This window comes from Giraffa tippelskirchi, chromosome 3 (assembly GCF_054371585.1).
Source record: "Giraffa tippelskirchi isolate mGirTip1 chromosome 3, T2T-mGirTip1v1.2.pri, whole genome shotgun sequence".
Lineage (NCBI taxonomy): Eukaryota > Metazoa > Chordata > Mammalia > Artiodactyla > Giraffidae > Giraffa > Giraffa tippelskirchi.
Window position 1 is genome coordinate 26178141 of NC_137277.1, and position 276880 is coordinate 26455020.

Here is a 276880-nt window from a genome sequence, read left to right on the forward strand (position 1 = left end):
TTCTTAAGTCTGGAAAAGAAAATCATAGACCAGGGGTTGCAAATTCAAGTGTTTACAAGCACCAGAAACTAATATAAATGGATGAAGTTGACTGATGTGTGAGATAACAGGGAAAAGTGGGAACTACAGGAACTGGAGGGTGTGCACCCCTTATTCAAGAATTCCAAATCAAATGCTTCAAAACAGTGCTCTGGTCACATAAACAAGTCCCATGGGTCACCAATTTGCAGCCTCTGGTATAGGTCAATCTCTATTATAAAATAGATGTAAAAATTCTAAATAAAATACTAGCAAGTTAAACTCAACCTATACTACAATTTAAAATAAAAATCTACTAGGACTGAGTTACATTTACTCTAAGGGATGCAAAAATCTTTTAATATGTGGGAGTTATTTTTAAAACAACCATCATCTCACATTAGAAAAACACATACGATTATTTCAATAGATGTTCGAACTTAATACCTGACAAGCAGAGGCCCAAGAATCCAGAGCCAGGTTGGGTGTGAGCTGGCCAAAGATGTCCCAAAGGTAGCATCTAGGGGTAAAACCAGGATCATGTCCAGCAAACAGACAGCCCAGCCAAGTGTCAATCCAAAGAACTGGACAAAGACGTAGAAATTAGATAAAGGCAAGAAGACAGGGCTCATGGAGATGCTTGGGAAGCATAGCCCAGCCATGTTACCGCAGGGACCTCCCTGTGGTCTCGTCCTGAGCCAAGTTTGAACTCTAGCTGCTGAAGTTAAAAACATTCATTATCCACATATCATAATATTTCTCCTAAAGCTAAGGTCTCAGGATGGTGCCATCATATGAGAAAAGACATATCATAGAAGCAGCCCACTTAAAACTAAAACTGCTTTCTCGCTCTGATTTTCTCAGGAGCCATTTTGTATTTTCAAAACTTTCTACAATAAAAGAAATGAAATGCACAATGGAATTTATAGGGGAACCTGACAGAAGAGGGGACGGTGGGAAGCAATGAATCTCGCATTTTATATGGTCAAATTTAAATCAGTCAAGGCATGTTATACCACAATAACCAATTTATCCTATTTTTTTATTTTTAATTTTTTTGGCCACATTGCGCATCTTGTGGAATCTTACTTCCCTGAGCCCCTGCAGCGCAAGTGTGGAGTACTAACTACTGGACTGCCAGGGAATCACCAATAACCAATTAAAAAACAGTAAAAGCTATACGGGTACTGATAGAGTGACAAGGACTACGTGCTAAGTCAGGACGCCACACCTCTACTTCATACCATACACACAAAAAATTTCAGATGGATTAAAGACTTAAATGTAGCACGTAAAATAAATATTGTAGGAGAAAATATATGAGACCATATATCTTATCAAGAATCAGAGAGATCCACCCAACCTGAAGAGAAAATGAGAAGCTATAGAACAAGAGGAACATAATTGATTTCAAGAAAAGTTTTCTGTTTTTAGAAGATCTTAAAAAATTAAAATACAGTGATAAATTGAAGAAAACTTTCAATTTCAAAAGGATGGAAAACTCTTACAATTGATAAGAAAAAGACAAACAGTGCAATAGCAATGGATAGACTCATGAAGATTATGAAGAAGCAATTCTGGGGAAAGAAAATCCAGTCAAGAAACCAATTGAGACACTCCTCAGCAGAAGATCACAAATAAACAACCAAGGCATTCACTTCTCACCTATCAGATTAGCAAAAATTCAAGTGATAACTGCTGTTGGAAGGGATGCCAGAAAACCATACTTTGACACAATGCTGTTGGAAAAGTGAATTCTCACAACTCTTTGGAAAAGCAATCTGGCAATAGCTGTTAGCATTAAAATCCCCTATTCCCCAGTAATCCCATTCCTAGGAAACAGTAGGACTTCCCTGGTGGCTCAGACAGTAAAGCATCTGCCTGCAATTCGGGACACCGGGGTTTGATCCCTGGGTCGGGAAGATCCTCTAGAAACACTATCACAGAAATGAATACATTAGTGCATAGGGATCAGTGTAGAACCATGTAAGGGAATGGCTACCCAGTCCAAAGAAAGGCTGTATCAACAGGTAATTTTCTTGGGGCTTCCCTGGTGGCTCAGATGGTAAAGAATCTTCCCGCAATTCGGGAGACTGGGGTTTAACCCCTGGGTCAGGAATATCCCCTAGAGAAGGAAATGGCAACCCACTCCAATATTCTTGCCTGGAGAATTCCAAAGAGAGGAGCCTGTCAGGCTACAGGCCATGGGGTCATAAAGAGTCTGACATACTGAGGGACTTTCACTTTCGCTTTTCATATTTATTATAGACTTGTGGTAGTCACAAAAACTGGAAACCAAGTGAATGTTCATTCAAAAAAGGAGTGGCATATTATGCAGCCATTAAAAAAAAATGGGTTAGACCTGTCCCATCCATCCTGGGGAAATTTCTACCATGTGTTTATGATGAAGGAAGAAAAGCAAGCTACAAAGTGTATGTAATATGATTCAACTTTTAAAATATAATGACACATCTCACCCCCAAACAAAAAACCCATGTGTGTGTGTACATGTGTGTGAACTGCTACAAAAGTGGAATGAAGAAAGGAAAGAAGGAAGGTAGGAAGGAAACCAGACTGTTAACATAGTGCGGAAGGGGAGAGAAATACTTAAATGTAAATTTATATATTTAAAAACCATGTATGCAATGTGATGCCATTCATGGAAAATTTTACACACGTAAAGAGTTTGGGGAAAGGATCGTCACCAAAATATTAATGGAAATTGTCTCAGGGAGTGGGATTGCAGGTGACTTTTACTTTTTCCTTATTTTTTCTATGTTTTAAATGTTATATAATGAGTACCTATCATTTGCACAATCAGTGGAAAACAGGACTTGCCTGGTGGTCTAATGGGTAAGAATGCACTTGCCACTGCAGAGGATAAGGGTTCAGTTCCTGGTCTGGGAAGATCCCGCATGCCATGGGGCAACTATGCCTGCGAGCCACAGCTACTGAGCCCAAGCACCCTAGAGCTCATGCTCAGCAACAAAGAATATCCCCTGCTCACTACAACTAGAGAAAGCCCAAGCACAGCAACGGAGACCCAGCACAGCCAAAAATAAAGAAATAAATTTAAAAATCAGCGGAAAGTAAAGTTATTTTAATTGTTGGGTGCAGGGGGACTATGGACAGATAGTCCCTGGGAGACCTGATTGAATGAGCACACAGATCTATATTTAATTAACGTATCAATTGCTGGTATGCCAACTGATGTTTTCCAGAATCTTGAAGGGTAGTTTCTCTTAAGTAGCCTGTCATCTGAAACATTATTTACAATTCTTCCACTTAACTAATGCTGATGAGTGCAATGATTACAAATACCAAAGGGGCAGGAGATAATTAAAGGAGGTTTTACTTAAGTGCCATCAAATAACTACATCTCCTGTATTCAGAATTTCCTCACCAAGCTTATCTCCTGGCAACTTCCAAACCCTTTTATCATTGCCTTCCAGCTTTGTTTTTTCAAATCATCTCTTTTTCCAGACCTCTGTGTAGTGATTCTTAAAATCTTCATTATAAATCGTCAACCTTCGCTTTGCTGTTTTGACCGCTTCTTTCTCAGGAAGCTTGGCTTCACCACCTGGCACGGACCTGGTTATGCTGGGCATGCCCTGCTTCTTATCCCCTTCCCTCTCTCAGTGGACCTGAGACGTTTAGGGGAGCGCTGCAGGGATTCAGGCCTTTTCTATGCCCTGCTTGAACACGCCAGGCTTTCCAAAAATGTTAGGATTAGCTGATGAAACAGGAAGTTGGGCTTCATTTGCTCTTTCTTTCACAATATTTATTGAGCATTGCTGGGTGTCCATCGCCGGGCTAAGGATTCAAAGGTGAAGAGGCCATGGTTCCAGAGAAATTACAACTAGGTATGTGGACAGTGTTGGGCTGTCCGGTGCCGGGGAAGCACTTGGGAGAATGCCACGGATGGGAAGGGGAAGTAAAGTAGGGGAGCAGCTGCTAGGGCCGAGCACGGGGGAACAGCACGTGCAAAGGTCTAGTGGTTCTTCGGGTGTGCTCCCAGACTAGCAGCTCAGCATCATCTGGGAACTTGTTGAAAATTCTGAAACTCTAGGAGTGGGACCAGCAATCTATTTTATCAAGTCCTGCGGATGATTCTGACACACCCTAGAATTCAATAACCAGGACTCAAGTAGAAGTCTGAGGATGCTTAGGATAAGAGGGAGAGGAGAGAGGAAACAAAGCTTTGTGAAGGGCCTCAGATGCCAGTCAAAGGAGTTAGACTTTGCCCCGTAGGTGCGGCTTCCAAGGTTTTTAAGCAAGGGCTGTGGCACTTACACAGTTGCTCCCAACTCGGCGTTTCTGGGCGCTCTAGCATTCTCTGCGTGCACGAGGGCTGAGAAGGAGTTGGTCTCGGCGAAGCTGAGTTCCTCCACCCCACCTTCACCCCACACCCCACACCCGGCGGCGAGCCAGAGAGAGGTGAGGCCACAGACCTCTCTGCACTTTGGTTCCATGGGCTTGCCGTCCGGAAGGAGGTGAGAACGCGCAAGAGCTGGGGCACTGACCAAGACAGGCAAGGAACCACCACGCGAGAGGCCGGCTGCCCGTGGGACAGCTAGCTCGGCGGGTCCAGGCTCCGCCCCTGGCCCGCGGGGCGCGGCGTTTCGGGCCTGCGGGTCCCGCCCCCGGCCCCGCCCCGGCGCGCGCCAGGCGCGCCTCCCTGGGGAGAAGCCTGTTCTGCCCGCGCCCGTGCACGCGCCCGCAGCCGGGTTGCAGGGCTGGGCGCGCGCCCTGCGTCCGGGGCAGGAAGATGGTGGCGAGCGCGCGGGTGCAGAAGCTGGTGCGGCGCTACAAGCTGGCGATCGCCACGGCGCTGGCCATCCTGCTTTTGCAGGGCCTAGTGGTGTGGAGCTTCAGCGTCCTGGAGGACGACGAGCCGGGCGAGGTGCTCCGACGGCCGGGCGGGCAGGCGGGCAGGCCGGGCGCGGGGACGCGAGGGGTCCTGGCGGGGAAACGGATGGCCCCCGCCGGGGAAGTGGGGCACGGGCCGCTTGCGTGTTGCGCGCGGGCGGCCGCCTGACTCGGGGCCTCGGACCCCTGGCGCCTGTTTCCCAGGCGGGCCGGGGGCCTGCGCGCGGGGGCGGTGCGTGACCCGGAGGACGGGCCGCGGGCTGGCAGGGGCCCCGGGCGGGAGGAGCGGGTCTTGGTGGGGTGGTCTCCAGCTCCGCGAGCAGTGAAGGTCAGGCGCGGGTGGCGGGGAGCCGGGCCAAGAGGCGCGGCTGGGCCCGAGCCGGCTTGCAGGTGGGGAGCCCCAGGCCAAACTTTCTGAAGTTGGGATGGGGTGGGGGTGTGCGCGCCGTGGGCGGAGTAATGGGGCCTAGGGACCCCGGGCAATCGTGCCGACCCGCCCCTCAGAAGGGCATTGGCCAGTTAAGAAGTGGAGCCTGGGGGTGGAACTCAGTCTGGCAACTGTGGAGAGGAAGTGACCCCGAGGGAGAGAACTGGAGTGCCCCTGAGGCGTGGCTTCTTAAGCCAGGGGTCTGAAGCACCTGCATGGGTCTTCTGGAGAGGATGGCAGGGGAATTGAGCTGGGGAATTAAGCTGATGAATTGGCCTCAGGACGTTAGAGAATTGGGGACTCGCTCTCTCTGACCATAAGAGAATGGGAACAGCAGCAGCTAGTTTAGCAGAGCCCCAGGCCGTGGAGCAGGGACAATCCCATCTGCTTAGTCCCCGGGTCCTCGTTCTGATGTGTGAGCCAAGCCACCTCTCTTGGCTGATGTGGTTTTCCCTGGAGGATTAGACATGTCTTCCCCAGTGTGATCAGGAGGGTCTAGTGGGGTCTGAAACCATCCTGGAAGGTTGAAGAGGATAAGTCAAACCCTGACCCTAAGCTGTGGACCAGAGGACAGGGCTTCCCCACCCCCACCCCTGGGTTCTGGTGGACTCTGAGTCAGACTCTCTGCTCTGCTTGCCCTATCCTCTTGGGCCTCTCCTCCTGGCAGTGTGAAGGCCAAGGGAGCCCTAATATTCATTTTCCCTTCCTGCATCTGGGCAGTCTGGAAGGCCTAGTGTGGAAATTTGGAGAATCACTGCTTTTGCCTTTTTGGGGGAGAACCAACAGACTAGGATGGTGAGAGGAGCTGGGACAGAGTCACATGAGATCATAACTCCAAAAGGAGCTGAGGTTAGAGGTTAGGGGAGGCTGACTCTGTGACATCTGAAGGGAGTGAGCTTGTTCTCTGTGGTCCAGTAAGTAGCAGGAAGGGGAAGAGATGATTTTGGGGGCAGATGAGACATTCTAGCATGAAATGGGCTGACAAGGAGTTAAGGAGCCTTCTGACCCTGGAATATATGTGAGCAGAGGCCGGTGACCACTCTGGGGAGGGGCATGGCAAAGCATCCAGGGGTTCTCAGACCCTCTGCTACACGGCTGTGTGAATCTCTGGATGGGCTGAGAGATTGTTCAGGCCTCAAGGTCTCTGCTGCCCTGCCTCCAGCCTGGGGTGGAGAACTGGTGCAGTGCTTGGGATCCTGCCTCCTCACCTCCTCCTCCAGCTTCCTAGCAGAATCTGATAGGGGAATCCCTGGACCAGAATGGAGAAAAGATCCTTGATAACCTAAAGGTTGTGCAGTCCAAGCAGCCATTAGTGCTTGGAGCCCTTCAGCAGCCACCTCAGGGCAGCCAGGCAGCGTAATAAGTACTTAGGAAGGGGGGTGCTGAGTTGGGCCACCCCACCTCACCGTCCTGTGTCCTGTTCCAGCACTGCTTCTGGTGAGTGGTGTGACCAGTGGCAAATCACCTAACCTCTTTTGCGTATGTCCTCAATGGTATCTGCACTACCTCCCCCCAAGATGGGGGCAATAATATCACCTCTCTCATTGGTAATGCCTGTGAAGTATTTGCAGGAGTTGCTGGCACATGCTAAACCATCAGTAAATATCTTATTATTATTTCACTACTGCACAATGGTAATAGGGATTCATTCATTCATGTATTCAACAAATATTAAGTCCCACTTCATACTAGGCACTGTGCTAATACTGAGGATACAGAAATAAATAAAATAGATGATGAGGTCATGGCCCTTGTGGGTAGACAGTCTGCAGGGAGAGACTGACAGTGAAAAGGAAACTCAGTAACAAGAGGGCTAATTTAGATAGGTGGTTGGGGAAGGCTTCTGCAGGAAGTGGCCTGTGAGCTGAAAGTCAGCCTGGGGAAGCAGTAGGCAGAGTTCAGGCAGAAGGCCCTGAGGAGAATGGGCTTAGCTGGCTGCCTTGAAGCAATGGGAAGGAGGGTGTGGTGGGATCCCTGGAAGAAGTTAGTCTAGGGCACATCCTGCAGCCCACAGTGAGGGGCTGGAGTTTTATTCTAAGTGCAGTGGGAGAGTGCTGAAACCAAAGGGGGTCTAAGCAAGGATGAAATGAGATATGCACTTAAGATGCACACTCTGGCCATGTGTGAGGGCTAGGTTGGAGACCAGAGATGACCATTAACATCCAAAGAGCCATTTTATGGTTTTCAAAGCTTTTACAAACATTGTCTCACCACTTACTGTAAGCACAGTCTGACAAGTCCGAAGGTGGTGGATCAGCATTGCTGTGTTCTCTGTCTCTGGGACTCAGAGAAGGATTCCAAGGAGAAGCTACAGAGCCAGGAAAGGACTTTGAATTCCTCCTCAGTGAGGAGAGGGGGCCTCAGAGGCCAGAATGCATCCAGGCAGATGTCAGAAGGCCAGTCCCCGTCCTCAGTAATTAGAGGGAGCTTTGACTTAGGGACAACTTTGAGCAACTCCTGTAGGGGTAAAAGTATGAGGCCCTGCTGCCGTACATGTAAACATTCTTGGGATGAGGCAATGGGAAGGGGCTGGCTGCCCACCAGGGACCCACCGCAGTTCCTCACTGCTGCCTTCTGGTCCCCCAGCCCCCTCTGGGATTGTCCTTCTCAGGGTCAGCCAGCTCCTGCTGCAGTGCAGGACACCAACGTGCCCTCTCCTCCCACATCCTTCCCCCACCACAGCGAGCCTGGCCCCGTGCCCCAAGCCCTGCCCTCCTGACCAGCTTCCTCACTCACTGATACTGGCTTCCATCTTGAGAACCCACAGCTCCTTTGCCAACTCCACCCACCTCAGCTTGAGAATGTCTTTCCCTGCCCAATGTGTGTCCAGGTCCGACATCACCAGTTTTACATGCACTCAGTTCAGTGGGACTGCGGCCGCCTTTCCTAGGGGCTTCCCAGTCCAGGGTGCCCTCCCCAACATGGGTACAGAATAGAGCCTGTTGCCTCCTCCCCACTCTGCCCTCCCTCTTGCAGGTGTCTCTTCTCAGGTGGAGACAGACATCCCCAGTTCTCACTAGGCACCTTCCAAGAGATCAGAGGGCTGGCTGGATGCTGGGCACAGAAGGCTGGGGTGCCAGGGTATAAGGCTGGGGCTCTGGCCCTAAGGCCTCTGCCATGCTCTGACAGAGGAGGAGAGGGAGGTCCTAGGGAGGGGAGGGACAGGACCCAATGGTCCAAAGCATCTGAAGGCCTTGGCTTCTCTCCTAACTTCACATTTGACTGTTTCCTAGTCCCCTTTCATTAATATTAGTAAGGATGACAGCATTTACTGAATGCCGAGCCTGTGCCAAGAGCTTTTCATTCATTCATTCATTCAACAAATATTTACTGAGGGAATTCCTTGGTGGTCCATTGGTTAGGACTCTGCACTTCCACTGCCAAGGGCATGGGTTCAATCCCTGGTCCGGGAACTAGGATCCTGCAAGCTGTGTGGCATGGCCAAAAATTAATATATGTAGAGAGAGAGAGAGAAAGAGAGAGAGAGAGAGTCTCCCATTGCCAGACATTCTTCTGGGCTCTAGGAATACATCAATGAACAAAACAACAAAAAGCTCTATCCTCATGGACATTGCATTCTTGTAAGGGGAGAGACATAGAATAGCACAATATAAATACATTTATACAGGGACTTCTCTGGTGATCCAATGGCTAAGACTCCCAATGCAGGGGGCCCAGGGTTTGATCTCTGGTCAGGGAACTAGATCCCACGTGCTGCAACTAAGAATTTTGTGCCGCAACTAAAGATTCCGCATGCCACAACGAAGACCCAGTACAGCCGAATAAATAAATAAATAAATAGTTTTAAAAAATACCTTTATACATATTACATTATGCATTATACATACGTTATATATATAATGTATATATATACTATATAATTATACATACATTATACATATACATAAGTGCTGTGGGAGAAACAAAGTGGAAGATGAGGGAGAGCTGGAGTTTGGCCTTGGCCACCACAGTGGTCAAGGTGGCCTACCTGAGAAGATGCCACCTGAGCAAGGAACTGGAGGCAGGGGATGTTGGGACATCAAGGGGAGAACATTCGAGGTACAGGGGACAGTGAATGCCAGGTGGGAGGGAGGGGCACTGAGAAAGCCATTACATTAAGACTGGAGGAGTTGTAAGCATGAGAGGTTAGTAGGAGATAAGGTCAGAGAAGGGAGGGGGTCAGCCAGACACAGCTCACATTGCCTTTGTAGGTTCATGTAAGGGCTTTGGGCTTTGTCCTCAGAGCAGGAGCCATGGGTGGCTTCAAGCAGAGGAGTAGGGAGATGGGAACATGGGCTGCTGAGACTGGACTGTAGGAAACCAGAGTAAGAGCAGGCCTTCCAGGCAGGGATGGTGATGATGGAAGCAGTGAGAAGTGATCAAGTTCTGGATGTACTTTGAAGGGAGCCCCAACATGTGTCCTGATGATGGAGTATGAGGGAAACAAGGGTCCAAGTGATGCCCCAATGTTTTTGGCCTGAGCGACTTGAAGGGTGGACTGACCCTTAAGTGAACCAGTTAACTGATCATTAACCGACGAAGGAGCCGACTGAGGGAAGATCAGGAGTTCACTTTTGGATTTGTGGCTTGAGAGGTCTATCAGACTCCCAAGAGAGGCATCAAGGAGGCTGGCAGTTAGACAACTGAAAGTTCAAGGGAGCCCCTCTAGGCCACAGAGAGAAATTTGGGACTGAGGTCCCCGGGAAAGCCCGGACAAGGAAAGGCCCCAAAGTGGCCTTGGGGGATAAGGCAGGGTCAGCCAAGAAGACTGATGAGGAGTGGCCACAGAGGCCACACCAGGGAAACACCAGGAGGGTATCCTGAGGAGGCTGCTTCAGAGGCTTGGTCCAGTGAGTCCGGCTGCTGGAAGGCCAGACAGGAAGAGGACTCACACAGAGAGTGGTGAGAGAGACAGAGGGGGGATAGCTCTTTCTAGCTGCAGTATCTCAGGCTCTATCTCTTGGACACTCTTCCCTCCTGTATTTGATAGTTGAGGGAACCTGCTCAGAGAAGGTAGGTAACTGTGGGGGAATGACGGAGCTGAGTGGGAAGCCCTGGTGACTCCAGAGTAATCACACAGAGCCTCTCACTCCTCCGTCCAGTCCGTGTCTCATCCAGCAGACACCAACCAGACACCCTATATGCCAGCCACTCCACTGGGCACTGGGGAGATGGAACTGACACGACAGCCTCTTCCCAAGGAGTTGGTCAACTAGAAGAACGTCCCACCCTGAGGCAAATGGGATGGCCTCACACATGGAGACTCCGCTGGATCTTGAAGGATGGATGGAATTTGGTCAGGGAAGGAGGGGGATCATAAAAGAAGGACAGGGAAAGCTGGAACAAGTGTGGCTGTACACACTTCCACGTGTGGCCGGATCATTAGGGAGGTTCCTAGGTTTGAGAAGAGGCTGCAGGAGCCGGAAAGCAGGGCTAGAGGCTTTCCCTTATCTCAGTTTTCCCTTCGCGAGCCACCCTGCCACAAGGAGCGATGAGTTGCCAGCCTGAAGCTGCAGGAGCCTTCACGCCCTGCCTCAGCCTTCCAGCCATGGCCAGACACCTTCTCAGCCACTCCCAGCAGTGGTACCAGGGCTCCCATCTCTAGGCTGTCTTTGCCCTGGAGCTTCCCACTAGCTGGTCGAGGCCCTTTCCAAGCCAAGCTGTCTCCTGAAGCTCTTCCTTTCCCCTCTGCCCAGATGTCAGGCCAGCTTGGCCATCTGAAGGCCTTCCCTGCAACTGCCTGCTCCTGCTGCCTCGTCATCCAGAGTGTGACCCCCCAGGGAGTCTCCTTCACTCTGACTCTTAGTCTCTGCTTCCCAGAGAACCCAACCAGCAATGGGGTCTCAGATTTCACCTCTGTCCCCTTCACCAGGCAAGACCTCTTTGCTCTGTTGCAGCTTCAGCACTCCCATGTGGAAATACTGTAGATGGCAGAATGCTTTTTCCTTCTGAAGAGCGTCATCTTGTCCCAGTCAAGCCCGGGTGGGAGTGCTGGATGGACACTCTTGTCTGTAGTGTCTCTGCATGCCTCTCTTATTCATCTTCCTATTTGTGGAAAAAGAAAGTGGTGTCTGAATCCAAAGGAGGCTCAGTGCCCTGTGATCTGTGATGGAGGGGATGTGGATGCAACAGTGCCTTGGGGGAGGGCAACATTTCTTCCACCGGCTGGTCACGGAGACCTCCCAGCAGACGTGCAGAATGCTCAGGTGAACAGTTCTTTTCTAGATAAAGGGTGGCAGGGGCTTCTAGGCCTGAGCCAGCAAGAAGCTGAAGGAGCAGGAGCAGGAGGAGAGTGACTGTCTTAGTGACTTGTGATTGCCTATCTTTTACAGAAAGGAAGGCAGAAGAAGCCACGGCCACTCGACCCCAGCGAAGGCTCCAAGGACACAGACAGTTCAGCTGGGCGGCGGGGCAGCGCAGGCAGAAGGCATGGGCGCTGGCGGGGCCGCGCCGAGAGCCCCGGCATGCCCGTGGCCAAGGTGGTACGGGCAGTAACTAGCCGGCACAGAACTGGCCGGCGGATCCCCCCCACCCCGCCCCCAGAGGCCCCAGGCCGCCAGAACCTGAGTGGGGCAGCGGCTGAGGAGGCGCTGGTTGGGGCGGCTGGCTTCCCACATGGAGACACAGGGAGTGTGGAGGGCGCCCCCCAGCCCACAGACAACAGCTTCACACCCAAGTGCGAGATCGTTGGCAAGGATGCTCTGTCTGCACTGGCCCGGGCCAGCTCCAAGCAGTGCCAGCAGGAGATCGCCAACGTGGTGTGCCTGCACCAGGCCGGGAGCCTCATGCCCAAGGCTGTGCCCCGGCACTGCCAGCGGGCTGGTAAGAGACAAGCATAGGCAGAGAGGTGGTGGCCCAGGAGGGTGTATGGCAGGGATCCTCACTCCCATTTCTCAGGGATGAAAGCCCAGAAGGGCACACCTTGCTGCCCAAGTTGGTGATGAGTGCACTCAGTGGCAGAGCTGGCCCTGGGGCCTGGGGGCATCGGGCTCTACGTCCAGGCTTCTTCCTTTGGACAACAGGCAGCTCCCTCTTCCCATCTTGCCTCCACCCTGTGACCTGGGGCGGGACCTTACTGATGCCCCTGTTCTCTGCTCTCAGGAAAGATGAGCCCTGGCATCCCATGGGACGAGGTCCGGGCCCAGCAGCCCGTGGATGGTCCACCAGTACGAATCGCCTACATGCTGGTGGTTCATGGCCGCGCCATCCGCCAGCTGAAGCGTCTCCTCAAGGCTGTGTACCACAAGCAGCACTTCTTCTATGTCCATGTGGACAAGGTACCTTCTATGGCCAGGGAGACAGGGCATCTGAGTAAGTAGGATAGGGACCCAGATTGTCATGGATAGACAGTATCTCTGACTTGCTCAGGTGGCCCAGAGATAGGAGAACAGAAGGGGGGGAGCAGCCAGCACCAGGGGACATGGCGGCTTCAGAGCTGGAGCCCTAGCCCATGCTCTGTGCATTTCATGTCACTTGTACTCCGCCCTGGGGTGGGGCCGGGTGGAGAGATTGTAATGCTGGGGGGTCATCTTCCACTGCTGAGTTTCCACCACCACCACCCCACCTCCCACAGCGCTCCAACTACCTGCACCGAGAGGTAGTGGAGCTGGCCCGGCAGTATGATAACGTGCGGGTAACGCCCTGGCGCATGGTCACCATCTGGGGCGGGGCCAGCCTGCTGAGGATGTATCTGCGGAGCATGCAGGACCTGCTGGAGGTGCCCGGCTGGGCCTGGGACTTCTTCATCAACCTCAGTGCCACTGACTACCCGACCAGGTGTGGGGTGGTGCTCTGAGCCCTGCAGATGGGAGGTGGGCCTCCTCTAGGACTCGGGGTTCCAGGGTGCCAACGGACTTCTTCCCTCCCCAAAGCCTCATTCTGGGATCTGCACATCTCAAACATGATTCCTTGGCCCCAGCAATGTTTTAGAGGAGTTATTGTTGAAAGATGATATGAGGGTTACAAGGGACAACAGATGGGGAGGAGAAGAAGCCAGAAGTCTGAACCAGGATCTTGGGTCAGACAGGAACGGGTGGACGAAGGATGGGGTGGTCTTTCTCAGGGACCTCAGATACTCACCACCCCAGAGCATCAACCTGGAGTAGGTCAGTTGGCTAGAATGGCTCTCAGTAAGAAAAGAAGGGGCCAAGGAGTGAAGGTAAAGAGTACTGGAGGGGTCTGTCTGCTCTGGGCTGGTGACTGAGCCACTCTCACACACGCTACCCACATGCCATTTTCTTTCCAGGACCAATGAGGAGCTGGTAGCTTTCCTGTCCAAGAACCGGGACAAGAATTTCCTCAAGTCTCATGGCCGGGACAACTCCAGGTAAGGGGATGGCAGAGGATGTCCTGGTCCCGGAGTCCCGCCACAGCCCTACACACAGGGGGCTCGGTGGCCTCAGCCCTGGGTTGCAAAACCTCCAAACCAGTCACAGATTGAGGAGTGCAGTGCTGGTTCCTGGAAAGATGAGAGCCTGGATTCCACCTTGCAAGACCCTCAGCCACAGGCCCATGTGCCTCCCACAGGTTCATCAAGAAACAGGGCCTGGACCGGCTCTTCCATGAGTGCGATTCGCACATGTGGCGTCTGGGCGAGCGGCAGATCCCAGCAGGCATTGTGGTGGACGGCGGCTCGGACTGGTTCGTGCTAACTCGCAGCTTTGTGGAGTATGTGGTGTACACAGACGACCCGCTTGTGGCCCAGCTACGTCAGTTCTACACGTACACGCTGCTCCCAGCCGAGGTAGGTGACTGGGCCCGCGCACAGGCGGGGGAGGGCAGGTGGCGTGCTCAACGGCTCACCGTCCTCCCCGCCCTGCCACTCGCAGTCCTTCTTTCACACGGTGCTGGAGAACAGCCCAGCCTGCGAGAGCCTCGTGGACAACAACCTGCGGGTCACCAACTGGAACCGCAAGCTGGGCTGCAAGTGCCAGTACAAGCACATCGTGGACTGGTGCGGCTGCTCCCCCAACGACTTCAAGCCGCAGGACTTCCTACGGCTGCAGGTGCTTCCTCATGACCCCCAATCTCTGGCCCTTGATAGAGCCTCCCCCCAGCTTTTTGCTGGGTGCTTTCTAGGGTCACAAACAATCCTGGGTGGTCCAACCAGAGGATCTGGGGGACCCTCACCGGGAGCAGCCCCCGGGGGCAGGGGCTAAACTGGCGGCAGGAAAAACTCTCAGCGGCTGATCTCTAGGCAGTGCTGGGAAAAGGCGCCTCCCCTGCTGTGCTCTCTGGGAACTCCAGACCCCTTCACCCTCCTTGCCTCTCCCACTCCAGCAAGTCTCCAGACCCACCTTCTTCGCCCGGAAGTTTGAGTCCACTGTGAACCAGGAGGTACTGGAAATCCTGGACTTCCACCTATATGGCAGCTACCCCCCCGGCACCCCAGCCCTCAAGGCCTACTGGGAGAACACCTATGACGTGGCTGATGGCCCCAGTGGGCTCAGCGATGTCATGCTCACTGCTTACACCGCTTTTGCCCGCCTCAGCCTGCGCCACATCGCCACTGCTGCGTCTTCCCTGGCCAACTTGCTCTGCAGGTGAGACCTCCTTTTGTCATTTTGCAGACTCTCAGGATGTAATGCCCTATGAGGAGGACAATCAGAAAGACGCAGCCCCTCCCCCAGGGAGCCCCCAGCCTGAGGCAGGGAAAAATGCAAATAAAACGAAGATGGCAAAAGCCAGGCACATAGGATCTGTGGGTGTGAGATCTGGGCAAAGAAAGCACCTGGGGATGGGACTCCCCCAGAGCCCCCTTCCTGCGACTCCAGGCCAAGTCGGGTGTGCTGATGGCATCTCCCTTTCTCCCTGCTGGAAACTTCTTAGGTTTGAGCCCAGGGGCTTGCCGTCCAGCGTGCACCTGTATTTCTATGACGACCATTTCCAGGGCTACTTGGTGACGCAGGCGGTGCAGTCCTCAGCCCAGGGGCCGGCAGAGACGCTTGAGATGTGGCTGCTGCCCCAGGGGTCGCTGAAGCTGTTGGGGCACAGTGACCAGGCCAGCCGGCTCCAGAGTTTGGAGGTGGGACAGGTCCTCCCCTTGCTTTCTCCTGTTTCCCAGCAAGACTCAGGGTAGTGGGGAGAGAGGGACAGACACTAAGGGAGGGCTGAGGATTGGGTTAGGCCTTTCAGGACTGGATTCCTGGGTCTTCTTTCCCAGTGATGGCAGCCTTGGGATGCACAGAGGACATGCAGTCAGCGGGGAGGGGACCATGGTTCCACTACAACGCAAGCCTGTATTCTACACTCAGGGATTTTCTTCTGTAAGGAGCTGGACATTCCAGTCGGGCCAGAAGATTAGGCTTCTGAGTGTCTCCTTGGTCTCTTTCTTGGAGGCCTTTGCTCCATGTGGGGATGGTCTCTGGGCAGGACTTCGAATCTCATTTCTGCCTTGCTGCCCCCAACACTTCAGAGCAGGTCAGAACAGGAGCCTAGAATGAATCTCAGAGCTTATAGAGATGTTAAAAATCCCAGTCTGAGCCCATCATTTTGCAGAGGGGGAGACTGAGGACCAGAAAGAGACAGTGACTGGCCTGATGTCCCACAGGAGTTAAAGGGGGCAGCAGGTAGAGAGGAGGACTTTCCCTCAGCTCCTGCCCAGCTGCCTCCTTCCCTACAGGTCGGCACCGAGTGGGACCCCAAAGAGCGTCTTTTCCGGAACTTTGGAGGGTTGCTGGGGCCGCTGGACGAGCCTGTGGCCATGCAGCGCTGGGCCCGGGGCCCCAACCTCACAGTCACCGTGGTGTGGATCGACCCCACCTATGTGGTGGCCACATCTTACGACATCGTGGTAGACGCGGAAACGGAGGTCACGCAGTACAAACCCCCACTGAGCCGGCCCCTGCGGCCAGGGGCCTGGACTGTTCGACTGCTTCAGTTCTGGGAACCCCTGGGTGAGACCCGCTTCCTCGTGCTGCCCTTGACCTTCAACCGCAAACTACCTCTCAGGAAAGGTAAGTATCTCGTTCCCAAATGATACCCAGGAGTCGAGCAGGATAGGATTTGCAGACAGGTGATTCCAAGAAGCTAACCATCAGAGTAGGGGAAGGGGACAGCTTGTGGCTTTGACCGTCCATCCATAAGCATTCCAGAGCCCTGCACTCTGCTATCATGCTTCCCAGGCAGGCAGACCTGGCTTTAGAACACAGCTCGGACACTTTAATTGGGCTTTTATTCTTGGCAAATTACTTGGCCTTCCTGAGCCTCAGTCTTATTACATGTAAAGTAAGAGAAATACAATTGTTAGAGACCTCCTGGGTGCATGGAACACAGATCCACTCAAATTGCTCCAGGGGAAAGGGGGAAATTATTGGAAAAATGTGGGGCTCTCCCCTACAGAACTCAGGAAATGACTCAGGACCCACTGGGACTCAGGCGTGGTTTCTGTCTCTCTGGGGCCACCTTGTCCCTCATCCTGTGCTCTCTGTATCAGCCTCAGGCTTCTCAATACATGGCCTCTCAGTGCAACGGAGACTGACCAGGGCCTCTTAGTCCACAAGTTCCACATTCTTAGGACAGCAAATCTGATGTTGGTCATCTTCCCAGTCCATTGGTAGCCAGGTGGAGAAGGTCACATAGCTGAGGCTAGGAGACAAACTCGAAACTAGGTGTAGGCTGTAGGTTCCTGCAGGGGGCCCAATACAAGTAACTACCTTCTGGGGGCTATTAGCGGTGAATATCTTGGTAAAAGGGATTGGTATACAGTAGGTGTTCAGTAAGTAGGTAGATGTTTTCTTCCTCCAGCCATGTCCTATCACTGAGAAGGTGGGTCAGAGCAGAGGTAACCCAGAAAAGGACGGGGTCCAGGGTGAGGCAGTGGCTGTGGCAGATCAGAACAGGCACCCCTGCTCTCCTAGGACTCACAGTCTGATGGAGGAGGTGAAGGTGGGGTGGTGGAGGCAAGCTTGACAGCAAGTGCTATTGGAGCTGAGTCTTGAAGGGGCTGATTTTTATAGACAGGGAAGGATATTCTAAACTGAGGGAACAAAGTTAGCAGGTGTCTAGTGCATGAGGAGAACAGAGGGTGGAGGGGAGTAGGATGCCAAAGGAGGTGGGAAAGAAGGCCAGCAGAGTAAGCAGGGCCCGCAGCCTGAAGGCCTGAGTACTAGGCTTCTGAGGGCGCTGGAGACCACTGGAGGTGGTTGAGAAGGGGCATGGGTGACACAAACCAGACCATTATCAGAAAGTAACCTTACTTTCTAAAGTACCTTGAACCCACTGTTTTATTTAATCCTCAAGTTAGGAATTCAGGGATTACTGTCTTGATTTTATAAAACTAAGTTTTACAAGCATGGACAGTTCTGTGGATTAGCCTAAAGTCACTCAGCAAGATGCGACTCAGTGGTAGAGCTGGGACAGGACTGACTGGGGTGCCTAGACCTGATTCCCAGGGTCTGGCCTTCATGAGATCATTGGGGTGGGGCGTGCTTACTGCTGCTTTGCACCCCCAGATGATGCCAGCTGGCTGCACGCTGGGCCACCCCACAACGAGTACATGGAACAGAGTTTCCAGGGCCTGAGTGGCATCCTGAACCTGCCTCAGCCAGAGCCTGTGGAGGAAGCTGCCCGACTACATGCAGAGCTCACGGGCCCGGCGCTGGAGGCCTGGACAGATGGGGAACTAAGCAGCTTCTGGTCTGTGGCCGGACTGTGTGCCATGGGCCCCTCTGCCTGTCCCTCCCTGGAGCTCTGCAGACTGACCAGCTGGAGCTCTCTGTCCCCGGACCCCAAATCGGAGCTGGGGCCTGTCAAAGCAGATGGGCGACTCAGGTAGCAGGGGCCCAGCCAGCGCCTCCGGAAGACCCGGGAAATTGCACCTTACAGATGACGGAGGGCTGTCTCCCTCACAGGCAAGAACCAGAGGCCCAGGCTGTACACCCATGTCAGCCATCAGAACCCACAGACGGCAGGGAAGGTCGGCATGGTATTTACCACTGAAATGGCTCTGCTGGGGACCAGATGTTAGCAGGAACATGGGGAGAAGGGTTCTAGCTTCCTCACCTTCTCCTCTATTTTTTTTTTTTTAAAGAAAAATGGGTGGTAGGGGATGAACTGGAAACAAAAGATGTGCAATAGGGCCCAGAGCAGCCCCAGGAAGTGGGCCAAGGCTCTGGGGAGCAGGGGCCAGACAAGCCCATCTGCTGCTGCTCTGGAGGAGGCTGGGCCTGCCTCACTCTCTAGGGCCTTATCCCCCAGCTTTGGCCTGTGGTGCTCATGGCTGGGGCTCTGCGGGGCTGCAAGTGCTGTGGCAGGCTCTGAGGGCTAGAGAACAGGTGATTAGGGAAGCACTGCAGAGCTGGACTCTAATGGGTCAGCCTCTCCTCTTGTAGCCAGGGGACCATAGAAGAGGGGGCAGGGCTGGCTCTAGGGCTTTCCAGCATACCTTGCCCCTTGATGGGAAAGGCAGGGCACCAGGGCCTACTGAGACCATTGCAGTCTCCAAGGTACCCAGAACTGCAAGCAGGGCCTGGGCTTCTGCTCTGGAGTGGTGAGCCCTCATGAGCAACATGGGAAAAAGACTCTGCCAGGGCTCTCAGAAGAACCTGGAGCAGCATTGTGCCTGAAGCTCAGTGTGAAGTCTGAAATATGCAACAGAAGAAATATATCTCTATCTCTCTCAATGGAGCCTCTGTGTTTTTCCTCCTGGGTGTCAAAGAGCCAGCACTGTTCGGCCGTCTTCTAAAAGTTTTGGCTGGTACTTTGGCAGAAGGTGGAGGGTCTAATTGCCCCAGAGTGAGAACAGTTTAAAATCCATCCAAGAGCCAGAAGGGACACAAGAACCCATAATCCAGATCCCTCTTTTATGAGGGGTAAACAGGCCCAGAGAGGCTCAGAGACTTCCTTATTGCCACCCAGTGGGCCACCAGGGGAGCCATTTCAGTTCTTCAGAGTCCTGACCCAGCACTTCCTCCCTTGCTGCCAGGCTGAGGCAGAGGCTGACTTCTATGTCTTTGGAGTCAATAGGGCCCATCCCAGAAGCCTTTGCTCTGTTTCCTCCCAGCTCAGAGTTATGTATGGGGCAACCTCAAGAACAGAGGCAGCCATTTCCACCCAGGACCTGGTGGTTACCACGGCCCCCTTTAGAAGCCGGAGCAGCAGTGGCATGGTTTCTAGCCACTGCCTTAGGACCTAGGAGGGCCATATTGGAAAGGTTTGTCCAGCCTCCCTCCTTTTCTCAAGCCCTTTCTCCCTTCCTACTTTCCTGCCATTGTCAGCCATGGCTCAGTATCAGTCCTTCACAGCTTACTTAATGTGGGAACAAGGGTGAAGTTTTCTCAGAACCTTTAAAATCACCCTATCCAGTCATGCTGGCCCAGTCAACTCAGCTTGGGAAACAAAGGGCTCAGTTTGAACCCAGGCTGCCATATGTCAAGTTTTTCAAGCTGCCAGGAGAGGGCACCACTGTCCACCAATGGCAGTGTTGGGATTTTCGTCTGTTCAGCTGCTGCACTGACCTTGTGTGGAGTATGTCACTTAATCCTCACAACTCTTTGAGGCAGACAATGTTAGTGTTTTCCTTTAGCAGGCCAGGAAAGTGAAATGAACCCAAAGTCAAAGCTATTAGGTGGTGGCTGCATGCTTCAGAAGGAGGCAGGAGGACTCCACAGCACTCTGTCACTACATTCTCCTACGCTGCTAAGGCAGGTAAAGAGGAAGAAGGTAATAGCAAGAACTTGAAGGAAATAGTGTTTGGGTTCAAGGGCTGAGATGATTGTTTTCTGGCTCCTATTTTAGTGAACATCTGAAGCTCTGATTTGGTTCTCTAAAAGGTTTTGTTCTGTTTCACATCAACCTTTAGCTCTATTAAAAACAATGTAATAACTAGGTATAGAGTATCAGGCGGGAGAAGGCAATGGCACCCCACTCCAGTACTCTTGCCTGGAAAATCCCATGGACGGAGGATCCTGGTAGGCTGCAGTCCATGGGGTCGCTAAGAGTCGGACACAACTGAGTGACTTCACTTTCATGCCTTGGAGAAGGAAATGGCAACCCACTCCAGTGTTCTTGCCTGGAGAATCCCAGGGACGGGGGAGCCTGGTGGGCTGCTGTCTATGGGGTCGCACAGAGTCGGACACGACTGAAGCGACTTAGCAGCAGCAGCAGCAGAACATCAGGCACAGGCAGCATTTAGACTCTGCTAAAGATGCACAGGCCAGGCTGTGGCTATACTGTCGTTGGACTGCTGCTGCTGCTGCTGCTAAGTCGCTTCAGTCGTGTCCGACTCTGTGCGATTCCATAGACGGCAGCCCATCAGGCTCCGCCATCCCTGGGATTCTCCAGGCAAGAACACTGGAGTGGGTACTAGCACAACTATTTAAAGAGTCTAATTTTTTTGAACTTAGGTGGGACGTGTCCTGTTTCAGCCCCTGCCACTCCTGTCCAGTTACACCAAGTCCTGGTTACTCGGTCACCTGCTGTGAACATTTTGAGCTTAGCTCAGTGGATGGGGATCCAAACTGAGGGTTCTGAGTTAACTGGTCTGAGGTAGCAGCTCAACACTGATGTGGGTTCAGAACTCCCCCTGGCAATTCTAATTTGCAGGCTGGCAGAACCAGAAGTCCCCCACCCCAGCTGCTCTGGCTGGTTTGTCTTGGCCCCTTGAGTTAGAAGCAATGCGGGACCAGGAGTAGGCTGCATGACTCCTGACAGGTTCAGAGGGCCTCCCCAATCCTCTCCCCTGTCCAGCTCACTGAGGCAAGTTTGAGTGCAGATTCTCTGTCTGTTCTCCACCCTCATCCTTCTGTAGGGATAGCTCAGCCCCAAGGCTTGAGCTTTTTGAGGCTTTGAAATATTCCCCTGGTTGGACCCCTGGGGTCAAAATTAGGGTAACAGCCAGGTGGAGTGGTGTGGCAGGGCCCCCAGAGCTGCACAAGAATCCCTTTGGAGGGAGGGAAAGAAACTGGGAAGTCTTTCCTGTTTTGTGCCTGGTTTCCAGGACAACCATGGACACTCCTGTTCCATTAGAGATGGGAGCAAAGACCAGAGGACAGCCAATTGGCTGGGCTGTTGGGAAGCAGGGGGCGGGGCAGAGTAGGGCTGGGAGGGGATCCCGACTGAGAGGTGCATAGATCTGGGTGAGTGGAGCTGCCCCGGCTGTCTTCTGGGGTTAGCAGAAGCCTAGCCTGTTCCTGCCAACCCCTTCTTCTGCAGGTTTTTGAGGGACCCTCGTGGCTGCCAGGCCTGCAGAGTGAAGTGTCATCTATGGGACCCTAGGTCCTGGCATGGTACCAATCAGGGGCAGAAGCTGAGAACCTGGAAGGCTGCTCACAGCCACCCTGGCTTTGAATGAAGCTGCTCCTCTGGATCAGGGATCCTGGGTTGGGGGTTGGCCCTGTGGGGATGGTGGGTTGTGGCGGGGGGTTGGGGGGGTGGGGGAGGCAGGGGAAGCCTGTCTTGCAACTGTCCTTAAGATCATTTAAGAAAGTGCCCTTTCTTGGTACCCCTCTGCCACTGCTGCTCCCCGTGCAGAGGTCACCATGGAGAACAGTCTCCTAGACATAGTTGTGGCCACTGGTGAGTACCTCTTGCTGTCCCAAGTCGCAGAGTTGGGGCAGATGCACCCTTGGCCCCTCAGCAGAGGCCAGAAGTCCAGCCTCTTCATCTGTAGGGTCACCTAGAGCAAGCCACTTGGGAAGAATGCTGTGTACAGTTGGTATATGAACTCTGAGGTCCCTTTCGTGCTGAGTTCTAGAGGCTGGGTGCCAGGAGTCTGACTTCAGACGCTTGAGTCCTCTCTCCCGACTGAGTTTCTAAAGGTGTCTGCCCCTGCCACAAGCTCTTTCTCCTCCCTGAGTCTGTCCTCTGTAAACTCCCTTACACACGTTACTCCTTCCTTGGGCTGCAGACAGACAGGATATAGCTGCTCTGTCCTCCTCACAAATCTCTGCCATAGGAAATGGATGCAGCAGCAAAAAGGGAGCTGCCTGCCCCCTCGGTTTCCCCTGCATGTGAAGCTGATCCTAGTCCCAGCAGGTCATTCCTACCCAACCTCTGGAGTAGAATTACAATCTGGGGAGGTGAGATGGGTTCATGCATGCCAGCCCCAGGCTGAACCGGATGTCTGGTCGCTCTGCAGGAGGAGTTCCATGCTGGTGTTTATCATGACCATACTGCTGAGCGGCTGTAACGAAGCCCCAGCACTGCCACATCCCCTGCTCTCATCAATTCTTCTGGAGCCCCAACCGATATGTAAACACGCCTACCCACTAACCCCTTACCTTCAGGGCCTCCTACCCCAATCACCACAAAAGGGCATCTGCTCGCTCTGCACAGTATGGACGGGGCCTCTGGGTCTGCTCTATGGACAGTGATCTTCCAGTCTGGGTTCCCTCTGGGCCAAGGAAGTAGTGTTGAAAAGGTCAACATCCTGGCCAGCTTACTCCCCAGCCACTTCGGCAACAGGACCCTGTACTGGGAGCTGCTGGTGAAAACAATGGTCTTCCCAGCTCTCGGAGCAGCTGGAGGCCCACACTCTCCCTAGCTCCCAAGGGGAAGCCCAGAGCTAACTTCTGCGGGTGGTGACTACTGTACTGTCAGTCTTCTTCCCCGGTATGGGGCACCACATGGGATGCTGGGTACAAAAAGAAATCTTTGGATTTCCAGTTCCTCCCGAGTTCCAACCCTAACCCTGAGCATCAGACAGAGAAGATGGAGAGGTAAGGACAGGTATTCTCTGACTTTCCCACGAGTGTCATCAGAGCTGGCTGCCAAATTGTGAAGAATGAGCTTGTGGCCAGAACACAGTGGAATTTATACCTGAGTGCATTTCCGAAATGCTGAGGGTCTGGGCTTTGTGCTTTGGACTGGTGGAGGAAGAGAACAAACAAGATGGGGGGAGGGACGTGGGGACAAAAAAGGTTTGGGTTCTGCTCTCTTGCTCACTGACCCTAAACCCTGAGCTTCACTCTGAGTCATCCTTCTGGTCCCTAGGAGTACACCTCTCCCTTTAGCACCATGGGACCGCCCCACCAAGGTCCAGGCAGTGGAAAGGTGCTGAGAGGCCCAGGGGATGCAGGTGAGATAGGACCCTTGGGGCTGCCACTTGGGAGTTGGGGCGGGGGGAAGTGTGTGCCAGGACCTAGTGGCCAGAGGAAGGAGGGGAGGAAGAGTAAAGAGACTTCTTGGAGAGAAGGGTGTGTGGCACTCTGATCTTAGGTTCATCCTGGTGGAAAGGGCCCAGATGGAAGCTGGAGAACAGCTACGCAAGCCTGCCTGCCTCCCTCAGTCACAGGGCTGTCCTCAGGGTGGTGGGCTTGCAAAGCAGCTACCAGCCACCCCTATGGGAGCCAGCTTCCCTGTCCAACAATGAGTGTTCAAAAGGACCAGCAGCAGCAGATGCTCCAACTGACTGCACAGTGCTGCTGGCTCTGGGCCTGCAGGGAAGTAAATGTTCAGTCCTCCCACCCTTGAGTGCCCTGGAGAACTCAGCATTTTTTCCTTATTACTTTTTAATTGTATGTAAATGCCTAATAGGAGCCCCTGGGACAAGAAAAGATCATGGATGGAGAGCCTAGGATTTGGCTAGAGGCTCCACTTCACCTCTTTGGTAAAGGATGGCAGATCCTAGGCCAGGGAAGTGATTTAGCCTGGGCACGAAAAGTTTCCATGGAGACAACAGCTCTAAGATTCAACTTGTCTCCAGGAAGGACCATCACTGGGGGAGAGGAGACACAGAAAGCAAAAGCCAAAGAGGGAGTAGGAGTGTGTGGGGGTGGGGCTCGGGGTGGGGTTGTAAGGAAATGGGTAATATTTTTGCTCTACCTCTCCCAGCTGCCATCCAGCTATAAGGAGGCCCTAAGGTCATATCTGCAGCACCACCCGACTGCTTGCTCAGGGAAACACTATAGGAGGGAGCAGTTCTTCCATCTTGCCCCTTCCTGCTTCTCCAAGGTACTGGCAGGGACAGCACCAAGCCTCTGGAGATGCTCCCAGCAATCTCCTCCAGCTGGGCCTCAGTACAAGACCTCAAAATAACCTGAGTCACTTTTGCAGGAGGTAGGAAATCTGGGGTCATGCCCCAAGAATCAAGGTGACAAATCCAAAGCAGACCTCCAGAATTAAGACTTCTCTGCCCTCAACCCCTGAGGCTCCTGCCTTCAGGGCAGAGAATAGTCCTTGGGAGGAAGCCACTAACTGTGCAAGTTCTCTCTGGGACTGCAGCCAACATCGCCTGCCTCTAACACCCAGGATGACTGTCCATCCCCAGTGAGACTTCCTTCCTCACCCTTCCACTCAAGCCATGATTTTAAAGGTCTTGGGTTGACAATGAAGGCCTGCTCTCAGCCCACTCTAGACCCAGAGTGAGTATTCCTGAAGCCAGATTCTTTGCTGTAGTTTACGGTTTGAGATAAACCAAGAATCAGAAAAGAATGCCAGCGTGGTGTGTCTCTGGGCGAGAAGAAAGCGTCTCATTTGTCACCCAATTTGTCTCAACCCTGGAATTGTATCCAGTGATGTATCTGCCTCATCCCTGAAAGACCCTAGTATTCCAGGCCAGATGGGGCCTCTCTTCCCTGGACCCACACAGGCAGGAAGGGGTCTGCCACGTGGCCGTTTCTGGGGCCATTGCCACAGTTCCCTCTGAATGTGGCTCCAGGAAAGAACACGACCACACTGGGTTTCTCTATTGGCCCCTTGGCCCCTCCTCCCCACTCTTTCCCAGACTGACTTCTGCGGGATCCAAGAGGGGAAGAAGCTATGACACTCTCAAGTACAAGCTCTCCTCTTCCTTGTGGAAGGAGGAAAGTCCCTTCCTCTGGAGTCCCCTCTTCTCATTCCCCTGTCTACACCTGAGAACATGAATAAACAGATCAGTATGCCGCTCCATCCAGGTTTGTCCCCAAACAGCAGAAACTCAACTCCAGCTAACTTTATTGTTGGCCCCAGATCAGGTCTCCCAAAGGGCTTCTGCCAGTCACTTCAGAGTCTCCTGCAGTCACCACCAAGCAGACTTCTTCACTGGGAGGCCTTGTCATCACTCCAACTCTTGATGACGTCTGGTACCATCCTCTCCTGTCACCTGGGCTCCAAAGGCCTCAACCGGGAGGTCAAAGCATAGCTACCAGTTTGAAGGTGCCCTCAGGCTTGGCAGGAACCACGTGGACAAAAGTCTTGTAGAGCACAGCCCCCTCAGGCAGCCTGGTGACCAGATCCACAGCCTCCGAGTTGCTGGGACTGGGCACGTAGACCTCCTTGGTGTAGCGGACTACCCCCTCCTCCAGGGCATACAGACATTTCTTCTTTCCCAGCCCCACCTGCAACACACAGAGTAATCAGCTGGACAGCCAGGGGGACCCATCCCAGGGCTCTAGGACAGACTCTTCACAAAGATTCAGGCCCTGGGGCCAAAAGGGAGGGCTCAGAAAGCTCTATCTAAGGCTCCCTTTCCCTCTGGGCTTGGTAATGATTCTATGACAAAAGTGGGAAAAGAATACTCCAACAGCCAATCCGAGTGGTTATTCACTCCCTGAGGGCTAATGCTTGGACCTCTATCTGTACAGGTGGCCAGAAGCCACACTGGACAGATGCCCAAACCAGGCCCAGGAAAAGGTCTAATCACTGCTCCTGGGAGCCTGCTTCTGGGAGGCTTAACATAATACTAGTTTGACGCAACATTTTCATCTATGTGGTGAAGTTTAGGCTCAAAGCTATATAGATAATGCATATGCTAATTAAACAAAAGTAATGATATAAGCTAACACTGTGTCATACTTAGTGTGTGTAAGCACTATTCCAAGCACTATTATACACATTAACTCACTTAATTCTCACCTTGTGAAGTAGGTACTATGTCTAAACCTGATTTTCAGGTGAGAAATATGAGTGAAGAGATTAAAATAAATGTTTATTAAATATATACATATTATTAACTATACATATCTTAGCTTTTTTCTTTTATCGAACTTGAGATTAGATGTGTGGCAAGTTTTATCCAGGCAGTCCTGCATTATTCAGTATCTCTCAAATTAAAAGAACAGATTCTGGTTCAAATCCCAGCACTACTACTTACTACTGTGTGATCTGAGCAAGTTAATTTACTTCACTGTGTCTCACTTTTTTCAACTGCAAAATACGGATAAATATTAACTACTTCATAGGGTCATCTTGAGAATTAAATTGAGTTAATAATCAGAAAGAGCTTAAAATACTGCCCAGGTGAAAATATATTAGTTTTTATTATTGTCATTATTTTAGTAAAACTAAAAATAAACATAGCCACATACTGAATGTCTCGAGTTCTAAAAAAACAAAAGTTACTACACAGTCAATTCACATACAAATTAGCATCTCTGAAATAATTATAGGTTATCAGTCTTTCTGTGCCTACTAAAATTGCCAAAAAAGAGGTAAGAAGGGAGGAGGGAATTGATCACAGAGGAAACTAAACTAACATTTTAAACAATGTAAAGAATAGAGCATAGATCTGTGTTAAAAAACTTTCCTACCTTAGCAAGTAATATTAACTTGCTGATGTTGAAATTCCTGCCTGGTATGGACCTAATTTCTGGCCCATATACTGAATCCTATTTTATTAAATTCAAGTTATCTTTCAGGCACCTAATAACAACTTTATGCAAAGGCGGAATTCTTAAAAATAAGAAAAAACGAATAAACTGAAATTAGTTTCTCAAGATTAAAAAAATATCTTAAATCACTACAAATCTCCTCTTCCAAGAAATGGGGGTTAGAAAAGAGACCTAAGAGAACGAGGCTGATACTATTACCAAGGCAAAAAAGTGACCTGGGAGTCAGCAGACCCGGTTCAAATCCCAGCTGTGTCACTACCCCACCACCCCCTTTCTAAGTTTTTGGCATCCCACCTATAAAGTACAGATGATACCTACCTACCCTTGGGATGGGAGTAAAGATGAAATAAGATAATGCAGGCCCAGGAATCAGCATGATGCTTGGCATCTGGTATGCACCCAACAGTTGCAACTGTTATAATTACTGTGCTCAGGAGCATGGAGAGGTGAAGAAAAAGTAGGGGTGGGAGGGAAGCACTAAGCAACTTACATGGGCACCTGGGTGCCAGCGGAAGTGGCGCTGAGTCGCAAGGATGTTGCCAGCATGAACATAGTGACCTAGAAGAGAAGTCCACAAGTGGGCTGCCTTTGGGTGCCGACAATGAGGCAGACAGCAAACTGCTAAGAAAACACAGTAGCCCCCACTTTTCCTGGCCCAAATGCTGCATACCAACCTCTAGACCCAGCCTTGCAAAGGACCAACTCCCAGAGAGTCTGACACAAGCAGCCCGCAACCCCTCCCTAGGAACCTTCACTCCAGTCACATGGCCAAGGTTCCCACCTATTTGCTGTTCCTCCGCCCCTTCACCTTGCCTCATGTCTTATCTGCTTCTTTAATTTGGAACTAAATGTTCTGGTAATCAACGTGGAGAGTACAGGGCCAGGCACCTGTGTGGTTTGCCTGCTCTTCAGAGGAACACCGGGGCAGCAAGGGAGGCTGCTAAGTGGGAAGTGGAAGGCAAAGCACACCCTTACCCTCCATTTTCTTGATGCCAAAGCGTTTGCCTGGAGACTTTCCACCAAGGTTCTTGGAGCTGCCACCTGTCTTCTTGGATGCATATCTGACAGCAAGAGCTGTAGCCTGAGGGGGGCTCAGCAGGGCTGTAACTGCACAGAGAACAGAAATGTTGTTCAAACAGAGAGGCTTCCCAGGAGATTCTCGTTCTTTGCCTCAGTGCGCCATTTGCTAAGCTGAGAGGCGGCAGGGGGCGTTTTCAGGGGAAGTGAAGTACGTGAGCAGAAATGCCCCTTGACTGTGTGGGTTTTCAGGGAATGTCTGAAGTCCTTATATTGTCCACAGTGTAAGCGCTACATGAGTTGTGTGTGTGGCCTAGGGTTCGGAGGAGGGAGTAAAATATTAAGGGGAAAAAAAAAAAATACCATGTGCCCTGGGTTTTGACACATGCAGTCCTACTGAGGAGAAACAAAACCACAGAAGCAGAAGCCAGCAAGAGGACATCACAGAGCTGCCTGTTTCAGCCTCACTCACCATTACGCCCTCAAGATTCCATGCACTGTGGAGGGGCCAGACCACAAAGCCCAACAACGGAACACCCAGAGAGAGGCTCCTGCTTTGACCTCACCCACCACTTTCTTAGCCATCTACCTATCCATAGCACACCAGATACTTGTAAACAAAAACGGCAGCCTCTCTGAGGGTGGGTCCCACAGGCTCCTGTGCAGTTCAGAAGGCAGTTCAAACAAAGGGTTCCTTTGTTTGGCAAGCCCATTAAGCATAGGGAAGACTGATTGATAACCATGCCCTTGTTAATCTGACCTCTCCGTACTCATTCCAAAGTGCTCAATGGTATTTATTTTAAAAAGGAAAGTGAACTAAAATTCATGCTGACCAGGATGGAAGCCCTATGCTATATGACAAGCCCAGGATTGGTAATCCTTGCATTCAGGTCTCCAGATACAGCTGTGTTAATCAGGGTCATGCCAGAGTCTTTAGAGAAGCCCTGTGTGACCCTGGACCCTGTCAGTTCATAGTTCCTAAAACCTAGGTTTCTGAAGTTTTAATTAGAACAGAGACTAGCTGGGGCAAAGGACCAGAGATAAGGACTTAAGAGAGACAACATATTAAATGCCCAGCATCAGGATCTACCTACCTTTAAACACCTGTACATTTGTTCACTCACTAAAGTTGAGAAACTGGACTTTGGCTTTACCTACCTTATCTCATTCACAAATCTTTCCACTTCACCCTATACCCCATCCTCCTCAAAGAAAATGATGCTATCACCTACACAGTTGGTCAGGCAGAAGTCAAAGAGTCATTGTAGATTCCTTCCCTTCGCTAACCTCACGTATGGAGGGAGTCCACCAGCAAGCTCGGGATTCTATCTCCAAAACAGATCTCAAATCCACCCATTTCCCTCCAAGTTCACTGACACCAACATCCTGACTAAACCAACTTTCATCAGGTCTACTGTTACTACTTCCCATCTGGTTTCTTCATTTCTATTCCTACTCCTTTTAAACTCATATAGGAGCAAGAGCTTCCTTCTCAAAATGGAAAATTGGATCAAATCATTCTCTTGCCCCTCACTCTCTCACAAAACCAGGCCTCCCACCATCCTTAAGGTCTTAACTTATATGTTACCTCCTCAGAGGGCTTCCCTGACTACCCAACCTAAAAGAAAAGACACAGACACATTTTCCCCTCTCGGTCACAGCACCTGTAATGATTCACAATTTTATTTATGTGCTTATCTACTGGCTTATTTATTACAAGTAGCTCTCCTGGGGCTAAAGACTGTCTTCATCTTCTCTGCTGAGATCCTCAACACCTACCAGTGTCGGGCACAAATGCAGACCTCAGTCTACTGAACGAACGGATTAACTTTTTGAGCGCCAATGTGCCAACGATAGCAATCTATTTTTGTAGATGAAGGGATCCAAAGAAACCCAGACAGAGGAGGCGGCAAACAACAGCAAGGGAAACTGTATGAGCAAGCCAGTCCAGGTAAGGTCACGTGCTCCACGCCCCAGCCGTCACGTGACCAACTACTGCCCCCGCACATTTCCCCCAGTCTCCTCATTCCCCCAGGCTCCTCCACGGGGTACCGCCTCCACCCTCAGGCTCCCTGCAAGGTCTCCACTGCATTTCTACCCCTCGCCCCGCAACGGCCACGGCGTCCGATTACCAGCAGTCCGGCTCCTCCACGCCAGCATCGCCAACGCCATGTTTTACGTACTCCCGCTTCCGGTGTTAGAGTTGTGCTTCCGCTACCGGGAGATCTCTTTCCGGGTCCTGCGTGGCAGACGAAAGAGTGGCGCGACAAGTTGCTGGTGAGCGCTGTTGGGCTGGGCTGCTGGTGGGCCGGCGGTGCAGAGCATACTTCCTTAGCCAGGGTCTGCCGGGGCTTGGTGGCCGCGGCCTGTGCCGCCGCGTGTGGACAAGCTGTCCGCCCTGTGCCTGCGGGAGAGACGTGGAGCGAGCTCAGCAGGGGCCTGCTTGTCCGATACCCGTATTTGCCAGAGTTACCGAGGCTGATGCCTCAGACGGTAAAGAAACTGCCTGTAATGCAGGAGAACCGAGTTCGATCCCTGGGTTCGGAAGGTCCATGGGGTCGCAGAGAGTCAGAAACGACTGACTGAGTGACTAACACTTTAACCGAGGCCTGAGCGGGGATAGGGAGGTCCCTCCCTAGTCGTTCAGCTTACTTTACAGAGCACTTCCTGCGTGCCAGATACAGTACTAAGCTCTATAGATGAATTACTTAAGAAAAAAATTTGTTCTAACTTCTCATAACCTTGTAAAGTAGGTAATATGACTATCCCTGTTTTACTGAAAAAGCGTGGCCGGGAGAGGTTACATGGCTCATGCTGCAGTGTTAGTATGTTCAGATTGTCTTGTGCACCACCCATCAATTGCAACCCTAGATATTTCTGTAAGAGAACTGAAAGCATCCCCCACAAAAATTAGAAAGTGAATGTTCATGGCAGCATTCGTAATGGTCGAAAATGGAATCAAACAGAATGTCCACCAAATGAATGGATAGACAAAATACGGCACATCAATGGAGTGAAGTGTTACTCAGCTATAAAAAGCAATGAAGTCCTGACACATGCTACAACGTAAATGAACCTTGAAAACATGCCAAGAAGCCAGTCACCAGAGTTCACATACTCCATTTCTGTGAACTGTGTAGAATATGTGGTAGGTTTGTAGAGACAGGAGTAGGTTTATGGTTGCTAGAGACTCCAGGGAAGGGGAAATGGACTGACTGCCTAATGGCTATGGGATTTCTTTTTGAGATGATGAAAGTGTCCTGGAATTAGATAGTAGTGATGGTGATACAACCTTGCAAATATACTGAAAACTGCTAAATTGTGTACATTTTAAAAGGACCAAATTTTATGGTATGTGAGTGATATCTCAGTTAAAAAAGAATGACTCTTGATATCTCCGTTTTACATGCAGAGATCAGTAAAGAGGTGGTATTGGGTCTTGTTCCTACCTCATTAACATTTTTTAATAGTAACCTCCACTTTGTTTATACCTCACCTTGACCTAGAAGGGATGTGAGGAGGGTTCCTGTTAGACTACAGACATAGCTGTTCTGAGTTCCAGATTGATCATATTGGACCATGTTCCATTTCTCTGTTTCTTCATTTCTCTGTATATCATTTATTTCCATAAAGCTTGGCCATAGAACACAACATCTGGACTGAATTCAGTGCTACAGTCTGTGTCTCATCTCTCTTTTCATTGCAGGGAATTAATCTGATTGCACATACTGATGGCTGTAAAGAAGTCATCACTCTCACTGGATTCCAGTGAGAGTGACTCTGAGGAGCTGCCAACATTTGCCTTTCTGAAGAAGAAACCGTCTTCAATAAAGAGGAGGCAGCCTCAGGAGGATGAGAAGATTGTAGTGGTTGACATCTCAGATTCTGAGGCCTCCTGTCCATCACCAAAATTGAAAGATCCACCACCCGTTCCAGAGACAGCTGAAACTGTCATACAAACAGAGCCAGTCAGTGTGCTAAGCAGTGGAAGTGAGAATGAGGCGGAATTTATGCCCCTGGCTGAGAGGCTTATTTGTAAGTTTTTGACTCACAAACAGCTGAGCCCTGAAAAATCCAGCTCCCCATTTGAAAGGGTTTTGGATCATCAAAATAATGAAGGAGCGTCACATGACTGGCAAAAACAGCCGCTTACAAAGATCCGTGATATTCCCCTCCGTGGCACCTCAGAGAGGCATGCATCAGATAACAAGGACCCTGTGGTAGACAATCCTTGCCATCAGCTGCCAGGCTACCAAACTACCTGCTCTGTCCAGAGCAACAGCTTGACAATAACCAAAACAAATGCTGAGGTGCCCCTGCCTCAGAAGAGATGCAAGTATAGTCAGAAGGCCCAGAAGAGAAGCACACAGGGATGCCAGCGGTGGGGACGAGCAAGCCAGAAGGAAAACACCCAGGGGCAACAGGAAAGGAGGAAGAAGGTAGCCCTGGCTAACAGGCTGAAAGCTCAGAGGCCAGAGGAGTGCCTAAAGCAGATCGTTGTGCTGCTAGATCCAGGTCGTATAGGCATCTTTCTTCCTCTCCTGCTGGGTCAACTGCTTTTTCGGCTCTGCTGACAGTCCCTTTCCCATCTGTTGCAGTGCTCTTACAGATGGAAGGTGGGGGTCAGCTCCTCGGAGCCCTGCAGTCCATGGATTGCTGCTGTGTGATTGAGGCGCAGGCTGTGCCTTGCAGCCTCACGTGGAGGAGACAGGCTGGGCCCTCTGAGGTAGGGGTTTTCTGGCTGCTCTCTCTCCTCCTCCTTAGAGTTACAGCATTAAGTATGCTTTTATTCTAAAGGCTATATCTCAGTCAAAGCCCCAACTGGAAAGCAGATGGCAAACTCAGCTTAGTCTAAATTTGAGGAGGGTTTAATAAAGGGCTGTTTTTCAAGGTGTGGGCAGGGTGCAAGGAAACTACAAGGGACAGCACCATACCTCATGTAATAACAGCTTTTACTCAGTTTCTCCATCTGGGGTAGTGCTGCTGTTTCAGATTGGTTAATACTGTACTGTAGGATTGTGGACCATTATGTGACCTTGGCTTTGTTTGATTATGCCTTAGTGTCGTGAAAGAGTGGTGCTCTCACAGACCGAAGTTTCCTTGGTGATTCTTATCTTTGTCACACAAGACCTATTCCTTTCCAAGAGCCACTCAGCTCATACTTCACATTTACCCTCAAAGCCCAAATTACATATTTGTTCCATATTCTTCAGAAGAGTTTCCTACCCTCCATTCCCCAATTCAGAGTGCATGGAATATTGGCAGTTACTTCTCAGCCTATTTCAACTCACTAATGCCCCTTTCATATTCACTACTTCTAAAGTGCAGTACACCGAGGTTGAACCATTGAGGACTGGGAGGGACAATCATGGGTTACTATTTCTTGCCACCATGATTTCATTCCAGAAGAAAAAGGATACTGCAAAATGGACTAGGCCAATGGGGATGAAGTCATTCACCCAGAAGGCCTGGGTTTCTCTCACAGGTGCTGAGCACCTGCTGACCTACCTCCCTCTGCGGGGTTCTGTGTCCTTTAACAGAATGGCAAGGAGGGCTGGGTGGAAGAGCCCATGGTTCTGGTGCTGCTCCTGGCAGAGGTGTTTATGTCCATGATCTATCACTTCAAGCAGGTGGGTACCAAAGGGGTGGGTGCTGAGGCCAGGCAGAGGGCTGGCCCTAGGGAGCAGGCCTTTATGCAGTTTCTGCCTCTTCGTGCAGGGAAGTCTGGGCAGCACTGAGGAAGGGAAGGAAACACTTCGGAGCTTTGTGACTGACATCACAGCAAGAACAGCTGGGAAAGATCTGTCACTGGTGATTGTGGATCCAGAGAAGTGCTTCAGGTTTGGATTTGTCCTCAAGACTTAGTATTAAAAGGGGCAGCTCTTAGGCCAACAGGGATGAATTTATTCATCCCAGATCTGGGTCCCTCTGCAAAACAACATCCCTACTGGCCCTTTGTGACTCTCTGGTCCAGCCTTCTCACACCTCTTCTGCCTGAGCTCAGCCTGGAGCTGCTGTACTTTTGATTTCCTCCCCTGCTCCAGTGCTCCGAATCCTCTAAGAAGGAAACAGAGAGTGGCAAATAGAGAACAGGCCAAGGAGAAGAAGAAGAAGCAGAAACAACCAGAGGCCAACACAGTGGCCATGGTGACCAGGGTAGATATGGAAGAGGTAAGAACTTCTGTTGCTTGAATCAGCGTGGGCACCCACTCTGATCTAACTTGAGTTGCTAAAGAGTAAAATGCCTGCTGGACACTACTTTCTGCCCTGGCACTACGTAGGAAAGAAGGGCCAAACGGAGCCAAGGGAATGGGGTGTAGCTTCAGTGAACAGTGAGATGAGAATAGTTTCAAACTGGTCTCTCCATACTCTTCCAGTCCATCCTGCTTTGGGGTTTCTAGGCACTGGTAGATCTGCAGCTGCACACAGAAGCCCAGGCTCGAATTGTGCAGAGCTGGAAAGAGCTGGCTGACTTGGCATGCGCGTTCACAAAGGCCGTGGCTGAAGCGCCCTTCAAGTGAGTGCCCCCGTCAAGTCCTGGCTCAGTTGCTGGGCCTTGTCCTTTACAGTGATTCTGGTACCCAAAGAAGATGTCTCCTTCCCCTAACTGCTGCCTGTCTGTTGTTGCTCAAGCTTGAGGCAGAAGCAGCTGACTTAACCCTGGGGATTCTTGGAAGGAGCCTTTAAGCATGGTCCCTTTAAAATGTTCTCCTTTAGCTTATATGTGTAGGGATTACCTGGTGGCTTAGATGGTAAAGAATCTGCCTGTAGTGTGGGAGACCTGGGTTCACTGCCTGAGTCGGGAAGATCCCCTGGAGAATGGAATGCCAATCCACTCCAGTATTCTTGCCTGGAGAATTCCATGGACAGAGGTACAGTTCATGAGGTTGCAAAAGAGTCGAGTGAGTGCAACTGAGTGACTAACACTTTAGCTTACATGTAAGTTTATTTTCTGCAGATTCGTACTGGGTTATCAGTGGGCCAAGTTACCAGGATTCATTGCAGATCAGGTCACAATGAAACAAGCTTTTGTAAAACAGTTTTTTTAGCCTACTTAGCTCAAGGGCTGTTCATAGTCAGAACTTAAAATTAATGAGACCTGAGAGACAATCGAGTCCTTCGTTTTATACCTGAGGGAACCGAGGCCTGAAGAGACCAACTTGTCAAAGTTCCAAGCAAATTAGAAGAACCAGAACTAGACTCTAAATTGCCTGATACCCAGTCCCCTGTGCCTACACCTGTGCACACTGCCTCCCCAAATGGAGCCCAATCTCAACATAAGCAAGAATCTGGTAACTTTGTGGAAACTTCTCTTTTAATGAAAAGGAGTAAATGTTTTTAAGGGAATCTAGTTAGTTTTTAAGCAACTAGCATTGCTTGGGTGGAACATTGTGCACACCTCTTCCAAGGTCAGTGGAAGGTTTTAAGTTCCTAGTTAAAGGGACAAGTGCAGCAGAGAAATGCATGACTTTTAGATCCTCAACTGCACTGTTTGCAGGAAGCTCCGAGATCATACTAGTTTCTCCTTCTGCCTGGAGAGTGACTGGGCTGGAGGGGCCAAAGTGGACCGCTCTGGCAGGGGACTTGCACTGGTCTGGAGGAGACAGATTCAGCAGCTGAACCGGGTCAGCCTGGAGATGGCCAGTGCCATTGTGGACGCCTATCCCTCCCCACAGGCCCTGATCCAGGTATGCTATTCCAGGGGTCACTGCCCAGTGTGCTGTGGCCTTAGTGGACTCCCAGTTTCCATGGACAGCACTGGTGAGGGCCCAAGAATGCCTTGTAAGTCAACAGTGTGGGTCTGAGATCAGAGTCAACACTGATCAGGGAGGGAGGACAGATTCTCATCCTCCAACACAAGCTTCCCATCCTCTGTTCATAGATGAAGAATGGCTGTGGATGGTGTGGTATTAACAGGTCATTTACTACTTTCAGGCTTATAAGCGGTGTTTTTCTGAGCAAGAACGCCAGAAGTTGCTCGCAGACTTACAGGTGCGCCGTGGGGAAGGCGTGACAGCCACCTTGCGCCGTGTTGGACCAGAGCTGTCCAGGCGTATCTACCTTCAGATGACAGCTTTGCAGCCAGATCTCTCCTTAGACAGTGCAGACTGAAGCCAGCCCTCAGGAAGAAGATGAAAAGCTGGTTTCCACCGCTGCTCCTACCTCGCAGCATGACTACAGTGGAGGAATCAGGAGCACTTCCTGCAGCACAAGCCTGGGTCCTGCCCACAACAGGCTTTCCTTGGTGTTGCTATTTGTGATAGTGTCTCTACCTGCCCACCTGGGGTGGAGGCCGAGATGCTTACATTTGCCTTCCTCTCCTAGCAAGTCGACTGCCATGTATGAACCGCCCCTGCCCTTGCCCCAGCCAGCCCTCAAAAATACAAAGGAACAAAGACAGACCACTCAGACATGTATTTAATAATTGCAGAAATCCAAAAGTACCCCAGCATGAAATCTCCAGGTCACAAGTGAACTGCCCTCAGCCAGTGACCTGACGAGGCTGGATGTACTCTTGCCTTCCTCCCACCCACTGAAGCTCTCAACCAGCCAAGGAACGGGGATTCAGTCACTGCTGACTTCTGTATTCTCTTAATCTCATTTTATGTCCTGTGTTTAATAAAGCATTTGTACCATTGGTTCTTCTGGAGCTTAGAGGAAAAATAAAGGAATGTGTAGTGATTCTGAACAAGGTGTGGGCCTACGCAGCAGTTCTCCCTGAGGGAGAAAAGAATGAGTCTTCTTCCATTATCAGGACAGTCACAAGTGTCTGTGCTATCCATGGGCCACTGGTGCTGACAAGCTGGACCCCACTGTCTCTGAACACGACAGGTCCTCAATCTTCCTGGGGAAAGGCAAGGAGCTTTCAATTACGAGTATTCTGTGAATGAGCACCATGATGGCCATTTCTGATGTAGTGAAAAGAGGTGAAGGAGGCCACAGAGCAAGAAAATGCTGACTCTGGCAGATAAAGGGAGTGGACAGTGCTGTCCTTACTCATACTAGTCGTTAATGTACCACTTTTAAACTCCATGATGTCTAGGATCAATTCTAAACATCAAGTCTCTTATGAAGCTTAGTTTTCAGGTTGCCTATGTGGTGGTCAGTCACACCAATTATGTAACAGAGCTGTCACAGACAGTGCGGCTTTGCAAGGATCCAGCTTCTTGTTTATTGGCAATCAAGGGATTAATGTTCTCAAAGTGATGCCAGGAGCCTGGACTGTACCCATTTTATAGAAGCCACATAAGTTGTGGCAGGACTGCAGGAGCTGCCCAAGACCCTTGTGGCTATGAGATTTCTATTTATGGGTCATAAATCCATTTCCCATGAGAGATTCTATACTCCAGCCAAGAGACACCCAATTCTGGTGTAAGTTTTGTTTACTCAGGACATTATAAAGAAGGTAAAATGATGCAAAAAAAGATACCAGCATGGGAATCCAGTTCTGCCCCAAACTAGCTGGAAGACTGTAGGCAAGTCATGGAAAGCCTGAGTCTCCCTGTCTACAAGTGTTACATTGGACTGGATGATCTGGAAGTCCTGTCACAGCCCAAGATTTTGTATGGCTGTTAAAATATCTGAATGTCTGAGATCCTTAAAAAATAGGTATGCCCCTCCCCCCCCAATTTAGATGAGATTTGCCAAGTATGGTGTTCCCCTAGTCCCCAATAACATACTGCCTCCTGATCTGCCCTGGCTCCCCAGGGAGGAATGAAAGAAAGGGTCTGTGACATACAAAAGTATAAATGTAGTGACAGCTGACCTTTAGTAGAAACGAGTCTTGCCTTTACACAGCTTTGTATAACAACTAGAAAAGGCTCTCCCCCTACCCGAAGCCTATTCTTTTAAGCATGCAGGTAACTGTCCCCACCTCCTATTTCTCCCTATTCCACCAGGGAACCCTGACTGAGGAACAAAGAAGTCTTACAAAGAGGAGGTCTCAAGTACCAAACGGCAGCCATTTGATGATGGCAGGTAGGTCTGACACTAAAAAGAGATTGTGTCCGGCAGAACCCAATTCCATAGGAATCCAAGCTCCAAGGCTGGGAGGCAGCAGGTGCTGAGGACAAGCTCACTGCTGAGAATCGGTCTGCAGGACCCACTGGAGGATGTCATGGCTGCGCAGGCCCCGGACAGCATTGTCGTAGATGGTGTTCACACTGGTGCAGAGGGGCTGCTGCTGCAGCTCGGTCACCCGACAAGCAACCAGCCCACCAGCCACACACAACAGCAGCAGCAGCAGCAGCTTCAGCACAGCCCAGGATCGAGTGTGTTTCCGGGGTGGTGGCTTACGGGGGCGAGAGCCGGACTTAGATTCTGGAGGGACAGAGTCATAGTAGAAGGAGTTCAGGCAGTTTAAGGAGAGGCACACTATAGTCAGCGCTAGTCTCCTCCATGCACATCCACTGACACCCCTCTGCTCTGATGAAAACTCCCCAGGCCCTTAGGAGAACACATTTGCAAGAAGACTTGAGCTCTTCAAAACTTTGCTATGCAGAGATTGAAACATGAACTTTCTCCCTTGGATCTCCTTGGATCTCATGGAGTAGACTAGAAACAGACTCATTCTGGATGTCTCATGTAGCATATAGTCCCCAGGGTCCTAAGTTCTCCTCCATAACATGCCAATGATGCAGGCCCCTAGGGCCAAGGGGAGGGCTTCATCAGGAGGTGTCAAGCATGGATAGAGTGCTGCCCATTTGGGGAAACAGGTTCAAAATTTATAAATACTTCTAATATATAAACATACTGGCAACAGTGATTAATGTTGGAAATGGGATTACAGGTGATTGCCATTCTCTGATATATACAGAAATTCTCTGCAATGAATATATTTAAAATTAGGGGAAAAAATTGATTTTGAGATTTTTAGGCAAATTTTTTAAAAACCTGACTGAACACCCATATACCAAGAACTACGTGATCCAGTCAGAGGTTTTTCTCAATCCTATCATAACCCTGTAAGGAGGTATGATCCTCATTTACATGAGGGAACAAAAATGGCGGTGAGGTTGGGTGAGCTGCTCAAGGCCAGTGGGGGGCAAGCAGGGACAGGCACAGGCCTCCCCTCCCCACAGAGCTTCCCTGTTCAGGTGCCTTTCCCTCAGGGGCCCCTTTTGGCCCAGAAGATATACAATCCTCACTTATACATGGAGCCACATTGCTACACAAATCCAATAGGACACACTCAGGCAAAACACTAATGTGTTTTTTACATGACATGGCTTCCTGAATGCAGGCCACATAATTCTTCTGGTGTTCACTAAAGAGTGATCTGGTCCAACTTGGAAAGAAAATCACAGGCCATGCTGGCACCACTGAGACAGCACCACACTCAGGAGCCCAGTCCACTTGCTGGATGATTGAAGGGACTTCTAAGAGTAATGTGACCATACGCAGTCTTCACCTTTCTGGGTGATTTTAGAATCTAACCTTTAGAAAAAGTGCAACTCCCTGTTCTGGAAATGTTCTCAGCCACATCTGATCCAAACACGTGACACTGGGAAAACAAACCAGTCAGGGCACTAGGAGGGTTCCCATTCCTTGTAAGTGGATCCTCCAAGTTACTCCCAGACTTTAGAGTACATTGTACCTGACGAGGTCTGTAAGCTTGTTCACTCACTCACTCACTCAGCTATGCCTGGAAATCTAAGCCATCTTGTCACCACACCCCTCCTGGAACCCGGTGACTGATAGAAAAACCTACTCGGGGCCTGGTTTGTTTCCTTCTTAGGTTTCTTCTCCTGCTCCCGCTTGGCTGCTTTGAGGGCATCATACTCCTTTCTCCGGCGCTCCTTCTCTTCTGCCTTCTCCCGCTTCCGCAGTTCCCGCTCTTGAGCCTCCTTAGCTCGCTGCTTGGCCTCCCACTTCTTCTCAGCCTCTACGAGAAAGTATACCCCAAAGTGGCCTCTCTCACACACCTCCAGTGTGCTATCCCAAGTAATTAATATGGATTCAGGCTCCCTTCCCCTAATGCGGTGGATCACATGTCTTTCTGTTCTCTGGGAAGTAAGCCCTCCCTAAAATACAATAAGCTGCTCTCAGGGTTTGCCCAATGGATTCTTATTAAGGGGTTTCTAGCCACAAGCAACAGAAAGAGTAGGGTGATATAGCAAGAGGGGCATAAGAAAAGTATGAGTGATGAGTCTGGTGCTCCTTTAGAACTGAGACACAGCCATTTGCAGCCTTGCACAACTCAACTATGAGCAGAGGAAAGGAGGGAGGTGTTGATTCTGTGGGATTCTCATCTTTTCAAGCTTTGGAAATGAATGTGGCATGGGAGGGCAGGATGAAAAAGTGAGCATTCAGGTTCAGAGTTAGAAAGGTTGGAAATGTTTTCCTGAAAAAGTAAAACTAATAGCTTGTCAGAGGGTACTCTAGACTTCAACTCAGGAGTCTATATAACATTCAGATTTATTCCACAGCTCAAGTATGTTTACATATGATGCACCCACCTTACAAATAACTGGTTTCTAAAAATGCATTTCCAAATAAGTTATCTGAAAGACTGAAGTACATTTTTCCAAAGCCAGAATGCCACAGATGGTGGTTAAATGTCCTTTTAGGGCTCAAAAGCCTATTTGAACTGTCATGTATCTGAATGGTAGTAGTGTTAGCACTGTAGCTTCCCACTGCTTTTCTACGTGTAAACAAACTCCAAGTTCCAGATGGGCAACCAAGAATGCCAAGAACACACTCTGCCCAGCCTTAAGAGAACATGTGCTATTCGGAGGCAAAAGCAGCAGCAGTCACAGTAAACACAGGCAGCACAGTGGCCATGCATGTACAAGGGACTGTCACAACTCGGGGGTTCTGATCTCAGGGCCCGCCTATAATCAGCACTACACATGTCCCTCTAACCATGGGAGTCCTCCAGTAAGGGGGCTCAGAAGTTAGCCATCAACAGAGCATCTGCTGTGTGCCGGGCCTTGTTCTAAGTGCTTGGATACAGCAGTGAAGAAAAGTCAGGCTCTAGTGCCTAAGTGATCTGCTTTCTAGAGAAGGAGACAAACAATAAACAAGTAAACAAACAGTAAAAAAAAAAAGATAAGTGATGTGTGCCATAAAGGAAATAATCAAGGATATGATAGAGAGTGGCAGGTGGGTTGGCAATTCTAGTTTGAGTGGCTCTGGAAGGGTTATGGTTAACCTAAGGCAACATCTGAGCAGAGACAGGGACCATATGAAGCCAGTAGACAGCCACATAAAGATCTGAGGAAAAAGGAAATCAAGCAAAGCCCCTAAGATGATACTGTACTTGGTGTGTTTTGCAATAACAGAGACTTGTGTGGCTGAGGGTAACTGTACTCTCTCCCTGGCATGTGGAATGAGGACAGAGAAGCAAGTAGGCTGGGGCATGGCAGGTCTTGTCAGCCATGTTACTGACTTTGAATTTCATTCTAAGTTCAAATGGAAGCCATGAGAGGGTTTAGCCAAATAGTAGCAGAATTGATTTATGTTTTAAAAAGATCTGGCTGCTGTGTGGAAAGGGCACAAGTATGAGCCAGGGCATGGTGCCAGGAGGTACTGTGGCAGTCCACCGGAAGGAAGCTTGACTGGCACTGGAGGTTCCACAGCTGACAGACTGGACATGGGAGTAACAGAAGAAAGCAATCATGGACATTTTCCCAATTTCAGGCTTGAATAAGGATGGTGACTTCCCATTATGGGGGAGCAGTAGGAGGTACTAAAGGGGATCTGGTTTAGCCATGCTTAATTTGAGATACTTACTAACCGTCTAAGCAGACAGAAAGACAAGCAGTTGAATATGACTGTGGGCCTCAGTGGAGAAGCTGGGACTGGAGAGATGCTGCCATCTACCACCACACTATTCCCTACTGCCCTGAAGGGCTCCTCTCCTGGATCCCAGCTCCTTAAGCATGAGAACCAGCTGGCTGGGATAAGGACCTGGAAGATGACTAGAGGAGGGGTGGCGACCTACCTCGGTCTATTTCCAGTCGCCGCTGCCTCTCTCGCTCCTGATCCGCCTGCACGGCCTTCATGTGCTGTAACACCTGCAAAGGGAGAGGAGGGCACTGAACTACTCTATGTAATTGTCTTCACTCAGGGGAATCTCAAGAGACTGCTCTTTTCAGGAGCCCAGATTACCAGAGCCCTGGAAGCAGTGCAGAGCTAATGGAGTTAATCCTACCCTTGTGTCCTCACTGCACCAACCTTAGTCAGAGAAGAGTCATATGAGCCCAGTTCACTAAAGCTCAGGAAAAAAAGTTTGTGAAATACAATACCAATTGGAATCTGTAAAAAGTTCTGCCATTTACAGTCACTTCTTAAATTCTCCCAGCAACTTCTGTGTTGTGCAGGGACAGCATTTCCACTAAGACACCTTCCTGTCCAACCCCTCCTTTGGCTGCCTCAGGTTCCCCTCCTCCCACTTATGGGGAGTTTTCTTACCCATCTCAGTCCTAGACTGTAAACTCCCTAAGGGTATGGACTATTGTCCTTAGCTCTGCAGGTAAGCACAGAGCTTAGCTAATTACAGGCACAGGTATGATGAACAACTGACTGGATGCCTATTGTAAAGGTAAGAAAGAAAACCCAGGCTCTGATGTCACGTGGCTAGAAAGTAGCAAAGCAGAGAGTGCAGGTCTCCCGAGTTCCTAGGCCTAGGCCAGAGCTTGTCCCTCTTCCTTCCAGTGCACAGAGGCAGGAGAGTTCTCAGAGTAAGGCATTATATGTGCTCATTAAGCACTGTTGCTTTTTTTACCTTAACTTCTTGACTGTATTAATAAGAGAAGAAAACCTAAAGCATTCTAAATTAAGACAGCAAATTGTCTTAACTGTCTGTTTCACGAATGCACTAGACTATTCACTACTGAATACTAGATATGTATTCAAATGTAAACATCTTTCTTCATGGAAACTTCAGACATGGCTACATCTATCGGAAGAGGGGCTCAGGGGCAGGCCTGCAAAAGCCACTCCCTCCAGGAACCTGGCTTAAAGCCACAGGAACCCTGTTCTGAGTAAGCCAGGACCAGCACCAACAGTGCACCGTCTGAGCCCTCTCCAGAACAGTTACGCTTACTTAAAAATGGCTGCTCAGCACAGGGCTACAGGATCTGGAGGAAGGTCAAGCATGATGGGGAGAGGTGTGGCCCAAGTCCCTGTCTCACTCTGAACTCTGAATTTTATATGAGCAGCAACCATGCAGTTGGTTTTAGTTGGGTAAAAGCTGGGTAAGTAAGGAACTGGAATGTTTAAGAGCTGCCCCTTTTAGCTTGGCTACAATACATGAGGAGTTAGTTATCTGACCACACAGCCTGTTCAGAAATGGGCGAGGCTCCTCTGGAGCCTCTGGAGGGTAGATTTTGTCTACCTATCCTAGTCCACAGCAGGTAATAACCAGTTGATGATTTCTACTGAACTAACAAATTATGTTTAAAAGGTGCTTTACTATGAACCAAATAGATCAGTTACTATGTAGCCACAGGGTGAGAGCTGGCAAGACCTAAACTAACTCCTGGAGACAAGTAACCTCCTTCTGATTGACCCACACCACTCCTGTATGTGCCTAAAAGTGTGGACAGGAGACAGCTCTGGGCAGTGGGGCCAGGAACATGGCTTCTCACCACATCCACAATGCACCGTGCTCCCAGAAGCTCTGTCTGGTGAATATCTGTGAATACTAAAGACCTTTACACTCAATAAAAGTTATTTTTATAGGTAGAAAACTAGAATATCTGGATCTTCTTTGGTTTAATATATTATTAGTTGAATGAATAAATGGATAAATCAAAGATGTTGCGCATTCAGAGTTTCTCATGTCAGAGATACAAAAGGAATACCTACTTCCCAAGGTTATGAGGATTAGGAGATAAAACATGCAAAGAAATCAAAGATGTTGTGCATTCAGAGTTTCTCATGTAAGAGATACAAAAAGAATACCTACTTCCCAGGGTTATGAGGATTACAAGATGAAACATGCAAAGCACGTAAGACAAAAGAATAGTCAATGGTGGCCATTGTTAGTCTTCAGAACAGACATCACCCTTAAAGCACAGAGTTTTCAGAACAGGACTTCACTAATCACTTGTACTGTTCCCCACTGAGGGCAAACTGTTGCCTTGGCTTCTTGGATGCACTGATGTTGCATTTGGTTTCTTGTAACAATGGGTGATACAGACTATCTAAGAAGTCCTGAGCTAATGGTAAAAAAAAAAGGCCATTACTCCTGAGATTCATACAGAGAACCCATCATATACACATTTCACTTACATTAATCTAGCATTTAAAGTTAAATCCTTTTTTGTTCACAACACCCCCTAAACATATAGCCAAGTCATCTGGTGTTCAACTGAAGCAGCAGCAACCCGTTCTAAAGCTGCAGGGAAAAAAATGACTATAGCTACAATTGTTGAGAGGTGGGTACAGTGCTGTTCTTAAGCAATGTAAAGCACCTTCAAGGTTATTGGAAATGTTTGCCTTCCAGGCTGCCAGTTAGTTCCTTTCTCCTATGTCAGATGACTCAATTGAAATCAAATGCCAAGTCTGCCCAGGATGTGTCTGTTTCCAGCTATAAACTTACAAACATTAACAACATCTTTATTTTCAAAATTCCTCTAATAACTTTACTCAGAAAGGCCACAGTCCCTAACCTTTCTGCTCCATATGAACAACTATCAACAGTACAGTGTTGGATCATGCCAGGTCCTGGTTTCTAAGAACAGAAGTATGGCAGTAGAGCAGAAGGGAGCACTGTTCTAGGCTTATAAACAGAGAAACAAAGGTGCCTTTGCCTGATAGACTCATAGTAGACATATTTTAGAGACGTTTGTGTTTTAAAAACACACAGCTACAGGTGCCCTGGCAGAGAAAAACAAGAGGCAAATCCCAGGGGAATGTATGAAGGCGCCACTGGGGAGCTCCTGCTTACCTTGTTGGCACACTGCTTACACTGTTTTTCATCCAAGCAGTCCCCTGCCACCTTGGCCAGGACAGGATCCAGGGGATTATCCTTCAGGTCCAGCCACTTCAGGCTCTAAAGAGATGGGGCAGAGTGGCTGGTAAGCCAAAGCACACATGAAGAGTCCCTCAAAGTGGAACAAAATGAGCAGGAAGAAAGCCCTCTGTGTTCCAGTTACAGGGAAAGCCACCTGAGGCTGTGACAACAAAGCGGTGTTCCTGTCGGCCTCTCACAGCCACGCTCCCTCAGTTCCCAAGCCCTCTGCCACACCTGGCTATGAAACACTGGGTCATGAATTGTTACCTTGAGCTGAGCAAAGCTGACAGGGAGGGTGACCAGCCTGTTGTTGAGGAGGTCCAGGTGCTGGAGGTTGACCAGGCGGCCAAAGTCCACTGGCAGCTGCCGCAGTTTGTTCTTACTCAGGTCCAGCTTCACTAGGTGTGTGAGGCCACAGAAATCCGACTAGGACAAAAAGAGAGAACACCTAAGCCTTGGGCTCACTGTGACATAACAGTCTAGGAACCCCCAAGTCAGAGGCATCTATGCACAAACCCCAACTCTGTCTTGTACCAGCTGTTCCAACTTGAGTGAAAATGGAGATAGCAAGCGTCGCTCCTGGTGGTGAGCAGTGAGCCAGGTGCAAAAAGACTGAGCTGGAAGCAGCCACCAAGTAAGTGTGGGGTCCTTCACCCTCGGTTCTCTGACCTGTCGTCAACAGCACATTGTATTCAACTTTCATAGAAGCTGCCCAAGCACGGTGTGACCATCCAATTTGCTAAAAAGATCAAGCGCTCCTTGTGTGCATGTGTGCAGCTGCATCCGACTCTTTGCAACCCCATGGACCGTAGTCCTCCAGGCTCCTCTGTCCGCTGAATTCTCCAGGCAAGAATACTGGAGTGGGTTGCCATTTCCTACTCTAGGGGATCTTCCCGACCCAGGGATTAAACCTGCATCTCCTGCATTGGCAGCTGGATTCTTAACCACTGTGCCACCTGGAAAGCCCCTGTTCTTTGTGTAGCCAGTGTTATTCTTCATTGTTCTTTGCAGCACCTAGCACATTACTATTCTTTGAATGACTGACTAAGGCTGGGGCCCATCCTACTCGTATCCTGGCTCTTTGGCACAGTTCAAAACATCCCTCTTGTCTTTAAGCCTTTGCTCGGCACCTATCTGAAGTGATGCTCCAACCTCAGCTAATGACACACCATTTGTGTTCTCTGGAAACCTGTAAATGCCAGTGGATCTACACTTCAGGAGAACGCATGACAATTGAACAAATTCAGACTGAATTGGCGGTGCCATGACAATCTGACAAAGTTGCAGCAGGCTGCAAGGAATTGCTTCCCTTCTTTAACTAGATATAAAATACTCCTGGAAGAAGTGGAATCTCAGATGCTTTTTTCCAGTGTTAGGAACAAATCTTGATGAGCTGCAGGAAGATGCTATAGATGATAAGTGAGGCCCAGGAGAATACCAAGATGGAAATGGACTAATGATCCAGTGAAGAGACTGCCAACTTCTGAGACTTGATTCCTGAGCCAGAGCCAGAAGAATATGGCAAGGAGTGACAAAGCCAGAATAATGGGCAGAAAAGGCAACGATGACAACAAACTTAGGCCTGACAGTGAAGGATCACTGTCATGGAGGAGAGACCAACCAGTACCCAGGAGAGGTTGAGCAGGGCTGAATAATTCACAAGTGGAGCAAAAGGAGAACTGGGAGAAGTTGTACAAGGAGAGCCAAAAGTATTAGGTTGGATGTGCTAAACAAAACTGTATTTCAAGTATTGGGAGGATAATGATATGATAGTTCTACAAAAACACACTTTCTCCTGTTCCCCATCAAAACATGCACAAGGAGACTATTCAGAAAAGCTTTCTCTCTAGAATGCAGAGAAACTTACAAAAGAGACTGTAGCCTCTTCTATTGCAACAAGGAAATAAACTATTTTTTGAAGGAATAAAATAAGGCTGAAAAAAAGATGAACCCAATAAACAATTCAGCCAATATCCTGTTGACTTTAGTTTTCAGTGACCTGGTTTTCCCACTGTTCTTAAAGAATGAGGTCTCTACTTTGCTTCCCTTCCCACTGAGACAAACCACCCCACTCTACCTGCAACACACTCCAACTTGGTGGTAGCCTGCCTGCAGGCCTATCCTGAAATTATGTCTTATGACATGATCCCCCCAGACAGGAAGGAGAAGCATCAGGACTCTCAAAGAAATCATGCTTGCTTGACAGCCTTACCGGTAGAGTCGTCAGTTTATTGCAGGACAGATCCAGTATGGTGGCCTTTGGGAGGGCAGCCTAGGAAGGGAATGAGAACAAAATGTCAGATCAACACATGGAACAATTCAGTGACATTTGCTAATGAAGCATTTTCCAGAGAAAGTTCCCACAATTAGAAAAAGCCTTGTAAAAACAAAATACTAAAGTATAATGTTCCTGGAGACACAAAAAGAAACTTAAGCCAGTCAACCATGACCTAGAGAAGAATGCAAAGAGTAAGGATGTGGCTGTGAAACATCCAAGAAAAAAAACAGGTTCTTAGAAATTCTCCATAGCACTTTTAATATTCTCTCTAGCACTGTCCTTATTAGGTTTCAGGAAAGAGACTGTGTCTAATATAGCTTTGTGATTGCCATATTCTCCAGTTCAGAATCTTCCAGGCACTCAACATAGCCTTGTGACTAAATGAATGAGTGAATGCAGAGTGAAAACAAGGCTCTTCTAGCCCAGCTATTTTCCCATGGGGTTCAGGCTGGAAAGACTCAGCAAAACTGACCCTTCTTTCTCCCAACGGTGGTGCTGCACCAACCAGATGCTTGGGGTAAATGATTTGGGACATCAGTCCTAAGGCCAGGCTGAAACATGGGGAAGAAGGCAAATATTCAGTTAAGGACACAGGGCCAACATGCACTTTCCAAATGTCAGAAAGTCCCAAGAACGAGGTTTGACCACCTAAAACGTTTGAGATATTACACTGGGAAGAACACCTCAGTAATAGCTACATGCATCAGTATTTGCTACCTCCCAAGTATTTTACATTACAATCTTATTTAATTCTCCCAACAATCCTATGCTACTGCTAAGTCACTTCAGTTGTGTCCGACTCTGTGTGACCCCATAGACAGCAGCCCACCAGGCTCCTCTGTCCCTGGGATTCTCCAGGCAAGAACATGAGACGGGAACAACTATCACCATTTTATAAATGAGGAAATCTAGGCTTAAAGGTTAACCAGCCTGCCAAGGGCACTCAGCTATTAAGCAATGAAGCTGATATATGAACTAGGAATCCCATTCTAATCTCCATATTACACAGCCAAGGTGGAGGGAAAACTGGGCCAAGTGCCAAAGGTAAATGTAATTCATTAAAGGCAGTGAAGAAAGTGCAGGTCATCCAAAGTGAGGCTACTGTGGGGGATGTGGGTGGGGAACTAGGTGGGCATAGCAGGGATAGACCATCCAACTCCACTTTGGCAACAAACTAGTTTTGTAATGTCCCTGGGGCCTCAGGCTTGTTTCCCAGTTGGAGATGTGGGAGTAGGTGGATGGAGAGGTGGGCCACAGAGGCGCATATTCCCGCCAGTTTCAGAGTTGGGAAAACTTTGCCAACCAAGCAGTGAGATTTCACTCTCTTCAAGGAAGGACGCCTCAGGGCTGGGGCAGCCAGCTGGGATTGCTGACTTCTTAGAAAAGTCAGGTCTGGGCCACACCCAGGAGTACCCGGAGGCCTACTCGGACCGAGTCATTCATTCATTTGTTCATTCATTCTCCGAATACATCCAGCAAACGCTCCAACGGCTCTCACTTTGGGTCGGGCACGGAGCTGAACGCTGTGAAAGCCTCTGAAATGGGGGGGGGGGGGGGGCGGGGGGGAGGAGATTCACTCCTCACCCTTAAAAAGTCCATAGCCAGACAAGCAGCTCCTTCCCATCTTCTGGAATTGCGCCCAAGTGACACGCGTACATCTCAGGAAGAAAACTGGAGCCGGGCGAGGCCCCCCCGGGGACTTAGTCCCACTCCCCCAACCTGTTTTAAGCCATGGAAACTGAGGCATGGAAAAGGAGGCGACCTATGCAGCAGGGGCCAGCGCCAGTCGCGGTGGGCGCCCGGGCCTTGCGGGACTGTACTGACCAGCTCCTTGACCGGGACCTCATTCAGGTCGCTGAGGCTCAGGTCCAGCTCGTTGCCGTCCAGCTTGTCGCGGAGGTTCCCGCCCTTGCTACCGGCCTTGGTCATGGTGACGCCGGCTGAACGGGACCCAGCTGCGGGGCACTGACGGGCAGGGGAAGAGCTGAGAAGTCGCTGGTCACCTCACCGGACTCGCACCCAACCGACAACACCTGCGTCCTCCGCCACTGCTGGTGCGAGACCGCCGCCGCCCGTCCGCCCGCTGGCCGCACTCTAAGCCCCGCGCCCTGCTCCCACCGGTGCCACCGCGACGACGACCACTTCCGTGTCCACGTCACCTTCCGCGGCCACTGAGACGGGCTGGGCCAGAGGGGTCTGAGCGTGTGAGGGAGCGCCCTCTGGCGCCCAGGATGGCGCCTCGCTGTTGCCGCCAGCGCCGGTGGCGGGGGGGTGGCGGGGTGGTAGCGGGAGGGGGAGGGGGAGGGGGGCGGGAGCGGGGCGGGGAATGGGGTTCAGGCTTTAAGTTCCCCTACCTGTTGAAGTAGCCACGTTTCCTGGTGCCCGGAGGGCGTGTTCCCGGGCAGTCATCGCTGGTACTGTCAAGAGGCGAACAGACTGGAGGCCAGAAGACGGCTCCATCCAAAATTGACCTCATCAGATCTCCCCCATTCTCTTGGATTAGGAGCAGAAACTGAGTGTTCTTCAAAATTACTCTTTGTCCTCTATTTAGCAATCCCCAAACTATCATCATCCAGAAAACTTTGCCTCTCTCATCTCCTCCTCACTGCCCCAAGCCCTTGTCCAGGCGACCATCAACTTGAGCCTGGATTACTACTCTGAATCTCTCTCCCTCCCATTCACCCCCAACCCAGCTGCCCAGATGATCTTTTTAAAAATCTAGCCAAGTCTCGCCTTTGCTTAAAACCCTTCAGATAGCTACGTGTAGGACATGGGCCTCTCTCATTTCTACATTGAGTCCTGCGTGCTCCTGCAGCCTCCTGACCAGCCCTGGCCCCTGCCTGGGATGCTGTGGAGGCTTCCAATAGGTGGTCTCCACGCATTTCCCTCTCCTGAAATGGCCCTGCCTTCCCCACCACCTTCTCTGCCTAGTTAATTCCTAGTCCTTCAGGAAACTTCCCTGAGGTTTACCTTAAGCAATCACCATTAATCTACGGATACATGAGAAACTTGCGTAATAATGGTCCCTGGCTGATAGAGTTTGGGAAGGACTAAAGGAGTAAAACACATGAAGCACATAGGACAGTGTCTGGCACTCAGTAAGTACCCAATAAATACTAGCCGTCACTCATAATCCACCTTGTATTATACTTTCCTTTATGTCTCTTTCCTCCATTCTGGCTTGTGATGAATGGCAGGGATTTCGTTTTTGTCTCCCTCCCCAGAATCTGATTCAAGGTAATTGCTCATTCAGGGGTCTGTTGAATGAATGAATGAGGCACTTTACCCGCTGCAAATCTCAGTTTGCTTATCTCTGAAATGGACATATTAAAATTCCTCTCAGAGGGGAACTATGAAGACTGAATGAAGTCAGTGCTATGACCTACTCATTTAACAATCACTGTGTGCACCTCTCCTCATCCCCAACAAGGCACTGTGCTCTGGGCTTCTGGGAAACAGACAAGGGCAATTGGATAACAATACATTAGCACTTGGCAGTCTCTAAAGCCTTTGAGCATCCGTTCTTATTTTGATAATGTACATGAGGAAACTATGAAGCACATTTTACTGTTAGCTCTCTTTTATGAAGGAAGAAGTAACTTGGGAGAAGTAACTTGACCTCAGTCACACAGATGTTTGACGGGAAGGCCCAAATTTTTTATTCCAAATCCTATTTCTTTTCACTACACCCTATTTCTCTACCCCTACCCTGGGAACCTACACAAATAATTATTATAGAAGGAAAAAAGAATAAGGGCCTTAACACACGCAGGTAAAATCTGTCTGTGAATGTGCAGGCCTGTGTGGGTGTACGTTTGAGTGTGATAACATCAGACTAACATATGTAAGAGCATTCTGTGTGTCTAGGACTGTACACATATTACATATATTATTTCTTTTAACTTTTGCCTTACAAGGGAGATATTATTTCCACTTTACAAAGGAAGTATTAGTAATTAAGGCTCAGAGAGGTCAACTATTTAACTCTAAGGACAGTCACAGCAAGTGAGTGTATTTGGAGGAAGGTGAGTCATACCTGGGCTTCTCTGGTGACTCAGATGGTAAAGAGTCAGCCTGCAATGTGAGAGACCTGGGTTCAGTCCCTAGGCCGGGAAGATCCCCTGGAGAAGGGAATGGCAACACACTCCCTGGAGAATTCCATGGACAGAGGAGTCTGGTGGCCTATGGTCACACCTAGCATGACAGGGAGGGGAACTTGGGAGAAAGGAAAAAATCAGAAAAGTCTCCATGGGAGGAAGTGGCATTTAAATTGGGCTTTGAACAATGGGTCAGATTCAGAGAGGCAGATACGCCACACACAGCCGCAGAGTGAGGAACTGATAGCAGCTTTTCACTTTGAGAAAGACTTCTTCACTCCCTGAGACTGGAAACCCACAGCTTCATGAGGAAGTGAAGCCTGTCATCTGTTGGCAGCTGTTTCCTTGGGAGTGAGACTGGCCTTGCGCTGCATCCCTTCAAATGAAGTGCCATCTTGTGCCAGGATATTGAGGCTGTTTGAACAACTGCCACAAGCAGCACAGCCCTTGAGAAACCAGAGATCAGGACCAGGACAGGAGGCAGCAGCTTCCTTGGGCGTCAGGCCAGTGCTGCCTCTATGTCCAGGGCAATCCTGGCAAGTCGCTCCAGCTCGCCAAGCTTCTGTTTCTCTTTCTGTCAAATGGGGGTAATAAAATGGGAAAGTATGTCAAGGACCCACAGAGAGACACACACAAGGAAGAGCTGAATGACACCATGCAGTGACCTCAACCTTCCTGAGGCAGCTTTCATGTGTCGCCCCACAGCCGGAGGTGGACTGAAAAATAAGGCAGACTCAGAGAGCCCTTGAAGGTTGGAGGCCCCAATGTACTTTTTAAGGTGCATGATCTCTGTTTATATAGTTTACTTATTTACATAGGTTTGCTTTAAATACTTCCACATGTAGAGAGATACATTTATGTTCTTATAAATGAGTCTGTCCCAAAGTAAACTTCAAGTTTAAAGCAACTGCAATTAGAAATCCCTAAAAGATTTTTGTACATAAGATGAAAAAATTCTAATTCAGATGAGAGGGTAAATGCATGAGAATTGCCAAAAACACTTCATGAAGTTAAAAAATACTCATTGGGGTTCTGCCCAACCATATGTTAGATGTTATAGGAAAACTCAAAACAGTATAGCATTGTCACGGGCAGGTATCAGTGGAACAACATAGAGAGTCTAGAAATAGATACAGTGTATAGGAGTTCTTAATATATAATTAACATTATATTTACAGTCAAATCCATCGAACGGGGGAGAGCTGAACAAATTAGAATGTATTTATACAATGGAACCTCACTGTGGAACATTATGCAGTCATTAAAGAGAATGCACAGAACTACATGTACTGACCTGGAAAAAAATATTTGTTGTATATGCTCAAGCAAAAAATACAAGTCATTAGATGGACGGCATAGCATTTTAAAATTTTGACCTTATTTCAGATTTACAGAAAAGTTGCAAGGATAGAAGAAAGAATTCCTGGATACCCTTCACCCAAATTTTCCAACTGTTAACATTTTACTACAGTAACATCTACATATTTCTGAACTACTGAAGAGTATGTTGCAGATATAATACCTTTATCCATAAATACATCACTGTGTCTCTCTCAAGTACAAGTAGAACTCATATAAGCACAGGATAGTTATAAAAATCAACAACTTAACACTGATCAATACTATTATCAATCTATGGACCTTACTCAGATTTCATCAATTGTCCAGCATGATTTCATTTTGGGGAAAAATACATTAAGGGAGAGGTGAAGAAACATTTACATATGCCTGTGCTTAGCTTAGTTGCTCAGTTATGACTGACTGTAGCCTGCCAGGCTCTTCTGTCCATAGGACTCTCCAGGAAAGAATACTGGAGTGGGCTGCCATTCTCTTCTCCAGAGGATCCTCCCAACCCAGGGATCAAACCTGGGTTTCCTGCATTGTAGGTGGACTCTTTACCATCTGAGTCACCACAGAAGACCTTTGCATAAGTCTACATGTTGTGTAAGAGCTTGGAAAAGGTACAGAATATCCATATTTTTAACCTTACTTACCTTGAACATCTGTTACAAGGTGCATGCACTATAATTTTGTAATAAATTACAATGTAGAAAAGTTTACTATAAATAAATAATGAATAAAATCACTATAGGTTGGAGAGAAAGTTGAGATCAAGTCCTGATTCTGCCAACTTTGGATACATCACCTAATCTCTCCAATCCTGGATTTCCTCATCATAAATTTCCATCTATAGAGGAAGCTATCTTTTCAATAAGGATTAATTTAGAAAAAATACACAAAGTTCTCAGACAAAGTTCCCTAGAAGACACTTAAAAAATAATTCCTATAAAACCAACCAACTGTTGCATGTTCCCACCACCTCCTCCTTGCTCATGCCATTCAGCTTAAAATGTCCTTTCCTTCCTCTCCACTATCACCACTTTTTTCATCCTTCAAGGCCCAGTCTAGATGCCACCTCCTCCAGAAATCCTTGTCTGATTACCCCGACCAAAAGTGATCTCTTTCCACTGATGCCCTATGGCTTCCCCGTGCCCTTTGCATTAGAACTGTTGGCAGGGATAACAATGATTGAACCCCAGGGAGTCTGCTGGAGAGCTCAACAGAAAGGCTGTCCTTGCTAATCAAAGGCTATGCTATGCTTCTCTGCTGATTCTGTCTGTGTGTGATGCCTGGAACTGCCATGATGAAACCATCAGGGATTACACTGCCTCTCCACTGAGAGTGGCAGAGGGATTAGATTGGGTCATGGTACCAGCATTTGGAAGCATCCTGACATACTGCATAGGCCTTGAAAGGCCTCACTTCTTGGTCATAGGGTTTGAATACCACCAAATGGAGATTCTTTTTCTATTTATATCTCCTACTATATATAGTAGGCATTCTAAGAATATAATTTGAGTCATTTGTTTGACTCAAATCACTCAAGATATATTGAGTACCTACCACATACCACATGCTAGCTAAAAGCATACTGGAAATAAAATCCATAATCATTATACACTCTGCCTACCTCTCTTATAGGTTCTGTCTTGCCTCCCACGACTCCCAAAAATGCAGTCCCATAACAGTACTAACAACTTCCAGAATGTACGTGCTCCCTGTCTTCACATATATTTTCTCCTTACACCTGTTTATAGACTCTGCCCCTATGACATTCCATTAGCTGTCCACAGTTTCCCCTCACAATCCTGTCTGGGGTGGGCTTCATAATGGCTCCCAAAGTTATCCATGCCCTAATCCCTGGAACCTGTGAATATGCTACCTTATATGGCAAATGAGACTTTTCGGATATACTCAAATTAAAGATCTTGCGACAGAGAGATTATTTAGGAAATCACAAGTGTTCTTATAAGGCAGAGCAAGAAGGAACACAGAAGAGGACGAGGCAATGTGACTAAGGAGGCAGAGATGAGAGTGAAGCCTGGAGCCAATAGAAGCTGAAAGAGACAAGGAACAATTCTCCCCGGAATCTCTGGAAAGAACTAGCCCTGCCAACATCTTGGTTTTACTCCATCAGACTCACTTCAGGCTGGCCTCCAGGAGCTGTAAGAGAATAAATTTCTGTTGCTTTAAGCCATTAAACGTGGTAATTTATTCCAGCAGTGTTAGGAAACTAATACACTACTCACTCAGCTCAGACCTCTAAGTGACCTTCGGTGACACACTTAGAGTAGGTGCCTGTCCCCTGCGCCCTTCTCTCACGGCACTGGCCACACCACATGCCACCATCAGCTTCAGAGTTGGTGTTCTCTACTAGAGAGTGAGCTCCCTGAGGGCAGAACCCTGTCTTATCCATATCTGCAGCCTGAGAGCCCACCCTTGGCAGTATCTAATGGGCACTCAGTGAATGTCTGTTGAACCAATGATTGAGTCAAGGAAGCTAAATTAGATTTGGTTTGATAGCATTGGGTCTTATTCAAGGCTTGACAGATAACTTTAGCTCTTGACTTTGACCCAAGACAAGCTAAAAATTACATCATCTAAAGAAAGATTTTTATCCTATACTCTTAATGAAAGCAAAGCTTTCACAACTCTTGGCAGCTGCTGGAACTGCACAGATGACCATTATATCTACTACTGTGGGCAAGAATCCCTTAGAAGGAATGGAGTAGCCATCATGGTCAACAAAAGAGTCCAAAATGCAGTCCTTGGATGCAATCTCAAAAATGACAGAATGCTCTCTGTTCATTTCCAGGGCAAACCATTCAACATCACGGTAATCCAAGTCTATGCCCCGACCAGTAACGCCAAAGAAGCTGAAGTTGAACGGTTCTATGAAGACCTACAAGACCTTCTAGAACTAACACCCAAAAAAGATGTCCTTTTCATTATAGGGGACTGGAATGCAAAAGTAGGAAGTCAAGAAACACCTGGTGTAACAGGCAAGTTTGGCCTTGGAGTACAGAATGAAGCAGGGCAAAGGCTAATAGAGTTTTGCCACGAGAACGCACTGGTAATAGCAAACACCCTATTCCAACAACACAAGAGAAGACTCTACACGTGGACATCACCAGATGGTCAACACCGAAATCAGACTGATTATATTCTTTGCAGCCAAAGATGGAGAAGCTGTATACAGTCAGCAAAAACAAGACCAGGAGCAGACTGTGGCTCAGATCATGAACTGCTTATTGCCAAATTCAGACTTAAATTGAAGAAAGTAGGGAAAACCACTAGACCATTCAGGTATGACCTAGATCAAATCCCTTATGAGTATACAGTGGAAGTGACAAATAGATTTAAGGGACTAGACCTGATAGACAGAGTGCCTGATGAACTACGGACAGAGGTTCATGACATTGTACAGGAGACAGGGATCAAGAAAATCCCCATGGAAAAGAAATGCAAAAAAGCAAAATGGCTGTCTGAGGAGGCCTTACAGATAGCTGGGAAGAGAAGAGAAGCGAAAAGCAAAGGAGAAAAGGAAAGATATTCTCATCTGAATGCAGAGTTCCAAAGAATAGCAAGGAGAGATAAGAAAGCCTTCCTCAGCGATCAGTGCAAACAAATAGAGGAAAACAACAGATTGGGAAAGACTAGAGACCTCTTCAAGAAAATTAGAGATACCAAAGGAACATTTCATGCAAAGATAGGCTCGATAAAGGACAGAAATTGTATGGACCTAACAGAAGCAGAAGATATTAAGAAGAGGTGGCAAGAATACACAGAAGACCTGTACAAAAAAGATCATCACGACCCAGATAATCACGATGGTGTGATCACTCACCTAGAGCCCGACATCCTGGAATGTGAAGTCAAGTGGGCCTTAGAAAGCATCACTACAAACAAAGCTAGTGGAGGTGATGGAATTCCAGTTGAGCTATTTCAAATCCTCAAAGGTGATGCTGTGAAAGTGCTGCATTCGATATGCCAGCAAATTTGGAAAACTCAGCAGTGGCCACAGGACTGGAAGAGGTCAGTTTTCGTTCCAATCCCAAAGAAAGGCAATGTCAAAGAATGCTCAAACTACCGCACAATTGCACTCATCTCACATGCTAGTAAACTAATGCTCAAAATTCTCCAAGCCAGGCTTCAGCAATACGTGAACCGTGAACTTCCAGATGTTCAAGCTGGTTTTAGAAAAGGCAGAGGAACCAGAGATCAAATTGCCAATATCCGCTGGATCATCGAAAAAGCAAGAGAGTTCCAGAAAAACATCTATTTCTGCTTTATTGACTATGCCAAAGCCTTTGACTGTGTGGATCACAAGAAACTGTGGAAAATTCTGAAAGAGATGGGAATACCAGACCATCTGACCTGTCTCTTGAGAAACCTGTATGCAGGTCAGGAAGCAACAGTTAGAACTGGACATGGAACAACAGACTGGTTCCAAATAGGAAAAGGAGTCCGTCAAGGCTGTATATTGTCACCCTGCTTATTTAACTTATATGCAGAGTACATCATGAGAAACGCTGGGCTGGAAGAAACACAAGCTGGAATCAAGATTGCCGGGAGAAATATCAATAACCTCAGATATGCAGATGACACCACCCTTATGGCAGAAAGTGAAGAAGAACTAAAGAGCCTCTTGATGAAGGTGAAGGAGGAGAGTGAAAAAGTTGGCTTAAAGCTCAATGTTCAGAAAACTAAGATCATGGCATCTGGTCCCATCACTCCATGGGAAATAGATGAGGAAACAGTGGAAACAGTGTCAGACTTTACTTTTTTGGGCTCCAGAATCACTGCTGATGGTGACTGCAGCCATGAAATTAAAAGACGCTTACTCCTTGGAAGGAAGGTTATGGCCAACCTAGATAGCATATTTAAAAGCAGAGACATTACTTGGCCAACAAAAGTCCGTCTGGTCAAGGCTATGGTTTTTCCAGTGGTCATGTATGGATGTGAGAGTTGGACGGTGAAGAAAGCTGAGCGCCGCAGAATTGATGCTTTTGAACTGTGGTGTTGGAGAAGACTCTTGAGAGTCCCTTGGACTGCAAGGAGATCCAATCAATCCATCCTAAAAGAGATCAATCCTGGGTGTTCATTGGAAGGTCTGATGTTGAAGCTGAAGCTCCAATACTTTGGGCACCTCATGCGAAGGGTTGACTCATTGCAAAAGACCCTAATGCTGGGTAGGATTGGGGGCAGGAGGAGAAGGGGACGACAGAGGATGAGATGGTTGGATGGCATCACCGACTCGATGAACATGGGTTTGGGTAGACTCCGGGAGTTGGTGATGGACAGAGAGGCCTGGCGTGCTGCAATTCACGGGGTCGCAGAGAGTCGGACACGACTGAGCGTCTGAACTGAACTGAACTGAACTGGAACTGCAGTTTCTTTAGTTTTTTCAATTTTGAGCTGTCAGCAAGAAAATACTGATTGTCTAAGATCACAACTGTCTGTGTCTGCCATCGACTATTAGTTGTGATCAAAATAATTTTTACTTTACACAGCAGTTCAGAATGAGATCCTTATTTTCACTTTCAGTTTGAAAATCAGAAACATTGTTTTTAGAACAATTTTTGTTAACTTTGTGTTTTGTTTGCTTTGTTTTATTTTTGGTATTGGTTACTGGATCTGATTGGCAGAGTATAACCATCATTTATCAAGTCACTGTCATCTCTTCTTTCAAGATTAAAACTCCCTTCCTCATCCTCCTCTTTCCTCTTTATGTGGCTGCCAGTAGTCTTTCCTTTTTCCCCCCACCTTTCCTTCATGACTGCTGCATCTCTTATTAGATAGTTCCCTTCTCAGACTTATGGTGAAGAAATTTCTTCGAAAAAGACATTTTTCATATACTATGTGGAAACAGTAATTTACAACAGAGAGCTCTGAAAAACTACAGCAGAGAAAAGAACTTTGCTCAAGGTCATTGAGAGGAAAAGCAGCAGAGCCAGATTCTCCCGAGGCAACTACAGTACCTATGTAACACCTTGGTGCTCACTGAGACCCTCAGGAAACACGCTGGGCTCTGTAAATGATCTAGTCAGGATGCCTGCCCTGGGCTGTTAACAACAACAACAAAAAATTATTAGGAGAAAACATGTACACAGTCTTAAAATAAAACAAAAGAAAAGCTTCTTATCAAAAAGTAGTAGTACATTCACATTGTTGGTAACCATCACAACCACCCATCTCCTGAAGTTTTCCATCTTCCCAAACTAAAACCCTGTGCCCATAAGTCCTTCTTCCCCTTCCACACAGCCCCTGGCAACCATCATTCTACTTCCTGTCTCACTGAATCTGACTACTGTAGATTCCTTATGTAAGTGAAATCATACAGTAATTGTCATCATACTTGTTGTGCAGTCGCTAAGTCGTGTACAACTATTTGCAACACCATGTAGCCTGCCAGGCTTCTCTGTCCATAGGTTTTTCCAGGCAAGAATACTGGAGTGGGTTGCCATTTCCTTCTCCAGGGGATCTTCCCAGACCCGGGATCAAACCTGCATCTCCTGCACCCAGGCAGGCAGGTTCTTTATGTCTGAACCACCAGGGACACTTCAATTATCATACTTAGCATACCTTAAATGTTGCTACAAGGATAATGCTGGTAGTATGAATCAGAATTTCCTTTCTTCAGCCTATAAGGCTGAATAATATTCTGTTTTACACACCACATTTTGTTTATCCACCCATCCATGGGCATTTGGGGGTGTTTCTGCCTTTTGGCTGTTGTGAATAGTGCTGCACTAAATACTAATGTAGAAACATCTTCTAGAGTCCCTACTTTCAATTCTTTTGGGTATATACCCGGAAGTAGAGGGCTTCTCTTGTGGCTCAGCTGGTAAAGAATCTGCCTGCAATGTGGGAGACCTGGGTTGGGAAGATCCCCTGGAGAAGGGAAAGACTACTCACTCCAGTATTCTGGCCTGGAGAATTCCATGGACCGTATGATCCGTGGGGTCACAGAGAGTCAAGCAGGACTGAGTGACTTTCACTTTCACTTTTTCACCAGAAGGAGAATTGTTTATGTGGTAATTGTTCTTAATTTTTTGAGCAATTGCCATACTGTTTTCCACATCCACTGCACCATTTTACATTGCTACCAGCAATTGTTCCAATTTCCCTATATCTTTGCTAAAACTTGTTCTGGTTTTTTGATAGAAGCCATCCTAATGGATGTGAGGTAGTAACTCACAGTGGTTTTGATTTGTATTTCCCTAATGACCAGTGATGTTGAGTACCTTTTCATGTGCCTATTGGCCATTCATACATCTTCTTTGGAGAAATGTCTATTCAAGTCCAAAGGGAACTATTTTCAGTATTTTAATTGTTTGTGTTTTATCTTCTATTATTTATCTGTAAACAATATACTTATTCAGCCATTTCTTGATTTTCTGTTTAATAGGTAAGAATTTTCACTCTCATCTTTCTCAAGTCCTTCTATTATAGTTTTACTGTTATTTTTGTACATACTCTGTTGCTTTGTGACTTTAAATGACATATTCCTTTATTTCATGTTCCATTACCAATAAACAGGATTCCCTGACACCTCAATTTATAAGGTAAGACTATCTGCCTCCACGTTCATCTCCTATTTCTTACCTCTCAGCTACTGTCAAGAGTGACTTCCAAGGTTTGCAGCATTTACATTCTGTTTCCTAACTTCAATTAAGTCTTCTGGACTTTTTCATAGGTTGATGCTAAGAATTTTTTTTAAAAATCAATAAATGGTGTTTACAGTATGAAACTGATTTTGAAGCACAGGAAGGGGAGGGAATTGACAAAGAGGAAGGAGTAGGGATTTCTCAGGACAGCCAATGGCATGAGCAAAATCACAAGGGCCATAAATCATGCAAGCCATGTGCAGCACAAGCAGATATGCTCAGATCAGGCAGAAAGCTCCCCTTGGGGAGCTAAGAGGTACTGAGCTGGCTGAAAGAAGAGGGAGGAAAGTTGGAGGGCCTGGATGGCCAAGGTGCCCAGCTCCCTCACTCACTACTCCCTCAACATGACCCAGGAATTCTGATCACCATGATTTGCTTCCTGGACTTAGGAACTCTTGCATCAGGCATTTCCATATTCCTTTCCCCCAGCCCTCCTCACCTTCCTTGGAACTCGTGCCTACCACAGGTCTCAAGGCTTTGCAGAGATGAAAAGTAATTCCTCCTCCCCCCAAAAAAGTTTGCAATATACTGCATGCAGAGGAAGGTGTCAGAGTGTAGACACAGGAGGAAGAAGAAGATGGAAAAAGAAACCACCCAACACTGAAAACTGGTCTGTGCTACTGTACGGTGATTACTCTGGCCCTCTGGGTGAGGCTGGTATTATTCCCATTTTAAAGATGACTGAGGCTAGAAAGGCCCCGTGACTTGCCCAAAGCCTCACACTGAGTATAGACAGAGCCTTGGCCTGTGCTTGTTGTGTCCACTTTGTCCTTGGGCAAGTAGCTGAACCTCTCCGGGTCTCAATTTCTTTATCCATAAAAATAGAGACACGTTCCAAGGCATTCCTGTTCTCTGTAGGTTGATTGTGAGGGCAGACATAACGTCCTTGAAGAGTTTGGCATGGGGGCGGGTGGTACATCTTGAAACTGGTGGCTGTGATTCCACGACATCTGTCTGGGAAGTCAGGAAAGCCCAGTGTATGTAAAGCTGAGGCTGGAGCAAAGTTCAGGGAGGAACTCATCCCACCCTTCCCCCCAGGACTCTCAGACTAGCAAGGAAATTTCAAGGGCCTGCAAGGTCAGTGTCTACTCTCCACTTCACAGGCCCGGAGAGGAGAAATGACTTACCCAGGATCATCCAGCAAGCTAGTAGCCCAGCCTGCCAAGTAGGGCTTAGTACCCAGACCTGGGATACTCCCTAGGGCCCCACATGCCTTGGGCTGAGCCAGCAAAGTCTGTGAGTTCGTCTGTTAGGAAGACATGTCCTTGCAAGTCCAGCTCCTTATAATCTGTGCCCCTCTGTCTTTCTTCCTGCCCCATCCCCATATCACTGAAATGTGGGGACCCTCTCCAGGAGCCAGGGTTTCAGGGGGTTCTGAAGTCACTCTCAGGATCATGAAGAGGAGCATTGTAGTCTCCTTCTCACAACCCCAATTGAGCCAAAGTTCCCAAATAAAAATAAAGGTCTTCTTAGGCCAAGTCCCACCCTCAGCCACCAGTTCTTCCTGGCCCAGTGTATATCCTTACCTCTGGGTCAGGAGAAGGGAGGTCACCTTGCCAGGGCCTTTCCCCCAGTGTTCCCTCTTCCTCTGGAGGAAGGGTCATGGCTACACGGAGACACTGTGTACCTGGCACATGTGCCACTTTGGTGTCCAGTGCCTCTTTGCCTAGCCAGGTCCAGAGATGGGCACTCATCTTCTGGGCATTCTGCACCTGCATCTGGGTCTCCAGGGCCACAAGGGGGGCCTGGAGAGAGAGGTTTACTTTACATTCACACTTTGGAACAGCATGGGGAACTGCACCTGGGGCCAGCATGGGGAACAGGTTCCAATGCCTGAGGCCACCGGGAGTAGAGATGGGAGACCGACGGTTGAGATGTGGGGGTACCAACTGGAGCCCCTTCTGAAGCTGACATCTATCCTCAGCCAGTACTTGGGCCCGCCGGGGGCTCTGCACCCTTTGTCCCAGCTGCCTCTCCTCCCCTGCGGGCCCTCTCCTCCAGCTGGCATCGCTGGGAACGCGGGCTCCCCTGGCTTCAGGCCTGCAACCCGGGGCGGGCGAGGGGGGGCGGCCCACACGTGACCCCCCGCGCCAACAGGGCTCGGGGATTGGAGAGCGGGGTTGGCCGGGTCGAGGCGGGGGGCGGTGGCCGGGGCTGACCTCGCCGCGCAGCTGGCTGCCCCTCTACGAAATCAACAAAGTCTTGTGCCTCCAAACCCAGGCCCCTGGTGGTTGGGAAGGGAGACCTGCTTTGGGCAGCGGCCGTGGACGCCCGATCCCGAGGGAAACCAGGGCAATTCTTCGAGGGTGGGGGGCAGAGGGGGAGGGCTGCGGGTCCAGGGGAAAGTGGCCCGCGAGCAGGCTCTTCCTCCAAGCCTCTCTCGGCCTCGCCTCGCCCCGCCCCGCCCGGCCGGCACCGAGTCCTCTGAAACTCATAGGCAGAGGCGACCCTCCCGCCTCCCCGCCCGCTCCGCGCTCGCCCCGCCTTAACGCACTTTAAAAGTTTTCTCTGGCCGGGACGCGGGCGTCGCGAGCTATGGCTGTCTACGTCGGGATGCTGCGCGTCGCGAGGCTGTGCGCCCGGAGCCCGAGGGTGCTGGGGGCCCGGGTCGGCCTCTCCCGGGTTTGGCAGGAAGCGAGGTTGTGGGGCGTCCGTCCTCTCAGGTACGCGGCCCCGGAGGAGAGGGACGGGTCAGTCCCCTGGGAGGGGGTCTTGAGGATCCTTCAGAGCCTCTCTGGGGGCCGATCGCGCTCAGGCTGGGAGGTCCTCGGCTGCCCCACCTCCGGGTGGCGCACGCGAAGGGGTAGGTAACCCCCGCCCCCTTCCCTGCACCTGGCACTCAGGCAACAGGAAATGCTGGCCTGGCCCAGACTGGTGGCTGCAGCTGGTGGCTGTCAGGGACCCTGCACTGACTCTGAGCTCTGGTCCGGGGCTTTAGGCTCTTCCGTTGGTGGGCACACTGATGACCAGAAGTGGGGCCTCTAGCAGCCTGTCCTGAGGGGGAGGGGCAAGGGCAAGGCCTGTGCTCTGTCTCCAGGACACTGCCTCTGAGCTAGACCCCTTTCACTGATAAACTTGGGGACCTCCCACCCCATGTTGTCTACCCCAGGCCACTAAGCTCTGCAGTCTGCTCTTCTCACCAGCTGCTAACACTGCTTGGCTCCTTACTACCTACTGGGTCTGTTTCCTTCTGTCCTCAATGCAGAGGGTGGGATGGGGGCTGGCAGGTGGAGGATGTGCTCTGCAGCAGCAAAGTAAGTTAATGCTACCTCTTTGTAAGTCTGCAGTTGTGAAATTGTGTTGATTAAGCAGAACTGGGCTCCCGCTGATGTGATCAGTGGTGGCTTTTACCTTCAGCACCCAGCAGAGGGAAGCCTGGGCACCACTGAGTCTGCCCTGCCACCCAGCTAGGCCACATACTAGGTCCGGGGTCAGGATACAGCTTTGAACATCAGGTGGAGTGTAGGCCTGGGCATGGAAAAGGGACAAGAAGCCGGAAGAGGTTTCTTGTCTGAGAGAACTGCTTGTTTAAAAAAACAAAAGAAGGAGGAGGGAAGTTGGAGGGAGACAGCAGACTCTTCTTGGGCTAGAGTTCCAAGATCACAATGTTTTGAGCGTGCTGGTTTCTGAAGATGGAAAGCATATGCCGTGCTTTCGGATCACCAGGCCTAATTTTCTGGGGAAACCCAGTGGCTCAAGGCGCATCAACAGATGGGATTCTGATGAAGAAAACAATTCTCGTCTAGCTTGGTCACTCACTACCTCCCGGTGCCTCCCTAGGCAAGCTCTGCCATGGCTAGCCTGTAGTCTCCAAGCCTCACCTCTGGACTTCAGGGTGCTCCTTAGACTGTGAGGGCTTTCCTTATTTACTCTCCAAAGCGAACATGTTTCACGATGCTAGGTCTGGCCACCTTTGGCCACATGGCATCCTTCTTGACCTTTGACTTCATGTGTAAACAAAGCAGATCTCTTGCCTGCTACAGGCTTACAATCGCGGAGTAGGGGCACCAGGCCTCAGAGAAATTCTGACTCTGTCAGAAGGAGATCCATGTATCCAGAGAAAGATTTCCTAAGCATTTGGCCTAATTCCCTTCCATGCCTGCCACTCCCTTGTGTTTAAGGCCTTACCTACTGACTGTGGTTGTTTAACCTAATTTTGTTCCTACTTTGCCCTTAAGAAACCCTCAAGAGTCTCAAGCATTCAACAGATATTCCTGAGAGCATACACCATGCCAAGCACAAGGTGGATGCTATTGTTATAAAAGCCAGAGAACCCAGTCTTCCAGGAACTTGTAATCTAATGAGGGAGAAGAGAAGTCAGCATGATTACTACTCAGTGTTCTAGGTGCCATGGTGTGAAAAGCTCCCAGACTTCTGTACTTTACTGTTTCTGATCTGGTCACATACAATCTGCTTTCTTTCGTTCTAGGATTTGTTTATTTATTTTTTGGCTGTACTGGGTCTTCATTGCTGCACACGGGCTTTCTCCAGTTGCAGCAAGTGGGGGCTACTCTCTAGTTGCAGTGTGGTGGGCTTCCCATTGTGGTGGCTTCTTTTATTGGCCAGAGCACGGGCTGTAGGCTCACAGGCTCCAGTAGTTGCAACACATGGGCTCAGTAGTTGTGGTTCACAGAGTCTAGAACACAGGCTCAGTAGATGTGGCGCACAGGCTTAGTTGCTCCATAGCATGTGGAATCTTCCCGGACCAGGGATCAAACCGGTGTCCCCAGCATTTCAAGATGGATTCTTAACCACTGGACAACCAGGGAAACCCTAGCCTGCTTTCTTGCTGACCAACACCCCATGCCTGTTACTTATCAGATCCCCAGTTTCACCTGTTAGGAAAAAGCAAGAACTTTGAAGCTAGACTGCTTTGGGTTATAGCCCTGGCTCCTCTACCTACTTGCTACATGACCTTAAGTATGTTACCTAACCTCGGAGCCTATGTGGAGTTTGTCACTAATGCTACTGCTTGCTGGACTGACAAAGGCTTGCTCTTCTCAGTCTTTGTTTTAGGGCAGGGTTGGTCCCTGAGAACCACCAGATGGGGTCTGTGTAGAAATTTCAAGGGATTTGAAGGTAGGAGAGGAGTCCCTCAAGAAAGTGTCCTCTTGCTTGCATCTGGTTCTCTCTCATGGCCAGTTACCAAGATGTCAGCCTCTGCCAGGCCCAAGTCTAGCCCTTGGATCTGCTGGAAAGTCCCCTATCCACCCAAGTCAGGGCTGTCTAGAGTCTTTTTTCCAGAAGGAAAGAAGAAACTGTCCATTGCTCTCCAAACCTCCTGAACTACCAACTCCTTCCCCTTGTCCACACACCTGCTTCCCCAGGGAAGGCAGATGATCTAATTTGGAGCTTCAGGCACCCTTGGAGGGCAGAATCCAATGCTGATTCCTGGTGAACCTATGATAAGCAGGTTTCCTTCAGACCTCTAAAGCTAGCCTGGGGCTGCCTGAGAGGCAACTGCATCTGGGGTGTTGGAAGCACTCAGAGGTGGTGAAGACAGAGAGAACCATGGCTCAAGCCTCTCAGAATTGGGTGTGACCCTCGGCTGGGGTGGCAGGGTGCCTCCAGTGACTCAGTGCGGGTGATTGGGGCAAGGGTGTGAGTGGACTTCACGGAACACCCTCCAGAGGGGGTGACTATAATCAGGTGGGACTGGTAGTGGAAGCTATAAAATGATGTCCCTGTATCAGAGGGTTCTATTAAGCTAGGAATTATTTTGGGTAGAAATCAATATACAAAAATATGCTCTTCTCATAATCTACCGAAAATTATTAACAAAGTATTTGGTAATGATATCCTTACTCATTACTCCAGTCTAAATGTAATAATAGAAAATAAACTATAAACTTGGACATTGGACATTGTAATCAGTGAATGGTACACAATGGTTTTAGTTACCTCTCCTGCCTTGCATGCAATCGGTATGCAATCTACTGTGGAGGTGCAGTAGGGGATACAAGGATGAGTAAACTTGTTTCCAGAGACTCCTTTGCCTAAAAGGGATCTGCAGATAAGGATCACAGACCCACTGATTCAAGGCAGTAAAGGTGCTCAATCAAAGCAGGGAAGAATCTGATAGGTGGAAATGGGATTAGGTTAGACTTCCTAAAGAAGTTGGAATTTGAGTCTTGCTGCTGCTGCTGCTGCTGCTAAGTCGCTTCAGTCGTGTCCGACTCTGTGCGACCCCATAGACGGCAGCCCACCAGGCTCTGCCATCCCTGGGATTCTCCAGGCAAGAATACTGGAGTGGGTTGCCATTTCCTTCTCCAGTGCATGAAAGGGAAAAGCGAAAGTGAAGTAGCTCAGTCGTGTCCGACTCTTAGCGACCCCATGGACTGAAGCCTTCCAGGCTCCTCCATCCATGGGATTTTCCAGGCAAAAGAGTACTGGAGTGGGGTGCCATTTTATCCCTCCATTAACAGGGCGGTGGTTTGAAGGTTGAAGCCTATATACGTGTATAAACCCTTGCCTGTGCTTGAACTCTTTACACCCTGGGTGTGAAGCCCTCCCAACATCCCCCACATTATTTATTTATTCAATCTACAGACTTTGGAACCAGACAGATCTGAGTTCAAAAGAATCACTTTCTAGCTTTGGGACCAAGTTGAACTTAAGACTTTTGTGTAAGTTTTGTTTTGTACTTGTTGTGAGAATTAAATGAGGTTACATAAGAACATTCATAACCCGCAGCCTGGCAGTAAGATATTCAACCCACTGCATTGATGAGACTATGATACAGATAATACTTATGAAACAGTGGCTTTGCATATTCCTGCAATGACCCCAAGGCCCACAGGTTAGAGCCTTGCCTGGAGGGTAGGAGGAAGACAGTTCTACCAGAGGCAACTGCTTGAACCAAGCTGTGGCTGCTCTGCGTTGGCAGACCTATCCATGCTTATGCTGAGTGTTAGTATAAAGGGCTGCTTTCCCCCACCCCCGATTATATGCTGAACAAACCAAAGTACAGAATATAGTTTCATCTCTTGGAGGGGCCTTGCTAGAGGACTGTCCTGACAAATGATGGGTACCACTAACTCTGCCAAGTGCCTCTCCCTGTAGAAATAAACAAGCTGTTTTTCTAGTTTAGAAATCATGTTCTATTAATCTCATTGACATGTATGTGTTTTTCAGCTTAGGAGTCAGGTGACAGGAAAGCAAACCCAGCCTTACCACTTCTAGTTCAGTATGGCTTTAGGCAAGTCCCTCAACCTCTCTGGACCATGATTTTTTTGTAAAATAGACCACTTGGACAAGAAGCACTCTACAATATTTCTGTGGACATTTTGTGATTTCCAGGGAGGCTGGGCTTTGAGCCTTGGATCCCTGAATCCAAGAGGGCTGTGGTCGAAGTTCAAAGCCTTCATACTTATATGAAATCTTAATTGTGCTTGAACCCTTATGAACTCATCCTAACCTCTGGACTTTCTGGTTTTCTCTAGTCCTCTGTGAGTGAACAGAAAACATTGAGGGTTTTGACCCTAGAAAGCAAAGATCTAAACCTTGTATGTGGGGTTTTCCTGGTGGCTCAGATGGTGAAGAATCTGCCTGCAATGCAGGAGACGTTGGTTTGATCCCTGGGTTGGAAAGATACCCTGGAGAAGGAAATGGATACCCACTCCAGTATTTTTGCCTGGAGAGTTCCATGGACAGAGAATACTAGTGGATTACAGTCCATGGGATCACAAAGAGTTGAGCATGACTGAGTGATCAACACTTTTACTTTCTTTTTCAAACCGTGTATGTACCTTAGTGATGCCACCAACGGCAAGTGTTCTGGATCAGCCTTCACCCTTGACTTCTGTGTGCTTTCCCCAGTAGCTCAGAACAGTGGCCCGGTGGAAAATCTGCAGCATAGATGCCTCCTGTCCCCGAGTATTTCAGGCTTTCGAAAATGCCCTCTGTCTTCTTGAGTTCACTGGACTCAAATAATAATTTCATGTTTACTTTCTCTACATACACACAAACACACATACACTATCAGTTTTATTCGAGTTAAAAATGAAAGCTTCCACTAATATAGAGTGCCCTGCTCAAAATCTTTATTGTAGCTCTTACCACTCGGGGGTTCTTTGTAGTCTATATTCTTTGTAAGCTGTGGACTCCATCAGGAAGGTTATGATGGGTGGTGGAAAGATCATGGGACTTTATGGTATAATGCAACTGTAAAATGTACAAATCATAAGTGTGCAGTTTGATGAATATTAACGAATGTATACACCCATTACTCAACACCCCAAGATATAAAACTTGTCCATAACTGTAAAACACTGCTATTCAGTAGAAATATAATGTGAGCCACATATAGAATGTTATGTTTTTCAGTAGGCATATTTTAAAAAGTAATAAGAAATAGGCAATAACTTTAATATATATTTTCTTTAACTTAGTATAGCCAAAGTATCATTTCAGCATGTAATCCATCATGTAAAATTTGCTAAGGAGGTATTTAATCTTCTTTATTTCATGAAGTCTTCTGAGTCTTGTGTGTATTTAACACTTACAGAATGCTTCAAGTCAGACTAGTCATGCTTCAAGTGTTCCAGAGCCCCATGTGACTGGGCTGCCATAGAGACAGCACAGCTCTAGAAACTTCTCTAGTGCCTCTTTCCAGTCAGTTCCCTCCCCCAACCTGAGATTATCACTATTCTGATTTCTAATCTCTGTGGATTAGTTTTGTCTATTCTTGAATCTTAGAATGTATACTCTTGTGTCTAGTTTCTATTGCTCAAAAACCAAGGGTTGCTTTGGGGAAAAGTGACCTATTGATCTTGACAAAAAAAATTCATGAAAGTGTGTATTATACATTAAACAGTTTAGCTTTCCTTCGTAACCACGGGGAAAAGGACATGATCTCCTGTGCCCAATATTTCACCTCTTGGGTGTAGCAACAGAAAGGTAGGCTGAGAAGTGGGGTCCTCAGAATAGATGTAACAAATGCGTCCAGGGACTGTCCCAGCAGAGAGTGGTGGAGACAGTGTGATTTCTAGGCCCACTGAACTGGGCAGCCCAGTTACACTTTGTGGTCCTCAATATTTTATCATCTAAGAACTGTTTTTCTAATTAAACATTTTATTTTGAGATAATTGTACATTCACATGCAGTGGTAAGAAATAACACAAACAGATCTCATATAGTTTCCCCCAGTGATGCTGCTGGGCTAATTCGCTTCAGTCGTGTCTGACTCTGTGCGATCCCATAGACGGCAGCCCACCAGGCTCCTCCATCCCTGGGATTCTCCAGGAAAGAACACTGGAGTGGGTTGCCATTGCCTTCTCAGTTCCCCCAATGATAACATCTTGCAAAACTGTAGTACAGTATCACAGCCAGGATATTCACACTGATACAGTGTCACCACCAACCACAAAGATCCTCCAGGTTTCTCTGTTATAGCCACACCTACTTCTTTCCCACTTCCACCCCTCCTTAGGACCTCTCACAGTCTGTTTTCTGTTCTCCATTAATTGGATTTTGTCATTTCAAGAGGTTATGTAATGGAGTCATACAGTATACAGTCTTTTGAGACTGGTTTTTTCACTCAGCATAATTTCTGGAGATTCATTCAGGTTGTTTTGTGTATCAACAGTTCCTTTTATAATTGTTAAATAGTATTCTTTGATATGGATTCACAGTTGGTTTAACCATTCACCCATTGATGGACATTTGGGGTGTTTCCAGTTTTTTCAAATAAGGCTGCTATATGTATTCATGTAAAGGTTTTTGTGTGATTGTAAATAAGTCTTCGTTTCTCCGGGAACATAATTGTTTATAGTTCTCCTCAATATCCTCAGGAGATTGGTTCCAGGACCCCCGCAAATCCCCAAATCTGTGGTGGTTGAGTCCTTTATACAACATGGCAATGGTGCAGTCAGCTCTCCCTATCTACTGTTCTACGACTGCATATGGAACCTGTGGATACAGGGAGCCAACTAGATGTATTTCTTTGGGATAATTGTCAGCAGTGCAATTGCTGGCTTGTATGGTAGTTGTGTGTTTGCTGCTGCTGCTGCTAAGTCGCTTCAGTCGTATCCGACCCTGTGTGACCCCATAGACGGCAGCCCACCAGGCTCCGCCATCCCTGGGATTCTCCAGGCAAGAATACTGGAGTGGGTTGCCATTTCCTTCTCCAGTGCATGAAAGGGAAAGTGAAAGTGAAGTCGCTCAGTCGTGTCCGACTCTTAGTGACCCCATGGACTGTAGCCTACCAGGCTCCTCCGTCCATGGGATTTTCCAAGCAAGAGTACTGGAGTGGGGTGCCATTGCCTTCTCCGGTTGTGTGTTTAGTTGTACAGAAATTGTCTGTTTTCGAGGATGACTGTACCATTTTACATTCTCACCAACAATATATGAGTGATCAGCATCCTCATCAGTATTTGGTATTGTCACTGTTTTTAATTTTTGTCATTCCGGTAGGTGTATAGTGATATCTTACTGTGTTTTTAATATGCGTTTCCTAATGGCTAATGATATTGAATAACTTTTCATGTGCTTATTTGCCACCTGTATATCCTTTTTGGTGACATATCTCTTTATGTCTTTTGTCCATTTTCTAGTTGAATTGTTTGGTTTTTTTACTATTGAATTTTCAGAGTTCTTTATGCATTCTGGATACTAGTCCTTTGTAGATATGTGGCTTGCAAATATTTTCTCCCACTCTGTAGCTCATCCTGTTGTCCTCTTTAACAGGATCTTTCACAGAGCGGAAATTTTTAATTTTGCTGAAATTAGTTTATTAAGTTTATGGATTGTGCATATAGTGTCAAGTTTAAAAATTTATGCCTAGCCCTAGATCCTGAAGCTTTTCTCCCATGTTTTTCTCTAGATTTTAAAAAATATTTTATTAATTTGTTTACTTATTTTTGGCTGTACTGGGGCTTTGTTGCTGCCTGTGCGTTTTCTCTAGTTGCGGCAAGCGGGAGCTACTGTTGGTTGTGGTGCGTAGTCTTCTCATTGTGGTGGTTTCTCTTGTTGCAGAGCACATGCTCTAGGCGCACAAGCTTCAGTATTTGCAACATGTGGGCTCAGTAGTTGCGGTGTGCAGCTCAGTAGTTGTGGCTCAAGGGTCCTAGAGCACGCAGGCTTCAGTAGTTGTGGTGCACAGGCTTAGTAGCTCTGTGGCTTGTGGGATCTTCCTCAGCCAGGGATTGAACTGGTGTCCCATGCATTGGGGCGGATTCCTATCCACTGTACTAGCAGGGGAATCTGCCTGTTGGGTCTTCGTTGCGGCACACAGACTTCTCTCTGGTTGTGAAAGACTGGCTCAACAGTTGCAGTGCATGGGCTTAGTTCCCCGACTAGGGCTCAAATCCACATCCCCTGCATTGGAAGGCAGATTCTTTCTTAACCACTGGACCACCTGGGAAGTCCCTCTAAATGTGTTTCAGTTTTAATGTTTTACATGTAAGTCTGTGATCTATTTTGAAGGGCGTTTTTTCCCTTAAGAGACAGGTTGAAATTCCTATTTTTTGCTGAGGACCTTTTAACATTATAGTCATTCTTGTGCTCTTGGTGGCCACTGTACAGTAAAATGGCCATCAATTAAGAAAATGACCATTCACTAGTGCTCTTTGGATTTTTGCCTGTCACAACAGCATCTTCATTTTCTTAAACACTAGGTTGCATGTTGTAGCTGGTATAAATGTGGCACTCATCTTCATGGGTACATAAAAATTTTAACTTTCTTTCAAGGTAAAATAGATATTACAGGTTAAAAATTGTCCCCTCCTTCAAAAGCATCTGCCATCTCTACTCCCAGATCAACCACCAGCCTAGTGTCTTTCTGCAGATAGCGCAAGGAGCCCCTCTATACCTGTGAGAATGCAGCCCCACCGTGTGTGGGTCAGTCCAGGGGCTGCTGGGTTGAATAATGAATCTTGGGGTGATGAGCAAGGGAGATGGAAGAGGAGATCCTGCCTCTCATTTGCCATGAGCTAGAAGATGTACTGGCACATTTAGTTGGAACTGTGTCTCACACAAGGCTGAGTATATTGACTGAGGACTGAGGCTTGCCCAGGAGGATACCACATGAATGTCACGGGCAGCTTGGGGCCCTTCCTGATTGCGTTAAAGTTTATCTTGTCCTGGCCCTTCACACAACAGGTTCAGTGGATCATTCTTCCCTGCGGGCAAGTTGTTCCATCTTTTGAACGTTGAAGTACCCTTCTTAGAAGATTATCAATCTTCTTATATTTTTCTTCTTAAAAATTTCACATGGAAAAAGAAATTTTAACACAATCATATGATCAAATAACAAGCACCTGTGTACCTACCACTCCAAATTAAAATATAGCCATACTTGTTACACGAAACTATAAATAAAATAAATATTATGGATCAAGTTGATGTCCGTTTTGTAAGCCTCCTCCTACTCACCCCTCACCAGAGAACTACTGTCATAAATTTAACGTACATCATGTCAGAGCATGTTTTTTGCTTTAACATATCTCTGAATCCATAAACAGAATAGCATATCATTTGTAAAGCACTTAGAATCAGGTCAAGCAAGCAATAAGTGCTCTTTGTTTTTTTATCCATAAACAATACTTATGCTTTTATAATTTTAGCAAAAATTACATCATCATATGCTTCTTTTTTCACCCAAAAGTATGTTTTGAGATCTGTTTACACCTATACCTATAGGTATAGATAATTATTTTTACCTGATGTTTACAAATCCATTATATGACAACATCTCCAGCAGTTCAATTCCCACGTTAGAGGGTTGGCATTTTCAGCTTTTCTAGAAATTACTCTGGATAGGCTGTTCTGCTGTGACCACCAGTAGCAACTGAGAGCTGCTGTTTCCCCACAGCCTCGCAAATACTTAGTATTCCTGAACGAGAACGAGTTTGCCACTCTGGTGGGGGAGCTAAGGTGTTCTTACTGTGGGTTGATTTACATTTCTCTGATTACCAGTGAGATTGGGTGTCTTTTGAAATGTATTCTGTGAATATTCATATTCTTTGCCCATTTATTGTGTTAGATTACTTGTCCCTATTGATTTGTGGGATTTTTTTCCCCTTTGATACAGGCTAAATGTGGATCTTTTGTCTCTTATATATAAAATGAAATTTGTAAACCCAGGCAGTTGCTGTCTTTTAGCTTTGTTGATAATTTATCTTTTGCCTAGAGCACAGGGACCAGACTGGCATCAAATGCCTGTGAGGGGAGGAGCAGAAGCCAGTATTAAAACAGAAGCAGACTGTTGCTTTGATTTTGTTTCTAAAGCTTTCTTGCTGGTGGCTGGCGTGGCACCTTGCCCAGGGCAACAGTGGTCGGCCTCAGCGTGGGGGCTGTTCCTGTGTCCGTGGGCACCTCACATCTAGTCACCATGCCTCCCTGGTGGCTTCTGAAAGGATTAAGAGGACTTGCCCAAGACCTGGGGTAATTCCAGCTTCTGACAGGGACAGGGTTCACCTGCAAGATCCTGACCCAGATCCCAAAAACCTCTGCCAAGCAGGTAATATGTAATAAGAGGCAAAACAAACTGCTTCTCTTCCAAGTATATCCTCATAACTATGTACTCAGGTGGCGTGGTCATCCCTGCCTCCCAGGGCTCCTTCAGGGTCCAGCTCTGCCTATGGTCTCTGCCTGACCCTGTCAGGACCTATGATCCTTGGGGCTTACAGAGCCTCTAGCCCTGACTTTGGTCACCTGCCTTGGAATGTCACAGAGTGCTACAGTTGCTCTCAGAAGTTCCCTGAGCTAGGCAGCCCATGTTTTCTGTCCAGGTCCTGCTGGAAGGCTAGGCTACACTGGGGAGGGCCAACAGCAGTGCATAGGTGACTATAACCAAGGGACTGTGCAGTTAGTGTGCAAAGCCATTGTGCTTGGTACTAGAAGTGAGCTGGAAAGATGGGTTCAGAGGCAGCAAAGATGAATCAGATAGCACAAGTAAGTCATGGAAAAGAGCCAGTGTGCTTGAGTACTGGGAGGTGGGAAGTAAGTGGGGGTGGTTCTCCATGGGCCTGTGACACCATTAGCTTCAGGTTTGCTGCCCCAGGCCCTGTGCAACCTCAAAGGAGGCTGTGGATGGGTTGCAGTGTAAAGAACAGTACATACAGAAAGAGGCCCAGGGTTGCCACCCACCCAGATAGGGAAACTTAAGGAAATGAACCTCTTGCCTCATTAATAAAAAATTATCCTTTTTATAGATACCTTTTTATAAACACACACACATATTTTTGGTCACCATTTGAAAATAAATCACAGACATCATACTATTGATATTTTCCATCTTTGCTGATCTCTCATGGTTGTTTTGCTTTGATTTGTGACATGGACATCTTGCTTACTGGGCACTTGTCTTCTGTGCATTTGTGGCAGATTGGGCTATTTTTGTGTTTCCTGTGTCAGTGTCACTTGTCTTTTTCGTGGAAAGCTGTTTGTGATTGAATGATGAGGCTTTTTTACCACCTTTTATGGTGGCATCTTGGACAAGCTGCTTAACTTCTGTTTCTCCATTTGTAAGAGAGGGATATGCACACTTGGGATGATTTGCCTGACAGCATTACAGGGGACATGCTCACTGTTTTCTCACTTCCTTAAGTTCACTGCCCTTCAGGAAATTTACCCATCTCTGCCCTTCTTCACTGAGCATGCCCATCTTTTTCATAAATCAGAATCATTACACTCCCCACTTGTCATTAAACATCTCTACAGACATTCCTGGAAGTTATTTGATGGATCCTATATTCCCACTGGAGCAAGGCCAAAGCTTTGCCTCCAGTAAGCCACATTCTAAATAGTAAGCAGTGTGTCCTGATATGCTCTGTTCTGCTGAATGTAGGGAACATGCATCCATGTAGGAAACCAGTTGGCTGGGCCAGCAGTCACAGGGTAACAGGAACTGCACAGAGGCCACAGAACTGCTTTCTCATCTGCTGGAACTCTCAGAAAGGGAAACTCTGCTACATTCAAAACTGAGCTTATTTATTTTCTTGAGCAGTTTCTAAGATGGAAATCACAAACAGATGTGTTTGCTTGACTTGGCCCGTATTATTCATTAATGTATGCATGTATTTTGCACAGAAGCAATACAGGCTGCTTTTATTTTTCTGACAGGATAGTAAATACCATAGTCAGTTGCTAAATTTAGTTTATGAGTTGTGTTTCTGTCAACACTGGTTTAAGCCCTAGAAAGCTCTTCCTTTTAACTTTATTGTGCACCATCGTGCTCACTCAATTGTGCTCGGCTCTTTGCAACCCCATGGACTGTAGCCCACCAGGCTCCTCTGTCCTTGGAAGTTCCCAGGCAAGAATCCTAGAATGGACTGCCATTTTCTTCTCCAGGGGATCTTCCCAACCCAGGGATCGAAACTACATCTCCTGCATCTTCTACATTGGCAGGCAGGTTCTTTACCACTGAGCCATCTGATTAACTTAGTGTTGAAATATAACATAGATTCAGGAAAGTACACATATTTTATGTACTTGTTTGATAAATTTTTGATAAATTGAACACACCCATAGAACCAGAATCTAGCTAGCCACTCTCTTGATTTCTAACAGCATAGAAAATAGTTCTGCCTGTTCTGTATGTATAAATAGAATCAGACAGTATATACCTTTTTCCTGTCTGGCTTCTTTCATTTAACATTTTTTAATGAGTTTCATTCATATTGTTGGGTGTAGTCATAGTTCATTTGCTGTCATTGCTATATAATATTGCAAATAATCATCACCATTTATTTATCTATTCTACTGTTGAATATTTAGGTATTTTCCATATGGGAGATACAAATGCAAATATCCAGTCTTTTGGTGGGCACATGTATGATATCTTTTGGCTGTATACCTAGTAATACAATTTTGTACATTATTTTTAAAAGTGTACAATTCAATCATTTTTATTGTGTTTATAGATATGTGTGAGTCATTCCCTTAGCTATCACCTCTCTATCCTCCCATCCCCTCCGCCCTAAGCAACCACTTACTTTACTTTTTGTCTCTACAGATTTGCCTAACCTCAATACGACATAAATGAAATTATATAATATGTGATTTTCTGTGTCTGGCTTCTTTCACTTACTACAGTATTTTCAAGGTTCATCCATGTTGTAGCATGTATCAGTACTTCATTCCTTCTTATGGTCAAATAATATCCCATTGTAGAGATATTCCCCATTTTGTTTATCCATTTATGCATTGCTGGATATTTAGGTTGTTTTCACTTTTTTACTATTGTGGATAGTACTGCTCTGAACATTTGTGTACAAATCTTTGAACACTTGTTTTCACTTCTTTTGGGTATATGCCTAAGAGTACAATTGCCAGGTCAAATGGTAACTCTATGTTTAACTCTTTGGAGAACCACCAAGCAGTTTTCCACAGCAGCTGCACCACTGTACATTCCCATCAGCAATGCAAAAGAGTTCCAGTTTCTCCACGTGCTCCCCAAATTTGTTATGCTGGTTTTTTGTTTATACCTTCCTAGTGGGTACAAAGTGATATTTAATTGTGGTTTCAGTTTACATTTCATCTGCTTATTGGCCATTCATATATCTTCTTTGAAAAAATGTCTATTCAAGTCCTTTGCTTATTTTTTAATTGGGTTATGTGCCTGATTTATAATTCATGCATTTGGTTATTCATTTGAACACTTCTTACATTCCAGGCCCTGTGAGGCACTGAAGACAAAACAGTGGACCCATTAGTTGCCAAGGATGAAAAGTCAAAAGAATTATTTTTCAAAATAATCCTTGTTTCCTAACTTGTCTTATTAGATACGATCTGGCAGCAGATCTAGGCCTGAATTCCCACATGCCCATTCTCTGTGCACACCTTTAGGTGGGGCTGTGCTTTGTCTCCAGTCCCCTCCCAGCTCCCACCTAGCTGACTTATTCCCGCCTGGCATTTTATAACACCCAATCCAAGTAGCTAAAGACTTACTCTAGTTGTCTGAGTTGGGAGCAGCTGGGACTCCTGGAGTCCTGCTCCAGCTCCTTAAACTTTCCACAGACAGACAACTTTTCCTAAAACCAAATCTCTTTTCTTTTTCAGGTTTAAGTGAGGTATCTGCCACTTTGTTTAAGAATAGAAAAAGAAGTGGCCGCCTTTCTTGCTTAAGGTGTTTTGGGTGTGTTTGAGGAAGGAGAGAAGTATAATCAATGGTGTTTGCGCTTGGGCTTTTGAAATGATGGGTGGTTCTTAAATTTATGAGCAATGCATTGATGAGTTTCTCAAACTCTTCAGTCTTTTGAAGGAGCCACCTGGTTTCACTTCAACCTTGTCCTATCCCAGTCCCAGTTTCTTGGTTTCAATTAGTAAACAATTGTGGAAAAATAAAATTGAGATTAGACAATCTCTGGTGATCAGATAAGGACTAAATCCAGAGCCCAGAGAAGAGAATTACCCATCCCATCCTTTATCCCCAAACTGGGCAGGAAAGGCTATCATGCTGGGGTAGTGGTACTGGATTCTCCATTCTCCACTTCAGGTTCAGCTGTTTACCAGCTAGGGCAGCCCACTTGGCCTCTTTGCACTTCAGTTTCCTTACCTGTACAATGAGAGGTCATAACTCCCACCTGTATTTTTTAGAATTAGCTTAGTGTGTATCAGAGAAACCCCCTCTCACCATGGTTCTAGTAGACGGGAGTTTTTCTGGGAGATGGCCAGGGTGTGGCTGGTGTGGTTCAGCCTGCTGTCAGGCTCCATGTCCGTCTGTCTTGTTGTTCTGTGATGCCAAGTCACCATGGGCTTCAAGAGAACTATCACAGGCAGGATTCCAGCCAGCAGGAAAGAAAAAGAGAATATGTGCTTCCCTTTAAGGGCTCTTCTCAGAAGCTGTGCACACACATACACACAACCTCTGCTTAAATCCCATTGGCCAGACTTTATTCTTCAACTGGACCACCTACTGGGGAAGCTTGGAAATGTGGTGTCTATTCCACATGGCCATGGCCAGGTAAACATCTGAGGGCGTATTATTAAGGGAGAAGGGGCTACTGGGGGGTCTCTGTCATTCCGCCTATCAGAGCCACTGTGAAGATAAAGGAGGTAATACACTTTTGAACTACATTTGGGGGTGCTGTTCTTAGTCCTTCAGTTGTGTCTGACTCTTTGCAAACCCATGGACTGTAGCCCACCAGGCTCCTCTGGGGGATTCTCCAGGCAAGAATACTGGAGTGGGTTGCCATGCCCTCCTCCAGGGGATCTTCCCAACCCAGGGATCGAACCCAGGTCTCCCACATTGCAGGCAGATTCTTTACTGTCTGAGCCACCAGGGAGGGGCACATAAATCAACCTATTGATTTGTCAGCTAGACATTCCAAGAGGCCACTGAAAACCATGGTGAGTGTGTAGAAAATCATATTCCACACCAAACAGGACTCTGGGACATTTTGAGAATAAGAGGGTCCGTGTTGTGAAACAGATCTCCCCACTCCCCACTTTTAATGCTTTGTTGAAAATGAGACCATTAAACTGGCTGAAATCTGTGTTTTTCTGCCTTCTAATCCAGATGCTGGGCTGTTGGGAGGTGGCTTACCAAGGCTTCAAGGGCAGTGGTAAACCACTGAATGCAAAATATGTATTTAGTTACGATTCACCAGTTGTAAGCAACAGAAACCCAACTCAGACTGGCTTAAATGTTTGTTCATATTTTGGATTACATATATTAGTGAGATCATGCAACATTAGACTTTCTGCTTCCGGCTTATTTCCCTTAAGCATAATGCCCTTTGGATTCATCCGTGTTGTTGCAAATGGAATTCAGCTCCCCTCTCCCCTCACCAAACTAGTTTAAATTCAAAGAGGGACTTTATTGACTGGTGGTGACAGTGAAAAGTCCAGAGGTAGGTAGACTCAACATGCGACTGTGTCTAGGTATTCGACAAGCTCAAGATTAAGTCTGTCACTGGGTCTTCCTGTCTCTGTCTTTCCATCTCTCTACTTTCCCCTGTGTTGACTTTCTTCCTAAGCAGGTTTTCTCTACATGCTTGCTCTTATACCCATCACTTTGGCAAACCCAAGAAAGGAGCACATCTGTTTCCCAGTGGGCAAAAATGGGTGCCCTCCACATTATGCCTGTGAGGGAAGGATTTGGGTACACAGTCTCTTTTGAGGGGTGTCATGGTGACTAAGAGGAACTACCTCAGTAGTTCTTTAGGTCTGTCAACCTGAGTGGTAGAATGTGGGGGCTGGCAGGGCTTCAGAGGCCTGTGACTTCTGGCTGTTTTCTGCCCTAGCACACCTGAGGGAACCACCTGGCTTAGGTGGCTCACTACAATCTTTGAGAAGATTGCCCAGGAGGTGATCTCGATAGCATCCCTTTGAGGATAACCACTGATCCAAGTCCTCAGACTTTATAGGTGGGGAGGCTGAGGCCCAGAGAGGAGAAGACACAGGTATCTTAACTTGGATTTTCTTGAGAACAAGTACTTGGGTGCAGGTGGTTGATTTGTGATCCTGGGAAGTAGGAGTGAGGGAGTGTGGAGAGGAGACAAGAAGTCAATTTGCGGCGTGTGTGGGCAACCAGGGTCTTACCCTCCAAGGCTTGAAGTCTCCCAGAACTGCCCAGCCACAGAAGGAGAAACTTGAGGGAGTCCCTGAGGACAGAACCACAAGGAACTGCCCTATCAGTGAAACTAGAAATGTCCTGAGGACACATGTCAAGGGACACTGAAGGTGTTTGTGACAACCTCTCACCCAGCCAGTGGCACACCTGGGATGAGACCTCAGGCCTCCAACTCCAGCCCAGTGCTCACTTGCTCTCCAGTGTGTGACTCATCTTTATGGAAGTCAGGACAACCTACCCATCAGCCTGCACTGGGTCACACCCTCCTGTGACGTGAGGTCTCCTCTCTCATTTATAGGGAAACCCAGTTTTGCTCCCCTCTGCCCTGCATACTTTATTCTGTCCAGAAATTCTCCCCCATAAGCCAGAAGCAGCCAATCAGTGACAGTTAGGATTGGCCTTTTCAGCTCAGCAACTGTAGGACTGAATCATCAGGAAGGGTCCCCAGGGCCCACACCACCCTGTGGTGGTCTGGAAAGCCTGGATCTGGAGCATGCCCTCTCGGATGACAACAGGGTCTGAGAGCTGTCATATACGTCTCTGGGCCCAGATGGGAGCCCAGCACCTGTCACCCAGGTCTGGCAAATGGGCATAAGCAGGCCTAAGCCCACATACTTAGACTTCTGGGGACCTTTTTTTTAAAAAAAAATAATTAATTGTTTTAATAATTCATAACAGTTTTAGTTACAGAATAACTGAGTAGATCATACATAGAGTTCGTTATGCCCACCCCCGACCCCATCCCTGGCACTGTTTCTCTGATATTAACATCTGCATTAGTATGGTACATTACAATTAGTGAACTAGTATGGTACATTATTGGCTTCCCAGGTGGCGCTAGTGGTAAAGAACCTGCCCACCAGTGTAAGAAACACAGGTTCAATCCCTGGGTCGGGAAGATCCCCTGGAGGGAGGGCACAACAACTGACTCCAGAACTGTTGCCTGGAGAATCTCATGGACAGAGGAGCCTGGTGGGCTACAGTTCATAGGGTCGCAAAAGTCAGACTAGACTGAAGCGACTTAGCACACATGCACGCATGGTACATTATTGTTGACTAAGGTCCAAGTTTACATCAGGGTTTAGTCCTTGTGTTAGATTATTCTGTGGGTTTTGACAGATACCCAGGGGTCTTTTTAGCAGGAGGAAGCGGTGTCTACAATGAGACCGTTCCCAGCTCTCCCAGGCTACCTCTCAGCATGATTGACCTTAGTGTCCCTTTCCAGGGTTTGGATACCAAGGCTCTAGACCCTTGGCACTGAGTGGAAACTGAGGAGCAAGCTGGGGAGAAGAACCTTCTCTCTGATTAGAGACAGAGGTCAGCCTCCAGGTTTTGATTTCCCAAGGGCGAAGTAGCTCCTAAGTTAAATGGGTCCCTGGGGATGAGGCAGATCAGTTTCTGGAGTTTCCTGCACACATTGTATGCAACCTGCTTCCTAGCACGATGTGCCAGCCTTTGGTTCCTGGGAGGCCTGGCTTGGTGCAGTTGAGCCCATAGCCCCTCTTCCCACAGTTCTGGAGAGCTGGATCACACTGTCCCCTTGCCCATCGGAGGCTTCAGCTACGTCCAGGGCCACATCGGATTGCACCTTAGTAACAAGACCGTGGGGCGGTGCCTGGATGCCACAGCACAGAGGATCCCAGACCAGGAGGCCTTGGTTGTCCACCACGAAAACATCAGGTTGACCTTTGCCCAACTCAAGGAGGAGGTGGGTCCTGACTTTGAACCTTCAAAGTGGGCAGGTGCTGGCCCCCAGGTGCCAAGCTTGGTGGAGCTGCAAGGGTGGTACCTGGCTATGGGGCGGGGTACTGGGGCTGCCTGAGAGCCCCCAAAGAATGTCAGGAGAGGAGGGCAGGGCTGAGGCAGAGGTGGCCCAGGTGCCTCCTGCATCAGTCATTTCTGGGACACTGGTTAACTATGCATGTTCTCAAGTCCCCCTCCAGATCTGAGGCCTGCGTATCTGCCTGTCCCTCATTCCCAAGTGGTTCTGATGTGAGCCCCTGGGCCAAAGGTTAAAGTCGGAGTCAGGGCTCTTTTCTGCTCACCTGCATCTCACCCCTCTGTTCCCCTTCTCTTTACGCCAGGTGGATAAAGCTGCTTCTGGGCTCTTGAGTATCGGCCTCCGCAAGGGTGACCGGCTGGGCATGTGGGGACCCAACTCCTATGCATGGGTACTCATGCAGCTGGCTACAGCCCAGGCTGGCATCATTCTGGTGAGGAGGGGATTGCCTGGCATAGCTGGGTATGTGGGGAGGGGAGCATCATTCAGGGGAGCCCCCTGGACCCTTGGCCCCAGAATCACACCAGTGCCTGGCTGGTTTCAGACCAGCTAGTGCTTTCTCCTGAAGCCCACCAAGGAAGCCTGAAGGTACAGGGCTCTGCCTCTGAGGGTGGAGGGGCTTCCGGTGGGACAGCATCTGCCCAGGACACGTGATGTACCCTCACTGTCTCCACCAGGTATCTGTGAACCCAGCGTACCAGGCCATGGAGCTGGAGTATGCCCTCAAGAAGGTGGGCCCGTTCCTTGGGTGTTGTGGGGGAAGCCAGCTAGTACCTAGCACAGGAGGCTTCCAGGTGTCACAGAAGGCTGAGAGGGGTGGCGGGCATGCACAGGTGCCACCCTGCGTCTGTCCTTCTTCAGGCAATGGGTGGGAGGAGGGGATGGCTGGTCAGACAGGCTAGTGTGTGTGCTGGGTGTGGTGGCCGTGTGTATTTTGGTGGGAGTATACGGGGGAGAGAGCAGCTGTCAGGACTCTAACACATTCCCAGGCTGGGGCTTCCTGCTGACCATGGTGGGGGGCTCCCCTTCTACAGGTGGGCTGCAAAGCCCTCGTGTTTCCCAAGCAATTCAAGACCCAGCATTACTACAACATCCTGAAGCAGATCTGTCCAGAGGTGGAGAAGGCCCAGCCGGGGGCCTTGAAGAGTCAGAGGTGGGGGTGTCCTGGGTTGGGAGGGGTACACCATGCCATATCCTGGCCCCCTCACTCCTCACCCATCTCTGTGGGCCCTCCCTCAGCCCCTGACTCTCGTCATGCTCCCCACCGCCAGGCTCCCGGATCTGACCATGGTCATCTCAGTGGATGCCCATCTGCCAGGGACGCTGCTCCTGGATGAGGTGGTGTCAGCTGGCAGTCAAGAGCAGAATCTGGCCCGGCTCCGGCACACCCAGCAGTTCCTGTCCTGCCATGACCCCGTCAACATCCAGTTCACCTCGGTAGGGCAGAGATCTCCAAGTCCTGAATCCAGGCTGGCATGCTAACCTCTGCCTGCTCTGTGACCCGCCTCCAAGAACGAGGAGTCAGCAGAGATCAGGAGAGCACTCTTCTCCTGGGGCCAGCCCTAGCTGTCCTCTCTGCCCTGGAAAACATCAGCAACTAGTGTCCTTGTCACATGCCCCTCTCCCCTGGCCCTCTTGTCCCAAGCACAAGGGCAGATGTGCTGAGCCACCACAGGTTAGAGCCCCTCATTTGGCAGATGGGGAAACTGAGGCCCAGAGAGGCCATCTGCTGGTGAGCCTCTGAGCCACCTTATAAGTGACGTGAGAACAGACCTTCTCTGCTACATTTCTGAATCCTAACAGCTGGCACCGTGCAGGCACAAGGCAAATCTCTGTAAATATGTACTGAGTGAATGAATGGATCTAGGGCAATAATCTCAATCTCCTGACTCCCAGTCCCGTGCTCTTCCATGCCGTGGCCCAGGGTGGGAAGGAGATGGGATGAAAGAGGCCAAGCTATCAGCTTCTTGTCTTGTCAGGGGACGACCGGCAGCCCCAAGGGGGCCACACTCTCCCATTACAACATTGTCAACAACGCCAGCATGATAGGACAGCGCCTGAGACTGCACCAGAAGGTGAGGGGGTGCTGGCCCAGCGAGGGCTTCCTGGCACCCTGCAGGGGTGGGGGCTTGCTGGGTTCCCCTCCTGGCTAGAGGAGCTGGGCTTCTGGCCCCGCAGTAGACCCAGCTCCTGCTTCCATCTCCAGACGCCGGAGGAGTCGCGGCTAGTCCTGCCCAGCCCCCTGTATCACTGCCTGGGCTCTGTGGGGGGCACAATGGTGAGCTTGATGCACGGTGCCACCCTCATCCTGTGCTCGCCAGTCTTTGAGGGCAAGAAGACGCTGGAGGCCATCAGCAAAGAAAGGTGGGCATCAGTGGGCAGCTATCTGTGGGCCGATAAGATCCTCCTGTTCCTCACTCCTGGGCCCTGATTCCTTTCCAAGCTGTCTCCTCCCTCCAATCAAGAGAAATGGAGATGGGGTAGTGGGAGATTCTCAGGAGACCAGTCCCTCCCTCCATGGAGTTTCTCCTGCTTATTCCCCACAGTTGCAGCCTTGGCCCTTACTGTAGGGTTAGAGTCTGGTGGGTGAGAGGAGGAAGTTCCCTTCTACTTCCAAGCCTGATTTTGAGATGCACCTCCCTTATACAGAGGCTCCTTCCTGTATGGGACCCCCACAATGTTCGTGGACGTTCTGAACCAACCAGAGTTCTCCAGTTACGACATCTCAACCATGCGTGGAGGTGGGATGGGGCCAAGAGTGGTGAGGCCAGGACTAGCCTAGTGAACTACATATGTGCCCAATCCTTCATTTAGGGGCAAAAAGGCCACTAAACATGGGTGGGAGGGAGGGAAATACCCAGTGTCCCTAGACACCAGCCTAAGGCCAGCTGCCAGGTGTACAAACAAGTCCAGGGTCGGGAAGCAAAGGGAATGTTATTTCCTAAAAAGGGCCATAGGCGAATGGGAGTCCACTGGACCTAGAGAAGGTGGGAGCTGTGTCAGCCCTCTCTCTGATTCAGGTGTGATCGCTGGGTCTCCTGCACCCCCAGAGCTGATCAGAGCCATCATCAACAAGCTGAATATGAAGGAGCTAGTGGTAAGTAGAGGCAGGGGCTAGGGTTGGGGTCAGGCCAGGGCTGGGCAAGAACAGATTGCTGGATGTGGCGAGGAGTCCAGCCTGGGTCTCCAAGGAAGACCCTTCGGCTGGCCCTCATTCTAGAAAGCAGATGTGAGAAACTGCAGTCTGACCTCATCAGTAGCTCTCAAGTCATGGAGATAGGTGACAGGGGAGTAAATATTATACATACATAAATTTATATTTATAGAAATCTGGGGAAGAAATGCAGCGTGGGAGGATGTATGGCAAAGCACCAGTGTCCTGGCAGGCGGGGGCTGGCAGAGTTGAGGGTAGGGGCTTCAGACCCTTCCTAGAAGCAAGGGGTGGGGCAAGGATCTGATGTTTGTTTCCAAACGACAGGGAAAGGGAAATCGAGAGGAGGATTCTGGAAGGGTGGCCATCCTGATGGTCACCCTGTTCTGGTCCTAAAGGATTTGCGGTCTTAGCAACAGCTTCTCTGAGAGGAGCTGTGGCCATGAGGCCAGGCATGCTGGAGCTCTCAGCATCAAGTGGAGCTGGGTTTGTGCTGGAGTGCCCGGGTGCCCTGCCAGGACATGTCTAGGTGTGGACAGATCTATGTATCAGCAGAGGGTGTTGGGAGAAGATGGGAGTCAGAGGTGAGAGGATCAGTAGTTTCTCCGGCAGAAGGCAGAGGCCAGTCACCAGGACTGGCTGGGTCAGGACCTGTGGTGAGGCAAGGACTGGTGTCAGGACGCCAACAATCTAGATGATGTTTGGAAAGAATGGTGGGAGTCCTAGGCAGTATCATTTTCCCCCTTAGCGGAGGGAGCCCCAGTCCTCCCCTCCTTTCCCTGTAAAAATGGAAGTATCTTGGGACACCCTCCTCAATTCCAGAATCTCCAGAGAGAGAATGGGGGCCATGCCCACCGGACCCCACCTGTTTAATGACGGCCGGCTTTCTTGGACCTTTTAGTGGGGAACTTGCAGCCGCGGAAGGCATCCGTGTCACGAATGTGCTGGCCCCTGAACTTGGCGGGCGACGCACAAGTGGCGTCAGGGCGAGAGGTCTTAGCTTCCAGCCACCTGAAGAGACAGAATTGTTGGGGTTGGGAAAGAGATGTAAGAGTATTGGAGGTAAGGACAGTGAACCATGGGGTCAGGTTGACTTTGCTTTGGGGTAGTCTGGAACTGTCATCTTCATTTTACAAATGGGGAAATGCCCAGGGTCCCACACCTCTTAGGGAGCAAATCTAGGACATATGCCTAGGATGTCTTAGTGCAGGGTCAGTATGTCTCCACTCCATCACATGAGGATGGCTTCTAGGGGTACTACTGGGGTCCTCTCACCTCCGAAGTCCCCGGAGCTGGCAGGTACACTTCCAGGGGTTGTTGGTGAGGGTGAGGGTCTCCAGGCTGTCAAAGGGGAAGTTGGAGGGCAGCTGGTTCAGGCGGTTGTTCTCCAGATGGACATGTTTCAGCGTGGTCACACCCAGGAAGGCACCATCAGAAAACTAGGGAGCAGGGTGGGCATGAGTGAGCACCCCAGACCTAGTGTCTGGCCTCTCCCAGCTCTGTGCTCCCAAGGGGCAGGGTCTGTCCCTGAATGCAAGCAGTGGCACCCTGAGCAGGTTCACAACATGACTAAGTTTTCTCAGATGATCTAATCCATACAACGGTCTGTTGAGCTAGGTAGTGTTATTTCCAATATGTAGATTGCGGGGCGAGGTTAAGTCCCTTGCTCAGGGTGGCACTAGGGAGTCAACAGTAGCTGCGGGGCCACATCTAGCTCCTCTTCCCCTGGCACTGTGCTCCCTGTGCAAACACTGGGACTGGGGAGGCAGCCAGGGTTTGGCCCCAGCGGCCCAAGCTGGCACAGAGTGAAGCTGGTCAGTGTTTGGTGGGATGGGCAGTGGGCCCAGGCTCCCCACAGGCCCCAGGGTCCTGTATGTCCCCCAGCTTTGTCCTCACTGCTCCCTCACTGCCTGCCAGGCACTATTTGTAGAGCCACCTTGGTGGAGTCTTGGGCCAGGCTGGCTGGCTCCAGAGGAAACATTCTATTGGTGCCCACATCTTGGCCCATACGTCACGGTTCCTGCCTGGCCTTGCCTGCCCCAAATGAGCCCCTGCTTCTCTGCTTTACTTCCCACTGAAAGGCCACGCTGGCAATAATGGGCCACAGGGGACTCTGACTTCAGCTGGGGAGTGTTCAGGGCTGAAGAAGGGAAGGCTCGGGCAGGCTCTGTCTGCCCAGACGAAGGCTGGTTGCCATCCAGGTATGATTCTGCCCTTGTCTCTGTGCCTGTGGCCCAGGGAAGGGTGTGAACCTCCCTGGTTATCAGACTGCTCTGATGACCATCTTTTCACCTTACCCTATTCCCTGCCCAAACCTCCTGGTAAAGCCTCTGCGCCAGAGCAATTTTCTAGTCCCAAGAAGGGATTCCACCCTGACCCAAGGCGGCAGCACCTGGCCAGGCACTGGGCATCAAAGAAGACTAAGTACTGAGGGAGGACAAAGTCAGGGGATAGGTCTGGTGACCAGGGTGGGCAAAGGGCAGTGAGTGGTCTGCAGCACAGTGAGGCATGGCCAATCTTTCCTATGGGGAGACACCTAGGGTCCTTATGCCGAAGGTTGACAATAGTGAGTGGCTCTTGCCTTTTCCCCTTCATGGAACCCATGGGTGCCATGCCTGCAACCTGGGGCAAGCCCCTGATCCATGGTCCCCACTCGGCTGAAATGGACCTGAGAATGCAGTGGAATGTGTGTGTGTGGACTGGGGGTGGGGTGGGGGATCCACCAGGGCCTCTGGGAGGCATGGAGGAGGTCTCCCTCAGTTATGTGCTCCCTGCTCACTCCCCAGCCCCTCATTCCACCTTAGCACTCATGCACACTCCCCACCAGGAACAGGGTCTCTTTGTGGGCCTGATTTGCCCAGCTCCTCTGGAAGGCTTCTCAATAAACAAACCTCCCTTTATGGGGTGGTAGGTTTACTGGAGGCAGGAAAAAAACAGCAGAGGAGGGGTGGAAGGCCCAACAGGAAGAGGTGGCTTCTGTGCACAGCAGGGGAGTTGAGGGCCCTGGATATGCCTCCTGGGGGCCATTGGTGGGGCCAGGACAGCCTAGCTCTGTTTATAAGTAGGAATCCTAGGAGGGCAGTGGCTGAGACTAGGGACAGGGACAGCAGGGCAGGATTTGGGGTGGGGATGTGATAAGAAGAATGAAGTGACTTAGCATGCATGTATGCATTGGAGAAGGAAATGGCAACCTACTCCAGTATTCTTGCCTGGAGAATCCCAAGGACAAGGGAGCCTGGTGGGCTGCCATCTATGGGGTCACACAGAGTCAGACACGACTGAAGTGACTTAGCAGCAGCAGCAGCAGTGATAAGATGAGGACAGAGCTCCACACCTTGGAGACAGCCACAGGAAGAGGCAATTTTAGGGGAGAGGGGATGGTGCCCAGCTGTGGCCCTGGATCCCTGGCCTCCTGGCAGTGAAGAAGGAGCCAGGGCACCACCCCACAATCAGAAGCTCACCTTCTCCAGGTTGGTGTTGTCCAGCCAGAGCGTCTCCAGGTATCTGCCGAAGGACTGGAAGGCATTGTCGGGAATGCTTTTCAGAGGATTGTGGGACAGCTTCAGCTCCTCCACCACCCTCAGCTTGCTCAGAGCAGCCGAGGGATAGCTGGACAGCTGGTTCCTGTCCAGGTAGAACTTGGCAAGGTTTTCCACGTCTTCTAGAGCACCGGGCTGCAGAGAACTGAGTGAGTTTTCTGACAGGTAGAGCCAGCGCAGGTCCTTGGCGCCCTGGAAGGCGCCTGAGCGCAGCTCTCGGATCTTGTTGTTGTTGAGCTGCAGGATGAAAAGGTTGACCAGAGGGGAGAGCAGCCCCCGGGGCAGCTCCGTCACCTTATTGTGGTCCAGGTAGAGGTAGGTGAGCTCCGTCAGGTCGTCAAAGGCACCAGCACGCAGCACGCGGATGTCGTTATGGGACAGGTACAGGTAGATGAGCTGCTTGAGGCCTCGGAAGGCGCCAGAGGCCACCTCGCGGATCTGACAGTGCTGCAGGTGCAGCGACACGAGGTTGGGCATGGCCCGAAATGAGTTGGCCGCCAGCACAGGGAAGTTGTTGCGCTGTAGGTTAAGCAGCTTGGTCTTCTCTGACACCTTGGGGATCTTCTGCAGCCCCACCTTGTCGCAGATGACGTGCTGCAGGTCTCCGTGGCAGTGGCAGTTCTGGGGGCAGGCGGCCAGCGCAGGCAGCAGGCTGGCCAGGAGGCCCAGGCTGAGGCTGAGCAGGAGCATCGGGCGGGCCATGGCCGGGACGTCCGGGGCCGGCTGGGGCCAAGGCAGGGGGCAGCGGCAAGTCCTCGGCGCTCGGTCTCCCGCCCTATTTATATGGTGGCCCTGACCGCAGCCGGCAGCCAGAGCCAGCTCCTACGTGGAGCCGGAGGCCACCGGGTTAACTCCCTACCGCCCAGAGCTGCGCCCCTGCCCTCGACGACGGAAGGGCCCTCCCACCCAGGGGACTCTGCGGGGGGCCGCACTGGCCCCAACCTCGGCCCCTAGCCCGGGCCCCTGTCTCCCTGCCCTCGGACCCCGCTCCCTCCCCACGCCGACCTCCTCCCCGCCCGGGGGAGGGTATGGGTGTGCCCAGGACCCGGAGTTTACTCCAGAGTCGGGAGGGGGGCAGTCCCTGAACTTATTTGTTTGCTCAAGTCTGAGCCTCCACGCCTCCCCCCAGACGCCCTCCCCCCAGACGCCCTCGGCCGCGTGCCCTGGACCCAGTGAGGGGGGAAGCAGGGCCGGACAGCCGGACGCGAGTCTCGCCGCGGTGGCAGGCCGGCCGGCGCTTTAATGGGGCTCTTGTGCGGCGCTGGCGGAGCGTGAGAGCCACCCTGGCGTCGGGCTTCCCGCTCCAGCTGCCCTTAAGAGGTGGAGCTCCTCCCCGCCCTCGACTGGCCCTGGCCTCTCTCTCCCAGCCTCAGGCTGGCTTTCTGTCCCCTGCACCCGCTATGTCCCTTTGCCACGACTGAAGGCAGCCAGAAAAGTGGGAACTGGGGGCCAGGGGATGGCCCACAAGCCCTCGGCAAACACCTAAAGACCACAGGCCGTCTTCCCCCCTCCCTAATCTCCCTAAAATTTCCACATCTCCTCATACCCACCCCACCCCGCAGTGGTCAGGACCCTTTGTGGGGGGTTGTTCTCTCGGGGTGGTGGCCAGAGTGGCGCCAAGGTGTACTTGGCAGAAGCCATATCTGGGCAGTGGCCCCAGGAGGCAGAAGCCACACCTGGGCAGTGACCCCAGGAGGCAGAAGCCACACCTGGGCACTGGCCCCAGGACTGTGAGGGTGGATGAGAGGGCTGAATCTCGACAGCTCAGGCTTCACGACCCCAGGTACTGTGGGCAGCCCTGCCCCAGCCAACTGGGTCTCTGTGTCTCTACTTGTCAGCCAGGGTGTCTGGGTTCCTGTGGAAACGGGAGGGTGGGCAGGCAGAGTCACAGCTCTGGCCCCAAAGCAAGCTCTGGGCTGACTGGTAGGAGTTCTTGTCTGTGTTGGGGGGTGAGAGGAGGAACCAGACCCCAGGTCTTGCCAGACCCCAGCTATGCCTGATTCCTGCCCACTAACACAGAGGAAATTGAGGGTAGGGTAGGGCTGAAGGACGAACAAAGGTCTGGTGTCTTTGCTGGCTGGAAGGAACCTAGCCAGCCCCTCTCCCTTCACCCAGAGCTCAGGTGCAGAAGCCTGCTGTCTCCTAAGCCCCTTTCAGCCATTGCCTCTGGATGGGGGTCATACTTGGGCCAGAACACTGTCTTGTGGTATTCCTCCAAGACTGACTGCTGGTTTTCTGTTGCTCAGGATGTTCCAACCACTAGAAGGGAGGCTGGGGTGTGTGCCACTGGCTTTTTAAACCCTTGCTTTGGCTGTATTTTTATTTTGAGCAAAACAAATTTACAGGAAACTCTCCAGAACTTGAAGGTGGGGGGGGCACCTACCCCAAGACCAGGCATTTATCCCGGGTTTTGAGTGGATGGGGCAGGGTAAGAGTAGGTGGCTGGTATCTATGTAGCTCCTGGCTGGGCCAAGGCGGGCTGGCTTTCTCATCAAATTTATGGATTCTTCAGCTTTGAAAGAAGGGGCAGGGGATGCTGTGGCCTGTAATTGGGAAGGGGGTGTTAAGATAGCCTGGGGATGGGGTGGGGAAGCTGAGATGTTGGTAACTGGGAGCCACAGGCTAAACCATGTGGTTGCTCCAAGGAAGCAGGAAGACTGAGAGCCCGGCTGGAAGAGAATGGCTTCCCTGCTCTCAGTTTTATTTCGGACCTGGGCCCCCTGCTAGTTGAGCTAGTCTGACTATATATCCAGTGCTTCTGCCTCCTGACCCCTGACCTCTGCCAAATATGCCTCTTTTCCCACCATTCAACTGCTCCCATCCCCCACAACCCACTCCCCACCCCAGGTCCTTCCCTCAGGGTAACTTCCCCATCGTTCTGCTCCCCAGGCTCTGTTCCAAACACCCTTTCTGGCCCCTCTAGGTGGCTTATGGAACCACAGAGAACAGCCCCGTGACCTTCATGAACTTCACCGAGGACACTGTGGAGCAGAAGGCAGAAAGTGTGGGCAGAGTCATGCCTCACACAGAGGTGGGCCCCAGACACCTCCCCTCCCGCCACTCACCTGGGTTCGCCCCCTGGGATGTTTATTGCTTTCAATGAGAGATCCAAACAGCTCACTCCAGACGCTGAGAGCTCCCAGCCACGAGGGCTTCCTGGGCCTGGCCTGGGGCTTTCTCTGTGGGCTGAGGCCTGAACCGGGAAGAGCTGGAACAGTGGGCAGCTGCCAGCTGAACTTCTCTGCAACCTCTCTTCCTGTCTGAGGTGTGTTTTTGCCAAGCCCACTGTCTGTTTTGGGGCAGCCAGAACAGCCTCACAGAGGAGCCAGAGCACAGATTTTTCCTACACACTTCTTTCTCTTCCATAGCCCTACCCACCCCCCGCCCAACCTCATTTCAGCAGAGTCCCTCTTTGTGCTTGGCATAAACAGTTTCCCAAACAGCTTCTCCCTCTGGGAGTCCCTTGCATCTTGAAGACTGACCCAGAGCACCTTTCACTCTCAAATTCCCAGCCTCCAATGCTGGTGCTTTATGCCAGCCCGTACCTGGTTACCCCTCCCGCCTTGTACCTTGGCCCTCTGGGATTACTACCAATGTGCTTCCCCCGGGGCCAGCCTCTCTCCTCCCTAAAGTGAGTGTGCAGTGACATCAGTCCCTCCCATGTGTCTCCCATGTGTTCCCATGTGTCACTCACTGAGCGGCCCACCTTTGAGGCAGACGGGGCAGGTGCAGTTCTCCCCATTTCACAGATGCAGACATGAGGCACAAGGGCTAAGCTTTCCTTGCTCATTGGCTGTGGCTCATTTCTCGAGCAGGCTTTCAGATTCTGCCTGTCTGCTGCCTCTCCTGTTCACATGGCCCTGCTCTGCCACCCTCTTTGGCTTCTTTATTTACTGCTTAGTGGGAAGTAACAGGAGACTCCCTTCCTCCTGCAAAGTTTATAATTCTTTAGCTGGCCTGGCCCCCCCTTCTGGCCTCCTTCTCTGAGTAGCTCCCACCCACTCTGTTTCCTCAGTACCTCCTGACTTGGGCCTCAACTGTTCTTTCATGCCCAGCTCAGGTATCCAACTGGTGACAGATCTACTCAGCCTGCGTCTCCATTCCTTGGGAATGGGCAGAGCCAGGGGGCTTCATTATAGGGGGAAGGAAGGCAAAGCTCTCCCCATTTCTGAGGCCCCTCATCCTGAAGTGAGAGGGTGGGAGGCCCCAGCCTGAAGCTGCCTGGTCCCAGGCCCAGATTGTGAACACGGAGACGGGGAGCCTGGCAGAGCTGAACACACCTGGAGAGCTGTGCATCCGAGGGTACTGCGTCATGCTGGGCTACTGGGGTGAGCCCCGGAAGACCGAGGAAGCAATTGGACAGGACAAGTGGTACCGGACGGGGTGAGAAGGCAGGGCAGGGTGGAGAGGTCGGCTGCCAAGGGGAAGCTGGGGGTCCTGAAGTTGAATTGGGAACACTGAACTAGAACTGTGAGAACATGTGTGTCAAGATGGCCCCTTCACATCTCGGAGACTTAAGTTTCCAAAATGTATAAAATGAGGATGATCATATTCTCCAAATAGGGCTCCTGGAAGGACCAAATGCAGTACAGATGAGAACTCCTGGGGTAGTGCCTGCAAAATCTGAGCCGAGATTCAGGCAGTCATTTAATTCAACAAATTCTGATTATGCACCCGCCATGTGCTAGCACTGTTCTAAACACTAGTGGTCCAGAGGAAAGCACAATGGGCAGGATCCTGCTGTCACTTCCCACATGTCTGGTGGAGGGAGACAGATACAGTCAAGATAGTTTCAGACATTCATAAACACAACTAATAAGATAGGGTCACAGGAGAGAGAGTGGCTGTGGTGGAGAAGGGAGATTCTTTTCTCTTTGGTGATCAGAGGAGGCTTCTCTCAGGTGGAAATGTTTGAGCTGAAACCTGAATGGTAAGAAGCCAGCCCCAAAAGGTGTATGTACAGATATGTTGAGAGAGAGAGAGAGAGAAAATATGCTACAGGTATGGGTTTACTCGGTTTGGTCTGCCTCCTACATTAGATAGTTCCTCCTGTATGATCTAGGTAATGTCTTGTTCGTGCCATATGCCCCAGAGTCTAGAGTAGTGTAAGACACACAGTAGGTGTTTCCTAAGTGTTTGATGAGTGAGTGAGTGAGCCAGCCAGATGAAACAGAGGTCAGAGGTAGCTCCTGGGCTTTCCTTGCAGAGACATTGCCACGATGGATGAGCGGGGCTTCTGCAAGATTGTGGGCCGCTCTAAGGATATGATCATCCGTGGCGGTGAGAATATCTACCCCGCCGAGCTCGAGGACTTCTTCCACACACACCCACAGATTCAGGAAGTTCAGGTGAGGCGCCCAGCCCGGGTGAGAGCCCACGAGCAGGGGACACGGATGGGGATGTCTGATATCGGTCTCTGACTCTGGAAGGTTGTGGGAGTGAAGGATGACCGAATGGGGGAGGAAATCTGTGCCTGCATTCGACTCAAGGAAGGGGAGAAGACCACGGCAGAGGAGATCAAGGCTTTCTGCAAAGGGAAGGTGGGAGCCTCAGTTCACCCCAAGCATTGCCATGTTGCTCAGTTCTCTAATACCCTCTACCTGCAAACTGGTCAGCCCACTGCCCACTGTGACCCTGCCCGGCCTCATGCTTTATCCCCCTCTGGCCTGCAGATCTCCCACTTCAAGATTCCCCGGTACATCGTTTTTGTCACAAACTACCCCCTCACCGTCTCAGGAAAGGTATGTAAGGAGACCAGGGAGGGGCAGGGAAGTTGGAGCCCAGGTGCAGAAGGTCAGGTGGCCCTGCCTGAGCCTCCCTGAGTGATGAGCCAGAGTCTGTTGAGAGGCTGGCAGTTGGGTCACAAGTTTGTCAGCTCATCCTGATTTGCCCTGAACTTTCCTGGCTTTAGCCTGAGAAACTCCTCAGTCCTAGGCAAACCAGCAGGGCTTGGACACCCTAGCTAGCCTGCCTAATTCTTACTTCTTTCACTTTCCTCTAGATCCAGAAATTCAAACTTCGGGAGCAGATGGAGCAACATCTAAACCTGTGACTAAAGGAAGGGAGAAGATTCTTCCTCCCTGCCCTTCTCCCACATTCCCTATGTCTGCTTTGTGATGTGGCATAAAGAGCTTCTCTGTTTACTTTGGCTGGTCTCTTGCTGGTGTGCTCTCTTTTCAGCTGCTACAGGATGGAGAAGCGAAGAGGCCAAAGCACTTTAAACCTCCTATTCCTTGTCAACAATGGTGCTAAGCACTTTGGCATGCATTATCTACTTCATTTAAACCTCGCTTGATCCCTTTGAGATATCAACACAATTAGGGTGTTATCTAACACAATTAGATATCAACACACATTTCTTTTCCACATTGTTGCCAGATTAGTGCAGCAAGAGTATTTTTTTTAAATAGCTTTATTGAGTTATAATTCACATACTACTCAATTCACCCATTTAAAGTGTTACATTCAATGGTTTTTAGTATATTCACAGATATGTACACTGATCAACAAAGTCAACATAAAAAATGTTCATCACCTCTTAAATATAAACTCTATACCGTTTAACTATCATCTTACATCCCCCTACTCCCCCATCCCTCCCAACCAAACCAATTTTGATCTTTTTTCTTAACCAGTGAAACCAGGGCTTCCTTGATGGGCAGTTAAAGCTATAGCTTGATCCAAGAAATAAAAAACAGCTAAGCACATCGATTTCTAGTTCAGAGATAGAAGTAAAAGTTCCTTCTGCTTGCAAGCCTTATCTCCCAGTGTTTGCCACCAGCAGCAGCAGCCTCATCTTTACTTTCTAGAAAATGAACATAAATTCAGGGTGTTCTGAGTGCCAGTCACTATATACTTACAGACACATCCATATCCTGTTGTATCCATATCCAGATACATCCAACATTTCCTGTTGAAATCTTCCCAAGAACACAGTCAAGCAGGCATTAGCCCCATTTCACAAAGGATGAAACTGAAAACTCAGGGAGTTCAGTGTCTTGCCCAAATGTACACATCTGTAATTAGAACCCAGCTGCCTGATTCCAAAGCCCATGATCTTTCCACTTCCTGGGACAGTTCTTCAGGTGTCTTGATTGTCCAGCCCTTCTTCTGAACCCTGTCTGTCCCATATACACCATCTCTAACTCTCCTCACAGCAGATGCCTGGGGTTGGCCCGACCCAGGTGACAGCGCACGCTCTTGACCAAGCAGGGATTTTCTGCTCCTGCAGCATTCAGTCCAAGTGCCCTCTCCTCCCCCACTGATTCCACAGCCCTTGTAACAGACCAACCTCACAGCACGGAGCACACTGGCCTGGTATCCAGGAGGTGCTGAATTAAATCAGTTGCCTGTTGTCACTTGCTGGTTTACCTCTCCCCTGTCTCCTGTACCTGTCAGTTCAGTTCAGTCGCTCAGTCGTGTCCAACTCTTTGCGACCCCATGTACCGCAGCACGCCAGGCCTCCCCGTCCATCACCAACTCCCGGAGTCCACCCAAACCCATGTCCATCGAGTCGATGATGCCATCCAACCATCTCATCCTCTGTCGTCCCCTTCTCCTCCTGCCCTCAATCTTTCCCAGCATCAGGGTCTTTTCAAATGAGTCAGCTCTTCACATCAGGTGGCCAAAGTATTGGAGTTTCAGCTTCAACATCAGTCCTTCCAATGAACACCCAGGACTGATCTTTAGGATGGACTGGTTGGATCTTCTTGCAGTCCAAGGGACTCTCAAGAGTTTTCTCCAACACCACAGTTCAAAAGCATCAATTCTACTTCGCCCTAATTTTATGCATCTGGATGTCCTCAGCGCCCAAACTCTGGGCCAGGCACATAAAACGTGAAGAAACCTATTGAACGAACTAAGAGGTCCTGGATCGATCCAGGAACTCGCTCGCGATGGGGTGCCAAAAAGTGGGGAGCTCCCCCACTACACCTCCAGCCGTCACAGAAAGGATGGCCGGGCTGTTGCGGTGAGGGCATCGGTGCCCAGCAGGTGGCGCTACGCCCCCGAGCCCTTAACGCGGTGCTCCGTCAAAGGGCGCGGCCACGCAGCCCCAGTCCTTCCGTCCTGGCGGCCGCTCCCCCTACCCCCACCCCGCCCGGCTCTGCGCGCGCCATAAGACCTACCCTGGGCTTGTCTCGGGCTCGCGTCCTCATCCGCGCAACGGGCCGCTCAGCCGTAGCGGGCACCATGGCCCTCCCGCGGGCCCAGGCCCGCGGCTGGGTGAAGGCCGCCAAGATGGCCCAGAGGCGCCGCCCCGCGGAAGACACGGGAGGACCCCAGAGTCCTACCCCCGGGAGCCAGCGCGCCGCGCTTTACGTCCACGTGAGTGGGGAGGGGAGGCGGAGTCGCGGGAGCGGAGGACCGCGAGCCCCCGTGGCGCTTGTCACGCCGCGGGCCCACCTGCCGTCCTTCACCGGCCCGAGACGAGGTCTAGGACCTGTTCCCTGGCAGGGAAAGGTCTTGGTCCGGAGAACTGAAGTCTCTGGTGCTCACCATCTCGTCGACCTTGGCAAGTGATTTCCCTTCTGAACCTCAGTTTTCTCCTGTTGAAGTGGGCTTACTGATCTCCTTGGAGAGCTGTGTGGCTTAGAGGCGGCAGCCACTGTTGACGGACCTCGGAATCAGGATGGGGGTGTGTGCGACTGAACCCTGGAAATGGCCGGGGCAGCCCAGGGTCACCTCTCATCCGGTTCACATGTCCCTTGCCTGCAGTGGCCCTACTGCGAAAAGCGCTGTAGTTACTGCAACTTCAACAAGTACATCCCCCGTGGTGTGGACGAGGCTGCTCTGAGGCGCTGTCTGGTGACCGAGGCTCAGACGCTGCTGCGACTCAGCGGAGTGCGAAGGTGGGTGCTGGGGGCAGGGTCTTGGGAATTATGTAGGGCAGCAGAACAGGTTGCAGGCATCCCAGAGGGCTCCCCCACATTTCATCTCCGTTCTCTTTCCCTAGAGTGGAGTCTGTGTTCTTTGGTGGGGGTACCCCCAGTCTGGCCAGCCCCCATACTGTGGCAGCTGTCCTGGAGGCAGTGGCCCAGGCAACTCACCTGCCTGCAGACTCTGAAGTCACACTGGAGGCCAACCCCACTTCGGCCGCAGTCTCCAGGCTGGCAGCATTTGGGGCAGCAGGAGTCAACAGGTTGTCCATTGGCCTCCAGGTAACCCATCTCACCCACCTTATCCTGGGGTATCCAGGATGGCTCTCATCCACTCACATTCATTCATAGGGCAAATATTTATGGAGCTCCTTCTGTGTGCCAGGGCCCTGTAGGCACTGAAAAGTGTATGGTGACATCTACTTGTCTGTTTCTATGCTAGACTACAAGCCCTAATAGGCAGGAATCGTGCATGCTTTTTTGTTCATCACGGTATTACAAGCAGCCACTACAATTCTTGGTACATAGTAGATGCTTGAAAGATTTACTACCTGACTGGAGACGCAGAAGGAAGCAGACAGGTGATCAGATCATTGCAGCATGATAAAGTCTGCTTGTGAATGGGATCTCTACAAAAGGCTTTCAAGAGTATAGCCTGAAGGGCATGTCAGTCTGACAAAATCATGGAAACCTTCCTGGAGAAGGTGATGTTTGAATAAGGAAGAGGAGTCCATTAGAGGAGAGGGTTTTGGGGGGGAAAGACAGGATTTGAAAGAGCTTGCCTGTTTAGGGGGACCTTTGAGCCATTCCTTGTGACTGGAGAGGCTGGGGACAAAGTTGCAAGCTGGGGCCCAGAAGTCTTTAGCACCATACTAGGAAACTTGGGGTTTTGCCTAGTGGTGACAAGGAAGTCACTGAAGGATTTTAAGTGGGGAGAGAAACATGCTCCTCTCAGGTTGGCCCTTGGTATTTCTATAGCCAGTATCCCCACCCCTACTCCACACACACACCCATTTCAAGTACATGTACCACTTACCAAAGAGTTTGGGGTCAGGGCTTTGTCATTTTGGGACATATTGAAAGGGACACAGCATTTCTGAGATATTCTGGCCTCCAAATACTTACATATCTTGAATCTAATTGTGAGGAAACATCAGGACACCTAAGAGACTTTGTATACATATGAACAAGAACAGATAACATGAGATCGATCTACCATCTTAACAACTTTTTAATGTACTGTACAGTATTGCCGACTATAAACACAATGATGTACAGGAGATCTCTAGGACTAATTAAGAGATTTTGGGGGGGTTTTTTGGCCACAATGTGTAGTTTGTGGGGTCTTAGTTTTCTGACCAGGGATTTTGAACCTGGGCCCCTGTCAGTGAAAACGCTGAGTCCTAACCACTGGACTTGCCAGGGAATTCCCTAAGAGGCAGTTTTTAAAACTATACTGTTCAAAAGTGTCAGTATCACAAATGACAAAGGCAGGATGAGGATCTCAACTAAAGGAAACGAAAGAGACAGTGACAGCTGAATGCAGTGTGTGACCCCTGATTGAATCCTGAATAGGGGTGGGAAGAGGAAATTACTACAACAGACATTTAGGGACAATTGGCCAACTTTGAATAAGACTGTATATTAGATAATGGGATTGTGTCCATGTTACATTTCCTGAACTCTGTAATTCAATTGTGGTTGTATAAGGGAATATCCTTATTCTTAAGAAATGTTTTTTACATTTAGATAACCATATTACAAGTGCCTACTAGCCTGTGGGCAATGGCTACCATATTCTACTAAAATGTTCTGTATCTTCACTGACCAATATAGTTGCCACTGACCTCATGCTAGGAAACACTTAGAATGTGAGTATTTAAATTTAATTAACTTCTAAAATATAAACAACTACACGTGGTTAGTATCTACTATATTGGACAGTGCAGTTACAGAACATTTTCATCATCTTAGATGGTTCTTTTAGACAGCGTGGTCTATAACTTACTCTCAAAAAGTTCAACATAATAATAATGTATGTGTATATTTAGAGAGGGGGCTTCCAAGGTGGTGCTAGTGGTAAAGAACTCGCCTGCCAATGCAGCAGATGTAAGAGACACGAGTTTGATCCTTGGGTCAGGAAGATCCCCTGGAGGAGGGTATGGCAGCCCACTCCAGTATTCTTGCCTGGGGAATCCGATGGACAGAGGAACCTGACTGGCTATGGTCCATAGTATTGGAAAGACTCAGACATATATGAAGCAACTTAGCACATATTTAGAAAGAGACAAAGCAAAAGTGGCAAAAATGTTAATTGCAACTTTTCTATAGGTTTGAAAATTTCAAAATAAAAAGTAAAATCAAAAAAAGATTGTTGGCTTTGGAGTCACAGTCCTAATTTCCAGGTCTGACTTCACCATTGTTTGACCTTGGGCAAGCTACTTAATGAAATCCAGTTTTGTCATCTGTAAAATGGAGCTAGTGTTGGAGGGTTCTAGGGATAAATTAGATATTGCATAAGAATGCTTTGCACATGGTAACCCGTTAGTGAATGGAAACCCCTGCTACTGGCTTGACCATCCACCTTCCAGCTCCCTGCCACGTCCTGTGTTTTCCCCTGGATCTGTGTCTGCAGTAAGTCCAGTCAGGTGTTTCTATCTCCCTCTGAGTTGGCCTGCGTGCTTATACTCCACTCTTTCTCTCCAGTCTCTAGATGACACTGAGCTCCAGCTGCTGGGGAGGACACACTCGGCCAGTGATGCTCTGCAGACCCTGGCGGAGGCCCAGCACCTCTTCCCAGGGCGTGTTTCTGTGGACCTGATGCTGGGCCTGCCGGCACAGCAGGTGGGACCATGGCTCAGGCAGCTGCAGGAACTGCTACGCTGCTGTGATGACCACGTGTCCCTCTACCAGCTGTCCCTGGAGCGGGGCACCACACTCTTCACCCAGGTGCAGCAGGGTGCCCTTCCTGCCCCGGACCCCGAACTAGCCGCTGAGATGTACCAGGAGGGACGGGCAGTCCTGCGGGAGGCTGGCTTTCGCCAGTATGAGGTCTCCAACTTTGCCCGGAATGTAAGTCCTAAAGCTGAAGGTGGGGCCTGGGCAGGCTAAGGCATGACAGGGCAGTTGTGGCCCTTTGGGGAGAAGGGTGCTTCCAAGGCCTGAGATGGTGGGACATTGTAACCAGATGCCTCTTACCTGAACAGGGATTGGCCCACCTACTTCTCTCTGCATTGACTGTTCCCTCCCTCCCGACAGGGGGCGCTTAGTACCCACAATTGGACTTACTGGCAGTGTGGTCAGTACCTTGGCGTTGGGCCTGGTGAGTCCCGTGAACCACAGATGGGATGACTCAGGAGAGCAATGTCATGGCTGTGTGCTCTTGGGCCACTTAACCTCTCCGGGCCTCTGTTTCCTCATATGTAGAGTGTGGCAAAAAGTACTACCTACTTTGTAGAGCTCTTAAGTATGTGTTTTGAGGTGCTTGGGATAGTACCTGGCACTGTGGTTCTTGATCTTTAGCATGCATCAGAATTACTTGGACCACTTGTTAAAACCCAGCTGAACCCCAACCAAATTCTAGAATTTCTGGAATTGGACAGGGCCTAGAGATTTACATTTCTAGCCTATGAAATGCTGTTGGTCCAGAGGCCGCGCTTTGAGAACCACTGACTTAGCATCTGGCAAGCACACGGTGTTAGCTGCTGTTAACCTGTTTATGTTATCAGGGGCCCATGGGCGATTTATACCCCAGGGGGCCGGGGGCCACACCCGAGAGGCTCGGATCCAGACCCTAGAGCCTGACAACTGGATGAAGGAGGTGATGCTGTTTGGTCACGGCACCCGGAAGCGCATACCCCTGAGTGAGCTGGAGCTGTGAGCACTTGAGAGCTCTTCACCCAGGCTTCCCCTGTACCCCAAGAACCACCCACCTACACATCGTTTTTTCCTGCCTTGCCCTTCCCCCACCCTGTCCCATGCTGTGTGATCCTCATAAATCCGCATTCACATATCCCAACTAGAGTTTGAAGAATGGGAGAAGTGAAAGTCTCCTCTCCAAGACCCCTTATTGATTTTTCTTTCAGGCTGGAGGAAGTTTTGGCCATGGGGCTACGCACAGACGTGGGCATCACTCACCAGGTAAGAGATCTATCTTACCTGGTAAGAATCACTCTGTCTCACTCTCTCTTCTATACACACACACACACCCCCTCCCATTCCTCTGGCACTGGCAGCTAGAGGTAGGGCCTTGGTCTAGCTGAGACTCGATGGGCAGGAGCACTGGGCAACAAGGCGATGGTGAGAACCCTCGACCAGGGCTACAGAGACCTGGGCCCTAGTCCCCATCTACTGCAACCTTAGGCACACATCCTTTCACCTCTGAATATTAACTTTCTCAGCCATCTAAGGGAATAGGCTAGATTAAGAATTTTCAAATGTTTTTTAAGCAGAGCTAAAAGCTCAGATAGTAAGTGCAATAAAGATCAGTGAAGCCCAGAACTGCTCTAGATGAAATCAGAGCCATAGAACCTGGACTTGTTGTTGAGTTGCTAAGTCACGTCTGACTCTTTATAACCTCATAGACTGTAGCATGCCAGGCTCCTCTGTCCTCCACTATCTCCTGGAGTTTGCTCAAGTTCATGTCCATTGAGTTGGTGATGCTATCTAACCATCTTATCCTCTGCCACCCCCTTCATCTTTTGCCTTCAACCTTTTCCATCATGAGGGTCTTTTCCAGTGAGAGCCCCAACTAGGGTTGGCCATACTCTGACCAAAACAGGGAGGGGAATGAGCAAAGGAAGACCTGGCTTGGCGGGGAGCCGGATTTGGCTTGGGCATGGAATAGGAGTGAAGGTACCCACCTCCCTGCTGACCCATTGACCTGGTCCTGGTGTACATGATAGTCACTTTCTAAGATCTCTGTGCTGGACTGAAGTCCCCCCCTCACTACACCCCCAGGCAGGTGGCCTAGAATAGCCCCTGTCAGCTCCCCACCTTGTGGTTCCTACACCTCTGCCCCTTCTTGTTTTCCCAGCACTGGCAGCAGTTTGAGCCCCTGCTGACCCTGTGGGACCTGTTTGGAGCCAACAAGGAGGTGAAGGAGCTACAGGAACAGGGCCTGTTGCTGCTGGATCACAGGTGTGTTGTGGGGGCAGTGGTTAGGGGTCACAGGGAACCCTGACTACACATCTACAGAACAGAGAGAGGTGAGAAAGATTGACAAGGAAGGGCCTCTGGTGCCAGGGCCTTGGCATTGGCAGAGGGTGAGGATTGAAGCTAGTAAGAGGGGGCAATCACAGCCAGGCCTCTTGTTGTTCCAGGGGTCTTCGGTGTTCCTGGGAGGGGCTGGCTGTGCTGGACTCTCTGTTGCTGTCCCTTCTACCTCGGCTCCAAGAGGCCTGGCAGCAGAGAACCCCCTCTTCCATGCCCAGAGGATAGCCGCCGGAGGAGAGCCACATGTTCTGTAGCCAGGACTCTGCAGGTAGGCTTTGGGGGCTGGAATGACTACAGACATCTTCACTGGCAGGTGCTGTCTGGTTCTGATCACTGCCCAGCCCTAGCATCCCCAGGGGAATGGCTACAGTGAGGTGGATAGGAGGACTTTTCTGGCCTGGGGACTGGCATCAAGTGCACCTACCACTGCCAGTGAAGCGTTACTCCAAAGCAGTAATGGTTTCTGTGGGTGCCTCTCATCAGTAGACTCTAAACAAATCCTGGTTGACAGAAGATTCTGAGAAATAGAGCTCTCAGGCTTCCTGCCCCGACAGGACAGGACATGTGTGTCCAGCACAGCAGCCTGCTGGACTCGGAGAACAGTGGGAAAGAACAGAGCAAGACTTGCCTCATCTCTTTGGACAGCCAGGATATGCATGGGTGTCAGGAGCCTCAGATCTTCCAGAGTGCCCCCCAGTCTTCCCCCTCCCCACTGCAGCCTTTCCCTTGAAAGAGTGAAGATGGAGGGAGCTAAGACGGAAGGGGAGAATTCAGGAAAGATCAGAGCCTGGTAATTCTCCCCTGGCCTTTTACCTGCAGAAATGGTCACCTGGTTTTACTTAAATAACCTAATAAGCCTATCTGGAGCCTGTCGTAACTGTGGTCCTCTCCTTTGTCTGGGCTTCAGTGGAGTGTGGGATCCTGATTTGGGGACTTGAGGATCAGTCTAGGGCTGAGATTCCTTCCTGAACCTCATCATTTGGCTGTGATCTTAGCTTTCATCGATTATCCTTGCCTAAATCGTGATTAGGTTGGAAGTTGCAAAATGTAAATTTCTGACTCTATCATTCCATCTACATTCATTAACTGGCGTGTCCATAAAAAAAGCTTTCCCTTTCTTTTTTTAAGGGCAGATACTCTTAACCTAGTAATTCTATGCAGTGTGGGGAGGCTAGTGGAGAGGGAGGTGTTTCCTGTGAAGAGGCAAGTAACTTATCATGTCAAAGGGTTCCCTGTTGCCAAAGGTAGTTTAGTACCCTTGCAAATCAGGGCATGCAGAGCTCAGCCTCTAGCTGGGTGACTAAGGGTGGGGTTTCCCCACCCCTCAGAGGTGAGCACATGCATTTCCCCTGTGCTGAGTGGGTGTGACGATCAGTCTTTTTTTGACCTGTGGTAACATGGTAAGTGTTACCACCTCTCCTTTATTCATGAAATATTCAGCAAGCACTAACTGTGTGCTAGCACTGAGCAGAGAGGAGTAAGACCTATCCCAGCCCTCAAGGCATTTACCACCATGTTGACAGACATACAAAGAGAGAAACTCCAGGGCTATCAGTGAAGGTGTATAGAGGAGCTGGGGAAGCCTGCAGTGCCTTTGGTTCTGAGGGACTGACAGCAGAAAAAGAGAAATGCCTTTTTCCTTCTACTCCTCTGACCCCAGCAAAGCTTGCATGGTGACCTGCGTGTCCTGCCTGGGAGCCTCGTCTCGAGCCTTCCCCTGATCATGATATTCAAGACCTGAGCACAGGGCCAGTGCAGGTGTGCCATCAGATAACCTGGGCCCACTCAGGTTTCTCCCTGCTGCCAGGGCTCGTGCCACCTGAGATGCCTGAGCCCTCCCTGCTGGGGCACCTCACGAGGTCTGTGCAGAGGGGCTGGATGGGAGTCCAGTGGGGATGGCACAGATCACCTTCTGTGATTCGGCCTCCCCCCCTTCACCAGGTGAATCAGAGTCTCCAGAAGGTGGAGCCCAGGAATCTAGTTTTTAATTGTGGCTCTAGTGGTCAGGCCAGGTTGAGAAACCCCATCCTGTCCTGCCTTCCATTATGAGAGATGGGGATCTGGAGAAACAAGGGAAATGAAGCTAATTCCAGACATGGCCAAATGGAGTGAGGTCCTTCCCTCTGCGTCCAGGCCTTCTCGGAATCATTCATCAGAGGGGTTCTCCTCCTGCATGTAGAGGCTTCTGTTGTCAGTTTTCACCTGTCTTGTTGAAAGGCATGTGGATACAAATAAGAAGGGTGAACAAACTACTCTGATGATGAGGTGATGAGAGGAGTTAGAGAACTGTGGTGTGTGTGAGAGTGTGGATAGAGCTTGAAGGACCAAACCTTCCCCACGTGGAGTGCTGACAGTTTTAGGGCTCCCAATGGAGCCACCCCAACCCTCACCCTCACCCCCACCCCGTCCCCACCCCCACCCTCATTGACAACCAAGTAAAGTAAGCCGGACAGCTATTTTGATTTGCATTTTACATATGGGGACATTCGAAGAGGCCATCTAACTTGACTCAAGTCATATAAGCAGTAAAGTAGCAGACCTGGCATAACACTTCTGGACATTTAGAACTTTCTGTCACATTGTTTTATTCTTACCATGGGTCAGGTTGATTCACCTGTCCCTTAGATTAGCCAAAATCCTGACCTCTCTCTGGCCCCTCTGCCTCAGGCTTGAAGCTGCTGTCTCTGCCTTGGTGCTTGGTCTCAGATTCTGTGTTTTCCCTCCTGGAGAACCCACATGTCCCATCTTCGAGAGACCATCCACTTCCTGGAAAGGAACTGCATGCTGCAAAGAAGGGACCTTATGTAATAGGATTGCTGTAAACTGAATGTTCGTGTTCCTCCCAGAATCCATATGTGGAAACTTCATCCCTGGAGGCATGGTCTTCAGAGGCGCTTTGGGAGGTAATTAGGTCATGAGGATAGAGCCCTCAGGAAAGGGATTAATATGCTTATGAAAGAGAGCTCCCTGGCCCCTTCCACCATGCGATGACACGGAGGGAAGACAGATGGCTATGGACCAGGAATTGAGGCCTCCTCAGATCTCCTGGCACCTTGATCTTGGACTTCCCAGCCTTCAGAACTGTGAGAAATAAACGTTTGTTGTTTAAGCCCACCCAGACTATGGTATTTTTGTTTTAGCAGCCTGAATGTGCTAAGACAAGGATGAAATAACTTACGTGGTAACTTGTTTTATTGTTCAAAATGTTTACCAGTATTTATTCCTGCTCTGTTGAACCTGAGAAGGGCCAGGAGACTTGCCCAACACAGATTGTAAGATCCAGTGGGTGGTCCACCACCTCCTCCTTCTGTTGCAGGAAGGGGGACCCCTTCCAGGGCCTGAAACTGGGCTCTTGTCTAACACTCAGAAATGAATTGTCCGAGGAGACACATGTGCTGACAAAGCAAGAGGTTTTATTGGGAAAGGGCACCCGGGCGGAGAGCAGGAGGGTAAGGGAACCCAGAACAGCTCTGTCACATGGCTCGCAGTCTCGGGTTTTACGGTGATGGGATTAGTTTCCGGGTTGTCTTTAGCCAATCATTCTGACTCAGAGTCCTTCCTGGTGGTGCACGCCTTGTTCAGCCAAGATGGATGCCAGTGAGGAGGATTCTGGGAGGTGGTCGGACATGTGGTGTCTCTTTTTGGCCTTTCCTGAACTCTCCCGGTTGGTGGTGGCTTATTAGTTCCGTGGTCCTTACCAGGACCTCCTGTCATAAACAACTCATTCTATTGGTTACTATGATGCCTGGCCAGGGTAGGCGGTTTCAGTCAGTGTGCTTCCCCTAACACTTCCACCACAGAGACCTGCAGTGTTAAAATAGAGGCCCTTGCATTCACCTGGGTCCTAGAGTGGAGAAGATATTGGGCAGAGGAGTGGCCAACCACAGCAAATAGGAGCAGGAGGGGGTGGTAACACTCACTGTTACAAACCAGTAGACTTGGGGTTGCTTATTACAGTTGGACTATACTGCTTGATCCCATTTGTAATCCCACCATTCAAAGGTTAACTACTTTCAGATCTTGGTGTGTATCTTAGCAGAAATTCTTATATGCAAATGAACATCTTTAGATAAAGTCTTAGGAAAAGGGGATAATATGCATCTTGCTTTCGTTGCCTTCTTATTCTCCCTCAGATGTGTTGGGCATTTTGTCATGTCAAATTCATATCTACATCCTAATTTTTTAGTGTAGCTTCATAGTGTACCACCGCATGGTTATCCCAAAATTTAGTTGACCAATTCCTTTTTGGTGAAGCAGAAGGTTTACTTTTTTATTTTTATAAACTTTGTAATTGATGCTTTTGAACTGTGGTGTTGGAGAAGACTCTTGAGAGTCCCTTGGACTGTAAGGAGATCCAACCAGTCCGTCCTAAAGGAAATCAGTCCTGAATATTCATTGGAAGGACTGATGCTGAAGTCGAAACTCCAGTATTTTGGCCACCTGATGCGAAGAGCTGACTCATTTGAAAAGACCCTGATGCTGGGAAAGATTGAGGGCAGGAAGAGAAGGGGACGACAGAGGATGAGATGGTTGGATGGCATCATCGGCTCAATGGACATGGGTTTGGGTGGATTCCGGGAGTTGGTGATGGACAGAGAGGCCTGGTGTGCTGCGGTTCATGGGGTCACAAAGAGTTGGACATGACTGAGAGACTGAACTGAACTGAATGAACGTCTTGTGTAAATATTTTTATACACTGGCTCGAACATTTCCTTACATTTAAGCTAAATCCCAAGGAGTGGGGTCACTGATTCCAAGGAGATTCACATCCTTCATTTGGATACACAGTGCCAAACCGCACTCCAGGAGGCCTGGCAGTTCACTCCCTTGCCAGCTCACTGGTCATCAATAGCAAGCATGATCAGTTTTTCCAGAGGATTCCAGTCTGGAGAGCACTATTAATTCTCACTTTAGTATCAGCTTAAGGTACTGTCTCCGTAACTCAGGCAACTGTTTTGTTCCACCTGATCACTTAGAGGGGAGGCCGCCTCTGGGGCCACCCAGGAAGAAGACCTAGCTGAAACTGTGCCCGTGTGTTCAGATTGCCTCTGAACTCCTCATCCAGACCCCACTTCTGGGAAAATCATCTTCTCCATCCTCTCTTCTTCTTCCTGCTTTCCTTTATTTTCCCTGAGGGGATTTTTGAAGCCAGTTTTTAATTTTTTTTTTTTTTCTTGGCCCATGCCTCATGGCATGCGGACTCTTAGTTCCCTGACTAGGGATCGAACCTGCACCCCTGTATTGGAAGCGAGGGTCTTAACCATTGGACCGCCAGGGAAGTCCCAAAGCCAATTTTAAAAATTATACAAAGAACATTATAGAAATATTGGTCAGAATTTTAAGTGAAAAAAAAGTCTACAATCAGTGGTCCCAACAAACTCAGCTGTGTTGGAACTCTTCCAGTCCTCATTCAAATGCATGCAAGACTTTGCCTAGTTGTGTTCCTGACACAGACCTAATTTTGCATTCTGCTCCTTTTTCTTCTCAGTCTGTCATAAGCATTTTTCCATAATGTTACATGGTCATCATCTTACTCATTTTAATTGCTGCACAGTGTTCCAATAAGTGAATAATTGTAGTAAGTATTACCCTAATATGTCATTTAAGTGGTTCCCCATTGTTCTCTATTACAAATCATATTGTAGTACATGGTTTTATGGATATAGCTTCTCCCTGCATTTGAATTATTTCCTCAGATCAGTTCCCACGAGTGATTGGGTCAAAGGGTATGGATGCTTTAATGATTCTTGGTATGAGTTGTTATATTGTTTTCCAAGGGACTTTATTTTTTTAGAAATTTTCCTTCTCAGAAAATAATAATGGTTTTTTCAACCATATAGAAGAAAGCAAAAGTTATACTATCTAGGAATTACCACTACAACATTTGGCCAACCATCCCTCCAGACATCTCTTGATATACATATCTATGTAGAAATAAAAATAATTTTTCACAAAAGGGATCATACTCATGTGCCAGCTTTGCAACCTGTTTCTTTTACTCAACAATATGTCCTAGGTTTTTCTGGTTGGTTCTGCCATAAGGTGATAGCGTAATGTAGTACAGTAATAGCTGTAAGCCAGGCATGGTGCAAGAATTTTATCTGCATTAATTCATTTAAGCACCACAACAACCCAGTGAGATAAATTTTGTTATTATCATGCCCACTTTACAGATGAGTAGACAGGCTCAAATTGACTGCCCCAGGTCACATCACTAGGAGGTGATAGGCAAGCTGAGTTCACTGAGGCTCCAAAACAGATACTTATATACATAATACACGAATATATTCTAAATGTAAAATGGTAACAATAATAAATGTAAGCATTACCATAGTATACTATACTATGGTATAGTGACTCCAAATGCAGGGGGCCACTATACTATACTATAGTGACTATACTATGACTATACTTTACACTTCTACAGGGGTTTGATACGTGTTATCAGATAAGTTTAGGTTCAACTGCACATGACAGAAAATCAAAATAACATAAGCTTAAGCTTATCTTTTTCTTCCACATAGAAGACATCTGGATAAAGCATTTCAGGGCTAGCCTAGTGGACCCATGGTGTTGGTCATGAAGAACCCAGGCTTCTAACTCTATGCACTGTATCCTCATTTCATAGCATCCATCCCTAAGGTCTCCACGTGGTCTAATGTGGTCCCTGGAGCTCCAGCCATCATGTCTGCATTCTAGGTAGTAAGCATGTTGCTGCTTCCTCACCATTCCCCATAATAGAAGGGCTTGGTTAATTAAAAAAAATGGAGGGTGATGGTAAAAATAGATATTAAGAGGCAATCAGAAAACAACTCTTTCCAAATCCTATTCTATTTACATATGTATGTACATATATACAAATACAGTTTAAAAAATAGTCTAATGTGTCATAATGGTATCTTGTTTCAATTTACATTTTAAAGTTTTCCAGCCAGATCGAATGTTCTCCATTCAGTATTTGTTTTTAAACAAATATTTTGGCTATACTAGGTCTTAGTTGTGGCATGTGACCAGGGATCAAACTTGAGACCCCCTGCATTTGGAGTGCAGAGTCTTAGTCACTGGACCACCAGAGAAGTCCCTCCATTTAATATTTGTTTACTATTGTGTTCTGTGTACATTTAAGCTCTTTGCTTATTAATATTTAACCAATTGCTTCTTTAGCCTTGATGATTTCCTGATCAAGTTGAATGAAATGTTTACATAGATAAATAATTACAAGCATATTAACTCTTTGTCATATTTGCTGCAAGTATGTTGTCCCTTTTATCTTTCATAGATTTTACTTTTTGGAAAGTGAGTTTTCTAGAAATTTCAAATATTTATATATCGAATCTATCTTCTGCCCTATGACTTTTTCTGTTAGTTCCAAGCTCCAGAGATACGGTCAACTTTCAAGTTGGCTTTCTCCTCCCAGAAGAGCCATCTAATGTTGATGGCATGTCCTCCTGGTACCAAATCTCCACTGTGCTGCTTCTTACTTGTAAGACTTCTCTCAACTGAGATCGGTTTTCTTGACTGTTAAATGAAGGGACTGGACCAGCCCCAGGCTGTCAAACCTGGCTCTGCATCAGAAATACCAGAGGCTCCATGCACATTCCTAGGCTTCCCTAAGATCTGTAGAATCCAAATCTCTGTATCCAGGGATCTGTATTTTTAAACACTCTCCAGTGAACCTGATGCTCAGACATATTTCAGAAGCTCTGGACCAGCCAGTGTCAGAGGTTGCTCCCTGTGCTGGGCTCTCTGAGTAGTTAGTGAGAGGAGGCAACAGTCTTTGGCCACTGTGTCTGTTGAAACCAGTTGGCCCTGCCCCTTCTTGGGTCACAGCCCCCATTTCACATCCAGCCTGAGCAGCAGCCCCTTCTTCCTACTTCCTCCGGGGTGGGGGTAAGATTGGGTGGTAGTCAGGCTCCTGGGCTACGGCCTGAGAGGCTGCCACAGCAATGCCTCTGTGAGGGGCCAGTATCATTACTAGCTGGTGGCCTTAGTTAAGTCACTCACTCTGTGAGCTTCCATTTCCTCACCTCGGCAAGCAGTGATCACACCTTAGTCAAGGTTTTAGTAGGGTTGGAGATGATGGATGGATGGATGGAAAGAGCCTAGTGCAGTTCCTGGCACAAAATGCACATTTGCCAAATGTAGTTATTACTATTAGGGTTTTCATTGTGATTTACAGGGCCTTGGGCATGCTAGCCCTAGGGAAAGAGGTTCCAAGCAAGAATTCCTGATTCCTGACAAGACGGAAGGAATGTCTGTCATTTCTTTGTGTTGCTGAAACTTGTCAGTAGGTAGCCCTGGGTTTCTGGAAACCCCACCCCCTACTCCCCACCCCCACCCAGTGTAGAACTTGCTATCTTTCAGGTGGACGTGGGCCACAGGGCAAACTGACAGCCTCCAGGCAGTGTCACCCAAGCAGAAGGAAGGTCCCTCATTAGGTGACTCCTCAGACCAGTGCTCCTTGCTCTCCCCCAGCAGGTCAGTGAGGAATGGCCCCATTCCTCAGGAGGCTACCTATGCGGGTGGGGCTGCCCCTACTTGCCTCCCAGACTCTGACACCTGGGAGACACTTCACCAGAGCATACCTTTCCTTTGCCCCTACCTCTGGATTAGGTCTCTCCTGGTGCCCATTGCTCACCCCTCCGAGACCTTGGGTCTCCTTACCTGCATTCCCGCTGTCCCTGACTCAGCATGGGACTTCCCCCTGCCCTTGAACCTGACCAACTTACACAGGCCTCACTTTCTTGGCTGACCTTTCTTACTTTGATTAGGACCAAAGTGAGGGGCAAGATTCCCTGTCTGAGGCCTTGGAAGCCCTGATGGAGGGCAAGGTGGGCAGGGCCTGGGCTCACAGAGGCTGCTTTACAGCACTGGGGAAGCTGCCGTGGACATGCCCCCGCCTGAGGACCCCTCCCCTCGAACTTACCCTTCAGATTAATTCATGAACAATAAAACATGAACTATGAAAACTGTCAGCCTGGCTAGCCTAATCTTGAACAAGTCTGATGGTCCAAGAATAATTTAAGGATCCTCTTCCTCAAACTGAGATTGAGCAGAGGAGCGGTGAGGTCTTCCCGCCTGGGGACCTGGAGCATGAATGCGTGTGTTCAGCTCTGCCGCCTGTTAGCTGCTTGATCTCAGGCAAGGTGCTTCCCTCTTCTGTACCCTAATTTCTTCATCTGTAAAATGGGGGTGCTAGTGATACTCTGTCCATGGGATCGCTAAGAGTCGGACACGACTGAGCGACTTCACTTTCACTTTTCCCTTTCATGCACTGGAGAAAGAAATGGTAACCCACTCCAGTATTCTTGCCTGGAGAATCCCAGGGATGGTGGAGCCTGGTGGGCTGCCGTCTATGGGGTCGCACAGAGTCGGACACAACTGAAGCGACTTAGCAGCAGCAGTAGTGATACTCTGTACCTCACTTGGTTTTTGTAAACTTTCAAGAAGTTAGGAACACATAGCTCAAACAACCAAAGAAGATATAAATTGGATTTCATCAAAATTTAAAAAATTTGTGTGTCAAAGGACACAATCAAGAAAGTAAAAAGGGACTTCCCTGGTGGTCCAGTGGCTAAGGCTCTGAGCTCCCAAAGCAAGGAGCCTGGGTTTGATCCCTGGTCACGGAACTAGATCCCACATGCTACAACTAAGAGTTGGAATGCCACAGCTGAAGATCCCGCGTGCCACAATCAAGACCAAAGATCCTGTGTGCCACGACTAAGACTTAATAAATAAACATAAAATTTTAAAAGAAAACCTACAGAATGGGAGAAAATATCTGCAAATCATATATCTGAAAAGGGTTTAATATCCAGAATATATCAAGAAGTCCTACAACTCAACAACCAAAAGACAACCCAAAAAAGTGGACAGAGGGGACTTCCCTGGTTGTCCAGTGGTTACGATTCCACCTTCCAATGCAGGGGACACAGGATCAATCCCTGGTCAGAGAACTAAGATTCCCACGTGTCATGGGGCAACTGACCCCCTGGAGCCCAACTGACCCCCTGGAGCCCAACTGACCCCCCTGAGCAGCTAGAGAAAGCCTATATGCTGCAATAAAGAAACAGCATAGCCTATACCCCCCCAAAATGGGCAAAGGATGTAAATAGACATTTCTCCAAAGGAAATAAACAAATGGACAACAAGCACATTAAAAGCTGCTCAACGTTATCAGCAATTAAGGATATACAAATCAAAACCATAATGAGATACCACTTGACATTCGCTAAAGTAGTTAAAATTTTAGAAAAGGAAAATGTTGGCAAGTACATGGAAAAACTAGAACCCTCACACACTGCTGGTGGGAATGCAAAATCGTGCAGCTGCTGTGAAAAACAGTCTGGCAGTTACTCAAAAAGTTAAATATAGAGTTACTATGTGACCCAACAATTCCACTTCTAGGTATATATCCCAGAGAGTTGAAAACATATATCCACACAAAAACATATACACAAATAAATGTTCATAGCGATGTTATTCACAATAGCCACAAAGTGGAAATAACTCAAATGCTCATCAGCTAATAAATGGATCAATAAAGCTTGGTATATTACTACAGTGAAATGTTATTCACCAATGAAATGAGATGAAATACTGACATGTGCTATGTGGATTTAACCTTGAAAATATGCTGTGTGAAAGAAGCCAGACACAAAAGGCCACATATTGTATGATTTCCTGTATGTAAAATGTCCAGAATAGGCAAATCCATAGAGACAGAAAATAGATGAGTGTTTCCTGGGGGCTGAAGGCAGGAGAGTGGAGAGTGACTGCTGATGGATACAGGGTTTTTTTGGTTTGATGGAAACATTCTGGAACTGATCGTGATGATGGTGGCACAATCTTGTGAGTATAGTAAAAACCACTGAATTGTACACTTTAAATGGTGAATTTTATGTAAAATTTTATGTGAATTATAGCTCAATCTTAAAAAAACAAGTCAGTACACATAAAGTATTATACTGAGAAAGCTTAGAAGACTTTGATAACATGGGAGGGCTGAGCTCACTTGGTAACCACAGACACTTTCATTGAATGAGAAGGAACATTGAAAAAAGGTCGGAGAATCAGATTTAAACAGTGTTTAGATGACTTTGTCTATATTAACTTCCTATTGCTGCTATTCAGTCACTAAATCATGTCTGACTCTTTGCAGCCCCATGAACAGCAGCCCAGCTTCCCTACCTCCCAGAGCTTTCTTAAACTCATGTCCACTGAGTTGGTGATGCCATCCAACCATCTCATCCTCTGATGCCTCCTTTTCCTCCTGCCCTCAACCTTTCCCAGCATCAGGGTCTTTTCCAATGAGTCAGCTCTTTGCATCAGGTGGCCAAAGTATTGGAGCTTTAGTTTCAGCATCAGTCCTTCTAATGAATATTCAGGGTTGATTTCCTTTAAGATTGACTGGTTTGATCTCCTTGCAGTCCAAGGGACTCTCAAGAGTCTTCTCCAACACCACAGTTTGAAAGTATCAATTCTTCTGCACTCAGCCTTCTTTACAGTCCAACTCACATCCATACAAGACTACTGGAAAAACCATAGCTTTGACTGCTGCTGCTGCTGCTAAGTCGCTTCAGTCGTGTCCAACTCTGTGCGACCCCGTAGACGGCGGCCCACCAGGCTCCCCCATCCCTGGGATTCTCCAGGCAATAACACTGGAGTGGGTTGCCATTTCCTTCTCCAATGCATAAAAGTGAAAAGTGAAAGTGAAATCATTCAGTCGTGTCTGACTCTTAGCGACCCCATGGACTGCAGCCTACCAGGCTCCTCCATCTATGGGATTTTCCCTGCAAGAGTATGGGAGTGGGTTGCCATTGCCTTCTCCAATAGCTTTGACTAGACAGACCTTTGTCAGCAAAATGATGTCTCTGCTTTTTAATACGCTGTCTAGGTTTTATCATAGCTTTTCTTCCAAGGAGCAAGTGTCTTTTAATTTCATGACTGCGGTCACCATCTATAGTGATTTTGGAGCCCAAGAAACTAAAATCTGCCACTGTTTCCCCATCTGTTTGCCAAGAAGTAATGGACCAGATGCCATGATCTTAGTTTTTTGAATGTTGGGTTTTAAGCCAGCTTTTTCACTCTCCTCTTTCACCTTCATCAAGAGCCTCTTTAGTTCCTCTTCACTTTCTGCCATTAGGGTGGTATTATCTGCATATCTGAGGTTGTTGATATTTGTTTCAGCAATCTTGATTTCAGCTTGTGCTCCATCCAGTCCAGCATTTTGTATGATGTACTCTGCATAGAAGCTAAATAACTAGGGTGACAATATATGGCCTTGACATACTCCTTTCCCAATGTTGAACCAGTCTGTTGTCCCATGTCCAGTTCCGTTGCTTCTTGATTGGCATACAGGTCTTTGAGGAGGCAGGTAAGGTGGTCTTACATTCCCATCTCTTGAAAAATTTTCCAGGGTTTGTTGTGCTCCACACAGTCAAAGGCTTTAGTGTAGTCAATGAAGCAGAAGTAGATGTTTTTCTGAAATTCCCTCGCTTTCTCTATGATCCAACAGATGTTAGCAAGTTGATCTCTGGCTCCTCTGCCTTTTCTAATTCTAGCTTGTGTTCATCTGGAAGTTCTCAGTTCACATATGGTTGAAGTTTAGCTTGAAGGATTTTGAGCACTACCTTGCTAGTATGTGAAATGGATCACAATCGTACACTAGTTTGAACATTCTTTGGCATTGCCCTTCTTTGGGATTGGAAAGAAAACTGACCTTTTCGAGTCCTATGGCTACTGCTGAGTTTTCCAAAATCTGCTGACATATTGAGTGCAGCACTTTAACAGCATCATCTTTTAGGATTTGAAATAGCTCAGCTGGAATTCCAGCATCTCCACTAGCTTTGTTTGTATTGATGCTTCCTAAGGCCCACTTGACTTCACACTCCAGGATGTCTGGCTCTAGATGAGTGACCACACTACCGTGGTTATCCAGTTCATTAAGACCTTTTTTGTAGTCTTTCTGTGTATTCTTGCCACCTCTTCCTAATCTCTTCTGCTTCTGTTAGGTTCTTGCTGTTTCTGTCCTTTTTGCGCCCATTTTTGCATGAAATATTCCCTTCGTATCTCCAATTTTCTGAAGAGATCTCTAGTCTGTCCCATTCTATTTTTTTCCTCTGTTAATGCAAATTGATTATCTTATAGTTCTGGAGGTCAGAAGTCTGAAATGGCTAAAATTAGATGTGAGCAGAGCTGTGTTCCTCTGAGGGCTCTAGGACAGAATCTGTTCTTTGCCTTTTCCAGCTCCAAAAGATGATGGCCTTCCTTGGCTTGTAGCCACATCACTCTGACCTCTCCTTTCATCTTCACATCTCCTTCTCTGACTCTGACCCTCCTGCCTGCCTCTTACAAGGACACTTGTGATTCCATTGGGCCTATCTGGATAATTCATGAAAATCTCCCCATCTCAAAATCCTTACTCACATCTGCAAAGTCCTTTTTGTCTTGTAAGATAACAAATTCACAGCTTTCAGGAAAGATATGTGGACATCTTTGGGGAGCCATTATCCTGCTTACCACACTAAGAGAGAAATTATCTAGTGGATTAGAGTGTTCTGGGCCTTAACTTGAATCCCTTTCATCTGTACCATTTTCAGGGTACTTACACACTTGCTTTTTCTCTTGCATTGATCCTGGGAAGTCGATAAAGGCATTATTGAGCCCCTTCTGTTAGACAGTAGATGAGACTCAGAGGGGAAGCATAGTGCCTTGGTCACACACTTAGAAAGGAACTCGGGACTGTTAATTCAGCATTCTCTCACATCATCTGCCGCCACCCCAGTTCTAGGCCATGTGCCACTGGAATGGTGCCCTCACTGATGGAATGGGGGAAATTCCACAACTACCCCCACAATCTAGAGGAAGAAGGCCCCAAGATGAGTCAGTTCCCTGGGCCCAGATCCTGCCCTCAGCAAGCAGCCTTCTCCTGATTGGACAGGGAGAAAGGAGGGGAGCTCAGACAGAGAACCTTCCTTTTGGGAGAGAGCCTTGGTCCAGAGCCCAGAACTTGACATCCATCCATTTTGGACACGCCCTCAACAGCAGTCCAGGCAGATGGTCCCAGGGTTTTTGCCCTGGGATTTCCACACCAGGAGGGAGCTCTGGTTCTTAGGCACATTGTGCTGCAAACCTCCCAGGGATGTGTCATTGTGGTTTACAGTTTTCCTTTGAGTGCTGCCGCCCTAGAGAAGCCAGGTTCTCTTCCAGCCCCACAGGTACTGGAAGGCAGCTCTCATGAACCCACTGATGTTTCCCCAGGCTTTCCCTACCCCTATCCTCTGTTGATATACCAGACACCACTCCAGGAACTGGGATACATCCCTGAATCTTTGAGGTGAAGTTGCTGCTCCCTTGGACCTCATACTTTAGTGGGAGCAGACAGAGACCATACAGAAGTTGGGATAAGGATTCTAGGAGCAAAATGGGGTGAGACGTTAGAGCATGAGACTCTGAGATCCATATTGTGAGACTGGCACTGTCCCTCCCTAAAGGGGAGAGGGACAGCCTAGGATGGAGCGATGTTGAGATGTAAACCCATGTTTTACTCTAAATTCCTATTCTATGTGGCCTGGAAAACATTTGCCCCTGTGTCCTTCCCCAGGAGGGAGGAAGAGCAGTTTGAGCCTGAAGGTGGTACCCAGAGTCTAAGCATCATTCCTGAGGTTGAAGTCAGTTCATTCTGGGAAGTGTCCAGCTATGGCCTAACTTCAGGGCCAAAGAGTATTTAATATTCCTGCTGCGTGTTATCTGAGCAAGTTTCTATTAAGTAGGGGAGTGGTGTAATATGTCATTTAAGCGGTCAGCCAGATTTCAAGGAGAATAAGGCTGATGTGGAGAGTGAGCCAGGTGTGTGAGGGGATGGCCAGATGTAAGGAGGAGGGCAATGCAGATGATGGGCTTCCCGTGTGGCTCAGTGGTAAAGAATCTGCGTGCCAAGCAGGAGATGTGGGTTCGATCCCTGGGTTGGGAAGATCTCTCTCCAATCTTCTCGCCTGGGAAATCCCATGGTCAGAGGAGTCTGGCAGGCTACAGCCCATGGGGTCGCAAAAAGTCAGATACAACTTAGCAACTAAATAACAACAACAACAATGCAGATGATAAGGGAAAGGGCCAGGTGTATATGCGGAAGTTAAGACAAGTGTTAGGATGGACTAGTAGGAAGGAGCCAGACCTGAAGGGGTTGAGCTAGATGCGAGGGGCTTCAGACAGACCCCTGAAGCCTCAGGCTTTGGGGTGTGGTCCCTAGAAAGGGATGATGCAACCTGTGGAGGAAACACACTATTATTTAGGAAGGCTGTTTATCCTCTGCAAAGAGTAGCTGAGGACAGGCCTGGTACCTGGCTTCAAGGAAATAAACAGATGTGATGTGATAATTGATGTCATATCCTCTATCAACCCAGCCACGGCATCCTCCCCAGGCTTGAGGAGGTTGCTCAGAGTTGCCATGCTAAGATGAGACCGCAGTGGCTAAATGACAGTGTCCCCTGAAGAGTGCTTTATCCCCTCGGGATTGGGTCCTGCTGTGTCTTCCCGTGGAGTGCCTGCCCCCGACCTGCCTTTTGAACTCTTCTTTAGCAGCCCCCCTTCTTTAGCTACTCCCCTAAGAAGGCTCTCCTAACATTTATATCCTGCCTTTCCCAAGTTGTGATTAATCCCTAGCCCATGAGTACATACATTAGAGTTGGAAACCCACTTTCAGATGACCCAACTCTGTTTCTAAGGCACCCTGAACTCAGCCTACCCCACTCCAGGGCCATGTGAATGAACTTTAGAGAATCTGTCTAGAACTGAGTGCAAAAATCATGTGCAAAACCAAGTGTGCAGATGAATGAATAAACAACATGTGGTATATCTATACAATGAAATATTATCCAACCACAAAATGAAATGAAATGCCACAACATTGATGGAACTTTAAAAACATTATACCTAGTAAAAATAGGCAGACAGGAAAGGCCAAATATTGTACCATTCTATTAATAGGAAATATCTAGAATAGGCAAATAAAAAAAAACAGAAAGTAAATTAGTGGTTGCCAGTGGGTGGGGAATGGGGAGGAATGGAAAGTGACTGGATACAGAGTTTCTCTGGGGATGAGGGAAAAGTTCTGGAACTAGAAAATGGTGATGATTGCACCACATTGTTAATATACTAAGTGCCATTGAACTGTGTTCATTAACATGGTGAATTTTATATACATGTATTTTACCACAATTTAAAAAACTCAAATGTACATTTCTTGGAGAGAAGGTTCCCAACTCTGATCAGATTCTTTAAAGTTTAAGCAGCTCAGGTCTGGCCTGATAATTTCATGATGAGGATGGTGATATGCAGGCACAGAGAGGGGAGGCACCTGCCCAGTGTCACTCATGGGCTGGGGGCAGAGCCCTGCCAGGTTGTGTACCTGCCTGACCATGTCCCTTTTTCTCCTGTCCTTCAATCTACACTGTACTCTCCCTGAACAGCTCCCAGGCCTCTGTCCCACTCCCAGCCAGGCTACCCACAAGCTGTGTAACTTCCCTAAGTTCCAAGACCTTCCAGAAGCTGAGCACATGGAACAGTTTCACAAGTGCTTGTGTCGTGGACCCTGAGCTCCTAAGAACAAGAGATGTTTACTTTCCTTCATATCTCAGAGTTCCAGTGGTGCCCATGGATGTGAGCTCATCCTATCTCCCTCCAAGAAAGAGCTTGCTGTTCTCCTGCAAGGAAGGCAGTTAGCCGACAACCTCTGAATGAATATTCTTTTCTCAGATGTCCACACTGGGTTGGCCAAGACTTTGTCAGATCTGCAACATAGCCTGAGGCTCTCCCAGCCTGGTCCTGCTTCCTCCCCTACCCTCTTCACAATAAACCTCTTGCACTCCTATCTCCATCTGTGTCTGTTTCCTGGAAGACCCAGATGACACAGTTCCCAGCTGGAAGTATCATAAGCATTCAGTAAATGTTCATAAAGTAAACTGAACTGGGGACTCCCTGGAGGTTGGAAGAAGGTTGGTGCCTAGGCCTCAGAGAACAGGAGAGGAGGGGCTGCCCATGGAGGACGTGTCAATCATAAGCGGAGTAAAGGTCTAGAGGGGCATGGAGAAGAAGTCATGCCCCTGGAAGAGTCCCAGTAGTGAAGAACACATAGGGAGCCCAGGGATTGACCAGACCTACTGGCATTCTTCCTAGCTCTTCCTCTGTCTGGGGCAGACTACAGCAAAGCTCAGAAACGTCTGAAGAGCCTTAGCCTTGGGAGAACCAGGTTTGAATTGTGCTTCTGGTTGGTCCAGTGATTTTATATTCTCTTCTTTGGTGGATCTCAGTTTTTCCATCTGTAAAATGGGTACAGAGAGCATCTCCCCAACCCCAGAATGATTTTGAGAGTTGACTGAGACATCCCTACAGTTTATGGAGGGTACTGTGTAGGGCAGTTTAAATGCATACTGTCAGTTAATCCTTACAGTGACCCTGTATAGGAGGTATTATGACCTCCATCTTACTTGAGAAGACTGTGGCTCACAGAGGTCAAGGAACTGGCCTAAGATCACACAGCTAATAACCAAGGAGAGCTGAGATGGGAATCCGGTTCTGTCCTGCTCTAGAGCCCCTTCATTATTCCACAGTTTCTGAGCCACTACTATGTGCTAAACTTTGAGTTAGGATGGGGACAGAGGACAAGCCAGCCCCACTCGCACCGCGTTTATATCCTTACAGACAGCGGCCAACCACTTAAACACAGTAATTCCAGAATGCATTATGGGGAAAAAAATATACTGGGTGCATTTATAAAACTGAGACAACAGAAAGGGCTACTTGAAATTGGGAGTAGGGGTGGGTCAAGGGCAGCATCTCCAGGCGCAGAAACAGCGTGAGAAAGCCCCAAGTCCTCAAATCTGCGTAAAACCTGGACTTGTCTGGTAAGTGGTGGGCGGGGAAGGCCACCAGGCGCAAGTAGAGGACAGGCAGGGACTACTGGACTACTGGAGTCCACGGGAAGCCATCGGGGGTTTTCAGCACGGAGCGAAAGAATCATCGATTCCGCTGCGATAGTGCGGCGGCGCCGAGAGACAGCGGGAGCGCGGAGGGAGCCGGGAGGCAGGCCGCGGTGGGCGGCTGGAGGGGCAGTGGGAAGGGCCGCGGGAAAGAGCGGGGAGGGGCGTGGCGCAGTTACCTCCTCCTCCTCCGTTTCCTCCCCCCGCCCCCTCCCCACCCTCCCTCCCGGCCTGGCTCCGCCCCGCCCGTCTGGCTAGTGACGTCTCGGCGCGCGCCGGCGCCGCCTGTGACGTCACGGTCCGGGTTGGGGGCGTTCTTGGGGTGGGCACACAAGGAGCTGGCCGGCGGTAGGCGTGTAGGTCGGGCACCATGAAAAAGGTGGCTTCCAAGCAGTCTCCGCCCAAGTTGTTCGGTGGGTGAGCGCCCTCGTGCGGGGCGCTGGTTGCTATGGACGCCCCGGCTGCTGCCGGCGGGCGGGTGGGCGCGCGCAGGGTCGCGGGGGCTGCCGCACAGCCTTGTTTTTCCCGGTCCCCGCCGCTCTGGGCCACGCTCTCCGCCGTCTGGGCTGCACCATGAAGTCTCTAAAGAAGGAGTCCCGCCTTAGAATGCCTACAAACAAATTCTTGGAGGTCCCAGAAAGCGTGAAAGGTTGGCGCTGGCTGCCTTGGGAGCTCAGGAAAGCCCTTAGAGGGGCAGGGGTTCTTGGGATTCACGACACGGGGCCTGGAGGATGGGGGTGACCCTAGGATGGAGGTAAAGATCACGCCGGAAGGGGGTACGGGGCAAGGCGTGCCCCATACGTTTGATGGGGCCCTGGGGATGGTGCGCAAGGCAGAGAACCTCAGGGAAGGGGGATTCAGGGCACGGGGCCTTGAAGATGGGGACAAAGGAAGCAGGTCTCAGGGATCAGTTGTCCGGGAGACGAACTTGGGAAGGAAAACATAGAAGACCTTGAACAGTATCTTAGGTTGGGACATAGAAGGTGGAGACCTTTGCCTTGGTGGGGTGCAGAAGATCCAGGAAAGGGTTTAAGAGTAGAAGGGCTAGGACATGGGGTCCCTGGGAAAAGAAACTCAGGAAAGAATGCAAGAAACGTGTTATGGTGGTGAAACCAACAACCTTCGTGGGATTCTCTGGGCGGTGTCACCTAAGAGCCTTACTGGAAACCAGAAGAAATGCTTAACTTGGCCAGTTTTGTTTTTTTACTACCTTTCCCACCATGTGACCTTTCTAGCCACATTGTTTAACACCTGTTCCACTTGTTTATAGAGAAGGAAATGGCAACCCACTCCAGTATTCTTGCCTGGAAAATCCCATGGGCAGAGGAGCCTGGCAGGCTACAAGTCCATGGGGTTGCAAGTCAGACTTAGAGACTAAACCAACCACTTGTTTAACCTGAAGACGGTCACTGGACATGCCTGCTTCCTGGCCTCTGTGGCTTCCTCTGGTTGCAAGTGGGATGACCCCTGGGTGCCTTGACAGCAGGTTGACTGCCATGGACATGTTCCCATTTACAACCCACTTCCTCTTCAATCTTTTTTGCTGTTTGCATTTATCCAAGGTCTGCTGGGTGTGGGCACTGGGCTGCGCAACAAGGCTATCAGTGGTAACTGTGGGACCCCAGACCTCAGGAAACCGAGGTGGAGAAACCAGTCAAGCATAAAGGTTGTAATATGAGTGCCCATAGGTGTTAAGGGGGATCAGAGCACCTGACCCAGGCCTTGTTGTTCAGTTGCTCAGTCATTTCTGACTCTTTGCGACCCCATGGACTGCAACATTCCAGGCTTCCTGTCCTTCACTATCTCCTGGAGTTTGTTCAAACTCATGTCCATTGAGTTGGTGATGCCATCCAACCATCTCAACTTCTGTCACCCCCTTTTCTTCCTGCCCTCAATCTTTCCCAGCATCAGGGTCTTTTCCAGTGAGTTGGCTCTTCGCATCAGGTGGCTAAAGTATTGGAGTTTCAGCTTCAGCGTCAGTCCTTCCAGTGAATATTCAGGGTTGATTTCCTTTAGGATTGACTGGTTTGATCTCAAGGGACTCAAGGGACTCTCAAGTCTTCAAGTCTGTCACTGTTTCCATTTTTTCCCCATCTATTTGCCATGAAGTGATGGGACCAGATGCTATGATCTTAGTTTTCTGAATGTTGAGTTTTAAGCCAGCTCTTTCACTGTCCTCTTTCACCTTCATCAAGAGGCTCTTTAGTTCATCTTCACTTTCAGCCATTAGGGTGGTATCATCTGCATATCTGAGGTTATTGATATTTCTCCTCACAATCTTGATTCCAGCTTCATCCAGCCCTGCATTTTGCACGATGTACTCTGCATATAAGAATTAGAGGGGAAAGTTTTCTGAAAAAATGATGTTTATCTTTACAGTTGCTAGTCATAAATCATGATATACAAGGTCAGTGTGAAGAGGGGGCAGGCCTGGAGTCAGTAGGATTCCCTGGGAGGCCTGGAAAGAATGGCTTTCTTTAATGCTTGTTTATAGTATGGAAGTCCACTCTAGGCTACACTGAGATGCTCTTTCATAGTAACACTTTTTAACAGGAGAGAAAGAGAAAAATAGCTGGTTGTCTTTCCCAAGGGCAGTCAAGGGCTTTCCTAGTTACTGCCTCCTGCTTACCTAGTTTCTGGAAATCATATCAGATTTGAACTTTCTGCTGTGAACAAATCAAGGAAAGATTTTGTTCACTGCATATTTATTTTTAATAAGAAATTTAGTTTGTTAAACAGCATTTGAACCTACTGTATAGCCCAAGGAACTATACTCAATATCTTAGTGACCCCATGGACTGTAGCCTACCAGGCTCCTCTGTCCATGGGATTTTCCAGGCAAGAGTACTGGAGTGGGGTGCCATTGCCTTCTCCCTATAAGGGAAAAGAATCTGAAAAAAAATAGATTATATATAGGGTGTGTTTATGCATGTAACTGAACACTATGTTGTACACCTGAAACTAACACCACATTGTAAATCAACTATATTGCAATAAAAAAATTTTAATTAAAAAGTCAGGAACACAATTTAAAAAAATGCACCTTGATTTAAGAACACGCATTAAGGTGAGGAAAGAAAAAAAGCATGTAAGTTTTTCCTTCTAAATACCTGAGGGAAAGCCTCTAATGTAGTTGGCCATACTCCCTCCTACTCCTTCCAATATAATAAAGTTAATCACCAACTGTAATCTTTTGTTATGTTTCTCCACAATCTCTGAATTATAGCAAAAAGGCAAGCAAAAACCTGTTTAGGGACCCAAGCCCTTTTGACTTCTAGGTTTCTCCTTGCTCTTGTTGCTAAGAAACTGGGAAATCTCCCAGACTCCCAGATGCCTCTCCACCATCAATTAAAGCTCAGCCTTGGTACGGACAGCTCCTCCCTTGGTTCCTGCGGTGCAACTGTGTGGTCAGAATTTCCCAAAGACCTGAATCAACACTAATAAAGAATAGCATTTAGATGAAACTGGAAGCAGAAAAACTAAGAGTCCAGGTTTCTTTTTCCTCCATAGCTCCCTCCTTCCCCTCTCCCAACCTTGTACCTCCTGCCCACGTGAGAACCTTGCTTCCCGCTGCCTGGGCTAGCTCCAGCTGGGGTGTCACCTGACTCCCCTGTACAAGGGGGCTGGTCTCTAACCCTCTCACAGCTATCAGGACACAGGTGAAGTGCCAGCTGTGTGTCTTACCAGAAGCCCCCTTTCAGCTTGGGTTTCTGGACCAAAGAACTGGAAATAGCTGGCCTCTACAGGTTCAGCAGGAGACATACTTCAACCCTGTGGAAACCTCATTTCAGGTCCTGACATGACCCCCGCAGGATTGTCCTTCCTGCCTGGTCTCCCCAACTTGTCTCTGCCCCTTCTGTCTTCCTGGCTTACGCTCCCTGAATGAGTCTCTGCAGTGCTGCTTTCATCAACTCGCTCTTCTGAACCAAACCTCCTCCTTGCTGCCAGAGAACGATCAAATGCTTCAGACTTAGTTTACAGAGGCACGATGCCCTGGTTTCCCTTCATCCCCAATGTCACCCGCACCTCATCCACAGGCCTTCTGTGTCACCATGCCTCACATGTGCCATGCTCAGCCCCACCTCCACCCTTGCTCTGGTTGTGATCTCACCTGAAACACCTCTGCTGCTCTGCCTATACAAAGACTTCGGATCCTTCAGGGTCTGACTTAACCTGTGAAGCTGCCTCTGACCCCTGTAGCTGCTCCTAACTTTACAATCTACATCCATCCGTTCCTTCTTCGCTGTGTAACCAAAGCTATTGTTTGTGCCACTAATTTTTAGGCTCTTACGTTATGATTGGTGTGTGTGATTGTCTGCTGCTGCTTTCAGTTTCTCAAAAGAAGGAGCCATATCTTGACCATGTAATACCATCTTCTCTGTAATTTATAATACATAGAAGGTACTTGGTATATATGCATATTCTCTAGGGTGAATTGAATGTATATACCTTTCTATGAATATTAACTAGAACACACCATTCCCTGACTGTCTGCAGTTGCACAGCATATATTGTACTACATTGAAGATAACTGTCTGAGAAAAACTTCAGAGTTTCACTGATTATTTCAGAAATCTTTAGCAATGTTGAAAGTTTATAAATTGGTACATGGTAATTATATACCCATCAGTAAAAAAAAAAAACACCTATCTGGAGATGCTTAATCCCTTGAGAAGATGTAGAACCAGCCAGAGTGATAGAGGAAGCAAATTTCCTGGCAAATGTAAAAAATACCAAAATATCTATAAAAGCAGATCTTCGGCTGGTACCAATTCTCTTGGACTATCACCAACTTTGGTACTTTGTGTAGAAGGGAGAGGTGAAGGAGAGATGGCACACTCCAGGCCTTCCTTCCACAGAGGTGGAAGGATCTCCACATCTGGTGGGGGCAGGACCAGAACCTGTGGCCAGGCCACTCAGCCCCTGTGTGTCTGTATGTGCAGGTCCATGTGGCTTAGCTGGTAGGTGCTCCTGAGTTTCTACTGACCCCATTGCTGCAGAGATGGACTCTGGCCAATATACAAAATTCAGAGTTATTGATATATTTCAATTGATTCTGGCTTGGGTTTTTTGGCCACTGAGTATGTGGGCATTTTCTAAAAACTAGTTTGATTCTGGTAACCAAAACACCTACCTTGATGTTTTAATGACACTGCTTCTTAAAAATTAGAATACCAAGAGAAACAGTGGACAAAACCAAGTTGTGTTTTAAAGTCCTTAAAGGCAGTGCTTTAGGTTTTTCTCTTGATTATTTTGTGTAGGGCCTTATTTCAAAACTTTCTGAACCAGAGGGCAGCACACAAGAGGGTCCCAGCCAGAAAAAAGAGATGCATTTGAAACTGTTAACCCACCTCTGTAGAAGGAAGGCAGGGAGTGTGTCCTCACTGGGGAGTGACTTGCTTCTGCGCTGTGCATGCTCAGTGCTATGCTCTGGCGCATGAGAGAGACAGGCTCAGATCACTCCACTTTCCTCCTGGGCCATGAACTGTATCCTAATCACTTCACCTCTGCAGTAGACTCCTAAGTGATCTTACACTCATTCTTGTACCCACTAATCCATTCCTTGCCATCCCATGGCCCACAAGGTACAAACTGAAGCCCTTTACGTGGCTCACTAAGTTCTTCGTGATATGGCTCCTACTTTTCTGTCCCAGTACTGCTTCCTACTTCCCACCTCACTGCACTCTAGCTATTTAAAAACACATGCTTTGAGTTTCAGACGTGTGCTCTACCCTTTCTTGCCTCTAGGCCTCGTCATGCTATGCCCTTCGGAATTCCTATCCTCTACTTCCTTTCCCTTGTCTCTCATCATCCTTCAGCTCTCAGTTAATTACCTCCTTAGGAAGCCCTCTGTGACCACTCCACGCACTGGACTGAGGCCCCCGGATGCTCCCACAGTCACCCTAGTTGAGTCTCTTTGACAGTTTTTCGACCCCATGGACTGCAGCACGCCAGGCTTCCCTGTCCATCGCCAACTCCTGGAACGTACTCAAACTCACGTCCATCACGTCAGTGATGTCATCCAACCATCTCATCCTCTTTTGGCTCTTCTCCTGCCTTCAATCTTTCCCAGTAACTGGGTCTTTTCAAATGAGTCAGTTCTTCGAATCAGGTGGCCAAAGTATTGGAGCTTTAGTTTCAGCATCAGTCCTTCCAATGAATATTCAGGACTGATTTCCTTTAGGATTGACTGGTTTGATCTCCTTGCAGTCCAAGGGACTCTCAAGAGTCTTCTCCAACACCACAGTTCAAAAGCATCAATTCTTTGAGGTCAGCTTTCTTTATAGTCCAACTCTCACATCCATACATGATGTGAAAAACCATAGCTTTGACTAGACAGACCTTTGTTGGTAAAGCAGTGTCTCTGCTTTTTAATATGCTGTCTAGGTTGGTCATAGCTTTTCTTCCAAGGAGCAAACGTCTTTTAATTTCATGGCTGCAGTCAACATCTGCAGTGATTCTGGAGCCCCAAAAAATAAAGTCTCTCACTGTTTCCATTGTTTCCCCATCTATTTGCCATGAAGTGATGGGACCAGATGCATGATCTTAGATTTCTGAATGTTGAGTTTTAAGCCAGCTTTTTCACTCTCCTCTTTCACTTTCATCAAGAAGCTCTTTGGTTTGTCTTCGCTTTCTGCCATAAGGGTGGTGTCATCTGCGTATCTGAGGTTATTGATATTTCTCCCGGAAATCTTGATTCCAGCTTGTGCTTCAGCCTGGCATTTTGCATGATGTATTCTGCATATAAGTTAAATAAGCAGGGTGATAATATACAGCCTTGACATACTCCTTTCCCAATTTGGAACCTGTCTGTTGTTGCATGTCCAGTTCTAACTGTTGCTTCTTGACCTACATACAGATTTCTCAGAAGGCAGGTCAGGTGGTCTGGTATTCCCATCTCTTTAAGAATTTTCCAGTTTGTTGTTGAGCCACACAGTCAAAGGCTTTGGCACAGTCAATAAAGCAAAAGTAGATTTTTTTTCTGGAACTCTCTTACATATAGAAGATGTTTAAACAGTATTTATTACATGAAAGAATGTGACATAAGTGGCCAGTGGTGAATGTTCTGCTTTTCCCAGAGCATCCAAATTTTTATTAGTGTCTTAGGAAACCCAGTGCCTTCACCCAGAAGAATGGACAGTACCATTACTGGAGGGAGGAGACTGAGAAAGTGTCTAGTTGTCCCAAAGCACTGCATCCGAGTCACCTAGGGAGTCAGGAGCCAGGAAGCTATATTTGTAAAACTCCCCAAGAGATTCTGATGTAGACATTTAACTAACATTTAGGAACCACTTATTTAGTCCAGGTTCCTCTTTTTACAAAAGAAAACTGAGACCAAATGATGTACCCAAGGTTGTCCAGCTATAAGTAGCACATGGAATGGAAGAACTTCTGATCTCAGTTTCAGCTACAAAGCCTCAGCCGCCGTTTGTGGGGTGGGCTCGGACCTACAAGAGAGAACTCCTGTCACCCCAGCAAAGTGCTGCCCAGGTCACCTTGGCAGCCTCTGCTGTCCATCCAGGTGTCCAGCTTTGGCTGCCCCCCACCATGGAATATTATCTATTTTTAAACACTTGAACTATCTGCTCTTCTTCAGAAAAGAAGCGGGCAAAGGTACCTGAACAGCCCACACCCCCAATTCAGGAAGAACCTGAACCTGTTAGCAATGTGCTACAAGGAGATGACATTCTTGCCTTAGCCATTAAGAAGGAAGACTTGAGGAAGGTAAGGATGAAGTCCAGGGATCCTTTGCTGCAGGAACCTCTCTTTGCCACCTGGGTAGTCTAGAACTTCAACCATGTCCATTGCCTGTCCACTGCCTCCCTACTCAGAGGGAGTGTCTGATTCCATGGAAGAATCCATCAAAGATGAATCTGTTCACTTTTGCATCTAACGGAATTTACTCTGTCCTATTAACATTTCTAAGATTTGTATAGAACCACAGAGAAATGAAAGAGTGAAGTAATTCGCTTCCCATAGAGGCGAGTGATGCCATCCCCATGTCACAGAAGGGAAAATGAGTTACAGATATGGATAACCCCCTCCTTTTCCTGGGAAAGTTAGCCACTTCTCACCTGAACTCTCTGGCACATGAGATGTTTTTATTTTTCCCCCAGGATGTTAATAAGTGTCATAGCTGTTACAAAGGCATTTCCTCAACAGAACATATGGACAGATCTAGAGGAACAGATTTGTCTGCCTTCAGGAATTCCACCAAGAATTAGGATAGAGGAGAAGGGTGGCTTTTTCCCTCCTTTTGATCTCATGTGAAATCTCTGTCTTATTTCTTTTTAGCAACATATTCCTCGCCTTATTGAAACAAAAGATAAACGTGTGATTACCCAGAGATTTATCATCCGTAAACTCAAACCCAAGGATCATAGGAGGAAGGTCTCACACTTAGTAGCACATCCTGCTACTCCAGATGCAGCCACAAAGCCCCTGGACTACTCTGGTGTGCACTGGCATCAAAGTTCATGAGTCATCCTGGAGAGAATGTGGGGCCCTGTCAGAGTACCAGCTGGCTATAGCTTGCCTTCCTGCCTCTTCTTCTTGCTTCCAGGACCAGGTGACATCTTCCATGGTAGTGACCAGATCCTGCCCCACCACATCCTGGGGAGTCTCCAGGACTTTAAGAGAATCGCAGTTGCTCGAGGGAACACCCAGGTTCGTTTGTACAGAGCTGCCTGAGGGAGAGAAATCACTGAGGTCATTGCAGTCTTACCACCTGGCAGAGTCCAGCAGGACTGGGATTACAGAATTTGAGGTGATAAGTGACCCTTCCCCCCAAATAATGAAGCCTACGTAAGCTACCTTCAGCAGAAGTCAGGAAGTCACTATAAGGAAACAAGAGGCTGGAGGAACCCAAAAGAGGGAGTGTGTCTGCCTCTCGTCAGGCGGAGCCCACCCCCTCCCCCACTGCTGTCTGCCCCTCAGCCTTATTTCCCCTCCTCCATCCACATGGTGGAGGAAGGTGGCTCCCCATAGCTCCCAGGGCCACACGGAGAGACTGTCTTTCCAACTTTCTCGTCGTGCAGCACTTCTCTCAGTTCCTTTAGTTTCCTGGTTCCAGGCAGAGAATCTCTCAGGTGTTAAAAGGCCTGGGGGCCAATAAAAATGGCTCCGTCATGCAGCAGGTGAGGGTGTCAACATCAGCTGTGAGGAGGACAGGCGCAGTAAAGGACGTTGACCACAATCTTCCCATTCTGGGTGAGAGGGAACTGACAGCGCCCCTGGTTCTGCGATTTGCTTTCTGTCAGTTGCTACCTTGTGGTCCTGGAGAGGAGGGACTGGGCAGACAGGGAGGACAGCAGAGATTTAGGCCTGGTGAAGTCTGCTCAGCCCCGCTGCCACAGCTTCCCTGGCCCTCCACACTCACATTGCTCTTTTCAGCTGGCTGAGCTGATACAGGACACCCCACCCTGTCTGATGACCCTCATCTCAACTAAAGAAGAGCCAAAGCAGGAAGCCCCAAAGGGAGAGAAGGCACATGCTCCCTGGGTCCCGCCTCTGCAGCACAACTTTCTGAAAAATTGGCAGCGCAACATAGCGCTTCGGAAGAAGCAGCAGGAAACTCTCAGTGGTGAGCAGAGCGGACAGGACGCCTGCTTGGCCTCACCTGGCACTGAGGCTCTGCTGCGGTGTTTTTTCTCTCCCTCCACCCGCAGAGCCTGGATTCAGGCTGGTCGCTTTTGTGCTGAGTACTCCCAAGTGCTTCTTGTACTTAGTGGGTCATGAAATCAGCCCAGTGACTGGAGCTGATCGGTTCAGAGAGCTCAGGCCCCTACTTGTTTGGATTTGATGGTGGGATTGCATTATTGGTTCTCTTTAGAACGGCTGAAGAAGCCAGTCGGCGAGCTGCTGATGCACACAGGGGAGACCTACAGACAGATCCAGGAGGAACGGGAGCTCCTTGACCGAATGCGGTCAACACGGTCTGATGGGAAGGTAGGGACAGTGCACCCTGTGGGAGGGGTCTGGACAGCTGGGGACAAAAAAAAAAAATCTATCCAGTACAAAGCTTTATTAAACCCTCAAGGTCTTTACTAAATTCTCTTACTGGTTCTATTACTTGTCATTCATGGACTGGCTGGATAAATAATTTGGCCTGTGGTGGTCACTGTTAGTTAGAGGAGAAATATATCACATCTGCTACGTTATTAGAATAGTCATTGTCTTGGTTTTGTCTTCTAAAAGCTGAGGCTCCAGCTTTCAGTCGCCCCAGGGCACCATGATGTGCTCTGGTATCTCAGTGCCTGGACCAACTTGCCCTCTCTGGGGCCAGGTAAACATATAACACAGCAGCCTGCAAATAAGAAAACTGTGCTTCTTTCCTGTTCTCAGGGCAGCATGAATCCCCCAGAGGGAGCATCTGTAGTCTGTAGAGCTCTTGTCTTCCCAAGCCTCCCACCCGCCTCTCTCAAAGGTGCTCAGATAGTCTGACTCATCTGTCCTCCATCCACAGGGCTGTGAATTGACCAGTGGGTTCTGGAGTCGACTGGAATACTTGGGAGACGAAATGACGGGTCTGGTAATGACAAAGACAAAAACTCAGCATGGCCTCGTGGAGCCAATCACTAAGATCAGGAAGCCCTCGTCCATCCAGGCAGAGATGGGTGAGGAGTGGGATGTAAAGGAGACTGGCCTTGGGGGTAAGAGATCAGGGTGCTGGTGTGGTGGTCCAGTCCCCTCCAGTAAGATGACTGGAGCAGTGGTGGGAGGGGCCCAGCCCTAGGGCATCACTGTCCTTAACTGCGCTGAGCCTCCTCTGCTGAACACCTAGAGTGTGGCTGGTCTGAGCTGAGATGTGCCGTAAGTGTAAACTAAACACTGGGTTTTGAAGATCAGTTTGAAAAAATAGATTTTATTAATAAATTTCATATTCATTACATGTTGAAATGATAATAGTTTTAATATACTGGGTTAAATATATTACTGTTTCTTTTTACCTGTTTAAATGTGGCATCTGGAAAATTTTGATTACATATTCATGGCTTGCATTTGTGGTTTGCATCATATTTTTAATGGGCAGCACTGCTTTAAAGGCTGTCAGACCACCTGGGTTCGGGACCCAGCTGTGTTGAGTTTGTGAACACCAGTGAGTTATTTAACCTCTCTGGTTCTCAGCTTCCCATCTGTAAAATACTCATGGGGTTGTAAGAGGGTTAAATGAGACATGGTGTGTATTAAGAGGTTCTGACTCATTGTTAAACACAGTAAAGGGTAGGTGCTATTGTTATTTTTATTATAATCCAAAAATTTGACAACCTGGAAGCTGGTTTTGCCAGAGTCCTGTGAAGGGCCGCTGAGGCAGTAGGTGTGGGGCCTGGAGGAGGGAGCCCAGCTCACAAGGAAGCTGTGTTTTCAGCTCTCCCAGCAACGGTGCTGGAATGGGTACTCTCAGAGTCCTTGAACATGGGTAGGGAGAGGACATGGCAGCAGCCTGTGCTTAGGGTTCTTGGACCCTGCTCTAGGGTTGCCAGCCCAGAAGGACGCATGGTACCGCTACACCTGGGATCGAAGTCTGTTTCTGACCTGCCGACGCAAGGAGCTGCAGAGCATCATGGCAGAGCTGAATTTTAGCCAGCAGGTTGGTAAGGCCTTGGTGCCTAGTCTGAAGCCCCTCAGGTAGGGCCTGTCTTCAGTCAAATAACCTTTCCTTTCTCTGTCTCTCTGAGGATATTGATGGCCTGGAGGTGGTGGGCAAAGGGCAGCCTTTCTCCACTGTTACGGTGGAAGACTATTCAGTGTTTGAAAGGAGCTTGGAAAGCTCCTCTGAAGACACAGTACACTTGTGAGTTGGGCCTGGGCCCGAGGGAGAGTGGTTGGAGAGTGTGGCTTCCCCAGCACCTGCACGTATCCCGAGGCAGGCTTCCCTCCCTGGAATGAGTGCCTCCATCCCAGCCTCTTGCTCATGGCTCTCACCCTCTCCTCTAGCCCATTCGAAGGAACACCTGTGCTTACTATACTACTGCCATCTGTTCGCTTCCGGCAACCGACTCCCAAGGGGGTTTTCCTAGACATTCCTTTGCTCATAAATGGGGCCCCTCCAGACTCTCCTAGTGCTGTGTGGCTCTGCATGAAGAGTCTCTTTTTATGTCCAAGAACCTCCCATTGCAGGAATGGAGCAGGATGGAGCTGATGATGCCCCACTGGAGGACAGGGCCGGGCACATCTCCGCATTTTCTGGCAGCCATCTCCATGGGCTCCATGTGGCAAGACTGGCAGGCTTAGGAAAAATACGTCATTGGATTGTCTTACAGAGACTTATTGGCCAATCACCCTGATGTGGTCCCTATGCCTGTTCTTGGCCCTTCTCTGCTGTTCTGTGGGAAGCCAGCCTGCTGGATCCGAGGCAGTAACTCAGAGGACAAGGTAAAACTGCCTTCACCCTCACCCACCTGCTGGAAGGGCCTCCCTCGTGAGGCAGTCTCAGAGTGACTGTGACAGTCACAAGGAGCCTGAACATTTTCCTATTTGCGTTTTTATCTGATCTCGCCTTCAACATATGTTTGAAAATGTTAACAGCAACGTTAACTTGAGCCAGAATAAAGTCACAAGTCTGAAAAGAAAGTCACAAGCCACCCAGTTTGTACCTAGTCCTCAAACATGTAAATAAGCAAACCTTCTCAAACAGGAATGGCTTTGTCGTTGTTTGTTGTTCAGTCAGTAAGTCGTGTGTGACCCCATGGACTGTGGCACTCCAGGCTTCCCTGTCCTTCACTATCTCCTGGAGTTTGCTCAGATTCATGTCCATTGAGTCAGTGATGCTGTCTAACTATCTCATCCTCTACCGCCCCCTTCTCCTTTGCCTTCAGTCTTTCCCAGCATCAGGGTCTTTTCCAGTGAGTCAGCTCTTTGCATCAGGTGGCCAAAGTATTGGAGCTTCAGCTTCAACATCAGTCCTTCTAATGAATTTCAGAGTTGATTTCCTTTAGGATTGACTGGTTAGATGTCCTTGTAGTCCAAGGGGCTCTCAAGAGTCTTCTCTAGCACCACAGTTGGAAAGCATCAATTCTTTGATGCTCAGCCTTCTTTATGGTCCAACTCTCACATCCGTACATGACTACTGTAAAAACCATAGATTTGACTAGACAGACCTTTGTCAGCAAAGTGATGTCTCTGCTTTTTAATACACTGTCTAGTTTTATCATAACTTTTCTTCCAAGGAACAAGTATCTTAACTTCATGGCTGCAGTCACTGTCCACAGTGATTTTGAAGCCCAAGAAAATAAAATCTGTTACTGTTTCCACTTTTCCCCCTTCTATTTGCCATGAAGTGATGGAAACAGATGCCATGATCTTAAAGTTTTTTGAATGCTGAGTTTTAAACCAGCTTTTTCACTCTCCTCTTTCCCCCTCATCAAGAGGCTTTTTAGTTCCTCTTCTCTTTCTGCCATTAGAGTGGTATCTGCATATCTGATGTTGTTGATATTTCTCCCAGGAATCTTGATTCCAGCTTTTAAGTCATCCAGCCCAGCATTTCACATGATGTACTCTGCATAGAAGTTAAATAAGCAGGGTGACAATATATAGCCTTACCATACTCTTCACAATTTGGAACCAGTCTGGGCTTCCCAGGTGGCAATGGTGGTAAAGAACCCACCTTCCAGTGCAGGAGACATAAGAGACATGGGTCAATCCCTGGGTTGGGAAGATCCTCTGGAGAAGGAAATGGCAACCCACTCCAGTATTCTTGCCTGGAAAATCCATGGACAGAGGAATCTAGTGAACTACAGTCCATCAGGTCCCACAGAGTTGTACACAACTAAAGTGACTTAACATGCACTGTTGTCCATGTTCATTTCTAAATGTTGCTTCTTCACCTGCATACAGGTTTCTCAGGAGACAGGTAAAGTGGTCTGGCATTCCCATCTCTTTAAGAATTTTCCATAGTTTGTTGTGATCCACACAAAGGCTTTTGCATAGTCATTGAGACAGAAGTAGATATTTTTCTGGAATTCCCTTACCTTCTCTGTGATCCAAAGAATGTTAGCAATTTGATCTGTGGTTTCTCTGCCTTTTCTAAACCCAACTTGTACATCTGGAAATTCTCAGTTCACATACTGCTGAAGCCTAGCTTGAAGGATTTTGAGCATTACCTTGCTAGCATGTGAAATGAGTGCAATTGTATACTAGTTTGAAGATTCTTCGGCATTGCCCTTCTTTGGGATTGGAACAAAAACACATTTTCCAATCCCACGGCCACTGCTGAGTTTTCCAAATTTGTTGGCATATCGAGTACAGCACTTTAACAACATCATCTTTTAGGATTTGAAATAGCTCAGCTGGAATTCCATCGCCTTCACTAGCGTAGTTCATAGTAATGCTTCCTAAGGCCCACTTAAACTATTCTTCAGATATTAAGGAGTAGAAATGTTCATCAGATATAAAATCTGTTTTATCTTCTCTTCTTACTGTTGATGGCAGAGACAGCCACTTCTTGGGTATGATGCCTATGTGTTTGAGAGTGGCCAGGCCCTGGAAGCCCAGGGCAGGAGACTTCCACTGCCAAACCCAGGAAAGTCCTGGCAAACCAGGCTGAGTTGTTCACCCTAGGCCAAGACATCTCTCAGACCTCCTCTCTCCCCAGAGGCATGTTGGAATTGCTGTCCGCTTGACCTTTGAAACTCTAGAAGGGGAGAAAACATCTTCGGAACTGACCGTGATCAATAACGGCACAGTGGCCATTTGGTACGACTGGCGGCGGCGGTCACAGTGGGACTCTTTCCAAGACCTGAAGAGGAACAGGATGCAGAGGTTTTACTTCAACAATCGGGAAGGTACCTGGGGGAAGCTGCCCACTCACCTCTCCTACAGCCCAAGTCTCGCTCATGCCCAGGCCCTGCAAGCATGAGCCCCTCTTCCCACCTGTCCGTCCCATCTCTTCAATGCAGTGTGCGGTTTCCTGTTCCCATCAGCTGGGGGAATGGTAGAACACCTGAGAATGCGGGAGTGAGCCACCAGGGGCAGACACAGTTATCCATACACACAGGCCTGGGGCTGGGACGACCACTTGTCCCTCTTGCCTGGAAGTCCCACATCCCAAGAATGCCCTCAGTCCTTCACAAGCCAGGACAGTTGGTCTGTCCTGGAAAGTTAACCAAGGCTTAGTTAACTTTCTACACACAGGCTTGGGGCTCAGCAGCTCCCACCTGGTGAGAAACTTCTGTCTCTGTCCCTCTCAGGTGTAATTCTGCCTGGAAAAACTAAAAACTTTACCTTTTTCTTCAAATCTTTGAATGCTGGGATCTTCAGGGAGTCTTGGGAGTTTGGAACCCACCCTACCCTATTAGGAGGTGCTCTCCTGCAGGTCAACCTCCACGCAGTCTCCTTGGCCCAGGACATTTTTCGGGATGAGAGGAAGTTATTGGAGGTAAGGGACGCCAGATCTTAGCCCTTGTGGACACTCCATAGGTTAACATAGTGTTCTTCCTGGCATTGCCTGCAGGAATCTTGTTACACCCAGTCCTAGAGGCGAACTTTTAAAAAACAGATACCCTTGTTCAAAACCACTCCTCAGGGGTTTGTGATGTAAAAGATAGGTGAGCAGACAAGAGAAGGGGCAGGTTGGAGCTCCACCATGCATGGCCCTACTTCATTAGAAAGAAATGAGACTGGCCCTTAAAATACAGACTGAATGGAAGTACTTGCTTAAGTGTAAACACTGTTGTCTGGTTCTATCCAGTGGAGCTGCATTTAACTGGCAAGACTTCAAAACCAGACAAAACCAGAGAGAACACTAACTAGTGGGCCTGGCACCAGGAGGGAGTGTGAGGTGGGAAGTGGGAATGTGCTGGCCCATCAGGCTTGCAGCCTGGCCATCTGGTGCTGCACTCTGTGGGATTCTGGAGAAAGATGTGCTTTTTTTTTATTCATTGTGGCCCCCAAACACAAGCCAGCTACTTCAGCTGGGCTCAACCCCTGGTGAACAAAGGGGATTTTGACAAATGTAATGTCTGCTTCACTGCTGACTATCAGACCAGCCTCTCTCACGAGATGCCCTTCCACTGTTTTCTGTAACAGTGACGATGCGGCTAAGTCATGTTCTCAACAAGGCGGTCCCTGAGCCTTGCCCTTCCTTCTAATCTGGGGGAAATGCTGACTGTGTGGCCTCTTGGCCCCGTGAAGGAGCAACTTCTCTGGATCTGACACTTCCTCTGGATCCTTTCAGCCTCTTTCAGGGAACAAGGATGTTTTGGGAGGACCAGGGGGGGTTGAGTCTGGTAACAGGAGAGAGTGTGTGTGTGTGTGTGTGTGTGTGTGTGTGTGTGTGTGTGTGTGTGTGTGTGTGTGTGTGTGTGTGTGTGTGTGTGTGTGTGTGTGTGTGTGTGTGTGTGTGTGTGTGTGTGTGTGTGTGTGTGTGTGTGTGTGTGTGTGTGTGTGTGTGTGTGTGTGTGTGTGTGTGTGTGTGTGTGTGTGTGTGTGTGTGTGTGTGTGTGTGAGAGAGACAGACAGACAGACAGACAGACAATGGCAAGAACTCTGTCGACAAGAAGGCAGACAGTTCTGGGGATCTGCCTTCCCTTGAGGATACAACATGGGTTTTGAAAGCCTGAGCTGCTGCTTATGCCATGTTCCTTTCCCCAGAGCAAGCTGGCCTCCCATGAAGCAGTCACCATTGTGGAGAACGTGCTGCAGGAACTTCTGAGGGGGATCCTGACCCCTGAGCGCACGGAGTCACCTGTGGATGCCTATCTCACCGAGGAGGACTTGTTTCACCAGAGGAATCCTCGGGTACAGGCCCAGCACTGGCCCCTGCCCATTTTTGTGCTTGCCCTGGGAGAAAGTAATAGCAAACCCTTTGTGTGCCGGGATCTGTTCTGAGAAACTTGAGTAACTGTTTCTCCACAGCAGTCCTATGAGATGAGTACTTTATCTTCATTTTACATGGAAGAAACTGAGGCCCAGGGAGGTTAAGTAATTTGCCCAAGAAAACTTGGCTACTATAAGTGAATGCTAGGTGATAACAGAGCTTCAAAAACTTCTTATTCAAACTCACTCTTCCTTGGAAGCCCAAATGTATAAGAAGCCTTAAGTTGGAGGCGCTCAGGTTGAAAGGGAAGTAGGGAGCCCTGTGAGCCCAGCAGCTCCGGCCAGCTTCCTCCTGCCTCCTCCACCAGCGCTCCTCAAGGGAACAAGAAGCTAGAGCAGGCTGGCTCAGGCTCTGGGTGCCTCATGTCACAGCCTGCCCCGCCCCCCCCACAGACCTCCCTTTGCCTCTCTCTGCTGCAGCTGCATTACGAGCACCAGGTGGTGCAACATCTGCACAGACTGTGGCGCCAGTACATGATCCTGCCCCTCAAGGCTGAGGAGGCCAGGCCCGGCGAGGAGGAGCACCTCAGCCGCAGGGCCCAGGCTGCTGCAACCCCGTCAGCCTACTCGGAGGAGACCTCCTCAGTGAAGCTCGAGTCTTCTGCACACCTTAAGAGCCCAACATTAGACCCTCAACTGCCCCAGCAGGAGAGCAAGGCCCTCAAGGACTCCCAGGATCATGTTGGGTCCCAGAAGACTGGGCTAGGGGTCAGGCGTTCTCAGCGGAAGAGCATCATGGAGGAGATCCTGGTGGAGGGGAGCCCGGATCTGGAGAGCATCAGGAGCCCCTGGGAACTGGATGGCCTTCCCCTGCCAGAGTGGAACCTCTGCCTGGAAGACTTCAGAAAGGTGCCTCCCAGCCCTGGCACAGCCAGGTGCCCATGCTTCTGCAGCCCCTTCCATCCCCGTGGGCAGAGAAACAACCTTCTGAGGACCCAGATAAAGCAATCTCTCGGTCATCTCTTTATCTTGGGTGCCTTGGCCACTTTGGTGCAGGAGGAGCTCCTTCTCTGACCCTTGGAAAGGGGTTCATGGGGTACAGATTTCCAAGGGAGGGCACAGGCTCCCACAGAAGGCACCCAGGCAGACTCTCCATGGCTGCATCCCCTCCTGGTCCCCTGCCCTCACTAGCCCACACCTGTTAGTAGAAGATGCAGGAACCCTTGGTATCCCAGGCAGAACGGTTGCCCATGGTACCTCTGACCTGCCAGGCAGTGATGGCACTCCCTGAGGAGAACCAAAGAGAAGATGCCCTAATCAGGCTCAACAAAGCAGCCCTGGAGCTGTGCCAGGAACCGCGGCCATTGCAGTCTGACTTCCTGTACCATATGTGGTAGGTACCCCCACCAGGAAAACTGCTCCCATCCCTTCCCCTTGTGGCATCTGGCCAGGGGTTCTGGGCAGGCAGTCCCAGGACTCAAGGGGGCTGAGCTCTCTTGAGGTCAGGTTGCTAAAAAATTCTGCAGACCCTTTATGCTATGGCAGCTGCCACAGCATCCCTTACAGCTACTCTCCCTATGCCGGCCACCCTCTGGGAAGGAGTCATATCAGAGTAAGCACCTTGATGTTTTTCCCCCTTCTTTCCTTGTTTCTTCCCGATGAGCAGATAAATGACCAGATGAAATAGCAGAGGACAGTGAGAAGAGGGGCCTGTTCCATGAAAAGCCTCAGTTGGTTGCCAGCCTTCCCATCGCCTGTTTAGAACTTGCTGGGATAGGCTTGGAGGCCTTCTGCAAGGCCTTCAGAACACATTTCCAGGAACCTCATCCTGCAAATCTTATGCAGGTCCAGCCCCTCCAGTGGGAATGGATCCAAGCTGGAATGGGAATGGTTTCAAGCTGGAGTTAGTTCAAGACTGACCTATCCTTATCCCCAGGCCACTTTTTCTTGGCTGCCACCGAGGAAAGCCCCGTCCCTATCCCAGCAGCTGCACAGGTGCCAGTGAAGATGCTGGCTGGACAGAGGCGTGATATTTCCAAAGCAGTTCCTGGTACCAGTGTCTTAGAAGGGAAGGACCAAGCCTCTATAGATTCCAGGGCAAATGAACGGTGATGGCTTTTTTCCAATATGTCTTGCTGTCTAGTTTGCAGCTGTGGCGAGATGTGATTGACAGCCTGGTAAGCCATTCCCTGTGGCTGAGGGCTCTGCTGGGCCTGCCTGAGAAGGAGACCATCTACTTGGACATGCCAGAAGAGCAAGGTCAGACACTGTGCAGCCACACCTCTGCATAGTCTTTCCCATCCCTCTGCCCAGGTGGCAGTGGCGCTTTAGCCATTTGTGCGCTTCTGGTGGAACCTCTGTGAGGTTGGTCCATGGGGTAGGCCTCTTGCTTTTTATCTGCTGCCAGCAGTTGGGACCTAGAAGCAACATTAACAATCACCTTAGTTCAGCCCCCATGTTTTACAGGTGGAGTCCCAGAGAGGCGAGATGACTTGCCATCCTGTACGTGGTGGAATGGTGGAGTTGGGACTAGAGCCTGGGCCTCTCCCCTGTGCCCTACAGTCATGCACTTGACCCAGGGCCTTGCTCCCACTGGTGGGGATTCTCTGAAACATCTTGAGCACGGCTGCCCCAGGGCCCTTTGCTCTCCCAGCTCCTGCCTGTGGGGTCAGCTAGGCCACAGGCTATTTGTCTTCCATTCACTTCCCTTAGATCAAAAATCACCTCCTGTCACAGAAGTGAAGGTGACTTCTGGGAAAGTGGGAAAGGAAGATCGGAAAGGGGCATCCCAGGAAAAGAAGCAGTTTGGAATCAGAGACAAAGAAGATAAAAAAGGAGCCAGGCTGCCACCTGGGAAAGAGGCATGTAGCACATGTTCTGGGCCTGGGGGTCGGGCTGGGGAAGGGATAGGAGGGGCTGTGGAAAGTGGGCAGTCACTCCAGCATGATGCCCCTGCTCCCCTCAGAACTGCTCTTGAAAAGGTCCTGGACCTCCCTCAGGAGCTAATGAAGGCTGGGCATGTCTGTGTCTCTCCAAGCAGGACCGTTTAAATAGCAAGAAGCACAAAACAAAGGATGACAAGAAACCAGCAAAATCTGTAAGTCGGGACAGGCTTTCCTTGGAAGAGCCTGCCCCTGACAGCATCATCCCGTCTCGGGAACCCATAGATCCCCTGGTCATGGAGAAATACACCCACAGGCTGCACACTGAGGTGAGGGCAAGAACCTGGCAACCAGCCCTCCCGTCACTCACACCTGCCCTGCATACCTTCCTTTGCTCCCTCACTCCCTGGTTCACTCTGTTTATCCCACAAACAATAAGTGCCTACTGCATCTGTGATGGAAGCGAAGCTGCCCTTGTGAAGGGCATTCTAGTATTCAAGACAGACCTCATGAATAAGTAACAAACGTGGTATGTTAGGTGATGAGCACTATGGGAAAAAGAGAGCAGCCAGGGCTAGGGGATAGGGAAGGCCCAGATGGGGGTAGATGGGCCTCATTGGAAGGTGACATTGAACAAAGACTTAAAGAGAAGGGAGGAGTGGCCATGGGACATCTAGGAGGATGCCATGGGCAGAAGAGGGAGTGGGCCAAGAGGACAGAAGGGCAGAGATCCCACCGAGAGAGACTCTTGCGTCCTGTGGGGCTTTGTAGGCCATTGTGAGGATACACTGTTTTGAACAGAGGAATATGGTCCGATTCATGCTTAAGATCATTCTGGCTGCTCTTTGGAAATAGATGCTGGGGGCGCAGAGTGAAAGCCTGTCCCTTCTGTTACTCCCTCTTCTTCTCCGTGTTTGGTATGTCTTGAGAGATCTTTTCCTTGGGTGAGCACCACATAGAGTGAATTCCCAGCAGCTGTAAGGGTTTTGAAACACTGGAGAGAATTTATAATATAAAACATGTTCTTAAGCAGTAGGTCCTTAGGGATTCACCTAGATGTTGTGTTCTGTTCTTTTTGTCACTGTTGTTGGTTTTGGAACGGAGATCCACAAAGTCACGTTAGATATGTCAAGGAGTCTAATAGCAATGCTTTGTCTTCTTCTGGTGTGGACAGCTGAGTAACTGGGATTGCATTGTGCATTTGATCACATTTAATCAGAAGCTCCATTTGCTGCTGGTAACATCACTGAGATTTGTGAAGGTCCATGGGGTCTAGAAAGAAATCATAGGGCTCTGAGGACCCATGGAGTAGACTCTTGCTTAGCTCTTTGGAATTAAGAATCAACTTGCTGAGGCTTGTATGGTACAGCCTCACCAGAGGGTACAGTCTTGGGGACATTTCAGTATGTGGATCTGTGATCTTACTGGAAGGAAGGTTGGTCTCCAGGCGGCCAGGGCAGAACTGGACCACCCTGAGGGACTAAATGGGCACTGCTCCCTGGGCCTCCCCTAACCTTACGTCCCCATATGTCCAAGGGGCAGTACAGGATTCCACCCCAGACTGTTTAAAAAAATAAAACTATTTGCAAAAACAAAAGTTCTATAGAAACTTTAGTTTTATCTCTACAGCTTCAGCTCTCTCCCCTCTTCCGCTGTCCCCAGGGTGGGGATGCGCCCTTGTGTGTGTGCTTTCCATCGAGTGAGCCTTTGCCTGTGATGTTCACCCCATCACTCCAGGTCTATGGGCTGCTGGATGCCCTGGTGACCGACCTGCTGGCCCTGGCTGATGAACTCAACGCCCAAAAGAATGTTGAGGAGCCTTAGTGTCTCTGCACCTGACCCACATGCCTGAGTTGCTTCCTGGGAAACTGCTTAACAAACCAATCAATAAAGAACCTTTATGTTCCTAGCACTTCCCTTATGCCTCTGTGTCTTGAATGTAAGATCTTGATGAAGTCAGCTTATGGTCCTCCTGTGTCCCACCTGCCCTCAGATCCCCCTCCTCAGTTCCTGGAGCCATCCAGCAGGAGGTGGGGAGGGGAGGCATGGGAGGAGCAGTGGAAGAGCAAGTTGGCAGCAGGACAAGGAATGAATCGAGGTGACAGGACAGAGAGCATCACCACTTGTGGCCCCTGCCTCTGGCCTTCGTTGGCTCACACTTGGGAGTGAGCTTCCTGGAGCCAGGTCTTCCCAAAATGTCATCACCACGTATGACACAGTGTGTGACTAGGAGGAGAACCAGACCCCATGGGACCTGGGCCCCTGAGGTACTCACACTTCTGCTGGGTCCAAAGGCCTCATCCCAAGCCCCGAGGATCTTGAGGATCATACTCACCGCACTCTTAAATCCTAAAGGCCAGATCCCTTTGTCATCAGCCAGAGGTTATTCTGGATTCTAGCCTGCTTATCCCCTCATGTCAAACCACCTGGCCTCTTTGAGCTTTTCTTTTTTTTTTTTTCTGCGTTAAAAACAGTATCTTCAGAATAAGAGACACAGATGCATGGAACAATTTTATGGACTCTGAGGGAGAAGGTGAGGGTGGGACGTTCTGGGAGAATAGCATTGAAACATGTATATTATCATATGTGAAACAGAACACCATTCCATGTTCGATGCATGTGACAAGGGCTCAGGGCCGGGGCAATGGGATGATCCAGAAGGATGGGATGGGGAGGGAGGTGGGTAGGGGGTCCAGGAAGGGGAACACATGTAAACCCATGGCTGATTCATGTCAATGTATGGCAAAAACTATTACAATATTGTAAAGTAATTAGCCCCCAACTAAAATAAATAAATTTATAAAAAAAAAAAAGAAAAAAAAAATAAAGCAACAATACTCCAATTAAAAAAAAAAAAAACAAAACAGTCTCTTAACTTTCTGCTCCCTCCCTTGCTCAGAGAAATATGAAGTGGATGAGAGATGACTCTTGCTAAGAAGCATGTCAGCTCCAGCTCAGACTCAGCACCATAAATTCTTTTCTGTCAATAATAATCAATCTGAGCCAGGCTTCCTGTGCAGAGTGGGCTCCACGCTCCCAGAGTTTGAAGAACAATTTTGCTAATGGTGGCCTCTTTGATTTAAATGCTGATGCAGCACAGGGGACAGGGGGAGACCCGAAGAATGGCTACCGTCTCCTACCCACCTGGTTTTGCACTTGATGCTTCTGATGAGGACCTCATGGGCCTCAGGCATCCTCCAGTCAAGATATGGCAGGTTTGGAGAGAGCAGGGCACTCAGCCTGATCCCATGTCAGAGACGCAGAGAGGGCGCTGTGCCTAAAGTCCTGACGCCTCCTTCAGGGTGGCCACGGGGACCAGAGGGAAAACCAAACAAGGCAGTAGTCCACCAAAGTGCCAGCCCCAGGGAATGGTGGTCCTGGCCCAGAGGAGGAAGGGTGGGGGGGGAGTGGGTGTTGGAGCCTCCCCTCCCCAGCCCTAGTTTCCCCTGAGGAGGCAGAAGAAGGGTTAACTCACTGCAGAGTGGGGGTGAGTCCCCAGCACTGGCCCCGGATCTGTCCCTGGCAGGCAGTCTTCCCACCTCTGAAGGTGCTGCCTGCCTGGTCAGCAGGAAGGGGTTAACACGCCCTGCGCTTCCTCCTGTGTCCTGTTACTGCTGAGGCAGACCTGCCTGGCCAGCTGAGCAACTTTCCTTCTGAGTGCTGCCTGCCGGTTAGGCGTCCAGGAAACAAGTAGGCAGGAGGCAGGGCAGTAGCCCCTTCTGGGGACCCTGAGCCACCCTTCCGAGGGGTCTGCACCTCCTGGGAGACGGTGGGTCTTCGGGACGAGAGTCCGTGGTGGATGGCTCTGGGGATACTCCTGAGGCTGTGCCGTCCCTCTGCTGCGCAGGTTTGGAGGGTCACTGCAGAGGCTGCCTGTGGCCCAGGGGCTGGGGCCAAAGGAGGCTGCATTGGAGGTAAGCTGTGGTGGTGCCTGGTATGGAAAGCTGGGGGCTTAATCTCCCTTCCAGGTCCGAGAGAGAAGGATGAGGAGGGCAGGGTCACAGAGGAATCTGGAGGCATCGTCCCCTCCCCAGAATCCCTTCCCGGGAAGGGGACCTCCCAGGGCTGGCTCCCCATCCCGGGACCAGCATTTTGGTGGCATTCCCCACAGACTCCTTCCACGCTTTCTCCTCAGTCTCTGTTGCAGCTCTAGCCTCAGGACATCCCCCCCACAACCCTCACCCAACTCCAGTGCCCCCAGGACACATCTACCTTTGGGCTGACTTAAGCTTAGAGCTAGCACTCACTCCACTCACTGCAGCAAGGGTTAGGGCACTGCCGCTCCCCGCCCTGCTCAAGCGGGACCTGGTGGGAAGGGGCTGCCTCAGCAGAGGACGGGAGGGGTTGCTGGCCCATGGGGACACACACAGTCTTTGACAAACTCATGCACATGACTCAACATATCTGGGTTCTTTCCATCTTTCTGGATCCACTCTCTGGGAATGCCATCTGCTTCCTTAGTCCTGACAGATCCCCCACTGCTGTGGGCCCTGAGAAGAGCCTGTAAAGTTCTTGGTACCCCATACGCAGGAGAGAGCGGATGCTCTAGCCCCCGTGGCCTGCCCTGCCCCCTGCTGGCCCTTCTCCTGTACCCTCCTGCCTCTCCCACCCTCCCCCCATTTCTGAATTGGCCGCTCCGCCTGGACTTCTCAGTGTCCTTCCTTCCACCTGACAGGGTCTGGCTCAAGGTCACTGCAGTAATTCCATACTAGGCTGCCTGGCTGCTGCCGCTGCTACTGCCACCACCTTATCAGCTGCTGGGTTTCTGTTTCACTCCCTTTTATTTCTGGGCATATTGTGTTCGATAAAACCCTTTGCTTGTAACACCGCTGGCAGCCCTCCCAGCCACCCCCTCCTGAGGTCCTTCCTCTCCTTCTCCCTCCCCTTCTTGCTCCCTGGGCCTCACCCTGCCTTCTCTTCCTCCCTACCGCTTCCCCTCTAACTTCAGTGGGGGTGGAGCCTCCTGGTATTTCTGATTCCTCCCTTAGCCCAGCTTGGGCAGAGATGTGCAGAGAAGGCTCCTCCATTCCCACCTCCTAGGAGGAAAGTTCAAACAGAGCCGCGGGGCCCACACAGAGGGTCCCTTCCCACTACCCCAGGCCAAACAGGAGGGCCAGGGCTCCTGGTGGAGTCAGGATGCCTGACTGGTTCTCCTTGTTTCCGTGGCCAGCCCTGGGAGAGGCTTGTACTCAGGCGGGCTCTAGGGCACAATTATTTCTCATCTTGACTCTTGCCACCTGCCAGCCCACAGGTTGGGGAGGTAAAGACAGGTCTGAGTCACTAGTGAGGGGGAGGGCAGGCATTAAAGAGTGCTGGCCAGGGCATCCTCAAAGAAGGCCTGTCGCTGGGACAGAAAGACAGCAGACTGCAGGTAAGCCCATCCTCAGCCAGGGCTCTTTCCTGCCTGTGCTCACACAGGGTCCTGTGCTTTGGGCCCAGGCTCTCCCAAGCACAACTGGTCCTGATGAAAACTCTTAAGACTTTAAACTGGTGCCCAGGTTGGCAGGGCTGGCTGGAGAGTTGAGGTTGGTTGGGGGAGGGGGGTTGAGGTTGGCAGGGCTGGCTGGAGGGAGAGTTGAAGTTTGTTGAGGGGTGGGGGTGGGGAGCAGGGGTAAAGAAGCTCCTTCCCACTCCTGCTGAGTCCCAGGGTAGAGTTGAGAAGTACAGTCTCCATGGGTGGTGTTGCAGGGTTTGGGCGGAGGCCAGGTCCAGCCATTGTGATTGTGTGTGTGTGCGTCCATTTCAGAGGAACAGTGGTGGCAAGGAGAGGGGATTTGGGTTTTGGTTGCTGGTAGGGTCCTAGAAGAAACTTTCTCTGTCTTGGGCCTGGTCCTGAGGTTGTGGGGAGGGCAGTGGGCTGGCCCTAATCCTTCCTCAGCTGTGAGATCAGAGGTCTGTCACGGGCCCAGGGCCTTGGGGGTTTGGGAAACCCAGACTGACCTTGCCCTCAGGTCATTTCATTTTGGCTGAGAAGGTACGACTGAGACAATAAAGCAATCAGGTGAATTAATTACAAAACTGGTGATGCTGACAATAAGTACTGCATTTGTCTTCTGATATGTACATGTTAGTCCCAGCCAAGCCACCTACGGGTGACTGTGGGCATGCCATACCCCTCTCCAGCTTCAGTGTGTACAGTGGGTCCTCTTTGGAGGCAGCCTCCCCCAGATGCTCCTTCCTTGCCTTGCTGCCTCATTCCTCCTCACTCTTCCCTTTGAATCTCAGAACTCAGCTCAGTCATTACTTCCTCTGGGAAAGCTCTCCTGAGTTTCCCAGCTTGAGTATTCCTGTGCTCCTCTGCACTCCTATGTTGGACTGTGATTGCCTGTACCCTCTCAACAGGACGTGGGTGGGCCAAGACTTGTGCTCTACGCTTGCCATAGTGCCTGGCTCAGAGAAGTCCCCAGGAAATTGGTGTTGAATGAATGAAGCTACAAAAATAAATGATATAAAAACAGAAGATGGAGAAGCTGGAAGGATAGGTCTTAAGCCCAATCCCAGCAGAAACAGGAGAGGTAGCCAGGTAAAAGCAAAGCAAGCAGGCGTTCCTTGGGGCTTACTTTTGTGTCCCTGACTAAGGGCAAAGGCTGTGGAACGTATCTGCCTGGGTTAATCCTGGCTCTGCATTCACCAGCTCTGTGATCTTGGACAAGTCATTTAATTCTTCTCTGAATTGTTCCCCATCTTTGAATGAAAACAATAATATCTTTGTAGGTGTGATTGTGAAGAGTAATGAGAGCACAAAGATAAAAGTACCTCCTGAATAATAAGTCAAATAAGAAAAATAAGTGCCTGCCAAAGGCTGTTCCTGGCAGCAGGGACACCCAGGCCAGGCCTTTAGTCACTGGCTGAGTGGGGCCAGTGAGGTGGGCCATTATCCCTGAGCTTCAGACCCTCTCTTCCTCAGGCCCATGTGGAAGCCAAGGACACAGCTGCCCTGCTGAGAGCACAGTGGCGCACCCTTGGAGACCGTGATCTCACGACAGTGGCCCTCAGCCCTCCACCTCCAGCTGCGGCGGGGGCCGCCCATATCCAAGTCCCCAGCCATGACGACGTCAGCGCTGCGGCGCCAGGTGAAGAACATCGTGCACAACTACTCGGAGGCAGAGATCAAGGTGCGTGAGGCCACCAGCAATGACCCCTGGGGCCCACCTAGCTCGCTCATGTCTGAGATTGCTGATCTGACCTTCAACACGGTGGCCTTTGCTGAGGTCATGGGCATGCTGTGGCGGCGGCTCAATGACAGTGGCAAGAACTGGCGGCATGTGTACAAGGCTCTGACGCTGCTGGACTACCTGCTCAAGACAGGCTCTGAGCGGGTGGCCCACCAGTGCCGGGAGAACCTCTACACCATCCAGACACTCAAAGATTTCCAGTACATCGACCGTGATGGCAAAGACCAGGGCGTGAACGTGCGCGAGAAGGTCAAGCAGGTGATGGCCCTGCTCAAGGACGAAGAGCGCCTTCGGCAGGAGCGCACCCACGCCCTCAAGACCAAGGAGCGCATGGCACTGGAGGGCACGGGCATCAGCAGTGGGCAACTGGGCATCAGCCGCACCCGAGGTTCCCCGTCCTCCTACAACTGTGAGTCCAGGGCATGGCTGGGGACAGGGAGGCAGCCCGAGTTCTGACTCTGGCTCTGTGGCCCCCAGCTATAGATAAGAATCCCCCACTTGGAGGTGTATCTGAAGATTCCATGAGATAAAGAGGGTAACATGCCTGCACATAATAGGTGCCTAACAAGTCAATGTGAACAATGATGTTATTTATTATAGGTTTGTTATTGTTAACTCCTGCCTGGTAGCGGGGTGGAAGCAGAAGCATAGGGTCAGTCCTTATTCTGCCCCTTCCAAGCCATGAGATCTAGACAACCAGCTCTCTGAACCTCAGTTTCCTCATCTTTAAAGTAAGGATAAACTAATCTGTCTCCAATGTCCAATTTGAGGATTAAATGAGACCAAGCCCAGGAGTGCCCTCGACCCTGTGCTCAGACAGGCAGCACACGGTGCTGCTTAGTAGCATTCCTCTTGAACCCCCAGCTCAAGGGCACTGGGGCAGCTGCATACTCCACTCTCCTCCCCGAGAAGAGGGGCACTTCCCTGATCTGAGGGCACTCAGAATGGCCTTCCTTAACAATGTGCTGAGGGCTTGGAGAGCTATGACCTTGACTGAGTGCAACCTCTTGCCCTCCCACCGCACTTGACCCTGAGTTGGACGGGGTGCAGCTGAAGAGTCCAGGAACTTGAATCAGGGGACCTGAGTTTAACTAGCTGCAGGACTTTGGCCAGGTACCCCTCAGAGCTGTTGCCCCTCTGTAAAGGAAGGATTGGAGTCTTTTATTGGGGTGAAATGGAAGCCTTGCAGAAAGTGCCAAGCATACTGCTTGACCCCTTCAGGCCCAAGACCGCCAGTTGCTCCTCTCCCCCTCAGTTTCCCTCTCTGAGCTTTAGCTTCCTGGTGAGGGGGGTGGTAGGGGAGCCCATGAGGACCTGCATGGTTATGGAAGCCACGATGGGTGGCTGGTCGTTGCAGCCTCCTCCTCATCCCCCCGCTACACCTCAGACCTGGAGCAGGCCCGGCCCCAGACGTCGGGAGAAGAGGAGCTACAGCTACAGCTAGCCTTGGCCATGAGCCGTGAGGAGGCTGAGAAGGTGAGGCCCCTCCTGGGGCACCTGGGGGATGGGGGGAGGGGGGCTGGAGGAGGGATGGGTGCCTGGATGCCTCACATATTTGATTCTTGGGCTTCCCTACTCTGGGCCCCAAAGCCCTAGTCCTGCTCCCAAGAACAGCACAGGGCCTGTGTCCCTTGGGTTGGGTTACTGGGATTGGGGTCTGACTCCTCACCCTGGGAGTGGGGTCCTCTCTGACTGGGCCTGGAAGGGGTAGTGTGTGTGGTGGGTTGGCAGTACCTGTTTGTCACATGGGCCTGCTGTCACCTCATGGAGGGGAAGCGGTGAATGTGCTGGCAGACACCTTCCTGGGAGACACAGAAATATGCTGCCCCCATCAGCTATTCTTGTGGGGGTCCAGGGACAGCCTACCTGACAGCCTCCTCTCTGCCATCGCCTCTGTGGATCCAGGCAGGTCTGGCAGGACTCACACTGCAGGGCCTGGGGAGCACTCAGGCTCCCAGAAGAGGATGACTCTTCTTGATTTTTAAACTGCATCTCAGATCCAGATCCAGGCAGGGAGCAAACTACACTCACACTGCTGTCTGGGGGCAGGCTGCCCACAGCCACTCAGGGTGGGCGTTTCTCTTACCTGCATAGGGCGATGTTGCTTTTTGGCCCAGGATAGGAGCACTGGGCCAAGTTTACCCCTCTCTTCCTCCCTCGCAGCCGGTTCCCCCAACCTCCCACAGGGATGAGGACTTGCAACTGCAGCTGGCTCTGCACCTGAGCCGGCAGGAGCAGGAGAAGGTAGTGGGCTAAGCCTCCCATGCCGGTGCTGGTGGAGGTGCTGGCGGAGGTGCTCGTGGAGTGCTGGTGGAGGTGCTGGTAGAAGTGCTGGTGGAGGTGCTACATGGGTACTAACCAGGCTCTTCCACCTCCCTGCGGTGGTCTTGCTGCCCCTGACCTCAGGGTACCTCCCAGCCTGCACTCTTCTTGACTCTAGCCCAGGTCCCCTCAAGTCTAGCATGGGCAGCTCATGCTTTCCTCACTCTGATGCCTTCTGCAGGAGGTGAAGTCCTGGCAGGGAGATGATTCACCTGTGGCCAATGGTGCTGGAGCTGGAGACCATCATCGTTGGGACAGAGAGCCTGAAAGAGGAGAGAGAGAGGAGGAGGAGAAGCTGAAAACCAGCCAGGTAGAGGAGTCTCGGGGCCACGGGTTGGCAGAGCCTGGGAGATGAATTGAGTTAAATATCTATAAAGAGTGTAGAACAGTGTTTGGTATATAGTAAGCACCACTTAATGTTTATTCAGTGAAAATAAGGGTAGAGAGGATGTAGCAGACTCAGGTCCCATCCTGCATGGGCTGATGACTGAGCTGGCGGCAAAGTGGGATGCAAAACATCCTGATGTGAGATGCTGGGTTTGGATTTTGTATTTGCTGCCATTTACTTTACAACTCAGGGAATGTCATTGTCTTTGCCTCAGTTTCCTCCTCCATTCAAGTGTGCTGGTTGGACAGTTCCAACTCTTGACATTCTAGGAGCATGTGATACTGTGGATCAAGACTGAGAGTAGCCTCAGGTATATGGTACTGAGCACATCTTGGGCTCATACACATACTGTCCAAGGTGGAAGAGTGTGTAGCTGCTGGTAGCAAGGCTACCCTCCAAAACTGTTCATGCTACCCTTGGGATGTCTCTGTACTCTTTCAGCCAATGTTCACTGTGGCAAATTTCTTTTGGACATGGACTTAAGGAAGTAGGCTTATCATAAAATGTGTCTTACCACTGATGGGCTGAGGGGCAGGATGGCCAAGGAAGGGGTCAGGCAGGCTTGCCTTCCATCCCAGCTCTACCTCTCCCTGGCTGTGTGACTTTAGGCAATTGCCCTCTTAGTCCAAGCTAGCACATCTGTAAAATGGGCACCCGGACAACCTTCCATAATCACAACGCGGCTTGTTAGGAAAATCAGAGACTAAATGGATGAGGAAACATCTTATAAATGGGAAAGCACTGTGCAGAGGCGAGGGATCATTAATAGATGCTTGTGGAATGAATAAAGGAGAATGAGCTGGAGTGAGGAGGACAGGTCAGGGCCCGCCCTCCCTCTGGGTCCCGCCTTCTCTTGAGCACGGCTACCTCTCCCCCTAACAGTCCTCCATCCTCGACTTGGTGGACATCTTCGCATCAGCCTCAACCCTGCCCTCCACACACTGCTCTGCTGACCCATGGGACATCCCAGGTGGGCATGCAGGGCTGCAAAGGGCTCCCAGGCTGGCCCCAGAGAGCACCTTCCCTCCCAGACACTTGCTGGCATTCCCTCCCCACAGCTGAGGGCCACTAGGCAAGTCATTCACCTCTCTGAGCCTCGGCTTCCTCGTGCCTTGCAGTTGGAATGAGGGAGGGGGCATCTCTAAGGAACTCAGCTTATGGGAAACTCAGAATGTTCTCTTGTTGCTTCTGGTCACCCTGAGTTTCCTGGCCCAGCCTGTCCCTAATTGGGAATGTGGCCTGAGCTGTCCATGCCTGGAGGTCCAGAATTCTAGGATGAACGTGCTGAATATGGGCTCCAGCTCGCTGGGTGGTCCTGAGTCTGCATCCCATATGTGAAATGGGCCCTTGTCCTCCCAAATTGGTCTGGGTAACTGGAAGGCCCTGGCCTGGGGGTCTGAGTGGCCTGGGGTCACATCTGTGCTATCCCCATTTCAGGTCTCAGGCCTAACACAGAGCCCAGTGGCTCATCATGGGGGCCTTCAGCAGACCCCTGGTCTCCAGTTCCCTCAGGAAGTGTCCTGCCTCAAAGCCAGCCCTGGAACTTGCCCCCTGTGCTCTCCTCCTCTGAACCCTGGGGCCGGACCCCAGTGCTGCCTGCTGGACCACCCACCACAGACTTCTGGGCACACAACTCCCCCCACCACAAACTCCCCAACAATGGGGCCAACTCCTGGGGGAACCTGGTAGAGACCTTCAACACACCCGGTAAGTGGAGGGTCAAAGGGTGTGGGTGAGGGGCTGGAGGACTTCTGGGCCTCCCTCCCTCCAGTGCCAAGGGGCAAGAGATCCTGTGCTAAAAGGGCAACTTGCCTGGAAAGGGGCCAGCCCAGTGCTTGCCCTTTCTGCCAGCCGATCTCATCTTCCTTTTTCTCCTTGGCTAGCGCTAGATGGTTCTTCGACCTTTGACCCACTGGCCAAGCCTCCAGTATCCATAGAGACCAAGGAAGGGCTAGAGTGCCCCCAGGCTCTGCCCTCTGGGAAGTCCAGCAGTCCTGTGGGTAAGCAGGAAGCAAGGAATGACTGCAACTCTGGGGAAAGATGGGCCGCCCAGCACTGGCCTCAGCCTTCTTCCTCTCAGAGTGACCACTCACTCTCCGTACCAACAAGCCCTATCATTTCTATTCCAGAGCTGGACCTGTTTGGAGACCCCACCCCCAGTGTAAAGCAAAATGGCACAAACGAGCCAGATGCCTTTGACCTGGATGTACTAGGAGAAGCACTAGCCGAGTCCGGCAGGGACACCCCAGTACGCCGGACTCCTGAGTCCTTCCTGGGTCCCTCAGCCTCCTCCTTGGTCAACCTTGACTCATTAGTCAAGGTGCCCCAGGCTGCAAAGACCCGGAACCCCTTCCTAACAGGTAGGACACTCCCTTGTCCCTGCTGGGTCTCCACACTGGGGTCCTCTACTCTCTCTCCGTTTCTCCCTTCAGAGCCCAACCCCTGCCCTAAAATCTTAGCTCTTTTTTCCTATTTCTAAGACCCCAGATCTTGCTACCTTGCCCCGCTGCCCACTTAGGATTATGTCCCCTTGGCCCGCTCCAAGTCCCCCAAACCCACTCTCGTTCCACAGGTCTCAGCACTCCATCCCCCACCAACCCGTTCGGCGGGGGCGAGCAAAGCAGGCGGACTCTGAACCCGATGCGCACAGGATCGCCAGCGTTGGGCCTGACGGCCGGCGGGCCGATCGGGGCGCCCTTTGGCTCCATGACCTACAGTGCCTCCCTGCCCCTCCCGCTCAGCAGCGTGCCGGCCGGCGTGACCCTCCCTGCCTCGGTCAGCGTCTTCCCTCAAGCCCGCGCCTTCACGCCGCCGCCCTCAGGGAGCCTGCCGCAGCCTCTGCTGCCCACCTCGGGCTCCGCCGGACCGCTCAACCAGACCCTTCTGACCGATACCAACCCTTTCCTCTGAGCAACGGCCCCGCCCCCGGCCGCCGGCGCGTGCGCGCGATGCCCCGCCCCCGCCCTGCGGTGATAGCGCTGGGCCCCGCCCCCTGGCGCAGGGAGGGGGAGGAGCTTCCATGCCAGGGCCCGCCCCGGGAAGGAAGGAAGGCTGAGACTCCGCCCAGAAACCAGTCTGGACGCTGCCCCCAGCTTCCGCGGACGCTTTGCAGCTCCTGGAGCTAGAGACTTCACTGGCGCGGAGACCACGCCCCGTAATAAAGACTGGACTCCATGTCCTCAGCTCTCACCAAGTGGACTTTTTGCCGGGCGTAGCGGCCAGGTCTGGACCACAGCTTGAATCACTGGCTACCCTGGAAACGACTGCTCCACAATGTGGGGCACAAACATGCTCCCGCTTCCCATACAGCCCCCTCAGCCTAGCACCTTCGCTTGTCCATGCTCCTGAGACTCTCAGTCATTCGATCATTTCACCCATTTATCACACAGCGGCGCGGGGAATAATCTAAAAGCAAAGGACAATAGGCAGTTGTTCCCTTGCACAATCATTATGTGCTAAGCACCTTAGACAGATTATTTCATTTAATCCTTGCATCAGTATTCTGAGGTAGATAATATTACTCCCATTCAGGACTGGCTACATAATTAGTGCAAAGTAAAAATGTGGGGCCCCTTGTTCAAAATTGGGTTAAGACTATCAAAATGGGAGCAGCAGAGCATTAGACCAAGGGCAGAGCCCTGGGCCCTGCTCCTTCTTTATAGGTGAGGTTCAGAGAGGTTAAGCAGCGTGCTTAAAGTCACAAAGCTAGCAGAGTAGGGCTGGGATTCCGAGTCAGGGGACCTGGCTCCACTGCTCTGAGCTCCGATGCTGGGCCCCAATATTCACAAATATTGACTGGCTGCTGTGGACGAAGCACTGGGCTCATCTCTGGAGGGGCTCAAGAATTGCTAAGTGCACAGTCTGCAGGAGCTCAGAACCCACAGGGCAAGCCCGGTCCAGGAGTCCCCACAATCCTTTGTTTTACTGAGTCACCTTAAATCTGGCTCTTGTCTCCTCTCTTCACCAGGACTGGCAAAAAACTCAATTTCAACCGTGACCCCTCCTAGGAGGCTGGTGTAGATCAGAAACCCAGGGGAGGAGCAGAGCCTATTACCTCACCCTGAGGGCCACCGTAGTCACCCTCATTCCTTTTCTACTCAGTACTCCCCCAAACCATGGGCACTGGTGTGTCTTCAGTGCTCAGAGGCTGGCCCTGCAGGCAGCAGGCCTTTTGGGTGCCTGAGGTAAAATGTCCTTCCATAGGCCAGAAACAGCAAAGTTGAGGGGAGGATACAGTGCTGGTCTTCCTAAGGTGGGGGTGGGGAAAGGAGCTGCTTTGCTTTTTGGAGGGAGGCAGTCCTGTAGCTGTTACAGACAGAGTGGACAAGAGCTACTTAGGAGTAGGACTGACAGCGTTCAAAACTGCTCTAAGGTTTCCACTTAATCACTTGTAATAAGTGGTTATGCTCTTTGACCTTGAGTAAATAACTTAACCTCTCTATGACTGTGCCTCCATTTCCTTATTTGTCAGATGAGGACAAGAGTTCCTTACTGATGAAGTGGTTGTGTGGTTCCTACCAGGCCAGTGTCCATTCAGCCCAGGGTCCACCCCATTCAGAGACTAACCTTGAAGAATGAATCAGCTACACCCCTCATTCCTGGTTTTGCCAGGCAGTACCCAGACCCATCTGTCTTCTGCACAAATCTGGGAGATCTCCATCCTTCTTGGTCACTGACCCACCTTTCACCCTTCCTCAACCTGGGTCTCCTCTTGTTGACTGGCTCTCCCCGTGGACACCACTTACGCGAGGATTCCCAAGGGGTGCTATTTTGCTTCCCACCAAGAGGAAGTTGGTAATCTGGCTCCTTATCTTGTTCTGGCCCATCTTCTGCCTGGAAGACCCCTCCCCCCTTGGAGGTTGGAACCACCGGATGTCCTGCCTCCTCCCACATGGGGCTGTGCTCCACCTCATTCTTGCCATGTTCCAGCCTTGGCTCATGGTCTTCTCACCCAAATCTTGCTCAATCTTGTATGACTCCACTATCCAAGATGATGACCTCACCTCACCACCCCTTGACCTCTCAGCTGCTCTCACACCTGGTCACACTTTGGGGCTCGTCATCATCCCAGATTCCTCCACATTAAAGGCAGACTTCCTGTTCTCTGATCTTAACCTCATTCCTTCCAGGAAGCATGCACACCAGGGTCTCCCACCTGCTGACACTTCCATCACTCCACTATCCCAGTTTCTCAGAGATCTCTCTCCTCCACATCATCAAATGCTTTCTCTCAACTGAATCCTTCCCCATGATATTTGTCATAATTAATCTCATCCATCTTGAGAGTGTCTTTCCATCTTTCCCCTCACATCAAGTGCCCATCATCTCTCTGTCTTCTTTCCCCTCCCTCCTCAGCCCACTCTAATCAGCTTCTACTGTCAGCCTCATCTTCTGGAACACATCTGCCATGTCCACCAATGGCCTCCACGTTGCTGAAGCTACTGGACCTTTTTCTGTCCGGTCCCAGTCGGCTTCTCTGAAGTCTGACTCTCCCTCCCTGCAACTCTGCCCCTTTGCCTTTGAGACAACAGCCTCTCCTGGTTTTGCCATGACCCTCTGTGTCTTTCACCGGTGCACTTCTGAGTTCGTCAAGGCCAAGTATGAGCCCGAGCGTCTCCCTGCAGTCACCCTGGGTGATCTCTTCTGTGCCCACACTGTCTCTGCACTGAACACCCACTCTGCTTCCTCTCTCCCACCAACCCCTCTTCTGTATTCCTGAGCCTGTCATCTTCACACGTACATCTCAAGGTCGTCTCAAACAACACATCCAAACAGGACCTCCTGAGCCTCCAACCTGAGCCTCTCCTAGTGCCCCCCTTCTCAGTACCAGCCCCATTCTGCACTTCACTCTTGACACCCCCCTCCACCTTATAGACAATCCTGATGATGTTTCCTTTTTTGCTGACCTCAAGTCTACCACCTTCTCTCCACCTTCACCTCTGCCTAGTGCAGATCTCCCGGAACTCTCCCCTGGGTCCCGCTATGGCCTTTGAACCCTTCTGCTTCCACTCTTGCCTCTTTACAGTCCATTCACCACCAGAAAGCTGGAGGGACCTTTCCAAAATGCAAGGTCACTCCCTCGACTAAAGCCCTTCCACAGCTTTCCTCTGCTCTCATCAGTAACCAAACTCCTGTTCACAGCTCAAAACCTGGCCCCTGCCCTCCTCCTTGTCAACGTCACCACCTCATCTGCGCCTCTCTTCCCTGTGCTCTCTGTCCTACAGCTGTGCTGGCTTCTGCAGCACCTCAGCCCTGACTCACTGCTGCGCCACAGGGCCTTTGCACATCTGTTCCTCCTGCTTCCTCAGCACTTCCCCCAAGTCCTTTCCGATTCCATCCTCTTGTTCTTCAAAGGCTGCTACACAAATGTGATTTCTTTAGGAAGGCCTTCCCCCTCCTCTCTCTCACCAGACCAGTTTCCTTGTGATACCTAGTCATGGCACATCTCACAGTGGGTGGTTGTACATTAATTTGTATGGCTGTTGGATTCGTTTTTGCCTCGCTCATCAGACTGTGAGTAACACAAGGATGGGATGGCCTGGTCTCTGCCCACCGTTGTACCTAGCAGAGTGTCTCATGGGCACTCAATAAATGTTGACTAAGGGTAGCAAATGAGACTTGTAAAATACCTGATAGCACCTGAAAGTTGGTTCATTATTATTATTCAAGGAAGGCTTCCTGAGGGGGTGGGGTTTGAGCAGGACCTTCAGGTGAGGGGGCAGAGCAAAGGTGGAAGCTCCCAGTTTGGATGGCCTGGAAAAGACATGCCTTTGCCTCTCACCTCATTTGTCATTTGTAAAACGGTCAAGGGTTGGACAAAATGACCGGAGGCTCTGGCTATCCATGGCCCTGGCATCCTCACAGCCTCCATATTCTCTGTAAGAGGGTTACCTCCCCCCAGGCCCTGATTTACGTCCTATCGAGTCCACCCAGTTTTTTGCACAGACCTGTTTCCCATTCATGCAGTGGAGAAGGAAATGGCAACCCACTCCAGTATTCTTGCCTGGAGAATCCCAGGGACGGTGGAGCCCGGTGGGCTGCCGTCTATGGTGTCGCACAGAGTCGGACACGACTGAAGCGACTTAGCAGCAGTAGCAGTGTCCTCCTAAGCCCCGAGTATACGGTCTGCAGTCCCGTGATCGGCCACCGAGCGGCGCTCAGAGACCAGCCTGCTGCCCGCCGTAACGGCGAAGACACTCCCGCGGCCAGTTCGGTGCCTGGCGGTCCTGCCAGTCGCAGCCTCCCTCCCGCCCTCCCTTCCTGTCCGCAGCGTCCGGGCCGACCGCCACCAGCAGCCATGCTGGGCGCGCGGGCCTTACGGTGCCGCGACTTCCTGCTGCCGGGGGCAGAGCCAGTCCTCACCTTGAGCTACAGGTACGGGCGGGCGAGGGGCACGCTGCAGCACCCGGCGCCTGCGGAGCCCTGGGGTCAGTTGTCCTGGTGCTGGTCCCCTGTGCCTGCCCGGTCACCTCCTCACCCCAAGCCTGCCTTCCCCCCAGACTAGGGCCAGCTCCTGCGACCGGGCTCAGACAGTAATCCTCTCCTCCCTCCCCCCCCTCCAGCTGCAGGGCCCACTTGCCCCAGGAACTCTGTTCTGACACCATCTCAAGGAAGCCTTCCTTGAACCCCAGTGCTGGGCCAAGGGTCGTTGTCCAACAGCACCCTGGGCTGGCCTGTCACAGCCTTTGCTGCAGCAAGGGCTTGTCATTACTTAGGCCTGCCCCACCCATGCTGCCCTCCCAGCTGAGCTCCCTGAGGTCAGAGCCAGTTACTGATTCTTTGAGGGTTATGGGGGTCTGGCACAGGACCTGGCCCCCAAAAAGTGCCCAGTGGATGGATGTTGAGTGAGGGAGTCCCTGATGCCAAATGAATTTCTTTTCCTTGCCCCTCCCCTGGCCCAGTCCTACACACAGCAGCCAGCAGTCTTCCTGCCCAGATCATATACCCAGGCAGGCATGCCAGAGATACCTCCAGCAGTCACCCTGGGTGGGGCCCAGTGAGGGGGAGAGAATGGAGCCTGAAGGACCATTCCACCCATTGTGACTCGCCCTGATCTCACAGTCATCATCGTTCCCACCACCAGGTCGGAGAGGTTGGGGGAGACTAACCTGGCAGGGAGCCCCCAATGAGCCACCTTTCTTCACCCCCCCAAAAACACAAGGGGGAGCACAAAAGCCACGGTCTCCCCCGTGGTTCAGAAAGGTGGGTTGGGCTGGGAGCAGGGGGTTCCGGGAGAGGTACTACGGGGGGTGGGGGGTGGGGGGCCGTCAGGTGGGCCTCTGGGCTGGGTGTAGGTGAAAGCGGTGGAGACTGCTGGTCTGACCCGCCTGACCCACCTGCCCACACCAGGGGTAGCTCCTCCCGGGACAAGGACCGAAGTGTGACGGTCAGTAGTTCAGTGCCCATGCCTGCTGGAGGAAAGGGGAACCGGCCTAACTGCTCTCAGTCCATGCCCCAGAAGGTCCCCAACCGCCTGATCAATGAGAAGTCACTGTACCTCCTGCAACATGCCTACAATCCTGTGGACTGGTGAGTCCTCTCCTGATGCCCTCCTGGGGCAGCTAGACACTCACTCCTACTGCTCCCCTCCCGAGCTAGTGAGTGATGCCCCACTCTACTGGCCTTAGGTACCCCTGGGGACAGGAAGCCTTCGACAAGGCCAAGAAAGAAAACAAGCCAATTTTTCTTTCAGGTATTGCACCACCATTCCTGGGATGGGCGCAGGGGACTGATGGTAGATAGGGGATGGGTCCTTTGGGCCTGGGGGCCTCCCAGGAGACTAGATGCTGGGGCATCATAGGCCCAGCTGGAGTCCTTTGGCTGCCCCTCTCTGACCAGTCACTGGTCCTCCCTGGCCCTGTGGCCCTGTTCCAGTGGGGTACTCCACCTGTCACTGGTGCCACGTGATGGGAGAGGAGTCCTTCCAGAATGAGGAGATTGGCCGCCTGCTCAATGAGGACTTTGTCAGCGTGAAGGTGGACCGGGAGGAGCGGCCTGACGTGGACAAGGTGTATATGACCTTCGTGCAGGCGAGTGGTCTTCCCTTGGACGGGTGGTTGCCTGTGTACATGGGGCTGCTCCCCTCATCCTTGACCTCTCTCTGCCAGGCCACTAGCAGTGGTGGGGGCTGGCCCATGAGTGTGTGGTTGACTCCCAACCTACAGCCCTTTGTGGGGGGCACCTATTTCCCCCCTGAGGATGGCTTGACCCGAGTTGGCTTCCGCACGGTGTTGATGAGGATACGGGACCAGGTGGGTATGCACTAGGGCAGAGAGGGGGCCGGGGGTCAAGGGTGAGGGAAACAAGGGGCCCTCACCCCATGCTGACCTCCAGGTCTGCCCCTGCCTCCCACAGTGGAAACAGAACCAGAGTACCCTGCTAGGAAACAGTCAGCGGGTCACCACAGCTCTGCTGGCTCGGTCGGAGATCAGTAGGGGTGACCGCCAGCTGCCACCTTCCGCTGCCACCATGAACAGCCGCTGCTTCCAGCAACTGGACGAGGGCTATGATGAGGAGTATGGTGGCTTCGCCGAGGCCCCCAAGTTCCCCACACCAGGTCGATGCCCCCTGCCCCATGCCCACTCCAGCCCTGGCCTGGCCTTCCGAAGCCTACCCTACAGTGGTCTCTTCTGACTCCTCTCTTGGTTACTAACTTCCCACTCTCCTGTCTGGCCAGTGACCGCCTAACCCCAGCCTGCCTGTCAGTAGCTATCTAGTGAAGCTCTGACTTTTGGTCTCAGCAGGGACTCTCTCTGATGCTGACCTTGGTGATTATCACCTGTCCTCTGGGTTGGCCTAGCTTGTCCAGAGAGACTGCCTATTGAGTGAACCCCTAACCCTAGCCTAGCCAAAGTCCTGATCACCCAGATCTCGGCCCCCTGCCCTTCCTATTCTCTAACCTGCGTGTTCTTGGTGTCCACAGTGATCCTGAGTTTCCTGTTCTCCTACTGGCTCAGCCACCGGCTAACCCAGGACGGCTCTCGGGCCCAGCAGATGGCCTTGCATACTCTGAAGATGATGGCCAACGGGGGTATCCGAGACCACGTAGGGCAGGTGAGGGGGGGTCAGGCATTCCTTGGAGAGGGCAGCAGGTGGCAGCAGGGTGGGGGCAGTGGCTGGGATCAGCCTCCAGCCCCATGTTCGTCTTGGCACAGGGCTTCCACCGCTACTCCACGGACCGCCAGTGGCACGTCCCCCACTTTGAGAAGATGCTGTATGACCAGGCACAGCTCACCGTGGCCTATTCACAAGCCTTCCAGGTGACCCCTGACCCCAGCCCAGAGCGGAGACCCAGCCTGTCCACCTACTCTTGGCTGCTCCTTCCAGGGCCTTCCTGGTGACCTGTGGCTCCCCCTTAACTTCACCCCTAATTCAGTCTCATGTTCACTACCCAGCCTCCCTCCCTGCCCTCCTGGGAGAACACTTAACTGCCCCTCATACCTAGAGACCTCTGCTTACTGTCTCCTTCCTCCCCACTCAGATCTCTGGTGATGAGTTCTACTCCGAAGTTGCCAAAGGTATCCTGCAGTACGTCACTCGGAACCTGAGTCACCGGGTGTGTGTCCACTGAGGCAGGCGGGCCTGGCTGCGGGAGGGCTCAGGGCCTCCACTGCCCTGAAGGGAGGGGCCAGCCAACTCTCCCCTCCCTACAGTCTGGAGGCTTCTATAGTGCAGAGGACGCCGACTCCCCCCCAGAGCGGGGCATGAGGCCCAAAGAGGGAGCCTTCTACCTGTGGACTGTGAAGGAGGTCCAGCAGCTCCTCCCTGAGCCAGTGCTGGGCGCCACCGAGTCTCTGACTTCAGGCCAGCTCCTCATGAAGCACTATGGGCTCACGGAGACTGGCAACATCGGCCCCAGTCAGGTGAGGACTGCTGAGATCACAGGAGGGGTCTTGAAACCACACAGGCCAGTGGACTCCCTCGGACAAGAGCTGTCTTTCTCAGGACCCCAAGGGGGAGATGCAGGGCCAGAACGTGCTGACCGTCCGGTATTCCCTGGAGCTGACTGCTGCCCGCTTTGGCCTGGACGTGGAGGCCGTACGAACCTTACTCAACTCAGGTCTTGAGAAGCTCTTCCAGGCCCGGAAACATCGGCCGAAGCCACACCTGGACAGCAAGATGCTGGCTGCCTGGAACGGTGAGGTGGTGTGTCTGAGGCCTGATCTGTATTTCGAATTCCCCTTCACAAGGGCCCTTATGTATGTCAGGCACCTGCTGAATATTAAGTTTTTCTTTGTCAGGTTTATTGTCCTTAATTTACAAATGAGCAAGTTGAAGCCTACAGTAATCCACCCAAGGTCACGCAGAGAAAGGAGCCCAGCCCTGCCTGGCTCTGGAGCTTAAACTCTTATGCACTTGCCCTGTTGCTCCAGGGAGATGTCAGAGCTTGGGGGGCTGGGATGGACATACCAGGAGGGCCCCGGCCAGGGTCACAACCACCTGTGTCTCCTACCTCCAGGACTGATGGTGTCTGGCTTTGCTGTGACTGGGGCTGTTCTGGGCCAGGAGAGGCTGATCAACTATGCCACCAATGGTGCCAAGTTCCTGAAGCGGCACATGTTTGATGTGGCCAGTGGCCGCCTGATGCGGACCTGCTACGCAGGCTCTGGTGGGACCGTGGAACACAGGTAGGGTTCTGGGCAGCCTGGGAAGGCTTGCCTCCCTGGGCATCCCAGGCCTCTCTCTGCCCCTCTCCTACCCTCTGGGTAGGTGCTGGTCCTGGTTCTGCTTTCTGCCCACTGTGAGCTCTTACCCTCCTTGAGACCATTTGCTCATCTGAGAAATGTACTAAGAGGACCTACCCAAGAGCTAGATTTTGAGGGTTAAATAAAAGCATGTGTAAAGGGCCTCTTCTGTGAAAGTGCCTTTCTTCCTGGCCTGTCCCCTCCCCAATGCCTGTCCCCCTAGCAACTCGCCCTGCTGGGGCTTCCTGGAGGACTACGCCTTTGTGGTGAGGGGCCTGCTGGACTTGTACGAGGCCTCACAGGAGAGCACGTGGCTCGAGTGGGCTCTGCGGCTGCAGGACACACAGGACAGGCTCTTCTGGGACTCCCGAGGTGGCGGCTACTTCTGCAGTGAGGCTGAGCTGGGGGCTGGCCTGCCGCTGCGTCTGAAGGATGGTCAGTGAGGGTGTGGAGCTGGCCTGGGGTACTGGACCCAACCGGGCTTGGTTTTTCCTGGGGGAGGAGTAAGTGAAGTGTGGTGGTGAAGAGCTGGCAAGGGCAGGGCCCAGGCCCTCTTGGGCTTACATCTTTAGCACTGAGTGACTTTGAACTGGTCTCTTTACGTTTCAGAGCCTCAGATTCTTAATATGCAAAATGGAGCTAATGGTGGCATTTTCTTACATGGTTGACATGAAGATTAATGTAGTTATTCTGTGAGCATACTTAGTGACAGTAACCGACATGCCTAGATAGACTGCTGCTGCTGCTGCTAAGTCGCTTCAGTCGTGTCCGACTCTGTGCGACCCCATAGACGGCAGCTCACCAGGCTCCGCCGTCCCTAGGATTCTCCAGGCAAGAATACTGGAGTGGGTTGCCATTTCCTTCTCCAGTGCATGAAAGGGAAAAGTGAAAGTGAAGTCACTCAGTCGTGTCCGACTCTTAGCGACCCCATGGACTGTAGCCTACCAGGCTCCTCTGTCCATGGGATTCTCCAGGCAAGAGTACTGGAGTGGGGTGCCATTGCCTTCTCCGCTAGATAGACTAAACAAGGCCAATTTCATCCCTACTTTCATAAGGCTTCCTAGGTAGTAAGGGAGACAATGCACAGATAGTACTGTTTAAAGCAAAATCACACACACAAATGCATGGTTAAAATTGTGAGTACCATGGAGAAGTAGGAGCTGCCCACTGTGTACCCTGTTCCTGACTTTTCTCAGTGGCATTTAGCATCACCTGATGCATCTAGTCTGTTAACAGCACCCAGATTTAAGTGTCTTGGGGTCAGGATGTTGTCATTGTTGTATCCCCAGGATCTCTTGCAGGTCTGGTATGTAATTAAGTGCTCAATAAATGTTAACTGAATGACTGAAAGGGCCCTAACAGAATAATGGTAGGGCCCAACTCAGCGGGGAAATCAAATTAAACCTGTACAGGTGTCATTTAACCAAGGACTGGAGGGCAAGATAGAGCCATGGGGTCCTGCAGGAGCAGGAGAGGGATTTCAGGTGGAGGGAACAGCCCCTGAGAGGCTCTGAACAGGCAGCTTGTGTCCTGGAGGACAGAGTGGCAGAGGCCAGCATGAGGGGAGGATGCCCGGGGGGCTGGATCCCTGCGGGGTCTTACAAATGTGGCAAGGAGTAGAAGGCTCTGGTGAGTTTTGAGTTGGTTGTGATCTGCTCTGGTTTAGATCTCAGAGTATCACTCTGACTGATGGTAGAGAAGGGACGGGGAAAAAGGGAGGCTAGGTAGGAAGCCGTTAGTGGTGCTCAGTCCAGGCAAGTGCTGGCGAAGGTCCAGTCAAGGCAGAAGTACAAGATGGGAGAAGTGGTCATGTTGGATCTATTCTGGTCACAGACCCTGCAGATTCACAGTGGATTAGAAGTGGGAGGTGAGGAAGTCAGAAGGAGGGGCAGTTGGTGGCTGGGTGGAGGTTTCAGTTGGGAGATGCAGGACCCTGGGGAGCAACAGCTCAGCCTGGGCAGGTGGAGTTGAGGATGCATGTGAGGGTGCAAAGGGTCAGTTACTGCTGGGCCTGGCATTCATCCTCAGACCTGGGGCAGGAGCCAGTGGGCAGGGACTCCTCTACCCCATCCCCCTGCCATCCTGGCAACAGTTCTGGACCAGGGTCCTGGGACCCAGTGACCCTCCTTCCCTGTCCCCTGCAGACCAGGATGGTGCAGAGCCCAGTGCCAACTCCGTGTCGGCCCACAACCTGCTTCGGCTGCACGGCTTCACGGGCCACAAGGACTGGATGGACAAGTGTGTGTGCCTACTGACCGCTTTCTCTGAGCGCATGCGTCGTGTCCCCGTGGCATTACCTGAGATGATCCACGCCCTCTCAGCCCACCAGCAGACCCTCAAGCAGGTGGGGCCCTTGGGCTGGGACCCAGGGTGGAAGGGAAGCTGGGGTTGCAATGGAGGCATGGAGTGGAGTTCCTGGGGCTGTCCCCAGAGCTCAGGTCCATGAGTATGTAGCCCTGTGTGAGTGTGTGTCTCTGAGGGAATGTCTGTAAAGCTGCTTTTTTCAGGTGGGAGAATCTGTGAGTATGTGTCTGAGGCAGGTCTCCATCATGAGCAGGTGCCTTTGTGAGTTCCTATGAGTAGGGTTCTCAGAGGAGAGGGTTAAATATGGATCCCTGTGGTTGCTGAAATGTGTGTCTGTGTGCCTCTGTGGGTTGGTATAGTTGGGTCAGCAGTGTAGTGTGTGCAGGTATATGCCTCTGGGTGTATGTCCCCATGTGTGTTATTGCTGTGTGTGTGCATCTGGATTTGTATAACTCTGGAGGTGTGTGACTGTGTGCTTGCCTTTCAGTGTGTGCTGGAGTGAGTGTTCCCCAGTACACGATTGCCTGGTTGTGTGTGTATGCCCCGTGTTTAGGTTTGCCTGCTTATATTTGTATGTTTGCCTGTATATCTGTGCCTCTGTGTGTGTGTGTTTGTGTGTCTGTGTGTGTCTGGTGTCTGCCTCTCTGTGGGCATCTGCTCTGTGTGTATGTGATGACTCTGTGTCTCCCTGTGTATGGCTCTCTGTGTGTTTGGGTGTCTTCCAGTGTATCAAGTCTTATGTGTGTGTGCTGGTGTGTCTGGCCCCATGTGCATGTCCCTGTGTATCTCTATCGCTACATATGACCCTGCCACTTGGTGTATTCTCATTTGTGTGTGTGTGTGTGTGTATGTGTACGTGTTCTCACCTGCTGAGCAGTGAATCTGATGCAGCCTCCTGGCAGCTGATCTGGGGGATGCTGAGTGCCCATTTCTTCTTAGGCATATAGGATGGGTGGCAGGAGGATGGGGAGGGCCTGTTAGCTCTGGATCCAGCCTCTCTGCATCAGTTACTGGAGTTACCTTTCTGTTCTGGCTAGATTGTGATCTGTGGAGATCCCCAGGCCAAGGATACCAAGGCTCTGTTGCAGTGTGTCCACTCCATCTACATCCCTAACAAGGTTTGGTCTCTGAGCCCAGCCCCACTCTCAGCCTCCCTTGCCTGGGACCCCTCACTTTCTCAGCTCTCCAGTATCTCTGGCTCCTCTGAAGGCTTGGAGAAGAAACCCACCAGTGGGTCGTGCTGTTGTCTGGGTGGCCCCAGGTGACTCTCTCTGCCGCTCTCCCAGGTGCTGATTCTGGCTGATGGGGACCCCTCGAGCTTCCTGTCCCGCCAGCTCCCCTTCCTGAATACCCTTCGGCGGCTAGAAGACCGGGCCACTGCCTATGTGTGTGAGAATCAGGCCTGCTCGATGCCCATCACCGAGCCCTGCGAACTACGGAAACTGCTCCATCAGTGACTGCCTCCCCTACCTTGTGCTGGGGCAGAAGGTGGAGCTTCCCAACCAACCAGAGACTCAGGCCCCGCAGGGCCCTGCAGAACCTTTGGCCACCCCTGGGCACCATGTCAACAGGTGACCTCGGCCATCTCCGCTGTTCCCCCTGGGCACCCACTCACCCTGGAATAAACCTAACAGCGTCCCGCAGTAACCTCTGGGCCTCAGCCTTGCTTGTGAGAGAGGGGCCTCGGGCTCCAGCATGGGAACCAGCAGCCCAGGGTCCCTTTTTCTGAGAGCCCCTAGATGACCCCCCCGCATTCTTGGATTCCTCTTTTACCTTCAAAGGTCACCAGGCTGACTCTGCCCCCCTCCATGGTCATTACAACCTGAGTGAAGCTGAGGTCAGGGGACTAGTAATGGTCACCAGGGATGGGGGTGGGGTGTGGACCTTCCTCCGCTTCCTGCACAAGAGGAGGAAGGCCAGTCCTTGCCCTCAGACAGGGTTAAGAAAGGGTGCTGCCTCTCTTCCCATTGTTTCCTCCAATTTTAAGCTGGGGATGCTTCATATGAGCTTTTATTTTTCATGGAATTTGCATATTTTCTGGTCCTTCCCATTGTCTCCTCCAATTTTAAGCTGGGGAAGTGGGATGCTTCATATGAGCTTTTATTTTTCATGGAATTTGCATAGTTTCTGGTCCATTATAGGAGCTGCTCTTATCAGGACCAAGGACATTTCTTTTGGGGTATCTATCCAGCTCCCAGCCTTCCCATAGGAAGTCGTATTGTCCATCCCCCTGATTTCATATATGTCAGTCCAGGGAAAGAGTTTTCTTTCACTTGGAGCATCTATTGGCTTGGAAGTCCTTCTCCAAACCTGAGTACTTCCTGCTGCAGGGACAACCTCTGCCCGCCTATGATCTCCTTCTGTTTCCTCAGTGTTGGGAGATGCTCACAAGATTCATCCTTGGCACCCACATCTTCACAGGCCCTGCAAGCCCCATCTAGTTTTCCTCCAGGGAGAGGGAACTAGAAGCATTCTTTGGGAAGGGCAAATACAGAGTAATTGGGCTTCACCTCACCCCTGAGCTCTTTGGGGGTCTGATGAGCCTAGGTACCCTTGTAGCCCCAGAGCCAAGCAGTACAGAGAGCCAGGAGAGGCTGCTAGAGATAAGATCTGAATGGGGCCACTGCTTGTGGGGATGTCAGCAGAGAGGAGGAGTGGAGCTAGAAGGGGCTGGGAGACTGAAGTAAATCACTTCAAGTTCTGCTCAGGACCATCGCCACCCCTTGCACACTGTTAATCACAGCCACAAATGGTCACTAGGACCTGGGTATGGGCATATGGGCTGGTGGCAAGCCACCAGCCGATCTGGAGAGGATTAGGGCTCCAGCCAACAAGGTCAGCTAGCCCTTTCTGGCTGAAGCCTGTTCACCCTGGCCAGGAAGTCTGGACAAGCAGAAACTGGTCTGGGGTGCAGTGAGGAGGGAGGGTGGTCGTTGGTGGTTTAGTTGCTAAGTCACGACCAACTCTTGCGACCCCATGGACAGAGGAGCCTGGCAGGCTACAGTCCATGGGATTCTCCAGGCAAGAATACTGGAGTGGGTTGCCATTTCCTTCTCCAGGGGATCCCAACCCAGGAATCAAACCTGGGTCTCCTGCATTATACTCGGATTCTTTACCAACTGAGCTACAAGGGAAGCCCGAGGAGGGAGAGTGGAGCGTGGTAAAGCAGAGGTGGCCTTTTTTTTTCAGCCCCAGCCCTGGCTTTGAAAATGTCTAGGCAGTTTGCAAAGCCCTCTTAACTCAGTTGTCCCACTGACCCTCATGAATGAGATGGCAAGGTAGGTACCTTCTGCTTCCTATGAAGAGATGTTCAAGACCCAGAGAGGGTAAGAAAACTGGCCTGAAAGCATCCAACATATCTCGTTCTTTCTGGGGTCTTTGGCATACGATAAAGACTACTAAGGCTTCCTCTTCCCCCAGGAAGTCCAGCTGTGAAGGAGTCATTTGGTGTTTTCTGCCCCTCCATCCAGACTTCTGTGGTGGATAGGCAGTAGAGAATCCACCTGCAATGCAGGAGACTCAGGTTCGATTCCTGGGTTGGGAAGATCCCCGGGAGAAGGAAATGGCAACCCACTCCAGTATTCTTGCCTGGGAAATCCCCTGGACCGAAAAGCCTGGCAGGCTACAGTCCATAGGGTCCCCAAAGAGTTGGACACACCTGAGCAACTCGCCACCAACAACAGTGCCCCTTCCTCCAGTCTTCTTTCTCCGTCTCACCTCTTTTCCTTGCCCTGGTATCAGGCATGCACCTGACAATGAAAGTGAAAGTCGTTCAGTTGTGACTGACTCTTTGTGACCCCATGCATGGAATTCTCCAGGCCAGAATACTGGAGTAGGTAGCCTTTCTCTTCTCCAGGGGATCTTCCCAAACCAGGGATTGAACCCAGGTCTCCCGCATTGCGGGCAGATTCTTTACCAGCTGAGCCACAAGGGAAGCCCAAGAATCCTGGAGTGGGTAGCCTATCTCTTCTCCAGTGGATCTTCCCGACCCAGGAATTGAACCAGAGTCTCTTGCATTGCAGGCAGATTCTTTACCAACTGAGCAATGAGGGAAGCCCACACCTGACAATGGGAGTTGGTAAATGAGTTCTGAGGAGAGTTAGGGTCTTAAAGGGTTAGTTCTCTTCGGAGTGCTTGCCCTTCTAAAGAGGGCACAGCTGAGCATAAGTCTTGCTCAAATGTGGGGTTTTAAGTCTTCAGCCTCTCTTTTCCTTTTCTGGTCCCTCTTGAGTATGCTCCTTGTTCTGCCAGTAGGACTCTCCAGGAGGAGCTGTGGGCCAGGGCCATTGGAGACAGGGCCTCGTAGTTTGAGCAGTCACTTAAGTAATTTCATCATTTCCTGGAGCCTCAGTTTCCTTATCTAAAAAATACCACCCAGCTCCCAGCACCCACCCAGCCACCAACTCCCAAGGCTGTGAGGTGACTAAATGGGACAGTGTATCATTGCTGAGCAGAGAGCACCACCAATGGGAAGATTCTCTCAGTTCCTGAGGGAGCCATCCAGACTTCAGGGAGGTGTAAATGGGAGTGGGCTGAAAGGGCTGGTGGAGCAGGGTCTATATGGGGGTTCTTCTCTAAAATCAGAGGAGGTTTTAGACACAGACCAGCTGAGACCCAGAGAAAGGAATTTCTTATCCCTCCCATTCCCCTTGTCTGCCTGAGGTTATTTATTCATCTAACAGATTTATTAAGCACCTACTTACTATGTGCCAAACTGATGAGCAAAATGGACATAGCCCCTGCCTTCAAGGAACATAGAGCCTAGAGGGGAATACAATCATTTCATTGCCATAAATAGAGACATAAACCCAGGCTGGGCCAAGTCCTCTGAGATTACGGACTCTGGCCTGACCCAATACTGTGTCCTCAGCACTCTGGCACTTAGTAGGTACTGTAATACTTACTAAATACTTGCTGAAAGAAGGCCACCCTGAGGAGGTAATGTCAGAGCTGAGGCTTGGAATTAAAGATGATTTCATGGCTTCCTTTGCCTTCTTTGTGGGTCCTTTCTCCCTCCTTACCTCCTGCACTCAGACCAACAGTGAGCGTCTCTGATAGGGATGTCAGAGTCCCCTGGTGTCCTGCAGAGGAGTCTGGATGCCTTAGGTGGCCCCAAGCTCAGGGATGATTTGCCCTGATGGTGCCTGGTGCATGTTATCTGCCCCCCCCATACCCCCCATGGGTATGTTCTAGAACAAGGTTCAACCCAGAGATGGGGGTTAGAGGATGGTCTAGGTGCTGGATAAAGGTGTGCGGTCTGCTGACCCTCAGGAAACCTGACTATTGGACTGGGCGAGCCTCTCTGGCTTCATTTTCTTTGTTAAGTGGGGAGGGGGGGTTGCGGATATTAGAGTGGGGCCTCTTTCCCCAATCTTGTCTGGGAAGGGCAAGCCAACTAGGCAGACTGCCGATTGCCCAGAGGGAAAAAGGTGTCAGACTCTGAGGGCTCAGTGTAATAAATACTCCCCTCTCCCAGAAGACCACTGAGAGTTCAAGCCTGGCGCGGGTGCAAGCCAGAATGAGAGCAAGGACTCCCGCCAGGAGAGAAAGGCACTTCTTCAGGGATCTGCTCATTAGCATGAAATGCAAAAAGCCCGGCCTCATTTGCACAACTAGGTGCCAGATTCGGCAAAAGGGCAACCTGGGAGGCAGCAGCCGCTCTGCCTTCCCCACTGCATCCCCTGAAACCCGCCCAGGAGGAAGCTGAGACACCCACCCAACTCGGCAGGAGGCGTGGACGACGCAGCCTTGGGAGAGCGAAAAACTCCAGGGAGTCGGGGTGGAAGTGGGGGGATGGCGGGTGTAGGAAGGTCGTCCAGTCCATTCCTCTGCCTCTCGGCAGTGGCGCGTAAGCGGCCCTGAAGTCTCCAGAGAAGAACTAACTGATCTGCTTGGTTGCGTAGCGTCTACCTCCAGCAGAGGTGGGAAAGCACTTCCCGACGTCTTAATCCTGGATGCCCTCTCCGCCCCACTTCACCCCAGAACCCCGCTCCAGGGTACACACCGCCTTTAGGGGTAGCGCTGCGGGCGAGAGGGACCTGGGGCAGACAGAGCCAGAGGATTCAGGAGGGAGAGGCGGGGTGAGGGCCGGGGTCTGCGCCCGTGTGCGCGAGCGTGAGTAGCAGAAAACCCTCGAGGACCTGCTCGGGGTAAGGTGGAAATGCGCGAGGAGAGTAGCCCTGCCAATCTGCTTTCCTGCAGACAGACATATTGGAACTCGGGAAGGAGAAACTGAGACACTGAATGGGGGCTTCGTGAAACTGCAGGTTAAGAGTCGGCAAAGCCCAGTTCTATGCTTCCACAGCCTCCCACACACTGGAGACCCCTGCAAGTCCCTCGGCAGGAACATCCCCTTTCTCTGCAGTTGCTCTTAGAGATCCAGGCTCTGGGTCCATTTTGACCTGCCTGGGGCCACGTGTTCAAACACGAAGCCGTCTCCGGAAGCTCAGGAGTGTCAACATGAGATCAAGGTCAGCAGGTTAGGGTTAGGAGATTAGGGGTCAAAGTAGCAAAAGTGGACCTGGGAGGAGGACCAACAAGCCCAAGAGGTTGCTAGAGACCACGCCCAGACCTTGCCTGCTTCAACCTCTCCTTGGCTCCGCCCGTTTCCCTAAGACTGGCGCCCCCCCAGCCTGAAGTTCTATCCCCCGGCCTTCCCGCTCCGCTCTCCCCTTCCTCAGTCCTGCTCCCAGGCTTAACTCCAGGATGAAACATTAACGAAGGTTTTGCTCTAGGACCCTGGTCACACCCCTCACTCTGGGCCGTCTGCTTCCTTCTGCACCAGGCCCTCCCAGAGCTGAGCCCCGCCTTCCATTTGCGGTCCAATTCTGGGGTCTTGGACAAAGGATGCCCCGGGGCCTGCGGCGATATCCCAGGACCCCACTCCAAATACTTTTGAGTCCCTGGGGCTCCCTCCAGAAGAGTCCCAGAGCCCTTAGCGGCCAATAGGAAAGTGGGTTCGGTCTGGGTAGCTGTCTAATTGGCTCCGGTCTTCGGGAGCTGACACCAGGGGCAAGAGGAGGGGAGAGGGGCGGTCCCGGTCTTTGGGGTGGGAACCGGATTCCAGCTGTGGCTCTCTCCCCGGCACCCCCGCCCGCACTGCCACGCCGACCGGCCAATGGACGTGCGGCTTGGGGCCGGCGACGCGCGGTCATTGGCTGCGAGGCTGGCTGGGGAGAGGCGGGGCCGAGGCTTGAAGTTGGAGTGAGGGATCCAGCTGTGGTGTGCGCCCGGCTCCTCGCCGCCGCTTTCGCTTGCTCTCTCCGCGTCTCGGCCGGAGGAGGAGGCAGTGGCGCCGGCGACAGCTACGGCAGCAGCAGCCACCGCGGCGGCTGCGGCGGCGGCATCTCCGCCTCCACCCCCGCCTGGGACGGCCCCTCTTCACCTCCCCGCCCCTCCTGGACCGGGAGCCGGCCGCCGGGAGGAGGAAGGAGCCGCCCCCCACCCCCTCCAAACCCACCCCCAAAGAGATTCCTCCTCCCCTCCCCCGCCGCCGCTGGCGCGGAGCCGGGACGATGCTGACCCCTTAGATCCTGCTCCAGCTGCGCTGCGGGAAGAGGGGGCGCCCCTCCTCGGACCCCCCCTCCAGCCCTCTTTTCTCTCTCCCTCTTGGGGCCGCTTCGCCGAAGGTAGCGCCGAATCTGGCGACCGGAGCCTGGGCGCGAAGCGAAGAAGCCAGAACAAAGTGAGGGGGAGCCGGCCGGCTGGCCCGGGGGGCCCTAAAAGCACTGGTGAAGCGGGACTCGCGCCAGGCGGGGCTTCCCTTTGACCCGGCGCCCGGCGGGCAGCATGCCCCTGCGGGCAGGGGGATCTGGGCTGAACTGGCCCTCCCGGGGGCTCAGCCTGCGTCCTAGAGCCCCCCAGATGCGCCCCCGCCGGGGCCCCCCGCTTGTGTGAGGACACCTTTTCGGAGGGGCGCCGCTAGCCCCTCTCGAAACCTCCCGGGGCCCCGGCTGGCCAGAGGATGGACGAGGAGGAGGATGGAGCGGGCGCCGAGGAGTCAGGACAGCCCCGGAGCTTCATGCGGCTCAACGACCTGTCGGGGTCCAGGGACCGGCCGGGGCCGGGGTCGGCGGAAAAGGACCCCGGCAGCGCGGACTCCGAGGCGGAGGGGCTGCCATACCCTGCACTGGCCCCAGTGGTTTTCTTCTACTTGAGCCAGGACAGCCGCCCGCGGAGCTGGTGTCTCCGCACGGTCTGTAACCCATATCCTCCGGGGCACGACGGCCGGGCTGGGGGGTCCGCAGGGGGGCGGGCCACCGCCTGAGGGAGCCAAAACCCAGGTGAGTCGGAGAAGTGAGCCTGGAAGATGGGCAGATGAGAGGGGGGCTGCTAGGGAGGGGAGGGGGTGTCAGAGTGGGAGCGGAGACGGGAGCAGCTTTGGCTGATACCCCAGGCGAGCCCCACCTCGGTACACACACCTCAGTCCTCCTTGAGGGGTTGGGATCCAGGCCAGGAAAAGAGAGGCGACGTGCCCCCATTGGTTGGCAGCTGGATGCTCTCCAGATGTGGACAAGGGAGGGTCGTCATCCTCCAGATGTGGGAAGCTTCGGGAGCCCGGGAGCTCTATTCCGCCCGCCGCCAGTTAGCGAGCTGGGTTTGGTTTCCGAGTTTTGGGGGTGGGGTGGGGAGGAAGCTGCGGGGACTGGGGAGGGGGGTACCGCAATCTCCTGGGTTTCCCTCCTGCCCCAGCTCCAAAGTTTGCAGTGGATTCTAGGGTCTAATTCCTTAACCCCACCCCACCCCTGCCCCGACCTGGTCCTTTCGACTGACGTTTTCACTGACCCTGAGGGAGATGCTGGGGGGCGGGGACCAGGTCCTAAACCCCCCACCCCCACCGCCGCGGGCTGGAGGCACAACAAGGAGATTCCGGCGGCGGCTGATGTCAGGGGCGCAGAATGAGAACAAGATGTGGCGGAGGAGAGCTATCTGCCCCCGGAGTCGGAGTAAAGACCCTTTCAGTAGGAACCCGGGGCTCCGAGTGCCTCCCTTCTCCCCAGTTCTTTATTCAATGCGGGGTGCTTAAGGTTGGCTTGGGGAGTTTTGTGCTAGATTTTTTTCTTGTGGAGGGAAAGACTGTGGCAAGAGCTTTGGCAAGTGGGGGATGGGATTAAGCAGGTCCAAGTTACCCATCCCCTTTCTAGAGGAGAGATCCTGCCTGACTGCAGAGCAGGTATGGGAGACCTTCCGAGAAAGCAGTGGGGGCAACGGGGACAATGAGACTGAGCTGGTTCACCGAGGAAAGCTCAGGTCCACCACCTCATGTCTACTCCTTGAATGGCTTTGTGAAAGGCAAGCCCCACATTCCAGGAAGATAGATTTAGCACTGCCCTCTCTCCCCTGTCTAGAATTGTTTGGGAGACCCCAGCCCCCTCACCCCCATGGCTTCTCCCCCTTAGCCCCTAGCACAAAGCTCTGCTTGACTAATGGCCAGCTCCAGGCTCCTGGGTGAGTCCCACCACTGCCGAAAGGAATGGGGAATGGGATGGGCTGCCATCCCTGGTCTTGACAGCTTCTCCTGGCTCTTTCTTCCCAGCTCAGAGGCTCTTTTGGACCCAAGGTGAGAGATGTCAGTTCTCCCCTGTAACCAGTTAAGAGCCCAACTGGGGACTCTGCTTTGGGGAGGGGGAGAGCTTGGTGCCGCCCTCTCTCTCTGCAGCTCTGCTGCCTCTAGTGCGCAAAGCAGAGATGTGAGCTTGGGTCCCCCCCACCCCCATCCTGTGCACCCTGTGGGTCTTTAGGAAGCTCCCCTCATCATACCCTCTCTCCATCTCTGAGCTGCAGGAAAAGGGGGTTGCCTGAAAGGTCTGTGGACCTGCTGAACTGGCACATTTGGGCTCCCCACCCCCCACCCCAGAGTCCTTTCTCAGTGGTAGAAGTGGGGAACAAATGTCTCTGAAAAAGAACAGTCTCAGGGCATCCCTCTTCTCCACTCCTAATCACCCACTCTCTCCATGAATGTGAAAAAGCACTAGACCCAACTCCTTCTCAGGAGCCCCCAGGGTGTGTGGTGGTGGTGGTATGTGTGTAGAGAGAAATCTCTTCTCTTTCCCTCCAAAAAGCCGCAGACCTCTTGGCCAGCATCTCCCCTATCTACCCTATCTTAGGTGCTAGTGGATGGTCTGGGATCAGATTTCTTCCTTGAGGAAATCTGGAAAAGGGCAAGTGGAGAGGGCTGGAATGAGGAAAGAGAGGTGGAGGCCCAGTGCTCATCTTGGGAGTTCGGGGCAAGCTTACCTCTAGTGGTGGGAGTCTGGGGCGTGGGGCATCAGCATTACTAGGTCTGGACAAGCCGCTAAGCCTGGATTGGCAGAGGATGGGTGGAGAACAATTTCTTGGCAAGGGAGCTGCTTCAGATGTGCCCTTACCATACTCATCACATCCTGTATCAAAAGAAACCTGTGTTTTCACATCAGAGGGGCTCTGGACTGACTGTTGGACTTCAATCTTTCTCTCAGTCCTTTTGGTATCCTCGAGGCTTCCCTTGGCTGCACCTCTGGGCCTGAGGGACAGGACACCTCCCCTCAACTAACTGAAGTTCGCTAGGTTCTTCTTGACATTCTTCTCAGCCTCTTTAAGAGACCAGGTTTCCTAGAGAGGGTATCTAGACCCAGGTGGGACGTGGTGTATGTGTGAATGTGTGTGTGTGTGCGTGTGTGCATGTGTGTGTGTGTGTGTGTGTGTGTATGTATGTGTGTTGGGGAGGGAGGGGTGAGCAAAGGAAGAAGGAGCTTGGAAGTGCATATTTTGGTAATGGGGAGACCAGGGCTTCATGGACAGTCAGAAAGGACCCCCTCCTCCCAGGCTATATGGAAGGGAGTGTGTTGGACTTTCCAGTATGTGTTTCTTCAAGTGTGAGGGAGTGTGTTTCCCCTCCTGGGAAGGAGATCCTGAGCATTCCCTCTCGGCTGTTGTGTCACATCTGGAAGTTTGTGTAGGAGTTTCTCCAAGCTCAGAGCCCAGCACAGCTTTTTCTCATTTGGAAATCACAGGCTGGCATTTGGGATGCCGAGAGGGGGAGTGGGAAGGGGGCCAGAGGGGGAGAAGGGAGCCTGCCAGGAGTGGGGGGAGAAGAAGGGGGAGGCCTGAGCAGCAGGAGCCCTAATGGCTTCCAGAAGTGAGTGTGAGTGTGTGATCTGCGTGTGTCTGCGAGTGTGTGTGTCTGGAGAGGAGGGGGCACCGGGAGTCTTTGGAGCTCTTCGTGCCACCATCCCAGTGTCCCAAGTTTCCCTGCTTCTCTTCCCTAGGGAGAAGTCTCCATTTTGGTCCTCAGAGAAAATGGAAGGGAGGTGTTCTTTGTATCTCCTCACCAGTTCACCCCTCTCGTTTTCAACCCCAAGGCCCTCCAGAGAGGGTTCTGGGGAGAAGGGCTGGGGCTAGAGAACTGAACTAGGCTGAGAGGGTCAGAGCACCCACTGGCACTCTTTCTGTCCCAGGCCCACCTTCCTTCCCGGCTCCATACACACTCTGCTCCTCTGAACTGTTGGGGGACTCCCCATCACCCAGAGTGCCAGTTGGAGCCATTCCTGGGATTATCCTGACCACATAGTCCCCCTTCACCCTTGCCTGCTCCCGCCCTAGCTCTCACCCCGCCCTGCCTGCCTCAGCCAGGGTGGCGACAGACACAACTGCTCACACATACACACACACACACGCACATGCACACACACACACACACACACACACAGAGTCACAGACATTTGAATCAGATTTCTGGCCTATTTTCCCTCCCAAAGATTCCAGCGGGCCGGCTCTCTTGTGTCCCCGTGTCTCACGTCTCTGTCTCTGGGTGGGGCTGGCTGCCTTTCTCGGGGCTGCAGTTTTCAGTTTAGCTGGAAACCTCCCTCCCCACACACCCACACTCTGGAACGGGCGATGGGCAGACCACTGTGAAACAGGCTTGTGGTGGGGGGGTTGGCTGGGGGAATCCCCTTTTCAGCCTCCCAACAGGAACCCTGCTCCTGAGCCCCTAGGTTTCACCCAACCTGGGGAATGCTGAATCTCATAGGCACCAGCCTCTCTGGGGGCAAATGAGACAAGCACCCCACCTTCCCAACGAGTACTAGGAGGCCAGGATTCCTGGGTCCAGGCCAGTTTCCTCTTCAGCGCTCCTTAGTCTCAGACTTGCAGGCTCCTAACAGGGAATGGGACAGCTGGGGGGCTGCTTCCCTTCTCAATCATGCCTTGCCCAGAGCCCCTGTACCCCTGGAGGTGGTCCAGCTCTACCTTCCTCTCCCTTATAGCTGCCTAACTGGGCAAGGGCTCTAGATAAAGCCCCACAGAGAAGACTCAGTTGTGCATATAACATGCTCTAGTTTTCTTCTTGGAGGGAGGAGAGGGGGAGGGATGGAAGTGGGGTTCTTCACCGTGCCATTTCCTTTTTCTCTGCTTGTGATGGTGGGTTGTGGGGAGAAGAAAAATCCTCCCTTCTCCTACCCACCTCCCCCTTTGGGATCCACTCCAGCCCGGACAGTCACCATAGCAACAGTAGACATGTGACTGCACAGGTCTCTCACAGTCACTATGGCAACCAGTGTCCCCCATTCCCCTGGTTACTATGGAGATTTGTCACATGGTTCCCCCTCCCGAACCTGATAACCTGTGGGTCTCCCCACTTCCCCTTCCCTGCATGAGGATAAGACAGAAGCCTGGGTAAGGGGAGTTCATATGAGGGTCCTTTTTGTTACCATGGCAACAAATCCACACCACCTGGTGACACATCCTCCTGTTGTTATGGCAACAGAGGAACATCACACAGTGACATACGGCTATATTCTCAAGGAAATGAACCCTCCCCTGACAAGGGTGAAAACCCCCCATCCCCATTAATTATTCCTCAGTTTAGATTGTCTTAAGTTTTCCTGTGCCTTGGTGTTTCCACTTTCTGTTTATGTTTATCTATAGGGAATGGGGAGATGTGAGAGTGGCAGGATGTACCTAGGAGTAAGGTGAATTGTCTATGGGGGCTTTTAAGAAGGGGCTTCCATTGCTAATAGCTGGAGGTGAGGTTATTTGCGGGCTGACTCTGGCTATAAGAAGTCTCAGTATGAGCGTGTGTATGGTGTGGATAGAAAGATGGACAGCTCCTTTACAGCGTCACTTCTCCCCACCCCACCCCCAGTTATCATTAATTTATCACTATTGAAGCAATTAAGGTAGGAAAACATGAATGGGAGATACATCTGGCTTCTAGGCAGGGATATTGATTGATTGATCCATTCATTTGTTCATTCATTCTTCCCATGTATTGATCATCTGCTACATGCCAGGCACTACTCTAAGCTGTGTAGGGGCTTGGATGTATCAGAGTGCCCCTGTCTCAGTGAGGGAGATGAAACAAGGGCACAGATGATGTGATGGACTCACTGCCATTAGGGAGGTCCAAACAGGTGTCCCAGGAGCTCCTCTTTCCTGGAGAACTACCCGCCTCCCCCCCATGTGGAGACATCTGCTCATATGGGTCCCTTCCAGAACCTCTTCCCTACAGAAGAGAGGAGGGGGCTATCTTTGGGAAAGCAGGCCAGTTCTTGAAGGTAATTGTGTCCTTCCTTCTCCAGATGATGGTCCCAAGGGAGCGCCTTCCCTGTCCCCTTTATTCCAGGGTGACCCCTGGCTGACCCTCATTCTGGGGAGAGATCCACTGGGCTCTAGCTCTACTCAGGAAAACAGCTCCATGGAAACAGAGCACTCCTTTGATTTCTCCATTCCATCTACTTACCCCAAAAGCCTGGAATTTTTTTTTTTTTTTTAACTCTTATTCTTGTGAGGATGTGAGGTTAGGGAAATTGTAGTGCTTTGGAAGTTTGGGTACCTGTCAGTGGAAAGGGATGTGAGTCTGAGGGAAAAGGGCCTGGGTGATAGGAGGGGGTAGGAGGGTTTTGAGGGGGTTGAGTGTGGACACCCGGAGAGGGAGGCTGGTCTGAGGTTCAGGACAGAGATAGGGTATGGCTGGAACCAGCTTCAAGGAAAGTTCTTGGGTCCCTGGCCAAAGCCTTCTCAACTCTGAAAGTGGAGTTATGACAGGAAGATTCCATCTGCCCTGTCTGTTGCACTGAGCCTGGCTTCTTGGGTCATGCTGTGGGCTGCCATCACACCCTCTGCACCTTCATCCTCGAGGCCTTCTCCTTCCTCTGACCTCCTATTTTTGCTTGTTTCTAGCCTCTTTACTCTTCCCCACCCCTCTCATGTTTTCCTTGAGAAAATGGGATGCTCAATCATTTATCTGTGAGCTTGATCCCCAGAACTTTCTAAGGTCTGGAAGCCATTTTGTACGTTCTCCTGCTGAAGGGCTAGAAGTGAATCCCTTAATGAAATCCACTATGTGGAGAGACTCAGGGTTTAAAAAGACCTCTCTTCCCCCTTGCTGCAAAACAGAGCTTTGCTGGAAACCCTAAGAAGGAGTGGTGGTGGCATGGTTTGTATACACAGTACTGTCTGCTCTGCCCAGGCTGAGGGCTTGTGTCCAGTACAGGGGCTGGTATGTAGTGGGTCCTCATTACTTAAACGTGTGAATGTGTCTGGAGGCATCTGAGGGCTTTGAGAGGCCAGGGTGCTGGTGGGGAAGAGGTAGCCTGTGGCTCTGGTCCTGTGGCACTTGTCTGCCTCAGCCCGCCTCAGTTTGGTGCCAGTGTGGTCGTGACAGCCCCTTCTGTGCAGCCTAAGCAGCTATGGAAGCTATTATTCCCAGATCAGAAGCTTGGAAACCTCAGTCTCATCTGGGTATCTTCCATGACCTTCAGCACGACTTTGTCTGTGTGGGCCTCAGTTTCCTTGAGTTCTGCAGAAGAAGGTGATCTAGCCCAGATACTTCTTGAGGCTGTTGTGAGCATCCAGTGTGGCATGCTGTGAAAGTGCTTGGTAAACTGTAAGGCAGGCATAATCCGACTTTAGGTTTGTGTCACACATTCACATACATTATCTCATTTGCTTCTCACATCTTCCCTGTGAGGTAGAGAGAATAGGATTCAGATTCAGCAGCAAACTCTTAGTGCCTGGCATTTCCAACAAGCACTATTGATTTTATCCCCTAAATGGCTTGTGCAAATAGTCAGGGTATTTGTGGTTTTTCCTACTTTACAGAAGAGGAAGCTGGGTCCAGAGAGGTGAGATGACCAAGGTGGGTCTAGGCCTGGGGGCCAGTATGATATGTAGGCCAACATCCTCCCAGTACACCTGGCTACATCTCAGATGGGATTGGGAGGTCAAGCAGCAGGAGGTACTTGGACAAGACGGTGATCAGGTTCCACCTGGCCAGCTGTTTCCTTGACCACTTGGTACCTGGTTTGAACGCATCAGCATGTTGGTCATCCTTCTCAACTGTGTGACCCTGGGCATGTTCCGGCCATGTGAAGATATTGCCTGTGACTCCCAGCGCTGCCGGATTCTGCAGGTGAGCACATGTGTGGTGAGCAAGGGGGCAGTTCCTGATCTTTATAACACTGACTCTGCAAGAGGCCCTGAGCCCAGAGGTGGGGGTGGGGATGGGGTGGGGGGGATTTGCCCACTCTTTTCTCAGTTTCAGCAGCCTTTTGTCCTCATATCAGGCCTTTGATGACTTCATCTTTGCCTTCTTCGCCGTGGAGATGGTGGTGAAGATGGTGGCCTTGGGGATCTTTGGGAAAAAATGTTACCTGGGAGACACTTGGAACCGGCTTGACTTTTTCATCGTCATTGCAGGGTGAGGGCCTGGAGTAGAAGAGTGATGGATCAGATAAGTCCCTGCCCCAGGGCCAGGGTTATAGGCCTGGTCCCCAACCCCTGCCCACTTACAGCACTGCTTTCTCCCTGGCTGTCCTCTAAGGGTCCAGGGCTGTCCTGCCTATAGTGCTCAAACCCATACTTCTCTGAATTTCATGGCCCCTCCATCCACACTCTTTCTGTTTAGTCTCTGATAAGGAGTTTGTCCTTGGATTAAGGGTGGCCTTGCCCCTAGGGAGAGAGCTGGTTTGATGGAAGGGGAGGATTCCTGCCCCATCACAGCAGGATTCCACATTGACCTCTTTTGAACCTCATGGTGGCCTCAGACTCAAAGGACTTCCCTTTGGTCCCCTCCCTGCAGGATGCTGGAGTATTCGCTGGACCTGCAGAACGTCAGCTTCTCAGCTGTCAGGACAGTCCGTGTGCTGCGACCCCTCAGGGCCATTAACCGGGTGCCCAGTGAGTGACCCCTCAGCCCTCGGCCCCTGGACAGGGAACCCCAAGAGGAAATATGGAAGTCTCAGATCCCACCCCTACCTCCTGGCCACTCACAGGCCTCATCAGGGTCTGGCACAATGAAGCAGACCCCCTCAGAGAAGGGCTCAGTGGAAATCTGGGTTACTGGAGCCAAAGAGAGCCCCCATACCGGCTGTGGCACTGTGAGAGTCACCTGGAAAGGCTCTTCCCCCTCATTTCAGCCTGATTTTAGGTCCTAGTCTCAGGAGGTCTCAGATGACCTGTTCCCTTCAGCTACACTACCCTCCCTCCAGGGGAAGAGGGGTGGGTGGGAGCAGGATAGAGAGCTGGCAGGCCAGGAGGAATGGGTGCAAAGTGGGATGGCCTTTTCTAGCCAGAATCACATCTCAGGCAGTCTGGTTCTCGTTAGAACCGCAGTGGCCACACTGAGCGTGGCTTCTCTCAAGACAAGGCCGCTCCATGCCTCATCCTCCCTCCTGTGTCCCTTCCCACCCCCTTCCAAGCCGCTGCAGCAACTGACTGCCGGGACCATTATCTAAATTAAACCGCATTGGTTTCTGAGCCAGCCAGGCTTTGGCAGCTCCAGCTCCCCCCACATCCCGCCCCCTACCCTTGCTCAGGCCCCCGTTGCAACTCCCCAGCCTACACAAACTGCAGATGGTCTCTGCTGCTGTCCCAGTGGGGTGGGTGGGGGCATGTTTCTGGGGCTCTGTGTCTGTTGTAGCAGTAGCCCCCTTTGCTGCTTGTGCACACGTGTCTATGTGTGTATGTGTGTGTGTGTCAGGGTGGGCAGAGGTGTTTAGTGTGTCTTCCAGGCATTGAGGTATGTTGATGTTAATAGGATCTCCAGACAGAGGCATGCCTTCGCTTCTCTCCCACGCCAGGTGATGGCTGGCAGATTTATAGGCCTCTAACTACCAGTGTAATTCCCTTAATGCAAACCCTGAGGAACTGACCTCAGTTGGAGCACAGAGAAGCTGAAGGGAGCTGGGGTTGGGGGAGGGGACAGTGACTGAGTGAGAAGACTGGACTGGCCGGGTGGGAGGGGTGGGGTGGGTGGGCTGCTGTAGTCTTCAGGAGGGTTAATTAGCAGCTGCTAAGAAGCTTTTTCCCTGGAGGGGTCAGGGGGTGGCACTTTAGGGCACATGAGTGGCACTTTAGGGGTCAAAACCATCACTAGGGGTCTGTGTGTTTGACAAGGGCTTGGTGGCCTAGGGGCTAGTTTGCTGTGTGTGCTCAGCCGCTCAGTCATGTCCGACTCTTTGTGACCCCATGGACTGCAGCCTGCCAGGCTCCTCTGTCCGTGGGGATTTTCCAGGCAAGAATACTGGAGTGGGTTGCCATGCCCTCCTCCAGGGGATCTTCCCAACCCAGGGATAGAACCCAGGTTTCCCACATCGCAGGTGGATTCTTTACCATCTGAACCACTAGGGAAGCCCATTAGCTAGTTTTGACGTCCTAAATCTGGAGTAGGGAAGGTGGGCAGTATCTAACAGCATCTTAGGGGGCAGGTTTGTGGAAGGGGTTGTTAACAAATGGCCACCTGAGAAAACAGCCTCAGGTCTCTCAGGTCCTGATGTGAGGAACTGGACCAGGCAGAGTCTAGACTCAGGAAGGGGGCTCAGAACCATGGTGCAGTGCAGATCATCTTGGTTCCTGCTGAGGGCTTGGTTCTCAAAGGGAAATTCCTCCCAGCTAACCTCCCTGCTGGAGTTCTCTGCCTTGGTTTCCCCAATGACTTTGGGGTCAGGTGATTATGACTGATGAGAGAAAGAAGTAGGATAGGAGTGTGTGTGGGGTGTGTGTGTGTGTGTGTATGTGTGTGTGTGTGTGTGCTGGAAAGTAGGATGCGGAAGCAGAGAACCTGGTTTTTAAGTCCTGGCACCTATACTTGGCAGCTCTGTGATACTGGACAAGTCATGCCAGTCCTCTGAGGCTTGACCCTCATCTGCAAATTGACGGTAATGGTATCCACTCTGTGATGATGTTAGGAGAGTTAGGTGGGATGTGGTGCTGGAGGATGTTTTGGACACTGTGGCCACTCTGCCCATCCTTGGTGGTACTGTGCTCTGATTGGTGGGGGTGGGCCGAGAGGGAGAGTGGGTAGGGGTTAGGGGCTGTGAGGGCTGCCTACAGAGTTAGCAGTGTCTGTTGGTCTCCCTCCAGCTTGAGCCGGGCTGCCTCAGCCTCGGAGGCCCCGGTGGGCCCTCTCTAGGAGTGCTGCCAGGCCTGTGGCAGCCAGCCTAGCCCAGCCAGGCTGGCACCCCCAGCGTGGCTTCTGCCCCCACAGGCATGCGCATCCTCGTCACGCTGCTGCTGGACACGCTGCCCATGCTGGGCAACGTCCTGCTGCTGTGCTTCTTCGTCTTCTTCATCTTCGGCATCGTTGGTGTCCAGCTGTGGGCAGGACTGCTCCGTAACCGATGCTTCCTGCCTGAGAATTTCAGCCTGTGAGTGGCACATGGGCGGGAGGTGACCTGGGAGTGACTGTGGGGCTGGAACCTCCCTCAGTCCCTGTTGCTGGTGACATATCTGTTCTGTTATTAATGATGTGTCTGGTGATCAAACTTGGCTACACACTGAAGTCACCTGGGGAGTTGAAACAACTGCTAAGGCCTGGATTCCCCGGCTCCCCATTCTGATATCATTTGTATGGGGTTCAACCTGGGTGTGGGGATTTTTAAAAGCTCCTCAGTGAGCCTAAAGTGCAGTCACTTTGGGAACTACTGCCCTAGAATGGAGCCTTCCCATATCCCGACTCTGGAGTTTCACCCCCAATCTGTGTGCTCCTGGCACCCCGCACGCGCACCCACAAACCCCTGCTCCTGCCTAGTACTTGCCCTGTGTGCCTCAGTGCATCCACCCAGTTCTCCCTTCCTGGGCCCTGTCCCCTGAAAACCCTGGTCTCAGCCTCATTCCTGTCCGCTCCTCAGCCCCCTGAGCGTGGACTTGGAGCGCTACTACCAGACTGAGAACGAGGATGAGAACCCATTCATCTGCTCCCAGCCTCGTGAAAACGGCATGCGCTCCTGCAGGAGTGTGCCCACGCTGCGCGGGGACGGGGGTGGCGGCCCGCCCTGCGGCCTGGACTACGAGGCCTACAACAGCTCCAGCAACACCACCTGCGTGAACTGGAACCAGTACTACACCAATTGCTCCGCGGGGGAGCATAACCCTTTCAAGGGTGCCATCAACTTCGACAACATTGGCTATGCCTGGATCGCCATCTTCCAGGTGGGGTAGCCTGGGCATTGGGAGAGTTCCCAGAGCCCAAGTGCTAAGACACAGTCCCGGCTTGGAGCAGTCATCCTCAGGCTTGAGTTGGGATCAGGGAGTCTAGAGGAGACTGCAGGAAACTCTAGGGGGCCCAGAAATAACCTGCCCCTTTGCAACCTCCCCAGGTCATCACGCTGGAGGGCTGGGTCGACATCATGTACTTTGTGATGGATGCTCACTCCTTCTACAACTTCATCTACTTCATCCTTCTCATCATTGTAAGTGATTCCTCAAGCTCTTGTGGGGATGGAGGATGCTGGGGAAATGGATAGGGGGAGTCCAGAGAGGGGACTTGCTTGGTCTGAAGTTCTAGCTCTCAGTGCAAGTCTCATGGAGATGAAGGCAGAGGGCACCTGTTCTGAGGAGTTAGGAGGAAATCCAAAGTCAAGGCCTGTCACTTATCACCACTTAAAATCTTGAGCAAGTCATTCCCCATGAGGCCCCCAGCCCTACCCTTGATATTTGTTTCTTCATCAGTAAAATAGATGGTTCTCAACCCTGGGTGATGCCACCTCTCCTAGGGGGCACTTGGAAATGGTAAAGGGTGGTTCTGTTTTTTATGAGGACTAGGAGAGCACTTTTGGCATTTTGCTGGCAGGCAGGGGGTAAATAATAGACACCTTGAAATGACAGTCCTGCAAACAAGGAATTGTTCCACTCCAAATTCCCATCATTTGGTGTTGAGAAACACTGTGTGATCTGTTGTTCCAGCTCAGAAGTTCCAAGACTTTATGAGGACAGAAGACAGAGGCAAAAGTAGCAATATTTGGTAGCTTTAATCACTACCATGATTAATAATTTAATTGCTACCACTTATAGCTAATATTTATTGAGCACTTACTATGTGCCAGTCCCCACTCTGAGTACTTTTTTATGTGCTGATGCGTTTAATCCTCACTAAGATCCTGTTATTGTCTCCATTTTACAGATGAGGAAACTGATGTTTCCTCGTTTGTCTGACCCAATCATGTGCTTTGAATGTCCTTTGGCTTAGTCTTGCTGGGCTGAGTGCTGCCGCTGAAATGTGCTGTAACATCTGCTGCCCGCTTCGTCCTCAGATTCCCTGTGAGGTGGCAGGTGCAGGGACTGTGGGCCTCATCTTCTAAACAAGAACTCTGAGCTCCAGAGGGCAGGCTTTCTGGAGCTGAGCATTCAGCCCCAGGCCTATTGCCTCCAAATTCAACCCTTTTCCCACGTCACCAAGAGGCCAGTGACATAGCCAGACAGAAAGATAGGAGAAAGATAAGAGAAAGAGATGAAGATCTACTCAGGACTTAGAGAGAGGTGGAGACAGAATAAAAACCTGTTGGTGAGTGAGAGGGGTCCTTGAGAAAGAACAGCTCCCCTGCCCCCAACCATCCCTGATGGGGAAAAGTAGCCAGGCTTGGGGCCTGTTCCCTTCCCTCCACCGTCACCCTGGCGGCAAGGTTAGCACCTCTGGGAAGTGGTCTGTGATCTTTTTCTCCATTTGGCTCTCTCTCAGCCTGGGGAGTGGGAGGGAAGCAGACAGAGAGGTAAGGGACCTTGTTTCCACCCTCCCACACACCCCATGAAAAATCTTTCCAAACAGCTCTCCGGAATCACACTAGTGAAGCTAATTATCATAATTACTAGGACACAATCTAGAAAAAAAAAATTTGCCTTTCACCATAAATATTCATTACTTTCATTCTGGATCATTGTCCGAGCAATTGCCATCTCAGAGGCCCAGGGTGGGGGTGGGGGGCGGGGATGGGGACTGAGATATGGAAGCGGAGACGTGACAGTGTGGTCAAGTCAGAGTGGCAGCCTGGCTAGTCTGCAGGGTTCAGGGTCAGCCTGTCACCCAGCTGGGGGAGAGGAGAGACATGGTTTGGAAAAGGGATACAGGCAAAGCCAATGGTCATGAGGATATTGAGGCCCCAGGGTTAAAGGTCTCACTCAAGGTCACACAGCAGGACTTGGGACTAGAAGCAAGAGTTTTGTAAATGATGATTTTGCCAGAATCTCAAAAGCTCAATCCAATGTGAAAACCCATGTCCCCCAGATAGCGTTCATTTCCATAGCCTTCTCTACTCCTAATGGAAAGTGAGAAGGGGGGTGCTCAGGATCTCAGACAATGGGATTGTTTAGGGGCGGGAAATTTGGGAGATATCCTTGCCAATAACCTCATGATCAATAGCAATTTCTTGGAATTCCACAGAGGTTGGTTCAGGTCTTAGCTTTGCTGTGCTGAATGATTATGGGGAAATTCCTCAATGTCTCTGAACCCGTTTCCTCACTTGTCAGATGGAGATAATAAAAGTGTCACCTCTTAAAAAAAAATAAAGTGTCACCTCTTCAGATTGTCACGAGAGTGAAACAGGGTGATGCTTGGACAATTATTGAGCCTAGTGTCTGGCACATAGGAAGTGCTCAGCACTAGGCAGCATGCACTGTGATTCCCTTTCCTTCAGGCTGTCTCCTCTTTTTGTCCCCACCCCAATAGGTGGGCTCTTTCTTCATGATCAACCTGTGCCTGGTGGTGATTGCCACGCAGTTCTCGGAGACCAAGCAGAGGGAAAGTCAGCTGATGCGGGAGCAGCGCGTGAGATTCCTTTCCAACGCCAGCACCCTGGCCAGCTTCTCCGAGCCCGGCAGCTGCTATGAGGAGCTGCTCAAGTACCTTGTGTATATCCTCCGGAAAGCGGCCCGAAGGCTGGCCCAGGTCTCCCGGGCAGCGGGCGTGCGGGTTGGCCTGCTGAGCAACCCAGCGCCCCGTGGGGGCCAGGAACCCCAGCCCAGTGGCAGCTGCTCACGCCCCCACCGCCGCCCGTCTGTCCACCACCTGGTGCACCATCACCACCACCATCACCACCACTACCACTTGGGCAATGGGACTCTGCGGGCCCCCCGGCCCAGCCCACAGATCCAGGACAGAGATGCTAGTGGGTCTCGCCGGCTTATGCTGCCACCACCCTCAACACCTGCCCTTTCCAAGGGCCCTCCAGGGGGTGCAGAGGCTGTGCACAGCTTCTACCATGCCGATTGCCACTTGGAGCCAGTCCGCTGCCAGGCACCCCCTCCCAGGTCGCCATCGGAGGCATCGGGCAGAACTGTGGACAGTGGGAAGGTGTACCCCACCGTGCACACCAGCCCTCCACTTGAGATGCTCAAAGAGAAGGCGCTAATGGAGGTGGCTCCCGCCTCCGGACCCACCACCCTCACCAGCCTCAACATCCCACCCAGGCCCTACAGCTCTATGCACAAGCTGCTGGAGACACAGAGCACAGGTGAGAACTCTGGGTGGAGGCATGTTGGTGCCCCTCACCCAGGGACCAGGTGATGTCCTATTCCAGGGAGGGCTGAGGGGATCTGGAGTCAGAAGGACAGGGCCTGGATTCCCATTCTGCCCCTCTCAGCCTTGGGACCTTCAACCAGTCACATCGCTTCTTTGAGCCCTAATTTTCTCATCTATTAAAATGGGAGTCATAATTCCTACATTGTAATGATAACAATAGCTGTCTGTAACAATCACCTATGCTCTGCTCTATGCCTTTGCAGTTGTTGACGATTGCTATGTGCCTGTCGCATGCTTCACAGGCAAAACCCCACTGGGGTCCTCTTATCAGTTTAAGTGATAAACTTTCCTTATTTTACTGATGAGCAGGAGCTTGGAGAGGTTGTGTGACTTGCCCAAGGCGCTGTCATTGGTGAGGGGCGGAGTCAGGGCCCTCTGACTCTGAGGTCCATGCTCTATAGTCCTTGTTGCAGGTTCAGAGGGGGAAATGGTGTATGACCACGGTGAGCCCCATGCCCCATGCTAAGGGGACTCATGTAAATACGAATGTCACTCTGTCCCCATAGGGAGACCTGGGGCTTGGTACAGCAAGTCCTCAGAGGCCTCTAGACTGATGGATAGAATACCCAGTGTTGTGGGAAAGGGAGATGCTTGTGCATTGGGGCATCCCCCAGTCAGGCAGGGGTGATGAGCCCTCCTCTACAGACTCACTGCAGCCGAAGCCCAGAGCCTATGCTTGAGGAAGAATGTGGCACGTGGGAGAAGTGGGATATTTGTGGGCTGTTATGTGGGAATGTGGGCTGGACAGGAAGGTGCCATCACAGAACGCAGTGGGAAGGGTTCTTATGCCAGCTCCTCTATTACCCTGCCAAGGGGCGCCAGCCAGCCACACACACGTATGGTTCTGTTTCCCTCTGTGTGAAAGGCGGGGCTGGGACCATCACAGCTGCGAGTGGTGCTTACTGATGTCCTCCCGCATGCAGGCGGAAGGGCTGGGCCCCAAGCCAGGCGTCTTCACATCCGTGCTTTACCTGGGTGGTCTCTGAGGTTCCTCGCAGCTCTCACAGTCTATGATCAAAGCTGGATTTAAACGGACATCGGTGTCTTGGGATAGGTCACTGTGTACGTGCACATGTGCTGTCTGGTGTGTGCGTGTATGCATAAAGGTGACCACTGCGTGTCTGTGCCATCTACATGCACGTGTCTGGTATTCATGTATGCATGTGTCCACACATGTCTGCTGTGTGTAGGTGCATGTGTGCACACACAGGGTGGTGCTCTTGTTTAGTGTGTATGCACGCCCATGTGCGCACATGCCTGGCGCACATGTACTGTGTGATGTGTATGGATCTGTGCACACCTGTGTTTGGCTCTAGGTGTAGATATGACTTGTAAATGGTGTGTGTATGTACACAGTACATGTGTGTGTGCAAGTATGTATCTAGTGCACAAGTACAAGTGTCTGGCGTGAGAACATACAAGAATATGTAAGGCTGTCCAAACCTGAGGACAACCAGCAGTGACTGTCAGTGGGATGCTATTGGCATTTGGGGGTGTTCTATTGCTCAGGACCACCCACATTGCAGGTCATTCAGTACCCTTGCCCACCAAGTGCCTAGTACCACCGTTGAAAGAACTCCAAACTCCCCCACTCATTTTATATACATGCTGAGGGAAGGTCACCCCAAGTAGGAAAGCCTGGAGCCTCTAACCTCTACCTTCCTGTCCCAGGCACCTGCCAAAGCTCTTGCAAGATCTCCAGCCCTTGCTTGAGGGCAGCCAGTGGAGCCTGTGGCCCAGACAGCTGTCCCTACTGTGCCCGGACCGGGGCAGGGGAGGCGGGGCTCACTGGCCACGAGATGCCTGACTCAGACAGTGAGGCGGTTTATGAGTTCACACAAGATGCTCAGCATGGCGACCTCCGGGATCCCCACAGTCGCCGTCGACGGAGCCTGGGGCTGGATGTGGAGCCCAACTCTGTGCTGGCCTTCTGGAGGCTGATCTGTGACACCTTCCGGAAGATTGTGGACAGCAAGTACTTTGGTCGGGGAATCATGATTGCTATTCTGGTCAACACACTCAGCATGGGCATCGAATACCACGAGCAGGTAGGGGCATGGGCAAGGCCTGGTTCTTGGGGCTGGGGATTCTCTATCTTCCTCTCCTCCCACCCCGAGTTCAGTTTCCTCTCTGTGCTGTCAGCCTGCATGGCCAGGAGGAGGACAAAAGGGAGCTGCACCGATGCGTGGGAACTCTTTGGAGGATGAAAGCCAGTGAATGTCACACAGTCTCAGAGTGTGGAGGTTGCCTAGGGGCAGGGTCTGAGCTGGGTGTGTTTTATCGGAAGGGTTCTGAGAAGAGGTGGGCTTTAAAGGATATAAATGAGTGGTGAGCATCAGATGCGGGCAAGACCTTTTTGGAGGGACAAGTCATAGATAGGGGATGGGTGGGGCCCTCTGGCATTCACCTGCCTCAGTAATGAGGGGTGTGATTGGTGGCAGGAGGGGGCTGTGCAGGTAGAGGTGAGGAGTGGAGGCCTGGAGCCGGCGCCTGGGGAGGGTAGAGAGGGTGGCCATCTGCTGCGGGCCTCTGTTCTGGGAGCCGTGCTGTGAGCTGGGAGGGCGCTGCTGGGTAGAGGAGAGCTCCCAGCATGGTGAGGGGACTTGAAACCTTTGTGTTTGAGGAATCATTCTAAGAACCGGGATGTTTAGTCAGGAGAAGAGGAGGCTCAGCAGGGACAGGCGAGCTGTCTTCAAATATTTGAAGGGCTGTCATGTGGAAGAGGGAGCAGGCTTATTTTGTGGGGCTGATAGCTGCAAGCAATGTGATTTGGGCTGAGGCAGGGAAGAGGCTGTTTTCTCTCTCAGAGCTGTGCAAAAACAGAAGGGGTGGCCTGGGGAACCCCACTGACCCCCCGCTCCCACACTGGAGATGGGAGCAGGTATCATAGGGCCTCACAACAGGCTATGGCTTCATCCCCCACAGGATTTCTTTCAGAAGTCAGCCCTTCCCCCGGTTTGGCCTTCGAGGTTACCCCCTTGGTGGATTCTTGAGAGAGGAGGGAGGCCGGCAAGCAGGTGCTATGGTTCACAGGTCCTTCTGTGCTCTTCCCCTCTGTGTGTTCTCACTGTCCTGGGGCTGGGGGAGAGTCAGGGCTGCCAGAACCTGACCTTCCCTGATGTAGACAGAAGCCAGGCACTGGCCCAACCCCTCAACTCGTGATTACAAGCGTGTGGGAGCTAGAGGTGTGGAGTGGGTGCACACATGTGTGCATGCATGCATGGTGTGGCAGGGGCGGGGTAACCACGGGGAGGAGTGCCCACCGAGGAGTGCAGGGAATGGGTCTCAGTTGAGGTGGGGTATCCTAGGTGCAAACCCAGGCTGGAGCAAACATGTGATGTTCACTTTTCAGGGGGTTCTGAATCCCCTTACCATCCACCCCACTCAGCTCCTACCCCAGTTGCCCTGTCCAGCCAAGTGCACCCTAGCCCCAGCCCTTTCCCCATCACCATCATACCATATTGACACCCTTCCTTTTGTGTCAGTGACCCCCACCCAACCGGCTATACCCTGTTCCTTTCCTGAGGTGGGGAAAGCAGAGAGTATGGACAACTTGGGTCCCACTTTGGGTAAGGTTGGGAAAATGGAGGTGGGGCAGGACACTAGCTGCAGGGTTAGCAATGGCGTTTTGGTGGGTGTGTTGTATCTGGGTGCATGGGGCGTGGGTATGTGTGCTCACGCCTGCTCAGCAAACCTTTGGGGAAGGGGTGCTCTGCTCTGCCAGGCTGGCTGGGGCACGATCCAGGTAACAGCAGCTCCTAATCTCCCGTTATGCCGGCTCCCGAGCCTAAACCTCAGCCTCCTCTCTCTCACCCCAGTTCTGGCCATGGTCAGCTGCCCCTTCCCCAGGGGGTGCCTCCTCCGCTGCTGATGGAGGATTTGACTATGCTGGAAAGAAGCTGAGTCACAGAGACAGAGGCCAGATGAAGCTGCAGCAAGAAGGCTTTCAGTTAGACATCAAGAAAGACACCCCCTTGGGGAAGAAATAATAGCAATAAGTCAGGGACGACTGCAGCATCTCCTTACCCGAGTTCCTGAGGAGAGTGGGGGACAGCCTCTGAAGCCTTCAGCAGCAGGGAGTCCTACTCAGTGGTGGCACAGTGTCTGCTCCAGGGAGGAGTTTGTCCCAGTACCTGGTTGCTAAGGGCCCCGTGGGGTGAGTGGGAGTCCCCAGCAGGCCAAGCAGATGACTGACTGCGGCCCAGCAGGCTCAGGGGCTGGGGATGGGAGAAAATCCCAGAAGCAGCCACGGCCCTGTGCGTACAGGCACTGTGGCATGAACATCCCACCATCTGGGTCCTGGAGCCTGAGCAGGCTTGGGGGTTGGCGGCAGGGAAAAGTGCAAGGAGACATGGAGGCCAAAAGACAGAGGCACAGAGGGAGACAGAAAGAGAAAGGGAGAGACAGAGATGGGGAGACGGGGGCACAGAGAGCAGGATGGAGACCTGGGCAGGAGGCAAGGCGGTGGGGGAGAGATAAAAAGACAGGAAAGCGGAGACACAGAGGGAAGATGGTCAGAGATGTAGAGAGGGAGATGGACACTTGGGGGAGGAGACAGAGATAAGCGGAGGTACACAGATGTAGGGTGACAGAGACAGTTATGGAGAGGAAGCCAAAGACAGACCAAGACCTGGATGCAAACAAGGACAGACCGGGCAGTGACTGGGAGACAGAGGCTCTGATGGAGCCTCACATGAAAGAGAAGAGGAACCAGTTGAGCAAAAGAGCTGAGAGACATAGCAAGGAAGAACGTCTGCAGATGCTGACAGAGGTGAGGGCCAGAGGCTCATGGGTTCCCTGCGGTGCTCGTAATGAGGCAGTTGTGTCCATGTCCATCGATCCTGGTATTGATCAGACTGAGGGGCACTGGATAGGGTGTTGCTGCTGCTTCCCTGGAGGAGGAGCCCAGCCCTCTTTCCAGCCCTGTCCTCTGCCACCATCACCAACCTTACCCTTCGTTCGATTTTCCTGTCAAGAACAGAGATACTCCTGCTGCACTCTACCACGCTCTTGACTGAGGAAGCACTCATTTTGTCATACCCCGCCCTACCCAAGGTGAACCCCATGCCGTTCACACTGTCCTGCTTTCCCTACCCCTTAACCCACCAGCTGGTGGAAAAGTGCAGGGCTGGCTTGTACAGAGAGACTGGTGAGGAGGGCAAAGACACAGGACTCTGAGCAGGGAGCAAGACTATGACTTGAGGTCAGAAGTATAATCTGATAGAGGGTAGGCATGGGTGTGCCCCACCCACTAGGGGGCAGAACCCGGAACAGGGAAATTGTGAACTATCCATCTGTCCATCCATCCATTCCACACACGTTTTCTGTGCATCAGAGTTGGGCCTAAGCAGTGGCATGCTAATAAATGTTTAGTAACCAGCCCTTTAAAAGGAAAAAAAGGTCCTGATTTGTGGTATTTGCAGTGTTCGCCAATTTGCGTGGTGCAAATGCTCCCACTCTGGCTGGTTTCAAGCTCCCAATGTGATGTCACTGCATGTGGAGTTGGGAAGAGACGTGCATAACCAGACGCTCCAGTACATCACTGGGCCAAGGCACTCTGTCCTTCCTCTCAAAGACCCCACAGACAAATAAGCAGTCACACTTACTTGATGTAGTGCCTGCTTGGAAAGGATGCTCAGAGGAGTCCCCCGTGACCCAGACTGGGGAAAGGATTCAACAAGGGCTTCAGTAGGATATGACCTGTGAGCTGAGTTTGAATGGAAAGTGGGATGTAGCTAGCAAAGGGTGGAGGGTAGGGCCCACCATAGGGGAGGACTGGAAGCACCAGACCCAAAACAGAGAGATTTATAAGGAGTTCAGAGTGAATTGGGCACTGGGTTGGGGCTGGGATGGCAAGCAACAAGAGATGAGCTTGGAAAAAGCTCAGAGCCAGGTCCTGAGAGGAATAGGATGGAGTTTGGATTTTATCCTGAAGGTGATAGGGTGCCAACAAAGGTTTTAAGCAAGTCCATGGTATGTGTTTGTGTTGTATCAAAAGTCTTCCAGAAGCCATGTGAGGAGCAGAAGGGAGCGAGAGACGGGAGGCAGGGAGGCCAGTGAGAGGGCTACTGCCGTAATCCAGCCAGTTCATATACCCTGTCCCTGGAGACAGAGAGAAGCATGCTGGGAAGAGCTGGCAGTGGCTGAATCGGTTGAACTCAACACCAGTTGGATATTTGTGAGGTGGCAGCAAGGATGACACCCAGGTTTCTGCTTCTGGGAGGAGCACTGGGGCTTGCGCATATTTGGGCTGGAGGGCATTGCTTACAAACTGCCTGTGGGATGCCCAAGGTGTCTTTGGAGTGCAGAAGAGAGGTGTTTCCTGGAACCTGTCTGGCTGGGTATGCATGGGGACAAGGCCCTCCAGGAGGATGGGGTCTTAAGGACACAGGAACTTCGTAATCACCTTCCTTCCTAGTTCTGGATTGCTGAGAGCTGGGGCCAACCTCATGCTCTAGAAAAGAGACAACAGCAGGTGGGGGGAGGAGGGGCACACAGCCCAGTGGTATCCTGGGCTGCAGAGAAGAGAGAGGGAGGGTCCAGAATAGACAGTCTTTCAGGCCCAGAGAGGACCGGGCAGGTGATGCTTCTGCTCGTTTCTCAGACTCTGGGCCTATCCCGTCACTCTAGATACATGTACAGGGAGGGTTTCTATTTATAAGTGAGTGAGGTCAGCTGTTCAAGGCAAGGGAAGCTGGGGGTGGGGTAGGGTGAGGAAGAGACCAGATGTGGTAGGTCTTAACTTTGAGGGGATTCAGAAACTCATTTTGGATTCTGGTAAAAGCTGGGGCCATCTCTCTAGAAGATAGACACACACTTGGATACCCCAGTGTGAACTTCGAGGACGGGAGTTTACAGACACCTGTCCTATTCCTTGGGCCTCCCAGGAGTCCTTGGCCTGCAGACAGAGGAGCTGGGACTACAGGCCAAATAAGACTTTGGAGGACGATCTCTTACAGTTGCCCTGGCCCCAGACTTTCAAAGGTTCTCCACACGTGGGAGGGAGAAGAGTGCTTTTTTGGAGATGGCCCGCTAAAGGGGGCATCCTCTGGCTCTGCGGCTCCCCCAATTCATCAAACATGAGGAGTGCTCCTGTGCACAGCACATTTGAAGAGAATAATATACTGAGGGTATGGGAAGTGCCAGGAGCTCCAAAGAAACTTAGGTTCCAGCAGAAAAATCATTCTGGTTGATTATGCCAAATGTCGTAAAGGATATTTCTGGGGACAGAAGAGAGATACTCACACCCAGGTCGGGGATTTTGGAGGGCTTCCTGAAGGAGGTGTCTTGTGAGAGTGGCCTTGAAAGAAAAATGTCATTGGCAGCTGAGGCCAGGAGCAGAGGGGTCTGGTGGAGGGATTGGGGGGAATTCTGGCAGCCTGGCCTGGGAATGCACAAGGAGGCATGGGATGCTCTGAAGGACCATCATATAGCCTCCCCCGCTCCACCCCAAGTTATCTGAGCAGGGGCGAAGTGAATCCAGCAGTGCTGTTGAAGCTGGAGCTTCCGGGAGGTGTGGGCTGGTTTGGGGGCGGGACCCAGAGACTATTTCTATCGTCCAGATTAGAGGCAAGGAGGGCCCCCAGGATGGCTGAGGGGAAATAGAACTAGTGGGTGGGGCGCAGCCATTCCATTGGCAAGGTCTGTGGGCCCAGGCACCTGCTTCTAGAAGGATGAAGGGCAGGCATAAGTCCTAGATAACTCCTAGGTTGCAAGATGGAATCCTGGAGAGGGAAGTCCATGGAGCTGGGAAGCTGGGGAAGGAACAGGTTTGGGAGAGGAGGTAAGAGGGTTTGTTTTGGATGTGCTGCATTTGAGCTGGCTGTAGGCCATCCTGGGAAGGCTATCAGACAGGTTGGCTCTCTGGGTGAAGAGCCAAGGCTTGGAGGGAGATTGTTTTGTGTCGTCCACACCCTGGTGACAGCCGGAAAGGTGGGAGTGCAGGAGATGGAGAAGCGGGAGAGCCCAGGGAAGGAAGTGGGCTCTACTGAACTCTGAGGAATGTTGGCCTGAGGGGAGAAAGGCAGTGGGAGCGGGAGGAGAGGGCAGGAAATGGCCAGCAGAGAGTCAGGGAAGTAGAGGGAGGTGGGCAGAGGCAGGGAGGCTAGTGCAGGCCCAGGTATTGTTCAGGCATCCAGAAGTTGAAGACTGGGAAGAGGGTCCTTGGAGAGAGCTGGAGTGGTGGGGCCCGGGGTTCAGGGGTGAATGCGCCTGGATCCATGTGAAGGTTTCAGCTTTTAGGCAGGGGAAGGGATATTGGAGACGTGAGGGAACAAGGACAGCTGATGGAATGAGATGGAGCCCAGGGGAGCCAGGATGTGGGTGAAGGTACAGGTGGAGGAGGCAGTGGCTCCTTTCCAGGTGGGAAGAGAGATGAGTAGGTTGCAGAACGCTGAGCTGTTTGGGGGAGGGAAGTGGAGCCCCATGAAGCAAGAGGCCAGTTTGGAAGTGGGATGGAGACCTAGGAGAGGAAGATCTGAAGCAGCTCTTGGGGTGAAAGATGGAGACCCAACAATAGAGGATTATGCATACAGGTACAGAGCAGCCCTGGGGCCCCAGTAGGGTATTTCCCTGTCCAGTCAGCACAGATTCGTAAATAGCAAAGCTCAGCAATTTGACAGTTGCAGCAAAGAGGCGGGCTTGGGGGAGGGGGGACTAACCTGGACTGGACAGGACCCCTCTGAGATCTGTGGCCTGAGGGCAGCCCTTAGATGGTCCACTGCACCTGGATAGAGAGGTTGTACAGGCCAATGAGGGGCAGGGACCATAGTTTCAAAAGTTTAAGTCACAGAAGCTTGGGCTGACTATCTCAGGCTGAGCGAGCACTGTGGGTGTCCTGTGCCTACTTGGCTTGTGTGTACCCCAGGGGTGGCTCTGGGGAGCTGACAGGAGACCATGGGGAGAGACTAAAGTCACCCCTGGTTATGAGGTACTGAAGCACAATGACACCTAACAATGGGACCTAGAGGGGCTAGAAAACATGCTGAGAGGCACTTCCAGGAGGACGGCGAGCAGCAAGGCCATGATCTGTGTGATGAGGCCTGTGAGGTCTCCTAGAAACCTCCTGCTGCCCAGGCGGCCCCTGACTTCCCACATCTCCTTCGAGGAGGAGGAGAAGGGGCGAGGTCCCACTGACCCAGTGACTCTTACCCCATCACTGTGGCCCACCTGTACCACCTCTTTTGAGTGTGAAAGTGGCAGGCAGAACTGTGAAAAATAGAGGTGAGGCGAGCCAAGGAGTCAAAACTGGGGAGCAGAGATTTCAGGGTCCCTGGAACGGGTGGCCTCAGAGGAGACAGGGGATGAGGATGGCATCTGGCAGGGCTAGGGTGACTCCCCTCAGTTCTGGTCGGGCTTGTCCCCGCCTGCACCCTCCCTGCAGAAGGCATATCCCTGTCTGTCAGAGCCGGCTCTCAGGCCTCCCGCCTGGACCACTGCAGTATCCCCTAATCGCTCTCAGTCTCTTCGTCTCTCCAAGCCATCCGCAGGCTGCCACCACTGCAGTGGATTAATCTTCTTAATATACCATTTTGCACAGCTCCTCCCTCCCCCCAGAAGATCATGGGCAGAGGCAAGTCCAGCCTGAGACAAGTCATGGAGCAGAGTCAAGGCCATTCTGGCTGGCCCTGCCCACCTGGCAGCCTTGATGCCCAGAGGCCCCTCCCACCCTCTGACCAGGGCAGACACTTGATCCTCAGTCCTGGAGGATGCTCTGCACATTCCTTCCTCTGCTCCTTTGCTCACGCCCCCTGGCCAGCCAGGGATACCTTCCACGGGAGTTCTCCTCCCACTGCCTTCTCCCCACTGGCCCACTGACCTCAGCTGGCTTGAGTTCCTGGGGCCCTTCTGGTGTCTGCCTCCACATGGTGCTTAGCTTGAGACTGCAGGCACTCTGTTCTACCACATGTGAGGACTGCTGCCACTGTCAGTGCCCATGGGGCTACTTGAGCAGGACTCTAGCCTGGGTGTTTCCACAGGGCAGAGCAGACTTGCCACAAAGGGGTGGTACCCTGTTTAATAGAAGAGGCCACTGGGAACCAGCAAGGTTAAGCACTTGCCTAGGTCACCCAAGCGGAAAGTCTCTGAGTTGGCAAGCCTCCCGCATTCAGGTTTAGCCCCACCTCTTAGCAGGGCTGCACACACCATGAGCACTTTAAGGGTTAGTGGATAAAGGTGCTCTGGGTTTCAGGGAAGTCCTGGTGCTGGGAAGTATTGAGCAGCTTACCTGGGGCCCAGTTACTCCAGGCAGACAGGCTAAGGGGAGGGGAAGCCTTGGGAGATGGGAGATGTACAGTTAGCGTCACATAGAGAAGAGCCTGGGGCCTCTGGGTGAGAACCTCAAGCTGCTTGGCCTCCACGTGCAGAAATCCCCACTGGGCCTTGACCTCTGTGAACAGGAGGGAGGATGTAGTCTAGACCAGAAAAAGGACTTCCTGGCAGCCTGAGGGGCTTGTATGAGTTTGTGCCTGCAGTCTGGGTGTGTGCGGGGCAGCAGCATGAAGAGATGTGGAGGGACGTGCAGATGGGCCTTTCTAAGCAAGTGATGTGACCTCCATCAAGTCACCACATCTCGGACCCTCAGTCTCCTTGCCGTCAAGGAAGCCTACATCCCTCTGTCATCTGATGTGAGCAGGGAGGAAACAGACTTCTGGGAGGAAGGGCTTAACGCTGCAGGGCCTGTGGACAGCACTAGTCAGAGTTGGCTTCCTCTCTGTCCCTTTGCAGCTGCAGTGACTGTGATCACGGCTCTGGTCCCTGGGGCAACGGTGTTGCTAAGATTGTGTCTCTGCGTCCTCGCCCTGCATTTGCAGAACATTCCCAGCTTCCAATTTAGTAACTTGGGAAGACCTGGCTGTCTGAGAAAAGAGCACTTTTTTCCCATGGATCACAGGGAATTCGGGGCCCTGGAAGGGAACAGGCGTTGCCCATAAGTTTGTGCACTGAGGTGAGCAAGCGAAGGCCGGGGGAGAGTGCCGGCCAGACTCTCCTTCCTACCTGCTCCTTCAGTCTTGGAGCCTCCTGACTGGGCAGGCTGGAGCGCCGGCCTTTGCCGCCACCCCTCGAGGAGAGCCGTGACACAGGCCTTCGGGGAGCCTGCACCATCCTTCTGATGAGGCTCTAAGTTGGGGTGCTGGTGGGAGTGTGTGTGTCTGTGTGTATCTGTGAGCCCTCAGGTACAGGCTTTCACCAGCCCTGTAGACAACATCAGGAAACAGTGAGAACACCCCTCTCCACACGCCTGCCTGTACTTCAGGGATTCACTAATGAAGTAAACACATGATACCAAAAGCTATCGTGTTTTCACCATGTTATTAAGTTTTGTTTTTGGTGGCTTTTTTTGATGTTTAATTTATATGCTCTAAAATATACCCATTATATGTGTACCTCAGTTATACTTTGAGACTCGTTCTTTATTAATGCATCTACGTTTGTGTGAAATATAATTTGTATACCTGAGAAGACACTTTACATATTCAGTCCATCCATGTGTCTGGATTCACGGGCTCCTCACTGTCGCCTTTGGATCCTGACTGCCTAGTCTTATTGGAGTCAGAGTAGGGTGGGATTGGGTTCCACTCCCTGGCTCTCCCCATCCTGTGACTTTGCACTGGCCATGCATCATCTTTTAGCCTCTTGTGCTTACCTGCAAGATGTGGAAGGGGAAAGCTGTTGTGTGGATGGTACGAGGTGAGACCCACAGAGCGTCACACCCATGTGGCCTGCACTTACTATCTTTATCAAATCCAAAAATGGACAACTGGGTAGATGGCAGAGTGACATAGAAGCAGGTTCACTGACCACAGCTTTATGACAGATTGGACTTGGGAGCCGAAGGTGGGAGATCCACTTGGTCAGAGGGGGCCTGAGCCCTGGGCTTTAGCTGTCCTGACTGTGACCCCTTCCCCTGCGCTGTGGTCCTCTATGACCCCACTTGCTAACTCAGGTGGCACTGCCCACACTCACAGTCTGGGGGGCAAACTCTCACTTGAGATCTGCTGGAGCAACATGACAGTTACTCACTCTCTGGACAGCTGGCTCTCGGCCCTGCCGGCTGACTCTGGCTCAGTTCCCCAGACCTGTCTCTGGAGAGAGAATCCATGCATGGGCTGAAAACTTCTCTCCTTCTGAGAAGCGACTGACCTCTCAAATGCCCCTCACCTGCCAATCAGAAGGCCCAGCCTACCACCTCTCCCACTTCTCACCCAGGCTGGCCGCACAGATTGGGACTATTAAGATACATTTGGTGGTACCCAGGGCCTGACTCCATGCTTGGGTGACCTACCTGGGCAGCTGGCCAGATGAGGCAGCTGGGTAAACAGGAGGAGGTGTCTGATGGACTAAGGACTTCATTGGTTATTTATTCAAACTTCTAGAGTAGCTAGTATGCACGGTGGGCTTTGGGGATGATCAAAACACCTCATCAGGTGGGCAGTAGGCTCCATCAAGCCAATCATGTTTCACTCTGCAGCTTCAGTCATCAACCAGGTTGGGCCTCCCTTTCTCCCCTGACATGGCTCATTCCCTGTGCTCAACCCTGTGATGCCTTCCCCTCCTTTCTGCCTGGAGAGGCCCCATTCACCCTCAGAGTTCATTTCAAGTGCTGTCTCCCAACTAAGGCTTTCCCAGTGTGTTCCTCACTCACCTTCTCTCCTCTGAACTCCTGGATTTACTATCTGGATAATTTATTTTGGCACCAAAGCATCTAAGGCCTCTCGTGGTTATTCGACTGTTTCGTGTGTGTATGATTTGTTTCCAGCTAGACTCTGAACTCCTAGGAGGCAGGGAGCATTGCTGGCATGTCTTTGCTTGCCTGGTGGATTATATAACACCTGGTGGATTATATGGTAGGGACTTAATACTAAGAAGGATGCTCAGTCACTCAGTCATGTCCGATTCTTTGTGACCCCATGGACTATAGCCTGCCAGGCTCCTCTGTCCATGGGATTATCTCAGCAGCAATACTGGAGTGGGTTGCCATTTCTTCTTCCAGGGGATCTTCCCAACCCGGGGATTGAACCTGCATCTCCTGGGGCACCTGCATTGGCAGGCAGATTCTTTACTACTGAGCCACCATATTAAGAGGGAGGAGGTACTTAATATTCTGTGCTGGAATAGCAAATGAAGTAGAGTTTGTCATTAATTCTGATGACCTCTCTAGGATGTGTTCGCTGTCCTAATCCCAGACCCTGGGTAGGAGTATTAAAGTAATTACCTCTAGTGTTTTACATTTGACCAGAGAGATTAAGGATCTTGCTAAAGGTCACACAGTGATTTGACAGGATAGGCTGAGAATTAACCCAGGTGTCCTAGTCTCAGGTAGCAGCTCCAGGTGCCGCCTCATGTGTGACATCTCTTCTTGGGGATCTCCCGTCTGCTCATTGGTGTGTTTGTATGTACATGCTTGTCTGTGTGTTTGTGTACACATGTGGGTGTGTGGGTGTGCGTGTATGCATTTGTGTGTGTTTGTGTGTACGTGTATGCAGTGTGTGTGTCTGGAAGGAAACAACTGTTGCCAACAGTTGTCCAAGAGAATGCTGCCAAGTCCACAGAGTAATTGTGGAGAACGTGTGACTTAGCGTGTGACTCTGTGACTGGATATGCGTATGAGGCCTTGGCAATCACCCTCTGGTGTCCACCAGCATCAGTGCACTGCTGGCCTGGGCCTGCTGAACTGATATGACAGCACAAGACAGGTTGGGTCTCGGAGAACCCAGTAGGAAGTGGGTGGAACCCACAGCATAGGCCTCCAGCGAGCCTGTGGCCCCAGGATCTGAGACTCAGCTGAAAATAACTAGGGGCTCGGGGCTTTGTGCACTGGCCACCCCCGAGTGCATTTTCTCATGGACGCTTTTGGGGAGCATCCTCCCCATTAGCCTGAGCATTCAGCACCCCTGCTACCCTCTCCCAATCCCCACCCCACCCCCAGCTTGCTGTTCCTGCTCCCAGATGTGTAGGAAGGCCAGGTGTTTTTGAGGACTGGGATGAGGGGCTCAGGGACAAGCTTCGGCTACTTCATGGCCCACCCTGTCTTCTAGCCTGAGGAGCTCACCAATGCCCTGGAAATCAGCAACATCGTCTTCACCAGCCTCTTTGCCCTGGAGATGCTGCTGAAGCTGCTAGTGTATGGTCCCTTTGGCTACATTAAGAACCCCTACAACATCTTTGATGGCGTCATTGTTGTCATCAGGTATGACTGCCCCTCTGCTGCCTCTTGCCTGAGGAATGCCCTTAGGGTAGCTTGGGGTGAGGAGCCACACACCCTGCTCCTCTGGGCCTGGAATCAGGCCCCACTGACTCAGAGGCCCCCTGCTCCCCTAGCTGGGGATTCTCTGTGCCCCTCGCAGCGCATACTGCACTCTGTCTCGGCCCTCCCTTGCTCACATAGAATGTGGTCTCCCATCTGCTTTGGCCAGGCTCCTCTGAAATCTCTGCTCTCATTTCCACTCCTTGTCCTTGACCCCATGCAGGCCTGGGGTGGGCAAAAACTAGGGAGTTGGCTTTGGAGAAGAGTTGGAGGAGGTGTAAGGCCCAGCCAGCTGTCCCTGCTTACAAAGTGCTTGGAGACTGTCGCACACGCTGGCAACTTGCTTTAGGGTTTCCAAGACCTTGGGAAAGTGCTCCACTGTTCCCCCCACCCCCCCACCTCAGGCCCTGGGCCAGAAGAACTGCTTTATTGCTTTTTGGAATTGGCTTTAGATTTCATTAGAAGAGAACAAAGCAAACATTCCATAACTTGAGGCTGTTGCTTTGGCTGATGGAAGGAGAGGACTGGCCCAGAGGGGAGAGCGGGGAGGGAGGGAGCTATCACCCTGACCCTTGCTTCTTGGAGCTCCTGCCTAGAGACCCAAGTTTCCCTCAGCGCCCACTTTCTCAGTGCTGGCCAGGCCAGACCCTCAGGTGCTGCTGAGCCCTCCCAGTGGGTGGGGTGGGAGGACGGTGAGCATGAGGAGACCTCAGGCTCAGGCTCTGGCTCCTGCCCCCTCCCCCCACCCCTTGCAGTGTGTGGGAGATCGTGGGCCAGCAGGGGGGCGGCCTGTCGGTGCTGCGGACCTTCCGCCTGATGCGGGTGCTGAAGCTGGTGCGCTTCTTGCCGGCGCTGCAGCGGCAGCTCGTGGTGCTCATGAAGACCATGGACAACGTGGCCACCTTCTGCATGCTGCTCATGCTCTTCATCTTCATCTTCAGGTGAGGGCAGGTGCGGCATCCATGCCAGCAGGATGAGGGCCTGAGGGGCAGGGGTTTCTGGGGCCCTGACCCCCATCTCGTGGCTTCTGTGTCTTCAGCATCCTGGGTATGCATCTCTTTGGCTGCAAATTTGCATCTGAGCGGGATGGGGACACGCTGCCGGACCGGAAGAATTTTGACTCCCTGCTCTGGGCCATCGTCACTGTCTTTCAGGTGCAAGAGCAACAGGAGAGGGTGGGCGGGGGGGGGGGTGCCCCGGTAAAGGCCCTGACTCCCATCCTTGGCCCACAGATCCTGACTCAGGAGGACTGGAACAAGGTGCTCTACAATGGAATGGCCTCCACGTCATCCTGGGCTGCCCTTTACTTCATCGCCCTCATGACCTTTGGCAACTATGTGCTCTTCAACCTGCTCGTTGCCATTCTGGTGGAGGGCTTCCAAACAGAGGTAACCCCCTGCCTGCAACAGTCCACTTCCAGGAGGAATTGGCTGCATTGCTGGAGTGGTGGTGTCCTGGGAGGCTCTGCAGGAAGTGCCATTCAGACAAAGTTGGGAGACTAGGACTGGGAGGTTCTGAGTTTTAGGCAGTCCCTTGGCACTCAAGAGACAGGGTGGTTGTTGGGGGGAGTATCCCTGGATCCAAGGTGAGCTACTGAGTGGGCTTCCCCAACAAAGTTGGCTAGACGCTACCCTAGGGAGCTGGACAAGATGAGTGTTGGCACATGGACAGCTGGATCCCTGAGCACAGGTGTGCTTGGAGACATCTGGAGGCACCCCACCTGAGTTGAGGGGTGGGGAAAGTTTGCATGCAAATCATCCGGGCTTTGGCTGAGCTGGTAAAGATGGCACCAGCGCCCGGGCAGAACTGAGCTGCCCTGCATGAGAAATGAGCCCAATTAGCTGCGGGCATGGCAGAGATGAGCGTCCTATTTCCAGCCCAGGCTCCATCACTTTCATCATAGGCAGCATCATCAATTAATATTGATTTACATTGATCCCACCCTCACCCTGCCAGGACGCAGTCTCTGCCTGAAGGGCTGCATACCATTCTGCTCCCTCAGCTCAGCCACTCGTCCTACCCGAGCCCCAGGCCCAGCCCAGCTTCCCAGCACCTAGCACAGGGCAGGTCGACTCAACCTAGAAATGCTCTAGGTTGGGTGTGGAGAAGCTCTCGGTCCAGTTCTCTCCGGGTGACCCGGATGGAAGCTCCCGCTGCGGCCTGGTCTATAAATATCCAGCACACGGTGGAAAACCAAAAGTCTATTTTCTGACTCCTTCCCAGCCTTGCAAGGGAGGGCTGTTCCCTGTGGGCTGGGCTGGACTGGTAGGTGTGGGTATGCCTCTCCCACACCGGCCTCCTCCCATTGTAGTTCTATAGCTAACCATTATTGCATTTCCTCACCACCTTTGGTGATGCCTGGGCCTCTTGATGGGAGGGAAGGACATTGGTACTCTCTCTTGGATGGGACATTTATTAACCCTCTGTGGCCTAAAGGGCTAAGGATGTCAATGTGTTCCATATGAGTCAAGGTCCATATGGAGACCCACCACTTGGCCACTGCTTTTGGCCTGTGGGTGGAGCAGCTGAGTGGGGACAGTGGTCCTTCAGCCTATTCCAAACCACAGCTCCTAATACCTAAGATTCCCTCAGAAAAATTCCTGTGGAACTCTGTGGAAATGGAAAACATCCCAAGCCTATTTCCCTCCTTCAAGTGGCCATTCAGCTGGCTTGGCAGTCCTGGAGATGCTTGGCACAGGCACCCCTCCCCATCCCTGGTCCTTCCAGCAGACACCTTGTTAAACTGAGAGCTGCTGAGCTGACCTGGTTGCTAGGCAGCAACAAAGTCTGTGTGTGGGAATGGAGAGCAGTCTGGCCTTTGGGCCTGGCCTAGTCACTCTGGCCCTCCTGGGGGCTTGTGGCTGTCCCAGCATGAGGGGTTCCCCAGGGTCTGGGGCTGTACCCTCCTCAACAAGTGCCTAGGAGAGGGTCTCACTCAGGGTGTGATGCTTTGGGTCTGGGGTGGGATGGAGAAAGGATTCCAAGATCAACCTCTCTGTGGGGGTGGGCAGCATCATGGCCCTGAAATGCCCATGTGAGGAGCTAGATCGTCTACTCACTACCCTATAAACCCCTGGGTCAATGCGGAGGTTGATCACTCAATGCCAGTGACCTGGACACCTGCAGAGGCACCTGCCCTCAACTGCATGGAATTTTCAGAGGCACACTTGTGGCTCTGAGGGAGTCCCAAAATCTGGCAGAAGAGGTTGGCTTTTGCTATTGTGATGACCTGCTTTTTTACAAATGAGGCAACCTACCTCAGTGGAAGCAGTGGCCACCCCCATTTTGTTGACCGTCATCAGCAGGAGGCCTCAAGGGTCACCCCTTGCTGGGCTTGCCACCCTGCCAAGATGTAGGAGAAGGTAGCCTAGGAGTCTGGGCCAGCTGGGTTGCAGGGCCAGCTGGGTTGCAGGCCCAGCTGACTTGCAGGAGGCAGCGCCCTGAATCCCTGAGTATTTATCATCTGCACACTTAATTGAATGAACAGGCAGCAGGCCCTGTGTGAGGGGTCTTTAATTGATATCAAACAACCTCGTAGCCATCATCCTAGTGTTATTTGTCACATCCCATCCCAGTAGGAGCATGCTGATATGGAGGGCACAGTTAGGAGTTAGGAGGCCTGTTCTTGTGCCTGGTCTTTGGTCTCCTCCCCCGCCTCTGACTTCCATCCACTCCTCCTTCCCAACCTTCCTGCCTGCTGCTTCAGAGCCAGTGAGAGGTGAGCTAGAGACTCAGGTATGAGGCCCAGATGCATCTCTTATTCTCTGTATCACTTGGGGCAGTTTTTTTTTTAACTTCTCCAAACCTCAGATGCTTCCTGTAGGACGGTGCTAGCTCTACCTCCTTCTCACCTGGGCAAGCTAGTGTTAATGAAGCAGTTTCATGATGCCTGGCACACCCCCAGGGAATGGTAGCTGTTATTATTAGGATTACCGGGGGCTCAGTCTCCTTCCCTCGCCCTGTTCCCATCTCTGTGGCCTCTGCCCTCACCCTTCAGATTCATTCTGGCTCCAGCGCCTGTGGTTGAATTCTGGAAGGCCCTTTCTTCTCCTCTCTTGCCCTACATCTCGTTTCTGCCACTGTTGGGTTTGCACCCATCCGTTTCTTCCTTCTCTTTCAACATTGCTGCTGTTTGAAAGCCGGGCGCCTGTGACCAGCGCTCGTCCCCTGCCTCCCCTCTCCCTGTAGGAAATCAGCAAACGGGAAGATGCGAGTGGACAGTTAAGCTGTATTCAGCTGCCTGTCGACTCCCAGGGGGTAGGTATGCGATCATGAGTCAGCATGCCCCCGGTGCCCCGCGCCCCCCACTCTGCCTCCGTGTCTGTGCTTGTGTTCACGCTCAGCTGCTCTGCAACCTGTGGTGGTGTGGTGGTCCTTGGTGTCGTGAGGTTTGCTTTGATTTTAAGTCCCTTCCCCCTTGAGGACACTGAGGGGAGGGCCTCCTGGCCCCTGCCCTGTTCACCAGCAAAGGGCACAATCCATCCCGTCAGACCAGTGGATGGCCGGACAAGGAAGGGACTTAGAATCCTCTGTGTGCACGTGTTTGGTGCACCGCGTGTGCAGTGCCTCTGCTGCGGTCCCTGAAGAGTCGGAGTCGTCGGGCCTCGGTGGAGTCGGGATCTCTGGCCAAAGACCGAGCTCCCCCATCTCTCTCCTCCTCCTTGCCTTAAGCTCCTGTTGGAGACCCCACAAGTTGCCTCATCTTAGGACAAGTCTTTGGAGGATGTGGGGGTGGGTGTGCCTCTTGCCAGAATGTACCAGAATTTTCAATCTATTTCTGTGTCTCTGGCCCCTTGACCACCCAGGAGATCCAGCAGGTACTCAAGGGCACACTCCTCCTCTGGCCCCCACACTGAGCCTGTGCCCTGCTGTCTCCTGCACTGGCACCAGAATTCAGGGCAAAGCCAGGGCTCCCATGGGACTCCACGGTACTGTGCATTCTGAGCAGCCCCCTGGAGATCCCACTTGATAATTAAAGGCCTCGTTAGGGATGTAAACTGAGTTAATGAAAATGATCCCCTGAGATGCCAATTATGCAATATTTATGTCCTTATCAAAAGTAGCAATCAAGTATTTCTTAATAACTTCTTAAGGAGAAGTGTGTAATTACTGGGGAACCTACTGACCTGCTCAGGAGGAAGAAAAAAAACTGTCCCAGAGACAGGGAGAGAGGTAAAAATGGGGCCAGGGTAGGAGGTGGGTCTTTGGGAAGAGGGAGGAAAGAAGTAGAGAACATCCCTTGGGCTGAACGGCTCTGTCTGGGGTCTTTCGATTTCTCTCTGGGGTCCTCGGGTCTGAGGCTCAGGGGAGGGCAGTCATGGAGGGGAAGCAGAGGGCCCAAGCGGCCTTTGGAATTGAGGCTCTCGTGACCACTTCACTCAGGCCCCCAGCTCCCTCTGACCTGTGCCACCCACCCGCCGGACTATCCCCTCTCCCCTCAGCCCTTCTTGAGCTAGTCCCAGCCAGGAAAGTTGTGCTGTGGGTTCTGGAGATAGGCCGACCTTCTCTGAGGTGACAGAGGCCCTTGGGAGACCTAGTCCCCAAGCCTGGGTGGTCTGGTCTGAGCCAGTGCATGCCTCGTGCCGTGGTGGCTGGTTCCTTGTGGCCTCTATGTGGTGTGCGTGTGTGTGAAGACAGGGAGACCTTGGTCCATCCCACTAACCCCTGCTGGGCCAGGTTCCTAATAGCCCGCTGCTCTCCCACCCTAGGGAGATGCCACCAAGTCGGAGTCAGAGCCTGATTTCTTCTCACCCAGCCTGGATGGTGATGGGGACAGGAAGAAGCGCTTGGCCTGTGAGTATTTCTCTGCAGGTTCAGGCCCTGGCTCTTGGCCAGCCTGGAGTGGACTCAGGGTCTCGCCCTCTCTCCCCTGCAGTGGTGTCTCTGGGAGAGCACCCGGAGCTGCGGAGGAGCTTGTTACCACCGCTCATCATCCACACGGCTGCCACGCCCATGTCATTGCCTAAAAGCTCCAGCAGCGGCCTGGCCGAGATTCTGGGCCCTCCCTCCCGTCGCACCAGCAGCAGTGGGTCGGCTGAGCCAGGAGCACCCCACGAGATGAAGTCACCGGTAGGGGGTGCATGTGCGGGCTGGCAGTGGGAGTGGTACAGGGGTCAGGAGAGAAAAGAGGTGGAGCCGGCGGGCCCAAGGGGACAGCCTCTGAACCACGGGCTAGACAAGGCCCAGGGGTGCTAGTAGGGCTGACCATCTAGGCAGGCACCAGAGCCCTGACCTTGAGGACCAAAGAGCAATGTTCTAGTTCTACTTCTTCTGTTCCCCAAGTGTCCTTGGGGATAAGACTCAATCTCTGAGACTCCTCTGTAAAATGGGAGGTCCTTACCTCTTTAAGTCCACAGGGTCACAAAGAGTCGGACATGACTGAAGCGACTAGCATACCTCCTTAAGACCTCATCTTAATAACAGCAAACCCCATCCAGATACTGATTCTGTGCCAGACACTGTTCTAGACATTGCTTACAAGTGTTCTATTAATAAACACATTTAATCCTCACAGCAACCCTCTGGTAGGTACCAATATTATCCCCATTTTACAGATGGGGACCTGAGTCTCAGATTACCAGAGTGAACTGTAGGAAGCTCCACAGTGAGTGGGTGACAAAGCCAGCATTTTAGTCCAGGCGGTTGGTGTCAGGGCCCATGCTGTCACTGTGATTTTATACGCGAATAGGTGCTAAGGTCATATGTCTTTTATAGATGAGCAACTGAGGCACAGAGAGGTTTAGCGACTTGCCTAAGGTCACACAGCTGGTATGAATCCAGGCATCCAGATCTAGGGCCCCTGCTCACACTTCTACAGTGATGTGATGCCAAGAGGCTCACAGGAGCCAGGATGAATGTGAGGGGGTGCGGGGCCACGAAGCTGTGGCTCAGACCAATCTCTCCTCTGTTCACTCCTCAGCCAAGTGTCCGCAGTTCCCCACACAGTCCCTGGAGTGCAGCAAGCAGCTGGACGAGCAGGCGCTCCAGCAGGAACAGCCTGGGCCGTGCCCCCAGCCTGAAGCGAAGGAGCCCAAGTGGGGAGCGGAGGTCCTTGTTGTCGGGTGAGGGCCGGGAGAGCCAGGATGAGGAGGAGAGCTCGGAAGAGGAGCGCACTAGCCCGGCGGGCAGTGACTGCCGCCACAGGGGCTCCCTGGAGAGGGAAGCTAAGAACTCCTTTGACCTACCGGACACACTGCAGGTTCCTGGGCTGTACCGCACAGCCAGTGGCCGCAGCTCAGCCTCTGAGCACCAGGACTGCAACGGCAATTCGGCCCTGGGACGCCTGACTCAGGCTGTGCGGCCCGATGACCCCCCACTGGATGGAGACGATGGTGATGACGAGGGCAACTTGGTGAGGCCCCTGTGGGCACAGTGACCTCTCACCCCTGACTTTGAGTGAGGGGAGCTGTGCCTGACCTGGTGCAGGACTGGACAACTCCCTCCCAGTTATATGGCATTCAGGCAGTTGCCATCACGCTCAAGGGATCTCAGCCCTCAAGGGGTATCAGCCTTGAAGCCAAGCTCCAAATAGCCCCTTTGTCCCTCCACCCACCCCACCAAGCCCCAGATCCTCGTCATGCCTGGGGCTGCAGCTCTGCGTCCTTGTTGGATAAGAATGACTTCAGGCAGATGTGTATGAATCTTTCATGGCCCTCCCCCGTGACTCAGAAAGACCCATCACTCATCTCTCCAAACTGATGCCCTCCTCTATCCCCCTCTCTTATATCGACCTCATCACAAGCCTTGATTTCACACCCACTTTTACCCATTCACCTTTTCCCTCGCCCTCTCACCACCACCTTTAACCCTGGGGATGGAGCTCAGGGACCTGGGACCTCAGGGTTAGCACATGAGAAGGGGCAGATGTCTCCTCATCCCAGGTGTGTCTTTGAACAGGCAGCTGTGATGGGGACAATGTTTGATAATTGATGTGGCTTCCAAGCCCAGTGGGGAGGGTAGAAGGGAAGATAGGCAGGGGGCTGGGCCGGAGTGGAAAGAGTTGACTAGGAGTGAGGGCCGCAGAACTGTTGAAGAGTGAGGGATCAGGAACTTGGAGACCTGGCCCTGCTCACTCCCCGGGCCATCCTTCTACAGAGCAAAGCAGAACGGATGAGGGCGTGGGTCCGAACCCGGCTCCCTGCCTGCTGCCTGGAGCGAGACTCTTGGTCTGCCTACATCTTCCCTCCTCAGTCAAGGTCAGCACCCCAACCTCTCCTTCTCATGGGTAATTCTCCTGTGACTCCATCCCAGGGATGCTAGAAGTGTCCCTTGACATGGGGGTGGGGGAGAGCAGGGCCTCGGGCCGGGAGGGCCCAGGATGGGTAGGGGCTGGGCAGTGCCCCTCACTGCCATCCCTCCTTACCCCCACTCAGCCTTTGCCTCTGTCTTGGAGCAGGTTCCGCCTCCTGTGTCACCGAATCATCACCCACAAGATGTTCGACCACGTGGTCCTCGTCATCATCTTCCTGAACTGCATCACCATTGCCATGGAGCGCCCCAAGATCGACCCCCACAGTGCTGTGAGTCACTGGGGCTGACAGCAGTTGCTGAGTGCCTGCTTGGTGCCCTGGGTTAGCGAATTTGTACCTATGCAGCGAGCCAGACAGTCAGGGAGGCCCAGAGAGGCGCGGAGGCAAGGAGCCAGGAATCTCCCTGATTCTGACCCTTGCAACTGGCACCCCAGGATGCCTCCTGTGTCCTCACCTGTTTACTTTCTGTGAAAAAGCAGCCAGTTGGGGGGCTTGCTCCTAGCCTGGGCAAAAGTAAGCTTTGTTGCCCCCAGCTGTTTGCAGTGATGTCTTCTTGTGCGCCAGGGATGGTGAGGCCTGTATGTGAGTCAGTGACTATTGCAGTGATGCCAACAGTGAGACTGGCCCTAGCTGCTCTGAGTGGTCAAGGGTCTCCTTCTTACCAGGACCTGTGCACTGACGGGGAGGCACCCTGCCCAGCCTGCCCCATGGATGATGCCCCATAGGGGAGGGAAGCTGTCCTTTGCTCCTCTGGGTCTTGCCAGGTAGGGGCTGGCAAGTAAAACAAGTAGCATTTTAGGGACCTTTGGGGGAGCATTGGTCACTTATGCTTGGCTTTGAACCTGCCAGTCCTCCTCAGGAAAGGAGAGGCCATGGGTCAGAGTGTGTGGACACACTCCTTCAGGCCTGACTTCTTTAGGATGGGCCCGGCTAGTCCTGGGAGCTCTCTCCCCAGGCTGGCATCACAGCCTGTCCCCCCCAACAATGTTCTGAGGCCTAGAAAGGTGAGGGGCTCTGTTTCCCCCCATGACATCTTGCACCACTAACTTGGAGGTAGACCCCATCCTTGTTGTTGCCTCCCACACCATTGTTCAGATTTCAACAGGGCTTCTGTTTTCCATTAGGGTGGGCTCCAGCCAGGTCAGTGGGAAGGGGTGGTGGTGGCAGAGGGAAATGGGCAATGGAGGGGCCAGCCTGGGAATAGGTGAGAGCCTGTATGCGTGCCGTGAGGGTGGCCAGCCGCACTGGCCCGCTCGTCTGCCTCCTGCCCAGGGCCCTGCCTCAGAGCTCGCCGTGGCAGGGTCTCTCCCCCACCTTCCCACTCAGCCCCTCCATCTCCAGCTCTATCACGTGCTTCTCCTTCTCCCTTTTCCCTGTTTCTCACTCCCTCTGACACACTTTACCCACTGCCTCTCCAGCTCTCTACTCCCCTCTCTTGGCCACACAACGTTGGAATCACCTCACAGATATCAGAGGATTGGGCCGCCTTCTTTCCTGCCCTGCCTCACGCTATGCTTGGCATAAATATGGTGCCTGGGGATGCACAGCCTGTACTCAGGCCCCCATCTTGCCCTGTGGCTTCATTTCTGGGGCACACAGCAGGAGAGCCAGTACGTGGAGCAGGGACGAGTAGGATGGGGCAGATCAAGCTAAATGCTGCTCCAGTTTTAAGAAAGGAATCAGTGAATAGGGTCTGAGCTCTGGGGCTCAGATGACAGCACTTGGTGGGAATCACTTTCCCTCAAGGCAACTCCAGGAGGTAGGGGGCAGGTGAGCAGTGGCTCCGTGTGTGTGTGTGTGTGTGTGTGTGTGTGTGTGTGTGTGTGTGTGTTTGAGGGACGATGGGAGAGCAGGGAGGAGATTGTATGTTGAGGAGAGTGGGGGGTGGTTGTTCCGAGTTAAACATTGAAGGCAGTTCCTGGCTTCTGCGCACAGAGCAGACCTGGCCCACAGATGGGGTCCCGGTGGCAGTACCTGCCTGCTCTCTTTTACAGGAACGAATTTTCCTGACCCTCTCCAATTACATCTTCACCGCAGTCTTTCTGGCTGAGATGACAGTGAAGGTGATGGGGGGGTCAGACTGGACGGGAGCCATCTGGTTCCCAGGTGTGGGGGTGGAGGGCGGGGGAGAGGCTGGGCCACAGAGGGGGGCAGGGCTGGGGACTGACTGATGGGAGGAGGCAATGTTGGTGACGCAGGGGCATCCCCAGGTGGTGGCGCTGGGCTGGTGCTTTGGGGAGCAGGCTTACCTGCGTAGCAGCTGGAACGTGCTGGACGGGCTGCTGGTGCTCATCTCCATCATCGACATCCTGGTGTCCATGGTCTCCGACAGCGGCACCAAGATCCTGGGCATGCTGAGGGTGTTGCGGCTGCTGCGGACCCTGCGCCCGCTCAGGTGCCCCTGCCAGGCACACCCTGATGGCCAGCACCCCATCTGCCCCTGCTTCCTGCTTGTGACTCCATGGGGAACCCTGCCCCCCATGCCTGGCATCACTTCTCATTTGGTTTAGCTATGGCCCCAGTGGTCTCCCTCCACAGACACCCCTTCAGGGACCCCCTCACGTGACACACTCCTACAGGGCACACCATACAAGGGCCTGTAGGCAGGACCCTCATGCCCTTCAGCTGCAGTTCTCCCTGTGTGGTACCCTCAGGGGCAATACTAGACTCTCCCTGTGAAGTGACAGACTGTTTTCTGCTTCTCCGCTTTTTCCCCCATCCCAGGGACTACCCACCAGGTAACACTTCTAGCAATGGAGCTGCACTGTTAGGAGACCCTCCCCAATCAGACAGTCACCCCGAACCCCAACTGAGAGTCAGAAATTTCCATGGGTGGGGACATGGATGAGGCAGATACTGACTGACCAGTGAGGTTTTCCTGGCTGTGATAATCCGTCTCTTTGCCTGCCCTCTACATGCTCCACACAAGTTTATCTCCCCATCCCCACAACATACTGCATCCCTGGGTTGAGTCACCATCCAAACCCCATCCTAGAGGTCTAGGTGTGGGGGTGGGTGGGGGCCTCTGCACAGTGAGCCCAGAAAGCCAACCTCTTCCCTCCACTAGAGCCCAGGATGGAGACCAGTGAGCCAAGATGGAAGGGGGTGGCAAGCAAGCAGGGCAAGGGAAGTCTGAGCCGGGAACCCCTCTTACCCGCCTCCCTCCCTCCTCAGGGTAATCAGCCGGGCACAGGGGCTGAAGCTGGTGGTGGAAACGCTGATGTCCTCGCTGAAGCCCATTGGCAACATTGTGGTCATCTGTTGTGCCTTCTTCATCATATTTGGCATCCTGGGGGTGCAGGTTTGTGGGGGTCCAGGGCCAGCTGTCAGGAGAAACCTCAGGAGTGGCCTTCCTCTTGGCCTGGATGCTGTGGCTCCAGGAGCTACTGCCACCTTTATCCTAGAAAAGCCATGAAAGGCCCTCAGGCTCCTTTGACTCCTGGGCATTTTGCAGAAAACTGGGAGACTGGAAGAGGCCCCCAAGGGGAGAGGGCCTCAAGGGGCTTCTGACCAGTGCCGCATATGCTGCCACTCTGCCCCCTCACGCACTGCTCTGAGTGCAGACACTGGCCTTGGCCTGCAGTCTGCTCAGGGGTCCCCTCCCTTCCTCCCCTACTGGAGCCAGTGGGCTGCAGGCCAGGCCTGGGGATCCAAGGCCCTGACAGCTGGGCCAGGTTAGCAGTGAGCTGGCAGGCAGGCGGGTGCAGACCCCAGACGAGGCAGTAAGTGGGGGCTGCTGGGGAAACTTGGCCTCTGGCCCAGGGAGGGAACTTGGCTTTGGAGGAAAAAGAAAGGGAGCTGCCTGCAGGATTTAGCAGGCACCTCCAGGAGCCAGGGGAGCCCGTTCATCCCGCTCTTCCAGAGTAACCCTCCTCGCTCCAGGCTCCAGACATTTCAGCTGTAGCATAGACAGCTGGCTGTTGGGCCAGAGGGAGCTTCTGGTTGGCTGCCCTCCTCCCTATCCCCTCCTTTGGCTTCCTGGGGTCTCCACTCTGCCCTGGACGGGGGAGGTATTCTTGGGTTTCCTCAAATTCTCTAGCTCCAGAGACCAGGCCAGAATACATTTGCTAAGACTGTGTGGTGCCTCTCGGCACAGGCGGTGCCCCTTCCACTTCTTGCTTCTGGCCTACTTAGGCCCCCTTGTCCTCCTGTCCCTCCGTCCCTTCCCCACAGTCATAGCTTGGTCTGTTCTAGAGTGAGGGTGAGCTTTCCAGTCAGAAGGACCTGAGCCTGAGCCCCCTTTTCGCCACCTTCTGGTTGTATAAACTTAGTGAGTGAATTTACTTCTCTGAGCCTCAGTTTTCCTCATCTGTTGAGTGGAATCCATATACTTTGCCCACCCCCACTAAACCAGATCTCTTGGCCCTCCCCCAGCGTGTCTGATTCAGTGGGTCTGGGGTGGTCCTGAGAATTTGTATTTCTAGCATATTCCTGGATGATGCTGATGCTGTCCAGGGACCCCACTTGGAGAATCACTGGCCTCCCCCTTGGTAGGAAATGAATGACTGTCCCCCTCCTTCCACCCTTTTGCAGTCCCCTTCCCTAGGACCTTTCCTTCCTCTCCAGGGACTCTGCTCCAAGGAGCCTGGAGGAAGGGGTGCCTACAGGGGAGGTTACTGTCAGTATGTCTCTGACTTGACCGAGCACCTGGCCCTCACCTAGGGTGTACTTGGAGCTCTTAGGCCCCAGGGCTGGTCTCGGCTTCCTGTGCTCACAGCTTACTTCTTTCTCTGTCTCTGGTTATGTGTGTGTTCAGCTCTTCAAAGGGAAGTTCTTTGTGTGCCAGGGCGAGGACACCAGGAACATCACTAACAAGTCTGACTGTGCTGAGGCCAGTTACCGGTGGGTCCGGCATAAATACAACTTTGACAACCTCGGCCAGGTGAGTCCCAGGCTCTAAGGTGGAGGTGGGAGAGGTGGCAGGAGTCTGGGGAGGATGCAAGGTCCATGCTTAATGGTGCATGTGGGGCAGCTGGCTCACCTTCGTTTCATCAGTTAGTGAATGGGTCCTATCTGGATCTCCAGGCAGTGAGATGATGTATTTCCTTAGCACAGTAGAAGGTGCAGGTGTATTGTCAAGATGATTCTTTTTCTCATTCCACATTCATAGAAACAGAAATGCAGAAAATGAAATAGCTCGCTCAGTTTTGCTGGTTTATTTCCCTGTCCCATTCTGGTTTTGGTTTCTGGGTTTCCAGAACTCTGGAGTCTGTTGCTTTACCTGGCTGAGGTCATCTCCTATGGCTCTTCTGGCTTCATAGCAGCCATGGAGCGTTGGGACAGAGAACTCTCATGGAGCCTGGAGTGTGACTCTGGGCTAACCTCTGAAGGCCTAGGGTCCCCCAAGCTATTGCCAGGAGGTGCTCTGGGGGTCACTGGTGGGTGTCTTGGCTATACATCTTAGGTTTCAAATGGTCCTTTCCTCCCCTTCCCCCCAGGCCCTAATGTCCCTGTTCGTGCTGGCCTCTAAGGATGGCTGGGTGGATATCATGTATGATGGGCTGGATGCTGTCGGTGTGGACCAGCAGGTAGGGCTGAGATGGGCAGTATCCATCTTTGGACTCAGGTCACTCACGATGGGCCAACTCCAGGTGTGACGCAATCAGGCAGTGGACAGAAAGACAGCAAAGCAGGTTGGCGAAATGCCATCCAAGAGGTATTATGTGTCAATATCAGAGGCTGTAACTGGCGGCCTGAGGACAAATGTGGGCTTGCTTTATTGGCTTGCAACATATTTAAATTTTTTTAATTAGTGATAAACAATTAAACAGCTTCCCTGGTAGCTCATATGGTGAAGGATCTGCCCGCCATGCAGGAGACCCAGGTTCGACCCCTAGGTTGGGAAGATCCCCTGGAGAAGGACATGGCAACCCACTCCAGTATTCTTGCCTGGAGAATTCCATGGACAGAGGAACCTGCTACAGTCCATGGGGTCACAAAGAGTTGGACATGACTGAGTGACTAACACTACCACTAAACAATTAAAAATTGACGAGTTTCACATGAAAAATCCAGATTTGGGTCTGCTCAAGTCCAAAGATCTGGAAACACTGGACTTGCATTCCCTAAGGGCAGGAGTCAACTGAAACGAAAAGCAACTCTCCCGCTTTTGGATAGAACACCCACTCTACTTTGCCATAGTCCCCAAACCTCTCTACTGGCTAACACCAAACGCATTCCATTCATTGGCGTCACCTGATGGATCTGTGTATAACTGAGCATGCAGGCCCCGTCTAACGGAACCGAGGCTGGGGGGCAGCACCCGTGGCAGTTACCCTCAGGCTAATGTCTTCACTCGTCCTTCCTGCTCCCCGCCAGCCCATCATGAACCACAACCCCTGGATGCTGCTGTACTTCATCTCGTTCCTGCTCATCGTGGCCTTCTTTGTCCTGAACATGTTCGTCGGTGTGGTGGTGGAGAACTTCCACAAGTGTCGGCAGCACCAGGAGGAAGAAGAGGCCCGGCGGCGGGAGGAGAAGCGTCTACGGAGACTGGAGAAAAAGAGAAGGAGTAAGGAGAAGCAGATGGCTGGTCGGTAGTCTTTCCACATCTCTCTGAGTCGTACTTGACCTTGGCCTTGCGACTGTAGGGGGCCAGGGGCTGGGGCTGGGGCAGGGAGAAGATTCTCCCACCCCCTCCCCACCTCCTTCCCCTCGAGAGCATGTCAGCCTTTAGAGCCTGCATGAAGCAGACCAGTTCAGCCCTGCGGGGTAGGGGAGCTCCCCTCTGTGGGCCTCCCGGTCTCAGCATCGCGCTCCCCAGATGATGCCAGTGGGAGCTGATGCACAGTCCCTCCCAGCCTGACTCTGAGAGGAGCCTCATGGGATGAAAACCCCACTTCATTGCCCTGTGCCGGTATCCAGGGACCCTGACCTTGGCACTTGGCACCTTACCCACCACACGGTTGGTGAGCAAACATTTTCAACTTGTGGCTGCCCAGTGTCTGTAGCTGATGGGCAAGGCCTTGGCAGAACGTGCAGATGGACCGTGGCGTGCAAACCCCAGACCGCTCCTTTCTCCCTCTTTCCAGCAAAACTCCCTGGCTTCCCGACTGTCTTTTTTTTTTTTTTTTTGCTAAGCTGTTCAAAAATACCCCACCCAGCTCAGGGAGGGTCTGAGGTCACAGGAACTCTAAACTCATGACGCTCTGGCCTTAGACCCTTTAGCCCTTCATCTACGACCTCCAACACCTCTTGCCATTGACTGGGTGAGGCCCCTACCCCAGGCCTCCTCACACTCCTACTATGGGTGGCCGAGACTAAGCGAAAGACTGCAGATTCCAGGATACAAGGCGTGAGTGCGGGTCCTGTGGTGTCCCCAAGTGTCTCCAGGTGTGTCTGCACTTGAGTCACCTCCCTATCTTCAGGGCTCCTGCCTGTCTGTCTGGTACTCAACAATCAATCAGTGTAACTCTCTCTGTCGCCCACGTCTCTCTAAGTGTCTCTATGTGTGGGTTTTTCTAAGCTTTTGTGTGTCTGTCTCTGTTTCATCTGCGGGTTTTCCCTCTTCTCTCCACCCTTTCACAAACCGTCTTCCTTACGCCGATAAGATGTACATGGTGCTCTGAGTTTTCCCTTTGGTTTGTTACAATGTGAGTACTATCAAGCAGGTGCAGGGCTGGGGTGCCTGCCCTCAGCCCCTGGCTCTAGGGCGTCTGGAGCCAGGGGAGGGCTGTTGGGGGCTGTGAAATGGAGGCGGGCGGGACAGGGCTCATGCTCCCTGTGAGAGGGGCTGCTCCAGGGTTAGGACACTGACCTCTAGGCAGCAGCTCTGGGATAAGGGTCCCATCTTGGTTCCTGGTGGACAACTGAGGCTGAGCAGGCGTACTGCCCCCAGCAGCCACGCTCCCACCCCTGCTCCGTCTGCCCCTCCTTGCAGTCTGTCTTCTCGGCAGGACATCTGCAGATGGAACTCTTTCGGCAGGAGGTACGTGTGGCCCTGCCTGACCAGCTGGCTCCCCTTCTGGGGTCTGCAGCCTTCTCAGGTGCAGCTGAGGCCACAGCACAGGAAGGAGTTGTCATCTGTTCCGAGGACGGGCTTCCTCCTCTCCTCGTGCCTCCGACTCCCAGCCCCTGTGACCCTGATGAGCTGGCCAAATTGCTCAGCTTCCTCAAGTGCCCTGTGTCCAAGTTTGGGGCTGGTACTCAGGACCCACCACCCTTGCTCAGCATGCCCTATTCATTGGCAGAGTGAGGGTCACAGCCCAGGGGAAGCGAGCTGCTGAGGGGGCCCTGCCCAGCCCACCTGGTCCGGCCAGTGACCAATGTCGTGTTTCATTCTTTTAGATCTAATGCTGGACGATGTAATTGCTTCCGGCAGCTCAGCCAGCGCGGCGCCAGGTACTGCGTCTGGGGTTGTGGGTTCCAGGGTATGGCCCCGGGCGGTCAGGCCCACGTCATGTGTGCAGGCATCCTCTTTGCTCCCTCTCCATGGCTCACTGATTTTGTCTTCTCAGGGTGAGGGGTTCTGGGTTCTGTGGCATCCCGTAGGCCTGTGCTAGCTGGACAGGAGGTGAGGGCCTTATCATGCCCCTCCAGCCGACTTCTCTTGGTGGACGCTCCTTGTCTGGCCAGGCTTTTGACGCCAAGCTCCCAGCCCCCTGCCACCTCTTCCCATTCCTGTTCCTCCTCCTGGGTCACACAGTTCGATTATTAGAGCTGCAAATCTCTCCCGCCTCCTTTTGTCTGAACGGGAGACTTTGATCCAAGCAAGCAGGATGAGAGGAGCAGAGAGGGAAAGGATTTGTTTTAAAAATGTAACAATGAATAATTGAACAGACTCATTAATAGTTAAGTAATGGCAGTGGCCACATCATTGCTACAAACAGCAGGAATTGGGACTTGAAGATCTGAGTTAGCCACAAGTTTCTCCCCTAAAAGCCAAAGATTTGGGAGTGAGTTGGGTCATTTTCTTTGAGAGCTGTGTCTCTGGGAGGGCCCTCCTGGTTTTGCCTGCACCCTCCCCTGCCGCCCCCCACCAGTCCTCTGGCCCCTGCTCTCCCAACATGGCCCCCAGACAGCGGTTCAGAGGTTTTGAGAATCTGTGAAGTGTTGTGGGGCCTCATTACAGCCTCCGATGTCTCCACCCGGTGGTTCCCAACCTGTTTGTCCCTAAGGGCCCCCCTTGTCATCTTCTACAACAGACCCCACAATGTAAAAGACCTTCTCTGAAGTCGAGAGCATGTCAGTAATGACTTTGTTTCACTGGTTTTACTAATCAAAGACACATCTAATTGCTAATCAGGACTTATGAGCTGCAGAAGCTTTCATGTTGAACGACGGCAAAGAAAGACCATTTTGCCATTAAATTAGTCTGTGGGGTCTTAGCACAGGCATGTGTATGATTGCTTTTAAGCTTTTAAAAATATTGAAAAGAAAAAAAAAATAAAAATATTGAAAAGAACTTCAGGACCCCCATGTGACTGCCTCCTCAGGCTGTTGAGGGCTTGGGACTCCAGACTGGGAACCATGGGCTGTACCTTTCTCTACTTTTCCAAATTCCCTCAGGAGCCAGACTCCTGCAGACACTACCCTGTGGGTGCTGGGCTGCCTGATCAAAGGGGAACCCCTGAGCTGCCATTTGAGAGGTCATGCCTGGGGCCCTGGGTGGGTAGATGATGTTTGGCATTGAGAGAGGCTCCAGCCACTTTGTATCTGGATTGCCTGGGCTCACATCTCTGAATTGAGCTGTACTGTGAGCTCCTGATGTTAAGGAATGAGAGGAGGGTGAGGGGACATGGCTTTCAGCTTCTCCCTTATGGGTTCACCTAGTCTGTACACTGATGTGTGCACACAAATACACTCACACCAGAACACCATGGGTCTGGCCTCAGAGGCTTCTCCCTCAAGAGTCAACCCATGCAGATTTCCATGGCCCCTGAGACCATCTTCTGACACATCCACTCAAAGATAAGCACTCTCTTTACTCTCATACTGCACCCCCTTCTGGGGACATTCTGCTGTGTTCCTGTGGGCACAGGCAGGTATGTACACTGGTTACAATAGTGTCTCACCTTTCCAGCTGGTAATGGAGACTCAGAGACCCCAAACAAGGGCTCAGACCACCCCTATCCCTCTTACCTAAACCTGTTGTTCTACCTGGTCTATACTAGAGTTTTTCAAACTTTCCTGTGCCTAAGAATCCCCCAGAGGACATAACTGAGCCCCACCTTAGAAACTCTCACAGTGGTCCAGGGTAGGACCTGAGCGTCTGCATCTCCAGTCAGCTTACAAGGCATGGCAATGCTGGTGCATCAGTGTACCCAATGGTGTGATGGGGCTGAAGTCACACCCACTAGTCTGGAGTCGCTGGAATCAAACATGTGCACCATACTTCCCTGCCAGCACCTCTGCCACCCTGCGCTGCCCCCAGCAGGAGCAGCGTAGCCAGACCCCAGGGAAAGGCTGAAGGGAAGAGTCTGCTTATCAGGAAAAAGGCCTGATGAGACATCTCCGTCCAGCCCAGCTTCCAGGTGGAGGGAGAAAACGGGGCTGCCTCCAGCACCAGATTGGTTCCCCTCGGCCTCCTGTGGCACCTGCCTCCAACTTGCCCTCTGTCCTTTTACCAGGACCCACTGATCGGGCCTGGCTACAGCAGCTGAAGTTGGCCTCTGTCTTGGGGGCCTGTGTCCCTAGGAGTGACCCCTGCCTTCCTCCTATTCCACCACTCCCCTTTGCAAACCCTCTGCCCTGGCTGTGACTTGGGCTCCCAGTGACCCCTACTAACTCACTGTGCCTGTGGCTCTCACTCACAGCCTTGCACCCCCTCCTGCACCTCTCCTCTCCTTCTGCCCCTGACTGGGGGCTGGGCAGTCCTGGGGGTGCTCTTCTCCTCACTGTCTGACTCTGGTATTTTCTCTGCCTAAGGTAACTCATACAGATAGGAGGCAGAGAGACAGGGCCAGGGCAGCTGGAATGCCAGTGACCACTGGTCAAGACCCCCTCCTGGGCTGCAGCTGGAGCTGTTAGAGCAGCAGACCCACCCAAGGCTCTGCCCAGGGGCATCTCAGTTTCCTTTCTGAGCCTGAGTTCTTGACTGTAGAACCGAGGTCCAGGAACAAAACAGGTGACATCATCCAGAGTGCAATAGTGAGAGCCTTTGGACAAACTCTTCGAGAGCACCCTCTGGGCCAAAGTCTCAAGGCTTTGTGTTTAAACCCATCTGGCAGCTGGTGAGGGACTTGGGCTGGGAGTTCAGGTACTGCCTGGCAATGTGTACGTAACTTACTTTTTGATGGGCCTCCTTCTCTCTCTCTGTAAAACAAAGGGATTGGCCAAGGAGATGCTTATCAGGTTGGCCCTGGTGCACTTTGGACCTGGGCTCTGATGGAGGGATTTCTGGCAGCCTTGGCACCTGCTGGTCTGGGGTCAGGGCTGAGGGTGGAGGGGTTCTGTGCACCTCAAGGGCCTGGGACTGGTCTCTGTGAACAGATGCCCTGCCTCAGTTGTCCTACCCCACCTTCCCTCTGGGCCTCCACCCACTCCTTGGGCTACTAGAGGAAGGCCAGGAAGAGGTAGCAGCAGCTCCCTCTGGCCTGGGGCTGCCTACACAGACAGACTGGGGTGACGGGGTGGGGGTGGGGGGGCGGCGGCGAGGGGAGGGCGGTACTCTCTAACCTCTCCTCTGCATTGTCTCAGCTAATAACAGGGCTAATAAGGAGCCGCTTTTTCTAACCTAATTGTATTCAAACATTTTAGTTAATTCTCCATTCATATTTTAGCATAATGGGATCGAGTGCTCTCAGCACTTATGGAGATTAATGCAGAGAAAGAGTTCCAGCTGCTAAGGCAACGCTGGGCGACTAGCGCCCTCTTGTTCTGTGGGTACTGAAGGAAGGAAGGAAGAGGCTGGCTCACCAGGTCTACCTGCCTCGGTCGCATCGCTGTGTGGATGACCTGTGGCCTTATGTTGTCCCCTGTCCCTGGCCTCTCCACCCCCATCTTCCTGCGGGCCCTAAGCAAACAGAGTCATGGTTGGCTGGCCCATCTGTGGAAACAAAAATATGGCCTAATGCATCCTACGGTGCACCAGAATACTTGGGACTTTCTGCCTCTCGGTTATCCACACCTCAAGGATGATGCTGGAGCGCGGCAGCTGGTGAGGCTGAATGGCAGCTCTTGGGCACTCTTCTTCCTTCGGCCTTTGGTGGGGGCCCACCCAGGCCACTCCTTGCCTCCATTTACCTCTCTGTTTAATAGTCCTGCATGGGAAAGAACCGTTATAACCAGGCTGGCCTGAGCCAAAGCTTCCTGCTGCCCCGGCACAGTCCTCAGAGGCTACAGCCCTGGCTGGCTTCCGCCGTAGACTTCCTGAGGGGGAAGAGCTGTCTGGGACCTGAGGTTGCCCCAAGGCCCCCATGTGGTGCCTCTTCTTTCGTGGTGGCTGCCTCTGATGACATGTATCCCCAACTTGGTGTGGCCTTTCCTCACACCTGGAGGAGGGGCCCCCTGTAATCTCCTGCCCCCAGATTTGTTCTGCCTGCTTAGTAGGTCAACCTGGTACCATAATTTTTATAACTAAGTGGTTCACTAATTACAAGAGAAATATGATGCCTCTGACAGATCTCAGACAGTGCTTCCTGCTTCCAGCCCAGCCTGCAGGGGAAGCTGCCCTGGTCCCCAGGAGCAGACTGGGCACTGCCTCATTAGAAACTGGGTGAGCCCTGTGGCCTCCCCTCTGCCCTCTCCCGAATGAGGGTTCAGGAGTCCCAGGCCCTGCCCCCACCGCGGGAGGCCCTCTGAGTGGGTCAGTGCAGTCAGCCAGGAAGACATCCAATTTCCAATCTCCGGTTTTATCTCCAAATCCCAGCTCTGTTGTAATCTCCTCTGCTCCCCTCAAGAGTCTAAGCTCGGTAAAGGAGTAAGAGCCTTCACCTCTCCATTGATGGAGCGTCCTCTGAAGCCAATAAGATCAGTTGTTTTTCGTCTGTTGATTGGACCTTACTGCAGAACACCAAGTCGAGGGTGTTACGAGGGGCTGCTGGATTTTGGAGGCTGCCTCGGGGAGGGGGCTCACCCGGTGTCTACTGTGGGTGGGGAGCTCCGCATGTCCTGACCCCTTCTGTGCCCAACCACAGCCAGTAGAACAAATGCTCGAAGGGGAAACACCAAGAGAGGGGCTCCTGCCCAAAAAGAGCAGTGCGTGGAGCGTGAGGATGCTGATGACGCTGGAATGTTTCAGCTCTGGCATTAGAGGCTGGTGGCTGTCAAGGACTGTGGGTGGAGGGGGCACAGTGGGCAGGGCCCAATGGCTGCTCTGTTCTCCCTGCTGCCCCCCCAGAAGCCCAGTGCAAACCCTACTACTCAGACTACTCCCGCTTCCGGCTCCTCGTCCACCACCTGTGTACCAGCCACTACCTGGATCTCTTCATCACGGGTGTCATTGGGCTGAACGTGGTCACTATGGCCATGGAGCACTACCAGCAGCCCCAGGTAGGACTGAGTGACTGGCCATCTGGGCCCCACCTCCAGTCATGAGCCTGTGGGTGAAGCTGACCCAGCTTGAGTCAGGGCACTTCAGGCGAGTGCTTGGCCCCCTACAGGGGATCCTCTTGTACCACTTGCAGGGACTTGTGAAGGTCAGTCTTGTCTTGGTTTTACAGATGAGGACACTGAGGATCAGAGAGGTTAGTTGACTTGACCAGGTAACTGGGAAGTGAAGGACCTGGATTCTTCACCTAGCAGATATTTGTTACCTTAAATAAATAAAGATGTTCAGTGTTCTTGACCTTTGAGGATAAAGAAGGCAGATCTGTGCCTACTCTTTTGATTCTAGTCAATATCCAGCTCCAAACCTCACCTGTGATCTTGCTACTTCTCAAATCAGCTTCCATCATCTGCCTTCCACATCTTAGTTTTCCCATCTCTACAATAGGGACAATGCAGAAGACCCGTTTCACTTCTAGCATTCTGTGCCTTCCAGCACATTCTCATGTGATCTCCTCACCATCCCTCAAGGAGAGAGATCTTTCAACACAGAGTTTGGATCATACATGTGAATGAGAAACCTACTCTATCCTAGAGTGGTGGCCAGTGATCAGCCATCATGGTGAGAAGGGAGGAAAGTTCCCCTTAGACTCACACTGTCTTCCAGATCTGGGAGGAATGATAGAAGGATCAGGATGGGCATCTTCCTTGGGCCTTAAGAGATCTTGCGTCTTACCCCCATCCCTGCCAGATCCTGGATGAGGCTCTGAAGATCTGCAACTATATCTTCACTGTCATCTTTGTCTTGGAGTCAGTTTTCAAACTGGTGGCCTTTGGCTTTCGACGATTCTTCCAGGACAGGTAAAGGGGGTTGGGGGATGAGGGATGGAGGAGTGGGCACATGTTTCCCAGGGAGATGCCCCAGAGGATCTAGTGCCTGAAGACCTTTCTTGACTCTTGGGGTTGAGACTCCACTCCAGGACCTAGCCAGGGCTGATGGTGCAGTGTGGGTGGGGGGATATCCAGGGCCTGGGAGATGGGAGGGGAGAGAGGGAGCCTGGCAAGAAAGGGCCTAGGGACAGCGAAAATCAGTGTGGCCTAGACTGGAGCCAGACTGCCTGGACCAAATCTGAATCTTGGCTCCACCACTTAGAAGCTGGAAACTTTGGGTAAGTTACTTAAGTTACTTAATCGCTCTCAGTTTCTTCAGCCATAGAATGGGATATAATAACTGTATCTACATCCCAGAGTTGTGAAGATTTTGAGTTCCTATTTGTGAAGTCTATCAAATAGCACTTGACAGAGAGCAAATACCATAAAAGTACTAGATAAAAAAGCAAATGAATAAAAATGAAAAGCAGAGGCCCTAGAACTAAAGTCCTAACCCTACCTGTGGTACCATCTGGCTGTGTGACCATAGCTAAACCACACCTTCTCTGCAGGATGGAAAGGCTGGACAGGCTGACCTCCACTCTCCTTTCTGTGGCTGAGAATGTGCCACTCATGTTGCCACAACTACCCCCTCCTCTGCAGTGCCCCCTTCAGGGAGCTGTGTCCTGGGCTTTCAGGTGGAACCAACTGGACCTGGCCATTGTGCTGCTGTCCATCATGGGCATCACACTGGAGGAGATTGAGGTCAATGCCTCGCTGCCCATCAACCCCACCATCATCCGCATCATGAGGGTGCTGCGTATTGCTCGAGGTCAGTGCCGGCTGCCTGTCCACCGTGGCCACTCTTCCAGGGGAGAGATAGCAGAGGTCAGCTCTGACTGGCTAGGGAGGAGGTGGGTGTGGGTTCCATGAGCCTTTCTTCCAGCCTCTGCCAAAGGGGATGGGTGGGGGTGAAGCCATGGCAGCCTGGCTGGCTGGGGCTGGCTATCCTACCAGCCCCAGCCCCGGCCCTGGCCCTGGCTCCACCAGCTGTGTGACCTGGGACCTAGAGGGGCTAGCTCATGACATTGTCCTGTTCTGCAGTGCTAAAGCTACTGAAGATGGCTGTGGGCATGCGGGCACTGCTGGACACAGTGATGCAGGCCCTGCCCCAGGTAGCTGGGAGGTGGGGGTGGGTGGGAAGGGTCCTCTCGGGAAGGAGAGGGTGCTCTCCAAAGGGGTGGGGGAAGCTGGCTCGGAGATCTAGTGCCACCTTTTCCATTGCTTTTCCTCTTTTCCAGGTGGGGAACTTGGGACTTCTCTTCATGTTGTTGTTTTTCATCTTTGCAGCTCTGGGCGTGGAGCTCTTTGGAGACCTGGGTGAGTTGGTGTAGGGAGGGCAGAGGAGTCAGGGTTGGAGACTCGGGGACTCCTGGGCTAACTTAAGCCTCTCTCCCCTTCCCTCCTCCTCAGAGTGTGATGAGACACACCCCTGCGAGGGCCTGGGCCGGCATGCCACCTTTCGGAACTTTGGCATGGCCTTCTTGACCCTCTTCCGAGTCTCCACAGGTGACAACTGGAATGGCATCATGAAGGTGAGAGCCCCCCACAGTGGGGCCCCTCCCCGGGCTCAAGGAGATGGCCCCACTTCTTGGCTCAGGTCGAATTCAGTGTGAATAAAAGCATGTAACCTTCTACCCTCCATGCTGGAACACCCTGAGACTCCCTCTCCCCAGGACATTCTCTAACTCACACTTCCCAGGACAGTGGCTCATGCTCTTCTGCCCCTCGGACACCATCACTTCCTCCTCCTGCCCTTCTTCTCCCCGTGCAAAGCTCTGTGACACAGGTGACCTGACTTCCTGTGAAAGCTCTGTCCACTGTCCCCCCAACCTCACTCCTCTAACCTGCCTCCCCAGGACACCCTCCGGGACTGCGACCAGGAGTCCACCTGCTACAACACGGTCATCTCCCCCATCTATTTCGTGTCCTTCGTGCTGACAGCCCAGTTTGTGTTGGTCAACGTGGTCATTGCCGTGCTGATGAAGCATCTGGAGGAGAGCAACAAGGAGGCCAAGGAGGAGGCCGAGCTCGAGGCTGAACTGGAGCTAGAGATGAAGACGCTCAGCCCACAAGCCCCCTCACCACTGGGCAGCCCCTTCCTCTGGCCTGGGATCGAGGGCCCCGACAGCCCTGGCAGCCCCAAACCTGGGGCCTCACATGCCACACCCCACACTGGAGCAGCCTCCCACTTCTCCCTGGAGCACCCCATGGTGAGCAGAGAGCGTCCCCCCAACTGGCCTCTGGGGAATGTGGAACAAAGACGGGTGGTGTGGGTGCTCAGCGGCTCGGTGGGTGGGTGGTGTACAGGGAGCAGGCAGCAAGCAGACCCTAGGGCTCCTCCTGAATCACCTGACCCTCCTGCATGGATGTGGAGAGGTAAGCAGGCCCTTGCCTGTCCCCAGAGGTGGCTGCCCACACTTGCAGTGTGGGGCCACCCCAGCAAGCCACTGGCACACTTGCTGGCTCATCTGTCCCGGTACCTCCAGCTTGGCTGGGACTTCCCTTCCTGGCTTTTAGGTTCAACGTGGTTTTCTGTTTCCTACCTGTTTCTCTCTTACCCTTGCCCTGATTTTGCCGAACTTCTTTCCTTCCCCACCCTCAACCTGCCTGATGCCATATCTCCATCTTTTTTCCTGATCTTTTCTTTCTTTCCCCTTCTCTGCCTCTGGGCTCTTCTCATTTTCCATCTCCTATCTCTCTTTCCTCCTCCTACACCTCTCTCTTCCCCACCTTCCCCACTGCCCCCTTTCTCTGTCTCTTTGTTGTTATTGTTATGTGTGTGTGCGCATGTGTGTACATATATGTGACCTCCTCTTTTTCTCTGTCTCTTCTCAATCCCTGCCATGACACTTCCCATCACTGCTCATCTGACCCTCACTCCCCTGACTCTTTGGCTCCCTTTATGGGCTGGTCCTTCCCAGGACAGACAGCTGTTTGACACCATATCCCTGCTGATCCAGGGCTCCCTGGATGGGGAGCTGAAGCTGATGGACGAGCTGGCAGGCCCAGGGGCCCAGCCCTCTGCCTTCCCTCCTGCCTGCAGCCCAGGCGGCTCCAACCCACAGGTTACTGTGTCCCTGTGCTGTGCCCCTTCCCCTGACTGTGCTGGGCTGTGCCATGCTGTGCCATGCTTCTGGGGAGGTGGGGGTGTTTCCTGCCCACTGGGTGTCTGGGGAAAGAACAGCTTTACCTCAGTTGAACTTTGGGCCTGGCAGGAGGTGACCAGGGGTTCTTCAGGCTAAGACCCACCTCTGGAACACATAGTTGGAAGGTAGCGATGCTGAGATAACACTAATGAGGGAGAAGATTAGATGGAGGAAGGGTTTGGAGAGGGCAATCGTAAGAAAAAACGTGGAAGAAAAGAGGAGCAGAAGACAAGTTGGCAGTGGGTTAGCAGATGGTCAGAGTGATGAATGAGATCCAGGGGAGAGGTGCTTTGGGGGTGAGTGCAGGTGGCCAGCGGACCCACTGAGGGACATGTCTTAGGCCACAGTCTGCTTCTTCTCTGTATCCACTGCCCTCCCCACTAGTTCTCTGTTTGGTGGCCTTTTAAGCTTTGGAAACTGCTGGGCATTGTGGATGCTATCTGTAGCCAGTGGCTTCTAACCTGGCCCTGAGAGGGGGTGGAAGGCTCCAGCTGGGAGTGGGTTCAAGGACCTTGTTTGAAATAGGACTTGGCTTCCTCCCCAAGCCTTGCATCTTCCCACAGCAGCACATGCTTTTCTCCTCCAATCCCATCTCAGTGCGGTCTTCTGCTTCCTGAGGTCCTCTTCCTTCTCCTCTTGAGACCTGTCTTGCCACCTTTGACTCCCTCCTCTTGGAGGTGCACCCCAAAACCCTCCTCCTAAGTCAGGGACTGCAGGAAAGCCCCCGGTAGACCCAGAGTGGAAGCAAGGAGACAGGTTTCAGCTGGAGATAGAAAGCCTAGTGTTCCATGGGCCATGATGGATGATGGGGTAAGCAAGCAGGTTCCCAGTACCCAGGACACCTGTTAGCCTGATCAAAGAAATGGACAGTGATCCTTAAATAGGAAGGGTCCTTGCTCTAGGGTTCCTGACCTCATGCTGGATTCAGTCTCAGATAGACTGTAGGGTCCTGAACCTGGCAATGACCCAGAATGATCCTTGGGAGATCAAGCCCCTTCCTGAGGCCTCTCATCCTGAAGTAAGGTCATGGGGAAAGGTGCTGGGGGAGAAGAAGATGTTGAAAAGGTGACCAGGCAGTTAGCTCACCTGGGAGGCATGGCCCCACTCTCCCCCTGGGTTCTGCAGGCACTGAAGCCCAGCGGCAGATCCCAGGTGAGCCAGCCAGATGGTGTAGTAGCCCAACTGAGTGTGCCCAATTCAGGCCAGTGAGAGGAGAGCCCTCCCAGAACCCAGGCTGGAGAGGGCAGGCGGAGGAGGGCCCAGGAGGGGAGATGCCAGAATTTGGGGGCAGGCCAAGTCCTGCCAGGCTTTTGGAAGCAGAGAGAATAGGCAGAAAGCGGTTGTCAGGCTGGCAGCTTTGTCCCCAGCATCCCCTACGCTGCTGTCTTGCTGGGAGCAGAGAGGCGCTTTGCGGGCCTTTCTTCATTTTTTTTTTTTTTTTCTGGTATCTTCTTTATAAGAGTCAGAAGCCCTCCCAGCTCCCTGCTCCCTCCCTGGATGGTGGTAATGTGGGAGGGGCTGTCAAGATTCCTGCAGCATCTTTAGAACCTGTTTCTGTGTCTCCTTGCTTGGTCAGTGTTTGCTCCAGCTCTTTGGTGCCTGTGCAGCCTCTCTGATCAGAGCAGGGGTCTGAAGTGGGGGGAGGGGAGGTGCTCTCAGTTTACTTGGGAAAGGGGTGGGAAGAGAGAAAGGAGGGCCTTTCTCCTTATGCTCGGTGAACAATGGGAAAAGAGGGGCTCTGTGTGTGTGTGTGTGTGCATGTGTGTGTGTGCACATGTGAGAGACGCACTGTCCTGGTTTCTTATGCCTGATCATCTCTCTCCCTGTCTAGATCCCTCTAGCTGAGATGGAGGCTCTGTCTTTGACGTCAGAGATTGTGTCTGAACTGTCCTGCTCTCTAGCTCTGACGGATGACTGTTTGCCTGATGACACTCACACACTCTTACTTAGTGCCCTGGAGAGCAATGTACATACACACAGCCCCCTACTGCTCCCCAGCCCCCCAGGGGCGGGCTGACTGTGGGGCTCCAGATCCCTCCCCCCTCACTCTGCCGCCAGCCCTACCCAGAGGCAGCACTTAGTGCACCAGGCTTTACTGAGGTCCCCCACTGTGGACAAAGAAATTAAATAAGATTCAATTGGGGCCTTGCCCAGAGGGCCCAGGGGCAGTGGTTGTGAAAGGGTTAATCCAGATGCCCAAGAGTGACAGAGCTCAAAACAGAGGTGTCATCAGGCAGCTGACCAACATGCCTGTCTGGCCACAGAGTTGGTTTTTGTATTTGGAGCCCCGTGCAGGCCAGCCCTCCCCCTCCCTGCACCCCTCTGTCCCACCTCCCCTTCCCACCTCCCCCCAACATGAGCCATTCACCACCACGCAGTGGGTGAGAGCTACATCTCTGCTGCTACCACCATGCCCTTCTCCACCTGGGCGGGGGGCCGTTCCTGTCTCCCCCGTCCCTGTCCTAGGGGTCCCCACGTCCAGAGGGGCTTCTTTGTGTTCTGACAGCTTCTCCACTTTTACCCAGCTCTCCCATCCACATCTAACAGTGAGCAGCCCCCTCCTCCCTGCCTTCCCCTCCTCTTGGGGCTTAAGGAGGGACAGGGGCCCATTTCTCACAGCAGGGCTCTGTTGGCCATAGATTCGGGGTCCCTGGGGGTCTTGGAGTGGTTGGCAGAAGTGGAACCTGGGGCTGAGAGAGGAAGCAGAGGATCCAGACTATTTTCTGACAGTCATTCTCAGGCCTGCTGGGACTACTTACCTGGCTGAGTCTGCAAGGGGACAGGAATCTACGGCCTCTCTGAGAACTAAGAATGGACAGGAGAACTAGGAATGAGAACTAGAGATGGAGAAATCTCTTGGGAACAAATCTTGTTTCCCTCCATCTGGGGTCAAAAGCTGATGACTGCCTTTCTTTGAAATATGATTTAAAAAATCCACTCTCATCTCTAGTCTGTCCACTAAGGGAGGACCTGAGACCTTGGTATCCAGGCCTTGCTCACCACCCACCATCTGCCAGAGTCATTGTTTAATTAAAGAGAGGTGGGGAGGTGGGTAAACCAGCTGTGACCCATCCCCTTAGTGTTCATCCGTCATTCAGCTCACATTAACCCAGCCCTTGTCTAGTGCTGGGTGCTGCTGCTGCGTTAAGAACTGGATGATGAAACAGCCTCTGCTCTGCAGGGAGTGTCTGGCTGCCTCCTCTTCTACTCAATGGGAAGGTCCTCCCCCACTCATCAATCCCCCTACAGCCCCAGCGCAGTAATTGAGATAGGGAATATGTGCGTGTTAAGTCGCTTCAGTCGCGTCTGACTCTTTGTGACCCTATGGACTGTAGCCTGCCAGGCTCCTCTGTCCACGGGATCCTCCAGGCAATCTCCAGGTGGGATGCTGGGGGCGGGTGGCACTATTAGCTTTTAACTCTTCACTGTGCAGCTTCAGAGCCTCTCAGTGAGGCCTTGAGTAAGAGCTCTTGGGCTGCCTGCAGGGCTGGGGGCTGGGGGCTGCTCTCCCTCCCTTCAACACCTCCTCACCTCTCCACCATCCCCAGTGGGAAGCTCCAAGATGTAGTATGAATAGTTTTCTGGGGGCAGGGCATCCTCCTACCCACTTCCTCTCCGTGTTTGGAAGGCTCATCCATGTGTCTGGTCCTTCTCCCCAACCACATTCATCCCATCACCACCTTCTCCAGGGAGGGGATGGGGGCCAGGGTCTGGGTGGGGTGGTGGGCTTCTGATTTCCAACGCCAAGCTCTGCCTCAGTTACCCAATCTGATGCCCCTCTTCCTCCCACTTCCCACCCCACCCCCCTCGCCCTGTTCCTTTTGCAGATGGAGTCCCGCCCTGAGGAAGTGCCCGTCATGCTGGGACCAGATCTGCTGACTGTGCGGAAGTCTGGGGTCAGCCGAACGCACTCTCTGCCCAATGACAGCTACATGTGCCGGGATGGGAGCACTGCCGAGGGGTCCCTGGGACACAGGGGCTGGGGGCTCCCCAGAGCTCAGTCAGGTACCAAGGCTAGGGGCAGGCCCGCTTGGCTCACACTGGGAGATCTGTCCTTGCCTAAGCTCAGTCCTGCCCTCTGGAAGTAGGGGTACTGAGGCAGTCAAAGAGGCCTCTCCTACCTCTGAGGAGCCCCCAGCCTGAAGGGGTCAGCTGCTCCTGCCTGAGGGAGCTCCCAGCCTGAGGGGAGTGGCTTTCAATCCAGGGTGGTGGGGATGGGGTGGTAAAAGCAGAGGCCCCAGTTGGGGGAGAGTGGACAGTGGATGGGAGGGACTCAGGTGGGGGCCAGCGCATTGACTGTCCAGGTCTTCTCTCTCCCCCCCACCTCCCCTCACAGGCTCTATCTTGTCCGTCCACTCCCAGCCAGCAGACACCAGCTACATCCCGCAGCTTCCCAAAGATGCACCCCATCTGCTCCAGCCCCATGGTGCTCCCACCTGGGGCACCATCCCCAAATTGCCCCCTCCAGGCCGCTCCCCTTTGGCTCAGAGGCCACTCAGGCGCCAGGTGAGCTTGTATAGAGGGTGGGCATGGGCTGGTGCTGGCCTCTCTGCTGGGAATCCTAGGCTGTTGGTGATGACGAGGCTTGCCACTTCCATTTTCCCAGAAAATATTTATTGTGTGCCAATGATGTGCCAGACTGAATTCTAGATGCTGGGGACACAATTCTAGGCAAAGCAAAGTGGTCTGTGTCCCCTTGGGGACACAGAAGAGGCCAGAGACCAGAGGGGGTCATGGTTGTCCAGGGACACATGTCAGGTTGGAGATAAAACCTGGGTCTCTGGATTCCCCTTGATGGGCAGAGCTGCCCCACAATTCTCTATACTTGTAGACCTAGCTAAGGCGCACAAGGCATGTTTTGGGTGTCTCCACTTTTGGTGACTCCCAGGGCCCACCTTCCAGATCCCACACTCGAGGAGCACAGAACAGAGACTCGTGTAACCAGGTGAGGCTTGTCTGCCCCCCCCACCCCGTGACAAGGCCACAGCTCATGCTGTGTGTGTCCCATGTGTGAGGATAGCTACATGAGAATCTGCTTCAAGCCATCACCTTTGGGAGCAGACACAGTTCTCATCCGCTTTGCAAATATTCACTGAGCAGCCTCCGTGTCTGGACACTGGGGACAGGGACAAACGAGACAGCCCCTGCCCTCTGGAGCCCATGGTATAATAGCAGAGACAAATACCCCATCAGGTCACTGCAGCAACAGGGTGCTCACGTGTGTGGTGCAGCAGAGAGCAGAAGAGGAAGGAGTCAGTTTCACTTTGGGGTAAAGATGGTCGGGTATTACATCACAGAGTACTTGAGCCCATAAAGTCAAAGGATGCTTGCCATTTGGGAAGGGTGTGTAAGGCCAAAGAAATAGCCTGTGCAGAGGCTGGGAGGTGTGAAGGAGACAGCTGGGGAGCAGAGCTGGCCCAGTGCTTTCTGGGATCGCATGGGTTGGGAGCTGTATGGAGCAATTCTTGTAGGCCTGGGGGTGGGGACACAATGGACAACAGAGCGTGAATAGTGCATGACCCCTATCTCCCAGTAAGAGCAGACACTGAGAACCCTTGCTTAGGGTGGTCCTGCAACTCCATAGAGGGGAAGGAGGGGTTGTCTGACCTGCCAGGTGGGACAGTTCATGGGGGAGAGGAAGCCTGCAAGCTGAGTCCTACCCCTACCCCATACAGGCAGCAATAAGGACGGATTCCCTGGACATTCAAGGCCTGGGCAGCAGGGAGGACCTGCTGTCAGAGGTGAGTGGGCCTTCCCCGCCACTGGCCAGGGCCTCCTCCTTTTGGGGCCGCTCCAGCACCCAGGCTCAGCAGCATTCCCACAGCCAAAGCAAGATCTTGAAGCACATGCCCCCGTCAGCCCCCTGCCCAGGCCCAGAACCCAAGTGGGGCAAGGGCCCACCAGAGACCAGAAGCAGCTTAGAGCTGGACACGGAGTTGAGCTGGATTTCAGGAGACCTCCTGCCCATGGACAGCCAGGAGGAAACCCCGTCCCCACGGGACCTGAAGAAGTGCTACAGTGTGGAGGCCCAGAGCTGCCCGCGCCGGCCTGCGTCCTGGCTGGATGAACAGAGGAGGCACTCCATCGCAGTCAGCTGCCTGGACAGCGGCTCCCAACCCCACCTGGTCCCCGATCCCTCTAGCCTTGGAGGTCAGACTCTAGGGGGAGCTGGGAGCCGGCCCAAGAAGAAACTCAGCCCACCCAGTATCTCCATAGACCCCCCAGAGAGCCAGAGCCAGGGCTCTCGGCCCCCACCCAGCCCTGGTGTCTGCCTCCGCCGGAGGGCTCCGTCCAGCGACTCCAAGGATCCCTTGGCCTCCGGCCATCCCGACAGCATGGCTGCCTTGCCCTCCCCAAAGAAAGACGTGCTGAGTCTCTCTGGTTTATCCTCTGACCCAGCAGACCTGGACCCCTGAGTCCTGCCCCACTCTCCCACTCACCTCTCTCCACTGGGTGCCAAATCCTAGCTCCTCCTCCTGGGCTGTATTCCTGAAAGATTCCACATGGGCACCAAGGAGGTGCTCCTCTTTGCCTCAGTGGCGCTGGGCACCGGCAAGCAGAATTTCCAGAGTTAACAGCAGCAGCCCCAGACTGGACAGCCCTGGCCACCTTGGCTCCAAGCGGAGAGAGAGGCCCAGCAGAGCTGAGGTTCCCGACACCAGGAGCTGTTGGGAGAAAGCAATACGTTTGTGCAGAATCTCTATGTATATTCTATTTTATTAAATTAATTGAATCTAGTATTTGCGGGATGTACGACATTTTGTGACTGAAGAGATTTGTTTCCTTCTGCTTTTATGTGTCTCAGAATATTTTTGAGGCGAAGGCGTCTGTCTCTTGGCTATTTTAACCTAAAATAACTAGTCTAGTTATTTTCCCTCTTCTTGCAAAGCACAAGCTGGGAGCGAGAGTGCATTACAGCCTTGACGGGGGCCCATCTTCAGTGGAGAGCAAGGACCATTTTGGAAACTGTAATGTAACTTATTTTTTTTCCTTTAATCTTGTCATCATTTTCTGTAGGGAAAAAAAAAGAAAAAAAATGAGATTTTACAAATGAAATGGAACCTTTTTATATACACATACATACATATCTATATCTATAATAAAGTAATTTTCCAAAATAAAAAGTTAATCACGGTCCAGAGTAAAAGCCAAAGAGACAGAGTTAGGTATTTCCAGATGGCATTGGACAGAGATTCCTGGAGATGGGGAGTGGGTGGTGGGGAGGGAAGGGGTCAGAGCTGTGTGTGTGTGTGCGTGTGTGTGTGTGTGTGTGTGTGTGTGCGCGCGTGCGCGCGCACAATACCCAGAGAGAGAGGATACAGCCTGGCCACCCAGGGGTGAGGGAAGAGAGAAGCCCCTCTGTTGGTGGCAGGCTGGATAAGCAGGGTATACTCCTGCTTCTATCAAAGCTTTATCGCTTCTTTTTAGCCAAGCAGCTCTGTGAATGGGAGTGATTCCAGATTAACTCTTATTTCTGCTGACAGCTATCAGCCCCACATTGAAAGCTGGAAATTGGCATAATGAAGCTGTTTTTGTTTAATGAGGCTGACTGAGGCTGGGGGAGGTGTCTCAGCTGCTGTAATGGGGATTTGAGGGGTGCTTGCAGGGAGGAGGCAAGTGCTTCTGCGTTTTCCTTCCTCAGGCTTCAGCCAGGGTGACCTGAGTGGCCTGGGCTTCGGCCTGTTGCCCTCGGGGGGGGGGGGGGGGTTGGGGGGGCACCAAGAGAGCCCTGGCACTGCAGGCACTGCCCCATCAGGGCTGGCAATGGGATTAAGCTATATAAACAGTGAGCTACTCCCTCCTAAGATGAAGGGGCCAGGGCTGGGACCTCTCCTTGGAGTTGATAGGGAGATGGCCCCCTGGGGGGTGATAAATGAGCATCCTCAAGCTGTTTACACTGGCTGCTGCTGCCTGCCCAGTGGGAACCCTCCGAGGAGGCGGGGTGGAGGCAGCCAGGCAGTCTGAGGGGAGGAGGTGGGGAGGAGATGGGGAGGAGGAGGCACCAGCAGCATAGCCCAGAACCTCCTTTCTGGTACTCCCATGGGCAATATTCCTTTGTCTGAAACAAAATCATGTCATCGTGCCAAGGGCACTAACCACAGGTTCATCCAGTCTGTCCCTGTGAGCCACCTCCGAATAGCTGCCCCAATCCCACTCCCTTGAACACCCTTAACCCCTTACCCCTAGCACCTCCAAACCCCAGGACTCTGAAACCTGAAAGGCAGCTTGGGCTAGGCAGCTCCCACCCACATCCCACATTGGAACCTGGGATCCCCGTGAGGTGAGGGAGGCTGCTGGATGGTTGGACCTGAAGTTTTGTCCAACCCAGTATTTTCTAAGCTGGTGAAAGGTTTTCTAGCTGCTCTTTTGGACAGAAATAATACCCCTCCTTGACACAAACACCTGGTTTTATCCTCTTAGGGTGTGCAGTAGCGTAACTCTTTTTCCTCTGGGCTCTTCGGATAGGGAGAGGGGTTGCATGTAGGAACTACCTTTAAAAAAGAAAGCAAATCTACACAAAATCCGTACCGTTTTGTCACCTAGGTCTGCAGATTAAGCTTTTATATTTTGGTAGCATTCTGTAGCTGTCTATTCCTTAATGAAGGTAGGAGATCTGGGGAGGATGTTCTGGGGTCTTTTTTTCTTCTAATGGTTATTGGAATCTGGGTCAAGGTGAAGCCAGAGAATTGGGCTGCTTCTCCCTCTGCTCAATGCCAGACTTCCCAACCATCCCCTGCCACCAGGACCCCTCAGCGTCAGAGTGAATATTTCAGGGGAGAGAATTGTGGCCTCCCTGCCAAAAATGTAAAATCTTTATCAATGATGAAAGCTGCTGTGTCTCATTAAAAGGGTTCTGAAGTAGAAATAATGACACTGTTGAATCTTATTAACAGTATGTTATTAACAATCTTAACAACAAGGATGCTAATCTCATGATGCTTGTCTGGATGGTTATTTGATCTGCTCTAGGATACATCGGGGATGGGGAATGGAGGCATCCAAAGGAGGCTAGGGTGAGGGGCTGGTGGAGGCAGCAGGTCTTGGACTAGGGCGTCCAGGACAGGGTTGGATGGCCAGGAGCTCCGGGGATGTGAGGGCTTTGGGAAGTAAGAAATCTACACTGGCACTTCTACTTTCAGCCTTCTCCTTGTGGGTTCAGAGGAAATTGTGTTAACAGCTACAGGCCCCCATCTCAGGCTTGGCTGCCTCTTTTTCCTCCACCTCAAGGTCCAGGAAAAGGTCTATCTAGGGGCAGGAGGACAAGGAAGAGCAAGCGGGGCTAGTGCTAAAAACAAATCTGAGGCTCATCTGCAGTCTCTCACTTACTTCTCACAACACCCTAGCAAGCAAAGTACCATCACTATTGTTTTCCCACGAGGCAATGGGTTCAGAAAGGTTTGAGTGACTTGCCCAAGATCACGCAGCCAGCGGATGGCGGAGCTGAGGTTTGAATCTTGATCTGGCCAACCTCTAGACCACTGACTTCACACTACCCCAGCCTCTGTCCCATTGCGGAAGGTATGGGACATGGTGTGAAGGAGTCCTAATCAAAAAATGACTTGCCAGGGAGGACTTTCCCAAAGCAGTCACATTTGTGCTCATGAAAATGTACTCCCGCACTCCCAGTTTGATGTCCTCAGAGGCTTAGAGAAGCCCATAGCCCTCCACCTTGTGTGGAGAGAGGCCTGACCACAAGGGAACGTGTCCCTCACTCCAGGTACCTGGCCAAGAGCTGGCCAAGGCTGACTCTGCAATTTCCCAGTTTCCCGAGCACCGCCTTTCCCTAGTGTAATGTGTCTGTTGAACCTCCAGGCACTTGCTCCCCTCCTCCTCCTCCCACCCTCTCCTTTGTCTCTTCCTGTCCTCTCCCCTGCCCCACCCAGACCTCTCCCACTTTCCAAACATTTTCACCCTTAATCCCCACCCATCACAGCCCAGTGCCCCATGGCCTCCTCTCACCTTTCCTGGGGCGGGGTGGGGTGGGGGGTGGGGGATGGGTGAAGGGCTGTTGACAGCAGTGCAGTGAGGGCATCAAACACCAGGTGGCACCACAAGGCACCTTCGCCTTGTGGTACCTTGGTGCCCCTTCTGTAGAGGCACCTAGCCAGGAAGAGGACATTGATGGACACCTTCTACAAACAAGTGCTGTGTACAACCCCCATGGGAGGAAACAGGCTTGCAGGGCCAATGAAGGACTCATCTGTGCCTGGGGAATCGCAGCCATTGGAGTGCTGAGCCCACGGTGCCCTGTGATCCCAGCCCACAGCCAGTGGACCCAGGACTAATGCAAGATAGCGGTTTCTCAAAAGCGAGTTTAGGTGTCAATTAGTGCCCTGCTCTGAGGATACAGCAAGGAAGATCAAGGAGGTGGTGGCTCCAGTGAAAACCCAGGAGGGAATTCTGCTAAGAAATGCTGGAATTCTGTGTGTCTTAGCCCTGGTCCAGGTGTGGAAGATGCTGACTGTGGCTCACTGAGCTAATTAATTCTTCTTGCTTTGAAAACTCCTGAAGCGGGCACAGCAGCCAGTGCTCACACGCCTGCCAAATCAGATCAAAGCTCAGACTGGGAGCAGGGGGCCTCCTTGCAGAGTCCACAAGTAGGGCTAATGTAGGCCCCACCAGGCTGGGATCTGGAGGAATGAGGCCCCGTCCCACCACACAGGAAAAGAGAGCTGAAGTTTGTGAGTTGGAGCTTGGTTTGGGGTTTGGGGGTGCTCCAAGCCTCCAAGAAGTCATGGGGGGTAAAAGAAAACAAGCAGTGAGTGGAGGGGGGAACTAGCAGCCTTTGCTGTTCTATACCTTCCCCCTGTCCCATCAGTTCCTACCCGACTCTACCTGTTTGCAGGATTTCCTGTCTCTGGGTCTCCCTGACACCCACTTGCTCTCCTTTCTTTTCTCTGCTGTCACTGCTCCTCAAAGCTGTACCTTGCAATTATCTTATCTTTCCATCTTTCTGCCAGGAAATTCCCGATGCTGAGTTCCCCTGGGATGCTCACTGGCAAGGGAGACGCAGCACACTCTCTGTGCATCCTGCCTGGAGCTGCAGTCAGCTGGGGAGAGAGGGTGGGGCTGGAGCCTTTAAAAGCTGGGGGAGGTTCAGTCCCTCTCTATGCTGCCACCCACCCACAGGTCTTTACTGCTCCTCTCAGGAGCCTCAAGCTGGAAACATCTTGGGCCTGAAAACTCCAAAGAAGAGTAGACAGTGCTCACTGCTGGGACTGTGGCCAGTGAGCAACAGTGGCCTTACTACTTATGACCTCTTCTAAGAATACAGGATTACTGTTTAGTCAGTCAACAAGTATTTCCTAAAGACTAACTTTGCCAGGCACTATCCTGGGTGCTGAGGATATAGTGATAAACAAGATTATCCTTGGGAAATCCCTGGCAACCCAATGGTTAGGACTCCACACTTCCACTGTAGAGGGCACAGTGTTTGATCCCTGGTCGGGCAACTAAGACCCTGCATGCCATGTGGCCAAAAACAAACAAACAATATTATCTTTAAGATGTTCACAGTCTTTGGGGGGAGATAAGCAAGACAATCAGTGACAGAGTACAGGGAGGGAGGGCTGCGCAGAGAAAGGATCCCTACTCAGGATTGGGGTGGGGGAGGTTCAAGGAAGGCATGAGGGAGAAGGGCTTGAGTGAAATCTTCAAGGATGAGTAGAGTTTGTCAGGTGCAGAAAGGGAAGTGAGGCATAGGGAGGAGAGTACGCCAAGCAATCTTGAGGAGGACACAGGAAATTTATCCTGCCCAGAGGATGCATGGAAATAGCCCAGCATTCAGAAGACATGGAGCTCATCCTGACTCTGCAGGACAAAAGTAGGGCCTCACTTTTCTTGCTTTGGTGAGAATGACCAGCAGCTTAATGTCTAGGAATATTGTAGCTGTTATTCAATGGCTTTGTGAAAGGAGCCACATTCCATGAGAGGCCAGGAAGGACAAACTCCCAATGAATGCCTCAAGAGAGAGGGGAGGAAGCAAGGATTGCTAGGTGTCCCACTATGATCTCAATCTTGGAGGCTCCCACCCAATGCCACTGGCTAGGGAAAGGCTCTCCAGTAGCAAAATGGGAAGGCTGGGGCCGAAAGGAATGGTGCTGCAGACACAGTGCTGAAGGCAGAACCCAAGAGTCCCAGTCCCAAACTAGAGGAAGGGTTGTCGGAGGATTCCCAGCTGCTCCACATAGAAGCCTAGATCAGCAGGATGGGAAGAGACCTTAGATGGCATCATGTCCAAGTTGTTCAAGAAACTGAGTCCCAGGGCCATCAAGGGGCTTGTCACACAGTATACTAAAGATTCTGCCCAAGGTGCGGCAGGGGGTGGAGGTGATTCCGTCTATCTCTGCCCTCGGGGACCTCTCAGACTGGCAAAGAAGACTGATTCTTCACAACTAAATATAACCCAAGACAGACTGCGACCGGAGTGTGAAAACTCTGCAGAGTCTGGCTCAGAGATGGAGGGGGCTGAGAGACTGGGTGAGTGGAGGGGAGGGGGGCAGACAAAGGGCTAAGAGGACTTGCCCAGCGGCAGTGGAGAGGCCCCAGTCTCCTACCTGGGGAGGAGGGAATCTTGTCCACCCCGCTCCCACCTCCACCCCTCTCATGCTGCCTCATCTCTCTGTTCTGATAGCCCATGGCTGAAGAGACTTCCTTCTGGTGACTCCCTGCCTGCCCAGAGGGATAGGAGGTGGCTGTGGCTTCTCTGCTATCTCGCTGGCACCCACCTACACCTGCTGCTGAGCAGCCAAGCAAGAAAACACTCTTTCAAGAACACGTGCAGGGAAGGGATCACCTGGGCAGATCCTACAGACAGGAACAAGGTTGGGAGGCAAGAGCAGGGAAGAGGTGCTGGGGGAACAGGAGATTCTTTTTCAGTCCCAAGAGGGGTGATGAACTGGCTTCTGGGGTTACGTTAGCGAAGAGAGGATGACTGGGGGAGTGAAAAATGGAGGGAGGGAGAGGTCCAGCATGGCCAAGCTGTGGAAAGCAGGAGAAGGAGGCCACTGGACCCCCCCCCCCAACACATTTTACAGATGGGGAATGTGGTGACTTGGTTTTAGGAGGGATGTGCCAATGTGGGGCCATTCCTGGAGCCTCACCTGCCCATCTCCCACCCTTACCAGGCTGAAGTGGAGCCTACTTAATGTGCCAGGAGATATGCTCAATGCTTTACATACCTTTCACATTTAATCCTCAGAGTAATCCTGTGACATAGGTACCTTGATTATCCTTGTTTTACAGAAATAAAAGTGGAGGCTGAAGCAGCTGGTGCAAAATCAGGGAGGGACAGAATCTCAGGCGGGCAGCTGTTCAAGATAATCATGGGAAGCCACCATTTGGATGATCCTGGGACCCTCTCCCATTCTCTCTCCTTGGGTGTGCACACACACACACACACACACACACACACGTGCACACTGTGTGTTGGTCTCTGCTGGTTCCCAGATAACTCACAAGCTCTTCCCATTTCACAGATGACGAGACTGACATTCAGAAATGAAGGTGACAGGGGTTTATTCACGCAGAGAGTCTTGTTAAGTCCCTTTCCACGTTCCCTGACTCCTGGGGGGCCCCTCCCCCAGCAGAGTCGGGAGCGGGTTGGGTGTGTCCCTGTTGGAAACAGACCCAGCTTCCGCCCTAGCAGCTTCATCGCTCTGGGGCTTCTCTCGACGCGGCACAGGGGCCACCTGAAGGGGTTGTCACTGTGTCAGTGGCCTCCGCTCCTGTCCCCAAAACCTTCCTGGAGCCGCAGTTTCGGGGAGGCGCTGTCGCAATTCGACCCAAAGGGCCTGGGGGAAGGGCTGGCGGGGGCGGGCCTGGGAGGAACGCCGGGGCGGAGGCGGCTCCAGGCGGTCGCTAGGTCTGTCCGGGGCTGGTAGGCGGTAGTGCTCGCCCTCCTCGCAGCCGCGCCCGGACCTCATGGACGCTCTGTGCGGCTCCGGGGAGCTCGGCTCCAAGTTCTGGGTAAGGAGGTGTCTCGGGACTGAGGGCGCGAACTGGCTAGCCCTTACACAGCCCCAGGGAGAGGGCGATGTGGTGCGGGGAGGAGGCCTGGGTGGCACCGCCCAAAGCCTGGTCCCTAGTGGCCTCCCTGTCCTCCCCAGCCGCATGGCAGAGTCTGGGAAAGCCAAGTACTAGGCTCCTCCAGGGCTCGGTGGGTGGCATCCTGAATTCAGAAGGTGTCCCCACTTCCCCCCTCACCCCAGTCCCTCTCTGGGGCTGACTGCAGGGGGAGAAGAGGCAAGTCCCCACCCCCAGATGCTGATAACCCTTCAGCACCTGCCCCATGGACTAGGACTTGGATGCCCACCCCCACACCTGGTTGACCACGTGCTCTGGGAGGCTGGCTGCACTGGGCTTTCCTCTCCTTCAAGGGTTCCTGCCTTCTTGGAAAGAGTTCCTTCTTTCCTGCGGGCAAGAGCCACCAGAGAGCAGGCGATCCTCACTGCCCCAGCTGCAGGAGTGAGAGGCAGACCTCACTCTGGAGGCAGGGCCTTACAGGTACAGGGTAGGTATCAGGATTTCCTGGTCCACCCTCTCCTTTTACAGATGGGGAAAGGAGGACTTAAAGACTTGCTCAAAATCAGCCAGTTAGAGCAGCATAGAGGTGGGATAGAAAAGTAGACCTTCCGATTCACACACCAAATCTCTTTCTAAGACACTAGGCTGCTTTTCAGGCTGCTGACTGCAGACTCCCCGCTAGTTCAGGTGCAGTCCGTGTAGACAGCTCAAGAGCTTTCTTACAGTTTGCAAAACCTGCTCACAGCAGCTCCCTTGATCATCATTGTCGCTCTGGGAGGCCAGGTGGTGGTGCATCTCCGTTTTACAGATGAGCTCAGATTCGAGGTGGTTATCTGGGCCTGCCCAACGTAGGCTGGTCTCAGATCCAGGGCCTCAGAATCCCATTCTCTAAATCTTTCTCTCATTTCAGGTATTTGTACAGGTGTGCTTGGTGTTGGATGTGCCTAGTGTATGTTATCCATGGGTGGGTGCTTGTGTGGGGGGGTGTGCCTGTGTGTGCACCTCTGTGTACATAAGTGTGTGTACACAATTAGGAACCCTACCCTTGGTCTGTGTTTGGGCTGGGCTGAGGGGAGTTACATGGAGTTTTTAAATGTGGGGCGTTGGAATACCTGTAAAAAACGATTTTAGGGGATCACTCTTTTTCTCTGGGTTACTAATTGGTTCATCAGAGATGGTGTGAATTCTCTGTGCCTCTCCTTCTTGCCCAGCCCCGCTGGAACCCCGTCTGTCATCCAGTCCGACCTGGTCACTTGTTACCACATTCCAGAGTTTGCCCCTTTGGCTCAGGAGTAGACTTCCTCTCACTGCCACTTAAGCCTGGCTGATGTAGTCATGGCAGATCACAGTGTCTGAGGTGGCCAAGCAGAGGACTTGTAAATCAAGGGGGCAGATGTGCCCAAGCCTCAAGTGCAAGGGCCCCTTGTTCCTGGGTAGACTGTAAACCCTAAGAGCATAGGACTCTCCCAGGAACAGATTTTAAGGGACCAGGAGTTGGGGAACTCAGGACTCCTTTCCTGTTTTCAGGCCTTCCATGATACTGTGGAATCCAAGTATCAAAGCTTGTGGGCTTAGAGCAGCTGGCTCAGCCCCTCATTACAGAGCTGGGGTAACTGAAGGAAGGGGTTTTTCAAGGTCACATGACAGTCAGCTACCAATTGCTGGACTGGAAAACAGGACCCTGAGATATGGTTCTAATTTTGCCATTGCCTGACTGTGAACCTTTGGGCTTCTGGGCTCCCAGGTCCCTGAATTTTCTGTGGCTTATGAGCTATGTGCGCCTCCTCTGAGAACCCCAGGGTCCATGGGAGTCAGCACATCTATGTTAGGTCCAAGAGGTGACTCCTTTGAGATCTCTGAGTGGATACCTCAAATGACAAGGGAACTGACCACTCTTCTTCCTGACTTCAATGTCTAAGCACCTTACATCTTCAACATTATCTTCTTGGCTCCTGAAAGCTGTTCCAGGCTTTAAGTGCGGCTGGTGACTGGAGATGGGGTGAAGAAAAAGCAGGAAGGTTCCCAGCTCATCCTCTGAGTGTTTGCAGAGCTGAGACAAGGGGAGCAGGGTCTGAGGCCTGGAGGCTGGAGCTATAACCTCAGCTCTAGCTCAGTTACCCGAAAGGCCTGGAGTTTAGGGCTCCTCATTGATGCTGTGCTAGTTTACAGCTCATATTCATTGTGTGTCAGATATACTTGTCCCTGAACCTTTTATCTTTGAGGCCTGTGGGTGACCCACTTTGTTGGAAGTTGGTTCATGGCAGCCAGAAAATACCTGAGCCAAGGGTGAAAAGCAGGGGCAAGAGACATGGTTCAGGTCCCTCTGGGCCACTTGTTTATTCTACCAAGCCTTTTTGCCAGCTTATCCTCCCAGCCTGTTTTTCCACCTGTGGAATGGGGAAATAACCCATCTCCTAACTATCTCACAAGACATATAGAGATCAAATTAGAAACAGAATGGGAAGTGACTTGAGAACTTAAAACTCTCTGTTGGTAAGATGTTCATGGGTCATGATATCCCTGGGAAGAGGAATAAAGAGAAAAAGAAAAAAAAAAAAGGAAAAGAGATGAGGTTAGCAGGTCTAGATTTGGGAAGACCTACAAAAAAAGGGCTGGCAAGGCCATTGGACCAGAGGCTCCCATTTCAGCTGTTTCCTGGGTAATTTGTGGATAAATCCATCTGCCTTAGCCCCAGCTAAAGGTGAGAGTAGGAACCCCAAGGGGACTCATGATCCCCCTGGACATGTGCATACGTGCTATATACTCACACACACTGTGCCCTGGAGGAGTGATTCATCCTTTCTTTGACTCTCTCTCTTACCTCTACCCGCTTTGGGGTGAATTACCAGCATCTCTGATCATGCTTGGGAGTGTGTGGAAATAAATTCCAAGAGAATGAACTGTGGCCAGGTGGCCCAGGGATCATGGATCCAGAGATGCCTCTAGAACAAAGAAGTTGGAAGTGTCCCTTTGATGCACCATGTTGCCTCCTGCCTGGAGGATTACTCTGTTCTGAGCAGTGGAGATAGGGGATGCACAGAGGAAGTGCCTCCAGCTGTTTGCCCTAAAGAGGTCTTGACCTGTTTGCAGAATTAGCTTTCATCTGATGGCTCCAGGAAGTTCCTGGGAGGCTGATGCAGGCTTAGAAATCCAGCAGTCCTAACCAAGAGAGCTGTCCAAAGATGGCACTGACTGCCTGAGCAACAGTGAGCTCCTCATCACTGGGGGCTCAAGCACAGGGTTATTAACGACTTGGTGGGGGTGTTGGAAAGAGGAAGGAGGTGGGGTCCTGCCCTGAAATTCTGCGACCAGCTAGGAAGAGAGAACATGTGGTCAATAGGAGACTCACCAGTTCTTCCTCTGAGATTTTCAGACCTCTTTCCCTGACCCTCTCCACACTCTACACAAGGAATTACCTAGTAGCAGCTCTTGGCAGAGTCCTGTGGGTCTCCTACTGGTCAGGCACCATTTTTCACTTTCCCTGTTCCCTTGGCTGTTTACTCACCCTAGGGAGGGGCAGGGCTCTAGTCCCTAGACACTCCCTGTGTCTCCTGCTCTGTTCCAGCTAGTGCCATTCTGTTATTCACTATCTGTGTGATTTTAGGCAAATTGCTCACCCTCTCTGAGTTCCAGCTGGGACCTCCTTCAGGTCTAGTTGCTCAGTTCTGATTCTGAGGACCTGAGCCTCAGACTCAGGGGAGTTATGACTAGGGTTCTGTGGACTTTAGGGCTCTAGGATGTCAGGGTCTTCCCCGGCCTCCTCCTGGGTCCCTGAACAGTCTGGATAGGTGGCCACCATAACATATGAGTAACAGACAAGGCTCTGATTTCAATGTATTTTGATTCTCAAATGAAGATAGTAACCCCCAAAGATTTAGGGAAACTGGCAGAGGCAGGGATGGCTTAGGCAGGTAGGTAGAAGGTGGACACCCCTCAGTCTACTGGACACCAAACTCCACCTCCACCAGGAACCCAGTCCTCCCTGCCAAGCTAGGGGCTCTAAAATCCCTTCTCTCCATCCCATCTGGGGCACCAAAACTGAGCCTCTTGAACTTCTGGCTCCTGGCAGAAAGATTACGTCCCCAGGCTGGACTCTCCCAAGCCCTGATGTCCTGGACCTGGTCTGGAGAGCTGGAGACTTAGAGAAGGAAGTGAGTCAAGGAAGTGGCACTTGGGAAGGAACTTTGCCAAACCCGCCTGCTGGTCCTCTCACCAGGAAATGACCTTGGAGCATGGGACCAGCCCCCAGGGAGGGAGGTCCCAGTGGGCCTGCTAGCTGACTGGCCGAGGAGGCAGGGTCAGAGCACCTGGGTTGTATTCACCCCTCCCTGGTGTGGCTGACCCAGGGGCACAGATGCAGCAGGATCCATGTTGGGGTGGGGCGGTGAGACTTGCGTGTGTCACTGCTGTGTGTGGGGCCTCCCCTCCCCCACCTGGAGCTGTTCCTGTTTCCAGGGCTGGATCCAGGAGGTGTTCCTGGCCTGGGGTGGGTGCTCATGAGGGTTAATCCGTGGACTGGATTTCTCCTTCTAACTGGATAGTCAGGTTTCTAGTCCAGCGGCTCCCAGAATGCCAGCTAGTCTGTTACCCTGCGATGGCAGCCCCTTTCCCTCTGCTCTGTGAGAAAAACCACAGCAAGGAGGTGGTTTAAGGGCAGGCTGTACGGCTGAAAGGAGATCTTTAATGCTTCAGGTGATCTGGACACACGTGTTCTATCCCCAGGGTGGTTTGTCATGTTGGAGCCCTGTCAGGGACTGGGACTCGGGAGCTGCACGGCCTGGGTTCAGGTCTGGTCACTTTTCAGCTATGAGTCTCAGCTGTTGTGGACATTAAATAAGAATCTTGGAACACAGTGGTGCTCCAGTACGCGAATTTCTTGCTGGTTGCCAAGGCCCCTTCAGAAGCAGACAGGCCGGCCAGGCTGTGAGCCACATTTTTGCCTCCAGACCCAGACCCTTCCAAAGGCTACAGTTAGTGCGTGTGAACAGGCCCTTGCCCTTTTTCTGTACCTCCATTTCTGCTGAGATAATGAACTTGTCAGTTGATCCCTTCTCCCCACAACACAGGATTAAGGAAGTAATTACTCTTCTCTCGACAGAGGCTATCAAAAAGCCTGGGGGCGCCCGGGGACTGGAAAGTCCCTAAAGGCGCTGTGGCAGAGGTCTCTTGGGTCCTTACTGCCACCTGTGCCCTGCTGGGGTCTGTAGGGATTTCAGTCTTGGTGCCCATGAAGGGGCTCCCCGGTGTGTGGCCCATTTTGGGTGCTAGACCTTATCAGCTCCATCCAGCTGTTTAATCACGTTGTTGAGGTAGCTGTTGTTGCCGTGGAAACTGTGTGGGTGGCAGTGGGGGAGGGCTGTGGTCTTGGCTCTCAGCCCAGCTGGTGTTCTTCAGAATGGGGATTGGGGGCTGGTGGTTTGAGAAGGGATCACCCATCCTACCCTGTGGGGTTGCAGGGAGTAGTATGGGGTCCATGATCTCCACCAACCCTGTCCTTTACACTTAGCTTTGTTTGGGTCAGAGACCCTCTCGAGTGCCTTGGTGTCAAGGAGAGAACAGTCTGAGCTCCTGGGCATACAGCTGCAGATATGGGCTTTGGAGGGTAACTTTAACTTATTTGTCCATTTATTCTTTCTTTCTTTTGTTCCACAAATGCATAGGAGTGTGGTCTCTGTGCCAGGAACTCTTCTAGGCAGTGGGGCTGCCTGGCTGGCCCAGCAGAACTAACAAACCGGTCCTCATGGAACACATATTCCAGTAGAAGAAGACAGAAAAATTATAAACATAACAAATAACTCAGTTATACTATCCTAGATAGCGATACTATCCTAGATAATGGTAAGGGCTATGGGAAAAGAGGACAGGCTAGCAGGGGTGGGGATGCAGGAGCTGGATGGGGGCTACAGTTCCAGTTTTAATTAGAAAGGTCAGGGTGGACCTCCACAAGATCTGAGATCTGAGCACAAGCTTGCAGGTGATGAGGGCATGAGGCAGCACCATTGCCTTGAGACAAGTGGAGGCCTGACATTTGGAGACCGCACAGAGGGCGGGAGGCAGGTGGGTTGAGAGAGAGGGGAGTGGGGAAGCTGAGGTCAGAGAGATGGGGGAGCAGATAATGCAGGTCTCAAGGGCACCCTGGGCTTTTACTCTGAGTGAAATGGGGAGCCCTTGACAGGTTTTAACCAGAGCAGTGACATGGTGCATCACTAAGACGTCCAGCTTAGGTTTCATGAAGACTTGCCTCCAACTGCTGTGCTGGAAGAGACTGCTGGGTAAGCAGCAGAAGCAGAAGCAGGGAGACCAGAGAGGGGGTGACACCACAATCCAAGTGAGAGAGTGGGGTGGAGAGGAGCAGTTGGATCCTGGATCTATCAGGGAGATCCAGGTGAAGATGCCTTTTTATAGATAAAAAGCATTGGAAAAAATCCTTTCGTGTAGTTCAACCTAATAATTTAAAGGTAGAATAGACAAGATTTGCTGAAAGGTTGGGTGTGAGTTGGGAGAGAAAGAGAAAGAGCCAAGGATGACTCAGAGGATTCCAGCCTGAGAGAAGGAAAGCCTTGCCCTGCATCAAGGTGGGCAGCCTGGAGGAGGGACAGGCAGGGGTTCTATTCTGGACATACTGTATGTAAGGGGTCCTGTCATTGTCTTAGCAGGATGCTGTGCTGTGCTGAGTCACGTCTGACTGTGACCCCATGGACTGTAGCCCCTCAGGCTCCTCTGTCCATGGAGTTTTCCAGGCACAAATACTAGAATGGGTTGCCATTTCCTCCTCCAGGGGATCTTCCTGACCCAGGGACTGAACGCACATCTCTTGTGTCTCCTGCATTTGCAGGTGGATTCTTTACCCCTGAGCCATCTGGGAAGTCCTTAGGTCTTAGCAAAATGTCTAAGGTAAATAGATAGTCTAGGGACAGAGGCAGGGACCGGTATGCTATTTCCTGGAGGGGCTCTGCCCAACTGAGCGCAGGCTGGATCTCCCTATGGGTCAAAACGGTCATCTGATTCTCCTAAGATCTCTTGATTGTTGCCACAATGAAAGTTGTTTATGAAACCAAAACAAGGTCCCAGCAGCTTCTGCTCTGTCACCTGCTTCCTCCAGTATTGCCCTGTTTGAGTCAAGGTGCCTTGCTGTTCATTCTCCCCCCGAAGTGAGCTGGCTGGGATGCTATCTCTACTGCCATTACTCATGCTCAGAGACAGGTTCAGAGAGATGAAGGCACTCACCCACGATTCCACAGCTCCAAAGAGGCAGCCCACATTGGGTCCTCTAATCAGGGTCCATTCTCATGGCCACTCCTTGCCTGCCTCAACGAGCCCTGCCCTTGACCCAGTGCAAGCGTGATTCCTGGTTGCGCCTTTGAACTCAGCCTCCGATCCCCCTACACACGCTATCCCTCGTTGGTCAATGAATAGACCTTGACTGACAAGGTCCATCTGGGCTGCTCCTCATACCTGACCCTGTGCTGGGAGTTGGAAGGTGTGGGGCAAGAGAGGAGAGGAGTAAAAGTAAGGCCCAGTGTCTAAACTGAAGGGCTCACATCGCTGTAGTGAGAAGATATATTCACAGGTGCAGGTCCAAGCAGCACAAGGCGGGAGTGGCTCGGTGTTATGAGGCCTGGGTGTTCCTCCCAGCTCTTGACTGCCTGGTGTCCTTGCACCTGTTGCCAGAGCAAGTGAAACCTGTTTTTTCTTTTGCAAGCCAGGCCTAATACTGTTCTTCTTTTTTTCTTTTGGAACAATGACCACTTAAGTCTATAATAAAATGCTGCTGAAACATAAAGGGCCTTGATCACTCTCAGGTAATAGTCATTTGTCTGAGTGCCAAGACCGTACAAAACAAAGCAAAGCAAAGCCCCTTGGAGGCTGGGGCACCCCAGAAATGCTTTCTGTAGAAGGTGTAGCTCAAGTTGGGCCCAGAGAGGTCAGTAGTTCACTCCCTCCAGCCCCAAAGACCAGGTGATAGAGTTGGGGATGGCCTTGGGCCAGCTATCGGACTGGTAACTAAGGGGATGGGATTAATGGGCTTGTGAAGGGTTAAACAGGATGTGGCTGCCACTTGAGGGTGGAATGGATCAGTACATGGTCCTTTCATACAATGGACCACATATACAAATGGTGAGTAAGTATCCTCACACTCAACACCGAGGATGACACCCCTCAAATGCAGTGCGGAGTGAAGAAGCTAGACATGAAAGATCTAGGCTGTGTGCTTTCCTTTATAGGAAGGTCCCACGTGGGCAAAATCACATGTTGTTGGAATACAGAACCGCATTCCCCTGGGATGAGGAGTGGCTGAGAGGAAGCACAAGAGGAGCTTCTGGGCATCAGCCATGTCCTAGTTCTTGATTTGGGTTCTAGTGACACAAGCATGTTCAGTGTGTGAAAATTCACTGAGGTGTATACTTAAGCTGTGTGTGCTTTTCTGTAAGTATATTATACTTGGATAAGAAATGTCTTAAAGAGGAAAACCATGCAGGCCGGGGTGTCTGCCTCCCCCATCTTGGAAGAGCCTGACCAGGCCTGCAGTGTAATCCCGCTCTATGATCCAGTCCTCAGCCATGGGCCGAGTGCCAGTGCTCAGCAAGAGTCTGCTGGTCCTTAGCTTGCATTGCTTGAGTGACCACTGAGTCTGGGTTCTAGAATACAAGATGTATGTGGCACAACCTCTGCTTCCCAGGGTTTGGGTGAAATGCCCCCAAAGCAGTGTGTCCCTGGACCTCATGCTCCCTAGAGGCAGGAACCGTTTGTCCCAAGTGTGCCTCCACCCCCCGCCCCACCCCGCCTCCCCAACCTCCCCACGAAGCCCATAGTAGGCCTTTACCAGAGCATCATCAAGTGGAAGACATATTCTGGAAGGTGGCTCTTTAGGTCTTTAAGTGCTGAGTTCAGAGCAGGAAGGATGCTCAAGATGGGAGAGGTGGGTCCTAAGCTGGGCCCACCACCCTGCCCTGTCGTTATTGGGATTTTGACAAATGGAAAGAGGGACCAGACTGAAAAAAGGTGTAGGAATGCAATTTAGAATGAAAGGATTTTGGCAGTGGGGGAAAGGAGCAGTGGGAAGGCAGGAGGGGTGCTTGGACTTGGCTCCAGGAGCGGGTCTGGGGACACGAGGCAAGGGGCACAACACTGCATTTCAGAAATCTTGCAACTGTGGGCAGGTGCATTAGAGGCAGAGTGCTGACCCAGATGGAATTAAAGAGCGGGGACAGGCTGAGGAAAGGGAAGCAGGGTGTACAGACCACTCCATGAACTATTTTCTTAAGATGATAGAACTCAGGCACATAGTTTAATAGTTTAGATAGATAGATAGATAGAAAGTTCAAGGCCAGCTGTGGGACTTGAATGCCATGCTTGGACTTTGTCTTCTAGTCAGTATGAAGCCACTGAAGGTTTAGAGGGAGAGTATAAGATTATCCTTTTGTTTATTCACTTATTCAACAAATGTTTAATCTATTTAAAGCAAATTTTTGGTGAGCACTTAGTATGTGCTGGGCATTGCTCTAGGTAGGATACATCAGTAAATGAAATAAAAATTCTTTACTTCAAGAAACACATAGGCCAGCAGGAAGAGATGAAAGAAAACACATTAAACTACTAAATTATATAGCATGTTAGAAGGTGGTAGGTATAGGGAAAAGAAAAAGCAGAGAAAGGTTAAGGGAATGCTGGAGATAGGGTGCAAGAGACAGTAATAAACAGAGTGCTCAGGGTAGGCCTCAAAGAGAAATAAAGACTTAAGGATGTAGGCTCTTGTACAATGTGTAAAGTGGAGATGTCCAATCGGCAGCTGGATATAGAGTTGAGGATTTGGAGAGTGGTGGGGTAAAGTTAGGGCTTCTCAGATGGCACTAATAGTAAAGAACCTGCCTGCCAATGCAGGAGACATAAGAGATGTGGGTTCTATCCCTGGATCAGGAAGATCCCCTGGAGGAGTGCGTGGCAACCCACTCCAGTATTCTTTCTTGGAGAATCCCATGGACAGAGGAGCCTGGTGGGTTACAGTCCATAGGGTCCCAAAGAGTTGGACACGACTGAAACGACTTAGCATGCATGCATGCACGGGAAGAGGTAAACTTAGGAGCCGTCGGCACATAGATGAGACTGGATGAGATTGCCCTGGGATTGAGTGCAGATGGAAATGGAGATGGAGAAGAGGAAAGGACCGAGCTTGGGGGCACTCTGATGCCAAGAGAGGGAACCAACAAAGAGCTTTAGAAGGAAAGAAAGACCAGGAAGGAAGGAGAAGACCAGGAGAATGTGGGCAGGGATCTGGGCCCATAGGGCATAGAAAGGAAGAGACCAGAAAGGAAGAGAATCCCATGGAAATTGCTCAGGAAGAGATGAGAGCTTGGGCTAGACTGTTGGCTGAGGGGCCAGGTGGGAGGGGCCTTGTGGGAGGTGTTATCATCCTAGTGTAACCCTTGAAGAAACTAAGGCCCAGAGAGGTAAAGCTCAAGTGTCTTGCCTAAGGTCAAACTGTTTGAAAGGAGTAGAGTCAGTAGCAATGAACTTAGCAGTCAACAATATTTACATAGTCAAAAATGTATGAACTCTGAATGTTTATTTAGCAACAGCCTATGATGTTTCTACACTGGAAGGCTAAGGGAGTTCAAGTGGAGAGGGAGATAAAAGCCCTACCTTCCAGTGGGAAGGAAATGGCAAAAGAAAATAGCAATTACCAAATAGTGATAGATCATGTAATAATAATGAAAGCAAATTGCTTAAAAACATGCAAGTAGCTCCCAGAACAATGTTAGCATGTTTGAACATATTTACCCCAGGAAAATGGAGCTAGGAGTGGGGAGTAATGAGGCAGGGTACCATTTTCCTTTTCACAGTTAGACTTTTATTTTCTTTTTTTTTTTCACAGTTAGACTTTTAAAATTATATGCATGTTATAACTTTGAGAAAAATAAAAATGGTAATTCTTTAAACTGGCAATTAGAAGGTAGGAGGTTCTATCCTTTGGTGTTGTCTCTAGGTGGATGGGCTTGTGGGTAAGGCATGTTTTTTATTTGTTTTTTACTTGTTTATATTTTATGAGCTTTCTGTAAAGAATGTGTAATATTTTGCAAGAAGGGAAAAAAGGATTAGTTCGTTGGTGGCCTTGGGGGAAACAATTTTAGTAAAATATATGTTTAAATAGTTTCTCCCATCCATTTCCAAAAAAATTCTTAGGTGCAAAGACAAGACGGAGGGTGGGGATCTTGTCTGGACTCAGTGGTTCCCAAGGACACAAGACTTTCAGTGCTAGAACCAGGACAGTCCTGTGCGAAATGAGAGGATGGGTCACCACGGCTTTGTTTACAAAGCTCTCTCCACATCACCTTGTTCCTTTGAGTTCACTCCCACTGAGGGAGGTAGGCGGGGTGGGGGATGGCCTCCTCTATTTTAACTAAAGCCGAAAGAGGCTCCCTATCCCTTTCCTGAGAGACTTAAGAGAGGAAGTGGACTCTTCAACCATGTGCATATACTGCTTTGATAAAGTAATTAAAAAAAAGAGTGGAAATCGAGAATGACAGAAAGCAGATCCGTGGTTGCCTGAGAGGGATGGGCTGCAGAGGGGCACAAAAGAACTCGGATAATAGTGGAATATTTGATAGCTTTTTTGTGGGTAGCGGTTTTGCAGGTGTGTACAACTGTCACTCATTGGATTGTGCACTTTAAATGGGTGCAGTTTATTGTGCTTAAATTATACGTCAATTAGAGAGAGAGAAAATATGAGGAAATGAGGAAACTAGCACGCTTTGCCTCCTGGGAGAGCTCACACCTGGGACAATGGCTGCTCATTTGCACACTTAGCCTTTCAAGATCACACGCCTTCCAACCGCTAGGGTGCATAGAGCAGCTCTCTGGCCCAGCCCCCTTCCTGGAGCGTGAGCCCATTGCTGCCCCTGAATTCTTCTCTCTTCCCAGGACTCCAACCTGTCCCTGCACACAGACAACCCGGACTTCACTCCCTGCTTCCAGAACTCCCTGCTGGCCTGGGTCCCCTGCATCTACCTGTGGGCTGCCCTGCCCTGCTACCTGTTCTATCTGCGGCGCCACCACCAAGGCTATATTGTCCTCTCTCACCTCTCCAGGCTCAAGACGGTCAGAGGCTCAGGGCTCTCCTGTGGGTGGGACCGGAACCTGAATGAGTCCCTTCCCCCACCCTCAGTGACTGGACTGGGTTCCCCAGCCTCACCCACCCTGTGCTCAGGGCCATGGCAGCCTGCCAGCTGGGTCTATAGCCCAGTGAGATAATCTCTGGGGAAGTTCAGTCAAGGTTTCCAACAATGCTCTGCCCACTCTGGAGAAGCTTCCAGCCAGTGCCCAGCGCGGCCCTTGAGGGCAGGCCTGGGCAGATCTGTTGGTTTCAGGACCCAAGGCCCCTCCCCAGGGGGGACGCTCCGTTTCTTTGAGGATGGAGGCTCCAACCTATGCCCTGTTCATAGGCCTTGGGTGTCCTGCTGTGGTGTGTCTCCTGGGCTGACCTCTTCTACTCCTTCCATGGCCTGGTCCACGGCTGGGCCCCTGCCCCCATCTTCTTTATCACCCCCTTGGTGGTGGGGGTCACCATGGTCAGTGTGGGACCAGGGGATCTGGGTGGGGGAGGATCTCTAGTGGGTTGTGGGATGCTGATGGGGGAACCATGGGCTCTGAGGAGAAGGCTGGACACCTTAGAAGTGGGTAACCCCAGAAACATCTAGCCATGGGGCGTGGGGAGGAATGGAGTCAGGTCCAGATGTGTGCTCTGGCCCAGCGCCTGCTGCTCTCCCTGCACAGCTGCTGGCCACCCTGCTGATCCAGTATGAACGGCTGCAGGGGGTTCGGTCCTCGGGTGTTCTCATCATCTTCTGGTTCCTGTGTGTGGTCTGTGGCATCATCCCCTTCCGTTCCAAGATCCTTTCAGCTTTGACACAGGTAAGGGGAAAAGAGAAACCTGCCAGGTCCACCACTGTGTAGGGGTTGGCCCCAGAGCTCAAGGTCACTATTGGCTCCCAGGCTCCTCCCCTCTGCCCCTCCCCAGCTCCCAGGACCTCCTCTGCTGTTCTGTCCTTTTTGTGTCATTCCTTACTTGTTGCATCTCTGCTGAGAAGCAGACTGGTGAGCAGGGCGAGAGTCATTGTAACCAAGGAAATGCAGCAAGATGAGCCCTTTGTTGGCTGCTTGTGGGAATGTAGCCACTGCCACCACTGCCACCACTGTCAAATGCAGTGTTTGTGCAGTGAGAACGTGTGTGCCACCATGAACAATTCTGGCTTCCCTGGAGTCCCATTATCTTGTTCGCCCCTTTTTTCCCCACCTCCCTCAGTTCCTGGTCTTCCTCTTGATCTTCAGTGGTGGGTGGGGGATGGGTGATGTGGTAGTAGGAGCACTGGGGATCAATCTAGTGTCTCCCTATTTCTCCGTCTCAAGAGAAGTCAGTCAAGTGTATTCATAAGAGCACAGGCTGGGAACAATCCAATTCCTTTGTGATCTTGGGCAAGTTCCTGAGCCGTTTGAAGCCTCATTTCTTCAATTACACAAGGTGATGTAGGTGAGCAGGGCAAGTCTCCACCAAATAGCAGACCCCCTATGATCTTTCCCTTCTCTCAGAGCCCTCTGGGTGGGGGACCCAGGGACCCCCAGGGGCTGACTCCTACAAAGAGGGGTCTGGTGCCCCCAAGAAGTCCTTTGGACTGCAGGCCCAGGGATCCCCAAGCTATGATGTTACTCCCCTTTCTCCCCCAGGGCGAAATCTCAGACCCTTTCCGTTTCACGACCTTCTACATCTACTTTGCTCTGGTGCTCTCTGCCCTCATCGTCTCCTGCTTCAGAGAGAAGCCACCGTTTTTCTCCCCCAAGAATATTGACCCTGTAAGTTTTAATGGAGTTGGGTGGTAAAAGTGGTTCCACAGCCCATTGCTTAGCCCAGTCCTTCCGGTTCATTCGATCTTCTTGTCACCTCCAGGGTGTGCAAACTGGGGCTTGGAGCAGGAGGGAGTGAGGCACCCTCCTCCCTCTGCTCTGCCTTGAGAGGGTGGCGTGCACTCCTGATTTCCCCTGTCTCACTCTTTTACCTTCTAGAACCCCTGCCCAGAGGCTGGAGCTGGCTTCCTCTCCCGCCTATCTTTCTGGTGGTTTACAAAGTAAGTTTACTCTTCCCTAAGCCTGGGAATCTGGGGGTGGGGATGGATAGTTGGGGGATTAGAAAGAGGAACGGGAGCAGGACAAGAATTCAGGAGCTTTGAGGAACTCTGAACCCCACAGTTCACAGTTGCAAATGCAAACCCCACATTGCATTTGACAGTGGTGGCAACAGTGGGCATGGGGCAGGCAAGGGTGGGGAAACCTGTATGTTTGGGCTGGGGGCTGAGTACAGAAGCCAGTCCTGGTCCAGTTCTGATCCAGGGCACAGGCCAGCCCAGTGTCTGGCAGGCCATGGGGGCAGGCCCAGGGTTCTAGAGGGAGAATTAGTTCCCAGCTCTTTGGTCAGGGATAAGCTTGCAGCTGTCATTTCCTTGGGCATCTCTCAGAGTAGCTAAAGCAGGAGAATTATGTCTGTGACCTCGGTGACAGCTCATTAACCGTATAGCACTGAGGAAGCTCCTGGGCTAGGGCTCTATCCAGTGGGTCTTGTCATCGCTCAGGGCCCCAGTCAGCATCAATTTCATCACCAGGGCCCAGGAGTCAATGGGGCATCTGAGAAGGAGGGAGAAAGGGGTGGAACTTGGAGTAGGAGTCAGTGACCCCCGTCTTGCTCACTGTAGGAATAAAGGAGACATTCTTCTTGGCTACTGTCCCCCCAGGGACATCCTGCTGTCTGGAGACCCTTGTCCCCAGGCTCCTAAACTCTGACCCCATGTGGTGCTGCCTGCCCACTCCAGGTTGGCCATCCTCGGCTATAGGCGGCCCCTGGAGGAGCGAGATCTCTGGTCCCTAAATAAGGAGGACTGCTCCCAGATGGTAATGCAGAGGCTGCTGGAGGAGTGGAAGAAGCAACAAGATCAGGCAGCGCGGTGAGGCCCCCCCTTCCCCCAGTCCCCACACCACCTCTCCATCCCAGCCCCTTCACACAGCCCGGGTCTCCTGCAGGCGAGGTTGGTGGATCACATGGCTGGGGGTGGGGAGAAAAACAGGTGAAGTGGTCCTGGGGTGTGCAGTTTAGGCTTACGTGGGGCCAGCTGGAGAATGGCTGACACTTTCACAACACTCACTTTGTCCAAGGGGCTTCTCTGGTGGTTTAGACAGTAAAGAATCTGCCTGAGGTATGGGAGATCTGGGTTCAATTCCTGGGTTGGGAAAATCCCCTGGAGAAGGGAATGACTACCCACTCCAGTATTCTTGCCTGGAGAATTCCAGGGACAGAGGAGTCTGGCTAGCTACAGTCCATGGGATCGCAAAGAATTGGACACAACAGAGCGACTAACACTTTGTCTGAGGGATAGTTCTAAGATTAACCCAGTCAGTCTCTGACAGCCCTACTGCACAGGCTCTAATGTCTTTGTGTGACAGATGACATCACTGAAGCCCTGAGGTTTGATCATGCACCCAAGGTCCCCTAGTTGGTGGTGGCACGGGCAGAATCCACACCCAGCTGACTGGTCCCCTGCAGTCACCACTGCACTGCCCTGACTGACTTGAAGGGTGGATTCCAGAGACTTCCCTCAGGAGGGAGAAAGGACCAGGGGAGGAAGGTGAAGGCCAGCATCCCCCCTTAATCCTGCCTCCTTTGTGGAGGCAAGGGCTGGAGGAGATTACCATCTGATTGAGGGCCTTCCCACTGACCCAGGAATCTGTCTCTGGCTGACTACTCAGACAGAAAATCTGAGACTCTGAGTCCTCCTTCTTCACCCACATCCCCCCCAGGACCAAACCCTTTTGCCTTCCACCCACAGTCTGGGTCCCAGAAGTCCCATGCTGGTTCTGTCTGAGCCCCTGATGGCCAACTGGCTGTGGAGGAGCCAGGGGCTTGGACTTGGTCATCCGTGTCTTGGGTTCCTGGCTTGGAGCCTCTGAGACCTAACGGCCTCCAGTCTGCCTGCTGCACCCCGTCTCTGTCCCTTCATGCCACCTCCACTCCCTCCCTGTTCAGCTCCCCAGTGACTAGGCCACTAGCCAGCCCTGCCCAAGTCTCCCTTCTCATAGCATTCTCCTTGGAGCCAGCCCTGGAGAGGCAGATGCTGGAAATTGCTGGGTGTATAGTTCTTGGGAAGCAGTTAAGACACCCCTTCATATACCCTCTAGAAGACAGAGTCACTTGGGGATTCTTACCTGGAAAGTTGCATTGTCTGTCCCAATTCTGAGAGCCAAGAAAGCAGCTCCCCCTCCTACCTGCTCTTCAACAGCCCCGGTGGCCCTTGGCTTCACGGGGCCTTTGTACCCATTCCTACTCACTGTTCCTTCCTCCTCGGACCAGACGCCAGGCTGCAGAGGCTTCTGGGAAGAAACTGTCCAGCGAGGGCGAGGTGCTGCTTGAGGGCCGACCCCGGGCCCGGGAGCCCTCCTTCCTGCGGGCCCTGATGGCCACCTTCAGCTCCAGCTTCCTCCTCAGCATGGGCTTCAAGCTGATCCAGGATCTGCTGTCCTTTATCAACCCACAGCTGCTCAGGTCTGTCCACGCTCCCTCCCGCACGGCCCTTCCCGGGACAAGGGGCTGGCCTGGGGGATGACGAGTGGGGAAAGAGCCCCGGTCCGGGAACTGGAGGGACTATTCTCGTTTTCTGTGTGACCCTTGGCAAGTGGCAGCGCCTCTGCACCTCCTTTCCCCATTCACATCCAACTTACCTGGCCCAAGTACAACTGCCAGGTAGCCTGATGTATACTTTAACAAACATTCTCTCTTTAAATCCTCCCAACAATCCTACAGAGAGGCGCCCTTCTCTCATTTTACAAATGAGGAAGCAGAAAAACAAACAACAACAACAAAATGAGAAAATAAGAACTCAGAGCAATGAAGTGATTTGACCAAGGGCACACAGCTGGTAAAGATGGATTTGAGTTCAGAGCTCTGAACTCCAGCTACGGTGCTCTTTCCAGATAGGCTCCACCATTTGTCCCCTGAGTAGCTTGGGCTAGAAGGAGCTCTCAAATGAGGGAATGGGAAGGAGCCCTCACTCCGTTGCCCTCCCTTCGTGAATTTGTGCATTTGTTCATTCAGCGAACGTTTTTTGAGGCTCCAGGGTCTCAGAATAGTGGCAGACCCTAGGTATACAGAGATAAATAAGATGGTCTTAAAGTCTTGTGGGAGAAACCGGTGTGTAAATCTGTTAGAGCACAATGTGGGCAGAGGTGTACTCATGTGTCTGAAAAACCCCTCAGAGGGGCAGGAAGCCAGCCTGGGAAGGGGCAGGGTACTCTTGCCTGCCAGGCAGGCAAGCGTGAGGCAGGAAGTATGAGGCAAGAGGTTATCTAGTTTGGAAGGACAGGCAACTAACTAGGTGAGGAAGGAGGTGAAGGTGCAGAGTCACAGAGGCCTGAGACAGCATGACTCAGGACTCCAAGTACTTATGAATGCTAGAGGGAGGGTGACTGGAGGGAGGGGCAGAACAACAAAGGGAGAGAGGGAAAGCTAAGAAAATCTTGAAAGATTTGAAGCCAGGGAAGGGCATCTGGCTGTCATCTGGAAGGATCCCCTGCTGGTAGTGTGGGTGGTGTAAGGCAGTGTAGCCAGATGGAAGTGGGCCAACTATGTCTAAGGAAAGTCCAGGTCAGAAATGAGCTGGATTCAGGAGGTACTCTGGAAATGGGTGCTTGTGTTAGGAAAGGGAGGGGACAAAGATGACCTGGGTTCTTGGATAGCTAGAGGATGATGAATTTTTTTTTGCTGAGATAGTGAACTCAGCAAGAAGAGACACCTGGGCACTGGGCACAGTGGTGAGCTGCATCTTCGCCATGTGAGGCCTGAGGTGCTGGTGGCCCCCAAGGAGAGATTCCCAGCTAGAGGGAGGTCAGAGAGTTTTCAGAGTCATCATGGAAGCCCAGGGCCCCATCTCTTTGGCTAACCCCTCCCAGAGAGGGGCCTTCATGTGAAGGCCCCAGACAGAGTCCTAGGGCATTCTGACAGGTATGGAGGAGCAAAAGACTAACTTAGAGGGGCTAGAGTTGGGAAAAGAATCCAGATTGTGGACCAGGGCACAGAGAACACATCCAGGGGAAGCCGTGGCCTCCAGTGAAGCAAGCTGACCAGTAAAATAGAGCCTGAGGAAGGCAACATGGAGTTTGTTGCCGGCTTTGCCAAAAACAGAGGCTGAGACAAAGGGGAAGGGCCTGAGAAAAGGGTGTCTGCAGTGGAGACAGGGCCAGTGAAGGTCTAGAAACTTCCTATAAAAGTTTTTAGTTTCCTAGGGTAACAGAATCCCACAAACTGGGTGGCTGAAAACAGAAATGCATTCTTTCATGATTCTGGAAGCATGGTCTGAAATCGAAGTGTCAGTGGGTTGGTTCCTTCTAGAGGCTCTGAGTGAAATCTGTTCAGCTTCTGGTAGTGCTGGCATACTAGACTTCCTTGGCTTGAGACTCATCACTCCAATCTCTGCCTCCATCTTTGCATGGCATCTTCCTGTATGTATCTGTGTGTGTGTGTGTCTGTCTGTCTGCATTTGTGTCTCTGTGTGCAAATCTCCCTCTTCTTTCTCTTATAAAGATGCCAGTCACTGGATTCGGGGCCACCCTATTCCAGTACGACTTTATCTTTACTTGACTACATCTGTAAAGACCCTGTTTCCAAATAAGGTCACATTCATAGGTACCAGGGGTTAGGACTTGAGTATGTCTTTTGGGGAGTCACACCCAACCCACAGCGAAAGAGGCCTGGCCATGACTGTGGAGGAAGCTCCATGGGGCCAAGGGGAGTTTTGTCCTAACATGGAAGAGACTTATCATGTTAGTCGGTCAAGGCACAGAGCTGCCAGTGGAGGGGAGGTTCCTGAAGATGAGGCAAAAGGGGGCCAATGATGAAGCATGCTCCTGAGGAGGTGGGTGGGATCTGGGGCTTAGAGGGCAAAATCCAGTGTGGAAGGACGCCTCCTGTCCTGAGGCAAATGGAAGAGGGTGAATGTTTGCAGGGAAGTTTGTAGTTGGCGAGGAGTTCTCAGTGGGAACAAGTAAGTGGGCAACTGCTGAGAGAGGTGGGGGGTGAGGACAGATCAGAAGGTAAGAGGTGAAGAGGACTGTGGGAGAGGAATTAGATTAGGGTCCTGGAGAAGGTCACTGGGCAGTACTGGGGGCTGCTGATATTGAAGAGGATGGATTTCAGTGGCAAGAGTCTGTGTAGTCATGCGCTGGACTTCAGAGCCCTCAGCAGTCCAAGAAAAGGTGCTGCTGCTGCTGCTGCTGCTAAGTCGCTTCAGTCGTGTCCAACTCCGTGCGACCCCATAGACAGCAGCCCACCAGGCTCCGCCGTCCCTGGGATTCTCCAGGCAAGAATACTGGAGTGGGTTGCCATTTCCTTCTCCAGTGCATGAAAGGGAAAAGTGAAAGTGAAGTCACTCAATCGTGTCCGACTCTTAGCGACCCCTGTAGCCTACCAGGCTCCTCCGTCCATGGGATTTTAAAGGTGCAGGAAAGTCTAATCAACAGACACGTGGCATTGCTTCCTGCCACATGGTCCAAGGAGGCAAGACAGGCAGGCCAGTGAGGTTGGTGGCCAGAGAGTAATAAAGAGGTGGGTGGAGGGAGGCCATGGTAGATGGGAAAAGAGGTGACGGCAGAAAGGAGTAAGGAGGCAGAGTCTTACGCCAGCTCTGGGCTGATTCCCATGGTCTGGGTTGGGGCTGTGGAGGGCCAGCAGCCTCCAAATGAGAGGCTTGAGAGAGTGGTGGCTGAGGGGCAAGAAGAGAGCAGCAGTAGGGGGGAAAGCCTAGGGGAAATTCCCCACCCTTATTGTTTTCTCCTCCATTTGCAGCATCCTGATCAGATTTATTTCAAACCCCACGGCCCCCACCTGGTGGGGCTTCCTGGTGGCCGGGCTGATGTTTGTGTGCTCCGTGATGCAGACCCTGATCTTACACCAGTATTTCCACTGCATCTTTGTGATGGGGTTGAGGTTTCGCACGGGGATCATAGGTGTCATCTATAGGAAGGTCAGCTGGAGCAGGGCATGAGGGGCTGGGGAGGCCAGCCCTGGGGAACTTTGGAGAGACTCGCACGGCCAGTCCATCAGCCAACTGTCCACCTGCAGGCTCTGGTCATCACCAATTCAGTCAAACGTGAGTCTACTGTAGGAGAAATTGTCAACCTCATGTCAGTGGACGCCCAGCGCTTCATGGATGTTGTCCCCTTCATCAACCTGCTGTGGTCAGCACCCCTGCAGATCATTCTGGCAGTGTACTTCCTCTGGCAGGTGACTCTTGAACCCTGATCTCTGCCTCCTTCCTCTGACTTCTTCCTTCAAATGGGACAATAGAGAGTTATTCTGGGTCAGCAGAGGGGTGGGGGACAGAACTGTGAGGATGCTGGTGTCTGCAATCAAGTCTTTCCAGCCTGTGTGATTGTCCCTCTCACAGAACCTAGGGGAGGGAAGAGGGACTTGGAGACAAGGTGGGTGTGACTCTGGTTGTCATTGCCTGTCTTATCTGTATTTGCCTTCCTGTGTGTCTGGACACCCTTCAAAGGAAGCCATTGTTTGTCCCTATCTGTTGTCATTATCTGATGGCTGGCTGTTTCTGCAAATGTTTTTGCAATTTTGGCTGTATCTGTATGTCTGTTTTTCACTGTCCATCTGTTTGGCTGACCACTAACTTTTGCTTCTGGCCCATCCCTGCATTTCAGGTCAATAGGCCTCTGTCTGTTGGGTTCTGTCTATATACTCTGTATATCTGTCTGTCTAATCTATCCATTGTGCATCCTCAGAACCTGGGTCCCTCTGTCCTGGCTGGAGTTGCTCTCATGATCTTGCTAATCCCGCTCAATGGAGCTGTGGCTGTGAAGATGCGTGCATTCCAGGTGGGTGCTAGCAGACTGAGCCGCTCCTGCCTGGAGCCCTGGCCAGGTGCCTGGTGGAGGGCAGTCACTAACCTGGCCTTACCCACTACTTTGCTTACTGAATACAGATGGCTCTAAGCCAGTTTCACAAACCTTAGCTTACTCTAGCCTTACAACCCTGAGAGGGTTTTAGAAACATTCTCATTTTGCAGCTGAGGAACCAAGGCCCAGAGAGATTACAGCAATCCAGAATCAGACAGAACTTGCCTCTTCTGGTCTAACGAGAGTTTCTCCACCACACTGCATTTAGTGTAAATAGCCAGTCATTCAGTCCTTTATTTGCAAACATTTATTGAAGTCTTCCCTAGCTTCCCACTGTACATAGAATAAATGACAAATTTCCATTACCACCCACTGGGCCCCTGCTCACCTTTCAAGCCCTTACCTCCTGGAATATGGCTAAATTTCAGCCAGTCTGGCCTTTCTTTTCTCCAAATCACCAAGCTCTGCATACTTCTGGGCTACCATACATACTGTTCCCTGAAATGTGCTTCAGCCTTCCTTGCTTGCCCAGTTCCTTTCTTTCCTTCACTCCTAGCATAAACTTTGATTTCCCAGTTCCCACCCAAATTATTCTCTCCCAGAATCCTGTTAATCCCATTGGAGTATGCATAATGATTTAGTGTAAGCATTTATTCAGGTGATTGTTTGCTTCCTAGCTACTTCTTCTATCTTAGAAGAAGTATCTTCTTCTTCTGTCAGCTTTATGATGGCTAGGGCCTTCAATTGTTTATCATTATCTGCCCTATGTCTAGCACATGGCCTGGCACACAGTAAGCACACAATAAATTGGGGCTGAATGAATAAATTAGTGTGACATGCTGCACCTTGGGTTGGGGACTGGGGAACAAAGAGAAATGCGGAATCTATTCCCTCAGGCTCACGTGGATTTGAAGCAGCATACGTGCTCAGGATGCCCTATGAGAACACGCCTTAGAAACCCAGGGAAGGGGCCTGGGACGGTCAGTGGTGGGGCACTGAGGCTGGAGCTGGATTTAGTCCAGCAGAGAGGAAGGGAGCTTGGCCTGGGCATTCCAGGCTGGGGTACAACACAGGCTGGCAGGGAGGAGAGTGGAGGAGTGGTGAGCAATCTAGCTGCTGTGTGTGTGAGTGCAGAGAAGATGTGTGCCCCTATTGATAGAGGTCTGGGGAGGGGCTCAGGTATGCACTTGCCACACTTTCCATAGGTAGAGCAAATGAAGTTCAAGGACTCACGCATCAAGTTGATGAGCGAGATCCTGGGTGGCATCAAGGTGCTGAAGCTATATGCCTGGGAGCCCAGCTTCCTGAAGCAGGTGGAGGGCATCCGACAGGATGAGCTCCGGCTGATGCGCCGGGTTGCCTACCTCCACGCCATATCCACCTTCATCTGGATCTGCACTCCCTTCCTGGTGAGGCTCCCATACTTGGGCTGGTGTCCCATCACTTGCTTGGCCATCCTGGGCCTCTGAACCCAGCAGACTCCACCCTGACACCCATCCCCACCACTGCACAGGTGACCCTGACCACCCTTGGAGTATACGTATCTGTGGACAAGAACAATGTGCTGGATGCTGAAAAGGCCTTTGTGTCTGTGTCCCTTTTCAACATCTTAAAAATTCCCCTCAACATGCTGCCTCAGTTAATCAGCAACCTGGCCCAGGTAAGCCTGGGTAGGGCTGGGGTTCTAATGGAGTTTGGGCAGGTTGATGGGACTATTTAGGGTCAGGGGATAATCAGGAAGAGTTATTGGAATCAGGGGAGGGCCATTTGGCATTATGAAGAATTGTTCCAAGATGAATGAAGTCAGTAGACTCATGGGCCATTTGGAGTCAGAGTTAGGTAGGGTTTCTGGAAACCCAAGTTCTGGAGACAGCCTCCTCTTACCAACATGGACCCTATCTTTGGCAGTGGGAGCCAGCCAAGACTCAGTCATGAGAAGGGACCCAGCACCAGCATCTGGGCCCTCAGGGGGCCCAGCCTCACCCAGGAAGTTGGGGGCCAGCAAGGGTAAGAGGAGATGGGTGTAAGAAAGGCATAGCTTCCAGGGCTGACTTGCACCCTTCTGCATGCAGACCAGTGTGTCTTTGAAACGGATCCAGCATTTCCTGAGCCAAGATGAACTTGACCCTCAGTGTGTGGAAAGAAAGACCATCACCCCAGGTCCAGACAGCCTCTACCTGGGCTTCCCTTAACCCAGCTGCTTCTCCAGAAAATTCTGTTTTAAGCTTTTAACTTTTCTCTTGTGACCTCCTTTTCTTCATCCTCTTTTCCCATCTGCCCTCACTCTGTGCCTGCCCTCTCCCTCTTCTGGTTCTTTACTCCCCTCTGTTACCCTCCCCAGGCCTCCCCCATCACCTTCCTTCTCTAGGGTGCTTCTTACTCCTCCCTGGGACTTCCTGCCACCTCCCCCTCACCACCCCCAAGCTTCCCTGTGCTCCCCATTGGCTCCTTTCCCTAGGGCTCTTCCACCCCGGGATCCTCTCCTCCTTGCCCTGGGCCCCCTGACCCTGTGCACCTCTGTCTTCCCAGGCTATGCTGTCATCATACACAATGGCACCTTTACCTGGGCCCAGGACCTGCCACCCACCCTGCACAGGTACCAGCTTCTCCTTCCCTTCTCAGCTGCCTACAGTGGACCGCAATTCAGATCATAGCAGAACCCACCCCGCTCCCACACTTCAGTTTCTGACCTGGGAAGCAGGGAGAGCCTCAGCTTGCCAGGGTGCTGTCTGAAAGGGAGGAGAGCTTGGGTCTTCAAGTGGAAGGTGGGGGACAAAACCTCGATTCCTCCTCCGACTGGGCTACTTGTCTCCTTACCTCCAGCCTAGATATCCAGGTGCCAAAAGGGGCACTAGTGGCTGTGGTGGGGCCTGTGGGGTGTGGGAAGTCCTCCCTGTTGTCTGCCCTGCTGGGAGAGATGGAGAAGCTGGAAGGCAAGGTGTATATGAAGGTGAGAGGGGCAGGGATTACTGGGAAGGGAAGCTTGGCCAGGCCCTGGGCAAACCCCGAGGTAAACTTCTCCTTTGGCCAGGGTTCCGTGGCCTACGTGCCCCAGCAGGCATGGATCCAGAACTGCACTCTTCAGGAAAACGTGCTATTTGGTCAAGCCCTGGACCCCAAGCGGTACCAGAAGGCTCTGGAGGCCTGTGCCCTGCTAGCTGACCTGGAGGTTCTGCCTGGTGGGGACCAGACGGAGATTGGAGAGAAGGTATAGTCTCTTCTCTCACTCTCTGGGGAGTTAGCACATACAGCTGCCAACCTCAGTCCAGCTCAGATCCAAATATGCATTCATTCATTCACACATTCATCTGTTAATGATATCACGCCTAGCTCTGTGCAAGGCACTGGTAAAGCAGATCTATTACTGGGGGAAGCTGACTTGTAAACAGGTAGGGGCTGTAGAATGTCCTGGAGGCCAGGCTAAAGACCTGTGCAAGGTCCTGGGAAGGGGTAAAGGAGGTAGTCTGCATAAGGAAAAGCATCACTTTTGAGCTGAATCTTAACAGCTAAGGAAGAAGCTCTTATCATTCATCAGATTTTATGACATACCTACTATATGCTGGGCGATATTATATGTTAGTAAATGTGTATGTGTGCTAAGTCACTTCAGTTGTGTACAGCTCCTTGTGACCTCATGGACTGATTCCTCCAGGCTCCTCTGTCCATGAGATTCTCCAGGTAAGAATGCTGGAGTAGGTTGCCATGCCCTCCTCCAGGGGATCTTCCTGACCCAGGGATCAAACCCATGTCTCTTATGTCTCCTGCATTGCTAGGTGGGTTCTTTACCACTAGCAACCACCTGGGCAGCCCATACATTAGTAAATACACCAGACTAAAATCTCTGCCTTCATATAGCTTACATTCTAGTGGAGAAAGAGGTGTTAGCAAGATAAATCAGTATAATATATAATATCAGGTGAATGCTAAGGGGAAAGCATGTGCAAGGTTGTATTATCAGTATGCTTTGTGAAAGCCTCACTGAGAATTGGAGATTTGAATAAAGTGAAGGAGTGGCCTGTATCTGGGAACATGAAGCCCTGTTTGGGACATTTGAGGCAGAGAGAGCAGTAAGTGCAAAGGCTCTGAGGCAGGAGTGTGTTTGGGGCATTTAAGGACCAGCGAGAAGAACAGTGTGGCTGGAATGGAATGAGCAGGGATGAGGAGGAGGAAATAAAGTCAGTGAGGTGTCCAGGCAGCAGACCTAGGGCCTTAGGTCTACTTTAAGGACTGTGGCTTTTACCAAGGGTGATGGAAAACCTTTAAGGGTTCAGTTCAGTTCAGTTCTGTCACTCAGTTGTGTCCAACTCTTTGCAACCCCATGACAGCATGCCAGGCTTCCCTGTCCATCACCAAGTCCCGGAGCTTGCTCAAACACATGTCCATTGAGTCAGTGATGCCATCCAACCATCTCACCCTCTGTTGTCCCCTTCTCCTCCTGCCTTCAATCTTTCCTCAGCATCAGGGTCTTTTCCAATGAGTCAGTTCTTCGCATCTGGTGGCCAAAGTATTGGAGCTTCAGCTTCAACATCAGTCCTTCCAATGAATATTCAGGACTGATTTCCTTTAGGATTGACTGGTTTGATCTCCTTGCAGTCCAAGGGACTCTCAAGAGTCTTCTCCAACACCACAGTTCAAAAGCATCAATTCTTTGGAACTCAGTTTTCTTTATAGTCCAGTTATCACATCCATACATGACCACTGGAAAAACCATAGCTTTGACTAGATGGACCTTTGTTGGCAAAGTAATGCCTCTGCTTTTTAATATGCTATCTAGGTTGGTCATAGCTTTTCTTTCAAGGAGCAAGCATCTTTTGATTTCATGGCTGCAGTCACCATCTGCAGTGATTTTGGAGCCCAAGAAAATAAAGTCTGTCACTGTTTCCATTGTTTCCCCATCTATTTCCCATGAAGTGGTGGGACTGGATGCCATGATCTTAGTTTTTTGAATGTTGAGTTTTTAAGCCAGCTTTTTCCTCTCCTCTTTCACTTTCATCAAGAGGCTCTTCAGTTCTTCGCTTTCTGCCATAAGGGTGGTGGCATCTGCATATCTGAGGTTATTGATATTTCTCCTGGCAGTCTTGATTCCAGCTTGTGCTTCATCCAGCCCAGCATTTCACATGATGTACTCTGCATATAAGTTAAATAAACAAGGTGACAATATACAGCCTTTCCCAATTTGGAACCAGTCTGTTGCTCTATGTCCGGTTCTAACTGTTGCTTCTTTGAGGGTTAGTGTTAGGGTTAAGGATGGAGGGCATTCGATGCAATTTGGTGTGACTGGAGGTTAGCGGGGTGCAAAAGATGCAGGGTAAGGTAGAACTTTGATGACTTTAGTTAAGGTTTTGATCTTTACCCTAAAAACCATGGGATATCAATGAAAGTTTTTATTTTTTATTTATTAATTTTTGGCTGCTGCAAAATATACATAACATAAATCTTTTTTTAGCTGTGCTGGGTCTTGGTTGCGGTGGAGGGTTTCTTTAGTTGCAGTGCATGGGCTCTTGAGTGTGGTGGCAGTAGTTGTGGCACAAGAGCTTAGCTGCCCCATGGTATGTGGGCTCTTAGTTCCCCGACCAAGCAAGGGTTGGACTCCTGTCCCCTGCATTGGAAGGCAGATTCTTAACCACTGGACTATGAAGGAAGTCCCCATAACATAAATCTTTAACTTAAAAATCTTTAGAAGTATATAGATCGGTAGTGTTAAGTTCATTCACACTGTTGTGCAACCAATCTCTAGAACTGTTTTTATCTTACAAAACTAAAACTCTGTACCCATTAAACAACAGCTTTTCCTTATCCATTCACCCATCAATGGACACTTGGCTTGCTTCCACCTTTCATATATTGTGACTAATACTACTATGAACATGGGTGGACAAAGGTCTTTTTAAGACCCTAGATACTCTAAAGTGGAATTTGTAAATCAATTCTATATTGCACCATGTTATATTCCCACCAACAGTGCACGAAGGGTACAATTTACACACATGCTGGACAACACTTGTTGTTTTCTGGGGTGGTTATTTGTTTTTGTTTTTTGATAATCACCATTTTGAGAATAACCATTCTAATGAATGTGAGGTGATATTTCATTGACATTCCAACTTGCATGTCCTAGTCACTAGTAATGTTGACAGCTTTACATGTGTTTTTTGGCAGTTTGTATATCTTCCTTGGAGAAATGTCTGTTAAAGTCCTTTGTCCACATTTTAATCAAGTTGTTTAGTTTTTTGTTGTTGAATTGTAGGAGTTCTTTATATATACTAGATAGTAACTCCCTATCAGATATATGAGTTGCAAATATTGTCTTCTATTCTGAAGGCTGCCTTTTCACTCTTCTGATTGTGTCCTTTGATGCACAGAAGGTTTCAGTTTTAATGTGATCCAGTTTTTCTATTTTTACTTTCGTTGCTTGTGCTTTTGATGTTATATTCATAAAATCATTGCCAAGTCCAATGTCATGAAACTTTTCTCCTGTGTTTTCTTCTAAGAGTTTTAGACTTTCACCTCTTTTTTTGTATACTAAAGATTTCAATGTATATTCCTTCAAAACAAAGACATTCTCTTACGGATCTATGGTTAAGTTATCAAAATCAAGAAATTTATCATTAATACAGTGTTACTATCTAAAAATCACTGTCTGACCTTTGAAATGTCATCGTTTATCCCAGTAATGTCTTTTTTAGCTGTTTTCTTTCCTGGTCTAGAATTCAATCCAGGATCATGAGTTGCTTTTAGTTCTCATATCTCTTCATTCTCTGTCAATCTGGATAATTTCTCAGTCTTTGTCTTTTATTTTATTTTTAAATATTTATGTATTTATTTTTGGCTGTGTGGGGTCTTAGTTGCATCACGCAGGATCTTTGTTGTGGCATAAGAGCTCTTTGGGCTCTTCCTTATGCCATGCAGGCTTCTCTCTAGTTGTGGCACACAGGCTCCAGTGTAGGCTCTGCAGTTTGTGGCACGTAGGCTCTCGAGTTGAAGTGGGCAGGCTCAGTAGTTACAGTGCAAGGGCTTAGCTGCTCCACAGCATGTGGGATCTTAGTTCCCCAACCAGGGGTTGAACCCCCATCCCCTGCATTGTTAAGCAGATTCTTAACCAGTAGACCACCAGGGAAGTCCCAGTCTGTCTTTTAGAATATCGACACTTTTGAAGAGTACCAGCCAGGTATTTGGCAAAAAGTTTCTCAATTTGAACACAATTAGATTTAGGGTATATATATATATATATACACATTATTATTTTTTTTGCAGGGTGTTGGGGAACCAAAGAAGTAATGTTGTATCCTTGGTGCGTCATATCAGGAGGCGCATGACGTCAGTTCATGTCTTACTGACTAATGTTAACTTTGATCTCTTGCTTGAGATGATATCGTCCATTGATGATTGCATTTTATAACCTTCATTGATTTTTGCCTGAGTCAGTGTTACTATGATGTGGGCCAAGTGTTGATTTTGTAACTCCATTCTTTCTATGATTATTAGTTGGCATTTTACTCTAAGAAAGAGCTTTCCTCTCCTCCCTTTTTACTTATTCTTTAGTTTCTTTCTATCAGTGTGGGCTCATGTTTTCTTATGTGGTTCGGTGGGTTATAATCCGTTACCATCATTTTTTATTTTGATGCTCAACTTGTCATTGAAGAGTTTTAAGCAGGGACATGAATCACATTTTGAAAAGCTGCCTTGGCTGCAGTGTGGAGGGGCCCAAAGGCACAGGAACCAGTGAGGAGGCTCTCATGTTGGTCTGGGGAAGTGATCTGGGCCTAAGCCTGGCAGTGGGGATGAGAAACTTTTAAGAGTCCAAGATTATAGGAACCCAGAGCAGACCTCCCCATCTACAATCTAACTCCTCCTTCCCATCTCTCCTGGACCCACACTGACCTCACAAGCCTAATTTTGTGCCCAGAACATAGTAGCACTGAAGGAAGAGTGGTTGGTTAAATGCAGGCATGTTCACATGTCTCAGTCACCATAGCTGCCATGGCCACCCCTTGCTTCTCAGCAGCTGCAGCTCCCACCCCACATTTGCTCTCCCCAGGGGTCAGGGTACCCCTAAAGAGCTGAGTCTGTTCCAGAAGGAATGAGGAAAGCTGGTGGCAGGAAAGTAAGGTATACCTCTGGGGTCTGCCCTCTGGGCCCAGCCTTGCTGCTGTGTGTCTGAGTTTCTGCATAATGGGTTTAAGAGTGATCTTACTTTCCCTCTGGTATGTGAGTGATCTCAGGGTTGATGAACTCTGGGGTGGATGCTGGGTTTCCATTCTTGCTTTTGCCCTTATTAATTTGGGACTTTGGACGAAGTCATTAACATCTTGGGCTCTAGTCTCTTCATCTAGAAAGTGGGCCTAATGATACCTCCCTGGAAAGACTGACATGAGGAGCAGAAGGGATAATTGTTACGAAAGTCATCTGCAGACCATATGGGTGATGGGAGACTAAAAGGTCTATTAAGGACCTCCTGGGGATTTCCAGCCTCCTAGAGCATGAAGGTAGAAGGCAGGGAAACCAGCTGGGCAGGGAGCAAGTTGTCCTCACCTGCTCTGGGAGGACTCTCAGAGCCACCACCCCTTCATCCATTCTAGAGCCTCCCAGGGACAGGACCAGGCATATGAAATGTGAATTTAGAAGTCTGCCTTGCTGAATGACAATAGACAGGGCCTTTGTCCCCCTTGTGATGGCCTGACTCTCTTCCACCCAATACACACTTCTCACCTCCCTTCTCCATCAGGGCATTAACCTGTCTGGGGGCCAGCGTCAGCGCGTCAGTGTGGCCCGAGCTGTTTATAGTGACGCCGACATTTTTTTGCTGGATGACCCACTGTCAGCCGTGGACTCCCATGTGGCCAAACATATCTTTGACCAAGTCATTGGGCCAGAAGGTGTGCTGGCAGGAAAGGTGAGGCTCCCAGACGTTAAGGGGGCTAAAATGAAGATAAGGCCACAGGAGAGGACTGGTGGGAGGCCAAGGGGTTTGGTGAGGCCTGGACATATGGAGTGCCTAAGGAACAGGCTGGGCAACCGGGGAAACCTGGGGCAGGGGTAGGCAATGCCCCTCGGGCACTGAGTTGACTTTGGAGAGCACAGGTTGAGTCCCTGATGTGCCTGCTCATGCTGCTGGCACTCAAGCCCCTCACGCTTGCTCCATGGCCCTGCACTGTGCCAAGGGTGTGTGCTGAGGGCAGTAGGAGTGATAGCCTGCTGCCTTCTCCCCAGACCCGGGTCCTAGTGACGCACGGCATCAGCTTCCTGCCCCAGACGGACTTTGTCATAGTGCTGTCTGATGGGCAGGTGTCTGAGATGGGCACCTACTCGGCCCTGCTGCAGCGGGATGGTTCTTTTGCCAACTTCCTCCGCAACTATGCACCTGATGAGGACAAGGAGCACCAGGAAACTGACCACAGGCCAGGTAACTGCCATTCTTGGCTCTTCATATTCCCCTCCCCTCCCTGCATCTCCCCTGTCCTGGGGCATCTGAGCATCTCTGGACAGCCCCGGTGTTATGCAGGGAGGTTCTGAAGTACTTGGATCATCCGTGTGATGTCAGACATCAGAAGAGGGAAGGTAAACTGGATGGAATCGAGTCCCTGCTCCTCCTCCTCCTCTTCCCTCAGTCTTCCTAAGTGTCGAAAGGGCCTGTGGGCCCAGGCGCAGCTTGTACAGCAAGGCTATTTTTACAGATGAATTGTTTAGTAAATATGCAAGTGCTTTTTGTTGTTGTTCAGTCGCTTAGTCGTGTCCAACTCTTTGCGACCCCATGGACTGCAGCCAGGCTTCCCTGTCCTTCACCATCTCCCAGAGCTTGCTCAAACTCATGTCCATCGAGTCGGCAATACCATCCAACCATCTCATCCTCTGTCATCCCCTTCTCCTCCTGCCTTCAATCTTTCCCAGCATCAGGGTCTTTTCCAGTGAGTTGGCTCTTCGCATCAGGTGGCAAAAGTATTGGAGCTTCAGCTTCAACATCAGTCTTTCCAATGCATATTCAGGACTGATTTCCTTTAGGATTGACTGGTTTGATCTCCTTGCAGTTCAAGGGACTCTCAAGAGTCTTCTCCAACTCCACAGTGCAAAAGCATCAATTCTTTGGTACTCAGCCTTCTTTATGGTCTAACTCTCACACCCATACATGACTACTGGAAAAACCATAGCTTTGACTATGGAAGTGCTTAGAAAAGTCATTTATTTATCAACAAATATTCATTTATTGAGCAGCTAACTTAGTCCAGGCACTATTCCAGCAATAGTGAGACAGCACTATTGATAGTACTACTGAGACAGCAATGAACAAACAGAAAAATCCCCTTCTCATGGAGCATATTGAGACATTGAGACCCCCTTGTTGCTCAGTCCTGGCTCTTCAACCTCAGGCTCTGGGCTGGCTCTCAGACCTTCTCCTGGGCTTTCTTGTCTACTTCTGTATATGCAGTTAACATGTCTCGAGCATTTACTAAGGGCTGTGCCTGTTGCAAGCTCTTGACACACATTCTTTCCTTTAATCCTCACAATGACACGATGAAGTAGGTACTATTATTATCCGCACTTTACATGCCGGCCTAAAGTCATGTGGTGAGGAAGTGGGATTTAAGCTCAGCCAGGCTGACTCCAGAGCCCAAGCTCCTGACCCTTATATTTGAATCCTCTTCTACATAGTCCCTGATGGGAAGCTTTTCTTCCTGTCTAACATAAGTCTTTCTTGCTGCCTCTTTTTTTCTCAACATAAAATTGGTCACTTATTTTTATTGTTGTTCTTGCTGCCCTCTCAGTCCCTCTCATCTTCCCTTTTGCTTATCCATTCAGGCCTCTTCATTGGCGTGGGACTGGGGGATAGCAGGGCCTTGCAGGGTGAGCTTGCCAACCTCTCCTTTCTGCCTCCCCACTGCAGCCTTGGAGGACAAAGAGGATGAGGGGGTGTTGATGATTGAAGACACGCTCAGCAATCACACAGACCTGACAGACAGTGAGCCCGTGTCATACGAGGTCCAGAAGCAGTTTATGAGGTGAGCTCCTGAGAACTGTCCACCCCTGGGAGACGGTGTCAGGGCCTCCACACCCTGCTGGGGAGTGGGGCAGGTGGGTGTTCTCCCTGACACTCCCCGGGGCTCCAGCTGGGGCTCTGTCTGTGGTGGTGCTGGAGGCCGCCTCTCTGGGCCTGACCTGTTGCCTCCACAGACAGCTGAGTGCTTTGTCCTCGGAAGGAGAGGGCCAGGGTCGGTCTGTGCCCAGGAGGCGCCTGGGTGCGGCAGAAAAGGTAGTGCCGGCAACCGAGGCAAAGACAAGCCGCGTGCTGACCCAGGAGGAGACAACAGAGATGGGCACTGTGAGTAGGGTGGGCGAGGAAGGCTGGAGAGGGTGGCAGGCCTCTAGCACTCCCGGGGCTCATGGGAGTCCTCTGTTTGACCACTGTGGCCACACAGGTGAAGCTGAGCGTGTACTGGGATTACGCCAAGGCTGTGGGACTCTGGACCGCTCTGGTCATCTGTCTGCTGTATGGGGGTCAAAGCGCAGCTGCCATTGGGGCCAACATGTGGCTCAGTGCCTGGACCGATGAGGCTACGGTGAACAACCAGCAGAACAGCACCTCCTACAGACTGGGTGTCTACGCTGCCTTGGGAATTCTGCAAGGTGAGCCTGCAGAGATACTTAGAAGGGGCGCCAGTGTTCCCTTCCTCATCTCTGGACTGCTGGGTCCCCCAAACCATGCCCTTGCCTGTGAATCTCTCTCCACTGTCACAGCCCCAATGACTCCCTGACCCGCCGTAGCAGTCTACCTGTCTCTAGCTCATCCTAGCTATGCCCTACCTTTGAGTCTACCTAGTTCACCAAGGCAATCCCTCATCTTGGAACTTGCCCCTGTATTCTGCCACCTGACCCAGGTGAACAAGTGCCCCTCTGCCTCCTCCATCAGGGCTCCTGGTGATGCTGTCAGCTATCACAATGGCGGTGGGTGGTGTCCAAGCTGCCCGCTTGCTTCACCAGGCGCTGCTGCACAACAAGATGCGCTCGCCACAGACCTTCTTTGATACGACGCCCTCAGGCCGCATCCTCAACCGCTTCTCCAAGGACATCTACGTCATTGATGAGATTCTGGCTCCCACCATCCTCATGTTGCTGAATTCCTGCTACAACTCCATCTCCACCCTTGTGGTCATCGTGGCCAGCACCCCACTCTTTGCTGTGGTCATCCTGCCTTTGGCTGTCCTCTACTTCTTTGTCCAGGTGTGCCCTGAATGAGTGGGCATGACAGCGTGAGCCTGGCTGTTGTGTGGGCCGGGCTCTCTTGGGGGCCACCAGTGGCAGATGTAGGGAGGGCACACCCCCTTCACCTTCACAGCTGGATTTGATTTCAGTGAACACCTTTCTGAAACTCATTTTCCTCACCTGTGAAATAGAATCATAGATCCCACCTCACAGAGTTATCGATAGGATCAAATTAAATCCTTGTAAATTATGACAGGCCCTGGAACTCCTTCCTGCTGGCTGTTTTTTACTAAAATACTGTCAACAGTTTAAGACACATTATCCTTCCCTTGTTTTTAGGTATCATCTAAACTTACATGCCATATCATATGATGCATATATGATATATGATGCAAATGATGCATATCATATAAACTTACATGTTTTTTAACATAGATGAGTTGATAATATTCAGATACAGCTAACTGTGAAAGGCATTTGTGTTGCTGATCCCCTGTCCTGCCATTAATCAGTTGATGAAGGTCACCCACAGGTGGCAGAAGCTCAGGCCTGTGTGTGAAGACTGTGACCTGGGCTGCACTCTGTCCTGGGACAGGGACTTTCAGCTGTACATACTGCATGGTCCTGGCCATCTTGGGGCCCACAGGGCAGAGGATGGAAGGTGGAGGCAGACTGTGGTTTTGTGGGGCTGACATTTAAACAACCGAGGGGTGGAGTGGGGAGAGGCCCTTTAAGAAAAAGAATACAAAATTATCTTATTTTTGCAAATTTTGCAAAGTTTTGATTGTGTGAACACATTACCAGGCCCCTAAGTGGAGACAGGCATTGTCACTGACTTGGGAAGCAAAAGTCAGTGCGATAATTCAGGCCTGCAGAGTGAGGGGTCAGGAGCTGAGAGGGAATCGGGAAAGGCTTTGTGGACAAAGTGGCTTGAAAGACTGAGCAGAGCTGACCAGAGGGAAGAGAGTGGGAGGAGTTCATGGAGCCCTGTCAGGATCCCAAGTCTTGGGTTCTTTTGGGCGAGGGCAGGGAGTGAGGTCTTATGGGGCAGTGGGACTGACAGGGAGGTGGCTCAGATGGGCCCAGAGGACACGCAGGACTGAGCTGGGATTCCAGGGTCCTGACTCTAAGTTCTTTCTCCAACCTTGGTCAGCGCTTCTATGTGGCGACATCACGGCAGCTGAAGCGGCTGGAATCTGTCAGCCGCTCGCCCATTTATTCCCACTTTTCGGAGACGGTGACTGGCTCCAGTGTCATCCGGGCCTATGGCCGTATCCAGGACTTCGAGACCATCAGTGATGCTAAGGTGGACACCAACCAGAAGAGCTGCTACCCCTACATTGCCTCCAATCGGTCAGAAACCACTCTGTCAGCCCCTGCTCCTTCCATGAGTTTCCGCTAGTGTCTCTGCAGGAGAGACCCTGGTGTTCTGGGTCCACGCCCCTCCTTTCCCCTAAACAGCCCCCTTCCTGCATCTGCCCCATTTCCTCCTTGCCTGATCTCTACAGGTGGCTGGGGATCCGAGTGGAGTTCGTGGGCAACTGTGTTGTGCTCTTTGCTGCACTCTTCGCTGTGACTGGAAGAAGCAGCCTGAGCCCAGGACTGGTGGGCCTGTCTGTGTCCTACGCCCTACAGGTACACAGAGGTCTCAGCCCCAGAGTAGGGCCACCCCTGGGGCAGAGGTCACACAGGTTTCATAAGCATCTCCTGGGTGCCCCACTCTACCCAAATGGGGACCAGCCACAGATTTTGATCCCCCAAACTGTGAGCTCCCAGTCAAGCATGGAGAGTCACTTCCACCAGCAGGGGATGATACCTTGGGGTGTGCAGATATTAGTGGAGGAAGGACAAAGGGTGAGAGCCCAGAGGAGGTCTCTACCTGGGAGTGTTGGAGAAATGACCTTGGAACTTGGCCCCAAGAGACAAATAGAAATTTCCTGTGCCTGCACAAGATCTAGAGATCAACCCTGACAGGGGTCCTGGGGCAGGGACATGGAGAGCTGGACTACAGCTTATTTCACAAGCCTGCAGAGAAAGTACCTGGAACAGGTAACTAGAGCCTGAGCAGGTCACCCTGATATCAGCTGATATTTTCAAGAGGTTAAACAACTGCAAATGGAATTTTTGTGAAGCAGATCATATTTGCTATGCCTCAGGTGACTCGAGTCTTTGAGTTTTGATAAATAAAGGACTATCCAGACAGGCCAGTCTTCTCAAACTATTCAGTGTGCCTATGAATCACCTGGAGATCTTAAACTGTAGATTCTGATACAATAGGCCTGGGGCTCTGGCTTGTGTGTGTCTATCAAGACTTCTTGATTCACGAAGCGTGGTCCGAGGACCAGTTGCATCATCTGTGAGCTTGTTAGACATGTAGCTTCTCGAGTCCTACCACAAACCTACCGAATCAGAAGCTACATTTTAACAAGATTCCCTGGGAAATCTTTCTTGTGCATGTTAAAGTTTGAGAAACACTGGGATGGGGGGCCATTGTCACTGCCTGAGGTAGTTGTGATTAGAGCCCCAGATGGCATAGCTATGGGTTTGCCTGGGGCCACCTGGGTCATAGTTGGGATAGGAGCATAATCAAGGAGTCTGAACTCCTCCCATAGCCATGTCAAGGGAGTACAGATTGCCCCATTTATGACCCAGTCCCTCTGGCTAGGTGACGATGGCTCTGAACTGGATGATACGAACGATATCAGACTTGGAGTCTAATATTGTGGCTGTGGAGAGAGTCAAGGAGTACTCCAAGACGGAGATGGAGGTGGGTATGGAATCAGCCTGTGGCAGGGAGAGTTGAGAATAGCTGGTAGGGGTGCTTGATGGCCCACCATCCATCCCTACACCCCCCTAGGCCAGCTCTTTAGGTGGCTCTTCATTCAACCCTTAATGAGTGTCAACCAGAGGTCTATGTGAGGAGGTGTAGAGGATTCAGAGTTGGACAAGACAATTCCTGATGTAGTAGATAACAGCTCCCATGTTCCAAGCCCTCCTCAGTCATAGTACTTTGTCCTCTGTGGGACCCCTCAGTCCCGTGACCTGGCTCTGTCCCTCAGTGCAGGAGTTCATCCAGCCTGGATTCTGTGCTCCACCAGTGCCAATGCTCTCAACTCCCTTGCCCTTCTCTCTCAGTCATCCTCTCTCCAGTTGAGCCCATCTGTCTACCTTCTACATGCTGGTACTCAA

At 51.3% G+C, this 276880-nt stretch overlaps 12 protein-coding genes and 1 long non-coding RNA gene across 92 annotated transcripts in view; 9 read left to right on the forward strand and 4 right to left on the reverse strand.

Moving 5' to 3' along the window:
• Positions 1-4775: 4775 nt before the first annotated feature.
• XYLT2 (xylosyltransferase 2) lies at positions 4776-18936 on the forward strand. 3 transcript variants are annotated; one of them, XM_081575112.1, is made up of 12 exons: positions 4776-4921; positions 11212-11520; positions 11647-12136; positions 12416-12591; positions 12888-13090; positions 13560-13640; positions 13841-14057; positions 14143-14319; positions 14594-14856; positions 15143-15338; positions 15936-16269; positions 17767-18936. In XM_081575112.1, exons 2-12 carry the CDS (start codon positions 11242-11244, stop codon positions 18087-18089), a joined length of 2739 nt encoding a protein of 912 aa, XP_081431238.1. In that variant the 5' UTR covers positions 4776-4921; positions 11212-11241; the 3' UTR covers positions 18090-18936. The 3 variants fall into 3 exon arrangements, with proteins under 3 accessions (XP_081431238.1, XP_081431239.1, XP_081431240.1); XM_081575113.1 differs by lacking the exon at positions 11212-11520 and having other exon boundaries at positions 15143-15347; XM_081575114.1 differs by lacking the exon at positions 11212-11520.
• Positions 18937-25169: 6233 nt separating this feature from the next.
• MRPL27 (mitochondrial ribosomal protein L27) lies at positions 25170-30057 on the reverse strand. The gene is made up of 4 exons (XM_081583211.1): positions 29991-30057; positions 27817-27948; positions 27332-27399; positions 25170-25569 (listed from the first exon to the last, which is right to left on the reverse strand). The coding sequence occupies exons 1-4, from the start codon at positions 30028-30030 to the stop codon at positions 25363-25365; spliced, it is 447 nt and encodes a 148-aa protein (XP_081439337.1). The 5' UTR covers positions 30031-30057; the 3' UTR covers positions 25170-25362.
• A 49-nt stretch (positions 30058-30106) lies between these two features.
• EME1 (essential meiotic structure-specific endonuclease 1) lies at positions 30107-36547 on the forward strand. The gene is given in 10 exon segments (XM_081583203.1): positions 30107-30135; positions 31565-32373; positions 32457-32590; positions 33408-33488; positions 33577-33698; positions 33863-33878; positions 33880-34029; positions 34260-34375; positions 35357-35546; positions 35794-36547. Coding segments are annotated over 9 exon segments (1770 nt in total). The 5' UTR covers positions 30107-30135; positions 31565-31589; the 3' UTR covers positions 35971-36547.
• On the reverse strand, positions 36259-49251 carry LRRC59 (leucine rich repeat containing 59). 2 transcript variants are annotated; one of them, XM_081583209.1, is made up of 7 exons: positions 48924-49251; positions 47034-47093; positions 45089-45247; positions 44756-44860; positions 41804-41876; positions 39569-39742; positions 36259-38178 (listed from the first exon to the last, which is right to left on the reverse strand). In XM_081583209.1, exons 1-7 carry the CDS (start codon positions 49026-49028, stop codon positions 37934-37936), a joined length of 921 nt encoding a protein of 306 aa, XP_081439335.1. In that variant the 5' UTR covers positions 49029-49251; the 3' UTR covers positions 36259-37933. The 2 variants fall into 2 exon arrangements, with proteins under 2 accessions (XP_081439335.1, XP_081439336.1); XM_081583210.1 differs by having other exon boundaries at positions 48920-49251.
• Positions 49252-62697: 13446 nt separating this feature from the next.
• ACSF2 (acyl-CoA synthetase family member 2) lies at positions 62698-94341 on the forward strand. Of its 3 annotated transcripts, none has more exons than XM_081583200.1 (16): positions 62698-62870; positions 81236-81431; positions 81808-81936; positions 82181-82234; positions 82538-82656; positions 82775-82940; positions 83483-83578; positions 83710-83867; positions 84153-84244; positions 84524-84600; positions 91117-91224; positions 92425-92576; positions 93400-93541; positions 93623-93733; positions 93866-93934; positions 94195-94341. In XM_081583200.1, exons 1-16 carry the CDS (start codon positions 62743-62745, stop codon positions 94243-94245), a joined length of 1848 nt encoding a protein of 615 aa, XP_081439326.1. In that variant the 5' UTR covers positions 62698-62742; the 3' UTR covers positions 94246-94341. The 3 variants fall into 3 exon arrangements, with proteins under 3 accessions (XP_081439326.1, XP_081439327.1, XP_081439328.1); XM_081583201.1 differs by having other exon boundaries at positions 81808-81921; positions 82205-82234; XM_081583202.1 differs by lacking the exon at positions 81808-81936.
• On the reverse strand, positions 84802-90018 carry CHAD (chondroadherin). The gene is made up of 4 exons (XM_081583207.1): positions 88116-90018; positions 85930-86093; positions 85520-85665; positions 84802-85305 (listed from the first exon to the last, which is right to left on the reverse strand). The coding sequence occupies exons 1-3, from the start codon at positions 88893-88895 to the stop codon at positions 85524-85526; spliced, it is 1086 nt and encodes a 361-aa protein (XP_081439333.1). The 5' UTR covers positions 88896-90018; the 3' UTR covers positions 84802-85305; positions 85520-85523.
• A 1868-nt stretch (positions 94342-96209) lies between the features above and the next one.
• RSAD1 (radical S-adenosyl methionine domain containing 1) lies at positions 96210-105397 on the forward strand. Of its 5 annotated transcripts, XM_081583206.1 has the most exons (11): positions 96210-96518; positions 96909-97042; positions 97147-97351; positions 99776-99913; positions 100019-100141; positions 100328-100391; positions 100798-100945; positions 101155-101209; positions 102105-102208; positions 102391-102551; positions 104951-105397. In XM_081583206.1, the coding sequence occupies exons 1-10, from the start codon at positions 96384-96386 to the stop codon at positions 102506-102508; spliced, it is 1224 nt and encodes a 407-aa protein (XP_081439332.1). In that variant the 5' UTR covers positions 96210-96383; the 3' UTR covers positions 102509-102551; positions 104951-105397. The 5 variants fall into 5 exon arrangements, 3 of the variants coding, with proteins under 3 accessions (XP_081439332.1, XP_081439331.1, XP_081439330.1); XR_014080364.1 differs by having other exon boundaries at positions 99776-100141; positions 100798-100932; XM_081583205.1 differs by having other exon boundaries at positions 99776-100141.
• Positions 105398-120574: 15177 nt separating this feature from the next.
• On the forward strand, positions 120575-141810 carry MYCBPAP (MYCBP associated protein). Of its 33 annotated transcripts, none has more exons than XR_014080367.1 (20): positions 120575-120910; positions 127859-127986; positions 128557-128716; positions 128825-128928; positions 129655-129844; positions 130094-130209; positions 130727-130877; positions 131736-131851; positions 131940-132055; positions 132525-132636; positions 134855-135044; positions 135450-135637; positions 136852-136998; positions 137497-137925; positions 138252-138409; positions 139160-139275; positions 139483-139518; positions 139729-139881; positions 140057-140227; positions 141561-141810. XR_014080367.1 is itself a non-coding variant. In XM_081583227.1 (20 exons), exons 1-20 carry the CDS (start codon positions 120835-120837, stop codon positions 141720-141722), a joined length of 2883 nt encoding a protein of 960 aa, XP_081439353.1. In that variant the 5' UTR covers positions 120575-120834; the 3' UTR covers positions 141723-141810. The 33 variants fall into 33 exon arrangements, 17 of the variants coding, with proteins under 17 accessions (XP_081439353.1, XP_081439338.1, XP_081439345.1 ...); XR_014080366.1 differs by having other exon boundaries at positions 141636-141810; XR_014080370.1 differs by having other exon boundaries at positions 138288-138409.
• A 3028-nt stretch (positions 141811-144838) lies between these two features.
• EPN3 (epsin 3) lies at positions 144839-154224 on the forward strand. 2 transcript variants are annotated; one of them, XM_081583238.1, is made up of 10 exons: positions 144839-145269; positions 146806-147482; positions 148431-148549; positions 149237-149317; positions 149577-149705; positions 150666-150753; positions 151221-151490; positions 151673-151783; positions 151913-152143; positions 152356-154224. In XM_081583238.1, exons 2-10 carry the CDS (start codon positions 146945-146947, stop codon positions 152691-152693), a joined length of 1905 nt encoding a protein of 634 aa, XP_081439364.1. In that variant the 5' UTR covers positions 144839-145269; positions 146806-146944; the 3' UTR covers positions 152694-154224. The 2 variants fall into 2 exon arrangements, with proteins under 2 accessions (XP_081439364.1, XP_081439365.1); XM_081583239.1 differs by lacking the exon at positions 149237-149317 and having other exon boundaries at positions 151667-151783.
• On the reverse strand, positions 145924-152691 carry LOC145543044 (uncharacterized). Its single transcript, XR_014080386.1, has 4 exons — positions 152633-152691; positions 151596-151777; positions 149608-149658; positions 145924-146329 (listed from the first exon to the last, which is right to left on the reverse strand). It is a non-coding gene; the product is annotated as an uncharacterized LOC145543044 (long non-coding RNA).
• A 3640-nt stretch (positions 154225-157864) lies between the features above and the next one.
• SPATA20 (spermatogenesis associated 20) lies at positions 157865-165418 on the forward strand. Of its 9 annotated transcripts, none has more exons than XR_014080382.1 (16): positions 157865-157985; positions 158133-158312; positions 158411-158475; positions 158658-158812; positions 158891-159034; positions 159138-159402; positions 159631-159836; positions 159938-160042; positions 160264-160338; positions 160436-160645; positions 160728-160920; positions 161242-161410; positions 161691-161906; positions 163612-163811; positions 164809-164889; positions 165058-165418. XR_014080382.1 is itself a non-coding variant. In XM_081583233.1 (16 exons), the coding sequence occupies exons 1-16, from the start codon at positions 157909-157911 to the stop codon at positions 165226-165228; spliced, it is 2484 nt and encodes an 827-aa protein (XP_081439359.1). In that variant the 5' UTR covers positions 157865-157908; the 3' UTR covers positions 165229-165418. The 9 variants fall into 9 exon arrangements, 6 of the variants coding, with proteins under 6 accessions (XP_081439359.1, XP_081439362.1, XP_081439360.1 ...); XR_014080383.1 differs by having other exon boundaries at positions 159138-159339; positions 159706-159836; XR_014080384.1 differs by having other exon boundaries at positions 158658-158791; positions 159138-159339; positions 159706-159836.
• A 5595-nt stretch (positions 165419-171013) lies between these two features.
• CACNA1G (calcium voltage-gated channel subunit alpha1 G) lies at positions 171014-233275 on the forward strand. Of its 28 annotated transcripts, XM_081583241.1 has the most exons (38): positions 171260-171976; positions 179048-179159; positions 179314-179447; positions 179829-179926; positions 182235-182394; positions 182878-183178; positions 183346-183438; positions 185688-186471; positions 188211-188587; positions 200576-200727; positions 201540-201725; positions 201824-201938; positions 202017-202172; positions 204973-205041; positions 206493-206577; positions 206660-206853; positions 207704-208135; positions 208879-208979; positions 209180-209303; positions 211028-211096; positions 211244-211428; positions 212208-212334; positions 213790-213915; positions 214472-214561; positions 215352-215544; positions 217320-217373; positions 222313-222464; positions 223210-223319; positions 224027-224160; positions 224433-224503; positions 224630-224708; positions 224802-224923; positions 225248-225601; positions 226313-226456; positions 228369-228503; positions 230365-230542; positions 230874-231043; positions 232213-233275. In XM_081583241.1, the coding sequence occupies exons 1-38, from the start codon at positions 171735-171737 to the stop codon at positions 232951-232953; spliced, it is 7149 nt and encodes a 2382-aa protein (XP_081439367.1). In that variant the 5' UTR covers positions 171260-171734; the 3' UTR covers positions 232954-233275. The 28 variants fall into 28 exon arrangements, with proteins under 28 accessions (XP_081439388.1, XP_081439367.1, XP_081439368.1 ...); XM_081583242.1 differs by lacking the exon at positions 217320-217373 and having other exon boundaries at positions 215352-215565; XM_081583243.1 differs by lacking the exon at positions 228369-228503.
• A 6914-nt stretch (positions 233276-240189) lies between these two features.
• Positions 240190-276880, forward strand: part of ABCC3 (ATP binding cassette subfamily C member 3) — a 47702-nt gene continuing 11011 nt past the window's right edge. For 2 of the 3 annotated variants that reach the window (XR_014080388.1, XM_081583272.1), the window contains exons 1-26: positions 240190-240505; positions 252482-252658; positions 253003-253128; positions 253334-253471; positions 254282-254407; positions 254618-254679; positions 255418-255549; positions 256950-257141; positions 260436-260613; positions 260712-260873; positions 261383-261475; positions 262702-262905; positions 263010-263156; positions 263569-263656; positions 264026-264092; positions 264320-264446; positions 264528-264704; positions 270222-270389; positions 270707-270899; positions 272376-272490; positions 272663-272810; positions 272908-273115; positions 273399-273709; positions 274845-275044; positions 275200-275326; positions 276357-276458. Coding sequence is in view for 1 of the 3 variants with exons in the window: in XM_081583272.1 (XP_081439398.1) it covers positions 240461-240505; positions 252482-252658; positions 253003-253128; positions 253334-253471; positions 254282-254407; positions 254618-254679; positions 255418-255549; positions 256950-257141; positions 260436-260613; positions 260712-260873; positions 261383-261475; positions 262702-262905; positions 263010-263156; positions 263569-263656; positions 264026-264092; positions 264320-264446; positions 264528-264704; positions 270222-270389; positions 270707-270899; positions 272376-272490; positions 272663-272810; positions 272908-273115; positions 273399-273709; positions 274845-275044; positions 275200-275326; positions 276357-276458 (3813 nt within the window). In the remaining 2 variants the exon portion in view is untranslated. The remainder of the gene's footprint in view (positions 240506-252481; positions 252659-253002; positions 253129-253333; positions 253472-254281; positions 254408-254617; positions 254680-255417; positions 255550-256949; positions 257142-260435; positions 260614-260711; positions 260874-261382; positions 261476-262701; positions 262906-263009; positions 263157-263568; positions 263657-264025; positions 264093-264319; positions 264447-264527; positions 264705-270221; positions 270390-270706; positions 270900-272375; positions 272491-272662; positions 272811-272907; positions 273116-273398; positions 273710-274844; positions 275045-275199; positions 275327-276356; positions 276459-276880) is intronic. The other variant, XR_014080389.1, reaches the window with a different exon arrangement.

Coding starts and splice junctions, on each gene's coding strand:
- SPATA20 (XM_081583232.1), top strand. CDS start 157,909: ATGAGCCACCTTTCTTCACCCCCCCAAAAACACAAGGGGGAGCACAAA. Junction 158,313..158,410: donor GCCTACAATCCTGTGGACTG/GTGAGTCCTCTC, acceptor TACTGGCCTTAG/GTACCCCTGGGGACAGGAAG. Junction 159,403..159,630: donor CTTCCGAAGCCTACCCTACA/GTGGTCTCTTCT, acceptor ACCCTAGCCTAG/CCAAAGTCCTGATCACCCAG.
- CHAD (XM_081583207.1), bottom strand. CDS start 88,895: ATGGCCCGCCCGATGCTCCTGCTCAGCCTCAGCCTGGGCCTCCTGGCC. Junction 86,094..88,115: donor ACAACACCAACCTGGAGAAG/GTGAGCTTCTGA, acceptor CCTGCTCCCTAG/TTTTCTGATGGTGCCTTCCT. Junction 85,666..85,929: donor CAGCTCCGGGGACTTCGGAG/GTGAGAGGACCC, acceptor CTGTCTCTTCAG/GTGGCTGGAAGCTAAGACCT.
- LRRC59 (XM_081583209.1), bottom strand. CDS start 49,028: ATGACCAAGGCCGGTAGCAAGGGCGGGAACCTCCGCGACAAGCTGGAC. Junction 44,861..45,088: donor TCAGCTTTGCTCAGCTCAAG/GTAACAATTCAT, acceptor CCATCTCTTTAG/AGCCTGAAGTGGCTGGACCT. Junction 38,179..39,568: donor GGAAACAAACCAGGCCCCGA/GTAGGTTTTTCT, acceptor CTGTCCCTCCAG/AATCTAAGTCCGGCTCTCGC.
- EPN3 (XM_081583238.1), top strand. CDS start 146,945: ATGACGACGTCAGCGCTGCGGCGCCAGGTGAAGAACATCGTGCACAAC. Junction 147,483..148,430: donor TTCCCCGTCCTCCTACAACT/GTGAGTCCAGGG, acceptor TGGTCGTTGCAG/CCTCCTCCTCATCCCCCCGC. Junction 149,318..149,576: donor GCCGGCAGGAGCAGGAGAAG/GTAGTGGGCTAA, acceptor TGCCTTCTGCAG/GAGGTGAAGTCCTGGCAGGG.
- RSAD1 (XM_081583204.1), top strand. CDS start 96,384: ATGGCCCTCCCGCGGGCCCAGGCCCGCGGCTGGGTGAAGGCCGCCAAG. Junction 97,352..99,775: donor GGTTGTCCATTGGCCTCCAG/GTAACCCATCTC, acceptor CTTTCTCTCCAG/TCTCTAGATGACACTGAGCT. Junction 100,142..100,327: donor TCTCCAACTTTGCCCGGAAT/GTAAGTCCTAAA, acceptor CCCTCCCGACAG/GGGGCGCTTAGTACCCACAA.
- MRPL27 (XM_081583211.1), bottom strand. CDS start 30,030: ATGGCGTTGGCGATGCTGGCGTGGAGGAGCCGGACTGCTG. Junction 27,949..29,990: donor GTGGAGGAGCCGGACTGCTG/GTAATCGGACGC, acceptor TTCTCTGTGCAG/TTACAGCCCTGCTGAGCCCC. Junction 25,570..27,331: donor GCTGGCACCCAGGTGCCCAT/GTAAGTTGCTTA, acceptor TGTGTGTTGCAG/GTGGGGCTGGGAAAGAAGAA.
- XYLT2 (XM_081575112.1), top strand. CDS start 11,242: ATGGCAGAATGCTTTTTCCTTCTGAAGAGCGTCATCTTGTCCCAGTCA. Junction 13,641..13,840: donor CATGGCCGGGACAACTCCAG/GTAAGGGGATGG, acceptor TGCCTCCCACAG/GTTCATCAAGAAACAGGGCC. Junction 14,320..14,593: donor AGGACTTCCTACGGCTGCAG/GTGCTTCCTCAT, acceptor CTCCCACTCCAG/CAAGTCTCCAGACCCACCTT.
- CACNA1G (XM_081583241.1), top strand. CDS start 171,735: ATGGACGAGGAGGAGGATGGAGCGGGCGCCGAGGAGTCAGGACAGCCC. Junction 201,726..201,823: donor CTCTTCATCTTCATCTTCAG/GTGAGGGCAGGT, acceptor CTGTGTCTTCAG/CATCCTGGGTATGCATCTCT. Junction 224,924..225,247: donor ACTGGAATGGCATCATGAAG/GTGAGAGCCCCC, acceptor CTGCCTCCCCAG/GACACCCTCCGGGACTGCGA.
- ACSF2 (XM_081583200.1), top strand. CDS start 62,743: ATGGCTGTCTACGTCGGGATGCTGCGCGTCGCGAGGCTGTGCGCCCGG. Junction 93,542..93,622: donor CACAGATTCAGGAAGTTCAG/GTGAGGCGCCCA, acceptor TGACTCTGGAAG/GTTGTGGGAGTGAAGGATGA. Junction 93,734..93,865: donor AGGCTTTCTGCAAAGGGAAG/GTGGGAGCCTCA, acceptor TCTGGCCTGCAG/ATCTCCCACTTCAAGATTCC.
- MYCBPAP (XM_081583212.1), top strand. CDS start 120,835: ATGAAGTCTCTAAAGAAGGAGTCCCGCCTTAGAATGCCTACAAACAAA. Junction 127,987..128,556: donor AGAAGGAAGACTTGAGGAAG/GTAAGGATGAAG, acceptor ATTTCTTTTTAG/CAACATATTCCTCGCCTTAT. Junction 139,519..139,728: donor GCGAGATGACTTGCCATCCT/GTACGTGGTGGA, acceptor CACTTCCCTTAG/ATCAAAAATCACCTCCTGTC.